Source organism: Lissotriton vulgaris, chromosome 1_1 (genome assembly GCF_964263255.1).
Source record: "Lissotriton vulgaris chromosome 1_1, aLisVul1.2, whole genome shotgun sequence".
Classification (NCBI taxonomy): domain Eukaryota; kingdom Metazoa; phylum Chordata; class Amphibia; order Caudata; family Salamandridae; genus Lissotriton; species Lissotriton vulgaris.
Window position 1 is genome coordinate 1070391599 of NC_141685.1, and position 288358 is coordinate 1070679956.

Genomic DNA, 288358 nt, shown 5'->3' on the forward strand with positions numbered 1-288358 from the left:
ATAGCGGAAATGGACCTGCATGACCTCTGGCGCGCCATGCACCCTACCGATAGGGACTACTCCTATTTCTCCCACGCGCACCGCACGTATTCACGGTTGGACTACCTCTTGGTGAGCGGACCGCTTCGTTCGGCCGCCACAGCGGCAGACATCGGGGTCTTGTCCCTGTCCGACCACGCACCGGTTTCCGGAATCTTTGCTTGGCCGGCGGCCCCCCCCTCTAGGGGGATGTGGCGGCTTCGGGACACGCTTCTCCATACGAAATCGGTTGTGAAGCGAGTGGAGGAGGTCATCCAGGAACACCTGACCCACAATAACAACTCTGCCACGTCCCTGGCAACGCAGTGGGCGGCTTTGAAAGCGGTCGTCAGGGGGGAGTTTATCTCCATTTCCTCGGCGGAAAACAGGGAACGCCAACGCAAGCGGGAGGAACTGACGGCGCAGGTTAGGGAGCTTGAGCAGGTTCACCGCCGAACGGGGGCTCCTAGGGTCTGGAAGCAGCTGAAGGCGGCACGAAAACTCCTCTCTGCGTTGGATCTAGATCGGGCGGAGTATGCCGCGCTGCGCCTGAGGCATGCCTTTTACACCGGCGGAGACAGGTGCGGTAAGCTCCTGGCCCATAGGCTCAGGGCTGCGCAGCAACGCAATGTGGTGAAGGAGCTGGTGGGAGTGGATGGGATCCCGGTTTCCGGTGACGCGGAGGTGGCAGATTCCTTTCGTTCCTTTTACGAGGCGCTGTACGCTGCAGAGCCTTCCCCACCGGGAGAGGCTGAGGCCTATTTGGAATCCGTGACCCTCCCGGCCCTGGACCCCTCTCAGGCGGACCACCTGGAGAGGGACATTCACGTGGAGGAGGTCATCTCCGCGATTGCACGGCTAAAGCATGGTAAAGCCCCGGGCCCAGATGGCTATACGGCCTTGTTTTACAAGACCTTCTGTCCCACTGTCGCGCCTCTACTGGCTCGCTTGTTCAACTCCTTCTCCGAACCGGGAGCCATCCCACCGGACCTTCTCTCAGCGACTGTGTCGGTTATCCCCAAGCCGGGGAAGGACCGGACCCTGTGCGGCTCGTACCGGCCCATCTCGCTCCTAAATGTGGACCTCAAGCTTTACACCGGAATCTTGGCGGCCAGACTGGGTCTACACCTACCAGGTTTGGTGGAGGCGGACCAGGCCGTTTTTTTACCCGGTAGGCAGACGGTCGACAACACAAAGAGGGTGACGCACGTGCTGGAAAAGGCCTCACGCGTCCCGGGGGAGCGGATGCTGCTATCGGTCGACGCGGAGAAGGCCTTTGATAGGGTTCATTGGCCGTATCTCGAGCTGGTCCTTGGGGAAATGGGGATCGGCGAGAAGTTCCGCACTATGGTCTTTAACTGCTATAGGAGACCATCAGCGTCAGTGCGTGTCAACGGGCACAGCTCCAACAGCTTTGCCATTGAGCGCGGCACGAGACAGGGTTGCCCCCTCTCGCCGCTCCTCTTTGCCCTTTATATGGAGCCGTTTGCACAGAGGATTCGCGATAACCCGGACGCTATTGGGGTGAAGATGGGGCAATACACGCACACTGTCAGCTTATACGCGGACGATGTCTTGCTGACCCTGGATGACCCCAAGCGGTCGCTTCCTGCCTGCGTCCAGGAACTGAACGCTTTTGCCCGCGTGGCGGGCTTTAAAATGAATATGACTAAGTCGGCTGCACTGGATGTGTCGCTCTCTGCCGACACCAGGCGGGACCTTCAGAGTCTCTTTCCTCTGCAGTGGTCCTCCTCCACGGTGCCTTACCTGGGAATTTTGCTTGCTCCCTCCCTGCCTGCCATGGTCGCAGCTAACTATTCCTCCCTGGGCAAAAAGATCAAAGAGGAACTCGCCGATGGAACAAGGGCCTGCTCTCGTGGTTGGGCCGTATCGCGGCGGTGAAGATGTAAATGTAAATGTAAATGTAAGGTGTTTTGTAGCGCGCTCAATTACTACCGGAGTATCCTGGCGCGAATGACCGCTGGGGAACCCGTCCTGGCTTTCCCTGTGAGATGGTCCCATGCTGGGTATCTCCAAGGTGAAGCCAGGCATCCCCGGCGTCTGTGGGGGGCCGTTGTAGCGATGAGGCAAGCTTAATGCCCAGAGTTACCAAGTGTGATCACTGCCCAAAGTGGGCACCGAGGCGAGAATTATCAGTCCGCTGACCCTGGTCCTCGACCCTGCCGCGTCGGGAATCGAACCCTGGTCCCGGGCCGTTCTCAGCCTCCGGGTCTGCCGCCTCTAACCAGTGAGCCACACCTCACGATACTACCTCAGATCCTGTATCTTTTCCGCGCTCTGCCTCTCCAGCCCCCCGTGGGTTGGATACGGCAGACGCAGGCAGACATCTCCCGCTTTGTGTGGCAGGGCCGTAAACCTCGGATGAAGCGGGTCCTCTCCATGCTTGCCCTGGAGGCGGGGGGTCTCGGAGTCCCGGACCTCCGGAAGTACTTTCAGGCGGCGCAGCTCCGGTATTTAGTGGAGTGGAGCCGGTGGGAATCGGACAAACACTGGCTCTTTCAAGACCAGGCAGTTGCAGGCCGTACCCTCCAGGAGGTCCCGTTCCTGCGGCGCACTCACCGCCCGCCTAATCTCTACGCCTCTTTTATCACCCGGGTCCCGCTAAGAGTGTGGGACGCGGTGTGTGAGCTGCGTGAGCTCACCACTTTTCCATCGCCGTTCACTCCCATTGCTGGCAATCCGGACTTTACCCCGGGTCTGGAGCCGGGAGCCTTTTCCCACTGGGTGAGCGCGGGTTGCAGGGCGCTTTTCCAGATCTACGGGCCGGAGGGCGTGCTCCCCTTCCAGCAGCTCCGACAGGAGTTTGGCCTGACGGAAGGGGACAGACTGCGTTACATGCAAGTCCGCCACTGGGCTCTTCAACCCCCAGTGCGTGACGTTGCTGCCCGTTCGATTACGCCCTACGAGCGATGGTTGGTAACCCGGACCTCGGACGCCAAGCTCATCACTGATTTGTATAAGTTTCTCCAGCCCCCGCCGTTTCATTACCATAACCCAGGGAGGGAGCGCTGGCACAGGGAACTGGGCAGGACCCTGAGTCACAAGGAGTGGGACAGGATTGCGTATCGGGCGAGGCACTCTGCGTACCACACTGGGCTGACGGAAACCTTCACTAAAGTGTCCACCTATTGGTACTACACCCCGGAGCGGCTCTATGAGATGCGCAAAATCGGCGATAAAGGTTGCTGGCGCAGCTGCGGACAGGAGGGCACCCTCACGCACATTCTCTGGGAGTGCCCGGTGCTGTCGGCCTATTGGAAGGAAGTATTAGATGAGGTGGATAGGCATTTTGAGATCGAGCTCCCGCGCTTCCCCGCGTATGTCTTGCTAGGCCTCCCCAATGACTTGATGTACCCGCTGAAATCCCGCAGGGGCAGGCAGATTGCGATTGCGCTAGGCTCCGCCGTTCAGAACATACTTGTGCTCTGGCGCACCCCTACTGCCCCCTCTATCACTGGTTGGCTGCATAGGCTCTGGCAGGTACTGGGCATGGAGAAGATGTCGCTAACGGTGGCTGGGAATGTTGACCAGTTTGAGGAGCTCTGGCACCCCTTTTTGGCACTACTGTCCACGGAATTTCACGAGCTCACGTGTCCACGGTACTTGCGCCTCCTTAGGCTGACGCCGCCGGCGGCTGCGGCGGAGTGAAAGTGCGGATCGGGGGCCGGGGGTTGGGGGCGGGAAGAGGGGTTATATGCTTCTAATGCTGACTTTCGGACGGGGATGTTGGGGGTATTGTTTTCTTTCTTTTTCTCCTTTGCTTTCCTTCTTCTTCTTTTTTGGGGTCGGGGGGCTGGTGGAACGGTATGCTTCTCCTTTACTGTGTTGCGGGGTGCTATTCGGGCTCGGCCTTGCCTAGGGAGTGGGGGTCTACAGGGGGGTCGTTCACAATGCCTTATTGCCTTATGTTTTTGCCTTGTTACCCTCTGGGGCTTCCTGCCTCCCTGTTTTTCTTCTGACTCGCTGCAACGTTCCGCTTCTTGTACTGTATGTTTGCTTGACCTTCTGCTCCCCTCCCCGTGTTTTTGTGCCTTAATAAAATACTTTAAACCTAAATGTGGATGTACTTTGTGAATATCAGCACACCAATAAGCGCCCTTTAATTTCTTGCAAACACTCTATTAAGCAGTCTTATTTAAAGTCTGTGTCATAGATTCATGGAATCTGAGGTTGAAGCTGATTAGGGCAATAACGAAAGAAATGGTCGCCTAGTCAGCCAATGCATGTGTTTTCAGGTTAGAAAATTGAGAAGGGCTCGAGCTGGACAGCTGGGTGTCCCTTTAACTGTTTGAGGTACCGTAAAGTTTCTGGTTAGGGGGGTTGCCTTTATCGGTGTCAGTTGACCCTGGCAGAGGCATAACTCATTTGTAATAAACTATTCACCGGCACGCTTGTTTTTCAGTTTAGGAAAGACAAAAGGCTATGCGAACCTAGTGGCAGCAGGTGCTTTAACCCACGGAGCTATCTCCTGGCCTTAATCTCATCGAGGCCTAACCCTGAGACGAGCACGGGTCTCGGTACTGCACCGCATCGCTATCAGAGGTGTCACCTGGGCAGGGCGCAGTGTGAGGCTGACACCTCGCACCACAGGCCTCTATCAGCCCGATAAGGACCTGAAAGGGATCAAAGGCAGACCCGCTTATCCCACACAGCTCCTTATCTGGCCGTCAGGGGCCGTGGTATCTAGGCACAGATGAGCATTTTAAAACCGCATAATTTGTTGAATGATTTGATAAAGCGCTTAGCCTAGGTATACACAAACCCCGTCTGGCCAGTTGGCATACTCGGGCGTTGTCGCTTTTACACCATGGTCCACCATTTGGCTGCTTTCAGCGGAGTAACCCAAATCCAGACAGGCTGGTGTTTCTCAACGGCTGGGATGGTTGGGAAAGAGTCAGTCACACGTCATCTGCTCATCAGGCGCCCCCTAGCAGTCTGCTAGAAGCAACCCGACCTAGTCACAGCTCTGCCAGGCGTTTTCAAGGACGCGACCCTGATATGTGACTAACGAGTTCCCAGCCCCACTGGCCTTTTAGTGTCCGCCGGCGATCATGGCATGTAAAGGGCGGCTCTGGCCCAGCTCTACTCTCTCTCCGAAGCAGAGTGGATCAGTGTTTACAGCGCATCAATCGAATGAACACTAAGTAAGGCATCCTCAGACACCACAACATACAGCAGCATGGAAACATATGGCACCTACCATTTCCCCTTCTTTCCCGTTTTTCTGTAGTGCTGCACACCTACGTTTCTTACTACTATTAGCTCTGGTGAATGTTGGCTCCGGGCTCTGTAGATTGCTTCGTGGTGACAGTTGTTAAATGCCAACGTGTGCCATTAAATGACAAATACCATACGTTTTAAATTGGCATTTTTTCATTTATTTTTTTAGTACCTGCCAAACACCTCTGCTGTTCCTTAACTCGAGAGACCCTCCCTGAGGTGATCATTATACGTCTGACGCTGACGCTGACACAGGCCTCATATCTCCTAGAAAGGGAATGAATGGATCTAAACTGATTCAAAATGTGTCTCTTCAAATCCAGCCCAACGAGCTTAAATGGATGCTAACATGAATGAATAACACCATTAAACTGTAAAGCACTTTGAATTCTAGTTAATGCCACAACTGTGTGCATGAGAGATGGCATCTAATGCAGTCTATCTCAGCGCACTTCACAACTCATTCTCTTATTTTTAGGTCTCATCTGAGACAAGGCATGTGCTGTCTCTTGCAAGACATTTTGTAAGTGTACAATGGTCTTTGATAGTACCACATTGCTTACCATTAGTTGCCTTCATTGTCACTCATTTGCAAGATCCACATTTGTGAGTGCATAAGGACTTCACTTAAGCTTCCTGTGTTTCTCCCTCCCCTGGAGCAAAGACGCATTACTTGTGTCCTTCCGAAGCTCCCTTTTAGGGCGTTACTTTTGATTTTTATTTAAGGACTCGACTAGAGTGCATGCCTTTTCTAAAAGTTTCCCTCGTGTGCCACACGTGTGTTGCTGTTTCTCTGCCCGTGTCCTTCTCTTCTACATTCTCGTACTTATTATTCTGCCCACAAAACGTGTGAGTGTGGTTCTTCCTCCAGTTCCACGTTGTGCACTCTCATCTGTTTTGACCCACCCACGCGCTCTGTCTTCCTTCCCATGTAGTCTCCATGTTACTTAACCCCACCTGCACCCTCAGTGTTGATTCCCCTACCCGTGGTTCCTGTGTTGCTGCCCCACCCCAGTGTTGCTTCTTCCACTCCATACCTCCCCTCTCCTTGGTGTTTGTGTTTCCATCCTCCGTGTTCCTTCTCTTCCGACCCGCCTTTTGTATTGCTTTCCCTCCGTGTTGTTGTCCCCCCCCCCCCCCCCCCCGACCTCTTCCTTTTTAGGTTTTGACTAGAGATGTCCATGTGTGTTTGTTGTGACTGCTCTGACTATCTTCGTTGATGGAAACAGGGGGCCTTATTTATGAAGGACTTGCGCCACTTTTACGTGACTTTTAAAATGGGAAAAAGACACGCACCGGTGGCGCAAGGCCTTCATAAATAAGGCCCAGGAAGCGTAAGGGATTTACCCCCTCCCCCCCTAGATTTTGGAGTGGAGGGGACACGCGGTAGAAGTTTAGGTCGACAGAAAAACTGCGCACTTCCACTGTTGACATCCGCATGGGATGACTACCCTGCTGCTTTCGACCTGCTGACCGGCCTAAGGCTTCAGACAGGGTCGGATTTATTCTCTGGGGCCCAAGGACAAATTCCCGAGGTCAGATGTAGGTGTTGTTTGTCAGGTCTGGGGCAGTGTCCCCATTTAGCACATTGTCATTCTCCATAGAATGCGTCTCCTTCTATCCTGGGCCAAGGGCCCAGCATGGAGGACTCTGCCCTGCTTCTGTGTAGGAGTTCACATCCTCCTGGCAAAGGGAGGTGCTGGGGGCTATTGGAGTTCCTCTTTGATAAGGTGATGCATCTTTTTCATGCAACTCACCTCAAATACAGACATACATGGGAAAGCAAACCTGCTCCATACCTGTTTGACACTTAATGGAACTGCTTTGCTTTGTCAACAAATGCCCCGAGCAACGTGTTTGTGACAGTGAGTGAAGAGTGACAGTGAGTGCAGAGTGACAGTGAGTGCAGAGTGACAGTGAGTGCAGAGTGACAGTGAGTGCAGAGTGACAGTGAGTGCAGAGTGACAGTGAGTGCGAGAGCGACAGTGAGTGCGAGAGCGACAGTGTGTGCAGAGTGAGTGCAAGAGTGACAGTGTGTGCAAGAGTGAGTGAGTGCAGAGTGAGTGCAGAGTGAGTGCAGAGTGAGTGCAGAGTGAGTGCAGAGTGAGTGCGAGTGCTTGTGAGTGCGAGAGCGACAGTGAGTGCATAGTGAGTGCGACAGTGAGTGCAGAGTGAGTGCGAGAGCGACAGTGAGTGCAGAGTGAGTGCGAGAGCGACAGTGAGTGCAGAGTGAGTGCGAGAGCGACAGTGAGTGCAGAGTGAGTGCGAGAGCGACAGTGAGTGCAGAGTGAGTGCGAGAGTGAGAGTGCAGAGTGACAGTGAGTGCAGAGTGACAGTGAGTGCAGAGTGACAGTGAGTGCAGAGTGAGTGCGAGAGTGAGAGTGCAGAGTGACAGTGAGTGCAGTGACAGTGAGTGCAGACTGACTGCAGAGTGACAGTGAGTGCAGACTGACTGCAGAGTGACAGTGACTGCAGAGTGACTGCAGAGTGACAGTGACTGCAGAGTGACAGTGACTGCAGTGTGTGAGTGTGCAGGGTGCACATTGTGTGAGTTTGCAGGGTGAGCAGTGTGTGAATGTGTAGGGGAAGTGTGCGAGTGTGCAGGAAACAAACACTCAAACTAAGTCCACCACACAATACTGCATATACTAGTGAATACAGTCATCTCTTTATACAGAAAACATGAGTTATATTTAGAGGGGTCGGAGTGGGACACAGTGGGTGGATGGATGCATGATGGATGGATGTATGCATGGATGTATGGGTGGATGCATGGATGGGTTGGTGGTTGGATGGGTTGGTGGATTGCATAAATTGTTGAGGGATTGGCTGTATATATGCATCTATCCATCCACCCATCCATCTATCCATACACCCATCCATGCATGCACCCATGCATGCATCCACCAACTCATCTATGCAAGCATTACAACAAGAGCCCGCAGCTCTCCTTCGTCTCTCCTCGCCCCCCCTTCCCTGAGCCCGCAGCTCTCCTTCGTCTCTCCTCTCCCCCCTTCCCTGTGCCCTGCCCTGCTATTGTAAATGACAATGCCATTTATTTATGTTAAAAAAAACATAAATAAAAAAAATGTCAAGAGCAATGCCAATAGCTCTAACTTTAACAAAGGCAAAACCATTGCATTGTAAATGCTTGTTTTCTTTTCTTTTTATTCCCCGCTTCCACAGCTCCCCCTCCCTTGCATCCTCCCTCCCCCCCACGTGCCCCCCCTCCCACCCCACAACCTTTTGTATGTGGGGGCCGCCACTGATTCCACCCGCAACATCTAAATAAGACTCGTACTTAAACAAGCATTGGCATAGCCAATAGGTCTCGCCTTTGGGACTTGATTGTAGAACAAGACACACTTAGTACGAGTGTCATTATTAACATAATAATATCCCTGTCAGTCACATATATATAGTATTGTATATAGCAATAGCACACTTTTTTCACTGTATAATTTTTCACTGCAGTCACCCAATAGGAACATCTGAATGTAAGTTATTTGATTTTACTTGACCGTGATTTGTTCTAAAGAAAATAAACGTATGAAATGCATGAGTAACATTCACCTGTAAAAAGTGTTCCTTAAAAAATTATTGCTGTGGAAGTCGAGGATCTCAAGGCCAACCATGCAGAGTCCAGTAGTGATGGTGGCAGCATACCTACAGTGTCTGAAGTAGACAAGAAAGTCTGCATACCCAAAGATCTGAGGCCCAGTTATGTAATAGGGGATGAAATAGATAAGTGACTTGCCGCATAGGAGGTAGCTCTAATGTACACCAGATTCCAGAGGCGCACTGGATGGGTGGCTTGTGGAAACACATGCCTCCAGTGGGGAGTGACACACTGCTTACAATAGGAGTAGAGGACCAAACCAGATATGCCTCCTTGAAAGCCGTCCTTGTCACCAAGTTAGGATTCACCCAAGAAAAATACTGCATCAGGTTCAGGGACAGTCAGAAGCTGCAGAATCAGTCTTGGGTAGACTTCTTGGATTATGCCAGCAAGGCACTGAATGGTTTGGTGCGGGGCAACAAGGTAGATGATAATCTTGGGCTGTACAACTTAAGCTTGAGAGAGCACATGCTCAGTAACTGTTTTCCAGAGCTGTGCCAGCACTTAGTTGACCGCAATCTGACTGACCCCAGGAGGCTTGCTGAGGTGGCGTCCGCTAGATCAGCACCAGAGTGTCCAAGAAGCTACCTGGGAGTAACCCCAAGATGGTTGGTTCAGGTTCCCCCAGTAGTGAGGGGGGAACTTAAAGATGACCCAGACAAGTCCCAGGGTAACAAGGAACGAGATGGTTCCCATTCCCCTTATGGGAAACACAGGGGGTAGTTCTGGTCGGCAGTGGCCCAGGGCACCCCATATCCAAGCCTGTTACTTTGAGTGCTCCCAGTTTGGATACAAGCAGGGGGACTCTGTCCAAAGAAACCACCCACTGGTGGGACCTCTACAGGGATGACCTATATGGCTTTAGAGGTAAATAGTGCCCAGGTGCAAGTCATAGACCATGCCGTGATCTGAGGGTGTGAAATCACTTGGAATTTGGAGACCACGAAGCATTAATTAGCTTCTGGTTTTGACCCTTGTTCACACAAAGGAATGAGATACTGTGGAAATAAGGAAATAAGGTCCATAGTGAGGACCTTACACTATATGATCCTGGATAGTCAACCATCATGCCACAATACAAGATAAAGATATACAAAGTGAGGGGACTGCCGGTTCTGCTATGCGCTCCACCAGCGTACCTCTTATGCCTCTATCCTCCCCTCAAGCCCCTATGTCCAGTGTTTCCAACACCAAGGCTCAACATACTAATGCCTGTGATACCACAAACAAATGCTCTGACAATACTCAAAAAATGGGTGCCCGCCTAAAACAACTATTTCGGGACAGCTTCATTCTACCAAACTAACTAGGAAGCCTACAACGGCGCTGGGAAGATCCCAGTTATACCTGCATATCACATTATGGCAGCCCCCGGGCAGGTTATAACAGAGAGCTTCCTTGTGGAACTTAATTACAATCTGGAGTCTAAAATCTCTTCATCTTTAAACACTTTTGGTACTCTAATTACTGCAGTGGAGTAGACAGTGGGAACTTTAGGGTCGGTGGACAATCTGCATTTGAGTATTAATAAAGGAGTTCGAATCCCTACAAGCAATCTCACTGATAATCAATCTGAGGGCTGGAGCCTCTCCTAAGGCTCTGGTTCTATGTAGGACTTCATTACCCTCACTTTCAAATGCCTGTTCACATCACCAAAACACTCCACCTTTTAAAAATGGTGACATAACTTGTTGGTCAGCTCCTGTTTCCGCCAGTTGTCTTGTCAAAGTAATCATACCAACTCAGTATTGGCTGCTCCCAGTATATCCCAAAAAGTCCTTTTGTCATATGATTGTTATTACACTACCATTCAGCTGCCCCCTGTGATCACCCCATATATTCTTATAATGGTTGATGTACACCCCTTGAGGAAGGACGCTCAGGAAAACTACGCCCAACTCATGAACAAAGCAGTTCATTGGCTGGCAACCAGGGTTAATGTTCACCAGCCTCCAACTCAGATTTGGCAGATGAGATTATAATGGTCCGAAGGTTGGGCTGGATTGGACAGTTGCAAAAAACATCCCTGGGTGACTGTTAAATAGTGAACTTTTTAATTTTTTTTTATTTTTCAAAAACCGTTATTGACAAGATTGCATAGACAGATTACATACTTGCACCAAATCCGAGCACCATATACATGAATACAATCGGACATAATGAGGTTGGCAAATAGCACAAAGCGTCAGAAAGCAATAACATGACAGACACAGCATATGCGCACCAGGTCAATGTTCAGGAATTAGTAAGAGGCACCCAAGCTGCAGGAGAGGGGACGGGCCAGGCTGAAGAGAGTAGGGACAGGGGGGAAGCCAATCTCTGACCTACATGGGCCACCGCCGGGGGCGGAGCGCCGGCGGGGAGCACGGGAGAGGCCGTTGGGCTCTGGGAGGTACGACCCAGAAGGTAAGACACAAGAGGGCCCCATATGTCAAGTGGGCGGGATCTAGCTGACATAAGGTCCCAGAATTGGGATTGTAAAGTCTCACAGTACGACGCATCCTCGAGCCAGTGATCGAACCTAGGTGCAGGTTTTCGGCCCCAGCACATGGAGACCCTACGCCATGCAAGGACAAGCAGCATGACAATCAAGCGGCGGGAGGCGTCTGGGCAGAATTTAACAAAGCCTTAGAGGCAGAGTGGGGAGTCTGGCTGGACCAACGATGAAGTGATCTCGGAAATAGCAGCACAGACCTCTCGCCAGTAAGTGGAGACCTTGTGACACAGCCAGGCAAGGTGGGAGAAATCCGTCGCAGGGGCAGAGCAGCGCAGGCATCTATCACTGGGGACAAGTCCCAACTTGTGCAGCTGGACAGGGGTACAATAGAGCCTATGCAAATATTTAAAGTGAATGAGGCGCAGGCGGTAGTTTGGGGACAATCGCTTAATCTGGTTGCAACAGTAAATCAATCAGCTGGGGAGATTTCCACACAGAGGTCCTCGCCCCATGCCACACGGGCCCGGTTAGTGGAGATGGAGGAAGCTGCCAGCGTGGAGGCGTAAAGTTTGCCACTAACTTCCGAGCGGGAGAAGACAAATACAGAAAATCAAGGGCGGCAATCGGGGGTGGGGGGGCTGGGGGAATGTGGGATGTGGCTCCCTGCAGATCGCCCTGAGTTGATATTAGAGTAAGGTGTCCATGGGACCAGAATCTTAAGTGAGAGAGAAGAATGTGTCCCCCGGGTAGAGATCCACTACTGTACTCAACCTCAGACAAGTGGCATGTTTAACTATTTCGGAGGACCGAAGAGGAGGGAAAGCTTATAGTGAGCGATCGGCATCGCATTCGCAGAAAGCATAGTAGCACCGTAAAAGTGGCGGAGTCCCTCCCAGGCCCAGCGCAGGGTCTTGACTGTGTCGATCTCAGTGCGAGGGAGTTTGGCTGGGGCAAACAAGGCGGTGGTAAGCGGCCACGGGGTAGCAAGATCGGCCTCCACCGCCACATGAGTCTAGAAAGGAGTGGGATGAAGCCAAAAATGCAGAAAACTGGCCTGAGCGCACAGAGCGTAGAGTTTAAAGTCTGGAGCACCAAGGCCACCACCCGTCATCGGAAGAGTGAGGGTATCACACGCGATCCTAGGCTGCCTACCAGCCCAAATCAAAGAGACTAGTGCAATTTCACAGTGTGTACCGCTAAGAAACACTTCACACCCCTCACTCCAACATCTGAGTGTGTAAGGTAAATCCCAGGATGTCTTGATGTATTCTTTACCCATTCTTTCATATTTGCCTACTGGTATAATTTTTAGGCAATACAGAGAATGGAAAGTTGTAACAGGCAGAGTTATTTTGCCATGAATGATCCACTCAGTAGCTGTTTTTTCTGCTACCGTAAATGGCAATTTTTCCAGTTTTTCAATTCTCAGCACTGTATACTTTGCTCCCCTTTGTGCCTGTTCGATCTGTTTATCAGTGAGATTGAATTCTGAAAACAGAGACGTTGTGTTGATAAAACGCCAAGGCACATAGCCTGCATGCAAGTTTTGTAGCGTCCAGCCTAATAAGCAAAATAGAACGTAATTGAGACTGGCCTTGTCGCAGCATAATCTTGTTCCATAATGTCTATGGCAGAGGATACAATGTTGCCCAATGAATATATCCTGGATGAGTCATTAACCCATTGTCGACTACAGCGAGAGATTTCTCTAAATGAATACTATCAATTTCTTGTATTTCTTCTGCAGCGTCTGCTTGGGTAACCTTCCATATTTCATTATAAGCATCATAGATACCGGGTTATATGAAACATTTTTGACAGGGTTTTCTTGGACCTAGCAAGAAATCCCTACGGTCTGCCCCTTCTTTAAGTAAAAATAAGTGTTTTAGTGTAGATTTCTAGAGCCAAACCAGGCACGGTTTTCCTACACTGTATGTTGTTACTACCTCTGGATTCTGTCTTTGAACATAGCGTGGGTCTGGCCTATTGATAGTGAAACCCTGTGTTTTGTTCAGGAATCGTTCTTGACAGATAATTGTGTCTGTGGGCCAGAGCAACCATTTTTCCCATTCAGGATCTGATATGTTGTGATGTTAAATAGTATGTATGTCGACCTCCCCCTGTCTAGTGCTATTACTTGCAGGTGCTGGTATGGACGGAGTGTTCATGTCTTTGATCTTGGCTAACCCAAGGCAAGACGTTTGTTGGACAGTGCCATTCAAAAACATTATTTGCTGTGGGGTGATGCAGGCTCTAAACAAAACTTCTATCCCCTGCACTTGCCAATCTTTTGTACCCCTAGACAGATTTTGTGTCAATTGTGTCTTTCCAAAATTCGAAACCCTGTCGAGACAGTTGGGTAATAAAGGCTGCAGAATAACTCTGTTTTGTTTTGGCTAACATAGTTTTCATACCTGTTTTGTTCACATTTTCTAAATAAAACGTTTCTGGATTGGATATTTTCAACCCTGAAAAATATGGAAACTTCATTGCAAATGTTTTTGAGCTACCCTTTGGTGGTGTAGGACAATGTTCCCATTGGTTATACTTAAATACATTTCTAGGTGTTGCAGATTTATGCAAGAAATTATGACCATAATGGTTATAACAATAAAGCTGTTCATAGTCTGATGAACCCTCTAAATAATCATTATTAGGGAATGCAGCTGATTTTTCTAGATCAGACATCATGTTATTAACAGTCTTGAAGTCCCAATCATCAGAAAAGGTACTAAAGTCACTTAATGAAATTTTAAATAAGTGTGGAATCTTCAAAAGTTCAGACGGGCCGAATATGTCATATTCAGTTTTGTCCCAAACTATACCATCTTGTATAGGAACGGCTGTGATGTTCACTGCTGATAATTCTCTTGCTTCACGATGGGATGATTTGTGTGGTTTCAGAAGTAAGTTCACTTTTTTACTTGCTGTGTCCATTTGAATATATCTTCCATTTATCAGCATACTAATAGTTATTACTAAAGCTAGCCAAAGCAGAAAGAAAAATATTTCAGAAACAATCCATAGTTCAATCCATGGTGAAACCAGATAAGTCTTTTTTCAGCAGATGAAAAAAGTCTGTTGCTTGTTTTTTGAAAGTTCTTTGTGCTGGCGTCGTTTCAGGTTCAGTGGGATCCTCAGAAAACGTATAAAAGTTAATGAAATAGCCAGAGGCAGTTCTGTCAATGGTTGGAATTGCATCAGGATTCATTGAAATCACTGGAACCAGTTGATCACATGTTACGTTGGTGTAGACGGGTGTATCAGGACAAACTGCTATTTGGATTTCAAGAGGAATACGTTCCATAGCATTTTTGCTTAGTCCTTCATTTCTCACTTCTGACTCTTCGAAGGTGATGAGTCTTTTAGTTTGAACCTCTTAGATAGTAGTTAGAGGAGTGCGTCTGCTACTTAGTTGGAGTTCACTTGGCCTACTGCTTAGTTTCGGCCACATATGTGGTTTGATGAGGTCGATGGAAACAAATCTATTTTCCAGCAAGTGGCAGCAGAAGTACTGTTCTTGATCTGTGGATGGCTAGGACAGCTACTGGTTGTCTGTAAGAAGGCCCAAATTCCTACTTATCCGCGATCTTCTCTCTGACTAGATCCCCAAGCTTTGGGATCCAGACAAGCCTTGCTGGGACGGCTGGATTTTCCCCAGTGTTGGTTGGCTTCAGGAACACGTTGTTGTGTTTCGATCTTAGTTCATTTAAGTCCTGTAAAACAGCCAAATGATCTTTGATGTCAAAAGGTTTATTTTCCACAAGTGTGCCTTTGTAATCGAGATCTGGGACCCACATTCTTGTCCCAAACAGGACCTCCTAAGGAGTTACACCCCCTAGAGAACTTCTTGGCAAATTGTTTAATGAGCGTTGGACCCCATAAAGATGTTTGACCCACCCATCACCCGAACCTAATACCCTAGATGTTATAGACAGCTTTATGTCACGGTTTTTCCTTTCCACAACAGAATTTCCCTCAGGATGGAATGGAGAGGAGTACAGCAATGCTACGCCCATACTGGCCATGGCTTCTTTGTAAGCTCGAGAGCTTAACGCAGGGCACTGGTCAGAGTGTAGTGTGCCTATTGTGTATGTGCCGATAAAGACTCACAAATCTTTTATAACAGTTGGAGCATCAGCCGAGCTCTGAGGCCACATCCATAGGAACTTTGACTTAGTGTTTATGGGATTGCAGTTGTCCCGAAGGACGCCTGCGCATAGATAGTCTAATGCGGTCTAACAATGGTGTCTGTACTGGGCAGGCTACTTCGTAGTCTGGTGGCGTTCTGTACTGTGATCTCTATTGCAGTCTATGCATTGATTGATGAAAATGTGAATCAGTGTATTCATTCCTGGCCACCAGTACATCTCTTTTAATGGCAATATTGTTTTAGAGATCCCCTGATGTGTCAGACTCTCACCCAGGTGTGCTTCATAGTAAAAGCCGCTCTTCGTTCCATATTTGGAATTACCCTATCCCCCACTCCGGGAATTCGAGCAAATGGAACGCTGTTCGCATCAATTATATACGAGTATTTGAGTGGGAACTTTTTTGGTAATGCTGCACCGCTGCCTTTGCTTGAAGTATTGACAGCCAATAATATCTCACTGTCTATTCTCGTTTTTTGAATGAGTGAACGCATATACGGAAGCCGTTTGCACAGCCCCCTTTGCGGCTTCATCAGCCAATGAATTCCAAGCAACTTGAACGCCATCCCGTTGATGACTCAGCGTGTGTATCACATGAGTGTTTTGTTGTCCATTTCGCAACTGAACTACTTGTTCCCAAAGCGTTTTATGCTTGATTGCGCCACCTTTTGCATCTTTGAAACTATTTTGAAAGCAATTCTGTAAATATTCATTATATGATTGAACACAGTAAAAAGAATCGCACACAATAAGTGTGGGGAATTTGCGATCTATATTTTCTAGTGCAAATTTGAATGCTTGTAGTTCAGCTTGCTGAGCTGTACAATCTCCTAGAGATTGGGTTTTTGTGACCATTGGTCGGAATTTACCATTGCGCATATGACCTTTAACGATCTTGCATGCTGCACTGTAAACTTACTTACCCCCTGTAGCTGGTTGTGCTGATCCGTCAGTATAAATTATAAATTCGTACTGATCAAGAAGACGAATCTCAGTAGGCAGAGGACATTCCTGTTTGTATTGCAGGAATGCTTGTGTTTGTAAATTAGGATCAAAAACATATTCAACATCTGTTGCAGCAAGAGAATTAGCCCATTGTATCCATCTTGGATGTAAAGCTTTTGCATTTGGAATGTTATTTGTATGCAATTGGTACTTTCTCACCTTCATTAAAAATTAAGTAGGTGAACCTGCATAGATCCGGAATTATTCGGATCACTAAATTGCGTATGTTTACACATGTTTGTAAGTGATTTGTTGCTAACATGTCAGCTTGAAGTGAACACAGGATATCTGTGTGTCCCTGTGTCCAATTTTTGATTTTGAAATCAGGTTTGATTAGTTTGTAGAGAGGTTTAACCCTTTCTGCGTAATTTAGAATGTAAGTTCTTCCAAAATATAGGAAACCTAGAATCATCGAGAAGTAGATCATAACCCTTTGAAAGTCTCCCCCAAAAGAGTGCTTTCATTTTTCTTAGTATGTCTCCTTCCATCCGGAGTTTTATTTCATATAACTTCTGTGGAGAACTAACCCTGGTATCTACAGTCTCTACTTGTATGTACTCATTCAAGTCCACTGTCTTCAGAAGTTCCTTCAGGTTCTGGCGAGCTATTGTTACTTCCGCTGCACTGTCCAGCATTTTCTGAGCCCATTCTTCGTTCTTGAGTTGTGTTCTCAGAATTCTCTGCATGTCTGATCTTTAGACCTGCTACCTTCTTCTTGGAGAATTGAGGTTTTGGTTTGTTTTTCTGAACGTGTTGATCGTCTTTGGACTTCAAGCGTTCTTCTTTGTGATCTGACCGTCCTCTTCTTTTGGATGTCTGTGACGATATCTGAATGGTACGAGAGGAACGTGTATCACTATGTTGATACCTGTCAGGTTTTTTCAAATTATCCCTATTCCTGAGGTTATACCTCTTTTCAGAGGGCTCCTTTTGAGGAGACCTACTTTAGGATTGAGAACGTTACTCTTTTGAATGCTGTTTGTTATTTTCCCACTTTTTTTAGAAGCTGTAGGATTGTGTCTAATAGAGTCCTTTTCAGGAACTCCAGACAGTTGTGGTTGCAAAGGTTTTCCACCCAAACTGTCTCTGCTTAATTCTTCATAGGATTTTTCTATTATTCTGGGTTGTTCTTGTTGATGTTCTGTTACATCAAATCCCTTTAACACCTTAAGTGCTGCGCCTATTCCAACGGCCGACGGCACCACTACCTCGGGAGTGCTGTCGTCGGCCGTTGGACGTTCCAACTGCACCTGCGCAATGGAACGTTCAGCACTGGAGCTGGACGTTCCATAGCTGCTAAGGTATTAAGCGTTGGCGGATCGCCACTGATGCTGCCTCACCTTTAATTTTAGATATTATTGTTGAGAACTGGTCAAAGTTTTTCAGTAATTTCATACCTAAATTTAGAGCAGACTCTGCCCCGTATTTGTTTTGAATTTGTTTCAGAACATCAGGTATTACCGCAATAGACGGAACACCATGTGTTTTAGTATAAATGGCAGTAAAGACTGTGCCCCAAGTGGTGCAGTCTTCCAGATGTGGTGTGATCCCCATCGGTAAACAAATTGTTAGGATTCTGTGTTTCTCATAAGGGCTAGTATTAGGAAATACTGCTTCGATTTGAGTAATTTTTTGAGCTATCCATAATGGAATTTGTTCACGCTTTGTGGGCATTTTACCCATGATTGCGTGTAAAGTCTGTGGAGTAGTTTTTAGTGTATTCCACTGGTGAGGGGTTTGATTTGGAATGGTTAATGGTGGTTGGACTGTGAAAGTCCGCATTACATATTGGACTAACTGTCTGTAAATTTTTATCAACTCTTTGAGTTGAGTGAGTAATTCCTCGTCTGACATTATTTCTGACATTATTTCCATGTCAGGATGAGGTGTGTAACCGGCTATAATCAACCATGTTGTTCCTGGTGTACCTAGTGGACCGAGCCTGGTAATGTGATTGTAATGTTTTAGGGCACCTTTTAACTAGAGATTATGCTCCTGGTATGTGAGTGGAATTTCAACATCCTCAAAAGGAATATATTCCTCAGGTGGTTCATCTTCTTTGTAGAAGTGAAACACTTTTGTTACTGGATTTGATTCTGGGAATACTATCCATGAATTGAATACCTCTGTCTGAAAAGATTCATGTTCCTCTATCACGAAAACCGCTCTACCACCTCTTGGTGTTAGGTTACAGAATGGGGGATCAACCCAGAAAGTCAGAGGGACCTGGATGATTATACGATATATAGACAGATTGGTCCCTGACCAAAGTGGAATTATTAAAAAACTTTTCAATGGAAAAACAATTAATGTCAAAAATATTTAAGAAAACACTATTGTTTATTCACTAGGGGCCAGATGTAGGTAAATGAGATTTACTGATTTTTAATTACCGAATTTTACCGATTCGGTAATTAAAAATCGGTAAATCTGAGGGGTGGATATGTAGGAACATCCAGATGTTCCTTTTACCGAATCGGTAAATATCTGTATTTACTGATTCGGTAAATACCGACCGGTAATGCCCCATTCATTCCTATGGGCTTTGAAGCCCATAGGAATGAATGGGGCATTACCGGTCGGTATTTACCGAATCGGTAAATACCGATTCTGACAAGGGTGCAGGGGGTGTCACTTTGACACCCTCTAGCACCCCCAAAAAAGGTCCGGGGGCCATGTGGCAGGCATACCTGCCCTAAGGGCAGGTCTGCCTGTCATATGGCACAGGTGTGCATGCACACATGTGCATGCACACCAGAATCGGTATTTTACCATCAAATAGTATTTGATGGTAAAATACCGATTCTGTAATGCTTGTGGGACTCAGAAGAGTCCCACCTACATATCAATTTTACCGAATCGGAAAAAATACCGATTCGGTATTTTACAGATTCGGTAAATTTACCGATCGGTAAATTTACCGATTCTGTAAAATACAGGGCCCTACATCTCAAATTGCATTTACCGGTCGGTAACGGCCGAATTCGGCCGTTACCGACCGGTAAATGCCTACCCACATCTGGCCCATAGTGTTTCTAAGCATTTCATTGCATTTTTTTCTTTTTTTGCATTGCTGTACATATAAATAAAATCATTCAGTGCCCACTATAAAAGGATTTATTGAACAGTCTTCTTTCTCGTGCAAGAGATATGAGCTGTTACAATCGCAAGACAGTATGCGAAATATACGTACAGCGTAAGCAGTAAGAAGAAATAATACTGCAATAGCATGGTCTTTTAGCTATGACATATATTCATATAAACATGCATAAATAACACAGGCTAAAATGTGAATACTCGTCTGGTGCTTCTCAATAGTTTTACCCCAGTGTACCTTACCTAAGTGGAGTACGAGGTAAGAAGTAGGTGCTGTTTTCTATAGTATGGTAAGCTATAGTTTGTATTGCCAAGAGTCCCTCTAGGTTCTATTCTGCTCCATACCTTAGAATGAGAGAGGTGGGAATCTTTTTCCGGATCTCAATCCCTAACACCCCGCGAAGGGAGTCAGGACACTGGAAGCTGGATTCTCTGCGAGCAGGATGACAGCGCCTGGTCAATGCTTCAGGTGGGGACTCTAATTCCTTCCCAAATTGCCGTGGCGAGCCGTATCGAGCTGTGTAGCCGAGCCGCAGTTTGCCATGGTAAGTGAAGGTATATTTATACCTGGAATGTGCCTAGGAATGCTAGCATTGACGTAAAGTCGGGCAGAGGAAGGCGTCATGAATGAACCCCTAAGGAATAGTTGTTCATGCATAATAAAATGAGTTCTTGGAGAAATCAATAATCTAAGCAGGGAAAGTCCCAATGGCTTAAGGGTTTGGTTTCTAAGGACTCATTGTGACGTGGGATGGACGGATGTAGGTGACCATGCCTGTATTTGAATAGCATGGCTGATGCCTAAATAAGGACGGGGATACTATGCCCTTATAAGGGCAGTGTGAGTTGTGCCTATAAAAGGGAATGATTCGGGAAACCTATGTACAGGTATCTAAATTGAAACAAAACACTATGAATTTGTCCATGAAGAACTGGGTTTAGGTTACATTGTTGACCAGCTCCACTCTGTCCTTTAAAACTTTGGCCTTCAATTTGGACAAAATAGGAACTTGCTTTTAATAGATTATTATTGTAGGATTGTTTAAAATTGGATAAGCCTTCTTTATTCCTGTGGTTGGCTTATATCTCCCACAACATAAGGTCTCTAGGGAGGGCCGATTTATATGCTAATCCTAGCAGCATAGTTTGCTCGGACGGCAAATGGGTTGAAGCTGCATTTATGGGTAAGATGGCCGCAGACCGTGAGGATTCTGCAATATCGATACTCTTGGTGCGACATGCGATCCTTGTGAAAACTGTCAGTAATTTAGAACTCTATCTGACTTGGAACATGACACGTCACCAGTGCCGCCTGCTGATTTATTTTAGGCTGAACATATTCCCTCGAATAGTATATTTTAATTATGGCTGTTTTAAGGATTCTGAACTGCCCCTTTGTAACGGTGACAACATCTGGGTCAATGACACATTACATGTTGTTATGATTTGTCCTAAACATATTAACCTACCACATAGGTTTCTGCGACCAATTTTAAAACCAATTAATTTTACTCAAGTCAGGCCGACTTTACTGTACCTACAGTTTTTAAACTCACTGACCGTTTGCTTTTCTCTTGCACGTTTTTTTCAGTGGTTGTAAAGTGAGTGCGAGTATGGCGATGTCAATTTTTGCTTCTTTTACCTGATTTGTCTTTTTTATGATTTTATTTCTAAAATCGAATGAAGATTATGAAACTGATGATCCTGGATATCTTGATCCATACTCGTCTGCACCAAGTGAGAGGCAGTATATTTTTTTATATCAGATAGATGGATTTATATATGGATGAACAGATGGATGATGGAAGGAGGATGAAAGGGCGAAAGGAATTCTTGTGCGAAGGGTTGGGTTTGCTTGCTTCACATGCTCTGCGATTAGAGGAATATTTCATGGAATATTTCAAGTGGGTAGTGTTTTCATTTTCTGACTACGTCCTTGCTTCAAAGGTATCCCTGTGAAATTAATTAAAACAATGCTTTGTTTGCATAACTATACATAGAGGAACTGTCAATGCTTGGACATTTACAGTATCTCTTTTGTATTTTTTTGAAATCTCATTTATACATTGAACACTAAAAAATCAGGACACCAGTTCTTTTTTGTACTTAAAGTGTAAAACCTTTCTTTATTTAAAAGTTTTTATTAAGCTCGAACCTTGCCAAATGGCTCATAGTGCGCTCTACAACTAATTTAACACAAAAACTATGCAGGTGAACTACAGTTACATACAAAAGTGCCATATAAACAGTAAAAATAATTTTAAATTCTCATCTCAAAGATTTCCATCGTCGCTCAGCATTCCTTGGATCAATCAAATGTTACACGTAATGTATACAGTATAACACTTTTGCTAAAGCTCATTGTGACATAAGGATTCCTTGCCTCTGGTTTGTATCGAATCCAGAGAGCTAACATCAATTTAGAGGCCAGGTAGCCTGTCTGCTTAAGTACTGTGTTTTAAGGAGTCTGGAGCCTCAACTCAAATTGTACACGATACTCAGTGGACACTGAATGCATAGATTCCTGAAAAAGTCTCAAATTATCCAGTTTTTCCGAATGACTCCGTTCAATAGAATGGATTTTGGAGGGCAACAGGGCACATGAAGGGGTCCCAGGCCCATCCACATGGGAGAGTGTTAGAGATAGCACTACAGAATTAAAACTGTTCAGCGACAGAAATGGTCCCAGAAAAGTCTGCAGATATGAGGCTAATTGAGAACCCTTTGCCACGCTGCTGCTGTGAAGATATTTTTCTATTTAGCTGAAACATGAATATCCTGACTCTGAGTCAGCCATGGCAAATTGTGATTGTTCCCTTTATGAATCACAAAGCAAGTGGATCTGGAAGTGGTCTGGGCCTGCCCACTTTCTGATATGTTCTGCGCTAATGACTGCCTCACTGCTGGAATGTACACTAGGACCATGGCTATACCTTGTTTATTTCCAAAAGTGTCCTTCTATGATGACTGGTCAGTGAGGCATATCTCTGTACTGATCTTTTCGCTGGGATTGTCATCCTGGCATTGGGTGTCTGTATAGCTTCATACTGTGATAGGGCAACTCAGTTGTCGATACTGGGCACAGCAACCTTGGCCAAGATGTTAGTAATAACCTTTTTCCTTTACTACTTCCATAATATTCCGTTCATACTCCCACCTTCTCTGGAACTCTTTCTTTACTGACCTAATACGGAGTGAGAACAAAAGGAAGGTGGCAAAAATGTATTAATAAAAAGCAGAAAATCTAACGCCTTAGCTAAATCTAATGGGGTATGAACATTCCAATTGCTTGTGTGAACTGGCAACTGAGAATGGAAAACAGGATTGAACTTCTATGGACAGAGGAACAAATACTCGGATTTCATGAGGTTGAAATTCCAATATACCACTTACATGCAGACCTCATTCACCAAAAGCCAGTCCTTCAGGTGAAAACTGTCCATCTGAGAAGAGACCTAGAAATATATTCGGGTATCTAATCAATGCGGACACCATACGCATCAAGAAGGTCTCCCAGCAGCTCCACATACAAGGTAAAACCAATGTTGGGCGTTATAAGCTGGAGGTCATATGACCTTGAGAAGTCATACTGTTACATAGATTGCAATAAACGCTTACATATGTATAGTTGATGTATTTTGGAAGACACATTCCCGGGAACAATCTGACATATACTTTGATCCACATCTCACTACACTTTTAATTATACATCGCACTATTCATGACTGTAAATATTTCAATATATATTGTTGTGTAAATTTTAATATACATCCTTAATCATACCAGAATATTTGAGGTTAATCTGTTTGAGTTTTATCTGTGGCTTGGGATCACTGTGGTATTGCCACCTTGTTGATATTCCTCCAGGTTTAACCAGACAGAGGGTACCATTCCTATCTCTATCTGCTTAGTATTTTCTCCAAATATATCCTGTGTAAACTGCAAGCACCCTTCTCTTTCAAGGCTGCATGGAGAGCCAGAGTTCTGGTCTGGAGAGGCCTGGTCCTTTTAGCTACACAAAAGATCGGCGGTGCTCCTGAGATCCTGTTTTCTTGGTTCCTCTATTTATAGTGCACCCTGTTATCTGACATCTCAGCCCTTCTTCTAGTGTTGCTGCATGACCCCCTGCTGTATCCACCACTTTTCAACAGTGCCCCTAAAACCACCCTGAGGTAAGTTCAGCCTCCACTATTGACATTGTTGCTTCTTGAAAACCCATTCTCTCAAATAATAGAAAGCATTTTTCTATGATTGGATTGTCCGTTTATTAACTAAATTAAAATGTACTCATTCTGAATTAGAAATCTTCATACCTGGGTTTTAATTAAAGCCTTGGCATAACATTGAGAAAGAACAATATAAAGGTACGGGTTGATCAGAGAAAGGGTTTGCGCTACTTGTAAAGTGTTTCATGCTTTCATGACAGACACTGAATGGTGTGCAAAATGTTATATGTTTGTGAGCAATAAAGTATGACTGAATAGTTTTACTATCAAATTTCTCCTAGTCAATTCCTTTGGTGCAAGTTTGTGAAAATAATGTAAATGTACAGACTAGCTCCGACTATCATGGGCTCCGTCCCGCATTATTCAACCTCTCCTGAGTCTTCTCACATGTGTGCACCCCCCCCCCCCCCCCCCCTCAAATTTTGGGTCCCTGAAGTAAATGTGACTCATTTCTTGTATTGGTAGTCTCATTGCCCCTTTAAATTGCTAAATTCATTTGATGACTGAGGGGTTATATTTAGAGTTTGGCAGACAGAATACTCTGTTTCGAATGCAACAGAGTACCCTGCTCATCAAACTCTTGTTCTTCCCCGCCTCATTTAGAGATGGTTGGACCGTAAGCTTTACTTTGGCAAAGCCCCCTTTGACTCTGGTGATGGAAAGCTTACACCGAAGGCCTGACTGACCATGCATCATTTTGCATCAGAGTTGGTGATATGATCATGGACCCTCCTTATCCCATCACCCTGCTAATTCCTGCTAATTCTTTTCAACCAGCTGCACCTGGAATAATCTTCATGCATCGTTGTCTACATGTGTCACTCCTATGAAACAGCCACATACTCATTCTTCATCAATTTGAACACCTCAGTGTGAGGCTGGGTCACTCTGAATTGGCTGGCCTCGGGTGCCATGGACAGACACAGCTTCGGAGGGTCTGCTGCTGGTGGGACTTTCTCACCTTCCATGTTGTTCTCCAGGACATTGGAGCTAGGCAAGAAACAGTAGTCGCCGATCTGTTGCAAGAGGATGGGACTTGCTTCACCTGGGCTGAATATGAGCAGCCTGTCCTCAGATGTCTCTCTGGTGTTTTTGTTGAATTCGGTAAGTGGGGCCGATGAGGAAGTTGCTCTGTTGGGTATGGTTGGAGTGGTAACATAGCCACTAGGCATTTCCTGTTTGGTGAAGATTGGGATGAGCACCCGAGAACAGTCTGGATCTGTAAATGGCTTCTCATGCTGAACGTTCAAGCTTGATGTGGTTGGCAAGTTAGTGGCCGTGAGCAACAGACTTGGTGGAGCCATGACATAGTCAATGGGGCCACAAGTTGACAGTGCCTCTTCCATTCCTGGTGGTGCTTCCTGGTTAGTAAGGGTCTCCAACTTGTCTAAAGATGTAGATTTTTTGCAGGCATCTACCTTGCTTTGAAGTTGATGCTTCCAGAACTCTCCATTTTGGGTTTTTGGTTCAGCAGAATCAGACATGGCTTCTGGTGGGCACAGGACATAGCCAAAATGGGCCGATGAGGCATTTGAGCTTCCTGATGCCGGAAGCATCTTGGTGCCACAGTCAAAATGGGCCAATGAGGCATTTGAGTTCCCTGATACTGGAAGCATCTTGGTGCCCCAGTCGGGAGGGAAACTGATGTATTCCTCCTTCCCATCCGGGTGCTCAGTGGCAAAGTTTTCAGACTGCCACGACGTGCGCTGGAATAGCAAATATGGACCATTGAAGTCAGAAGAGGCACTGCCTTCATATTGAATAGTGCCTGGTTGTGGGCTCTTGTAATTGTCCACCACCAGTGGAAATGACTGGGACCCACAGCTGTGTCCAGAAATCAAACTGAGGAGTCGTCCTTGGTCAGACAGGGCTTTAGATGATCCATCAAGTTCCTGGCTGGCAGGATGTGGTGTCTCCGCATTTACTAAAGATGATGCCATCACCTTGACATCTTTACACAACCTACATTCAAAAATAAATAATTGCTTTAGTGCCCTCTAAAGGCATTTACACAACACTGATTTACAACAGCTACTGGGGTTCACCGCAGCCTATCAATAAGCCTTGATTGGCACAGTCTTAAAATAACCACCATTTAATGTAGTCAAACAGCTAAAGGGGCTTACAATGAGAAATACAAAAAAGTGATGGATGGAATGTTTGAATTAATTTCAGCTACTGGTAATTGCTTGGGCCACATCAGAAGCAATCATTTTTGTCAACAATGCTGCCTCAGAATAGACCCACCATATGCAAATCAGCCTTGATCCTGATCTAGTGGGAACAGATGAGCCCGAATTGCCATGCCAGTTCCTTTCTTAACCAGAACATAAGTAACCCAAGACCGGTTTCAGCCTATTTGGCCTTTTCTTTTGGGTGCAGCTTGTATTCAGTAGCACAGTGATCACGGGCCGATAACTGGGCATCCCGTCGTACTTGGGGCATCCCAATGAAAATTACAAAAAAGTAATATAACATGAATGAATTATTCTAAGCCACTGGCAATTGCTCAATCCCACATCCAAATCCATATTTTTTGGCTCACCATGCTACCTTAGATTAGACCCATCCATGTGCCAGTGAACTTTGTTTGTGCTCCTTTAGCAACCGTCCAGATAGAACTGCCAAGGACATCCGATTTGCACTTGCCTACAAAGGCACAGTGGTTAAAAAACGGTGGTGTCTAATGCGGGCAGAGAGCTCGCCAGTGACTGATAATACTTAAAGCATTCTTGTGTCTTTGCAGTAAATGCCCTAAGTGTGAAGAATATACACAGACGTGGCTCCCGTGCTCGCTATGCCATAGGACTAAAGTTATACAGCACTGAAGAGACCTAAGTAGATCAAAACCAGTCTGGGTTTGCTTGTGTTCTCAACTGTTAGGGACCTGGCCTGGCAATTCAGGCTGAACTTTGTTTTTGGAGCAGGACGAAGACCGATTTGCATTAGGCAGGATTTGTTTAGAATGGTACATTGCTTCTTTGTACGAGGCATGGTGTAATCATAGAACCTTTGAGACCTTAGACCAGCCTCATCTCTCTGCCCCACAAAATCAAAAGTTCCCACATATTGTTGTTAACATTATGTGCCAAGCCCATATCTAGATGCGCCATACCTAATGCTGCATGCAACCAGTTTTCATAGTAAGGGGGACTAGCATCCTTCCACAGTTTGCAATCTCCCTACGGGCGATCAAAATCAGACAGAAAAACAAGCCCACTTGTGTCGCAGATAGCACCCTTAAGAGATCTATATCCAAACCAAACGGCACTCGAGCTGAATTAAGGCACAATTTAACATTGCTTCCACTCTAAGTAAAGTCAGTTGAAGAGTGCCCAACAGCCAGTTACAGAATTCCCTCTACTTAAACAGTCACAAAGCCTGAATTCTCCTATTTCTGCTTCGACTTATAGGAAAAAGTCACACTTACTTCTCTCGTGACAGCAGACAGTTACAAAGTCCCACCTATTTAGCAGCCAGTGCTTTGCCCCATCACCTGATTGTAGCTAGTTGCACAGCCTCCTTTTCTTACATCAATCAGTCACAGAGCCTAAGCTCACCTTTTATCAACTAGTTACTCCACAGTTTCTGGTAGCAATCAGTCATATAGCTCCCTCCATTTAGAGCAGACAACCACACAGCCCTCTCTGCTGACCTTAGCCAGTCAACAAAGCTCTTTTGTAGTAGCAGCTGATAACAATCTGAGAACTCATTATAGTAACCAATCACACAACCCACTGTCTCATAAAAGCAGCCACACACAGCCAATTCTGTCCTTAGAACAGCCAGACACACAGCCGCCAGTCAAACATCCCCCTCTTTGTGTAGTAGCCACACAACGTGCATTCTCCTTCTATCAGGCAGTAATACAGCCCTTTTGCTGATACTAGTGGGGGACCCATCACAGCTTCCTAAATGAGTTAATTATAAGAATGAATTGGAAATGTATAGCACATTGCGAACTTGTAAGAAATACATGCTGCATTGCTCTCCTTGTGACAGTGCAGAGCACTATGTCTTTATAGTAGGATGTCATAAACAACCCTCTCCTTAGTAAGAAATCACACAGCCTTAGCTGTCCTTGTTGAAGCCAGACACACAGTAGCCACTGGTTATAGCATCAGATACCATCCATTGTCTACCTATATCAGCCAACCACACAGCCCCTCCTGTCCTTACATTAGCCAACCACATGCCTCTCTCCTTTCACTAGATCACCTCACCCTTTAGTCAATAGACAGCAGCTACTGGGGTCCTCAGTTTCTGGAAGATATGGCTGGAGCCCCCCTGGGCCTCTGATGTTTGACTGGAGAGCTAGAGACCCCTTCTGAAAAGAGAAACACAACATAAACCACAGTTGAGGCGGGTAGTCCAGTGAGATTGTTGAGAGTATGTGGGTGAGTGTTAGTATTTAAGATGAAGGGGAACAGTCATGAATTGAGGTGACATGAGAAGTTATTTCTCAAACCCCCTAACTCTCAATGCAGCTCTTTCCTTAACATTCACCACAAACCCACTACCCTGACATGCATGCCAGTCTCTCAAAATTCTGTTTTAAAGATAACACTAAGCCTCTCCTTTATTTGTGAACCTAACCCACAGCCTAAAGTCCAGTCATAATTTAAAAACCTGAATAAATCAGTAATCCCTAATCTTCCCTTTAAAACTTCTCTACACCTTAATTCTATTCTTAACTTAAAAGATTTACTCTAGCTTTAATCTACAAACCTGCCCTTGCTATAAATCCTCATTTTTCAACCTATCCATAAGTTTTACACTTAGCCCAGCCATTAAACAGTATTTTAATTTTGTCCATTGTCCATATCCCTATCCTCAAAACCTCAGCTGAACCCTAAAAGTCAACATATCTGTACTTTAACTTTTTACTGTAGCTACCGCTATTGACAAAATTGTACTTTAACCTAATCACCTAAACCAATTCCTAATTCTAAATCCTTAATCTATACCTAACCTGTCTCTAACAACCAACACTATGCTGATGTAAAACCTTACTTTTACCATGTTGGTGACAAGCTTTGAAACCTTTGTCTAACCCTAAACGTGTCCCTACATTTAAAACATTGTTTTGACTCTAACAGCTACTCATAACCCTCAAATCTTACATACATAACTGTAACCCTCTACGTATCTCCTGGCCCTTTCTCCAACCATCTGGCCTTACCTTAAAATTCGAACACAAACCCAACTCATGCCCTATTCCTTATGCTAACTTTAAGACTATTCATCAAGTCTAATCTGCAAATCTACAGTAGACTTGTTAATTGCTACACTGAAAATCCATATATGACCCTGAAACTAGTCTAATCATTTACCCCACATAACCCTGAATGTCAAAACTTATTGAAACCATAACCTGTCTTAAATACATTTGTCAAATCCTAAACCCCAACCATCTTCCTAATCTTCAAACTTTACTCATTGCTTAACCCAATGCCTAACTTCAAAACTTTATATTAATCCTGTCCTCCACCTCTATTCTTACTTTAAAATATCAGCCTAACCTTAGTCCTAGCCATTCAACCTTACTTTAACCCAAATCCTCAGGCATACCTCTAACTTTAAAACAATTGACTGCCCCAAGCCATCTAATAGATCCCTGTTTATTCTCAAGCTTCATCCTAAAACCTAATCTAGTCCTATCTTTAACCACATCGCTGCTGTGCATTTTCCCCCACTGTGCTGACTTTTCATTTACTCCATGCTTCATGACGAGCTCAGCTCGTCATCAGCACAGCTCCACTGTGCCTCATGACGAGCTGAGCTCGTCATGAGCATGGAAGGGGTTAATCCTTATCCCTAACCTTCTGTGGCAGCTCTTCGTGCAGCGGACCTTAGTGCTGCCGAGGCTTGAGAATACACCTGCCGCCATTCCCCACTGGCCCACAGGCCACGCCCACAGCAGCGAGGCCATGCCCCCCTCTTCCCTATAATTAAGTGCATCCCTCGTCCGCGCAGCGGACGAGCGCAGCAGGCGCGCCGTCAGCGCGCCGAAGGCACGCCTAAGGCAAGCCCGTCTGCGCCCGTCCGCGGCCGACCGGGGCAGGGGGCACACCACTATGTGCGATTTTTAACCTATACTACCGAACAACTGTGCTCCCTCAATAAAGATTGGCCTCTCAACTCTGCAATATTGTCTTATGTCCAAGACCTTGGCATTGCCTCGCCCAAATCCATCACGCTCGCCCCCCCCCCTCCCCACTGCTGCCCTCCTTCTGAACACAAGGTCAGCTGTCAAGCACCAGACCGAAATATTTGATCTCTTAGACTCGAACTCCCCAGACCTATTGTTTTTAACCGAAACATGGTATCGACCTGACTCCCTACCGAGCGTCCTGGCGGCCTTCCCGCCCCACTACTCTATGCTCCGTGCAGATCGACTGGAGGAGAGAGCGGGTGACGGGGTAGCCTCGATTGCCCGCAAGGGACTCCACTTTCAGACACTCGCTTCGCCCACGATACCAGCAGCTGATTGCCTCGTAGTACGTTCTACTTCCTTTAAGATCCCAATTACCTGTGTTTTAACATATCGGCCACCCCAGCCATCCCCCGGTTTTCTCTCTGCCTTCCAGGACTTACTGGCCACCTTAGCAGTCAATAGTGCCTCTGTCCTCGTTCTGGGAGATTTTAATTTCTGGCCTACTGACCCCGCCGAGGATACCATATCCAAAGATTTTACTCAATTGCTCCTCAGCCTCAACTTCGCTCATTCGTTCATGGTCCTACCCACATCCGGGGCCACATCCTCGATCAGATATGGACACTAAACATCCCGAATTCGGTTCCAACTATTTCGCCCTGTCCATGGTCTGACCACTCCATGCTCGCTTTCTCCTTGGATTTGAGCCAAAAAATAACACCTTCTTTCCCCAATAACACCCGGGCAAGGAATTGGAATCGAGTTGACATTCCATCCTTGTGCAACTCGCTAACTGCCACCTGCTACCGGGCTCGGCTCCACACCTCCAGGCTACCATCCTAGACCGCTGGCTTGCCAAAGCCTGCGACCTTGTGGCCCCTCTGAAGCGGATTACCATCAACCGCACCCACAATGCCAACAAGTGGTTCAGCCCTGGCCTTAAAGCCAAGAAACTGGAGTTACGGCAGGTTGAACGAGCTTGGAGAAGAGCATACTGCCCGACCCGGAGGCTACACTATATTACTACACTCAGTGAATATAAACAAGCCTTCTTGGCAGCCAAGACAGAATATTTCTTGGGACGTATTCTAGCTGCAGAAAGCCAGCCACGTGAGATTTTTGCCACCGTCCACGAGCTGGCATCATCGGATAGAACTCTGCCCAAGATCCCCCCCTCTCAGGCCCTATGCGACTCGCTCAACGAGTTTTTCATTGAACAAATAGTTTGTATTAAAGCCAACATTCCCTCCCCTTCGCCTACTTTCACCCACCCCCAACCACCTGGTAACAATTTGTCCCACACCTCTATTCCCGCACTGACTAGAGAAACCCTGTCCCCCTTACTTAGGCATGTCAAGTCGGGCTCTCCAGCTGACATCTGCCCGGCACGCATTCTCCGTTTGGGTGGGCGTAAAATCCGTTTCGCGGGCGAATTTGCGGATTTTCCGCGATTTCGCGATCCGCGAATCTCGCGAAATCGCGGTAAAATACGCGAATCAGCGGGGACGAATTTTCAGCCAAGCAAGGGTTACAGCAGCAGGTGCAAAAGTTGAACCTAATTTCTTTGTAACCTTTTACAAAAGGGTTACAAACAAATTAACTTCAACTTTGACACCTGCTGCTAATTGCTTCCTGGCGCCTCGTTGCTTACTTGCAACTATTCTCTGAACCTGCTCTGACCCTTGAAGCAGGGTCAGAGAATAGTTACAAGTAGGCAACGAGGCACCTGTCCAAGGAATTAAACCTCATCAGGAAGCACTTACAGAAATAAAAAACAGGAAGAAGGGAGAGGAAGGCAAATACACCCATTTTGAGTTGTCAGGCGGGGTTAAACTAAAAGAGACCTTTACAGCACAATTTTCGTATGTATTTTGCTAAAAATAAAAAGCTGTATGTTCTGTAGGGGCAACTCAGGAATCTGGCCCTTCAGAGATCCGGCCTCTCTATCTTTCTCTCGTTCTCTCTCTCCCTCTCTCTTTCCCTCTCTTTATCTATCTATCTATCTATCTATCTATCTATCTATCTATCTATCTATCTATCTATCTATCTATCTATCTATCTATCTATCTATCTATCTATCTCCCTCCCCCATAAACGGCTGCATGGGTAACTTCGCTATGCTAGCGGCTCGCGAACACGCAAAAAACCCCGCGAGCACGCAAAAAACAAAAATTCGCACAAATTCGCAAATTTTGCGGATCGCGAATTCGCAAATCCGCAAATTCGTGGATTGCAAATTCGCAAAATTCGCCCATGCTTACTTGGCTATCAGCTCGGTCGAGTTCACAGGAGGCTCCGGTGGTGAGGTGTTCCTTAGTTTGTGGTCTTGAAGAGGCTTGGTGGTTTCCAAGATCAGAGGGGTATTAGGGTGCGTGTCGGCTCCAACGCAGCTAGTAGGGTGATGTCACGCGTGTCGGCGATGGTGGTCCCCGGACCAGGCAGGTGCGTCTGCGTGACTCAGCAGGTGCCAGTCGTCCCCTCCGCCTTGGCGGGGACGACGGGTAGCTTGCGGTCACAATATTTTTGGGGCAGTTGTGGCAGTCGGGAGGTCCGTGGGGGGTCTCAGGTGGGCCCGGGGATCCGCGATTACAGCATTACTGCTCCGGGGCCTGCCGCAGGGGGGCCAGGTGCTCTCCGGTATTGGAAACGGCGTCACAGGGTTGCTCAGTTCGCACGGGGCCCTCTCTCCCCCGCCAACTCCAATGCCTTCTCCCAGTGTCCCGTGCGTCTCCAATGGTTCCGAACCTCCGTCGGAGGTGTGGCCGGGCGATTCCCGCCAGACTCCCCCAGGTCAGCCGATCTTAAAGGGCTCAGGGGGGGCTCGCGGTGACCGGGGTCAGGTAGCGTCTCCGCCAGCTGGGTGCGCGCCTCACTTCAGGGATATGGCTCTGGTGGGCCTCTGGCGTCCTCTCTGTGTGGGCCTTGGCGCCCAATTCAGGCTCCCAGCAGGGCTTTCTGCTCACAGCGATATCGCCCGCGGGTGAAGAGGGGCCCCGCCGCGCATCCGCGGCCGCTTGGCAAGTCCCGGAGGGGGGCCCTCTCTTCCGGCGTCCTGGCCTCGCTGATGTGCCGCTGGTAGTTCCTCAGGGTGTAGCGGTGCCTCTGACCACGTTGCTCAGCTGCCTGGTGGTATCACTCTTGGTTCGGGCCCTCACCGGTGTAACAGGCAGTTCCGGCGGGTTAGGTCTCCGTTCCCCTCAGGCTCGGTCCCCCTGCAGCTCCCTAGAAATATCGCTGTTCTTGGATCGGAGCCGCAAAAGGGGCTCCCAGGTCCCGTTTCCGGCGGGCAGGGAGGCCGTGCTCGTTAGTTCGTAGGCCGCATGCGCAGGCCCGGTTGTCAGTTCCAAGCCACGGCCTCTCGTAGTCTCCTCGGCCGGCCGGGCAGCAAGGAGTCCCGCAAGAGGCCTTTGGGAATGTCCGGTGCGGACAGGATCGGTCCTTCAGTACAAAAATCGGCCAGCTGGTCGATATCGTCTCTGCGACGGTCCGCCCGCAGTTTCAGGTGGCTGCAAGGAGAACTAGCGGAAATTAGGCCCAGGGAAGGGGAGCTCGGCTCGGAGCTCTACCCGAGTGCGACCGCCGCCATTGCGTGCCTAGCCACGCCCCCGTCACATATTACATCACTCATGACATGGTCAGTGACATCACTCATGACATCACTGATGACATCTCAAATGACATCCCTGATGACATCACTGATGACATCATCCATTGAATGTGTGTCTTTCTGAAAAATAATTTTTTTTATATATGTATATCTAAAGGTCGATTGAAGAATAAATGGGTAAATATGTGTCTAAATGGATGTTTTTTTTTGTAAAATTGATTGTATAACTGACTTATTAAGTATATCTTAGTGAATAGGTGTACTAGCAAGTAATCTTTAAATATTTAAATATCTGTATCAGTGTCTCACTTTGTATATAAGTGGCTGCATGGGTTGGTGAGTGTGTATATGGGTTATTAGTTGGTTTTTTGAGTACCAAAATGAGTGTTTGTACGGTTCGGTGGGGAGTATTACTTAGCGCACAGATGCATGAATGACTGACTCACTGTTTGTATGTGTTTTGAAGACAGCATGTGTGCAGGACTGTATGGGTGGATGAGTGTGTGTATGGGTGTGTTAGTGAGTGAATGACTGTCTCAATAGTATCTTTATGAGTAACTACATATGTTTTAAACTAGTATATGTGAGTACTGATGTATATAAGTGAGTATATCTGAGAGCGAGAGATTCTAAGACTTCCGGTATAAATAAGTATGTGTTTCTATAAGTGATTGTTTAAGAGAGTAAGTATGTCTACAATTCTGTAGAAGTTAGTGTAGTGGTTGGTGTATAGCTGTATATGCAAGTAAATAGATATTTGATAGTTTATTTGCATGTGTGAGTATGTGTGTGAGTAACTCCATAGATGAGTGTCGGTGTATAACAGGATATATAGGTGTATGAGTACCTATGATGAGTGAGTACATGTATGAGTGACTATATAGAACTGTTGGTGAATGAGTGGATGTGTATGTAGATTTTGGGATTACTCAATAGGTTATATTACAGTAAGAGGAGGTCTGCCACAAGGATGATGTCATCAGGGATGTCATTTGAGATGTCATCAGTGATGTCATGAGTGATGTCACTGAACATGTCATGAGTGATGTAATATGTGATGTCATCAGCAGTGCATTGCGGGCGCGCAAGTTATAGTTAGCTGAGCAAACTATAACGGAGAAATTTCAAAGGTTTTGTATGAGAGAAATGTTCAGCTAACTATAACGTGTGTGAAACCTATTGTTTTTCAATGAATTTGCAAGGTTTTTTAAATGCTAATTCCTAACTATAACGTGTGTGAAACCTATGGTTTTTTCAGTGAATTTCAAAGGTTTGTAAATGATAATTTATAAATGTATTATTTATTATGTCTTTCTTTTTATACTAATTTCTTACATTTTTAATATAAATATTTATATTTATTTTATTTTTTAGATTATATTTCATATTTGTATTATAAAATAATAACAAAACTAAATTGCAAAGTAATTTTTGGATGAATTATTGCTTGACGTCGGTTGCAAGTATAACACAGCTCCAGCAATTCTCTTGGGGCCCTATGCTCACAAGACTGTATCAATCCTTACACCTGCTTCAAGCATGTGCAAGGTTTTGACGCAGCATAAGCTCAAAAGTCACTGAATAAAATGTTATACATTTCACTCAGTCACTTTTAGGAGGCCTTGCAGCACCCCCTTCTGCACAAGAAAGCCTCTTCTGGTGCAGCACTTTACAATGTAATACACCCTCCAGATGCGTCACATTGTTAATAGCACACACCATGGCACATCTTTTGCACCACCGCTGTGTCACAAAAGTGACGCAACTGCTGTGTGAAAGAGGCACAAGGGTTTTGTAAATCCGCCCCTAACGCATACAAATTCACCCAGGCACTTTCACCAGCAGCGCAAATTGAAACATAGACTTGTAACATATTTATGTACATATGATACATTCAAGTGCTTTGAACATACTACAGTATACTATAGATAAACACCTTATAGATTTATGCTGTAGCAGTTCCTTAGAGTTCTGCACTTTCACATTCTCCATACACTAGTAACATATTCATTCATTCATTTATGAACTACACATTCATTCTGACAAACTTTTACACACTAAAATAGAAATATAGTTCTTTCTTTGACCAGTGAAGGTAGTTCTAAAAAGAACTTTTTTTTTGTTTGGTATTTTATTTTGTGTTTTCTCAACAAATTCAAAGCGGAACAAAAGAATGTAAAAAAAAAAAACTAATGTCGAGGACAGCAATGATCCTGCATCCTACGTTTCATCAAGTCTATAGACTGTTCCCCATAACACAAAAGTTTATCGCAATAAATGCATAGAATTTTAACTTTAGCAAAGTCAGAATCAATATGTGGGTATGGACTGCTTGCTGAAAATGCTGCTGCCGTCTTGCAGCTCGAGCAAAATTCTTGGGGTGCAAGTTCTTCAGGTGTCGCACCATATTTGCTGTGCCAAAGGAGTATTTTTTACATGGACCACCCCTTAAAAGAGTTGTTTCGCAAATTTTACAGGTTACTTTTGGAGCATTAACCTTTTTTTGACCTTCTGGAAAAGTGAAAAACTACCCTAATTAGAGCTTCTTTCCTCTTCTTTGGACGTTCTTCAGGAATTAAATCTCCTTCTGAAGAACTGCTGGAAGATGACTCCATTGCTATTATTATGGGGATCTTCCTTCTATTTGAGAAGATTCTCAGAACAAATGCTTCTTCTTAGAAAGTCAAACTCAAATAATTATAATGGGACAGAACTTTCAACAGTCGCAATAGGAAAAGTTATAACCCAATCAAATCTCTACTTTTAAAGTCGAATGGCTTGGCGTACGCTTATGATGCGCTTGCGCAGCTCTTTCAATACGAGTACTCATGATGTTTTACCGCGATTTCTGTAATTCTTTTTAAAAGTAATATATGATTATTACAATTATTTTTTTTTAAAAATCAGTTATCCCAAATGTCTGCCCTTAGTATGTACATTAAATATATACATGTTTTAAACCAAGTAGAAACATTGCCCCCTTTCGCGTACAGAATGCTGTACATGATGTCACACTGAAGCTTTAATGCGACGCGTAACGCCAAAGCATATTCGTACCGTATGCGCGGGTACACGCTGAGTATGATAAGCAGTACAAACTATGGTGCGATCACCCTCTCAGTGACAAATCAGAGCTCAGGGCACGCTAAGGAGAATGATTAGAAGTGCTGACTCATTGCAGATCCGATTCTGGGCCTGCCTCTGCGTACATTATAACACCGCCCCCATCTCTCTCTGTTTGTAATTGTTAGTGCACACACTCATACTTGCACATGCGCGGTGCACGCCCGCCCAAACTACCCACATGCCACCACCTAGCATGCTTGCTATCATTTAGCCTGGAAACCAATACATTACCCAATGGCATATCCCCCAGGGCCATCATTCTTGAGACAGCGAAAACGCTACCAATGACGACCCTGGGCTTGGTTTGGTCAGCCCCCGCGGTTCTCATATAATGCGGGCACTGACGTGAGCACGCCCTCTTTTGCCTGCCTCTGCTGCGGTGACAGACAGACTGTCAAACACCCAGACTGAGCGAAACCGCAGCCTTTCAAGACATGACAAAAGATGACAGAAGCAAAGGTAAGAGAAGACGTCACAACATCAGCCTCCACTGTAAATTGTATATGCATAATGCTATTTTTTATCCTTCATATGGCTTTTCTACCATTCAATGGTTTTAAATTATACTTACACAATTGAAATATTTCTTTATAAGTCACAAGGTCCTTTACACCTCTAATCTTAAAAATTGTGCATGCATACATTTCTGTGTCGTATTTCTGTGCTACGCCACGTGCTTAGGCCTCTATTATTATTAATTGTGCATCCGTGATAGTATTTTTTTTTCTGCGTCACAAGGCCGTCCCAGGCCTCTATTATGAATTGATCTTCCTTTGTTTGCTGGAGCTGCAACAGTATTAACTTCGGAATATTAAGAACCCACATTAAAATTCACTTTTGATAGTAGTTACGCAACTCAGTTTACGATGACCAATCAAAATGTCTTTTTGTTTCCTTCACCAAAAATCGTTCAGACGCAACCACGGCCTATCGAGCAACAGCAATGGAATTCTCTGCAAATTATTGAATATACTTTGACGTATAAAAGCAGAGTTCAAGTCGAATGGTTAACTCCGGTGGCTACACTCTTTATACAAGGTAAGCAGAGCAGCCTAAATCTACAAAGCCTTCATAGCAATGCATTAGAAATAAGTCGCCATAACTGGCGTCAGTAACGCAGTAGGCTCTTCCATATAGACACCACTTCAAAGCGGCACTATAACAACTGAAATATACCAGGAACACTGTTCTCGTAAAACTGTAGTGTTAGCTTTATTTGTGAAACGAGAGAGGGTCATATTATCAAGCCTGGGCGGCAAAATTATCGCCACTTTATCGGCAGGAAAGTGCCGCTAAAGTGGCGATAATGGGTTTGATAATATGCTCTATGGAATCCTCCCTTCCACTGCCCTTCATATGGAAGCTGCACAGCGGCCGCGCAGCGGGCGTGCCGCTGGCGCGCTAAAGGCGCGCCAAAGGCAAGGCCGTCTGCGCCCGTCCGCGCCTGGACCGCGCCCAGCGCCTTAACCCCTGGACCACGAAGCCGCCACAACACCAGACTGCACTTCGACTCCAGCACCCTTCACGCACTAAAGCCCAGACGAGATCACCCCTGCTACCGGGCCACCCCGAAGCACACCCAAGGGCCCTTCACCTGCCGGAACTGCAGCTTCTCCAGCATCCGGCCCGCCAAACCATCAATCAGAGAACCCAACCACCTCTGATGCATCCTCCTCAACACACGCTCTGCTCGCAAGCACGCCATCGAACTCTGGGACCTCCTAGACTCAACCAACCCCGACGTTGCATTCTTGACGGAGACCTGGCTGAACACCACCTCAGCACGAGACATCGCCATAGCCATCCCGGAGGGCTACAAGATCTCCCGCAGAGACCGCACCAACAGAGTGGGAGGGGGAATTGCCATCATCCACAAGGACACCCTCAGAGTCTGGACCAGCACCGAAGACACCCTCACCACCGCCGAGCACATGCACTTCCAGATCCACACCGACCCCAACACCACCGTCAGAGGAACACTCATCTACAGACCACCCGGACCCCTGACACAGTTCAGCGATGCCATCGCCGACCTCATCAGCACCCACGCCCTCGCCTCCACAGACTACATCCTCCTCGGGGACCTGAACTTCCACCTCGAGAACAACAACGACGCCAACTCCACCGCCCTGATCGACAACCTCGCCAACCTTGGACTCCAACAGCTCGTGACGACACACACTGGACCCCATCTTCTCTGCAAGTCCCCACGTCTCCTTCAACTACACCACAGAATCCCACTGGACAGACCACAGATGCGTCCACTTCACCCTCAGGAAACCCACCACACACCACCGCACCCAACAAATGCCACGCCGCTGCTGGGGCAAGATCACCGAGGACCAACTGACCACCGCCCTCATATTTGGACCACCCGCCGACCCCACCGACCCCCGCCGCCATCCACCTCAAACAGTGGATCAACGACTGCGCCAAGACCCTCACCCCACTCAAGACCTACGCACACTAATCACGCCAACAAGAAAGCCATCTGGTTCACCGAAGACCTCCGAACCTCCAAGCGCACCTGTCAGAAGCTGGAGAAGAACTGGCTTCGCGACCGAACACCAGACAGCTACACCGCCCACAAGGACGCCACCCTCAGACACCACCAACTCATCAGGACCGCCAAGAGGACCGTCTCCAAGAACCGCCTAGACAACAACGCACACAACAGCAAAGAGCTCTTCAACATCGTCAACACCAACGACATATCCACATCACAAAACCTGTGCGACTCACTGGCCACCTTCTTTCACCGCAAGATCACCGACATCCACGACAGCTTCAACACCACCACCCCCACCTCCACCTCCGAGACCACCACCCCTGCGACCACAACGCGCACCAGCCGCCTGACCACTTGGTCCAACGTCAGAAACAATGACACTGTCAAGACCATGATTTCCATCCACTCTGGGTCCCCATCTGACCCATGCCCTCATCACGTTTTCAACAAAGCCAGCACAGCCATCACCCCCCACCTCCGGAAAACAATCAACATCTCCTTCGAGACAGCAACCTTCCCAGAGAGCTGGAAGCACGCCGAGATCAACGCCCTACTGTAGAATCCCAAGGCGGACCTCGACGACCTCAAGAACTTCCGGCCCATCTCCCTGCTCCCTTTCCTAGTGAAGGTCACAGAGAAGATCGTCAACAGGCAGTTGACCCGCTACCTCAAAGACAACAATATCCTGGACCCATCCCAGTCCGGCTTCCTCAGCAACCACAGCACCGAGAACGGCCTCATCGCTGCCACCGACGACATAGGGATCCATAAGGACAAAGGAGAAACAGCCGCCCTCATCCTTCTGGACCTGTCAGCAGCTTTCTACACGGTCTGCCACTGCACCCTAACAGCACGCCTCCATGATGCCGGAATCCAAGAGAATGCCCTGGTCTGGATCACATCCTTCCTCTCTGGCAGAACCCAGAGCGTCTGCCTCCCACCCTTCAGCTCCAAGATCACCGAGATCATCTACGGCGTTCCTCAGGGATCATCCCTCAGCCCGACGCTGTTCAATATCAACATTGCACCACTCGCCCACGTCGCACGACAACATAGCCTCAACATCATCTCCTACACCGCGACATACAGCTGATCATCTCCCTCACCGAAGACCCCTACACCGCCAAAGCCAACCTCCACAGAGGAATGAAGGCCATCGCCGAATGGATGAAGGACAGCAGGTTGAAGCTGAATTCAGACAAGATGGAGCTCCTCATCCTCGGCTCAACCCCCTCAGCCTGGGACAACTCCTGGTGGCCAACATCGCTAAGACCTGCCCCAAAACCCACCAACCAGGCACGCAACCTAGGGGTCATCCTCGACTCCGCCCTCACCATGACCAAGCAGGTCAACGCCGTCTCGGCCTCCTGCTTCAACACCCTCGGAATGCTCTGCAGGATCTTCAAATGGATACCCTCCGACACGAGAAGAACCGTCACCCAGGCTCTCGTCACCAGCAGACAGGACTACGAAAACGCCCTCTATGCAGGAACAACAACCAAGCCAAGCTCCTGAGACGGCTGCAACGCCTCGGCACGACTGATCCTTGATGTCCCCCGACGCAGCCACATCACACCCCACCTGAGAGGCCTGCACTGGCTCCCCGTCAACAAGAGGATCACCTTCAAACTCCTCATCCACGCACACAAAGCCCTACACAATGCCGGACCAGCATACCTCAACGACCGACTCAGCTTCTACACCCCCACCCGCAGCCTCCGCTTTGCCACCCTCGCCCTCGCCACAGTTCCACACGTCTGGAAAACCACCGCCGGCTGTAGATCCTTCTCCTACCTCGCCGCCAAGACCTGGAACACTCTCCCTACCGGCCAATGACATACCCAGGACCTGCTGGCCTTCAGAAGACTTCTCAAGACCTGGCTCTTCGATCAGTAGCAGCTTTGCGCCTTAAGACATTGCTCACTTTGCCACTGGATTCAAGCAAGCTGGGCTGAAGACGGCTGGAATGCCAGAAAACGGTCCTCTGAAGCTTGTTTCCGGTCCAGGGAAGACATGGCTTGGCAGTTCGGGCTGGACTGTTCCCATGAGGCACGGGGTCAGACTGATTTGCATATAGCCATGTTTGAACTGGGGTGGCAGAGTGGGCTAAAGAACGATGATGGATTAAACCCAGATCTTTTGACTGGGTGTGAGTGTTTGATTGATTCAGATGCTATGTCCATTTCCACCCCCTTTTGTACCACTTTTGGCCGCCATAAGTGTGGCAGGGTATGCTCAGACGTGAGTCCCTTGTTCACTTTGCCACTGGATTCAAGCAAGCCGGGCTGAAGACGGCTGGAATGCCAGAAATGGGTCCTCGGAAGCTTGTTTCCGGTCCAGGGAAGACATGGCTTGGCAGTTCGTGCTGGACTGTTCCCATGAGGCACAGAGTCAGACTGATTTGCATATAGCCATGTCTGAACTGGGGTGGCAGAGTGGGCTAAAGAACGGTGATGGATTAAACCCAGATCTTTTGACTGGGTATGAGTGTTTGATTGATTCAGATGCTCCGTCCATTTCCACCCCCTTTTGTACCACTTTTGGCCACCATAAGTGTGGCAGGGTTTGCTCAGACGTGAGTCCCTTGCTCACTTTGCCACTGGATTCAAGCAAACCCGGGCTGAAGACGGCTGGAATGCCAGAAACCGGTCCTCGGAAGCTTGTTTCCGGTCCAGGGAAGACATGGCATGGCAGTTCGGGCTGGACTGTTCCCATGAGGCACAGGGTCAGACTGATTTGCCTATAGCCGTGTCTGAACTGGGGTGGCAGAGTGGGCTAAAGAACAGTGATGGATTAAACCCAGATCTTTTGACTGGGTGTGAGTGTTTGATTCAGATGCTCCGTCCATTTCCACCCCCTTTAGTACCACTTTTGGCCACCATAAGTGTGGCAGCGTATGCTCAGACGTGAGTCCCTTGCTCACTTTGCCACTGGATTCAAGCAAGCCGGGCTGCAGACGGCTGGAATGCCAGAAACCGGTCCTCGGAAGCTTGTTTCCGGTCCAGAGAAGACATAGCTTGGCAGTTCGGGCTGGACTGTTCCCATGAGGCACATGGTCAGACTGATTTGCATATGCCATGTCTGAACTGGGTTGACAGAGTGGGCTAAAGAATGGTGATGGATTAAACCCAGATCTTTTGACTGGGTGTGAGTGTTTGATTCAGATGCTCTGTCCATCACCATCCCCTTTTGTACCGCTTTTGGCCGCCATAAGTGTCGCAGGGTATGCTCAGACGTGAGTCCCTTGCTCACTTTGCCACTGGATTCAAGCAAGCCGGGCTGAAGACGGCTGGAATGCCAGAAACCGGTCCTCGGAAGCTTTATAATTACCTCCGAGCAGTGACAACAGATAGCTTACAACAGTCTGACAAACCGATCCACAACCTTATTATGCCACTTTTGAGTCACTTTTAACATGGGTAAAGTGATGCAAGGAGCAAGTAAATCTACATCTGACTTTTCAAGAAAAAATCTCAACTCCAGACTCTGCGACACAGTTTTAATGTTGTTTTCTCTCTCTTTCTCTCTCTCACTCTCTGTGACATCATTTCTCTTTCTCTCTTAAACTTAGACACTGCTGTCTTTGACGTGTAGACGTGTTGAAGAATTGTTCAGAGTAAGTTGTGACACCAACTGCCTGAAATGTTTACCCGCAAGGTTTATACAACGGTAAGCATAGAGGCCTGGATGTACAAAGCCTTCATAGGAATGCATTAGAAATAAGTCGCCATAACGGGCGTCAGTAACACAGTAGGCACTTCCATATAGACACCACTTGAACGCGGCACTAAACAGAACTGGAATGTACGAGTCACACTGCACATGTAAAACCGTAGAGTTACCAAAACTTGTAGATGCATAGTATCAAGAACGGCGATAAAATGATCGCTGTTTCAGCAGCAGGAAACTGCAGCTAAAGCAACGATAATGGGCTTGATAATATACCCCTGAGAATCGCCATAGTAGCCCAGGTTAACAACAGAACCTGGACTTCTATGGGAATTCACAACAGCATATTATCAAGCCCATTATCGCCGCTTTAGCTGCAGTTTCAAGCCGCTGAAACAGAAATAATTTTATTGCCGTTCTTGATAATATGCCCCGTAATGCTTCAGCTCATTTACTCACATCTACATAATTCTAAACTCTAATTTTCTTTTTCTTTTGCAGATTACCAATCGGACACCTTTTGGAATCCATTTCACAATTTGTTTATAACATTGTTTGTTATTTTTCCAGTTCTAATAGTTATAATTGAGTTTTGTTTATATTTATTGTTTAACCTCTTCGCCGCTAATGACAAGGGTAACTCGTCATGGACTTTATATTGATTTCAATGGAAAGTAAATACAAACTAAAATAATGCCTTAGCAGCCAAGTGGTTAATAAAAGTTAATTTAAAAAAACGACATACTTCTTTTATTTTGTGGGGGAGGGGTATGACGGCCCACAATAAAAATAATATTGAAATACTATAGTAAGATATTCAAGGCTAGTATTAAAAACTACTGAGTTCTAACTAACAGATATATTAAAAACAACGGTGAGAAACTACCAAAAATGGCGGTGGACGGAGTACGTAATCAACGTTTGGCGCCTTGGCACTACCTTTTAAATAAATGCATAAAAAATATGACTATTAATACTGTACAAAAGTACAGCAGCGGATGACACACAAGAACCAGGAAAAGAAAGCAACAGATTTACTAACGAATATAAAGAAAGGTTTGCTTGTTGAACTTGAAGAAAAAGAAAACGTGGGCTTCGACACGACGCTGAGCATGCGAAGAGAGTACAACTGCTACACCAAAAAAAAGGAAAGCTTTACATACTATCATAGAAATGAAGGAGCATATTATCAACAAAAGGCGATACATTATCGCCGCTTTTATCGACAGGTAACTGCATATAAAGCGGCGATAATGTGCTTGATAATAGGCCCTTGTAACTTCCCATGGCAGCCCAGGTTCTGGTGTTAACCGGGGCTCCTATGGTTATTCACAAGGGCATATTATCTAGCCCATTATTGCCGCTTTATCTGCAGTTTCCTGCCGATAAAAGCGACGCGAATGTATCGCCTTTTGTTGATAATATGGCTCATTGGTCTTTTTTTGACCAGTAAACTTAGGTGCATATTATCAAAGACCAGTGTTACAATTATCGCCGTTTTATTGGCAAGAAACTGGCGATAAAATGGCGATAATGACCAAGATAATAAGGCCTTGTTATTTCCCATAGAAGCCCATGTTAACACCAGAACATAGGCTTCTATGGAAATTAACAAGGACGTATGATCAAGCCCACCCTCCAAACATTAATAAAAAACCATAGGCCCTTGTAAATTCCCATAGCAGTCCAGGTTCTGATGTTAACCTGGGCTGCTATGGGAATTCACAAGGGCATATTATCAAGCCCATTATCGCCGCTTTATCAGCAGCTTCCTGCCGATAAAGGCGGCAATAATGTATTGCCTTACGTTGATAATATGGCCCATTGCTCTTTTTTTACCAGTAAACTTAGGTTCATATTATCAAGGACCAGTGTTCAAATTATCGCCGTTTTATTGGCAGGAAACTGCTGATAAAACGGCAATAATCAGCTTGATATTACGGCCTTGTTATTTCCCATAGAAGCCCATGTTAACACAGAAAATAGGCTTCTATGGGAATTAACAAAGACATATTATCAAGCCGACCCTCCCAACATTAATAAAAAACCATAGGCCCTTGAAAATTCCCATAGCAGCCCAAGTTCTGATGTTAACCTGGGCTGCTATGGTTATTCACAAGGGCATATTATAAAGCCTATTTTCGCCGCTTTATCAGCAGTTTCATGCCAATAAAAGCGACGACAATGTATCGCCTTTTGTTGATAATAAGGCCCATTGCTCTTTTTTTTGACCAGTTAACTTAGGTGCATATTATCAAGGAGTGTTAAAATTATCGCCGTTTTATTGGCAGGAAACTACAGATAAAACGGCGATAATGAGCTACATAATAGGGCCTTGTTATTTCCCAAAGAAGCCCATGTTAACACCAGAACATAGGTTTCTATGGGAATTTACAAGGACGTATTATCAAGCCCACCCTCCCAACATTAATAAAAAACTCCAGACAATGCAGGTACCCGGAGCTGGAAGGTCATTTTACATATCACTGCCCAAGAAATGTGGCATTCCACGCGATCCGTACGGGAAGAGAGAGAGAGAGAGAGATCAAAACATATATATTTTTTAAAAAGACCCGAGGGGTGCCGCTCACCGAGACTGCGGGGAATAGGACCGTAACCCCCCCCCGCATACTTCAAAATATAACCAGAGGAGTGCCGTTCCCTAGTGCTCAGGGCACCTTACAAGCCCCCATTATGCAGAAAAATTGCCCCCGTAATTTGACCCCACGGGACCTAATGAATAAAACGGACTTCTACTTTTTTTCACCCTTTCCACCTCGTACAAGTACTGAACGAGTACCCCGCCATTTTTTATTTTTTTTTAATTAACATTGAGCTTAACTATCCATGTACCACCTCCTGACCAAGACTATAGGCTCAGAATGTTTCTACCCTGCCCCGTTTCCTTATTTCTCAACTTTGTTTTACTGTTTTCTTGTGACTCTGCTCTCCTGACAAACAACATGGCTGCCAACACTTCCTGGTTTGGAGTATTGACAGCCAATCAGCATGCAGCTCCTGCTCGTAATTGTAAGTATTTCCATACACATATGCCGCGATTTTTCTTTAAAAAAATAAATAAAAAATAGAGCCTAAACATCCATGTACGACAACCTGAGCAAGCCTAGAGCGTCAGAATGTCTCTACCCTACCCTCTTCCCTTATTTCTTAACTTTGTTTTACTGATTTCTTGTAACTCAGTTCTAGCGAGGCACAAGATGGCCGCCCACACTTCCTGGTTTCGAGTGTTGACAGACAGTTCACAGCCAATCAGCATGCAGCTCGTGCTCGTAATTGAACAGATTTCAGTTAGCGTGCTGAACTCCGTCTCTAGATATCGCTATGATTTTACTTGCAATTTTCTCAGAAACTAATGAACAGATTTACACCATTTAACAAAAAGCACAATCTGCGAACAGAACTCTACCTCTCTGCCAGATTTCGTGTAATTCCGTTCAGCCGTTCGGGCTGTAGCCCTGGCTAAAGGACCCTATGGAAAATTGCATGGGGAAAACACGTTTCGGGACTCCCCTTTTTTCTCAGCCCCCACTTGACGAATCACCCCCAAACTTTCAGGGAAGGAGCAGAACTGAGCAGGCCATTTTCTTGGAGAAATTCATGAAGATTCGTCCGCCAGCGCCAAAGTTATTTCAAATAGAATGTTGTGGATTTCCTATGGAAACTAGGTCCTAACTATAACTACCTACTGGCGACCGCCAGTAGGTAATATTCACTGAAAAAAACATAGGTTTGACACACACTATAGTTAGGAATTAGCATTTAAAAAACCTTGGAAATTCACTGAAAAAACCATAGGTTTCATACATGTTATACTTAGCGGGGCATTTCACTTATACAAAACCTTTGAAATTCTCCAGTTATAGTTAGTTCAGCTAACTAAAACTCGCGTGCCCACAATGCACTGCTGATGACCTCACATATAACATCACTCATGACATGGTCAGTGACATCACTCATGGCATCACTCATGACATCTCAAATGACATCACTGATGACATCACTGATGACATCATCCTTGTGAAAGAGTGGCAGACCTCCTCTCAGCGTAATATAACATTTGATACACTCATTCAAAAATAGAAACTACAATTTAAAAAAAATGGAGATACTCATACCACTTACCAACAAGCTATTCATGAATTCCACCATCAACATACACATCCACTCATTCACCAACAGTTCTTTATAGTCACTTATACATGTACTCACTCATCATATGTACTCATACACCTATACATCCTGTTACACACCGACACTCATCCATACACTTACTCACACATATACTCACACATGCAAATAAACTATCAAACATACATTTATTTGCACATACAGCATATACACACAGCACTACACTTACTTTTACAGAAACGTACATATACTTACTCTCTTAAACAATCAGTTACAGAAACACATACGTATTTATACAGGAACTCTTTCAATCTCTCACTCTCACATATAATCACTTATATACATCAATACTCAAATTTAGTGGATTAAAACATATGTAGGTACTCCTAAAGATACTATTGAGACAATCAATCTCTCACTAACACACCCATACACACACTCATCCACCCATACAGTCCTGCATATATGCTGTCTTCAAAACACATACAAACAGTGAGTCACTCATTCATGCATTTATGCGCTAAGTAATACTCCCCACCAGACCATACAGACACTCATACTGATACTCAAAAAGCCAACTAATAACTCATATAGACACTCATGTAGCTACTCACCAACCCATGCAGCCAATTATAGACAAAGTGAGACACTGATACAGATATTTACATATTTAAACATTACTCACTAATACATGTATTCACTAAGATACACTTAATAAGTCTGTTATGCAATCATTTTTACATAAAGAAACATCCAATCACACATTAATTTATCTATTTCTTCTTCCATCGACCTTGTGATACACATTCAGAAAACATATTTAAATTTCAGAAAAAAAACATTCACTGGATGATGTCATCAGTGATGTCATCAGTGATGTCCTTTGAGATGTCATGAGTGATGTCACTGACCATGTCATGAGTGATGTTATATGTTACGTCATCAGCAGTGCATTGTGGGCACGCGAGTTATAGTAAGCTGAACTAACTATAACGGGAGAATTTCAAAGGTTTAGTATAAGTGAAATGTCCAGCTAACTATAACATGTATGAAACCTATGGTTTTTTCAGTGAATTTGCAAGGTTTTTTAAATGCTAATTACTAACTATAACGTGTGTCAAACCTATGTTTTTTTCTGTGAATTTGCAAGGTTTTTTAAATGTGAATTCCTAACTATAACATGGCAGAAACCTATGTTTTTTTCACTGAGGTGGTACCTTAGGGTTATTGTATAGGAAAAACTGTGCAGCATGGTCAAATCTACAGCGGGTTGGGCCCTTCCATCTTTGTGGTCTCATGGCCTACATCCCTGTACCTTTGCCTTTCAACTGCCCAGTTCATTCACCTTTGTGTTCTCTTGGTCCTTAGTGACACAGCTCTCCCTCATACCACACACATCTCTTTTCCTCATTGCTCTGTGAACACACCACCACCCTGCCTGTTACTACACATGTGCACCTTAATGTCCTATACACATATTTGACTCCACCCTGTCACATGCACACATCTCACTCTCCTTGACACATACACTCATAACTTATATACTCTTTCACAGGCACTGCTTTACAAACCACTCTTGCAGTCTAGTGCATGTTCTTCAGCTTCTCAATGTCCCCTTGCTTTTCAACACATGTGAATTCCATGGGTACTTCCAAATGAGCACAACCCTCTTTATCATGTGTTCTCAACACACAAATGCAAACAAATACATAGTGACATATACACACACACCCTCCATAAAGGTGCATTCACACTCCCCTCCCATCAGTGACACAAGCTCAGCCTATTTCAAGCACTGCCACATACACAAATATATGTGCCTTACACACAAATACCCCTCACTAACACATATGCATACATTCCCGCCAATATCACAAGACATACACACCTCCCCCCCCCTCATTGGTGCATCCTTTCACACTTTCAACGAGACTTAGCCTTTGTCATACCTCTCTCTTCTCCGTTGATTCCTGTAGTCTTTCTTGATTTAAACCATAGAGGCCGCAGTGCAGGGGTTTTAACCTTCTAATATTCAAGGAGAGGTGAAAATACTGAGGAGACAGGCACTCTAAGAAAGGCAGCTGGAACTCTCGGAACTCAAAAGTGGTTCAAATCCTACTAGCAATGGCAGAACTTGCATCCATACTACTTTTATTCATTCATCCAACACTGTGGCAGGGAAATATCAAGTCAGTCAATGCATTTTTCTAGGTTATTAGGCTGTCACTGCTCTGAGAGGAATAGATAACCATAAGGGTGTGAGAAGTAGAATAGTGACCATGGTTACCCCTTGTACAACTGAATGATGTTTGTGCTTTTATCAGTCCTACTATTGCTAAATTTAGGAAGAACTGCTGACAATTATGGCAACCTACTGGTAATGTGAATAATGTTTTTTGATGTTCACAGTTCAGCATTATTTTTGTTCCCCGCCTCAGGAAGATTGTACTTCCTCCATGTGACCAGTTCCTGCATTTTCTTTATGTTGACAGGGCTTCCATAAAAAGGCACTAGAAGAATGGAGCCACTGGGCTGGTGGTGCCAAATTACTGATAAAAGGAGGGATGCAATTTGCCAGTATAAATGGAGGGCATAAGCTCAAAAACTCCACTTAGTCCCTTAGGGCTTCATTTACTAAATTTTGATGCACAGCAGCATAGCATGTATTCCTGCAGTGCTGCCGTGAGTCAAAACAAAAGGGCAGGAATGCATTGTATCTCAAGATGCTGCACATTCCTGTCCTCACTTGCGCTGGTGTACACCAGCAGCCATACACCAACGTAGACACTCTGACACCAAGGTATAACGGTGCCTGGGTTGCAGGGATGAATGTTTATATGCAAGAAGGACACCTCCCTGCATATAAAAAATCATTAAAGGCTGGCTGCTCCTCTATGTATGCTGCAGAATGCAACACACATAGAAAGAGCAAAAAACGAGGAGAAATAAAAGTATTTCTCCTCTTTGTTCTAATTCTGCACCGCCCTGGGGAGTCATAGGATTCTGACGCATTCCTAGGTTTACCACATTTTGTAAATCTGTGAATGTGTCAGGTTCCATGGATGTTGCTTGGGAACACCCGCAGCAGCACCCATGGAATGCCCCTTTCACTCAGAGTAATGAGTAGAATGGTCCCATATTTACAAGGCCATGAAAAGTCATGCAGGGTGACTTTATGCAGCCTTCTTAATATATCATCTAATCAAATGGGAAGGATCACTTGTCCTGCATAACTAGGGTATGCGGGGTTCGTTCTTTCTAGTCCCAGTTAAAAAACCCTCATGCACGTGTAGTTGATGGTAATTCAAGCTGTATATCTTGATTCTCCGCTAGCCCTCACACGTATCTGCATAATCATTGGGTTTAGTTGTTATGCAACCTCCACCAGGAGGTAATACCCTTTGTTAAGAGCAGTAGTGATCAGTGATAGTGACAGTGATAGAGAGTAGTGAAGGTAGTTAAAAGTCTCTCAATCCCAGATTTGTATTTTAATAGTTCTGGTTTTGGAGGCAGTAAAAACAATGTAGGTGTCCGAGAGTGATTATGACTCTCTCACACTAAGGGGTGTGATCTAGGTCGACATGTTTCAGCCCTTTGTCGCCAGTCGGTCAAATGGGCTTTCTTCAGGACCAGGGTGTAGAGTGTATAGAGATCTCTGGCGTCTCTATATGTGAAAAGTACATGTAGGTATTTCCTAATGTGCCAATGTGAAAGGAAACGTAACTTTCTACTGTTCCTTAGAGGTCGCTTGGTACCTTAAGTTGCGGTATTATTTTACCTCATCAGGATCCATGTGGGTCAGGGAGGCCTGCTGCGGTCACTCCATTCTGCGACTTGTACTGACTCTGCCACTTTAATCCCCTTGTTAATATAGGCAGGGACACTGCACCATTCGTGCTTCTAAAATAGTGATGCACCAGCGCAGCAAAGGGCTCATAAACGAGGTCCTATGTTTCCTGAAGTGAGTGCTAAAAAATCCTTGTATCCTTCCTGCATTCAACCTGTGGTGTCCACTTACCTTGGCCACCATGTACACAGCACTTGATCCTATATGTACGTGTGCACAAAGGTGTTTGTGGGAGTAGGGGTTTTTGTGTGAGTGGATGCATTCAGAATTCCACATTTGGCTTGATCATAGGTTCTTCAGATACAATTTTTTTTAAAGAAAACTGACAAATTTTCGTTACTCGCAAAGCTTTCTTTACTAAAAGGCAAGACGCATGATTAAGATTTCAACGCAGATCTCCACGAGAGTACACCAAGACACTGCAAATATAGGGCCTCATTTACAAGGCCATTGCGCCACCAGTGCGTCACCTTTTTTAACACACCGGCAGCACAGTGTACCTGCTCATATTTACAAGGCCACGTAAAGTTACCCAGTGTAATTTTTTATGACCTTGTAAATATGGATTCCTTTCACACATTACTCTGGATGAAAGGGGAATTCCATGGGTGGTGTTGTGGGTGTTCCCACGCAACATCCATGCAACATGACACATTCCCAGATGTTTTGAAAAGCTGGGAGTGAGTCAGAATCCTATGCCTCCCAATCATTCCCGCAATGCAGGCACCCGTGAAAAATGACTCAAGGGTGCCTGCGCTGGCACATGGCACCCAATCGTGTGCCAGAGCAGGAGAAAGCACATGCATGCATTGCATTGTTGTCAACACGATGCATCCATGTGCTTTGAAAATGATGCAGCTTTGCACATCAAAATGGCTTGCGGAGCAACGCTGCATCATTTTCTTGTAAATGAGGGTCATATTAACCACCCCCAAATTCATGCAGCAAATTAATTTTGCCTAACTGCTTGAAAAAATCAACACAGAACTCGCCAATAACTGTTTTAAAACATGCAGTTTTTGTTTATTTCGTTTTCTTCAAGAAGTAAAACGTTTACATACATTTGTTTGCTTAACATTTCCCTTCAAGTATGAAGAATTTCCTATACCTTTTTGAAAATGGTAAAATTATGTACAAATGTATTTTCTTTTTTTTGTGTTGAATACGTGACTTGCATTTAATGGGGGGACAAAATGACATGGGTTTGGAGAAAGGTTGTCGCTACTGGAGATGCTTCAAGAGAAGGTGCATGGAGTGCAACGTTTTGGGGAAAATCGACTACGCTACAATAATCCCACTGTGTGAGAAATGTACAGATGTACTGGAATTTATGGGCACCTGATAAGTTACTCAATTGAATTTGCACTATTTGCATACACATGCACCTAGCAATTTCCTGCTTTGGTTCCAAGAATTACCTTCAGTATATCCAAGTAAGGTGCTAGCAAGGATTCTGAAAACCTCGTACTTTGCATACCATTCATAATATTAAAGACTTTTTAAAAATTGTCAATAACTTTATAAACAAGAATGCTACATGGGCCCATTTAACCATGTGCCAAATGTATCTTTTAAAACTGATATCTCCATTATTGAAGATAAGAAATTGAAATGGCAAACTAGTCATTGTTGACTAGGACATAAAAACTACAATTAGATATTCAAAAGCTGCCCTCTAGAATGAAAGTGTAACCAATTTTTGAACATGTACTGGTGTTTTTTTACATGGAAAACAGGCGCCAGAATTGACATACACTACGTAGCATGGCTACTGCATCACTTAGGATTTACAATGATAAACCTTAAAATCTGTTTATCCTTCCCCCGAGGTACCACAAGGTGAAATACATGGACAGTCAGAACATGTGGAAACTTGATACATTTAAAACAAAGGAGTACTTTTCTAGACTGGTGGCTGAGGTATTTATAATTCCTGGTGCACTGTGGTGTCTTTCTGCATATAAAAGCCCTAGATGTATTGTGTCAATCAAATGCTGTAGGAGGTCCCAGACTGTTCGGTACTTAAACTAATGTTCCCAAGTCAGGCAATGAGCCAGGGACCAGGCACTTTACTTCCAGAAGCACCAGATGTGGGTAGGGACAAGGGTACTTTTTTCTCCTCCACATCACTCAAGACTTTGGGGTGTCGGACGGCTGGAAACGGTTTAATTTCTCAGGATTATTGGATGCCATGTGTGAAAAATCATGGAGTATGTCTTGGTAGGTCTCGTCACCTGGCTGTCCATATAGTCCTTCAGATTCCCGCATCTCCTCATTCATTCTTGCCCCTCGCAACAGTGTTACAATGTCAGTATTTGCAGCTTCAACTGCAATAGTCAAGGGGTCTTTTCCTTCTTTATCTATGGCGTGCTGATTTGCCCAACGCTTCAGAAATAAGCAGACTTGCCCAGTGTGCCCTAAAACAGTTGCATGATGCAGGGGTCCTCTGCCACACAGATCCATGTGATTAACATTGGCGCCATTCTGCAGCAGGAACTCACAGGCGGCCAAAAAACCCCCATGCACAGCCTGAATGAGTGGTGTTGCGTTGTTTTCCTCTGCATTCACCCAGTTAACATCTGCGCCATGTGCTAATGCTTCTGCCATATCAGGAAGGCTTTCCTCATACGCAGCTCGATAAAGGTGCAGCCCTGGATGAAACTTTTCCCAATCCTGAAATACTGAAGAATCTCGCTTCTCGACCTCTAGGACTGGTTCATACAAAATGTTTGAGGAGACAGTAGATGCAAGAAGTTCTCGCATGCCATCTGAACTGAAGTGGATTCCACTGTTGTTGCTTTCCACTGAACTTCTGGAAGATGTTGAGAAGTGATCCTGTGATGCCAGTGACTCCTCAGAACTACTGGGGTCTTCGTTCTTGCACTGAGAATAAGGCCTTTTCTGTCCATCAAGAGGGTGTGAAGCAACGCAGTCCTGATTCACAAACCTCTTTTCCACGTACTTTGCTCTGATATATTCCTCCTTTTCCAGTCTTGGACTTTCCTTGTCTGGCTTCTTCACTCCAAGGGTTTTCAATTTAGCTTCATATATTTGATTAATAACTTGATTTCCCAGTTCAAGCATCAGCATTAGTACTTCAGGCTCCAATGTATCTAAAGTTAATGACCTTACTTTTGAAAAGTGCACACCAAGACTCCTGTGAATCCCAGCACACTCAATGCACAGGATGATTCCAAGGTTGATGCTGGCCCACTGCGGATCCGCCAGACCACAATCGCAGCAGACAGATTTTCCAGCAATACACTGAATCAGCTGTAATGCACTTTCACCTTCAAATAATTCCTCTTTCACCTCGCTGCCAGAGTCCAGACTTCCTGTGGAAGGTGAAGATGTCTTATCCAGCTTCTCCGTCTCATCACTCTTTTCACTATATGCTGTAGCAATACTTACACCTTCAAATAATTCCTCTTTCACCTCGCTGCCAGAGTCCAGACTTCCTGTGGAAGGTGAAGATGTCTTATCCAGCTTCTCCGTCTCATCACTCTTTTCACTATATGCTGTAGCAATACTTGCACCTTCAAATAATTCCTCTTTCACCTCTCTGCCAGAGTCCAGACTTCCTGTAGAAGGTGAAGATGTCTTATCCAGCTTCTCCGTCTCATCACTCTTTTCACTATATGCTGTAGCAATACTTGCACCTTCAAATAATTCCTCTTTCACCTCGCTGCCAGAGTCCAGACTTCCTGTGGAAGGTGAAGATGTCTTATCCAGATTCTCTGTCTCATCACTCTTTTCACTATATGCTGTAGCAATACTTGCACCTTCAAATAATTCCTCTTTCACCTCGCTGCCAGAGTCCAGACTTCCTGTGGAAGGTGAAGATGACTTATCCAGCTTCTCCGTTTCATCACTCTTTTCACTATAGGCTGTTGCAATACTTGCACCTTCAAATAATTCCTCTTTCACCTCGCTGCCTGAGTCCAGACTTCCTGTGGAAGGTGAAGATGTCTTATCCAGCTTCTCCGTCTCATCACTCTTTTCACTATATGCTGTAGCAATACTTGCACCTTCAAATAATTCCTCTTTCACCTCGCTGCCTGAGTCCAGACTTCCTGTGGAAGGTGAAGATGTCTTATCCAGCTTCTCTGTCTCATCACTCTTTTCACTATATGCTGTAGCAATACTTGCACCTTCAAATAATTCCTCTTTCACCTCGCTGCCAGAGTCCAGACTTCCTGTGGAAGGTGAAGATGTCTTATCCAGCTTCTCCGTCTCATCATTCTTTTCACTATATGCTGTAGCAATACTTGCGCCTTCAAATAATTCCTCTTTCACCTCGCTGCCAGAGGCCAGACTTCCTGTGGAAGGTGAAGATGTCTTATCCAGCTTCTCCGTCTCATCACTCTTTTCACTATATGCTGTAGCAATACTTGCACCTTCAAATAATTCCTCTTTCACCTCGCTGCCAGAGGCCAGACTTCCTGTGGAAGGTGAAGATGTCTTATCCCGCATCTCCTCATTCATTCTTGCCCCTCGCAACAGTGTTACAATGTCAGTATTTGCAGCTTCAACTGCAATAGTCAAGGGGTCTTTTCCTTCTTCATCTATGGCATGCTGATTTGCCCAATGCTTCAGAAATAAGCAGACTTGCCCAGTGTGCCCTAAAACAGTTGCATGATGCAGGGGTCCTCTGCCACACAGATCCATGTGATTAACATTGGCGCCATTCTGCAGCAGGAACTCACAGGCGACCAAAAAACCCCCATGCACAGCCTGAATGAGTGGTGTTGCGTTGTTTTCCTCTGCATTCACCCAGTTAACATCTGCGCCATGTGCTAATGCTTCTGCCATATCAGGAAGGCTTTCCTCATACGCAGCTCGATAAAGGTGCAGCCCTGGATGAAACTTTTCCGAATCCTGAAATTCTGAAGAATCTCGCTTCTCGACCTCTAGGACTGGTTCATACAAACTGTTTGAGGAGACAGTAGATGCAAGAAGTTCTCGCCTGCCATCTGAACTGAAGTGGATTCCACTGTTGTTGCTTTCCACTGAACTTCTGGAAGATGTTGAGAAGTGATCCTGTGATGCCAGTGACTCCTCAGAACTTTTGGGGTCTTCGTTCTTGCACTGAGAATAAGGCCTTTTCTGTCCATCAAGAAGGTGTGAAGCAACGCAGTCCTGATTCACAAACCTCTTTTCCACGTACTTTGCTCTGATATATTCCTCCTTTTCCAGTCTTGGACTTTCCTTGTCTGGCTTCTTCACTCCAAGGGTTTTCAATTTAGCTTCATATATTTGATTAATAACTTGATTTCCCAGTTCAAGCATCAGCATTAGTAATTCAGGCTCCCATGTATCTAAAGTTAATGACTTTACTTTTGAAAAGTGCACACCAAGACTCCTGTGAATCCCAGCACACTCAATGCACAGGATGATTCCAAGGTTGATGCTGGCCCACTGCGGATCCGCCAGACCACAATCGCAGCAGACAGAGTTTCCAGCAATACTCTGAATCAGCTGTAATGCACTTTCACCTTCAAATAATTCCTCTTTCACCTCGCTGCCAGAGTCCAGACTTCCTGTGGAAGGTGAAGATGTCTTATCCAGCTTCTCCGTCTCATCACTCTTTTCACTATATGCTGTAGCAATACTTGCACCTTCAAATAATTCCTCTTTCACCTCGCTGCATGAGTCCAGACTTCCTGTGGAAGGTGAAGATGTCTTATCCAGCTTCTCCGTCTCATCGCTCTGTTCACTATATGCTGTAGCAATACTTGCACCTTCAAATAATTCCTCTTTCACCTCTCTGCCAGAGGCCAGACTTCCTGTGGAAGGTGAAGATGTCTTATCCCGCATCTCCTCATTCATTCTTGCCCCTCGCAACAGTGTTACAATGTCAGTATTTGCAGCTTCAACTGCAATAGTCAAGGGGTCTTTTCCTTCTTCATCTATGGCATGCTGATTTGCCCAATGCTTCAGAAATAAGCAGACTTGCCCAGTGTGCCCTAAAACAGTTGCATGATGCAGGGGTCCTCTGCCACACAGAACCATGTGATTAACCTTGGCGCCATTCTGCAGCAGGAACTCACAGGCGACCAAAAAACCCCCATGCACAGCCTGAATGAGTGGTGTTGCGTTGTTTTCCTCTGCATTCACCCAGTTAACATCTGCGCCATGTGCTAATGCTTCTGCCATATCAGGAAGGCTTTCCTCATACGCAGCTCGATAAAGGTGCAGCCCTGGATGAAACTTTTCCGAATCCTGAAATACTGAAGAATCTCGCTTCTCGACCTCTAGGACTGGTTCATACAAACTGTTTGAGGAGACAGTAGATGCAAGAAGTTCTCGCCTGCCATCTGAACTGAAGTGGATTCCACTGTTGTTGCTTTCCACTGAACTTCTGGAAGATGTTGAGAAGTGATCCTGTGATGCCAGTGACTCCTCAGAACTTTTGGGGTCTTCGTTCTTGCACTGAGAATAAGGCCTTTTCTGTCCATCAAGAAGGTGTGAAGCAACGCAGTCCTGATTCACAAACCTCTTTTCCACGTACTTTGCTCTGATATATTCCTCCTTTTCCAGTCTTGGACTTTCCTTGTCTGGCTTCTTCACTCCAAGGGTTTTCAATTTAGCTTCATATATTTGATTAATAACTTGATTTCCCAGTTCAAGCATCAGCATTAGTAATTCAGGCTCCCATGTATCTAAAGTTAATGACTTTACTTTTGAAAAGTGCACACCAAGACTCCTGTGAATCCCAGCACACTCAATGCACAGGATGATTCCAAGGTTGATGCTGGCCCACTGCGGATCCGCCAGACCACAATCGCAGCAGACAGAGTTTCCAGCAATACACTGAATCAGCTGTAATGCACTTTCACCTTCAAATAATTCCTCTTTCACCTCGCTGCCAGAGTCCAGACTTCCTGTGGAAGGTGAAGATGTCTTATCCAGCCTCTCCGTCTCATCACTCTTTTCACTATATGCTGTAGCAATACTTGCACCGTCAAATAATTCCTCTCTCACCTCGCTGCCAGAGGACAGACTTCCTGTGGAAGGTGAAGATGTCTTATCCAGCTTCTCCGTCTCATCACTCTTTTCACTATATGCTGTAGCAATACTTGCACCTTCAAATAATTCCTCTTTCACCTCGCTGCATGAGTCCAGACTTCCTGTGGAAGGTGAAGATGTCTTATCCAGCTTCTCCGTTTCATCACTCTGTTCACTATATGCTGTAGCAATACTTGCACCTTCAAATAATTCCTCTTTCACCTCGCTGCCTGAGTCCAGACTTCCTGTGGAAGGTGAAGATGTCTTATCCAGCTTCTCTGTCTCATCACTCTTTTCACTATATGCTGTAGCAATACTTGCACCTTCAAATAATTCCTCTTTCACCTCGCTGCCAGAGTCCAGACTTCCTGTGGAAGGTGAAGATGTCTTATCCAGCTTCTCCGTCTCATCACTCTTTTCACTATATGCTGTAGCAATACTTGCACCTTCTAATAATTCCTCTTTCACCTCGCTGCCAGAGTCCAGACTTCCTGTGGAAGATGAAGATGTCTTATCCAGCTTCTCCGTCTCATCACTCTTTTCACTATATGCTGTAGCAATACTTGCACCTTCAAATAATTCCTCTTTCACCTCGCTGCCAGAGTCCAGACTTCCTGTGGAAGGTGAAGATGTCTTATCCAGCTTCTCCGTCTCATCACTTTTTTCACTATATGCTGTAGCAATACTTGCGCCTTCAAATAATTCCTCTTTCACCTCGCTGCCAGAGGCCAGACTTCCTGTGGAAGGTGAAGATGTCTTATCCAGCTTCTCCGTCTCATCACTCTTTTCACTATATGCTGTAGCAATACTTGCACCTTCAAATAATTCCTCTTTCACCTCGCTGCCAGAGGCCAGACTTCCTGTGGAAGGTGAAGATGTCTTATCCCGCATCTCCTCATTCATTCTTGCCCCTCGCAACAGTGTTACAATGTCAGTATTTGCAGCTTCAACTGCAATAGTCAAGGGGTCTTTTCCTTCTTCATCTATGGCATGCTGATTTGCCCAATGCTTCAGAAATAAGCAGACTTGCCCAGTGTGCCCTAAAACAGTTGCATGATGCCGGGGTCCTCTGCCACACAGATCCATGTGATTAACATTGGCGCCATTCTGCAGCAGGAACTCACAGGCGACCAAAAAACCCCCATGCACAGCCTGAATGAGTGGTGTTGCGTTGTTTTCCTCTGCATTCACCCAGTTAACATCTGCGCCATGTGCTAATGCTTCTGCCATACCAGGAAGGCTTTCCTCATACGCAGCTCGATAAAGGTGCAGCCCTGGATGAAACTTTTCCGAATCCTGAAATACTGAAGAATCTCGCTTCTCGACCTCTAGGACTGGTTCATACAAACTGTTTGAGGAGACAGTAGATGCAAGAAGTTCTCGCCTGCCATCTGAACTGAAGTGGATTCCACTGTTGTTGCTTTCCACTGAACTTCTGGAAGATGTTGAAAAGTGATCCTGTGATGCCAGTGACTCCTCAGAACTTTTGGGGTCTTCGTTCTTGCACTGAGAATAAGGCCTTTTCTGTCCATCAAGAAGGTGTGAAGCAACGCAGTCCTGATTCACAAACCTCTTTTCCACGTACTTTGCTCTGATATATTCCTCCTTTTCCAGTCTTGGACTTTCCTTGTCTGGCTTCTTCACTCCAAGGGTTTTCAATTTAGTTTCATATATTTGATTAATAACTTGATTTCCCAGTTCAAGCATCAGCATTAGTAATTCAGGCTCCCATGTATCTAAAGTTAATGACTTTACTTTTGAAAAGTGCACACCAAGACTCCTGTGAATCCCAGCACACTCAATGCACAGGATGATTCCAAGGTTGATGCTGGCCCACTGCGGATCCGCCAGACCACAATCGCAGCAGACAGAGTTTCCAGCAATACACTGAATCAGCTGTAATGCACTTTCACCTTCAAATAATTCCTCTTTCACCTCGCTGCCAGAGTCCAGACTTCCTGTGGAAGGTGAAGATGTCTTATCCAGCCTCTCCGTCTCATCACCCTTTTCACTATATGCTGTAGCAATACTTGCACCGTCAAATAATTCCTCTTTCACCTCGCTGCCAGAGGCCAGACTTCCTGTGGAAGGTGAAGATGTCTTATCCAGCTTCTCCGTCTCATCACTCTTTTCACTATATGCTGTAGCAATACTTGCACCTTCAAATAATTCCTCTTTCACCTCGCTGCCTGAGTCCAGACTTCCTGTGGAAGGTGAAGATGTCTTATCCAGCTTCTCTGTCTCATCACTCTTTTCACTATATGCTGTAGCAATACTTGCACCTTCAAATAATTCCTCTTTCACCTCGCTGCATGAGTCCAGACTTCCTGTGGAAGGTGAAGATGTCTTATCCAGCTTCTCCGTCTCATCACTCTGTTCACTATATGCTGTAGCAATACTTGCACCTTCAAATAATTCCTCTTTCACCTCGCTGCCTGAGTCCAGACTTCCTGTGGAAGGTGAAGATGTCTTATCCAGCTTCTCCGTCTCATCACTCTTTTCACTATATGCTGTAGCAATACTTGCACCTTCAAATAATTCCTCTTTCACCTCGCTGCCAGAGTCCAGACTTCCTGTGGAAGGTGAAGATGTCTTATCCAGCTTCTCCGTCTCATCACTCTTTTCACTATATGCTGTAGCAATACTTGTTTGGACAGCTTTAACCCATGCCTGTCGCAGCTTTTCTGAGTCTGCCTGTAGCATACAGCTCTTTGTTGGTGAGACTACTTCAAAGCAGAAACGTCTTGCTATGTCTTCACGGTGTTTAACTGTGCAGAGCCGTAAATCTTCGACAACCACTGTGGGGCTATCCTTCATTTTTTTGTTTGATATGCCAGTTGGTTGTTTTGTATTGAGAACCAGGGCCTGTTCCAAGTTTTAAAGGTATTACTGGTCCTTTTAAAGAGATATCCTTCCATTACAATGCCATTAGCCTCATCAACATTGTCTTCAAGTCTGAGATCATCGTCGGTGAAATCCTTTTGCTGAATAATGGAGTGCTTTTGTTCCATGTCCCTCTTCTCTTTTGCTGCATTCACAACAAGCCGATCCAACTGTGAACCAAGCTCTTTCATGACAGGTTCAAGTTCACTGAAGAGATCGAAGCCCAGGTGGAAGAAGCCTAGATGTGCGTACATGAAGGATAACATCGATTTTAAAATTTCAGACCTCTGCTTTGACTGAAGAGCATTGATTTGGAGGACGTTGTCCAAAGCTATGTGCCGGAAGCGTTTTCGTTTTGCGATTAAGATGTTTGTTGCTTCCTCCACCTCGTGCAGTTTTGTTCTTTTAACTCGGGCATTTTTAACTAGTGCGTTTTCTTTTTCTTCACTGACCTTATCAAACTGCTTCTTTGCATCTTTGAATTTTCGAAGATCATCCTTAATAAATATCTGGAGCTGTGTTTTGATGGATCTCTGAGCTTGGTCAAACAGGATTGTGTGATAATTGATCACTTCTTGGAGGCCGTCTGAAAACTTCGTCAAGCTAGACTCAATCAGCACATCCTTGCTTCTATACTTTGCGAGGTCCCGAATGCCATTCATAAATTGCTTGTTGGCAGCACAAAAGGCCTTGCCAGCGTCAATCATGCCAATACATAACTGAACAAGCTTATCAAGTTTCACTTCCAGTTCCGTCACCTCACCTTCAACTTCCTTCAAAGCGGCTCTGAAACGGGGAGAGTCCTTCAAGCACTCCTCCTCGAGATCAAAGGTCACCTTCATGCTGTCACCCCTACGGGTGATCAAGGTGAGGGCAGGAATAAGGAGGCAGCAGCAAGATACGGGGATCTGAGCACAGCAGTTAAAGTCTGTCACACTTTAGCCTGCCTCACCGCTGCCCAGCTCTCGGCGCTTCCTCCACTTCTGAACACTGTCCCTGCTGGCAGACACTCCAGACTCCCGGACACGCACATAGACATAGACAACGGACAACAATGCAAGAGTCTGAGCGTCATAGACACAAAATATAGAATCAGAATGTCGTCCTCAGCAGGGTTCCACCAATGTATTTGCATTTTCAGCAACAAGGCAATTCATCATTGGAGGTAGTGGCCTTTAGTTATTTTTCTGTACTGTGGTATCTAGGTTACCTGTCTCCAGGTAACTGGATGCCACTAATTCTAGAATGTTATACTGCGAGTCAGTTGTATGCTGGCTGTGGACAAGTGTGGTCGTAGCTGCCTGTTCCTACAATAAATCCTGCTTCTACTCAACCACTGTGTTGGTCCTTTCTACATGTACATAGGCAAACCTGTTTTTTTTATTGTCTGGTCACAAAGGTCGATTTTAAAGGAATGTTTCTGCAACCACAGAGACTCCTGCTCCCCAGAGTCTTTATCAGTAAGGGATTCCTGTCTGCTAAACTAGTATATACTATTGAACGTGTTACAGATTTATTTATTTTTTTAATTTTATTTATTGGATTTTCTCAAACAGTATGCAGTAAATTGTTACGTGTTACAGATTATTTAACACCTCAGAGATACCTTAATTAGGACTGTGGATTCTGTAAAACAAGATGTTTTTAATGTGCGAAAACCAATAGATCAATATGTAAATGTAAATGTACTGCGATTTATATAGCGCACGTATCACCCGAAGGCATCAAGGCGCTTGCCTTGGGAACCCGTCCTGGTATTCCCCTGTGAGATAACCCCAGCAGGGTATCCACAAGGTGAAAGCCAGGCATCCCGCCGCGAGGGGCCATAGTGGAGATTAAGAAAGCTATTGCCCAGAGTCGCAGAGTGTGAACCCGTGAGTCGAGTAGGCACCAGAACGAGAATTATCGAGTCCGTGGAATTTTTGAGCCCAAGACCCGCCGAGGTGGGGAATTGAACCCTGGTCCAGGACTGGTCTCAGCTTCCGGGTCTGCCGCCTCTTACTCCTGAGCCACACTTCTCCTCAATACATCTCTTGATTGATAGTTTTTACTTTTGGGACATATTTTTTTTCTTTCACACATGCTCCATCCGTGGGCCTTGCAAAGGGAAACCATTATGAGTAATTGAGGTCTGCAGTAAGAGGGATGGGTCCAAGGCCACGTTTCATACAGAGGAACAGCAGTATAGACTTAAACATCACCAAAAAGACATCACGTTAAAGTCAAAGCAACACATAAGCACAAATCTTAATTTAATCTTCTTCCAAAGCCAATGAATTTGCAAAAATAAATGTTTTGCCATCCGTGTCTCTGAATCTAGCTGCCTGGAGCTACACCTATTTGTCATACAACTGGTGTTACATGGTGAACAATTGAAAAAACAAATTGAGTTCTATTTCTCCGTCAGATTTTTGCCGAGTGCCCAACCCCTGTCCTCACCCTCCTGAATGATTACCTCACACATTGCCTTGTCCCTGCCCCTTTCAAGACTGCCATAATCCTCCCGATACTAAAAAAAACCTGGGGCGGACCCTACCTCCCCGGCAAACTACCGCCCTATATCCCTTCTATCTTATCTGGGAAAGGTAGCTGAGTCCCATGTCACCCAGGCGCTCAGCTCCTTCATAGAGGACAGCAACTACCTTGCACCCTGCCAGGCGGGCTTTTGTTCCCGCCACTCCACTGAGAAGGTGATAATTTCGGTCATGGACCAACTCAGGGAGGGGCTCGATACCAACACCCCTCAGGCCCTTGTCCTCCTGGATTTGTCTGCCGCTTTTGACACGGTGGACCACTCCATCCTCTTGTCCCGTGTCGGGCGGCGGGCATAGGGGGACAAGTATTGGCCTGGATAGGCTCCTTCCTTGCTGACCGCACCCAGGCTGTCCACCTGGCCGAATTTTCTGCCCCGCCTCGCAGGGTGCAATGCGGCGTCCCTCAGGGCTCCTCTCTTTCCCCCCTCTTATTTAACCTTTACATTTTCCCTCTTATTTTCGCACTGCAACAAATGGAGGTCACAGTTTACAACTATGCTGATGACCTCCAATTTATGTTTAATTTCTCCTCCCCTTCATTAGGTATCACTAGCTTCCAGTCCGTCATGCTGTTTATCCGGGATTGGATGAATGCGAACCACCTTAAACTCAACCTGGATAAAACAGAGCTGGTCCTGACTGGCGGCAATGGTAACCCTTGGTCTCCCTCATTTTGGCCCCCCTCTCTTGGTTTACCCCCCACCCCCTCTCATTCAGTCAAGACCCTCGGTATCACACTCAATCATCATTTGACACTTCACTCCCACATTAGCTCTGTTGTTTCTTCTTGTTTCTTTACCCTTCGTATTATTAGGAAAGTATCTCGGTTTTCTCTCCCTCTGCACTCAAACTGATTGTAATGGCCATGGTCTTATCTAAGATCAACTACGGAAACATTATTTATAATGGTGTTCCCGCCTATGCACTTCAACGCCTTCAGCTGGTGAAGAACCAGGCAGCTCGCCTAGTACATGGCCTATCTAAATCTCACCACTCCTCACCCCTCCTCACTGCTCTTCATTGGCTTCCCATCAAACAACGGGCCCTCTTCAAACTTAGTTGCCTTACTTTTCAAGCCCGGGCGGGCACGGCTCCTGCTTTCATCAACTCTGCCATCACCAATTACTGCCCTCCTAGAGCTCTACGCTCATCCACTAAAGCCTTACTAGTCACTCCCCGTTTCAAGAAACAAAGATCGGGAGGCCAGAAATTCTCGGTCCTTGCGCCCACCTTCTGGTACACCCTCCCGCTCCCTATCCGACTTTCCCCCTCTTATATGGAGTTCCGCAAGGCCCTTAAGACCCTATTGTTCCAGCAAGCCTTTAGTCTCTAGTCTCCTGTGCCTTTCCCCGCCCAGGATTCCCTCTAGCGCCAAGAAACTGCACAGTGAACGTGTGCTCCTATAAATATTTAAAAATTCAAAAAAATTCAAATTAAACTAAACCTGAAGGTAGCCCATTCGCTAATACTAGGCCTAGGCCTAACCCTGAATGTTAAGTTATCCTAGCCATTACCCTATAACGCATTCTCAAATTTTAAAATATAAGCATATGTCTAGGCCTCATGTTATTTAAATCAGATAGGAGGGTGGAAGAAGTAGAGGTTCATTCATCTTCCAACTGTCAATAGAAAGAGAAAGTCCTCTTCCATCCCATGGGGTGACGTCTATTCCCTTTCAGTTATGGGCCAAAGGCTGCGCCTATAACCCAATCCATCTAAAGCAGAGTTTGCCTATTAACAAAGACTGGTAAGTTAATATAGTTAGCTGAACTATCTGTGGCGTGCCCTAATCTTTAGGTCTTCCATACACACTGTCCTGACGAAGGACATTGACCCCTATGGGCAGATCTCGGTTGAAACATGTCGACCTGACCACAAGGTGTTGTGGACCAGAAGCTTATCAACAAAACACAGGCTGTTTTTAGCCTTATCCCTACCCTGATTTCCTTTTCTCAATAACGTTTCCTTGCAGGATAGGAGATAACTTTAATGACACACCACTGTCAGCATCCAGACCGTCTCCATCCTGGTGGAGGATATTAAATCACTTAGAGTAGAGGACACTCAAGTGAAAGACACAATGATGACACTACCCACCAAACCACACCAGCATAGATAATATACGCCACAAACTGTGAATGTGTGGTTGAGGGTCTCCAAAAGAATTTTCTCTGGGAATCAGGCTTGAAGACTTTTGTAGTTAATTTTTACTCCTCTGATTAATGACCAGTCTTCCTGTTAGTCTAACTCTAAAGCCCTAACTCAGACCTGCCCAATGTCCCACTGCCAAAGCTATCTTTAAGCCTAACCATTAAATGTAACTCCGAACCTACTTTAACTTTTTCTTTGTTTCTTACTTGTAACTTTCCAACCTAATACTGGCCAAGCCTGTAATCTTTCACAAAGTTTCCAGCCACAATTTAGATACTAACTTTAAACCTTATCCTAGCCGTTAAAAATCGTACACAGTCCTCAACCCCTATCCATAACCTTGAAACCCTAGACTAACTAGAGGTCTAACGCTAAGACCAGCCCATGATTTCTAGTACCACGTTGTTTATTGGCACCTAAATAACTGATGGCACCAGTACCCAAGTCATTTATGCTCCTTTTATCAACCACAGAAGAATGAAAGTCGTGATCCACTCTGCTAGGATTTTAAAACTGTCATTTGCAGGCCTCTGCTGTGTCTTCATTAATCTACAGATCTACCTGGTTAGGGCTTAGAAATGCTTTCAGAACTCTGGCACCACGTTCGTTACCTGAAGGAAGCTGGCCAGCAATTTGCTTTTGTTAGGATTCGGAATCTCGTCCTCCCATCTGCGCTTTGACCTATGAGTGACAGAGAAGAAAGAGGTCAGGGGTCATGACAAAAACAGTATTAATTTTCAACGCTGACTGGCAAAAGGACAAGAGTACGTTTTAGAAACAAGCCAACCTGAGAATGAGGCACAGTGAGGTCAGAGAAATAACTAACAGGGAGTTCAGGGGTCAGACTGGCAGGTGCATAGAGCAAAATCAGGTCAGGGATCGGGTGACCAGTGTAAGCAGCAAAGTAAGGTCAGGGGTCACAATGACAAGCGAGAGCAACAGAGTGCGGTCAGTGATCAGATTGACAAAGAAATGCGTTTGAGTGAGATCAGGCTGGCAGGAGATGGGAGCTGTAAGAAGCCATGGTTCAAGGTGGCAGCTTAGAGTGGCAGATTGAGGTCAAGTGTCATGATGGCTACTAGGGCAGCAGAGTGAGGTTAGAGATCAGAATGACAGATTCGAAAAGGTCAAGGGTCTGGGTGACAGTTAAGAGCTGTATACTAAAGTCAGAGGTCCTAATGACCAGCGAGAGCCTCTTAGTGAGGTCAGATTGACAAGAATCACCAGCATGACGTCATGGGCCAGATTGACAACCCGCAGCTGTTGAGTGAGGTCGAGGCTAATGGGGTGACCGGTGAGAGCAGCAGAGTGAGGCCAGAGAATAAACTGATACGTGAGAATCAGAGTGGGGCCCGACCACGCAAATTAGAGCAACAGGTGTCAATAAAGTGAGGTCTAGTCTCGGCCTGGCAGCAGAGCGGATTTCGACTCAACCTTACAGGTGAAAGAAGCAGAGCTCATACTTCAGAATTATAGATGAGAACAGAGTGATTTCTTGCTTCAAGAGCAGCTGAGTGATGTTAGAAGTTAGAATGACTGGTGAAAGTAGTCAAGCGAGCTCAGAATGACAGGTTAGAGTAGTTAAGTAAGCGAAAGGTCAGAAGGTAGAGCACCTGAGTCATGTCCTAGTAGGTGAGATCAGCTGACGAGGTCAGCAGCGTGAGGTCAGCCTGACAGGTGGGGGCAGCCGAGTGGGGTTGCGAAAACAAACTGACAGATGAGAGCAGATGATGAAGGTCGAAATGAGACTTGAGAACAACAGAGTGAAGTCAGAATGACAGGGGAAAGCAGCAGAGTGAGGACAAGGCTCTGCCTGATGGAAGGGTTTGAAAACCTGCGTGATGACAAGGGTCAGAGTTGCGGTTGAAAGCATAGTGACGACGCCAGGTGTTTACCTGAGAGTTTATATCTGAACGAGACTATTAGTTATAGATTACTTACCTTAGTCTTACTCCCAGGCGTCAGACAGGATCTGTAGAATTTTTTCTCAGCAGTACGCCTGCGCGTCAGTAAGTGTCGTTGGTCAACTCTGCATTCGTCATCAGCCAACTCCGCGTTCGTCGTTGGCGTTGTGACCGCCGGGATGACGTTGCGGTATCTACTTAGACGCCGCCCCTGCTCGCTTACGCCAGTTCTTTCTTTTTCTGCACCAGCCAGTGCAGATCCGCAGAGAGCGGTGCCCTTAGTAATTTTTTGACTAACACCTTTTCGACTTTTGTCAACAACTTTTTCGAGTCGTTCGACTCCCGGTGCACGCATGGATGTCCCATCGTCGGACCAACTTCAAGCCGTGTGACTCCTGTCACAAGTTGATGTCGGTCACGGACCCGCACCTCGTGTGGCTCTGGTGTGCTGGAGCGTGACCACGACCCAAAGTTGTGCTCCGACCTTCGGGCCATGAAACCGAAGTCTTTACAGGAGCAGTCCTGAAAGCTTCTGGATGCCCGGGTAGTAAGCTTCGCGATGCTCGAGGTCCCGGTAGACTGGTCACAGTCACCACCATCATTCCTCCTCAAAATATTCATCATCGTGTAAGTCGAAGCACAAGAAGAAGAAGAAGCACCCTCCCTCTTTTCCACTTCTCCCGTCCGTCGGCTGATGCGACGTGGGACGCGGACTGGGACGGCTCCGAGCTTCCCTCCATTCCTGGGAGCCGGAGCGTCCCCTTCCCAGCTTCATGCATTTTACGAAGCCCTCTGTTCCATCTCTGGACAGCCCGACTCCGCCAGCAAGCCTTCAGGCCCTGCGGACTCGGCTTGAGGCTCTAGGCCTTTGATGCCGGCGGCTCCGTCCTCGGCGCAGCAGGGCCCCCGGGATCCAGGCCTGATCCGGATTGGTGCCAGTTGACCTCACAACACTTTACCCAGCACTGATTCCTCTAACAACACCTCCGCCACCGGATGTGTCCCCAGCCGGTGTCAACCCCAGCCTTCGTCTCGGCTTGGACACAGCACCAGTACCGGCGCTGATCAGTACTTTTGTACCACTGTTCTACCCTGGCGTTCCTTATCGCCCCGAGTGGCAGCCAGAGGAGTATGTGGAGGACTGAGAGGGGTCTATTGACCCTCTGAAGGACCAGCTTGAAGAGAGGAGAGAGAGGAGTTGGGTGAGGCCAGTGGGTTGGATACCTCCCCAGACCTTGGTATGCTTTCTCCCCCTACCGTGGCCACGGAGGAGGGAGCCTCCTATGCTGTGGTGTTGCATAGGGAGGCTGAGGCCTTGGGCCTTGAGTTTCCTACGGTGGCAGTCAGGACTAACCTCCTGACTGAGGTGCTTCAGCCGGCAGCGGCCTCTTCGGAGCCCCTGCTGCCGTTCAATGAGGCCCTCACAGACATCCTTCTGGGCACTTGGGCCAAGCCCAGCACAGGGGCTCCTGTGAATGGGATGATTGCCCGACGCAACTGCCCGCCCGGGTGACCAATTTTCATCTCCCAACAACCTACCCCCGAGAGCTTGGTAGGGCGCGATCCCTACTGCTCCCCAAGATAGGAAGCTGGCCATCTTGGAAAAAATATGTTTTCTTCCGACAGCTTAGGACTGCCATTGGTGAACATCGTATGTCTCTTGGGCCGTTACACCCACTCTGTGGGGGACACAGTTGTGCACGGTTGTGCAAGTGCTGCCACAGTCCAGGAGAAGGCCCGGACCAGGCCCAGACCACACACTCCCGTGCGGTCGCAGAGGGGAGAGATGCTGCAAAGTTTGCCATTCTATGTGGGCTGGATACCGCCGACTCGCTGGATAGAATAATTTCTATGTCAGTTGCCTTGAGGCGCTATGTCTGGCTGAGGTCCACTGGCTTCTCCGGGGAGCTCCAATCGACCCTTTTGGACATGCCCTTTGATGGCCATTGCCTGTTTGGTGTCCATTGCCTGTTTGGTGGCCATTGCCTGTTTGGTAAGAAGGCAGACAATGCGCTCGAACGCATCAAGGACTCTAGAGCTATGGCCAGATCTTTGGGCCTCGCTGCCACCTTTCACCCCGTTTAGTCTGCCATTCGCCCCTTTCGTGGCTACACTTTCCACCCAGGGCCACAGGCCAGCGCAAGCTACCCAGCCTCTGCGCAGCCGGAGACATGAGTCCCAGCGCCGTGGGTCCCAGCACCGTGGGTCTGGGGGCCAGTGGGTGGGCTGGTCCACCAGTGCCCCCTCTGCAGCAGCCTTCAAAACTTCCTAGTCTGACCTTTCAGGGCCACCAGTTCGCAGTGGGTGGGAAGCTGTGCCATCACCTCCCCCATTAGCACAACATCACGTCAGACAGGTGGGTTTTGCGTATAGTCCAAAGGGGCTACTCCCGCCCCTTCAAGACTGCCCCTCTCTCCATGCCACCAACATTGCGTCGCATGTCGGAGGATCACTTTACCCTTTTCCGTCAGGAAGTTACCACTTTCTTGGCCAAGGAAGCTATCAAGCAAGTCCCTGTCCTAGAAGTAGGTTGTGGTTGTTACTCCCACTACTTCCTGGTACCCAAGAAGGACAAAGGCCTGCGTCCTATCTTGGATCTCAGGTATGTCAACCGCTTCCCCTGGGAGGAGAAGTTCAAAATGTTGACATTAGCTCAGGTCCTGTCTGCCCTCGGCTATGGAGATTGGATAGTAGCATTGGACTTGCAGAACGCTTACTTCCACATTCCCGTTCTGCCAGCCCACAGGCGTTACCTACGGTTTACTGTAGGCCACGAGCATTTTCAGTTTACCCTGCTCCCCTTTGGCCTTACCAGTGCCCCTCGGGTGTTCACGAAAGTGATGGCGGTGGTCACCGCTCATCTGCGCAGATTAGGGGTTCCAGTCTTCCCCTATCTCGACATCTGGCTGTTGAAGGCAGGCTCGCCCCAGCCTGTCGTCTCCCACCTCAAGACTTTGGACCTCCTGCACTTGCTGGGGTTCACTATCAATGTGCCAAAGTCACACCTGATTACCTCTCAGACGCTCCTTTTCATCAGAACAGTTCTGGATACAGCACAGTTTCGGGCTCATCCTCCTGAGCAGCGAGCCCGGGATATTCAGGCTATGATACCGATGTTTCAGCCTCTATCTCTAGTTTCGGTGAGAATGACCTTGAGGCTGCTGGGCCTCATGGCCTCCTGCATCCTGCTGGTGGATCATGCCAGGTGGCATATGTGGGCTCTGAAGTAGGACCTGAAGTTCCAAAGTGGTTACCTCTTTTCACATAGGAAAGACCATCACTTTGCCCACCTTCTTCCTGCCCCCTCATCCTTCCAAGGAGGAGGAAAGACTCTACCATCTGGATCCAAATTGTGCGTGATCATTTTATTTGGATCGCACAAAACAATTCCGGGTGGCCGATCAACCCTTTGTTGGCTATGTGGGCTCCAAAAAAGGTTGGGCCATGCAAAAATGGACCATCTCTCGATGGGTCGTCTTTGCATTAAGATCTGTTACTCCTTGGCGAAAAAAGAGCTTCTGGTAGGACCTCAGGCCCATTCCACCAGGGCGACTGCAGCCACTACTGCTTTGGGATGTAGAGTCCCCCTCAGTGATATCTGCCAGGCAGCCACATTGGCATCTCTGCACATGTTCACTGAACATCACTGCCTGGATAGTCAAGTCCGGAGAGACAGCTTCTTTGGCTGTTCAGTTCTCCTGGACTACCTGGTGTGAACTTAGTTTGCAGACCCTCCTCTGGTGTTACGATTGCTGGGGTGTCTATTCTAAGGTAAGGAATCTGTAACAGTCTCTTTCAGATGAACAAGTTACTTACCTTCGGTAACTATATATCCGTAAGAGGCATATATTAGTTATGGATCCTTTACTGCCCCACCCATCCTCCCCGTTCTGTGAACTGACTTCTAGAGTAAGGGTCTCCCTTTCAGGGCCCTAGTTTTGTGCGTATCATCAAAAGGAACTAGCTACATGTGACTTAATTATATGACTCTGACTTGTTTTGTCAGCTGGCACCTTTTAGTTTTGTGCACCAGTGGTCAGTGTCTTGCGTGGCTCTGCGCTTCTGGTGTGGATGTCATTTAAAAGAACTGATGTCAGAACACAGGGGCGGCATCTAAATAGGTACAGCACCATCATCCTGGCGATCACAACGCCGATGACGAATGGGGAGTTGACAGCCGCTACCTACCGACGCGCAGGGGTACTGCTGAGAAAAAATTCTGCGGATCCAGTCTGTTGCCTGGGGTTAATTCTAAGGTAAGGAATCTATAATTAATATATGTCTCTTACAGATATATAGTTACCGAAGGTAAGTAACTTGTTCTTCCAGTACAGGTTGAGGGGGATACACTGGAAGTTATTAGAAGTGATTGCATAGATCAAAGGAGCGTGCAGGGAGTATACAGAGGGGGAGGTGGAGACAGGTGGCAACTTGCCGGGGATGGGAGTCTGTCACTGACAGGTCTGCAATAGGTAGTGAATGAGTGGACCAATCTCACCTCTTGAGGTAATTGTAGCAAGGAACAGCTGCAGCCAACAGAAAGATAACCCCAACAAGCAGCAGCACATACAGGATCTGTTGGTCCCATGCTAAAGAGAAACGAGATGGGAATTAGTGTGCAACATGAGATACGGCCAGCTCCAGAATAGCCGTCACCAGCTTCCTTTGGAGCTTTGCTTGCCCTTGTCCATCCTCAGTGCATTACAGTCAGGGCCACTGGAATTATGCGATTTTGCGGCCATGTCGCTTTCTGCATAATAATGGATTTGATACAAAATTCACGATGTGCTGCCAGGGGCGCCACCTCCGTTATAGCGGAGTAGCATTGCTTCACAGAAAAATAAAATGATAATACACCCAGTTTATGACCATTTTTTTTTTTACGGAACCAATTGCCAGCCTGAGGGCAGGGGCGGGGCCATCCTGCCAGAACATCACAGCTGCAGGGAGGACGAGTTGTAGGTGACCTGTAAGGGCACATGTTTGATTGGCCAGCCATCTTAGGACGGCCCAACGGGTATGCACACTTACATTTCTCCAACCCCGCTGTGTTGCACAGCCGGGTGGAGAAATGGCACAGGTTCTCTGTGCCTGAGTGAGCGTCAAGTCAGCCTACTCAGGCTAATCGCGGCGCTGCTCTTATGCTGGTATTACCAGCATGAGAGCAGCTCTGATTGGCCCCTGGAAACCTGTGTTGTGTGCCCAGTGTTGGGAGAGGAGCACCAAGGCGGCCGCTGCAATGACAGGTAAGTGTTTTAATTTATTGCTAATAACCCCACCCACCCCTAGCATTCGTGTAGCCCCACCAGTTTACTGTTAGAGCAGCTGTCGCTGCCTGCTGGATAATCAGCAGATTTCAGCAAAAAGCATATGTTGCAGCAAGGTGGAAGATCCTTTGCAAAGGTTGACTAGTCCCTTCACTGTTGCTTATTACGGTATCTGAATGTTAAAGTAGTATTAATGAGGTGAAACCTTTTCCCGTAAACTGTTAATATGTGTAAATATGCCAAGGTGATACTAACACAAGATATACCATATTACACCGAATAGTTTGCCTTTTCTTACTGTATAATTTAGTAAACAACTGCAGCATAATTTGGTCGTCACTTGCTGCATAATTCTACTAGCTCTGATTAAAGAGCGCTCTCAAACATTTGAAGCACCCTTGCAATACATAAAGCCCTCATTGTTATAAGCATCCCAGGGGTACATCCCAAAATGGCCAGACTGGCTGTGTTTCCACGGGAGGCTGGATGGGTGGGGGGCTGATTGTGTTACTATGGCTTGGTTTTGTAGCAGGGCAGCAGTTTTGAAGCATCTGCTGCAGAGTTCCTTGTAAATACAGTAGTTTTCAGGCAACAATAAAAGTGTTCATATAAGTCAGGTGATTAATGTACGGTACTGCGGCTGGTCTGAAATAAATAGCCAGGGAGGATTTGGGTTCTCAGTTCGGCCCTGCCTCTCAGCCATCAGAATCACACAAAGGAGTTCTTTCAACAACTCCACAAAGATCCCTCTAGCATTCATGGAGACATTTCACCAGCACAAAATGAGGCCATCTCACCGACCTACAACAGATTTGTGGACTCCCAAATGAGGAGAGATGTGTTAGGTACATAACCAGCAGGCAAGTGAATGGCCCTTAAATGGTGGCCCTTTTGCCCATACTGCAGGAAGCACCGATCAGACATACCAGAGGGAGCTTTCTTACTAACAGCACAGGGAGACACTTTAAACAACGTCCCCGCCTCTCACCAAATCGCTTTTTACAATCCAAAAAAAGCTATCGCAATCCAGGATTAACAGTGATGAGTGAGGAACGTGCTTAGTGCACATCATTAAGCATGGGCGTAAAATCCGTTCTGTTAGCTGAATTTGCGGATTTTCTGCAATTTCCCGGTCCGCGAATCTCACGAAATTGCAGAAAAATCAGCGAAATCGCGTGCGAGATGGATTTTCAAAAACTGAAGTACATGAAGCACTTACAGGGTTCAGCAGGTGCCCAAGTTGAAGCGAATTTCTTTGTAACTATTTACAAAATGGTTTCAAAGGAATTAACTTCAACTTGGGCACCTGCTGTAACCCTGTAAGTGCTTCCTGAGCGGCGCCTCCAGAGTTATTGCCTACTTGCAACTATTCTCTGACCCTGCTCTGACCCTCGAAGCAGGGTCAGAGAATAGTTACAAGTATGGCACAATGCTCCAGGCTGTCACAAAAATTAAACCACAACATGAAGCACTTACAGATAAGGAAGCAGGTGCCGGACTTGAAGCTCAAACTCAGTAACACATTAACCAACCCCCGGTTGAGGCTGGGCAGGTGTGCTTTCTCCCCATAATCTACAGTGGTGAACCAGAGGGTGCTGTGATGAACTAGAGGGTGGCAGTGGTGAACCAGAGGGTGGCAGTGATGAACCAGAGGGTGGTAGTGATGAACCAGAGGGTGGCAGTGATGAACCGGAGGGTGGCAGTGATGAACCGGAGGGTGGCAGTGATGAACCGGAGGGTGACAGTGATGAACCGGAGGGTGACAGTGATAAACCAGAGGGTGGAAGTGGTGAACCAGAGGGTGAACGTGATGAACCAGAGGGTGGCAGTGGTGAACCAGAAGGTGGCAGTGATGAACCAGAGGGTGGCAGGGGTGAACCAGAGGGTGGCAGTGGTGAACCAGAGGGTGACAGTGGTGAACCAGAGGGTACTGTGATGAACCTGATGGTGGCAGGTGTGAACCAGATGGTGGCAGTGGTGAACCAGAGGGTGGCAGTGGTGAACCAGAGGGTGACAGTGGTGAACCAGAGGGTGCTGTGATGAACCTGATGGTGGCAGGTGTGAATCAGAGGGTGGCAGTGGTGAACCAGAGGGTGCTGTGATGACTCAGAGGGTAGCAGTGGTGAACCATAGGGTGGCAGTGGTGAACCAGAGGGTGGCAGTGATGAACCAGGGGGTGCAGTGGTGAACCAGAGGGTGGCAGGGGTGAACCAGAGGGTGCTGTGATGAACCAGAGGGTGGCAGTGGTGAACCAGAGGGTGGCAGTGGTAAACCAGAGGGTGGCAGGGATGAACCAGAGGGTGCAGTGATGAACCAGAGGGTGGCAGGGGTGACCCAGAGGGTGCTGTGATGAACCAGAGGGTGGCAGTGGTGAACCAGAGGGTGGCAGTGATGAGCCAGAGGGTGGCAGTGGTGAGCCAGAGGGTGGCAGTGATGAACCAGAGGGTGACAGTGATGAACCAGAGGGTGACAGTGATGAACCAGAGGGTGACAGTGATGAACCAGAGGGTGGCAGTGATGAACCAGAGGGTGGCAGTGGTGAACCAGAGGGTGGCAGTGTTGAACCAGAGGGTGACAGTGGTGAACCAGAGGGTGCTGTGATGAACCAGAGGGTGGCAGTGATGAACCAGAGGGTGACAGTGGAGAACCAGAGGGTGACAAGGGTGAACCAGAGGGTGCTGTGATGAACCAGATGGTGGAAGGTGTGAACCAGAGGGTGGCAGTGGTGAACCAGAGGGTGACAGTGGTGAACCAGGGGGTGCTATGATGAACCAGAGGGTGGCAGTGGTGAACCAGAGGGTGGCAGTGATGAATCAGAGGGTGGCAGGGGTGCACCAGATGGTGCCGTGATGATCAGAGGGTGGCAGTGATGAACCAGAGGGTGACAATGATGATCCAGAGGGTGGCAGTGGTGAACCAGAGGGTGGAAGTGATGATCCAGAGGGTGGCAGTGGTGAACCAGAGGGTTGCAGTGAGGAAGCAGAGAGTGGCACTGGTGAACCAGAGGGTGCTGTGATGAACCAGAGGGTGGCAGTGATGAACTAGAGGGTGACAGTGATGATCCATTGGATGGCAGTGGCGAACCAGAGGGTGGCGGTGATGAACCAGAGGGTGGCAGTGATGAACCAGAGGGTGGAAGTGATGATCCAGAGGGTGGCAGTGGCGAACCAGAGGGTGGCAGTGGCGAACCAGAGGGTGGCAGTGATGAACCAGAGGGTGGCAGTGATGAACCAGAGGGTGGCAGTGATGAACCAGAGGGTGGCAGTGATGAACCAGAGGGTGGCACTGGTGAACCATAGGGTGACAGTGGTGAACCAGAGGGTGGCAGCGATGAACCAGAGGGTGACAGCGATGAACCAGAGGGTGGCAGTGATGAACCAGAGGGTGGCAGTGGTGAACCAGAGGGTGGCAGTGATGAACCAGAGGGTGACAGTGGTGAACCAGAGGGTGGCAGTGGTGAACCAGAGGGTGGCAGTGATGAACCAGATGGTGGCAATGGTGAACTAGAGGTTGGCAGTGATGAACCAGAGGGTGGCAGTGATGAACCAGAGGATGGCAGTGATGAACCAGAGGGTGACAGACATGAACCAGAGGGTGGTAGTGATGAACCAGAGGGTGGCAGTGGTGAACCAGAGGGTGACAGTGATGAACCAGAGGGTGGTAGTGATGAACCAGAAGGTGGCAGTGATGAACCAGAGGGTGGCAGTGGTAAACCAGAGGGTGGCAGTGGTTAACCAGAGGGTGAACGTGATGAACGAGAGGGTGGCAGTGGTGAACCAGAGGGTGGCAGTGATGAACCAGGGGGTGGCAGCGGTGAACCAGCGGGTGGCAGTGGTGAACCAGAGGGTGAAAGTGGTGGCCCAGAGGGTACTGTGATGAACCTGATGGTGGCAGGTGTGAACCAGAGGGTGGCAGTGGTGAACCAGAGGGTGGCAGTGGTGAACCAGAGGGTGGCAGTGGTGAACCAGAGGGTTTTGTGATGAATCAGAGGGTGGCAGTGGTGAACCAGAGGGTGGCAGTGATGAACCAGAGGGTGCAGTGATGAACCAGAGCGTGACAGGGGTGAACCAGAAGGTGCTGTGATGAACCAGAGGGTGGCAGTGGTGAACCAGTGGGTGGCAGTGATGAACCAGAGGGTGGCAGTGGTGAACCAGAGGGTGTTGCGATGAACCAGAGGGTGGCAGTGATGAACCAGAGGGTGACAGTGATGAACCAGAGGGTGGCAGTGGTGAACCAGAGGGTGCTGTGATGAACCAGAGGGTGGCAGTGATGAACCAGAGGGTGGCAGTGATGAACCAGAGGGTGGCAGAGGTGAACCAAAGGGTGGCAGTGGTGAACCAGAGGGTGGCAGTGATGAACGAGAGGGTGGCAGTGGTGAACCAGAGGGGGGCAGTGGTGAACCAGAGGGTGACAGTGGTGACCCAGAGGGTACTGTGAGGAACCTGATGGTGGCAGGTGTGAACCAGAGGGTGGCAGTGGTGAACCAGAGGGTGGCAGTGGTGAACCAGAGGGTGTTGTGATGAATCAGAGGGTGGCAGTGGTGAACCAGAGCTTGGCAGGGGTGAACCAGAAGGTGCTGAGATGAACCAGAGGGTGACAGTGGTGAACCAGAGGGTGGCAGTGATGAACAAGAGGGTGGCAGTGGTGAACCAGAGGGTGGCAGTGATGAACCAGAGGGTGGCAGTGGTGAACCAGAGGGTGGCAGTGTTGAACCAGAGGGTGACAGTGGTGAACCAGAGGGTGCTGTGATGAACCAGAGGGTGGCAGTGATGAACCAGAGGGTGACAGTGGAGAACCAGAGGGTGACAGTGGTGAACCAGATGGTGCTGTGATGATCCAGAGGGTGACAGTGGAGAACCAGAGGGTGACAGTGGTGAACCAGAGGGTGCTGTGATGAACCAGAGGGGGCTGTGATGAACCAGAGGGTGGCAGTGGTGAACCAGAGGGTGGCAGTGGTGAACCAGAGGGTGGCAGTGATGAATCAGAGGGTGGCAGGGGTGCACCAGATGGTGCTGTGATGAATCAGAGGGTGGCAGTGATGATCCAGAGGGTGGCAGTGGTGAACCAGAGGGTGGAAGTGATGATCCAGAGGGTGGCAGTGGTGAACCAGAGGGTTGCAGTGAGGAAGCAGAGAGTGGCACTGGTGAACCAGAGGGTGACAGTGGTGACCCAGAGGGTACTGTGATGAACCTTACGGTGGCAGGTGTGAACCAGAGGGTGGCAGTGGTGAACCAGAGGGTGTTGTGATGAATAAAAGGGTGGCAGTGGTGAACCAGAGGGTGGCAGTGGTGAATCAGAGGGTGCAGTGATGAACCAGAGCGTGGCAGGGGTGAACCAGAAGGTGCTGTGATGAACCAGAGGGTGGCAGTGGTGAACCAGAGGGTGTTGTGATAAATCAGAGGGTGGCAGTGATGAACCAGAGGGTGGCAGTGATGAACCAGAGGGTGGCACTGGTGAACCATAGTGTGACAGTGGTGAACCAGAGGGTGGCAGTGATGAACCAGAGGGTGGCAGTGATGAACCAGAGGGTGACAGTGGAGAACCAGAGGGTGACAAGGGTGAACCAGAGGGTGCTGTGATGAACCAGATGGTGGAAGGTGTGAACCAGAGGGTGGCAGTGGTGAACCAGAGGGTGACAGTGGTGAACCAGAGGGTGCTGTGATGAACCAGAGGGTGGCAGTGGTGAACCAGAGGGTGGCAGTGATGAATCAGAGGGTGGCAGGGGTGCACCAGATGGTGCCGTGATGAATCAGAGGGTGGCAGTGATGAACCAGAGGGTGACAATGATGATCCAGAGGGTGGCAGTGGTGAACCAGAGGGTGGAAGTGATGATCCAGAGGGTGGCAGTGGTGAACCAGAGGGTTGCAGTGAGGAAGCAGAGAGTGGCACTGGTGAACCAGAGGGTGCTGTGATGAACCAGAGGGTGGCAGTGATGAACTAGAGGGTGACAGTGATGATCCATTGGATGGCAGTGGCGAACCAGAGGGTGGCGGTGATGAACCAGAGGGTGGCAGTGATGAACCAGAGGGTGGAAGTGATGATCCAGAGGGTGGCAGTGGCGAACCAGAGGGTGGCAGTGGCGAACCAGAGGGTGGCAGTGATGAACCAGAGGGTGGCAGTGATGAACCAGAGGGTGGCAGTGATGAACCAGAGGGTGGCACTGGTGAACCATAGGGTGACAGTGGTGAACCAGAGGGTGCTGTGATGAACCAGAGGGTGGCAGCGATGAACCAGAGGGTGACAGTGATGAACCAGAGGGTGGCAGTGATGAACCAGAGGGTGGCAGTGGTGAACCAGAGGGTGGCAGTGATGAACCAGAGGGTGACAGTGGTGAACCAGAGGGTGGCAGTGGTGAACCAGAGGGTGACAGTGATGAACCAGAGGGTGGTAGTGATGAACCAGAGGGTGGCAGTGATGAACCAGAGGGTGGCAGTGGTAAACCAGAGGGTGGCAGTGGTTAACCAGAGGGTGAACGTGATGAACGAGAGGGTGGCAGTGGTGAACCAGAGGGTGGCAGTGATGAACCAGAGGGTGGCAGCGGTGAACCAGCGGGTGGCAGTGGTGAACCAGAGGGTGACAGTGGTGACCCAGAGGGTACTGTGATGAACCTGATGGTGGCAGGTGTGAACCAGAGGGTGGCAGTGGTGAACCAGAGGGTGGCAGTGGTGAACCAGAGGGTGGCAGTGGTGAACCAGAGGGTTTTGTGATGAATCAGAGGGTGGCAGTGGTGAACCAGAGGGTGGCAGTGATGAACCAGAGGGTGCAGTGATGAACCAGAGGGTGGCAGGGGTGAACCAGAAGGTGCTGTGATGAACCAGAGGGTGGCAGTGGTGAACCAGTGGGTGGCAGTGATGAACCAGAGGGTGGCAGTGGTGAACCAGAGGGTGTTGCGATGAACCAGAGGGTGGCAGTGATGAACCGGAGGGTGACAGTGATGAACCAGAGGGTGGCAGTGGTGAACCAGAGGGTGCTGTGATGAACCAGAGGGTGGCAGTGATGAACCAGAGGGTGGCAGTGATGAACCAGAGGGTGGCAGAGGTGAACCAAAGGGTGGCAGTGGTGAACCAGAGGGTGGCAGTGATGAACGAGAGGGTGGCAGTGGTGAACCAGAGGGGGGCAGTGGTGAACCAGAGGGTGGCAGTGGTGAACCAGAGGGTGACAGTGGTGACCCAGAGGGTACTGTGAGGAACCTGATGGTGGCAGGTGTGAACCAGAGGGTGGCAGTGGTGAACCAGAGGGTGGCAGTGGTGAACCAGAGGGTGTTGTGATGAATCAGAGGGTGGCAGTGGTGAACCAGAGCTTGGCAGGGGTGAACCAGAAGGTGCTGAGATGAACCAGAGGGTGACAGTGGTGAACCAGAGGGTGGCAGTGATGAACAAGAGGGTGGCAGTGGTGAACCAGAGGGTGGCAGTAATGAACCAGAGGGTGGCAGTGGTGAACCAGAGGGTGGCAGTGTTGAACCAGAGGGTGGCAGTGGTGAACCAGAGGGTGCTGTGATGAACCAGAGGGTGGCAGTGATGAACCAGAGGGTGACAGTGGAGAACCAGAGGGTGACAGTGGTGAACCAGAGGGTGCTGTGATGATCCAAAGGGTGACAGTGGAGAACCAGAGGGTGACAGTGGTGAACCAGAGGGTGCTGTGATGAACCAGAGGGTGCTGTGATGAATCAGAGGGTGGCAGTGGTGAACCAGAGGGTGGCAGTGGTGAACCAGAGGGTGGCAGTGATGAATCAGAGGGTGGCAGGGGTGCACCAGATGGTGCTGTGATGAATCAGAGGGTGGCAGTGATGATCCAGAGGGTGGCAGTGGTGAACCAGAGGGTGGAAGTGATGATCCAGAGGGTGGCAGTGGTGAACCAGAGGGTTGCAGTGAGGAAGCAGAGAGTGGCACTGGTGAACCAGATGGTGACAGTGGTGACCCAGAGGGTACTGTGATGAACCTTACGGTGGCAGGTGTGAACCAGAGGGTGGCAGTGGTGAACCAGAGGGTGTTGTGATGAATAAAAGGGTGGCAGTGGTGAACCAGAGGGTGGCAGTGGTGAATCAGAGGGTGCAGTGATGAACCAGAGCGTGGCAGGGGTGAACCAGAAGGTGCTGTGATGAACCAGAGGGTGGCAGTGGTGAACCAGAGGGTGTTGTGATAAATCAGAGGGTGGCAGTGATGAACCAGAGGGTGGCACTGGTGAACCATAGTGTGACAGTGGTGAACCAGAGGGTGGCAGTGATGAACCAGAGGGTGGCAGTGATGAACCAGAGGGTGACAGTGATGAACCAGAGGGTGGCAGTGGTGAACCAGAGGGTGGCAGTGATGAACCAGAGGGTGCAGTGATGAACCAGAGCGTGGCAGGGGTGAACCAGAAGGTGCTGTGATGAACCAGGGGGTGGCAGTGGTGAACCAGAGGGTGGCAGTGATGAACCAGAGGGTGGCAGTGATGAACCAGAGGGTGTTGTGATGAACCAGAGGGTGGCAGTGATGAACCAGAGTGTGACAGTGATGAACCAGAAGGTGGCAGTGATGAACCAGAGGGTGCCGTGATGAACCAGAGGGTGACAGTGATGAACCAGAGGGTGGCAGAGGTGAACCAGAGGGTGACAGTGGTGAACCAGAGGGTGACAGTGGTGAACCAGACGGTAGCAGTGATGATCCAGAGGGTGGCAGTGGTGAACCAGAGGGTGGCAGTGGTGAACTAGAGGGTAGCAGTGATGAACGAGAGGGTGGCAGTGGTGAACCAGAGGGTGGCAGTGGTGAACCAGAGGGTGACAGTGGTGACCCAGAGGGTACTGTGATGAACCTGATGGTGGCAGTGGTGAACCAGAGGGTGGCAGTGGTGAACCAGGGGGTGGCAGTGGTGAACCAGGGGGTGGCAGTGGTGAACCAGAGGGTGGCAGTGATGAACCAGAGGGTGCAGTGATGAACCAGAGCTTGGCAGGGGTGAACCAGAAGGTGCTGTGATGAACCAGAGGGTGGCAGTGGTGAACCAGAGGGTGGCAGTGATGAACCAGAGGGTGGCAGTGGTGAACCAGGGGGTGGCAGTGGTGAACCAGAGGGTGGCAGTGGTGAACCAGAGGGTGGCAGTGTTGAACCAGAGGGTGACAGTGGTGAACCAGAGGGTGCTGTGATGAACCAGAGGGTGGCAGTGATGAACCAGAGAGTGGCAGTGATGAACCAGAGGGTGACAGTGGAGAACCAGAGGGTGACTAGGGTGAACCAGAGGGTGCTGTGAGGAACCAGATGGTGGAAGGTGTGAACCAGAGGGTGGCAGTGGTGAACCAGAGGGTGACAGTGGTGAACCAGAGGGTGCTGTGATGAATCGGAGGGTGGCAGTGGTGAACATGAGGGTGGCAGTGGTGAACCAGAGGGTGGCAGTGATGGACCAGAGGGTGCAGTGATGAATCAGAGGGTGGCAGGGGTGCACCAGATGGTGCTGTGATGATCCAGAGGGTGGCAGTGGTGAACCAGAGGGTGGAAGTGATGATCCAGAGGGTGGCAGTGGTGAACCAGAGGGTGCTGTGATGAACCAGAGGGTGGCAGTGATGAACTAGAGGGTGACAGTGATGATCCATTGGATGGCAGTGGCGAACCAGAGGGTGGCAGTGATGAACCAGAGGGTGGCAGTGATGAGCCAGAGGGTGGAAGTGATGATCCAGAGGGTGGCAGTGGCGAACCAGCGGGTGGCAGTGGCGAACCAGCGGGTGGCAGTGATGAACCAGAGGGTGGCAGTGATGAACCAGAGGGTGGCACTGGTGAACCATAGGGTGACAGTGGTGAACCATAGGGTGCTGTGATGAACCAGAGGGTGGCAGTGTTGAACCAGAGGGTGGCAGTGATGAACCAGAGGGTGGCAGTGATAAAACAGAGGGTGACAGTGATAAAACAGAGGGTGACAGTGATGAACCAGATGGTGGCAGTGGTGAACCAGAGGGTGGCAGTGATGAACCAGATGGTGGCAGTGGTGAACTAGAGGGTGGCAGTGATGAACCAGAGGGTGGCAGTGATGAACCAGAGGGTGTTAGTGATGAACCAGAGGGTGGTAGTGATGAACCAGAGGGTGGCAGTGGTGAACCAGAGGGTGACAGTGATGAACCAGAGGGTGGTAGTGATGAACCAGAGGTTGGCAGTGATGAACCAGAGGGTGGCAGTGGTAAACCAGAGGGTGGCAGTGGTGAACCAGAGGGTGAATGTGATGAACCAGAGGGTGGCAGTGGTGAACCAGAGGGTGGCAGTGATGAACCAGAGGGTGGCAGTGGTGAACCAGAGGGTGGCAGTGGTGAACCAGAGGGTGGCAGTGGTGAACCAGAGGGTGGCAGTGGTGCACCATGGGGTGACAGTGGCGACCCAGAGGGTACTGTGATGAACCTGATGGTGGCAGGTGTGAACCAGAGGGTGGCAGTGGTGAACCAGAGGGTGGCAGTGATGAACCAGAGCATGGCAGGGGTGAACCAGAAGGTGCTGTGATGAACCGGAGGGTGGCAGTGGTGAACCAGAGGGTGGCAGTGATGAACCAGAGGGTGGCAGTGGTGAACCAGAGGGTGTTGTGATGATGAGCCAGAGGGTGGCAGTGATGAACCAGAGGGTGGCAGTGATGAACCAGAGGGTGACAGTGATGAACCAGAGGGTGGCAGTGGTGAACCAGAGGGTGCTGTGATGAACCAGAGGGTGACAGTGATGAACCAGAGGGTGACAGTGGTGAACCAGAGGGTGGCAGTGATGATCCAGAGGGTGGCAGTGGTGAACCAGAGGGTGGCAGTGGTGAACCGGAGGGTGCTGTGATGAATCAGAGGGTGGCAGTGGTGAACCAGAGGGTGGCAGTGGTGAACCAGAGGGTGGAAGTGATGAACCAGAGGGTGACAGTGATGAACCAGAGGGTGGCAGTGATGAACTAGAGGGTGGCAGTGGTGAACCAGAGGGTGACAGTGATGAACCAGACGGTGACAGTGATGAACCAGACGGTGGCAGTGGTGAACCAGAGGGTGGCAGTGATGAACCAGATGGTGGCAGGTGTGAACCAGAGGGTGGCAGTGGTGAACCAGAGGGTGGCAGTGGTGAACCAGAGGGTGGCAGTGATGAACCAGAGGGTGACAGTGATGAACTAGAGGGTGGCATAGATTAGCCAGAGGGTGGCAGTGGTGAGCCAGAGGGTGCTGTGCTAAAGAGAAACGAGATGTGAACTAGTGTGCAACATGAGATACGGCCAGCTCCAGAATAGCCGTCACCAGCTTCCTTTGGAGCTTTGCTTGCCCTTGTCCATCCTACCTGTCTGATCGGATAACATTGGGTTGCCTTTAAGCATGGGCATAAATTCCGCTCCGCTCGCGGAATTTAGGGATTTTTCGGTAAATTCGCAATTCGCGATCTCTCGCGAATTTGCCGAAAATTTGAACGCAGCGGGTTTTTTTGCTTGGTGATACAAAATTGCGGCGCGCGGCGTTCACTTACCGTCATTCAGCGTTTGCCGAGTTGTTTTTCTCAATATTTTGCGTGTGCTGCGCCATTTTGGATGTTGCTGCGGGATCCCGCGGGAGTTTGGCGACCGCGATTACGTCATCGCGGCTTGCCACCTTGCACAGCGAGAGTTTGTCAACGCGAGTACCCCGTGATCACGTATCACGGGAGTTCGCAATTGCGAACACTTAGATGCGGCGGGAAGCAACAATCTCGCACTCGCGAAATTGCAAAATTTGCAATTCTGCACAAGAAATCCACCAGCAAGCAGCATAAACCTTCTGAAAATGATGATTTTTATCAGAATAACTCCTCAGGTTGACATTTGCCTGCACTTTTTTTTGCAAGGAGTCCATTTTGGGGGGGGGGGCGGGGTGGGAGGAAGGAAGTGCCCCCACAGTCTCCAACTTCCTGTTCCCGTCCAGCAGGCTCCTCCCAGTGCTTTCTTCATGTGCTGGTCACTTTCAATCGGATCTTGACCTGGAAGGATTACTTTTTGTGAATGCTGCTGGATATTTCGATTTGAGGCCTTTTTGACTTTCTTTGAATCACTTTTGGATTAGAAATTTCTCAAGTTAGTTTGTTTGGGGCATTACAGTTGCTGCAACTACAATTTTGGAATTTTCGATTTTTGGGCTGTTGTTGGGGTCTTTTGCCCAGGAGTAGTGAGTGGTGCATGGACTGAGTCTTTCTGTGGGGTCTCTTTAATGTAAACATCATGGAGGGCATGGATGGCATGGGATTGTGCAGATTTTGGTGTGTGTTTCGATTTTTTTGGCTGCTGTTGGGGCCTTTTGCCCAGGGGTAGTGAGAGGTGCATGGGCCTAGTCTTTCTGTGGGGTGTCTTTAATGTAAACATCATGGATGGCATTGGATTGTGGTGATTTCTGTGTGTTTTTCGATTTCTTGGGGTGTTGATGGGGACTGGCCATGTGGGTGGGGGCCATTTTGAGTGCTGGTACAGGCAGGCCCTGGCCATGTGCTGGGGGCAAGGGGCCATTTTGAATGCAGGCATTGTTCTCAGGCCTGCACCCATTTTGCCTAGCTTTCATCCATTATGCCCAGGGGTAGTGAGTGGTGCATGGGCCTAGTCTTTCTGTGGGGTGTCTTGAATTTAAACATCATTGAGGGCATGGATGGCATGGGATTGTGCTGATTTTTGTGTGTTTTTCGATTTTTTTGGCTGCTGTTGGGGCCTTTTGCCCAGGGGTAGTGAGTGGTGTATGGGCCTAGTCTTTCTGTTGGGTGTCTTGAATTTAAACATCATTGAGGGCATGGATGGCATGGGATTGTGCCGATTTTGTGTGTGTTTTTCGATTTTTTTGGCTGCTGTTGGGGCTTTTTGCCCAGGGCTAGTGAGTGGTGCATGGACTGAGTCTTTCTGTGGGGTCTCTTTAATGTAAACATCATGGAGGGCATGGATGGCATTGGATTGTGGTGATTTTTGTGTGTTTTTCGATTTTTTGGGGTGTAGATGGGGACTGGCCATGTGGGTGGGGGCCATCTTGAGTGCTGGTACTGGCAGGCCCTGGCCATGTGCTGGGGGGCAAGGGGCCATTTTAAATGCAGGCAGTGTTCTCAGGCCTGCACCCATTTTGCCTAGCTTTCATCCATTATGCCCAGGGGTAGTGAGTGGTGCATGGGACTAGTCTTTCTGTAGGGTGTCTTGAATTTAAACATAATTGAGGGCATGGATGGCATGGGATTGTGCTGATTTCTGTGTGTTTTTCAATTTTTCTGGCTGCTGTTGGGGCCTTTTGCCCAGAGGTAGTGAGTGGTGCATGGGCCTAGTCTTTCTGTGGGGTGTCTTGAATTTAAACATCATTGAGGGCATGGATGGAATGGGATTGTGCTGATTTTTGTGTGTTTTTCGATTTTGTTTTTGGCTGCTGTTGGGGCCTTTTGCCCAGGGCTAGTGAGTGGTGCATGGACTGAGTCTTTCTGTGGGGTGTCTTTAATGTAAACATCATGGAGGGCATGGATGGCATTGGATTGTGGTGATTTTTGTGTGTTTTTCGATTTTTTGGGGTGTTGATGGGGACTGGCCATGTGGGTGGGGGCCATCTTGAGTGCTGGTACTGGCAGGCCCTGGCCATGTGCTGGGGGGCAAGGGGCCATTTTGAATGCAGGCAGTGTTCTCAGGCCTGCACCCATTTTGCCTAGCTTTCATCCATTATGCCCAGGGGTAGTGAGTGGTGCATGGGCCTAGTCTTTCTGTAGGGTGTCTTGAATTTAAACATAATTGAGGGCATGGATGGCATGGGATTGTGCTGATTTCTGTGTGTTTTTCAATTTTTTGGGCTGCTGTTGGGGCCTTTTGCCCAGAGGTAGTGAGTGGTGCATGGGCCTAGTCTTTCTGTGGGGTGTCTTGAATTTAAACATCATTGAGGGCATGGATGGAATGGGATTGTGCTGATTTTTGTGTGTTTTTCGATTTTGTTTTTGGCTGCTGTTGGGGCCTTTTGCCCAGGGCTAGTGAGTGGTGCATGGACTGAGTCTTTCTGTGGGGTCTCTTTAATGTAAACATCATGGAGGGCATGGATGGCATTGGATTGTGGGGATTTTTGTGTGTTTTTCGATTTTTATGGCTTCTGTTGGGGCCTTTTGCCCAGGGCTAGTGAGTGGTGCATGGACTGAGTCTTTCTGTGGGGTCTCTGTAATGTAAACATCATGGAGGGCATGGATGGCATTGGATTGTGGTGATTTCTGTGTGTTTTTCGATTTTTTGGGGTGTTGATGGGGACTGGCCATGTGGGTGGGGGCCATCTTGAGTGCTGGTACTGGCAGGCCCTGGCCATGTGCTGGGGGGCAAGGGGCCATTTTGAATGCAGGCAGTGTTCTCAGGCCTGCACCCATTTTGCCTAGCTTTCATCCATTATGCCCAGGGGTAGTGAGTGGTGCATGGGCCTAGTCTTTCCGTAGGGTGTCTTGAATTTAAACATAATTGATGGCATGGGATTGTGCTGATTGTTGTGTTTCTCATTTTTTTTGGCTGTTGTTGGGGCCTTTTGCCCAGGGCTAGTGAGTGGTGCATGGACTGAGTCTTTCTGTGGGGTCTCTTCAATGTAAACATCATGGAGGGCATGGATGGCATTGGATTGTGGTGGTTTTTGTGTGTTTTTCAATTTTTTGGGGTGTTGATGGGGACTGGCCATGTGGGTGGGGGCCATTTTGAGTGCTGGTACAGGCAGGCCCTGGCCATGTGCTGGGGGGCAAGGGGCCATTTTGAATGCAGGCAGTGTTCTCAGGCCTGCACCCATTTTGCCTTGCTTTCATCCATTATGCCCAGGGGTAGTGAGTGGTGCATTGGCCTAGTCTTTCTGTGGGGTGTCTTGAATTTAAACATCATTGAGGGCATGGATGGCATGGGATTGTGCTGATGTTTGTGTGTGTTCGATTTTTTTGGCTGCTGTTTGGGCCTTTTGCCCAGGGCTAGTGAGTGGTGCATGGACTGAGTCTTTCTGTGAGGTCTCTTTAATGTAAACATCATGGAGGGCATGGATGGCATGGGATTGTGCTGATATTTCTGTGTTTTATGAATTTTTGGCTGCTTTTGGGGACTTTTGCCCAGGGGTAGTGAGTGGTGCATGGGCCTACTCTTTCTGTGGGGTGTCTTGAATTTTAACATCATTGAGGGCATGGATGGCATGGGATTGTGCTGATTTTTCTGTGTTTTTGAATTTTTGGCTGCTTTTGGAGCCTTTTGCTTAGGGGTAGTGAGTGGTGCATGGGCCTAGTTTTTCTGTGGGCTGTCTTGAATTTAAAAATCATTGAGGGCATGGATGGCATGGGATTGTGCTGATTTTTGTGTGTTTTTCGATTTGTTTGGCTGCTGTTGGGGCCTTTTGCCCAGGGGTAGTGAGTGGTGCATGAGGCTAGTATTTCTGTTGGGTGTCTTGAATTTAAACATCATTGAGGGCATGGATGGCATGGGATTGTGCTGATTTTTGTGTGTTTTTCGATTTGTTTGGCTGCTGTTGGGGCCTTTTGCCCAGGGCTAGTGAGTGGTGCATGACTGAGTCTTTCTGTGGGGTCTCTTTAATGTAAACATCATTGAGGGCATGGACGGTATGGGATTGTGCTGTTTTTTATGTGTTTTTCGACTTTTTGGGGTGTTGGGACTGGCCATGTGGGTGGGGGGCATTTTGAGTGCTGGTACAGGCAGGCCCTGGCCATGTGCTAGGGGGCAAGGGGCCATTTTGAAGGCAGGCAGTGTTCTCAGGCCTGCACCCATTTTGCCTAGCTTTCATCCATTATGCCCAGGGGTATTCAGTGGTGCATGGGCCTAGACTTTCTGTGGGGTGTCTTGAATTTAAACATCATTGAGGGCATGGATGGCATGGGATTGTGCTGATTTTTATGTGTTGTTTGACTTTTTGGGGTGTATAACTGATGTTCCTCTGTCTACCATTGCTTTTAGGTGCACAAGAGAACCACCAGTGCCAGGAAGAAGTCCTGCAGTGGTGTGTGTGCAGCATAACGTCACGCGACGTCACGTGTGGCCACAGACAAGACAGCTCTGCAACTCGTGCAACTGGGGCCTGCTGTTCTGACATCTGAAGAAGTTGGCCCCAAAAAAAGTTCCCTGTAGCTCCTCTAGCAAGAAAGTTACCAGCAAGGAGCAGAAGAAGGAAGTTACCAAGGAGACTGGTGTGCCGCCCGCCACATATTTTGGGAATAAAAAAAAAGTACGCCTGCAGCAGCAGCAGGATCTGCTGGGGACCAAGCTGGGCGCAGCACCCCCGCTCCATTGGGATCAGTGCCACCACCACCAGGCCAACTTAAGTCCAAGCCCTTGAGTGCTGCAGAGGTACTTAGTCTAGTTGTTCAATCCCCATCGACCAGTGATGTTGGCTCATCGCAAGAAAGTAGCAGCAATGTCCCTCAATCAAAACAGGTTGTTGTAACTCATCTGACGAGTGTTCAACAACCACAGCCGCAACAACAACCACATGTGCAAGTACAAGCCCAAGTACATGTGGAAGGAGAGGCAGCGCAAGGAGATGCGCAAGCAGAGGTGCATGGAGGGGCACAAGTGCCCACAATAGTTGTTCCTCCCGAAGTAGGGGCACATCAGGAAATCGACATTCAAGCCGAGCTATCATTTGAGGAAGCCACTCCTCCTGATCATTCATTGTCTTCCACATCCCTAGCAAGGAAAAGATCAAGGATGGTGTCTACATCTTCTTCAAGCCCCCTTCCTTCTGATGATATGGATCTAACTTGGGAACCACCACTGCCGTCTGAGAGTGAGGCACACCATGATTTGACAAAGGTAGCTAAGCGTAAAAAGAAGGTCCCCGAAAGACTCATAGTTATGGGGTGTGATGATGACGCTGAAGAAGTGGCGTATACTACTCCTGCTGATGAAGACTCTCACGACGATGACTCAGTCATCATACACGCCACTCCAGCCTCAGCGGGCATGCAGCAAACAGACACTTGGACCCTAGCCCGAAAAGCTGCTGAGCGTGATGTTGTCGACGAGGAGGCAATGGGAACACCATCATTGGAGTTAACTAGTACACCACCACCTACCGCTTCCATATTTTTTTCTCGCCAGAAGGGACCTCCATCCACCTCAAACTCAATTAGTGGTGGTGCAAGTGCACAAAGTAGTAAAGTTCGGCAACACACATCCTCCACTTCATCTGGCATTAGCAGCATGACCACCAGTATCGCCTCCTCCGCCCCCCACAGACCTTTCAAGTCCGCAGTTTGGGACTTCTTTAGTATTTGCCCAAAAAGGGAAAACATAGCCATTTGTAGCATTTGTAAGCTTGCAGTTAGTCGTGGTAAGCTTGGTACCAACTATGGTACCGGAGGCCAGAGAGGTCATCTTGAGAGACAGCACACTGTCCAATGGCATGCGCACCTAAAGGAGATCAAGGAAGCCCGAATTGGAAGTCAACAAACTGTATACGTTGATGTTTCATCTGATGATGACGAGGAGGAAGAAGCGTCAAACATTTCTTCACTTACACCCAGTACCCCTGTCAGCAGCACACCCCCTGTGAGCCACATTAAGAGTGTGGGAGAGAGTGAGACACCAATGCGAAAAAGTTCATCATCACAGATCGTAACTGGGTCGAAGAAGTCATCATCATCATCCCGTAAAATCATGGTCCAGCCCACCATTAGAAGCATGTTGTTTTCAGAAGCGCCATTTGAACGCAACCACCCACTGACGCGTCTGTATAACACTAAGCTGGCTAAAATGCTAGCTCTGGACCTTCTCCCTTTTTCTTTTGTGGAAGGGGTTGGTTTTCTTGAATTAGTGGCAACGCTCAGCCCTAAATGGAAGGTTCCTAGCCGGTTCTATTTTGCCAGAGTTGCGGTTCCAGCACTACATGCAGATGTGCTGGAGGTGATTGGGGCAGCTTTGCAGAAGAGTGCTGTTCACACTATACATCTGACAACAGACATGTGGACCAGTGGCGCAGGCACTGATTACATGTGCATCACTGCACACTGGGTCTCTTTTTCAGGAGTTACAGCAAAACTAAGGGCAAGTGTTGACCCGGACAACGTTTTTAAAGCTGCTCGGAAACATGCAACACTAGCCATGTTTGGCATGGAGACAAGTCACACAGGAGAAAACATTTTGAAAGAGTTTAACACAAAGGTCTTTCAATGGTTGTCCCCAAAAAAACGTAAGATTGGTTATGTTTCCACTGATAATGGCGCCAATGTAGTTAAGGCCATGGATCTGGGTAAATATTTCAGAGTGCCGTGTTTGGCGCACTGTATAAACCTGGTTGTTAAAAAATTCTTGAGTGAAAAAAAGTCCAGTGTGCGAGTTACTGACCACCTGCCGAAGAATGTGCACACATTTCAGCCATTCTTTTAAGGTCCGGAAGCATCTGAGGGGCCTGCTACATGAACGTCGACTGCCAGTGAAAGCACTCATCCAGGAGGTGGCAACACGTTGGAACTCAACCTTCTACATGCTTGAGCGTCTGTATGAGCAGTTTACGGTAGTCGATCAGTATTTCTTAACACTGGGTACAGCTATCAAGGACCTGAGGCTAGATGCGGAGCAATGGGATCTAATAAAAAGCCTGACAGACCTGCTTCGTCCTTTTGAGGTCTTCACGCTTGCAGTCAGCAGGGAGGACTGTAATTTGGGAAAAGCTATCCCATTGTTGCGCATGCTAGAGCACCAACTTAAGGCGGTGTCTTCTATGTTTCAAAAAGATGAAGAAAAGCAAGATCTTTTGATTTGGCGGAGAAATTATTACAGCGCCTACTTGGCGATGAACGTCTTCAAATGATCCTCTCAGAACAGCATTACATTTGTGCTACTATTCTGGATCCACGCTACAAAAAGGCACTGGCAGGCAGAGCATTCTTTGCTTTTGGTGACGCAGAAGTTTTAATGTACAAACGTTGGCTAGCTGTGTCAGCCATGAGGTTTGAAAGAGAACGGCAGGAAATTGAAGGAAAAGGCAGTACATCAGCATCAGCAGGCCATCCTGAGTCAAAAGAATCCACTTCTGCACCTGTGGCTGTGGCAGAAGTGACCTCTCAGCCGTTAAAGACACCAGCAACCGGATCATCTGCACCAGACACAACAGTAACATTGTGTGAAGAAGAGCATTGGCTAACTCAGCTTGGGTTTGCTTCTCAAAAGGTCCCAGCAAAAAGTAAGCAAAGTGGAGGAACCTTGGAGAACGTTGAGTCGATGGTGCAGGACTATCTGAATGACTCAACAGAGGTCTATGTTCATGATGACCCATTGGCGTATTGGCATGGGAAAAAAGAATTGTGGCCAGAGATCTCCAACCTGGCTATAAATTACTTGTCTTGCCCACTCGCAAGCGTGTTTTCTGAACGTGTTTTCAGTGCTGCTGGTGGCATTTTAACTTGCAAAAGGACCCGCCTCTCGCCCAAAAATGTGGAGAGTTTAACAATGATCAAGATGAATCAGCACCTCATACCACCAGATTACAAAGTACGAGAATACACGCCGGAAGAAGACGAGGAGGACACCAACTTAGATGAGGGAATTTCTTCTCTGTTAGGGGACCTACTCCCACCTGAATTCGCAGAGTACGAGGACGAACTCTTCTTCCCTGACACCGAGCCGTGAAAATGAGCCAATGAATCAATAACTTTCTTTTTCGTCCTTATTCACTTTTATTCCTGTGTGTATGTCTTTCTTTGTTTTGCAAAGTCAATATAAATAAAAACTTTAATCACCTAATCACAAAAACAAGCCCATCAGCAGAACGGTCTTCACTTATTTGCTTATTGATTTGAAGGTGCCGCAGTCTGCATTCCTCAGGTTCACAAGTTCACAAGAACATGCTCCTCTATCCTCCTCCTCCAGACTCCTATTTCCCTCAAAGCAGAGGGCTGGATTACGCCCAATAACGAAAGACTCTGCACTTGTGGGGGTGTTCTACTTCTTTGCGGGTGAGTTGACGGCTCTGGGGCCATTGCTGGGAAGGTCTAATACCGGATAAAAGTGGTTTGGCGAAAATCAGACTTGAAAAGGTTTTTGCCTTTTTGCTCACTATCATGTTTTAAGGGGCCTGTTTGGGGGGCTTCCTGGTGTTTGTGGGTGGGTTTCGGGGTCTGGGAGCACTGCTAGCACAGTCTAATGTTGATTGCATTTGTTTTCTAGGACATCCATGGTGGAAAAGTGGAGTCATGACCTAGCTGCACAGCGCGTTTGGACAGAAGGCTGAAAAATATTGTAAATATGAGATTTTCCATTTTTGCCTGTTTGGAGGTGTTGTGCTTTTTTGCGGGTGGGTTGGTGGGTCTTGGGGCATTGCTGAGAAGGTCTAATACCGGATAAAAGTGGTTTGGGCAAAATCAGACTTGAAAAGTTTTGCTTTTTTGCTCACTATCATGTTTTCGGAGGCCTGTTTGTGGGGCTTCCTGGTGTTTGTGGGTGGGTTTCGGGGTCTGGGAGCACTGCTGGGTATGGATACTTTTGATTGCAAGAGGTTTGAAGAAAATCCATTGTGGCAAAGGGGAGTTAGGGCCTAGCTGCAGAGCGCCCGCGGAGTGATTTTGGAAATTGCCAGGAAAATGACTAAGTCCCCATTTTTGTACTTTTGCTTTTTGGCTGTTTGGGGGTCTTCTACTTGTTGTCGCCTGGGTTGACGGCTCTGGGGCCATTGCTGGGAAGGTCTAATACCGGATAAAAGTGGTTTGGACAAAATCGGAGGCAAAAAATATTTTGCGTTTTTGCTGACTTGCTTGTCTTTGAGGTGCTCTTTGGGGGGGTTCCAGGTGTTTGTGGGTGGGTTTTGGGGTCTGGGAGCACTGCTGGCACAGTCTAATTTTGATTGCATTTGTTTTTCAGGAAATCCATGGTGGAAAACGGAAGTTATGGCCTAGCTGCACAGCGCGTTTGGACAGAATTGAAAGAAGGCCGAAAAATATTGTAAGTATGAGATTTTCCATTTTTGCTTTTTGGCTGTTGTGCTTTTTTGCGGGTGGGTTGGCGGGTCTTGGGGCATTGCTGGGAAGGTCTAATACCGGATAAAAGTGGTTTTGACAAAATCCATGCTGAAAAGCCTTTTGGCATTTTTTGTAACTTAGGGTTCGTTAGGGTTAGCACTAGCAGCAGTATTCCATGTGTTTGGGGGTGTTCTAGATTTTTGCAACTGGGTTCTGGGGTCTTACAGCACTCGTGGGAATGTGTAATCTTGGTTGCAAGTGGTTTGAAGAAAATCCATGGTGGGAAAGGGGGGATTTGGCCTAGTTAAAGAAAGCGTTTGCCACTATTCTTAACTTAGGGCTCGTTAGGGTTAGCAGTATTGTATTGCTTGTGTTTGGGCGGGGGCCGTTTGTGGGGGGGTTTGCGAGTCTTGGAAGTGGTTTGAATACAATCCACGGTGGGTAAGGGGGGATTTGGGCCTACTTTACTTTCAAAGTATGTTTTGTCACCATTTTTCTACTAGGCCTCGTTTTTTGAGATCTGATTGGAGGTCTTCTACATTTTTGCGACTGGGTTTAGTAAGGGTCTGGGAACGCTGCTGGGATGGTCTAATTTTGTTCTAAAACACAGTTTACAGTACACCTAGCTTGAGGGGAAAGATCCGCTAAATGAATTCGCCCATACTTCTTTACCCTTCAAAAGGAGACTCAGACAGAGTACGCTCTTTCAAAAATATTGTACTGTCTATTAGGAAACTCAAAGTGTGACTTTTTGCACTACACAGAGTACATACCTTATATTTATTTGTCAGTGGTGTTCTAATATCACTTCCTGTTTTTCCATCAATAATTACAGGCCGGGTTTCAGTCTGTGCAATGGGAAAAAAAGGATGAAGTCAGGCTTCACATTAGCGAGCCGCAATTCAGCATCCGCCAGGCAGGCAGTGAACAGGGTGTCTTCTGGTCACCAACATTGATGACGGAGCATCAGCTGGAATGGAGGAGTCCCGCTAATTAGAGGAGTTGCCAAATTCAACAGGACACCTACAACAATATACAGCTACAGTGTCCGTTCTTTTCTAATTCTTTTAAGTAATGTTATTGCTGTGAACTTCTATGAGTGTGACTCTGCATTTCTTTGATCTCTGCTTCTAAATTAATCCCTACAGCCATTCTATAGGTTTTACTTGTGCTATTTTTTAAACCTAATTTAATGTAAGAAGTGTTTCTCTGAGTGCAGAGATAGGCAAGTGAAAATGCATAATTAGTACTGCAGCCCTGTACTGTCTCATTTTTTCATTCACGGTTGTCGAAAGTACTACTTACTTTTCAGTAACCATGCATGCAGTAGTGCATGCACTTCCTTTATGTCACTTAAAAGATTTATGGTTAGCTTTGTACCCAAAGATTTCTTTATCTTCAATTATTGTTTGTCCATGCTGTGCTTTTTTTTTTCTCTCAACAAAACTTTCCCAAAATCCCCCATTCTCATCCATTTTCCAAACCCTATCCCTCTTCCCCCGGGCTGTGTGGTTTTGATTGATGTGTGACTAAATGACAGCAATAATTCCACTCACTTGCTGGGGAGGATAAGGTCATAGCAACAGGCTGGTGAAGGAATCCGAGGATATATTCTATTCTTACTCATCTTGACACTCAGTCACTATTGGCAAATGAAAGCAGATTTTCATGTGCGCCATCAACTTGATTGGTCATCAAGAACATCCTCCTCCTAGACGTGGCAAATTATTATGCTGCTGTTTCCTTCACCTTTGGTACTATTTCTTGTAGTAGTAGCCAATGTCAAAGAAATTCAACTCAAGTACTAGTTATACTTTCAATACTTTTTGTTAGGCTACATTGTGGCACTGTTCTAGTGTACTGTCACCTGCTATTCAGTCAGTCAGTCAAAATACTCTTTATTCGACTTTTGTTAAAATCATAAAAGGACAACATACAAATACAATTTAAAAACATCAATTGATCTGATTACTAAATTTCAACATGTTAACTTCATTTTACCAAAGAGTTACAAAAGTTAAAAATTATTACAATTGTTAAAAATCTCCTTTTAAAACCAAGTTTGGATTAAAATAAGGCTATGTTAGGTAATCTTTTCTTCCTTGATCTGAATGCAGCTGTTAAATAACAGGCAACACTAAACATAGTATGTGTGTCTGCCAACATTTGAAGAAAAATTAAAGCTGGCCTTATTTTAGTAAAGCCAACGGCCCTTAAAACAGGAAGTAGATATTTTACCCTCTCCCTAGTGTAGAAACCACAGAAAAATGTAAAATGGAGGGTATCTTGTACTGAGAATTGATCACAATCACAGGGTGGGCCGTCTTCAGGTTTTGACCACACAGGGAAATTACCTAATGAATAATGAATTAAATTCAGCCTGAATTTTGTAAGTAGGAGTCTATGGAGTGGGTTGGTCACAATTTTTAAGTACGGTTCCAGGGAGGGGGTGGTCGTTAAAACTATATGCGCCCTTACCGAGGGTTTCCTCAGCTCCAGCTCCTCTCTTGCCATACATGCGCTCTCCAAAAACGCCTGCTTGACCCATCCAATATCTTCCCTTCTGATGTTAATTGGGTCATTAAAGAGTTCCGGTCTCCCCAGCGTAGAAAAAGTAGATCTGATATATTTCAGCCAGGGTATTCTCATGGCATTATCCCTTGAGATAACATCTTTAAGGATGGCGTGATTTAGCGTTAGCTCGGGGTTCAGCCATGTTTTGGACCAGAAAAGAAGTGGGGCTAGTTTTAATTTATCAACAATGTAGGGCAAGCCCATTTCTTCATGGATCGAGAAGGTGGGTGTGGAATTTGGGACAGATAGAATGTTCCTAATAATACCATTTTCCACCCTCTGTATTTTTACCAAGTTTGCATATCCCCACATAGCGGCCCCGTACATAGCAATTGGGACACACTTGCTGTTATATATTTTAATCACTGCCTCCATCGGTTTAGCTCCTAATCTTTTTGTGAAGGCCAACAGAGCTGAAGATGATCGTGCTAGACTAAGACTCTTTGCTTCGATCTGGGGGACCCAGGACCCTCTTTGATCAAAAAGGACCCCCAGGTATGGAAAAACTGGTACCCTAGAGAGAATCTCGCCCTTGCAGGTAAAAGATTTTTTGTGCAACATATTTACTTTACGTCCTATGATCATGGTATGAGACTTTGAAACATTAATTTTCAGATCTAAGTTCTCCATGAAGGAGCCAAAACGGTCCAGAAGGGCCTGTAGACCGATACCGGTTCGTGCAATTAAAACGGCATCGTCCGCGTATAGGAGGGCTGGTATCTGCTCTCCTCCTACACGCGGTACGTCAGCCATTCCTGCTTCAAGGTGTTTCCCCAACCCATTTATATAGATGGTAAAGAGAAGGGGGGCCAGGATACAACCCTGGCGCACCCCCTTCTCAGATTTAAAGCTGTCCGTACACCTTCCCTCCCTAGTGGCTCTTATTTTGGCATTAAGGTCCTGATGTAATCTAGCAATAAAAGCCACCAGATGTTCTTCCATACCTATCTCAAGAAGGAGAGTCCATAGCTTACTCCTGTTCACCAAGTCGAAAGCCGAGGAGAGGTCCATAAAAGCCAGATATACTGACCCCTCCCCGGCCACCGTGCACTTGGAAACCAAGAGGTGAAGATTGGAACATTGTTCAAGCGTCCCTCTATTTTCACGAAACCCATATTGGATATTTGAGAGCCCCCCATGCTGTTCTAAATTATCCCTCAGTTTGACCAATAAGACTCTACCTAAGATTTTAAAGGTAGAGTCAATAAGGGGAATCGGGCGGTAACACCCTGGGTCCTCCCGATTTCCCTTCTTGAAAATAGGTACAATAATAGATGTTGCCCATGTTTCAGGGAGGGTTCCTTCGTTTGTTACTCTGAACACTCTAGCCAATACTTTGCTCCAGAGTGTCGGGCAATATTTAAAAAAGTCAGCCGGCACTCCATCGGGGCCTGGTGCCTTGTTTTTTGTAGATTCCATTATGGCTTTATAAACCTCCTTTTCAGTAAACTCTACTGTGGCTAAACAATGGTCCATCTCAGTAATGCCTATGGTTTCATTTTGGTTACCTCCAACTATATTACTAAAATGCTGTACCCATTTTTCATCAGGAATTACACAATCTGTATCCATATTATCATCCCCCGAAAAAAAGAATGATTAATAATGTCCCAAAATTGTTTGCTGTTTTTGAGGACATCTGTATTAAGAAGATCATTCCAAGCATTATTTTTGATCTCGTTTTTCCTTGCCTTAACGTTTGCTTTATAGGCCCGCCTCAAGTTTGAGATTAGTTCTTTATTTCTATCCTTAGCCTTAAGGGCCAATTTCAGATCTCTGTGGGACCTTGAGCATTTGGTATCAAACCATTTATGAGGCTTTATAGGGTACTGTGATGAAGGTTTTGTGAGGTCCCTGGCGGTTTGTGCACAGATAAAATTAAAAGCTGTAATGATTTGGTGATTCGAAGTAGTTTGATCCAAACAAGTTTCCAATGGTACCTCAATTTTGGGCAATAAAGTATCCATAAACTTTTCTTTCACAACCTTACCCCATTTGAGCCGTCTGCCCTGATCACTGGGCACCGCCATGGTGCAAACCCGGGATTGTCCCACTTGTTTACGCCATAAGTCACTCCAGTGTATCTCAATCGACAGAGGGTTATGATCACTATGGGGTGAGGCAGTTACTTTATAATCTCTCACCTTTGAGGTGAGGCCTAGGGAAATGAATATGTAATCAATTATCGACCCATTGATTGAGCCTTTAAAAGTGGGTACCATCTCATTTATTACAGTTTTATATGGTTCATACATATTAAAACTAGCAAGCAGTAATTCAAGTGCCTCCCCTGTTTTGGTATGTTCAAAGTGAGGGATGCCAGCTCCATTTGGGGCCTCTGCATCACCTGAGTGGCACGGTAGTTTACATTTATGGCTATTGAAGTCGCCCAATAAAAGGATTTCAGAAGGAATATTTGTATTTTGACTGTAGTTAATAATAAAATTCTCCAAATAAACCACGTGGTCAGTTTCAGTTTGTCCTCCCCAGGCATTATACAAGTTAATTACGAGTATAATACACCCTGGGGAAACTGTCCATTCTAATGCCAAGATTTTTTGGAGAACCAGCTGATTAAAAATCCCTACTAAGTCTAGAGAAAAAAATATAGTAAGCCCCCCTTTCGCTCTCCCGGCATTGCTAGAGCTTGCTGGTATTGTGAAACTTAAGAAACCATCTAAGAAGAAGGTTGGTGAGATGTCCCAAGTTTCTTGAAGAGCTATCACCTTGTATTTAGAGATATATTTTACCCAAGTTGGGTCTGTTTTTTTAGCTCTCGTCCCTGCAACATTCCAAGTCAGGAATGTACTGAGACTATCATTCTCCCGTATGTCTGATCCATCCCAAAACAGACTAGTCGGGCAATGAGAATTATTGAAATTTATCACCACACAGTCACCTTTCACAGTTTTAGCTCGCTTTCCCACCCACCCCACCCTTCTCGCCACAATAATACTGGAAGACGTATTAGAATCAACACTACTAGAGTCATCACACCATTTTTTGCCTTTCCTATGAGTGTAGCAGTGGATTCCACCTCACCTTTCCTTAACGGGGACACCCCTATAAATACGGCCACAAAAGGTACTACTGCTGGGGGCAAGTTTAGATGGATCTTGCTTTCTAAATGAGTGGGCTCCCGTAGTGATGGGGGGACCTCCTGTGGGATGGTAGATATAAGCGGCTGGGGTTCTCCTGGCCCTACACTATAAACTGCCATAGAATCATTAATAGGTACCAATAATGGTGGTGGTGTCTGCCGTTCACTTTGGTGTTCTGAGCCCAGTGTATCACCCTTAGACGTACTATCAAATTTTTTCACTAGATCATCTATCAGGACAAATTTTTTTAACAATCCTTCGAGGCATGTATTCATAGTATCAACTATGTCCTTCGCAATACCCACTAAAAGGGGTTCAATTCGTTCCTTGAAGAGAGCCTCCAGATGGTCCTTCAAAGTCTCCTCTGCCCCTTTTATGGCTTGTGGATCTCCCTCACCCTTCTTTCTCTTTTTCGCCGATGGTTTTGGGTTATCAGGTGAGTCCAAAGTCACTGTGGGTAGCAGAGTTTGGGGTAGACTAGGAGCAGTAGCAATAGAGGGTTTCAAGATGATGTCATCAGGCTCTAAGGGGATAACTTGCGCTGGGGTTAGTACGGTTGTAGAAGGAGACTTGGCTAATAAGCCTAGTTCTTGCTGTGCTGTGGCAATTTCTTTAGTTAAAGCCCCAACCGCAGAGGTAAGGTAGGACATAATGGAGCCGGATTGTTTGGCAACTTTTGCCTTCTTCCCACCATCGTCTGCTGTAGCTCCATTTTTTCGCTTACCCATATTAACAGCAGATGTACAATGGGTGGCCCAGCTCTGCCTGTTCCTGCCGTGGACTGCCGCAGACTGTCCCGCCCTTGTCCCGGGCGGCTCCCGCGTCACGGGGGGTGGTGCTGCAGTTTATGCGCCGCCTGGCGCCAAATCGCGGTGTGCGGCTTCCGGCCGCTAGGGATGCTGGGGGTTGAAGTCCTGCCCCGGTCTCTGCTCTGCGGCGGCGCTCGGTGGCAGAGAGCGCCACGGCTGCAGGCAGGCTGGGAAAGTCCTTCTGAGGCAATGCGGCACCCCTGGTGAGTTGCTATGTCCCCCGCTCTGCCGGGGGTGGTGCTGCAGTTTATGCGCCGCCTGGCGCCAAATCGCGGTGTGCGGCTTCCGGCCGCTAGGGATGCTGGGGGTTGAAGTCCTTGTTTCCCCGAGCCCCGGTCTCTGCTCTGCGGCGGCGCCCGGTGGCAGAGTGCGCCGCGGCTGCAGGCAGGCTGGGAAAGTCCTTCTGAGGCAATGCGGCACCCCTGGTGAGTTGCTATGTCCCCCGCTCTGCCGGGGGTGGTGCTGCAGTTTATGCGCCGCCTGGTGCCAAATCGCGGTGTGCGGCTTCCGGCCGCTAGGGATGCTGGGGGTTGAAGTCCTTGTTTCCCCGAGCCCCGGTCTCTGCTCTGCGGCGGCGCTCGGAGGCAGAGAGCGCCGCGGCTGCAGGCAGGCTGGGAAAGTCCTTCTGAGGCAATGCGGCACCCCTGGTGAGTTGCTATGTCCCCCACCTGCTATTCTCTATTGTACCATTCTAATGCTACGGTAAGGACAAACAATGTTTCATTTTCTTTTTTTTCAGATGCTGCAACTGCCACTGTGTAACACCACTAGTACCACCGCAATGATGACATTTCATCCGCCCAGGATTGCCAACCTTAATCGCCGTTTGCCGTGCAGCCAGCCCTGTGCCTAGCCCTATTTCCAAACACAAATTACAGGTAAGATAAGCGTTTGGGGGGAGGAAGTATAATGGAGTATTAGGAGAGACGAGAGACTTTCGCTAGTACTAGTAAAGTCCTATTGAATTCACTTACTCTGTGAGAGGCACTTAGTTTTGAAAACATTTGAGCAATTAATTACACAACTTGAATCAAGATGCCACTTAAGTTTCAGGAAAACAAACTTACTGTTAAACCCACACCCACCAGCCTCAAAAGCAGTAAAAAAAAACACGTATGCTAAGATAAAGTTTAAAGTATATTTATATCCCTAACAAAAATAATCTCCTGCAAGACCCAACCCACCCCCACTCCCTAACCCCAACGAATGTCTGTGAAAAGTTTAAAAAACCCAACTCCCAATTCCCACCCCCCGGAAGTCTTTAAAAAAGGGGCAAGGTACAGTCTCCTCCTGCTGCTGTTGACTTTCCGGGCCTGGTTGTCATGCTCCTTGCGGAGGGTCTCGAACAGGGTTTTGGTGTTGAGGAGCTCCTGCTGGAGGTAGGAGACCCTCAGGGAAAGGCGGTGCATCCTTTTTTTGTAACTGCTGTGGGGGACAGCTGATTTCTTTGCTGCTCGGTGGTGGCGGGTGGCTGCGGTACCCCGGCTCCGTAGCGCTGGAGACCTGCTGCGCTGACTGGCTGACCCAGGGAGCGCGGAGGAGGATGCAGGTGTCGCCGTAGATGTTGTAGACGTACTCTGCGTGTCCTCCTCCTCCTGGGCTACCAGCCGCCGATATTCGGCGACAGTGGCCTCCAGCCTCCGTTGCCGGGCCCGTCTGGCCAGCTCCTTCTGTGTTGCTTTGGAAGGAACATCTATATGAAGAAAGAAAAAGACATAGTCTGTAACCAATGCTCTTTAAGATTAACACAAAATGATTCAGCAGAAAGTTGTGTCACAGTAGAACTAGCAACTTGCAAGCGCAGTACATAACTATTGTGGCCAGTATCTATCTAACCTCCCACTTCTTCATCCTTGCTCTAACATTAGTGGGAGTTTAAGGAATCAATTCTACGAGCACTATGGACTCACTCCATTAGAGTCGACTATGACAGTACACCAGTCTTATTCTTCTTCTTCTCTCTTGTTTAGCAAAATTGGTACGATAACTTCTGCAAGCCGGCATAATGCCAGCGCAGTCAACTTGCACCCGAGAAAAACAGACGCCCGCCATGATGAGTGAGACAGACTTGCGTTACTGTACCAGTCCAGTACATGCATGTGGTGATGCTCTTACTTTTCTATTATGGGTGGCACTGAGAATACTCTGTTACAAGGGCTACTGCTTAATTAATTTAATTTTCACCCTACAGTGCCAATGAATACTAGAAAAAGAAAATGAAGAAGATAAATAATCTGATTATCTATCACTGCACATGGTATGTATTTGCTTACATATGGGATGACTTTAGGTGCTTTGCTTTTTATTGAGTGAACAGTGATACATCCACACATGCATGACCGAGTTCTACTAAACTTATTAACAGAGGTAGTGAGTGGCCATCGTAATAGCCGGATATATGCTGTGCTTGCAATACAAACTACTGCTACTATTCATGGTAGTATTTGGACAAAATTACAACTTCTTTTCCTTGCCTTTCCTACACTGGGACGGACGTGCGGGTGCGGTGTTACATGCTCTTCAAAGTCACACTTAGTTCATCCAGTGACCATCTACTCTCTCTAGATACACATATGCTATCTAAGAGTCAGATAGTACCATGATCCAGGCATCCATTGATTCAAACTATATGTCAATCATTCTTCTTCATGTCTCTCATCTGGACAAACCTTACGTTTTCTCACGGGGAGCACACTATGCAGTCTGCAATCTCAATAAGTAAGGAATATAAGAGCATACCACTGCCCGCCACTACCGTGGCAACCCGCACAGCAGTTTGGTCCGGCACTTGCACCGCCTCCTCCCCAGAGCTTTCCTCCTCCACCTCCGCGCTGGGCCTAGCACCAGATTTTCCACCTACAAAGTACATTTAAGAATGTTAGATGTCATAGACATACACCTCTCACTAGTATTTTGTCTAGGAATGAAGAATTGTGAATACAGAAACCAATCTAATAATTTGTGACTGTCTACTCTAAAGTAAAAATGTCCCTTTTTCCAGGGAAGGGTGTTGTCCTGCTGTACTTTTTGGCACAACTGATGAATGCTTGCTTTTTAACACGCACCATTTTTCTCATAACATACAGAAGCTTCACTTCTAAGAACAAATCATCATCACCACTAGGACAGAGGGACTCAGCACCAAAAAGAAAAATTAAAGTTCAAACCAGGTGAGGGCTCGGCTCGCCCACAATAAATGTGTGAAATAAATCACTATAAGCACTTTTCCATTTTTAATCAACCGTTTGTTTTATGACAAGCTTGATTTTAATAAATATTTTTACTTTTAATAAAGCTTTAAAACTTAAATAGACTCTGTGGTTTTTGGTCATGATTGAATGAGCAAAAGGTTTTGCAATTTGCAAGCATGAGTCGTGCCTCTGACACTTCTGGGATCTGACTCCGTACTCTTGTCCTGCGTTGGATAATCATCATTGGGGATCAATCATTGATGAGTTCGGGAGCTACATGACTCTGCCACACTATCTAGTCAGTAAGGGGATTGGGGGTTCTTCAAAGTATGATATTACTGAGGTATGTGGAAAGTCTACCTGCGCCTATTATAATTGATAAACAATGCACTATTTAGTGTTCATAGTTCTGTTTGTGCAGATTTGTCCTTGCAACAGTAGTAGTATGGATTGTCCTCCTATCCAAACCAAAAGTAAAGTAGTATCTTATTCTTTCTTGGTGGTCATTCACCTTTTTATTGTTGGTAATTGTCAAAGCATAAACATTTAGAAGACTTGAAAAGACATTATGGACAATCCCAGAGGACTGCACTCAGTGCATAGAGCTATTGCTGACTAGAATGGGAGTTTTGTTTTACACCTTTTGCCAAATGTGCAATCTTAGTTAGCTACACAGACAGACTAATAAGAATAATCTAGTAATACCACAGGGAGTCATAGTCGAGGAAGAATAAGAATTGAGATACAGTCTACAAGAAGATCAAAGACGATTTAGAAAAAATCGAATGAGGAACGCTAGGAAAAAATAGGTACTCTATATTAAAATTAAAACTTACCGGGGCCAGCAAAGGAGCCCTCGCCTGACCGATCCTGGCCTTGTTCAGCAGCAGCAGCAGCCTCCTCCAATGCCCTCTTGCCCCTGGGGGGAGCTGATGTACAACATGAAAGAAAGAAAGACCAGAAAACATGGATGATATTTGTCAACCAAATCAAACATTTCAAAAGAATAATAACAAAATATTTTGGCGAAATAGCAAATAGACAAGTATTCCACGGGATATATTGACCTATCTCATGTGGTCTACTACGATATTAGTATTGCTTGATTTGCGGACCGTCGACTTGGAAAGTTATGTAACTCACTAAACAAACTACTAAAAAGGTTCGCCTAGGACTGGCAGGCAGCAGTCCGCAGCACGCAAAGTGACAAAGTCCATCGTGATTACAGATCAGCGACAACACTAAAACGTTTCCTACTACATTAACCAGTCATTAAAATACTCAAACTGTCAATCCACCACCACTATTTCTTCTTATTGCCAGGTGTACAAAGGAAGGGCTGGACTTGAGTCTGTAGGGGCAGATTTAGAAGCCCCTTGCAGCTCTTTTGCTCCATTGTTGCGTGACTTTTGTGACGCAGCGGCAGAACAAAAGAGGCGCCATGGTGCGGCGTATATTAACAACGTGACGCATATAGGAGATGCATCACGTTGTAAAGCCCTGCGCCATCAGGGGGCATTCCGGCGCAAGAGAGGGAGTTCCTGCGCAGGAACGCATCCTAAAAGTGGCTGAGGGAAATCTACAAGATTTCAATCAGTCACTTTTAGGACAATGATGCGTGACTCAAACCCTGCGCCTGCTTGAAGCAGACGTACGGCTTGACGCAGCATTGGGGAGATAGGGCACCCCAGAGCATTGCTGGAGCTGCGCCATCGTTGCGACGCAACTCCAGCAATGCGCTGCCTTTACGGGCCAGATGCGTAACGCTTTGGTGACGTTTTGGGCCCATGGTGCGCTGCATTGTAAATACGGCGCACCATGGGTGGTGGTGGCGTGGCGCACAATTACTGGCGCATCCCTGCTACTTTGCAGGGATGCGCCGGTAATTAGAAATCTGACCTTTAGTGTCTAGCATTACGCAGTTCTTTAAACTACACTTATTCATAATTTCTCAGGCCAATGAAATGAACTCAAAATCGAAAACAAATAAGCATAGTAGCAACGCTACTGAGAAGGAGAGCAGTGCACCTGAAATGCACAGAAGATTTTGAAATATAATTTACCTACAATGTAATAAGCAGCATTATTGCTCTTGGTAAAAAACAAAAATTTGCAATATAATAACACACAGAGCAGGAGAAAACAGAGTAGTGAAGAAATAGCCACTACTACTCACCAAGCCCGGGGATCTCAAGGCCGAGCAGGTCGATCAAGTCGCGTTCCTGGTCCAGGAGATCCGTCCAACGGTGGGTGGTCTGGTTGTAGGTGCGCCGGACCCGAGAGTGTTGGTACATGGCCCGGCACACCTTCTCCCACCGCTTCCGGCGCTCCCGGATCCCGTACCCGCTAGCGTTCTTGCCGCCTGCCATGATGGTCCTGGGGAGGCGGCGCTGAACATAAAAAACTAGTGTGGCCACCTCCTCCGCGCTGAAGATCTCCCAGGCTGTGACCTGCTCCCCCCTCAAACGCCCGCACGAGAGCCGGGCACGGGGTGCGGGACCCTTCCCCTTCTCAGGATGCTTCCCGGCTCCCTTTACCATGGTCTGGGCAGAAATGAAGCTAAATAATAAAGAAGAAATAGAATAGGGAAGAAGAAAAGAAAAGAGTTTAAAAAAGTAGTTTAAAATTAACCAAAAGTAGCAGAAAACACAAAAATATAGAGCTAGAAAAATAGAGAGATAGATAATAAGTAAAATAGATCAAAAAAGACTTCAAACAAGCAATGGATGGCAGAGATTCAGAGAGGATACAGAAAGCATGCCCAGAACCATAGCAATGAATGAGAAACAAGATGGCCGCGCCCGTTCACGACCGCGTGGGTAAGTTTGCGCGAGATTTCCCTCGCGATCACACGCGAACTTGTACTAGCGAGCCGCACACTTTGCGAGATTACACACCGCGCCCGGAAACGGAAATACGTCATGCAAACAAGATGGCTGCGCCCGTGAGCAACCGTGAAGGTAACTTCGCGCCGTTGCGCTACAAGCGGCTCGCTAAAACGCACAAAACCTTGCGAACTAACACGCCGCAAAAAAACACGCATATTCGCACGAATTTGCGCCTTCCGAATTCGATCTCGCGCAAATTCGCGCCCTGCGAATCCCTCGAAATTGCAGAAAAACAAGTTTTGCAAAACTGAAAGCACTCAGCAGATGCAAAAGTTCAAACTCATCATTAGTAACCATTCTCTGTAGTGCTTCCTGAGGGGCCCCTTCAGAGTTCAGTTGCCTACTTGCAACTATTCTATGACCCTGCTCTGACCCTCACAGCAAGCTCATAGAATAGCTACAAGTAGGCAACAAAGGTCCTGTGAAAAAAAATTGCACTGCAACAGAAAGCAAATTACAGATAAGGAGGCAGGTGCCAGACTGGAAGTTTAAATTCAGTGACACATTAATCAACCCCAAATTAATTCATGTCAGTTGAAGCAGGGCAAGTGTGCTTTGTTTGCCCCCCCATAATCTACAGTGATGAACCAGAGGGTGGCATGGGTGAACCAGAGGGTGGCAGTGGTGAAACAGAGGGTGCTGTGGACCTGTGATGATGAACCAGACGTAGGAACAACATAGTCGCGACCGTTGCGAGCCGACAAGTAAGTTCGCAATTGCGAACTGGTACAAAACCCTTGCGAACTGGCAGAAACCCTTGCGAACACAAAAAAAGAAAAAATCCGCAAATTCGCGAGATTTCGCGGATTTTGCAGATTGCGAATTCGTGAATACGCAAATTCGCGAACCGCAAATTCGCAAAATTCGCCCATGCTTAGTTGCCTTACTACATGTAATAAGTGCTGACGGTTGATGGGGAGCAGATAAGAATAACATGTTTGGTGTCTGAGAAATTGTAGTTACAAATCCTCTTTAGTGGTAAAATAGGATTTAAAATTAGTTTTGAAACTGCCACTTTTAAAAAGTTGTTATTTTCCTTCCCTAACTATTTAGTTCCTGCATCCTGTTCCTGTATCACATGACTGAGTGTAGTTGGCAGTTGGACTTGTTAATTCCTCCCAGACAGCCACACAGTAGAGGTAATAGGTGTGCTTGGTTTGGCCATCAACTGACAAGATGGGGGGCAGAGCTGGGCATAACCCCACTTGCAACTGAATAGATTGTACCCTGCCTTCACACAAAGGACTTTTCACCACTGCATTGTTCAGGCAGCCAGCTTGAAGCCAGGGCAGGACAGACAGGAAACTTAAAGGAAATCAAAGGGAATTTTCTGGAAACTTCCCCTACTTCAAAGTGGGCACCAGGTATAAATATTGGACCCTCAGACCCAACTCTTCAGTACGCCTCTGGACCTGTGAATACTACAGAGGAAGGACTCGTGTGCTGCTTTACTGCCAGAAGGACTGCCAAACTGCTGCTCTGCTGCCCTGCTTGCTCAAATGGAAGACTCTGCCTGCATCCCTTCATCCCAGGCTGAAGTGACTCCATGGACCAGCTGACTGACACCCCGTTGTGAGCAACAGGGCCATGACAGGTTCCAAAAGCTACTTGCAACTGCCCAGCTGACCTGCTGTCTGAACCTGCAATTGGACATGCTACTGGACCTGCCTGAACCCTACTGGCCTCTGCCGGAGTGAGTTCCTGATCCCCAAGAAGCACCCCTCAGTTTCCGTACCCTTGGTATGGCATCAGTTGAGCTCTCTCCTCAAGCAAGGGAGAAATCCTGAAGTTTTGGTCACTTCACAAAAGGGACTGTTTGCGCCAAGATCTTGCTGCTCTCACCACCTGCCAACGCAAAGCTCCAGTGAACCTTCCTAAGCACTACAGCAACCGATGCCCAGCAACGTAAGGTCTGCACTTTGTATTATAGCTTCAACAGCTCATAGTGAGCAGCATTGTGAAGCTCCAGCAACAACTGTCTGCGATGCCTGACAGGATATTTGTGCTATAATGACGACTGTCCATGACAATCGGCCTGATCTTCACGCTACATTGACCAACCGCGCCGCTCTCCCAGCTCCTCGTGGCCGCTACACCGAAAATGGAACTCTTGAGCTGGACTTTGAAGGTAACACTTTCAGCCAGACTAACTTAGTCCCTGTATCCGGCCCACACTCCATTGTAATTGGCCTGAACTTGTGACTTTCAGCCTGTCTCGCACGCCCACATAACTGTGAGGGGTGCTTTGTGCTTTTAGGTGATTCACTTTGACCTGAAATCTTTAAAGTTGCATATCTCTGGTCTACTGATAGGATTTTTGTTGTATTGTTGTCTACTAATTTATTACATTTTACTGTGCAGTGGGATTTTTCTTGGGTTCTGTTTTTACTATTTTACTGTTGAAAATGCTCCATAAATACTTTACACATTGCCTTTAAGTTAAGCCTGATGCCAAGCTTTCAGACGGTTAAGCAGAGTTTAATTTGGGATTTGCTTGTGACTTCACCCTGACAAATATTGTGGCTCCTGCTTGATTAGAGTTTCACCCCCTCCCCCTCAACAAGTAACCCAATTTCCGACAGCAATGTTAAAAAATGTTTAGTCTAATCTGTTTTTTAATCTAATGCTTGTAAACTGTAGAACTGATTAACGAGAAACTAGCGACATCATATTTGAAGCTCAAGTAAAACAAATTCCCCCAGAATATACTTAGTAAAACTATAAGTGTATATTAATGGTGGAAAAAATATGATTTTATGAATTATAGAGATTATAAAATTGAAAGCAGAAATGGTTACCTATTCCAGATTTTGCATACACTATCAGGCATTTGCGTTCTCCCTGAACATGTTTATGAGTGTGCAAAATAATATAATTTACAGACAAGCCCTCATTAATCAATGTAATCATCAATAATCAATATAAATTATACAGTTACAATTATCTGAAGCAGATAACCACTGTTTAGTTGCCTAGTTGTATATTTCTTTGGATATTCCAATCTACAGCGCCACCAGCTTATTTTGCCTACTCAGTGAAGTATTCCTTTGTGGATCTTGCAGATTCTAGTAGCAAAGATAAGGGGATGCTACAATTAAGATCCTAGAATATGCCCTCAATAATAAGCTTTTGATCGTCATGAGGTTGATATTGGTTCAAATATTGCAGAAAGACAATATTATAACTATATGACAGAGGAAAAGTAAATGTGCAATGAATGAACCATTTCATAGCCCATGTGTACTCTTGAACATTGTACTAAAAAAGGATCCAGTAATACTGTTTAGTGTTGCTTCTTGAAATAGCATAATTTCCAATTATGTCAACCATCCAGTCAAAGGCATAGTTTACTTAATGACTTACTGGAGTTGGTTATATTGCTGTATTCGTTTTTTTTTTATTTGTCCGCAAACCCTTTACGTTGGTCAGTTTATGAAAATCAGATTTTGCCATACCTATTTTGTCAACTTTCCAGTCAAAGACATAGTTTATTTGGTTTATTCGATTTAGTGGTACCGCTGTATTAGATTTGACAGAAGTGTGTTGGCAAACCCTTTCAGGTAACCAGGTTCTGACAATCAGATTCTATCAGTCCTCATTGATCACTGTTCATCTGTCATACTGTGAAGTCCAGCATTCTTTGAACACATTGCTGACCAGTTCTATCTCCGAAAATGCAAAGCCAAGAGTTTAAATTAAGAAAAGGATTCCACCGTAATTGTTAATAAAGAAAGCACTTTCTTCTGAATTTCTACACATTTAGGCATTGTGAAAGCAAAAATATAGATAAAACACCCTTTACATCTGATAAAATACTATAATTCAAGAGAAAAGATTGAAAGTACTCCTGAGTGGGTAAAATGAGTTTTGCTTGCTTGGAAACTTCCATGCAGTTAGCTTTATATTTGTATCATGGTTGTTAGAAAAGAAATCTATATTTGGGGTGATGGTGACAGCATAATGAGAGGGATGGAAAAAGTTGATTGAAAGGCACTGTACAAAGTCTTTGGAAATAGTCATTTGATAGTTCTGGCCAGGTTAGTCTTTAAGATTGGCGATTTTTGTGTCCCCATGGAACAACCTCCCAACCCACTAGGACAATTATTCTGTTTGTTTTTTAGGATTTCCCATTGTAATGCATTTTATATTACCTCTTGCCCTTCTACAACGTTGCAGTCTTTACGTGAGGAGTTATTACTTCCTACATGCAGACACATTTTTACTTATCCAAGCATAAACACACAAACGACAATTATAATTACCTCCATCCTCTACCTGTATTATAAAGAGGAAGAAGTAATCAGAGCGCTTTTGGTTCTGCTTCTGTTTTGTTGTGCTTCTTACCTATCTTGAAAGAGCAGGTGAGAGTAATGATTCCTGAGTTTCATATCAGTTTTTTGGGGGGTCATAGTACAGCAGATCCCTGTAAATAAAATACCTTTACTGTAGTGCGCACCAGTTTAAACGTTTTGCAAAGCAAGCTTGAAAAGTTTGCAGTGAGACCCATTGGACCTGCATTAGCGATCTGGTCTGGAAAAACATGGAATTATGAACTTAGTGCTTCATGAAAGATTGGAGTGGTGTCCCAGCTTGATCTAGCATTGTTGTGCTTTTGCCATCACTAGTCAGAGATATTTCATTGACAGTGGTCTCGCAAGAATGCCTGGAACCTCGTTGTTCTGGTTACCCTGTATTGCTATAATGTGATAGGTAGCGCTGCTGCAAACAAAAGCAGTCTCTGTTAGAGGCTGCAATACAGCAAGTGAAAGCTTCCCAGAAGAGGCAATATTCTGAAAGAAGTTCCTTCTTAATTCTGTTAGAGAGCGAGATTTACAAACTCAGCCAAAGGAGAGAATCTCAGTCGACGCAATTGTGCAAATGATTGAGCAAATAGTTGATTATGCTTTGTTGATAATGTAGGGAGTCGCCTCCTCCTAAGACCTCACAGGTTGTTGCGACCCCAGACAAGATACCAGATGGGGAGCCAGATGATGATGACTTTCTGGGTGACTTATTCAAGGACCAGAAAGGTCTGAAAGGCTGTAACATTTAAGAGGTAACTTATCTTTTCCTGTTACTTCTGAGGAGCAAGGTGGCTTTTTAGTCAGACGGGAGACATAAGCCTGAAAGCCTTCCTTTGCGTTCTGCTGTAATAAAGGTCTTAGCTCATGAATAACAAGCATTTGCAAAGCAATAGGTCTTGCATTAATTAAGTTTGAGCTATTGGCATTGCTAAATATTGCAACACCAATTGCAACAAAAGTCTATAAATTGTAGGCAAAAAAATGTGCATTTATTTTTGTAGCAATGGTGGCATGCTGAGCTTTAGAGGAATATGTTTAAAAATAAATGTGCCATACTGCGATTGATACAATAGTTAATTGTGGACACGTTAACAATTGATGTGTGCACTGATGGCTGGTGGTGTATGTGCCTGTAAAAATTGTGCACTGATGGCTGGTGGTGTGTGTGCCTGGTGGAAGTGTGCACTGCCGACTGGTGGTGTGTGTGCCTGGTGGGAGCGTGCACTGACAGCTGGTGGTGTGTGTGCCTGGTGAAAGCGTGCACTGACGGCTGGTGTTGTGTGCCTGGTGAAAGCGTGCACTGATGGCTGGTGGTGTGTGTGTGCCTGGTGAAAGCGTGCACTGACGGCTGGTGGTGTGTGTGTGCCTGGTGAAAGCATGCACTGACAGCTGGTGGGCTGTGTGTGCCTGGTGAAAGCATGCACTGACCTCTGGTGGTGTGTGCCTGGTGGAAGCGTGCACTGGCGGCTGGTGGTGTTTGTGCCCGGTGAAAGCATGCACTGATGGCTGGTGGTGTTTGTGCTTGGTGAAAGCACGCACTGACGACTGATGGTGTCTGTGCCCGTTGAAAGCGTGCACTGATGGCTGGTGGTGTTTGTGCTCGGTGAAAGCATGCACTGACGACTGATGGTGTCTGTGCCTGGTGAAAGTGTGCACTGACAGTGTGGTTGTGTGTGTGTGGTTGTGTGTGTGGTTGTGTGTGTGTGGCTGTGTGTGTGTGGCTGTGTGTGTTTGGTTGTGTGTGTTTGGTTGTGTGTGGTTGTGTGTGGTTGTATATGAGGTTGTGTGTGTGGTTGTGGTTGTGTGTGTGTTGTGTGTGGTTGTGTGTGTGGTGTGTGAGCTTGTGGTTGTGTGTGGTGGTTGGGTGTGGTTGTGTGTGTGGTTGGGTGTGTGTGCAGTTGTGTTTTTGTTTGTGTGTGTGTGGTTGTATGTGAGGTTGTGTGTGTGGGTGTGGTTGTGTGTGTGGTTGTGGTTGTGTGTGTGTTGTGTGTGGTTGTGTGTGTGGTGTGTGAGCTTGTGGTTGTGTGTGGTGGTTGGGTGTGGTTGTGTGTGTGGTTGGGTGTGTGTGCAGTTGTGTTTTTGTTTGTGTGTGTGTGGTTGTGTGTGGTTGTTTGTGTGTGGCTGTGTGTGTTTGTGCTCGGTGAAAGCATGCACTGACAACTGATGGTGTCTGTGCCCGGTGAAAGCGTGCACTGATGGCTGGTGGTGTTTGGGCTCGGTGAAAGCATGCACTGACGACTGATGGTGTCTGTGCCTGGTGAAAGTGTGCACTGACAGTGTGGTTGTGTGTGTGTGTGTGGTTGTGTGTGGTTGTGTGTGTGTGGTTGTGTGTGTGTGTGGCTGTGGTTGTGTTTGTGTGGTTGTGTGTGGTTGTGTGTGTGGTTGTGCGTGTGGTTGTGTGTGTGTGGTTGTGTGTGGTTATGTGTGGTTGTCCGTGTGGATGTGTGTGTGATTGTGGTTGTGTGTGTGGTTGTGTGATGGATGTTGTGTGTGTGGTTGTGTGTATGCGTTTGTATGTATGATGGTGTGTGTGTTTGTGTTTTGTGTGTGTGTGTGTTGTGGTTGTTGGCTTTGTGTTGTGTTTGTGTGGGTGTCTTGTGGTTGTGTGTGTTTATGTGTGTGTGGTTGTGTGTGTGGTTGAGTGTGTGTGGCTGTGGTTGTGTTGTGTTTTTTGGTTGTGTGGGTTATTGTGGCTGTGTGTGTGGTTGGGTGTGGTTTGTGTGTGTGTGGTTGTGTGTGTGTGTCTGTGGTTGTGTGTGTGGTTGTGGTTTTGTGTGGGTGGTTGTGTGTGTGGTTGTGGGTTTGTGTGTGTGGTTGGGTGTGGGTTTAAGTGTGGTTGTGTATGTTTGTGTGTGTGGTTGTTTGCGTGGTTCTGTGTGTGATTGCAGTTGTGTTTGTGTAGTTGTTTGTGTGGCTGTGGCTGTGTATGTGTGTGCAGTTGTGTGCATGTGTGTGGTTGTGTCTGCGGTTGTATGTGTGGTTGTGTGGTTGTGTGTGGTTGTGTGTGTGGTTGGTGTCTGGTTGTGTGTGGGGTTGTGTGTGTGGCTGTGGCTTAGTGTGGTTGTGCGTATGTGTGTGATTGCATCTGTGTGTGGTTGTGTGTGTGTGTGTGTGTGGTTGTGTGTGTGTGTGGTTGTATGTGTGATGTGGTTGCATGTGTGGTTGTGTGTGTGTGGTTGTGTGTGTGGTTATGTGTGTGTTGTGGTTTTGCGTCTGGTGTGTGTGTGGTTGTGTTTGGTTGTGTGTGTTTGTGTGGTTGTGTGTGTGTGGTTGTGTGTATTTGTGTGGTTGTGCGTGTGGTTGTGTGTGTGGTTGTGGTTGTGATTGTGGTTGTGTGAGGTTGTGTGTGGCTGTGTCTGTGTGTGTGTGTGTGGTTGTGTGTGTGTGGATGTGTGTGTTTGTGGTTGTGTGTGGTTGTGCGTGTGGTTGTGATTGTGTGTGGTTGTGTGTGTGTGGTTGTGGTTGTGAAAGTAATACTAAAAGCATCTCAAAATAACGGAACACAAAGATCGAGTTTGTGGAAAGAGAAAGCACATTGTAAGTCAAACGGGCACAGCAAAGCATTAACACAACATGTTCCTTGATGTTTGATGTCCTTCGAACTAGAACATCATTGGGGCGCTGCTAAAGTGATTGCGGGCGAAAGTGGCACATGGTCTTTGATGTTTGATGTTCTTTGAACGAGAACATCAAAGGGGCTCTGCTAAAGTGATTGTGAAGGGTCGACCCTTACCTCGAGGGGACAGTGGAGCGATATGGACTCTCATGCCTCCGGAACTACTCCTCTCTCTGTCTTCCCACAGGCACCATCGGTAACACCGGTACATGGCGGACCGGAAGCAACCTTTCGTGACCACGGAAGTGGGGAGGGTAATGAAGGACCGGAAGTGACCACACCTAACCCCGGAAGTCGTTCTACTGGATACCGGCTGGAGAGTAGAAAAGCTGGCGACTCGGACGACTCGGGGTTCCCAACAGCGGACTCGTGGCAGGAGTTAGCAGAACGCGGAGAACCAGCAGCGGAAAGCAGTGAAGAACCGAAGAACCGAAAAGAAGAAGACGAAGAAGACGTTTGGTGTGAGGACTGGTGGCGTCCTCAGGAGGTGGCTGGAGAGCGGCCGTAACTCGGAGGAGAGTTACGGCGGGGCACGTGAGTACCTTGTTACCTTTCTCCGTGTTTCCCCCTTGTAGCAGTGTACATAGTCTAAATAGCCCCCCAACCACACTCACTGTAAAAACGTGCACCGACACTGTATAGAATTGCGCACTCTTTTTCCCTCCCGATCACAGTCTTCCCGTTACCCGTTTTCCCTCCTCTCTGCCTATGACCCTACCCTCCCTCACGACCACTTCCACCCCTCTCACTCCCAGGTGTTGGTGTCAGTATTACGACATTTTATTATCCTTTGGACTAACCGCCCTGTTTCGTTCTCTTTTCCCTCCGAGGGGCTCACCGTACCTACACCACGGAAAGACGACCTCAGCCCAGCAGCGGACACCCCGACGACATCTTCCCGGAACCCCATCCCTACAACCCCACCTGGATTTCCACCCGGACAGCATCACCTTCTGAACTAAGTTTCTTTTGTATGAACAATAAAGTTCTCGCTAATCATAGCACACTTCATACGGCCTCCACGCCTGTTATTCCGGCCCGCCCTAACCCCCGCTCCACAGTGATCTAGGGCGAAAGTGATCTTGGTGGCTAAATGAGTATGACGAGGTTTGCCATTTGGCGCCTCAGCTCCTAAGCGTGCGCCCGTGCACATCCACTGTAGCTCTAGGCTGGCCAGGCTGGCCATGATAGCATTTTTTGAGCCATCACTAAATGCCTCGCAAGAACAGCGCATGCGCTGGGTCAGGCGAGGCCTAAAAAGAAGTAAAGCACATTTTGCAGTTGTTTCCAAGATTCTTGACAAAATGTTACCTTTTGCAAAAGCTCGCTGAGGAGTTCCAGACAGTAGTTAATATGAATTTGTTAATGGGAGGCCTCATCACAATGGGTCATCATACAAGAAGCAACTTTGAATATGCAGTGGACAAAAACAAAAAGAGTCTGCAGTTAAAAGAGCGTATGCTGCATCACATTTTGCAATTGGATACAAAACACATGCTCTATCTACATGATTCAATCGCTACTGAGAGACTTTGTACTCCTTAGAGATAAGATACAAAAAGGCCTCCATTTCTTGGAACCTTGTCTTCAATTGAACAGCATGTACTACTTTTATCAGACAAATGATTTGACTCTCTAGGTGGAGCCACAGGATATTTAAGGGCAGGCATGGACGTCATAAGGCATTTATGAAAGAGTTTGTTGATGAATCTGCCTTTTCAGTTTCTAATTTGTCAGGGCATAGTTGGAAGAATTGGTAAAACGGTGGAGGAAACAAAGTTGCTAGCCCCTGTCTGGACATTGTAGAGGGATACTTTTTCAATTTAAAAGTTTGGGTGTGGTTTGCGGGAATGACCCAAAAAACTGCTGCACAATGCGGAGCCCTGCAAGCTGTGGAGTGCGCTTGGTCACGCCTGTTCGCATTGATTTTCAGCGGGTGTTTGTCCTGCTCTGGAAAATCAAAGCGAACCACATCATCAGCAGAGCAAGAGGGCGCGTGTTAGAATTGGGGGTCTCTGGTTGGCGCAAGTATGCACTTGTGACAAGCAGGGACCCTCTCCTCTAAGTCAGGGCAAAGGATGACCCCTTAGAATTACCCTTGCTCACCCTCTAGGTGCGTGGTGTGAGCAGCCAAGGCTATTCTTCAGGCGTTATTCAGTTAAGCATTTGTAGTCACACACACACAGTAAAATTTACCAATCCCCCCACAAATGGACACCAGGCTGGAAGTATATATCAAAATACGATTCTTTATGTAAAAAAATATATATATATATAGCAGCAGACTTATCACAAGACCAATAACGCTTTTAGGATGCCAACAGGTTGTAAATAGGCACTTTTCTTCTTAGTTGCAGTTCAAAATGTGATTGTTCTCAAGTTTAGTAGTTTTCTTCGTGTTCTCTCACTCTAACTGTAGTCTCTCCTCAAGTTCAGCGAGGTTTGGACCCACCCCGGGCCTTCGGCGTGCCTTGCAGCGCCTCTCCTGCCTTCTGCGGTGAAATTGATGCAGACCCTACCGCGGCTCACGCATCTGGCGTGAGCACACCTATGCCGGGACCGGCTCTTCCCCTCGGCTCGGGGACAGAGTCAGTTGCGGGCCGGCTCGGCGGTGCGGGAGGGCTCTGGGGACAGCGCAGCAGGCAGGGTAAGCTCGGGGTCCCTAACAGGGAGTGCAGACGGAGCGCACAGCTCTCACTCACCCGTGGGGACTCCGAAGACGCACAGACTCCTTCCTTCGGCTCCTAGGCAAGGAGCGGCTTGATGACGGGGAAAGAATAAGTTGCGGGCCCCGAGCCCGGTGATGAGTTAGGAACACTTCTTCTTCTTTGGCGAGGGTCCGCACAGGCTTGTGCGACTCAGGCGCTTGGGGGGCACTTTCGGATCTTGACGCCAGCGGGCGTGTGCAGTCAGGCAGGCGCGGCCCGCGACCCTTGGCACGACGGTGCGGGGGTCTCCTCAGCGGGGGCGGCGCGGCCTGACGAGTCTCTAGGATCGCAAAGCGGGGTCACAGGGCACGGCCTGTGCAGCTGTTGACCCGGCGTGGATCGCGATCAGCAGAGGGAATTCCGGCGGGAGAGCGCTTCAGCGCGCTCCAGTAGCAGGCAAGGGGCAGCGGAGCAGGAAGCCTAGCCTGGGGGCAGAGAGCGACTCCGATCAGAGCGAGGCTTTCACAGGACAAAGGCAGGCAAGCTCCCGAGTGCCACAGCCCTAGGAGGGGCGATGAGGGGTGCAGTCTGGCCCCAGCGGGATGCACACACGGCTCGAATGTCAGGACGAGCAAAAGCACCAAGGACCCACTAGTCCTGGGGTCCAGATCAGGGGACAAGCTCAATTAAGCCCTTGGAGAATGTTTAAAGCACAAATCAGCAAAGTCTTTTCTCATCAAGTCTTTTCCTCTCCTCTCTCAGCAAGGCAAGCAGCAGGCCAGTCCTTTCAGCGCCTCTTCTCCTTCTAGTCGGGCAGAGGTCCTTTGTGGTAAAACAGGATTCTGATTTCTTAGGAGCAGGGCTCCTACCTTTATACTGCATTTCTTTTGTTCTTACAGGCCAGGGGGGCCTTTGCATAGCTACTTTCAGTCTCTGAGCACTTTGTTGGGGGTACTCTGACTTCTGCTTTCAGTGTGAGGGGCAGGCACATCAGACGCTCCACAGGAGGTGGAGCCAGCATTGTGTGGACAGGGGCAGCCAGGAGTACCTTGTTGATGGTGCTTCGCCCTTCCTGGGCCAGGTGCCGGCTGAGTCATCAGTCGCTCCCCAGGGGGGCGGAGCCTGCATTGTGGTGGCAGAGCACAGCCTGATTAAGAGCCCAGGGCCACTCCTACCTCCCACTAAGGTGTAATCCTTGCATTCACCACCTGTCATCCCCCAGCCCTGTCACTCACACAACCCAGACAGTCAGATACACATACTGCAGAGGCGGGCTGAAATGGTTAGACAAGCAAATGCTAGCTTTCTAAAAGTAGCATTTGCAAACACAGGATATTAAAATAAACTTTACTAAAAGAAGTATTTTATTATTCTGAGTTCAGGCATACTAAACATTATTTTCTACCATGTTCCCTGAGCCTGCTGGGATTATAGAGTGTAATAATTCCAGCAGCCCATCTGGCCTAAAGGGAGCAGGTAGCCTTACAATAGTGAAAAACGAATTCGGCTGTAATTCACTATTAGGACATGCCACACACATCAGGGCTTGTCCTACCTTACACTTACAATGCACCCTGCCCTAGGGCCTACCATAGGGGTGACTAATATGAAGTTAAGGGAAGGTTTAGGGGCTGGCAAGTGGGTGCACTTGCCCAGCCAGCATGACAGTCCCAGACTGCACGCAGGTTCTGCAATGGCAGACCCTAGACACATTTTAAAAGGCTGCTTGTGTGGGTGGCGCAACCAGCGCTGCAGGCCCACTAGCAGTATTGGCATTTACAAGCCCTGGCACTCCTGGTGCACTTTACTGGGGACTGACAGTAAATCCAATGAACCAATCAGGTATACCAAACACAGTTACACTTTTCATAGGGAGCACTTGCACTGCGGCACGGATTGGCCGTGGCGCAGTGCCCTGAGCAGCAGACACCAGCAAAAACATCTGAGGCACATCAGCAAAAAGTGGAAGGGAAACTCACACCAAGGTGCCAGGTCTAACAGCGCGGCTTCTTTTCTGCTGCTGGAGTAGATTTTCTACTCTACCGTAACTTTCTCAATGTGAACAGAAGGTTTCTCAACTTCAGCGATTGTGATCGCCCGCGACGCCCGCATTGAGAAATCCTATAGCCCGGGTTGAGAAATCTCGCCAAAAGGTGGATTTTTCTTGCTCGCGCTAGCCAACTTGATGTTGGGGTGCACGACTAAGGAAAAATCTCATAGAGAGGCGTATTTTCCCTGCTTGCACTCACCAACTTGCCATTGGGGAGCGTGAACGAGGAAAAAACTCAAGTCAACGGAGCTGAGTGGAGTTTTTCAGAACTCCGCATTCTCCGTGGAGTGCGGAAAACTCCACGAATGGAGCAGAGTCACCGCCCGGGCTTACTTTTGAACCTACTTTATTTGCAAAAGGAGGGAGCCAACTCTTTCGAGGTAGGTGATTTGGTGGGGACATACTTGAATCATGAAAAAGGAACAGGGTCCCTCAGTTTAGTATTGGGACAGATTTGCCTTTGGGCAGACGCCGATCTCCTGAACTTCAGCATATCTTCTCGGGAGGAAGACTGGGTGATCAGACCAGCTAAACTGTTCCTACCCATCTTTGCCCTCGTTTTCTCTCCATTACATCACTTTTCATCTGGGTTATGCAGAGATTTAGTTTCTCTTGGGTCGATCTTTGTAACCAGAAACAATGTCTTCCTCCTAGTGTTTTGCAGCTTTGCCCCATTGAGGAAACTTGGCCAGGGGATACATTATCAGTAGTATGGCAATTGTGTTGGTGAGGTGCGGCGCTGATATTTGCATTTCCACCAATTCCCTTAACCCTGAGCGTACTTCAGAAGATTCAGGAAAATCAAGCAGAGGTGTAGGTGGTGGTGCCTTGCTGGCCTGAGTGCCCTTTGTTTCCTCCTCTGCTATGCCTGTCTGTCAGACTTCATTGGGAATTCTAAGTGGAACCATCTCTCAGAACTTTACTCCTTGACCAAGCATCTTCGGTTCTTCACCACTAAGGCGTTTGTAGCTTGAGAGGATGAATTTGCAGTCTCAAGGGTGTTCTTCAGAGCTGGCAGTATATACATACATTGGTGTTTCTTTATAAACTGGTGTCCTCCTAAGTCTTTTCAGCCTTTGTCTGATGACCCAGTGGAAATCCTTGATTTTCTTTAAAGAGTTAGGTTTTTGCTGAGGCTTGTAATGTCCACCTAGCATAGTTAGTGGGCTACAACGTAAGACTTTAAAGGGATCCGAAGTTCATTCTGTGGCTAATCTGGTGATTAGATTATTAAGGTTTTTGTTTTTTAAGACACTGGTTATCCATTCTTCAGTCTTTTCTTGGGATTGACCCCAGTTCTTAGATCTTTACGGTCACTGCCTTATGGACCATTGGATTCTGCTGACCTGAAATTCTTGTCTTCCAAGGTTCTCCTTTTAGTCACAATTTTCTCAGACAAAAAGATTGTGGAACAGGTTTTTCTTTTGCGTACTGAACCTTTTTTCACTTGCTTTTAGATAATGTGATTCTACGGCTGAGCCCCAGCTTTCTGATTAAAGTTCCATCTGCATTTCATGTGTGTCAGGACTTGGTTCTTCCTGTTTATTTATTTTTTTAAGTAAATTTTATTTGTCGGTTCACATATATGGTGCAGGGCTCTGCTCACCAGAGTCATCTGCCAAAGCAATATCAACACATTTGTAACAGTAACCGACTGCTGTTTCTCCCCCACTGTACTCCCCCCCCCCCCCCCATAAGCAACAATATAAAACATAAGGGCATTAAATGAAAACACCCCCATCCCCAACTCCCCCCCTCCCGCTCCCAACCCCCAAAGATCGCACAAATCCATACTACTACTTCTACAGTATTAAAAGGAAATTGTTCAGCATGTCCCAGACCAGGCACACCGCTGCCCTTGCTCCTTCCCCCTCTTCCCCCTATACAGAAACCTCAGCTCAAACCGGCTGCATAGACTCCTCTATCGCCGGAGGTTCCAGCCAGAGACACGGACACCCCCTGGCCACAAATATGGGTTGCTCCAGACCCATGCAAAAGTCCAGACCATTTTTCCAAGCCGCCACCGAGGGGGCCATCGTCTCCTTTCAAGCTTTGGCAATATCTTGTTTCACCAGAGTAAGGTCGAGCAGCAGAAGGTGTCATTTATAAATGTTCCCACCCACCCCCTCCATTACATGCTGCAGTGCCAGCTGTGGTGTACGGGTAAGCTCCCAGCCAAGACTTCAGATAGGCAAGCAAACACCCACCTCCAGAAGCTATCTAGTGACGTGCACAGCCAAACTGAGTGGATAAACGTGCCCTCCTCTCGGCCACAGCGAAGGCATTCCGGGGAGGCAATCATCCCTGCCCGTCACAATCGCGTCCTAGTAAAGAGGACCCTGTGGAGATATTTGAATTGGACTAGGCAAAGCCGCATTGCTATAGCCACCCCCCCCCCCCCCCCCGGCGGGGCTGCTCGGGCCTCCATCCAGTCCTCCACTTCCAGCCCGCCTACATCTGCCTCCCAATCCCCTCGGAGTTTCTGAAGTGTAGGGGAGCAATGTCTGACCAGGGGCTGATAATTATATGAAATCTTTTTGTCTTGTAGATCCCCCCATAAAAATGTTAGCTTCAACGGGACTAAACTCAGGAATGGACTCCAGACCCTGCAAGCTAGGGGATAACTTGTGCCGCAGCTGTCAGTATCGATAGAATTGTGTCCTGGGCATGTGATACTCCTCTTGGAGTTCCTGAAAGGAGTTAAGTGTTGTATCCCTCAGCATATTGCCCAGGGTGGAGATACCATTAGCGTCCCATCCCATGAACCCCGAAAGGGCCGCCAAGTGGGGCAGAGTTCTTCCTGTTTATTAACAATACATACACCTTGTCTCCAGAAGAGGAGGCCCTGCACACCTTGGATATTGCTGGGCATTGATGATTTACTTAGACAGAACTGCCGCCTTCCGGAAGGTGGAATTACTATTTGTGACTTTCGGTTTACAGCTTTAGGATTACACCATTCAACATCAGCTTGGAGTAGGTGGCTTAAGCAGACCATCTTGATGGCTTACGGGGAGGAAAGCAAATAACTTTCTAATGCAGTTCAAGAAAACCTACTGGGCAGTTCTAAAAGGAGCATCGATCGAAGTTGTTTGTTTAGCTGCCACTTGGGTAAACCCACATACATGTGTGACTCATTATTACATCCAGGTAGGGGGTGCTGCATCTGTGAAGTGCATAGAGCAATTTCTTCATTCCGTTCTAAATAACAGTTAAGTCATGGTTATAGTTATTGGATCCCAGGGTTTTCCCATAAATTAGTGTGGCTTGTTATATTTTCTGATTGTCCATTACTGCTTGGATAGGATCTCCGTAGTAAGGATTAGGACGAGGAGGATGGACAAGAAGGTAATGGCCCAGTTACTTATCAATAAATGTCATTACTCTGACTTCAGCCTTTCCCGTTTCCAATTCAAGGTTGCCCACCCATCCTTGCCTATAATTTCGGTGATTGTAGGAGAAGGTGAGACAACCAGCAACTTGCGTTGTGAGTAAATTTTTAGTTTGTCATAGTCAAGAAGTGTAGTTATGACTGCTGCCTATGTATAATACAGGAAGAGGAATGAGGCCGCATTTGTAGTTTTTGTGTTTATGCTTGGCTAGGTAATGAAGTTTGTGATTAGGAAGCAATTACTGGTAAGTTACCTCGTGATTTATTTTCAGCCCTTTATAATGGTGGGTTTGGAAGAAGAGGCAACTTCATAAGGATATAGTTGTAAAGCATGTTTTTGAGAAAAACAGGGGTAAAGGAAATATGGAAAACTAGTAAAAGTGCTCTTCCACATTTGTATAGAGTTGAGGGTTCCTCTTTGTCACTCATAAAGGATTTGAGATCTGGCTTACCATGGAATAGTTTATGGATGCCCTATGTTTTGCGTGAGGGGTTTAGGATTTCTCCCTATGAGAAGGTGTCACTTACCTGCACCAGTCTCCCATATGATAGCCTTGCTCCATTCACTCCACGGTCCAGCAAAGCACTCTGTAGGACGGTCTGGGATGACATGGGCTCGCACCTTTGCTGTGTAGCGACTATGGGGCTCTAGTTGAGTCTTCAGATTGAAGGAAAGTGTTGGGGGTCCATTGGTGATGTTAACTTCTTTCCAATGAGGAGGGCAGTCCAAGGAGAACTGCAGAGAGGTGATACAAAGGTTAGAGGTACAGAGGGGGAATGGCCAACTCCAAGCGATTTAGAGGGGACAAAAAGGATAGAAAAGAGATGGTGAACTGGATTTATTACAGTTTGGGTATTACATCCACACAACACAGCCAGTGATTTCAGTACCTCATTTTACACATACTGTTAAAAGTTTTTAATTCTTTGCTTCCTATTACATTCCTTGGACCATTTCCTTTGACCTTGGGGTATATTTGTGTGTAGGTTACATGCACAGACAACATTGTACTTTAATTGCACATTTCCACTGAATACTGTGATTCGCTTTTCTATGAACTTTGGTAACAAGCGGTTTGTGGTCGGGTTTAGCTGATTTAGCTTCATTTTTGGGTATCATATTTGGAATATCAGTTTTTGTACCGATGGAACCACAATGTGTGCTTGGAGCAGTCTATTGTTCCTCATCAATTCCGTATGTGCTGCCCCACTTAAGGTGGTTTACCACCTTCAAAGAGAAACACGGAGCAACTTTGAAGCAGCCGCTCCATAATTCACTAACTACACAGCCCAATGGCAGTGGGAATTCACGCTACACTGGGGGCAGTGCATTCATTGTAATAGGGTGCACTGTCCCTGTTTGCACCTGGTGCACCTGCTTAAAAGTGTGCTGTGGCACAAACAAGGCCAGTGCACCCTATATGTAATATAGGCCCAGAAGCATCGACCTGTCCGAAGCCAAACTGGTACTGACTCTGTCCCCACCCCCTCGCTATTTCACACAGTAAGGATATGCCCTCACTTCCAGAATGACAAGCCCAGTTTATGAGTCGAATTCTCAAGGAGGAAAAGCACTTAGCTCCTTCAAAGCCACGTACGCCTCTTTCAAAGCCACGTACGCCTTTCGAAAGGCATCCAGGATTGATCCTGACCCACCGTGCACCCACGACTGGTCTTGGATTCCAACTGGAAGGCATGTGTGATCACGCCCAGGTTGGGAACAGTCAATCAAGGCCTCCATACCTGATCAGCAGATTCGACCTTCTCATTCTTCTCCTGCTTGTGGTAGCAGAGCTGATAATGCTGCTGGATGGTGTAGCCCAAAGGCTGGGGGTTCCAGGAAAGGTGGTACACTTGGCCGTCTTCTTCAGGTTCAGCTTTCAAGCCAGTAGGGTGAAAAGGCTGGACTGAAAGACACATTAATTAGAGGTTAAAGCGTGCAGAGGTCAGATGGAAGTGTGTTCACATGAAACTAGAGGTGAAGTAGGGCAAGAGGTCACATGGGACGAGTTGTGAGATGTGACAGAAGGTCGCCCACTTGGGAAAGCAGTCACATGTCACAGTCCCCTTGAAACTCTCTCGAGCGATTTACCTTCTTACGCCCACAGCTCGCCTCCCCTCAGTTCCAATTACTCCCTACTGGCTCCCTTACCCGTACCCCACACTACCTTTTTACTCCACTCACACATTATTATCCTTGGAATAGGTGTTCTGAGTAGATGCTCACCATTAGTAGTTTATACGGGTGAGTGGGCTGGAGGATAGAGTGTCGCTTTACGTGGATGATTTACTCATCTACCTCCAAAGTCCCAGATGGACAGGCACTCTGTCATTACAAATGCTAACATATATATTGAGTTTTCTGGCCTAAAGGTTAACATGTCTAAATCTGTGGAGTATTCCATAGGAGGGTGGAGATGCAGTGGTGGCTTGGGCCTCAGACCTGATGATCGAAACCAAAGGTGCGCCACATTTGGGGATGCATGTTTCAGGAAATGTGTCCAGAAAATGGCAGGGCAATCTTTCCCCTGTACTGAACAGCCTGCGAAATGTCCTTACTTATGGGTCCACCCGTCCATTGCCTTTGACGCAAGGAGCCAGCGACTTTAAATTGGTCTCCCTCCAGCTCCTACATGGGCTCCAATCTATCCTCACAAAATCACCCAGGACTTCTTTACTCAAATAAACTCTTTGATAAGAAACTTGATGTGGAATGGGGATATCCTTAGACTTGCAATGAATAAATGCTTCAAGTCCCCATTTGATGGAGAATGTGAATGGCCGACACTATAATATTATTGTGCCTTGCAGCTTGTGGTTGTCATCGATTGGACATATACGGCTCAAGCTCAGTATAGTGGTGGCAAATGGAGGATGTTCCGCCACTGCATGTTCTCTATGCAAGAATCCACCCCACTACTGTTACAGTGTGCTGGCTACTGCGAGAAACCCTGAAAATGATCAGCTGGCGGGTCAAGTCCCCCACAGAGACTCCACTGTGACTGGGGGCAACACTTGACAGGTCCACTTCTTTCTGAGTTTCATGGGATGGGACACCATAGATATCGCCAGGCTTGGGATGCATTAAATCATAATTCTATCCGTTCATGCAAAGACCAGTTGGAGTTCAGTCACCACAAACATGAATTATTTAGATACTTGCTTCTCCGAACCCCTAAATTCGAGAACCTCCACGACTTTAACCTATTAGAGGCCGAGCTTTGACGGAATATGTAGCCAAACATGAAATTTCCACTCTATCGATCCTTGGTGATTAAGTGGCGCGACTCCTCCCTTGTCCTGTGTGAAGTGTGGGAGACAGATAGAGTGGCAAGATTTCATGTTTGTGGTGACTTAACTCCGACTGGTCATTGCATGAACATATGTATAAAGTCATTCTCTGGGGCCAACATCTCAAGCATGTCGGTGGAGTGTTTCACTGCACTGTCTAACACTTCTCGGGTGTATACCACATCTGATGTCGATATTTGAGCAGAATTTGTCAAAATTGGCCTACAACCACATTTTCCATAGGGGGCCGACATGACATCCTGTCGTTCTTCATCTGTCAGGGGGCCCTGACAGATGAAGAACGGCAGGATGCCTTGTGGGCCCCAGAGAATGACTTTATATATAGAATTTGGCACACCAATGAAATACAACCCATTTAGCAGGGAATGTCCCGCCGTCTGTGTGATGTAGTGGCATGGCCAGTGAAATGTACACCCCAGCATGACCTTTAACCACTTTTTCAAAGACCTAGACGCCAATAGGTATATCCTAGCATTCCTCCACATTGGCACTATTGTAGATGAAAGGGACCTGGCTCGTAAATGCATACTGCGGAGCACCCTGACCTGTGGTGCTGGGTTCAGGGCTAACTAAGCTCACTGCATGGCGCTGTTATATTGGGCCATGGGATTCCTGCAGAAACCTCGCAAAGCATGGGAGGTTCGGGGACTATAAGGAGTGCTTGAAATATAATATTCCTTGATTTATTGCAGTGAAAGAAAAAACAACTTCGTGGTGCTCCCAGTCCTGGGAAACACCCAGTGGTCGGGCCAGTTGTGGTTTGTAATAGAGATGTACTTTGTATTTTTAAATAATAATGGGTTCTAAAGTCTTTCCTGCTTTGTAAATGAGATGCACTTTCCAGAATTATATGTATGTGGGACTTTTTCATATTGACCTTGTTCCGAGTTACGCATCAACTTTATCTTTTATCTGAAAAGGCCAATAAAGCGGTCCATAAAAAGTCATACTATACTTACTCCCTCCCTGATTCTAATCCAAATGTATCTCTGTTTATCAGTCTCTCACTCAGTCCCCCCTTCTCTACCAGCTCCATGTCTCACACTCTACCCATACAACTTCTGTCTCCTCTTCCCTTCTTGCCTCTTCTCTATTGTGACCTTCCATCCGTTTCTAGATGCTTCTCCATTTTCGCTCTCTAATTTCCATCTCTTCTTTTTGTTCCTGTACTCTCCACTTAGTTCTCCCTGTCCCTCTTCTTTTCCCAACATTATGCATTCCTTGCATACTTGTACGGATACACCCATGTTGTTGGACTCACTGTTCAGACACTGTTGAAAGCTTTTTATCTTAGTCTCCGGCCTGACGGAGATCTGTACTAATCCAAGTTCTTCTGGGTCGGACAGGAGAAACTCACAGCTGTAGAACCGGAAGACACCCCGGGGTTCTGGCTTCAGCTCTACAGGGTGGCATGGGGTCTCACTGGGGAAGCAGAATAAAGCATCGCTGTATTAGAAGCTTAGTCATTCAAAAGTTTCAGTTTAGTATAGGTTTACTTCAGGGATGTTATATCATATCCATGACAAATTACCGTGAATTTGACTGACTGTAAATTGCTTCTATTTTGATTCACTGTAAATAAATGTTTCCTTTGTGGCTAGCCTGATAACCTGTGAGAAAACAACACTGGGTGTGGGCTTCCCACAATAAGGCCAAGCCTCTTTAGCACTAAACAACAACACAAAAGCCAGTACTGTGACCTCTATTTGACCTGAATTTCTACGTGCTAAAAATTGAACTAAGTGTGGGTTGAAACAAATTTCACAGATTAAATCACTTTTATTTCTTATGAAAGTTTTTTGATAAATTGTTGGTTAAAGTTCACCAAAAATTCAAAACAAGTAGCAAGGACAAACAATACAGAATACAATCTTCATAAAAATGACATTTTCATATAAATACACATTATTGAGTGAATAACATTCATGCGTGGTTGATCAACATTCACATTCAAATCTCACACTCTCAAACACTCTCAAACATACCATACATACAAAAATTAATATTTACAATTTAGAATGTCACAAAGTAATTTTTTGAAAAAAAACACCACAGAGGTTTTTTACATTGGATAACCTATTTTTTGCCGGTTTGAAATATGCTATTTGAAAATAACAATCTTATGGCGCCGTGCTTGAGGTACCCCACGCAGCCGCCCCGCCTGCAAATGACCACCACCGCAAGAGAAAGGAGCAGGCATGCAAGGAGCCAGTAGAAGGCACTATATCATGGGGCTCATAGACAATGCAAGGCTGCACCAAAGAGCCCCAGAGAGAGAAGACTCTGCATTAGCCGGCCACACCCAAGCACTGAATGGCCACTGTTGGCTCATCATTAAGAGTGTCACAAGGAGTGACCAACTCTTCCAGCATACCCGAACCTATGCAGGACCAAGTGCTGTGACGGCACAGCCTCGAGGCACAAGCACTACACTCTTGGCTAGGAAGAAGAGCAGAAAGAAGGTGACCCTCCATCCAGGGGGCTGAGCATCGTGCAGATCCCTGAGGAAGGGACCGGACCTATGAGAGGTCCGCAAAGAGAGGAGAGTCAAGTCCTACGGACAGTACAGGACCTGCGAGAGGTCCATGGCGAAGAATAGACACAGTCTTAAGAACCGGTCGTATCCAGCGAGATGACCATTTGGAGTCAAACTGTGACACGTGGCATGACACCACATCACTGTGAGGATCCTGGTCAGAAGTAGAGAAGAGCGTGGCATGATGCCACATCGTGAAGGAGTAAAGGAGGGAAAGGTATGTGACAGACCCGTCACATGGAGGATCCCGACAACCACAGGTGTGCAGGAGAAAAGGGCGAAGAGCAACAAGACTGATGACTCATGCTACTACCGGAGAGGGCATCCATCAACACAAGCTAGCCACCGGGGTGCAGGGACGTCACTGGAGACAGCTCTATGGGAGGACCAACTGTAAGTCGCCAGCAACTGCAAACAACGTCCAAGCCTCACGTTTCACATCCAGACAACTGTCGCTGGCTGCTTGACATAGATGGCATCCCTGCTAGCAACTGCAGATGATGAAGAAGAACTACAAGTGGCTACGAAGTCCCACTCTAAGCAAAACATCGCCACCTGTACCTCAAGTTATTAGATGGGATAGTTGTCATCATTACCAGGTGCATCACCAGAATCACCCTCCTAGGAGCATCGCACCATCAGAGCGGATTCAAACCACTGCGAAACATCCAGAGACCAAAGAGGCATTCCTGGCATCGTAGGAGACTCGTCATCAAGAGACCATCAGTGGACCCTACGTGAGTCCTGCTGAAGAGAGCACACTCGACCATTGTACCATCCACCCTCGGCACTGCACGAGGGATTGCACAAGTGACTTGGACAATGCCATGTTGGGAGTTCTGCAGTGACCCCCTTTAGGCTGCCTAAGTGAGCCACTACACAGCCACGCAGTTCCATGGCAATCCAAGGGAAAGGGATTCAAGGGAATACCCATGTGAAGGATCCCAGCAAGGGAGATGCGTCTGAAGGTGCTCCTACGGTAGGTACAAGGAGGCATCAAGGCCTCCGAGAGAGACGTTCTCCCACAGCACTGTCGTCTCCGTCTTGACTGTTTTGCATTTCACTGAGCCATGGTACCTCTAAAGAATCCTCTGCATAGAGTCCATCAACGTTCTTGATGCACCCCCAAAGTGAACTATGTAAATAGACTTTTAACACTGGAGACCAGGCTGGAGCAAACAACAGTGCCCAGGTGGACTGCAATTACACAGACAGGTGAACAAGAGATACAAACTCCATCCACAATTCATTTCGTGCCCAGAGTCCCCTGGTTAAACTACGGACGTGTGCTGTGATGCCAGGTGCTCCCAGCTGCACCTGTTCTCTCATCCAGTCCTACAGAATGCCGGAAGAGTCTTAGTGGTGTTTTGTTGTGTTGTTTTGTTTTGTCTTTTCCAGAGGTTGTCTTTTTTTTCCAATACCGTTTGGGAGGGATGTAGAGTCCTGCTGGACTCGTTCTAGTGTTCTACTAAAGGTGACAGGTAGCCAGCTACTCTCTGATGGCTGGCTTCCACACTCACTTTTCACCCATCCATCTCACCGGTCAGGTGACCCTGCCAATAAACGTGGCCAGGCGCACGTGCCCTTGGCTAGTTACCTAGTACCCCAACAATGTGTCTTTGTGGTCATTTGTCTTACATGCATTCCTAAGAACTGAGATGACCCTACAGGGTGGAGGGGCAGAGTTACTGCTCCCCCTACACCCTGTGTACCTCTAAGGCTGTGCTCCAGCTGCCACAGTGCAGTTCTGGGCTCTTAAGGATCATCAACGTCAGTGCCAAGTGCTCAGTGTCCTTGGTCAGTCCCTTTTGAACGATTGTGAGGTGAAGGCGGGGGGAGGTCTGGTCTGACCGCTGCTGAAGGCCACGTTACAACCAGCAGGCTCAGCCTCACGGCACCAGCATCTCTGGGTTTGCCACAGGCCCCTGCTTCTCAGCAGGCCGATGCTATAAACTGCACGCCCCCCTTGCGATGTATACTGCGCTGCTTGCACCGGGGGATCGGCGGAGTCTAGACCCAGGCGGTTCTTCAGTCCAGCACTTCCCGGTCATGGTGCCCAGCCCGATGAGGGAAGCTCTGAAATGGCGGGTGTAGGATAACGCATGATGCTATATAGGCTGCTCATAGAGCTCTGAGATCCGCGGCAAACTAGGTAGCCATTTGACCGCGTTCCCAGGAAGGTTGGTAAACCTTAATTGTACTCAGAAATTCGGGAATCATTGGTTTTGTGCCTGGATGGTTTTTTCCCCCTGACAATCGCACTGCCAAGGAATTCTTCCGGGAGAACCAGCAGGGATTTCAATTTAACATTAACAGTGACCTCAAAACCTGCATAGGTACTTCAGCATCTTACAAATGCGTACCAGGGTAGTGGGCTGGGGCTGAGGTATCTATCTGTGTTACTCTTTGAGGAACCAATTGTTGTTATTCTCCATCTCCCTGGTTTGACCACTCAGTTCATCGAACCTCACCCCCTATCTGTGTCCTAGACTGGAGCATTTTTACTAGCACAGCCCATATCCTCCAAGAAAATAGAGACTCACAAAACGACAAGTTACCGAAGGAGGAGGAAGAGGAAGGGTGAAAACCTCAACACGAGCCAGTGGTGACATCACCAAACTCCATTGTGAACTGCAAAGTGTTCCTGTGTTTTGACTCCCAGGGGCAGAGTCCTTAGTGTCTGGTGGCTCTACCTGTCAATATACTCCTACTTGCAGCTGGTGTGTGGAAACCTTATAAGTCCAAGAGGAAAGAGACTCCATGCTTAATGCGTGATTGTCTCTGCCAAAGGCACACAAAGAAACACATATTTGTTTCAAGGGGCAGCACAGGAGTTATTTGGTTTCTGAAAAGAAAGAGTCATTTGCTCCCTGAGACTTCATTTAAATTAGGTATTAAAGGATATAACTGAAAGTACTAACTACACTGTAAAATGGACAATTGCTCCCTCCCCTTCAAAGTATAATATTTTAATCTAAAAAAGATAAGATGCACAGCATTAAGATGAATCAACATGTGTCATATAATTATATTTAGAATGAAGAAAAGACAGCTGAGTGGAAGAATTAATTTAAGTCTTTAGCTGTCAATCCTAGGTTCCATCTCATAGTAGATGTACAGCCAATACTTGTTTGGTGCCTTTATGGCACACAAGCCTGGGGCATTTATTTAAGGCTATGGGTGACTACAAATGTAAAGTGAAGTATTAGTGTTTACACTGTCATACATATAAAACCAAGTCACTTTTCACTGTTGCGCCTCAACTCTGTGGCCCCTCCTGGTGCTGTGTAGGCGCTCCACCCTTGATGACTGTGTGACTACAGGGGGTCACCGTCTTCCCTCGTGCCAGTTCTAGCGTTGTGGTTAGTCCAGTAATCACACTCCTAATAGGATTGAGTTTCACTATGTGTATCACTATGTGGCTCTTTACCTCTTAGTGAGACTCCATGTCACCAGTAGCTTCAGACTCTCTGCATTTAACACAGTGCCAAGACGCCCTTGAGCAATCGTGCGCTCTATACATTTGTGAATCAAATCAAATCAAGAAGCAAGCGAATGCGATCAAGAATCAAGACAACCAATGGTAAGCAGTGGAACGGACTGGGAGCCTTTTATAAATTCACAATAGGTCTTTTGCAACCAGTGTCTTGCACTGTCTGTATGTGACACCTAAAAAGTAACCCATCTGAGACGTGGGTCTGACAATGGGCTCCTAAAGGGCCTTTCAAGAATCAGAACTTTAAGTATACCTGGACTTCACACAAGATGCGTGGGCTTCCTCGTCTCACTTTTCACTTGAACTTTGAATGTTCATTTGTGAGTTGATTGGTTTTCATTCTAGTAAAAACTAGGTAGTAAACCAACTTCTCCAGTAATAGATCTTTTATAGATTCACATGCTTGAATCATTTCCGGTCGTTGAAGTAGGAGTCCCATGGTACCATAATAAACCAGTGTGTATCACTATAATAGGCTACAATGGTAATAAACAATCACTTAAATAGCCTATCTATGTACTTTAAAAAAAGGACCAAACTTAAAACCTTAACCAATCAGTCAATCGCACCCTCTAGAACACTCCTAAGAAAGGCTAATTCCCTCAGATTTTCACTGCACTTCGTGTTTGAAGGGAGTCTCCCTTAGCTCTGCTCAGGATCGTCCACATAAATCTTCTTCTAAACCGTCAAAGTCGAGGCACAAAACTCACCCCAAAGCCCGATTGATGATACCATCACCGTTGACAGCAATATCGTCATCGACGACCATCACTACCATCTTGTTATCGAGTCCGTCGATGGCACAAATGGCGATGACTTCATCCATCAATGCTCTGATCCCATCAACGAGAATTTCATCGTCGACTAAGACTTCATTGAAAACATTGGCAACTACACCGTTGACACCATGGTCAAAGACGCCATCAACAACGAGCCTGTTGATGAAGACCCCGTTGGCGAGAGGTGTATCGACGAATCCAAAAGCCTCAAGTCAATCAACTACATTGCTCATGACCATTCCCTCAATAACGGTGTCATTGATGACACCGTAGATGACTATAAAATTTACAAAGATAATGAAAACGTCTTTGTGACCTTAGGTTACCTCTCCAAGCAAGGTTAATCCTCTCACCCCAAGTCATCTGTTGGACCTAGAGGATTCGGATGATGACGGCCCTTTTGGACGGGCTCATAGCCCATCAGAGGTCCAGGTAAAATACCAGGATGAGGACATGGAAGAATAATATTATTAACATTATTATACTTCTCAGCCAAAGCAAAGGCATTATGAGCAGCATTATCAGTATTAAACTAAACCACAGCTGAGACAGGGGATGTTTAAGTGCCTATATCACTTTTTCAAGATTTACAGGCCATGTTGCAGAACTATTGCAAGAGGTTTCTGGAACCTCCACAGGAACAGCCAGTGGTTCCACTCAGCCTACTTCCTCTGTAACCCCAAGGCACCTTCCTCCACTGATCACAGCCAGGATGTCACCCGCTTCTAACATGGCAGCACCGCCAAGGAACGACCCATCGTCAACATATGATAATCGGGAGGAAGGCGAAATTCCAGACCCTCAGACTCCCCGTGACGAATGGGATGATCATCTAGTCCCCACTCCATCACCTCTAGCACCATTTCCAGCGAACTCTCCTCCGGAGAACATTGGAGGTTTTCACAACTTAATGGACCACGCTGCCGCAAGATTTCACCTACCAGTCTCAGTCAAGCAGTCCGACTGCTTTCTGTATGATTTCAAAGAACAGATATTCAAATCAGTCAGAACAATCCCCATCCTAGATAATATATGGTAGGAAGGCTTTAAAATAATGAAGAACCCGGCAACGGTGGCAGCGGTATTACTTCACATTGATAAAAAATACAAGACTCTAAGGGCCCGATGTAGGTGGCCAATACCGGTCGGAAACGGCCGAATTCGGCCGTTTCCGACCAGTATTTGGCCTTTTGAGATGTGGGGGACCTTTTTTTTTCCGATTCGGTATTTTACCAATTCGGTAAAATTACCGAATCGGAAAAATACAGAATCGGTAAGTTTACCGATTTTAAAAATTCGGGATATAGGTGGGACTACTTTCAGTCCCACAGGCCCTTCAGATTCGGTATTTTAACACCCAATCCAATTGGGTGTTAAAATACCGAATCCAGGTGTGCATGCACATGTGTGCATGCACACCTATGCCATGTGACAGACAGACATGCCATGCCCTTAGGGCATGTCTGTGTGCCACATGGCTCACATGCCTGTTTTGGGGGTGCTAGAGGGTGTCAAAGTGAAACCCCCTGCACCCTTGCACAAATCGGTAATTACCGAATCGGTAATTACCGATTCGGTAATGCCAATTGATTCCTATGGGCTTCAAGACCCATAGTGAGAATAGTATTTTTCCCCTCTGCTATCCAACACTTTCCGTGACGTTGCTCTCACTGGAGTGGGAAGAGTAATTTTTACCCCGCCGCTATCCAACACTTTCCCTACTGTTGCACTCACTTGAATGAGAATAGTCATTTTTACCTCTTCGCTATCAATCACTTTCCCTACTGTTGCACTCACTGAAGTTGGAATAGTAAATTTAAATATTTTGCTATCCAACACTTTGCCTACTGTTGTATTGATTGAATTAGGAAATTTAAGTTTAAATATTTTTTCATAGTTTAATGTTTCAATTTATTGTAGAATTTTTTATATTTTAAAGTTTTAAAATAAATTTGAGATAGTTTAATAATTACTTTAAAGTTAATATATATATATATATGTATAAACTATTATGTTTATTTATTTATTTATTTGAGCGATTTTTAGAGCGCGCAAATACCCAAGGGTGTCTCGGCGCTATAGTTGCAGAACTCTCATATGGGAAGGGGAGGTTAGGCTGGGAACAACCATGTTTTGAGTTTTTTCCTAAAATTGAGTAGAGTCGGAGCAGATTTGATGTGGAGGGGGAGCGTATTCCACAATTTGGCTGTGGCGACGGAGAAGCGTTTGTCACCCCAGTTAGCTCTTCTTGTTCGAGGGACTCTTAGCAAGTGGGCTGAGGATGAGCGTAATGTTCTTGGGTGTTCGAGCGGGCAGAAGGCTTGTCTTAGAAATAGAGGGCCTCGGTTGTGGATGGCTTTATATGCTATGCATAAAGCCTTGAATTTGATCCGACTCCTCACCGGCAGCCAGTGTAGCTGTCGGATGTAAGGGGAGATAGATGAAAATTTAGGGATAGATAACAGGGTCCTGGCTGCTGCATTTTGCACTGTCTGCAATTTGTTGAGGACCTTTTGTTGTGCGTTTAGTAGCAAGGCATTACAGTAGTCTGTTTTGGAGAAGACTAAAGTGCTGACTAAGGTTTTGCCTGCAGATGGAGGTAGGTAAGGGGTTAGCTTTTTGATCCTTTTTAAAATGTGGAAGGAAGAGGAAACCACCGAATTAGCATGCTGCTGGAAGGACATCTTGTTATCGAAAATGACACCTAGGTTGCGTACCTTGGTCACTGGTTCAGGAGGTTGTCCCATCTGAGGTGGCCACCATTGCGGGGACCATGTAGGTTGCAGCCTCCCGAATGTCATCACTTCTGTCTTATCAGAATTCAGTTTAAGACAATTGGATGACATCCAGGAGCTTATTGCCTTCATTCCGTTTTGGAAGTTAGCTGCCACAGAAGTGCTGTCATTATATACGGACAACACCAGTTGGGTGTCGTCAGCGTAGGTAGTGAGGGAAATTCCATAGGATTTTATGACCCTCGCCAAGTCAGACACATATATGTTGAAAAGTGTCGGACTTAGCGAGGATCCCTGCGGTACTCCACAAGGCAGAGAGAAGGTCTGGGAGATGTAGTTACCTATTTTCACTGTTTGCGGGCGGTTGGACAAAAATGAGGCAAGAAGTTCTTTAGCTTTATCTTTTATTCCTATGGCCGCGACACGGTCGATCAAAGTAACATGATCGACCGTGTCGAAGGCTGCGGAGAGATCTAAAAGTATCAGTATCGCAGAGCCTTCGTTATCCATTGTGGACCTTATCTCGTCCGCTGCTTTTAAGAGCGCAGTATCTGTTCCGTGGCCTTGTCTGAACCGAAACTGGGTGTCGTCCAGTAGGTTGTTATCATGTATGTAGGTTGATAGCTGAGTGTTCATGATTTTTTCAAAAATCTTAGCAGGGAACGGGAGGCATGCGATGGGTCTGTAGCTGGCAGGAAGGAGAGGGTCTAGGGTAGGCTTTTTTAGAAGAGGTTTAATGATAGCTTCCTTCCAGACAGAAGGGTAGATGCCAGTTGCGAACATTGCATTACAGATGGTGGATAGTGAAGGGGCAATGGATTCAGGGATGAGATTAAGAATGCCAGGAGGGCAAGGATCAAAGGGTGAACCTGATTTGGTTCGGGCAATCAGGGGTTGGATGAGTTCTTGCGTGGTGGCTTCAAAGGCTAGGAAAGCTGGGGCATTATCGGAGGTAGGTTTCAGAGTGGAAGTGGGAGAAGGGTCAGGGGAGAAAGTGGTGAAAATGGCTCTGACTTTGTCTTCAAAGAATTTGGCCAAAGCGTCCGATAGAGCCTGTGATCCTTCTGGGCGAGGTGCAAGGGGATTGGATAGGTAACTGACCACCTGAAATAGTTTACCTGTCGAGTTTTTGGCCTGATTGATTTGGTTGGTGTAGTAGATGGTTTTCTCTGCTATTATAAGTTTTTTGTAGTTGGATAAAGCGTTTTTGTATGTGATTTTGTCAGGGGGACTGAAGTGGCGGCGCCACTGCCTTTCTAGGTTCCTGCAGTATTGTCTCTGCAGTCGGAGCGGTTCGGTGAACCAAGGAGCAGAGGGGAGTTTTCTACTCCGGTGTGAGGTTTTGATGGGTGCTAACTTATTGCAAGCTGCATTTAAGTTGTTCAGGTAGTTAGCAGATGCTACTATGGGATCCTGCTCATTTGGCATTAAGCTGTCCTGCATTATCTGTGTGAGATGGTCCAGATTAATGTTTTTCCAATCTCTAAAATTGGTGGGCGAAGAAGGTGTAGAAGGGGGAGTGCTGGAGTTAGTTGGGATGGAAAAGCATACGGCAGCATGATCCGTCCAAACTAGAGGGTAACCCTAGTGATAGAGATCTTTGGGTTGTTGGTGAAGAGTCCGTCCAAGGTGTGTCCCGCCTTATGGTTGTGTTCTTTAACAATTTGTAGGAGACCAGCTGCCGCTAGGTCATTGATTAGTGTTGAAGTATCAGTGGCTTCTAGATGAAAATTTAAGTCACCCAGAATGGTGAAGTGTGGGGATCCTATTGAAGCCTCGATTATGTTGTCTAAGAACGAGAGGAATTTGGATCTGGACCCTGGAGGGCGGTAGATTAACATGCCTTTGAATGATGAGCTACCGGAGAGGCCTATAGTAAAGAGCAGTGCCTCGTACTCAGAGTAGTTTGACTCTGTTGTTGTTATTTTGAAATGATCTTTATAAATAATAGCTATTCCTCCACCTTTTCTTTTAGGTCTGTCTAGCTTGCATACGCAGTAGTTGCTGGGCGTAGCATCTCTGAAATCAGGACCGGAGGAATAGTCACCCCATGTCTCTGTAACAAATAATAGGTCTAATTTATGTGAGGCTATGAATTCGGCAATTTCAAATTTGTGTTTCGGCAGGGACCGTACATTTATGAGTGCTGCTAACACTTGACGGGGAGAGGTTATGTGAGGAGCAGGCATATCCTCGGTGCATGTGGGACATTTGAGTGGTCCTATGCAGGGGTTTGTATAGTTGAAGTGAGGTAGGGTGTGGGCTGCCTCTGCTATAGGTCTGATGCTTAGGAGTTGGGCAGAGGTGTAGGTTTGTGCCGACGAGTTTTGAGTGGGCCAGGGGAGCAGTGGAACAGGGGGGGTGGCCCTGGGCCCGTCCTCGGCGCGGACGAGCGCAGACGAGCTTGCCTTATGCGCGCCTTCGGCGCACAATCGTCGCGCCCGCTGCGCTCGTCCGCTGCGCTTCCGGATCCGGAGCATTTTAAATATTGGTGAGGAGGAGTGTAGCGAGGGGGCGTGGTCAGCGAGGTTGGGCGTGTCCGCTTGCCGGAGGGCGGCGTTGCTATGGCAACCCTCGTCCGCGTCAGCGTTTAGTCGGCTGAGCCGTAGAGTGCTCGTAGCAATTGGCAGGTGAATTCAACAATTATTAAAAACACAGAGTGAATAACAATTTAAGTGCAGCATAAAATCTCCCGGCTTCCGCCTCAGGAGAGAGTTCTGAGCAACAAGCGCTAGTGATCAGCGCGAGGTTAAGAAGGCTGGCGGGGGGCGTGGTCAGTGATGTTTGTGGATTTTTTTATTTAATGAAGTTTATTTGTAATATTTTGTAAAAATGTACATACAATTTAATTTATTTTGTTAAAATTTATAATATTTAATATTTTTAATATATATATTGTTTCCATTTTATAGATATTTTAAAATCGATATTTTGTACATCTATATTTTTAACATCAATATTTTTATATATATGTTTGTTCTTACCTGTGTAGGTATGGGAGTCGATATTTTTTTTATCCATATTTATTTTTCGATATTTTTATATCAATGTATTTCCCATTGATATTCCATGAGTGAACCGCAGAAAGATCTCTCCATATGCTTGGCATTAAAAGATGCCTAAAATTCTACTTGCATTGTACTAAACACCTTTGGAAAACTGATCAACTGTTAGTGTCTTATGGGCAAACTCAACAGGTTATTTCAGTCACAAAGGCAACCTTCGTAAGGTGGATTTCTGCCGCCATCCAGTTTTGCCACACCTAGGCTGGCAAAATTCTCACAGCAAAGGCTCAATTGATGAGGGCAGTGTTCACTTCAGCTGCCCTATTAAAGGCATTCCGCTGGAGGAAATATGCTGTGCTGCGACGTGGAAAAGCACACATACTTTCATGCAGCATTACTGCCTAGAATTGGCGCACTGCAGTGATGCAGCCTTTGGACACACAGTGTTACAACATCTGTTCCAATAAGGTGAGCCTCTGTTCCTGTATGTACTTATTTATGATTATTTACAAGTACATATTTTATGTACGTATTTGTATAAATATATATTTATATATATACACACACACATACACATATGATAATCTGCAAATAATGTTGTATACAACATGTTTGTTTTTTCATATATAGTGTGTTGATGTATTTATATGTTAAACTGTTACCCACCATCCTCAATGGGTACTTATCTTACAAAATGTTTAACTACAAAACTGCTTGGTATCCTAAATCAAGCATGTGTACGCATGAAAGATCCAATACTGGAGAAGGAAATGAGTTATTTATCTGTAGCTGCAGTTCTCCAGTATTGGTATCCTTCATAGATTCACATGCGACCCACCCTCTTCTCCTGAGAGGCTCCCCTTATAGCTATGGATTATTTATTCCCACGTGTGCTTGAAAATCTGAGGGAATTAGCCTCTCTTGGGAGTTCTAGAGGGTGATATCGCCTGATTGGTTAAAGTTTGAAGTTTGGCCCTTTTTTAAAAAGGACATAGATAGGCTATCTAAGTGATTGTTCATTACCATTGTTGCCTGTGATAGTGATAAACACTGCTTTGTTATGGTACAGTGGGACTCCCACTTTGACGACAGGGAATGATTCAAGCATGTGAATCTATGAAAGATACTAATACTGTAATCTGCAGTTACAGGTCAATACCTTGTTTTCTTATCTTTGTGTTTTGTGCTTCAAAAGTGCTACTTTAACACTGGATCGCCATTATTTCTCTGGAAGGGGACCAAATTACACCATGTCATTACTCTGCTTTAGGGATAGTGATTAGAGCTAGGATGTTTAAGAAAGCTGAATCCCCAAAGTAAAAAGGGTGCTGTGGTGGCACAACCAGTATTACTGTTAATGGGAAGATTTACCACATCATTGGTAAGCCAATACAAGTTTCTGACTTGGAATGAGGAATAACATACAGGATGCAGCAGCATCAAGCTTTTTGCTACATGTTTTACTGTTTATCAGGCCCTTCTTCTGGGCAGATATTCCACATGCTTTAGCAGGTGGGCATGTGTCCTGAAGCACGGCTCCACTGGATTTTTCAGCCGAATTGGGAATACCAATCCACTTGTAAAGTGTCCCTAAAGTGATAAACTGGACATCTGTGGGAAATTCAAAGGATGAGTTCAAATAGTTATGGTCTACCTGTGCAAAGCTAGGGCAATTGCATAGTACCTGCATTTTGAGGCAATCCATATTTTTCTTCTGCCAGACATGCCACTCTCCAAAAAATTCTTAATAAATACATTTTGCGTTAAGCTCAGTTTAGTGCTTTGCCCCATAGCGCTGTGACGCCCTGAGAATTCCATAAAGCACATTAGAACTACAGTCTGAGTATGTCATGCCAGTTCCTTAACTCATTAGGAGCTGCCTAGGTGGGCGAAGGATGTCTTACCTTGCCTTTGAGCTTTCTCGGTAGTACAAGACGAAAGAGACAGACTCAGTCACCTCTGCCCTCACTTCCCAGGTGCACCTCATCCTGTTGATGGCGTCGAAGGAGCATTGCAGGTTCTTGGGGGCAGCTGCAGTCCCTGAGAGAGAGAGAGAGAGAGAGAGAGAGAGAGAGAGAGAGAGAGAGAGCAAATGACAGGCTTTACCCCTTCCGCAGTCCGTGGAGATCAGTCAGCCATGGAGGCCGCAGGCTCTGTAATACAATGCCAGGTATCGAGGGTGGGTGTTTATATCTGTTATTTTCAAAAATATCTTCCCAGTGGGTGTAATTTTTAATTATTAACTCCATTGGGGCGATAATACCACCAAGCTCATTGCACCCTGGAAATTACTGGACCGGTTTCCCTGTGCTAGGTCTGTATCCATCCCTTAAGGTGACAGGGTCCTCAACCCTGTGACAACCTCCAGGGCCTGAAACCCCTTCAGGTGACAGGCTATGCATCTCTCTGGCAATTCCCTGAGCCATTCCGCCCTGTAGGTGACAGGCTCTGTATGCCTGTACCAGTCCCTTGAGCCATTCATCAATAGAGATGGCAGGCTCGGGAGCCCTTTGGCAATCCAGCCCTAGAGGCAACAGACCCCTGTGCCAACCCACTTAGCCATCCGGATTCCAACCCTAGAAGCAACAGGCTGCATTCCTCCAATGAGGTGTTGTTTACCTTCCGGCACTTCCCACGAGACCATCGAGCTCCATTCACTCCAGGTACGGCTGATGCTGGCACCTTCACGAAGGCGGACACGGACCCTGGCTTCATAGGTGCTTCCAGGCACTAGCTGCCCGCTCCCTAGGGTACAGTTGGTGCCCCTGGAAACCGGCAGTGAGCGGGAGCCCTGCAATCAGAACAGCAAGACAAAAAGAGGGCAACACTCTTTCAGCAAATAGTGTGTAAAAGGTGGTCCAATTCTATAGGTAAAAGGGGATTACAGAAAAGATGGCCACTATGAAAAGGAGGTACAGGCAGGTGTTGTGGTCACTTTTGCGTTAGACCCGCCTTTCGTCTCTGGGACGACAGAACTGTTAAGGTGGATGTGGTGTGGTGAGTCACTTACTTTTCAGACTGGTACACCCTGGAAAGGCTCTTTCGGTTGGGGAAGAGTTAGCCAATTGGCAATAGCTTTTATTAGTATTTATCCTGTCTCTGGAATAGAGGCACTGTAGAGATGCATATGGGGCAGGTATGTCTAAAAAGCTGTTGGGTGTTTCCGTTGTCTCTAGAATGGGGGAACTGCTGAGATCAAGGTGGGTATGGGTTGTGAGCACAGAAGAGTCAGTTACTTGTCTGGTCAGCATGGTTTGGATCGAGTCTGTCATATGTCTGGCAGAGTACATGTGGGCGAGCTAATGAAAGCTCGGGTTCTCATGGAACCTCAAGCCCAAAACAAGCCAAGCTTTCACAGTAGGTGATATGGCCTAACGGCTACAACTGACACCCATGTATCATGGAGAATCGGGTTCGAATTCGAGGCTCTGCTCCTCATCCGGTGAATTCTGGCAAACCCCCAGTGCAAAATAAATGTGTTTAATAGTCTGTGTCTCTTGTAAACGGCTCTTATGGTTTTGGGCAGTTTCACAGTATGTCTGCTGCAAAGAACTCTTAATTCATGGGCAAGGTTTGCACTATATAAAACTGCCCAAAATAAAATGTGGATTATATCTATCACCTTTGCTTTAATTTCATCCTCAAAGATTTATGGGAAAAGTATTAACCTTTGATGGCAGAAAGTTAGCCATTTAGTGCTCGAATTGCAGTGTGAGAATGGAAAATCTATGACCAATCTCTACTTCTTCAAAAACACGTCTTCCCCATGCAAAATATAATTTAAAAAATCAAATGAGTGTACTATTCCGCCAGATCACCAAGCCTTAACTTAAGACAATTAGTTCAGAAAAGTGTGATCAATAGAGCTATCCATTGCAAGATGCAATAGCCCTCACTCACATACATAATAAGTGGCATTCTTCATCATCTGGATTAGCTCCTCCTTGCAATACAAGGGGACTCTTTTCTGTTGTTCTTTTACTCTTCCTTCCCTTTCTTTGCTACTTCAAGGGTTGTTGCCCATAGCTATAGTTTGTGAAGTGGGTGGTAGATTGAGAAATAAATCTGCTAAAATTGGCTGCGGGCAAATCAGCAAAAGCAGCTTTTCATCTAAGCGATAGTCCTTGCCAATGTTACAACATACAGGTGAACCAAATGGGCATGCCTGTGATTCTTACAAAGCAGTCAACATATTTTATTCTCGGGCAACCCAAGACGGGTCTATAGCAATTTTCAGGACCAGAAAAAAAAATACTCTAATCTTCTTATTAGGTTTCAACACTGTGAAAATGAGTGCCCCTGTGATGTGCAAATAACACAAAAATATGTAAAGGCAGACAAGTGTCTCACTAAAGGGTCCATTGTCCCTATGACCTGTAAATCAAAAAGGCAAGACAACAAAACACTTATAATAATCATATGAACTTAGTAAGGGAATCGGACATTGTTTGTGATGTCATCAACTATAGTGTCATCTGAGAATCCTTCTAATGCATGTGACATTCGTGATCACAGCAAACAATAATGGAGTGGTACAAAATATGCTGATTTTGGCTTACACCTGCCTTGTGTGTCATATTCTTGGACCCCTTAAAGTATGTTGGAGCCACTTCCCTTAAGTCGGCTACTAGGCAATAAGTATGAGAATTTTTGGTTCAGGGAGAAACTAAAATCTTGGTTGTCAGTGGACGAAATATCCCAAATAAAGAGCCCTTTTTATCTGTTTCTGGACAGAAAAATGATAAGAGACTCCTACCCTGCTTCCGAGATCCATGTATATGAAGGGACCTATGCAGAGGAATTATTTTCAAACAGACCTTGGAACCACGTCCAAACAGAGGTGGGACACTTGGACTCAGGCATCTCATCCTGAAGGTGTCAGTTTGGAACGGTTTCAGAAAGGAGAAAAGGGTGTTAATTGTGATGCGCTATCTTTAAATAGGTCCAGAAGTTGATTCCTTATTGCGTGCAATCAGAAAATTCTAAAAAGCATAATTGAACTGTGCTCCTTATAGATGCCTTGTAGGTAAACATTTGAAAGTCAGACCATTTAGAAGATAACTCTTACTTACCACTGAATGACCTGATCAGAGAAAATCTTGTATAATGTCATAAGGATAAAGGGGTCACAAATTCTAGACTTTATCGTAGCACTGATCCATAGATTGAAAGGGTAAAGAGAAATCTTGAAATAAGTACTAATTTGTATAATCAATAGAAAGAAGGAGAAACTGGTCACATACTTATGGGAAAATAGGGATATATCACAGCAACATGGCAAAAGAAACATTAATCAGACGAACACATTTGGAAATAATGTATACAAAGAATGAGTGTTACACTAGATACAATATGGGTATAGACAGTACTCTGTTATGTTTCAAGACATGCTCGTTATCATTTTTAAAACTTTTTTGGGTCAAATGTTCTTTAATGATTGAGGGGGTAGTTTGTTCAAGACACCTATTGTCTGTTCACCTCATGCATTATTCAATTCTCTTCTTTTATGGACTCTAGCTGTTCGAGTGTTACTTAATTGCCATGGGAAGGAAGGGACAGGAGGGTGAAGTGCTTTCAAACCCTATATAGATTAGAGTAATTGTCTTAATAATAGAGCCTAGGGGATCTCATCGTTCAGTTCATGCTCATCTGTGTGTAGACTGAAAACCCAACGTTGTTCTCTGTTCAAGCATTTCTTTTGGAAGTCTGGTCCACCCGTTAATTTTTCCAGGTTCAGCTATGTCAAATCGTTGTGCCGTATGGTTCTTTTTGATGTAGTGGTTAGTCAATTTTGTTGCAGTGCATCGACATATGATCATGCTCCTATGTTCGTTAATTCTTATTTTGACTGGTCTCGTAGTCATGCCAGTATGTTGCAGATTGCACGGACAATTAAGATACACAAAGGTTCATGTGTTACAATTTGTGGGATTATAAAGTTGACATATTTGTTTAATTCCTAAATCTATTTCTTTCACTGCTTTTGTCAAGGGACAGTTGTTGCAATCCTTGCAGGGACATTTTCCAGTCACTCTGGGAAGACCCTAAATTGTGCTTTCATTTGTAATATTTGTAGATCTCTTAGGTCTCGTATGGATGGGCGCATCCTCAAACTTCTGGATCTCTTCAATGCAAAAAATGGTTTTGATAAATTTAGTATTAAGGATGCTCCATTTTTGGTTTATGATTTTCTTAACCTCATTTGAAATACACGTGTAAACGTCTAAGTGGTAAAATATGTCATATTGTCTAAAGGTGTTCTCGGTCTGGTATCCAATAGTGCCTCACTGTTATTTCTTGCTCGCTTCTGTGCCTAATGTAGGATCTTTGATGGATAAGTTTTGGCCTTAATTTTGCTAGATATTAGTTCTGCTTGATCATTGTAATCCTCTAGCTTATTGCAATTGCTATGGAGTCATAAGAACTGGATTTATGGTCAATTTAAACTTAATGATCTTTGGTGGTGACTCTCATATCTCAGAAAAATAATTTACCAAACCATTATTTGCATTCAAGAGATCCAGGAGTTTGAGGGATGTGCTCATACATACAAAACCTTGAAGATCTACAGATACCACAACTGAGAGCAAAGCATGGGGTCTTCCCAGAGTGACTGAACATTTTCGATACCCCCCTGATAAAAATCAGTGAAAGGAATAGATTTAGAACTGAAACAAATATGACAGCTTCATAATCACAAACACATTGCAACACAAAGAACTGTGTGTATCTTATTGAATGACAGTGCAATATGCAACATATTGGCATGACTTCAGGACCAGTCACAACTTCGAAAAAACAGACTAACCACTACATCGAAAAGGGCCACACACCCAACAATTTGACGTGGTTGATCTTGGAAAATTACCCAATGGACAAGACCTCCAAGAGAAACTCTTGAATGGAGAACAACTTTGGATTTTCATTCTTTACACAGATGAGGGGGACTGACTGATGAGGTCCCCTGGTCACTGTTATCAAGACAATGACCCTATTCTATCCAGGTTGATTATACGAATTAGTATGCATTTCTAGATTTGTCTCTACACTTTCAAACTACGTATGCGTGCTAAGATAAGACCTAGCATTTTTTACTCCATGATACTTAATACATAATATAGGATTTCCTTTGCCCAGGTTATTCATTGGTAATAATTATCATCTTAATGGTCTGACATTGAAACATGTACCAACAAGGCATCCATGAGGATTCCAGTTCAAACATGCTTTTGAGTATTTTCCGATTACATGGAATAAGGAATTATATTATGGGCTATTCTAAGATGGCGCCTCACAGTTAACACCTTTTTTCTCTTTATGAACCTGTTTCAAAATGGCACATTCAATATTGGATGCCCGAGTCCCAGTGTCCTACGTCACCTCCCGTTTTTGACACGGTGCTGCTGCCTGTTCAAAACAAACTCTACTGTATAGGTCCCTTCACAATCAGTGATCTTCGAAATAGTGTACGTACCAGCCTCATTGCTTTTCCTGTAAGGAAATAAGTAAAAGGGGGTCTTACTTGAAGTATTTAGCTCACTGTCAACGAAGATTTAACTCTCTTCCTCAACTAAAAATTATCATACTTTTTGCTAGTATATGACTTAAGGAAAGCAGTTCGGATGTACTCTAAGGGGCCTGAGAATACGACACAATAGCTATATGCATGCCGAAATAAGTATGTTTTGTACAACTTCACTATTATTTGCTGTGATCATGAACGTTGCATGCTGCTTCATTACAAGCATTCTCAGATGACATAGTTGGTGACATCACAAATAATGTTAGACTCCTTTACTGAGTTTATTTGATTTTAATAAGTATTTTGTTTTTGTCTTTATGATGAATAGGTTATAGGGGCACCATGGACTCTTAAATGAGATTCAGTACTTGTCTCTCTTCTTTTTATTTTGACATATTCTTGTGATATTTACACATCACAGGGGCGCTTATTTTCACTGTGTTAAAACCTAATAAGTAGATTAGGGTATCTTTTCTTTAGGGTTCTGAAGATTACCATGGACCTGTTCTGGGCTGCAAGGGCATGAAATATGATGATCGCTAGGCAAGAGCCACGGGCTCATCACTATGCCCATATGGTTCACCTGTTTGTTGTGACCTTTGCACGGACAATTGCTGATATAAAAGGTCACTTAATCTGGATTGCCCGCAGCCAATTTTAACAGGTTTCCTTCCCAACCTGCCAACCCCTTCCCAAGCCATAGTAATGGACCACAACCCTTGTGTGGTAAAAACTGGGCAGGAAGAACAACAGATCTGCAGTAAAAAGGGCCAGCTGAGTATTGCAGCACCCGCCCAGTGATGAGCTCAGCCGGATGATGACGCATGCCATGTATGTAGGTGAGGGCTGTGGCATCCTGCAAAGGATACCCCATATTGACAACACATTTCTGACCCCACTGTCTTTAAGTTGAGATTTGGTGGACTGAAGGAACGGCAGATTCATTTGTTTTTTGATTTTTCTAAATTAGTCTCAGCTTCCTTGCTTGACCAAATTGTGTGATCCAACGCAAAAACTTAATTTCACGAATGCTTCTTTTTGTTCATTATCACATGTAATTGCACCTTCAAATATGTGAGTTCAGGATGTGACGTGCACAATAAACTTCTCTCGTGTGTGATTTGATAGCCTATACTGTTGTCCCTCATGATAAACGACTCGGCTTTTCGTTCACTATTTATGTTGTAATCAGTGTGTTGACAGGAATGTGTATCCGTGGATCCCTAACACCTGTCACTTTGGATAAATTCTAATCAAGTCATCTAATGTACTCAGGTGAAAATCTTCTGTGTGTGAAAGAAATGTACTTTCTTGAATTTTGAAGCAACGTTATCATATGCTAACATGATACTTGTGGCACGTTTTACGTGCCAGATATATTTAGGGCTCAACTCATGCACGGCCTTCCTTGGATCAGCTCTCTCTGTTAATGTATTGTCCTTCCCACCTCTAGGCATGAGACTGACAAGAGACTGTCTATGCTATAGTAGCCCTGCTTTCTAATAGGAGACATCGTTAACCAAGCCTGGTTTTCGGCCCGCCCAATCAGTGGCGTCACTAGGGTTGGTGTCACCCGGTGCGGGTAACTCATGGTGTCACCCCCTTACGACTTACCGCATGGACTCGAGTCTCCGCAATGACGCTGAACATCCTGTGATTATACGCAAATAACTTAATTTCCCCGTGCCTATCAAAAAATGAATGTGTCTTCATGTAATGCAACTGGTGCTATGTAAAGCACTCTGATACCCGATTCGGGTCAAGTTTGCGCTATATAAAACTCTGTAAAATAAAAAAATAAAATGCAATATTACTTAACTCGTAGTCTGTCGGCTTCAACCACCCGCCCCCCTGCTCATACCTCTGCAAGCCGGTACTGAGTCTAACTCGTGAATGTACAGTACCATAGCTGCCAAGGTTTCTGATTGCTAACGTGTGACATTTTCATAATTGAAGTATAATTATGAGTGACATTCAACGACTATGAGTGAAGCTTTCTCGCAAGCAAAATCAAGCAATGAAGAAGTGCAAAACATTTAAATAACAGACATTACACCCATTTGGGCAATGAAAAATTCAGATCTTGAAAGTGCTGTAAAGTGGTAGAAATGGAAGGGCACTAACCTAGTAAACAGCAGTAGCTCACAGATAATCCTCATAAAATACAGTTTTGTGAACGTGTGGTTCATGTTCTTTCTTTCCTTCCTTCTCCCCTTTTATCCTCTTTCTTGCTTTTTCCCTCCTTCCCATTGTCACATTTTTCATTTTCGTCTCTAGTAAACTTTTTCTTTCTCTTTCCTCACTCAAAAGTTAACAGTGGTAAAACGGGTTAGCCATGTGGCATCATTTGGGATCAAAGCGTGCATGATGTTACTTCCGCTACCCCAGACGTTTGGACTGACACTTTATAAATCTAATTAGTTCCTCTGGCCTTATTGATCCAGAGCCCCTGTGCAGGCGTCTCTGGAGGGCGAAAGGGCGCCGTAAGCTGCCATCGACCCTGGCTGACTTTAGCACCCCGTTCAGGACACAAGCACAGCTGTCCACGTGAAGCTATTAATGTATATAATTGGTCTAGCTACTGCCAGACAAGGTGATCAGGAAGGTGCAGCTAAACCTGCTCGAGCAATGTACTGTAATAAAAAAACGTCTCTGGAGCGTCCAGGCAAGGAAGCACTTTCCTGGCTCCATTCATTAATTGTATTGCCCCTTTTCTGCAGTCTTGGCCACGGTGCCCTGCCCCACTTTAAGTAGAGATAGGTCAGTTGCCCTCGCTGCCTGCACTCTTCGACCGCTGGTGTGTGAAAGCTGCCGCCTGATACGCTCTAATTCGGTTTTGCAAGGTAAAGGTGATGGCGATTATGCATTTAAACTTGTAGCGCAGCAAGTAAAACAAAATGCTGCACAACCATTCAACGTGCCCCCAAACAGCCCCCACTTTCGTGTAATATCGGTGAAAACACCGTCCTGTGCATAAGACCCAGCAAGGCCTGCAGGCAGCCAAAATAAACAAAGCAGAAACCACTGACCCGCACAGTATCTGGCCTCTCGGAACTCCGGCACTGCAGTGCCGCCTGGGGTAATACCGCGTAATCAGCACAGCGCGACTACCCTTCAGCCCCCTAAGCACAGTTATTCGACTAGAGTACTGTCTTAGAATATTTGTTGCACAGTTTCCTTCCCTGGCATTTGCAATTCGGGGCGGCGGTGACTCGGCAGCGCCCGAGGCCACTCAGGTGCCTGGTGCCATGCTGCTGAATGATGCTGCCCGTGAGAATTACGGTTCTCCTGCTGTGTTTTTATTACACAGCGAGCCAGAGCAGCGTAACCAGATTGGTGTCACCCCCATGATGGGGTGACACCCGGTGCGGTCCGCACCCCCCGCACCCCCCTAGTGACGCCGCTGCGCCCAATCTACCCACTGAACTTCCTGTGCTCTCTTCCAGCTGTTGGCACTTCTCTCTTACCTTCCACGCTTCCCGGTTCCGCTTGTACTGCACTTCATGTTCCAGGTCCTCGGAGGTCAGCCGACTCCTCCTCCCATCATAGGGGGTCTCCCAGGACAGCAGGAAGTCTCCAGAGACGTTAGAGGCCTCAACCTCCAGTTTCAGGGGAGGGAGGAGACGGACTGCAAGAGGATTTAGGAATCAGACACTGGCTCACGGGGACAAGCAGAGAGAAATAACAGGTAGTGGTGGGAAAAAGAAGGAGACAAGCAGCTAGGCAAATGGAGGAAGAGAAACAGACAGCGAACAAAGGTAAGTCTAGACCAAAGGTCTTCAAACTTTTTGATGCCGAGACCCTCTTGTAAAACCTTTTTAGGCGTAAGGACCCCCTTCCGACAAAAGTTTCTAGAAACTGGTACTCCTCTTCATCAACTTTTGACAACCATAAATGCGCCTGTTAGACCTCATCACATCCTTCCATCATTCATCCACCCACACTTTCACACATCCATCCATCCACCCTTTCATCCTTCCATCCATACATCCATCCTTCATCCATCCACCCTTTCATCCTTCCAACCATACATCCATCCTTTACCCATCCACCCTTCCTTCCATCCACCCATCATTCATCCACCCACCTTTTCACACATCCATCCATCATTCATCCATGCAACCTTTTATCCATTCATACATCCATCCACCCTTCCATCTTCCCATCCATACATCCATCCTTCATCCATCCACTCTTTCATCCTCCCATCCATCATCCATCCACCCTTTCATCCATACATCCATCCACCCACCCTTTCATCCATCCATCTACCCATCATTCATCCCCCCCACCTTTTCACACATCCATCCATTCATCCTTCATCCGTCCACCCTTTCATCCTTCCATCCATACATCTATCCTTCACCAATCTATCCTTCATCCAGCCACCCTTTCATCCGTACATCCATCATTCATCCATCCACCCTTTCATCCATCCATTCACCCATCATTCATCCACCCATCTTTTTACACATCCATCCATCATTCATCCATCCACCCTTTCATCCATCCATCCTTCATCCGTCCACCCTTTCATTCTTCCATCCATACATCTATCCTTCACCAATTTATCCTTCATCCATCCACCCTTTCATCCTTCCATCCATACATCCATCATTCATCCATCCTTTCATTTGTCCATCCACCCACATTTTCACACATCCATTGATCCTTCAGCCTTTCATCCATCCAACCACCCATCATTCATCCACCCACCTTTTCTGTGCCTCTCTCATGGGGGGGGGATCAGTATCTCTCTGCGTCGTCGTCCTTCTTCTTTCCCGCTCATGGGAGGGCATCTCTGTGCCTCCCTGCTGGGGGTGGGGGACGTGTCATGGGAGCCACAGCTCCAGGTGCGCAACATCCATTGAACTCAATGGGCTAAACTACAGCCACTCCCCCAGCCCCCCCCCCCCCCCAGCTCCCCCCAGCTCGTGTATGTGAGCCCGGCTGAAACAGCTTCAGGGACACACACACAGTCACACACAAGTACTTGACAGGTCTTTAAAAGACCTTTTACTTGTTAATGAGGCGTTGATGTTTTTCACACCTCGGTGTGAATTAGGCCTCCTGCCGTGAGCACCCTCGATCAGCCCAATGCCAGGAACTGCACTCTACAGAATCTGCGACCCCCTTCCCAGGACTCCACGACCCCTCTGGGGGTCGCGCCCCACAGATTGAAGACCGCTGGTCTAGACAGATCTAAAGAAGCAAACAGAATGTGAGACAGAGATGAACAAAAGATTTGATACAGACAAATAGAGCGATAAATGCATTTTTATATAATGTAATAATATACAATATAATATATTATATAACTGAAGCAAGCAGAGAAACACAGACTGAGAAAATGGAGACAACTAGATAAATATCCCCTTTGCTGCGGGGTGTTTTCCCCCCACTGAGCAGGGGCGAGGGGGCCGCGCGCGGCGCCGCTGTGCTTGTGACAAGCTGAGCTCGTCATGAGGCACAGTGGAGCTGCACTCATGACGAGCTGAGCTCGTCACAGCCACACCCGTTTTCGAACGTTCAGCACAGCGGGGAAATTATCTCCGCGTGCGAACGTTCCAACGGCTGTGACGAGCTCAGCTCGTCATCAGTGCAGCAGCACCGTGCCTCATGACGAGCTCAGCTCGTCACAAGCATGGAAGAGGATATAAAGAGATGCCATTAAGGAGACAAAGCACCAAGAGGAATCCAAAATAAAAACCCAGTGAACGGTAGAGCAACAAAAAAATAATGGTAGAGATAACGCACTGAAGCAGATTAATAACAATCACTGGCAAAGCCAATAGATCTCGCTTTTGGGACGTTTAAGTGTTTATTTAGAGCTATTGGTTTTTCTAATGTGTTTAAGATATTGTGTGGAGCAGCGTGGCTGCTGTGCAACATGTTGGAAAGTTATAATTAAAAAAGTGTTATAAGCATTTTTTTGTTACCGTATCTATAATTAAGATGAGAATATGTCTAATTGAATGACCTTATTAAAATGTATATAAAAAATGTTTAGTGTTGACAACTTTTTCCTGTCTGTTCTAATGTTTGTCATAGGTTTTTTTTTTGAGTGGGGGCAGATATAAATAACGGGATGGCAGAGATGTTATGTTATGTTAAAATTACATTTACCGCGCACGGTCACCAAATGGTTTCATGGCGCTCATAAACAATAACAGGGGGGCAGGCAGTATGATTACTTAAAAGCTAATTGAAAAAGGTGAGTTTTAAGAAGTTTGTGAAAGCAAGCATAGTTGGGGCAGAGTCGGAGAGAAATAGGAAGGGAGTTCCACAGTGCAGGGGCAAGAAACGAAAAGCACGAGCCACCATGATTTTTACGTTTATACCTGGGGATAGTCAGGAAGTTGTGGGTACTGGGACGAAGGTTTCTTGAGGGAATGTGACGCTTAAGGCTGGAGGAAGTGAAAGCCGGAGCAAGAGCAAGAAGGGCCTTAAAGACAGTACAGCCCAGCTTAAAAATGCAACGGGAGGCCACTGGAAGCCAGTGCAATTTCCTCAACAGGGGTGAGACATGTTGATATTTGGGCTGTTGAAAGACCAGTCTCACCGCCTAGTTCTGTACCAGCTGAAGCCGATGAAGATGGTAGGCAGGAATCCCAACATAGAGAGAGTTAGCGTAGTCAATACGGGAGGTGACCAGAGCCATAATGACAAGTATGAGAGCCTCAGTTGTGAGAAACCTACGGATTTTGCAGATCCTGCGTAGATGGAAAAAGCAGGAAGATGTAACTGCATTGATTTGAGGTCTCATAGATAAGTCACTAGATATAATCACACCGAGGCTCTTCACCGAATTGACAGGGCAGGGCGGAGGGCCAAGAGCGGAGGGCCAAAAACTGGGGATCCAGGGGTTGGCTGTCCCTCCTGTTAGTACTAACTCTGTCTTGTTGGGATTAAGCTTCAGCTGGCTAAAATGCATCCACTCAGAGATGGCAAGCATGGTGGATTGAAAATTGGCACAGGAAGAAGGGGATGAATCAACAGGAAAAATCAACTGTAAATCATCCGCATAATTGAAGATAGTGACAGGGGTGTGACGGAGAGAAACAATAAGAGGTTGCATGTAAAGGTTAAATAAAAGAGGTGAGAGAGCAGAACCCTGAGGAACACTACAGGAAAGTGCAGAATAAGGGGCTGAGAAGGTAGACAGATGAACTGATTGAGAACGTTGGTGCAAGAAAGACCTAATCCAGGTAAGAGCCATGCCCTGGATGCCCGCATTGTTGACACGGTCGATCAAGATAGCATGATCGACCGTGTCAAAGGCAGCCAATAGATCTAATAAAACAAGAGCCTGGGCCAGGTTCTTATCGGTGCCTTGCCTCAGTACATCCATTACAACCACGATGACCGCCTCAGTAGAATGAGCCGGTCAAAAACCGGCTTGCTGGTCATCTAAAAAAGAAGACCCTTCAATGAATGCACTGAGGCAGCGGGTAACATAGGTCTCCAAAATTTTCCCCAGATAGGGGAGAAGGGAGATCGGCCGATAATTGCTCAGGACAGAAGGATCAGCACCAGGTTTTTTGAGTATGGGGACCACAACCGCCTGTTTGAAAGCATCAGGGACAGGACCTGTGGCAAGCGAACTGTTAAGAAGTGCCAAGGGGGGATCAGGGCATGCCAAAAAGGCGGCTTTCAAAATTTGCGGAGGACAGCGGTCATTGGGGGAACCCGAGCCCACCGTATGTAATAGAGAGATAAACTCAGTCAGGGAAATAGGAGGGAAGGCATTAAAACAACAGGGATTCGGACGGGGGTAAAAAAGAAACAGTGGATAGAGAAGGAAGGGGAATGTTATTTTTAATAGTCACAATTTTTTCAACAAAAAAAGAATTAAGGGGATCACAAAGAGTGTGTGTGGGTAAAGGTTGGGCAGTGACACGGTCTGGAACAGAGTTCCTCTACAATTGAAAAAATATCTTTAGTTTTAGAAGCAGAGTTAAGAATTTTCTGCAAGAAGTAGGAAGTTTTTGCTTGTAAAATTGATTTTTTGTAGAGGTTTAGTAGATCGACATAAGCAATTCTTAATAGAGGGTCATAGTTACGCCTCCAACGACGCTCTGCTTGATGGAGGGCCAGTTTGTCCAATTTCAGCTGATCTGTGAACCAACGTTGAGCCTCGCAAGGACGTTTGGTTTTAGTTGTTTTTAACGGAGCTACTACGTCGCTCGCATGTCCCAGCCACTGTTCTAGAGCATCAGCCTGGGCAGATGTCGAGGTCATGTCACTGGGGACAGACGTGGCTAAGATTGAGTGGAATTCTGTAATGTTGGATCGTTTCCAGTTACGTGCGGTAAAGTTAGTAGTGGGAGAGGGGCGACAGGGTAAGATAAGTTTCACAGAAAAGGAAATAAAAGAGTGGTCCGACCAGGAGCAAGGATATACTAAAGGGGGAAGATGCCAAGATTGGCTGTCCAAACTTGATCGAGAATATGGCCCTTGTTGTGGATGGCTACAGTGATGTGCTGCTTGCAATTCAGGCCAAGTAAAAGATCCGTGAAGTCTTCGGAGAAGCCACTTTCACAAGGGTCTGACAGCAAATAGTTAAAATCGCCAATGACGAGGATTTTGGCGGAATTAATAACTAGCCGGGGGATGATATCACCAAACTGTTGGGAGAAAAGAGGCATGTTGTCAGGGGGTCTGTAAACAAGGACGCAAATAAAGGAGAACCTAGGAGAAATACATTTCAGAGTAAGAATATCAGTTTTAGAAAGGATACTGGTTTCCAAAGTGGTAAACTTATATTGGAAGCGGATAATAGCAGCAACCCCCCCGCCTGCTCTACCGACTGCTCTGTTAGTCTGTAAGATATAATAACCAGTCGGGATAGCAGCGAGAATGTCAGGGGTAGAGTCATCATTTAACCAGGTCTTCGAAAGGAGAAGAATATCTATGTTATTGTCATCCAACCTCTGAAATATTTCAAGCTGATGCTTCACCAGCGAACGAGTGTTAAGATAGACTATTAAAGGGAATGTGGTATTGATGGCCCAGCAACTGGTGAAGTAGTAAGAGGATCATTACAGTTAGTGGGGGGCAACAAATCTTGTGTAACTGGGCGGGATCCCAGGGAGCTCAAGATGCCACAATCTCGAGCAGCGCGAATGGCGTAGGGTTGGAGTGGGCCGGAGTGTTGGAGAGTGATGAGATCACTAAAGGAGTAGGTGATACAATGGGCATAGTGGGAGGCTGCAGGACGCGGTCGGCCGCGGACGGGCGCAGACAGGCTTAACTTTGGTGCAACTTCGGCGCGAAGTCGGCGCGCCCGCTGGGATCGTCCGCTGCGCTTCCGCCAGGTCACCATTTTAAGTATCCTGAGGGAAGGGAGGAGCTAGCGCGCTGACCTGCTTCAGCAGCGTGGCAGACACGAAGTAGTCAAGGGCGTGTTGCTCGTTGAATGACCCTCCGCTCGATCGGCACACAGCCGCGGCGGAACGGGGTCAAGAGCAAGGGAAACAGCAGGTAAGTAAAATACAGTTTGAAAAATGCATAAGTGTCGCAAATTCACACCATTGCAATAAAGCAGACTTCATACACGCACGAAGGAGGCTAGCGCAGAGTGAGTATTAAGCAGCCTAACTCGCCGCTATTGTCACAGAGAGTGCGAGAGCCCACCTCTAAAAATAGCCTGGAGCGTTGTAAGAGCTAGCGCGCTGACCTGCGTCAGCAGCGTGGCAGACAGAAAGTAGAGATTGGGACACAGTAGGTGAATTATAATTTGAGTAACGGACGGATATTAGGGGAGAATTAACAGATGCCAGATTTTGAGGGTACTATGGAGCTATAGCAAGAGGCAGCCCTTAGTAGTGCTACGAGGCCATGAAAGTCACAGAAGTGCGTTACACAAAAAGTGAGTAACATAGCCAGCCGTGCACGTTTACCCCCTTCGTTACTCTTTTTTAGATCCCTCCCTCCTGTTTGTATCCAACTTAGAGCACTGTTATCACCATTGAACATAAAAAGGAAAATTAAGAGTGGTCGAAAGAAGGAAAGACAGAACACTAAGATAAATAAGAACAGAGCAAGAAAAGAACAGAGAATGAGAAAATAAAAACAACTGACAAGAGCCAGTAATGGCAGGAACACGGGAAGGAGATTAAAAGAGTTCAAAGAGGAAGAATAAATAAATAAGAAAGAGGGGCAGAAGAGAAGAGGAAGGGGGAAAGGGCACTATGGGAAAGATAAAGGTGTAAATAAATAAAAAAAGGTTAAGATGAAAGAAAACATTGAATACAGAGCATAGGGAACACAGAGAAACAGAGTGGAAAGAATGCAAGGAAAAGACTAAGAAGGTAAGATCAGCGAGCACCACATGGTTGAAGGGGTAATGCTGCGGGTAAGTATCAGGGGTGTAATCTGCAGGTCACTGGTTCACACTTTTGCACAGCGACGCAGATGGTTAATATAGTGACACATGTAGCCTGCTGGTCACTGGTTCTAAACCCAGTCACACAACTCAGTGGGTCACTTCACCTACTGCAGAACACAGATTAAAATACCAGAAAGCACAGTGGGTTCATGCAGCTGACGGTAGTGTGGAACATACTGGTCACCAGTTCCGTTGTTTGTGAGGCAACTAGCTCACAGCAGTACACTAGCTGTGTAGGCTCTGAAACAGAATATATGCCTGTTGCGATTTGTTCGGCATATTCTCCCAGTGCCAGGAATCCCAATACCATTTAAGCCTTGAAAAAGTCACTGCGTGATTTAACACATGTCGGCTGTCATCAATATATTGGAAACTGAAGAACATGAATTTGCGAAACAAAAATGTACTGAAGAATACCTAAACTACGTTTTTCTGCATTAAAGAAAACGTTCTACCTAACGCAAGCCCTTACTGTTTGGACCTCACTTGTTGTTTGCGATTACGCATTGTGTGATATGGTTTTCCTTTTTTCAGGCAGAGAGGTAGACATGGGTAAGAGTGGCTCTCACTGCAGTGCAGCCCGACACAGAAACAAACAGGCAGACACAGAGGTAGACATGGGTAAGGGTGGTTCTCACTGCAGTGCAGCGAGACACAGAAACAAACAGGCTGGCAGAAAGGTAGACACAGGTAAGGGTGGTTCTCACTGCAGTGCAGCCAGACACCGAAACAAACAGGTAGACACAGAGGTAGACACGGGTATGGGTGGCTCTCACTGTTCTCCCGCGGATTGATGCTCAGCCTCGTCTCCAACGGTTTGTCCGGGATGAAGGAGTAGTGGTCAATCAGTTGAATGCTGTATTCCACCTGATTCTTGTCCCCTTGAATGGAAGTCAAAGCCACGTAGTGCCCGAGGTCTCTGCCAGGCTCTATGGGGTCGTAGGTCTTATTTGCCGATCTTAACAAAGAGAAACAAAGGCTCATTGGAGTAAGGTGGCCCATTCCATCGCAAGACAGGGCATCCCAGGCCATGGCACAAGACAAACAATGCTAGTCCATGAGGGTTAGACAAAAGAAGAGGGACTTTTCATCATGGGGTACCTCTGTACATTAGCTCAATCAGGGTGATTCCCTCTGCCTCCGTCTCCAAAAACATGCTAAATCCCACCAAGGGGCGTCAGACATGAAGTTGAAGTAAGTAGAACTGAAAAAAGCACATGCTCCGTATAGAGCTACACAAGAAGCAGAGGGCTGCATCCCCAAAGAGAGGATCTACATTGAGTGGAGGCAGGTTTGAGGCTTCAGGTGGTTGAAGGCACCATTGCAACCTATTTAGACAACATGCACGTTTTATTAACTTTCAAATTCAGAAACTCAACAGAACTCATAATTAGCTGCATGACTATACCAGTAATCTGAGGACCTCGAACCACATTACCAAGCCCTGAAAGCCCTAAACTGGGTCCCACTTCACCAACAAGTCGTTTTTAACACCATTTGCTTAGCCTATAGAGAGTTTGCTGTAAATGCTCAGATTACTTACCAGTAATCTTTAATACACTGAAGTCTAGTCTTCCTTGTCCCAGTACTTGTCAATGAGGAGGGCCTGGCACTCTAGACACCTCTACACCCTCATTCTAGCAAATCTTTCTTTTAAGCAACTTCAAGTTTTCTCTGCAGAATTTTTCGAGTCTTGACTGCAGGGAGGGTATGTTATTACAATAGTATATTTTCCGTTAATTAATAAAAGTAAAAATATACTTGTGTACATAAATCAAACAACATAATATTCCTGGTTTTAGAATGGGTGATGTCTAATGGGTGTAACATACAAACACAATTAAACACCTCCCCCTGGAAATAAGAGGGTTACACCAACTAAGTCCTTCCTGTTAATGCCAAGCAAGAAACCCACACCAATGCCCTCCTCTCCGAGGGCTTGGTGTAGGTGTGGGCACAAGGGAGAGGACTCAGTGTAATAAAGACTAACCATAAGTAATCATAACATTACTAGTTTATTCCTCTTACTCATGTCATTCCTTAACAAGCAGTAAAGATGGCCTTGATTCAACACACAGACAAGGAGTGTGATGCTCAGCGGCGGCTCCTCCGCTAAGGCAGAGGAGTGTCGCCGCACAGGAAAAATAAAATTGATAATAACACAATGTTATGATGTTTCTAAATTGGCTCTGTTTAGGGCTGGGCTTAGCGGCCCAGAGAGCAGGGGGAAGAGTGGTGGACACTTTCTTAGTGGATATGATGGTTTGGTCTGGCTAAACAGTCATACACACTTAGCATGTTCTCAACCCGGCTGTATTGCACAGCCTGGGCGGAGAACATGCACAGGCTCGCAGTCCCTGTTTGAGCGCCGAACCATGGCGCTCAGACCAATCACGACGCTGATGTCAAGATGTCAAGCTGGTGACCGCAGCGTCGTGATTGGCTAGGGGAGTCTGTCTGCATCCTGTTTCCTGCGTCAGATGGGGGAGAGGCAGCGGCAAGCAGGAATGTGTTTTTTTCTTTTTTTTATACACCCCCCCCCCCCACCCCCACCACCACCACCACTACAGCCCCGTAGCAGCTGCTACTTCTGATGATATACGAGAATCCATTGAATGAAGAGATAAAGAAAGACAATGCATTGTATGGCAACTGAGCTCAACACTTGATACCCAAATGCAGCATCAGAAGCAATCACCTAGCCTATAGTCGGTGTTTAATTTTAGGCAGTGCTTTTCAGTGTCTACACCAGCACTTATGACAGCCCGTCACTTGTTGGAACTATTTGTCTAATTTAGAGTTGAGCAGAACGCCAGTTGTTTATTACTTCAGTAGCCATTCTTAAGCTTTGGGGGCCTGGCATAGTCTGAATGGTCACACCCCCCCACCCCCCACTCCATCTCCATGACTGATGTGATAATGAAATACGGGAGGAACCCTCTCATGTGAGACATTAACTGAGACAACTTTAGGGATTACCAGATAGCCTCGCACCGGTTCTGTATACTTTAAGAGTCAGAAACAGTATCTTAATAATTACGTTTAAAAACCATGAGGCGTGTTAGGCACTGGGAAACAATGTCACTTACTTGTGACTAGAATTAAGAAGTCCCACCTAGGAGGCCGAGCATTTTCTTTTATTGCATCTAAGCCTTTCAGTGCCCTCCCATTTCCTGTAACATCCATTTCCTCTCCTGTGGCTCTTAGGAAAAAACCGAAACCCTTCCTATTTACGCAGTGAACTCTCGCCTGTTATCTCCACTGTTAATGTCCCTTCCTGTTTCCCTTACGTAGCGCCAGGACGCCTCTGTGGAGTAACCCTTGTCCTTTTAAAAAACACCAACATAATAACATAATGTGCAGCGAGAGTCCTCTGTTTTGAGAAGATTCTGACTTTAGTTTCTAACAGGCTGTTGGACGAGAACAGTACGAGGCCATATAATACTTTGAGTAATTATTTGGCTACTTATATTGTCACTTTGTATAATAATACCCAGACTATTATACCGATGACTAATTCTTTGCCTTTAGTACCTATTGAAATTGAGGTATCAGTTAATCAGTTTGCTGAATTGATTAACACTTTCCGTGCTTATGACGAGCTCAGCTCGTCATGAGGCACGGTTGTGCTGTGCTCATGACGAGCTGAGCTCGTCATAACCGCTGCAACGCTTGCACACGGGGATAATTTCCCCGCTGTGCTGAACGTTCGAAAACTGGCGTGGTCATGACGAACGGAGCACAGCGGCACCGTGCAGCGTGACGAGCCGAGCTCGTCACAAGCACGGCGGCACCGGGGGCCCCCTCCACCGCCCCGCACAGCAGGTGAATAAGCCCTGCAGCGAAGGGGTTAATATATCAAACGCTTCGAATGCCATAGGCCAGGCCCGATTGTCTGATAATATCCTAAAGCAGGACCCGTTTTGGTGGTCGTGGGTTTTTCCACTGATTGATCATGCTGACTGAGAGGGCACCCCGATATTGAATAACCAGAGAAGGGCACGCTTGTAGCAATTTTAGGTCTGTCTTTAGCCAAGCCCTTTACTTTTTTCTAACATTCTGTACAATATAGACCTGGTAGTATGGGCTTTCGGCCAGCCTTCTTCGTCCATTAGACTTTGTCCATTGATCTTCTGTTGTGTCATTTACATTTGTCTTCTGCCTACTGTACTGTTGTGTAGGTTAGCAAGGACTGAACCCTTTTGGCTCCCGATGGACTCCTTAGAGCTGTTATGTAATGGTTAGAGCGGAATGAATGAAGGTAACTTTAGAATGTTGACTTTGCAGTTCCACGCAAACGAATAAAGATGTGTACTACCAAGCTCCGTGTCTGGGGGGCTCATTGGCGGGTACCCAGGCTGGGGAGGATCCTACACTTACAACATGTGGCACTGGATGAGCCCACTACAACCATTGGCTAATTTCAACTGTGAATGTTGGCATTCTGCCTTTTAACAGGGAAAACATTCACATTCAATGAAGTTCCCTATTGTGCCAGGAACTACTCTGCCAATGTGTGGTTTAAAATATTTTTTGCTTTTAGCAATTTGTTTTTTAGTTTGGAGGGGGCCTGACAGCTTCCCAAACAATAATGTTTGACATACATTATGACAAAATAAGCTGTGACAAAGCCAGCAGGCTGGCGGCCTTACCAATGCATGTTAAGAATAGTGATCTATAAAGCCGGACAATCCTCTTCTTTTAAATTATTATCCAGTATTATGGGTGTCTTTCATAGATTCACATGCCTGAATCATTCCCCGTTGTCGGGGTGGGAATCCCCGGTATATAAAAAGAGTAATGTCATAAAGACATATACATAGCAATAGGCCAGAGGGCTCTCATTAGTGACATATCCATGTCCTTTTGTAAATAGGACCAAACTTTGGCCAAGAGCCAATCAGCTATCACCACCCTCTAGAACCTTCCTGGAAGGAGCCCTAGTCCCTCAGATTTTCTACCGCATGTCGTGCTAAGGGAGTCTTTTCTGAGGTCTGCTCAGTTTTCTTTGTATTTTGGATTTATTTCCACATATTGTCTCCGAATTTTCATTCTGTGAGGAATCTTCTGTTTAGTCATGGCTGATGCTCCAAAAAAGGGACTTTTCAGACCTTGTGCCTCTTGTCACAAAAAGAGGCTTCATGTGGATGACAGGCATGAGGACTGCCTTTACTGTCTATACCCTGACCATTCAGCAAAGGATTGTAAAGTCTGCCGTACTTTTTCAGCCAAAACTCTCAAGGATAAAGAGGGCCGACTGCTAATATGGCTTCAGAGACTCAAGGACAAGGATAAACCAGTCTCTTCAGGTGAGAGTGAGTGTTCCATTAGGAGTATACACTCCACTCCCAAAAGGCCTAGAACGTCATCCCCAGGACCATCTGTGCAGCCACCCCAAAAGAAGACGCCCAAGTCTTCTGAGGTTCGTTCTAAGGCTATTGCTGTGAAGGTTTCTCCACAAGATCCTGCCTTCAAGAAACCTTTGGTGACATCTTCAGTTCTGCCTGTGACAATGTCGACAGCCACTATCTCCACGTCAGTGGCGTCATCTTTAACATCAACGTCGACGACTACTACATTCTCGTTGTCGACGGGTAAGACTGTTCCATCTCTGATTATTATTAAAAAGTCGTCGACGGTGCTACCGTCGACGGGTGCCTCATCGTCGACGAAGTCTAAACCGTCGTCGTCGGAAAAATCATCGACGTCGACGAAAGCCTCATCATCGTCGACGAAATCGTCATCGGCGATAAAGGGCCCATCGTCAACGACCAGTTCATCATCCATGAAGTCCTCGTCGTCGACACCAGCATTGACGGCTTCGTCGATGACGACCCCAACGTCGACGAAGCCGTCAATGACAACACCAGTGTCGACGAAGCCGTCGACGACGATACCAGCGTCGACGAAGCCGTCCACGAAGCAATCCTCGTCAACGACATCATCATCGAAGAAGACACTGTCGACAACGGGGTCTGAGTTTCTTGTCAACGTTCCACCATCGACGACCACTCCATTGACTGGTTCGACGACGGTAGGATCGCCTCCATTGAAGTGTACCTATACGCACTACAGGGTGACTACGCGTACTCTTACACCGGAGTTGACCTCTCCGAGCAGGGTCCAATCATTGCCCCCTGCTCATCTTCTAGATAATGAGGACTCAGATGAGTGCTCCATGTTCCAACAAGCGACAAGCCCATCTGAACTACACGTAAAACTTCATGAAAGCTCAGATTATGAGGAACAAGGACAGGATGATTTGGAGTATGAAGAGGAATTCCAACCTCCACCACCGCCTCAACAACCTATGGTGTGTCTCCCAGCTTCTATAGTAACGGACCTGCAGTTTATCATTGCGGACTACAAACAAAGGTTCCCGTCCACTGCTCCGCCTCCGCCAGTGGTGACACCGCCGGTTGTGGCACCGCCAGTTGTGACACCGCCAGTTGTGACACCACCACCTGGGCCTCGGCCTACTCCTTTGGTCCTTCGACCAGATCCGTCTCCATCGCGTCCTATCCCATCTTCTGATGGGGAAGTCGAAGAAGAGGAGCAATAACGTGAGGAAGGGGAGCTTCAGGACACACAAGATGAATGGGATGAGTATGTGATCCCTGGTCCAGCATCCCCTGTTCAGGCACAAGCGGATTCACCCCCGGAAGACATTGGGGGATTCCACAACATCCTGGAGAGAGCGGCGTTGCGCTTCAAACTCAAAGTAGCTGCAACACCACAGGATTGCTTCCTTTATGATTTCAAAGAGCCATTCCAAAAGGCGGTACGGTCCATTCCCATCATTGATTACATCTGGGAACAAGGGGAGAAAATAATGCAAAACCCTTCATCTCTGGCTCCAGTACTGCCCAGACTGGATAAAAAATATAAAGCTCCTGACACAGCCCCGACTTGCCCTATTGGCCATCCAGATCCAGACTCTGTAATCACCCAGGCAGCGCAACGCAGGTCAAAAAATCCCTCGGCTGCATTGGCTGGGCCACCAGATAAGGAAGGCCGAAAGCTAGACAACATAGGGAAGAGGTTTTCGTCCATGTCAGCTTTAACGGTTCGTGCAGCAAACTCTTTAGCACTGTTGGGACGGTACAACCGTCAAATGTGGGCGGATATCGCTCCATACTTGGATTCGCTTCAAGAGGAGCAGAAAGAAGAGGTGAAGAAGATTCTTCTTGAAGGCGAGCGTTCCGCTTCAGAAATGATCGATGTAGCAATGGATATCGCTTCCACAGGGTTCCGGCAGCTGGCAGGAGCTGCAGTCTTGAGGCGCCAAGGTTGGCTTAAGGCAACATCTTTCCGGCCTGAAATTCAAACCAAGGTATTGGACATGCCGTATGATGGTCAGCTACTTTTTGGACGACACATCGATGAGATGCTACAGGGTATCAAGAAAGATACTGATACCGCAAGAGCTCTTGGTAATCTCCAATACAAGAATCCTTCCTTTCGGGGCTCCAGAGGAAGGGGTCAGTCTTCTAGAGGCACCTATCAGGGGTACAAATCCATGTATGGTTCAAGCCAACAATATAAACCCCAGTACCAGCAAAAGCAGCAGCAAAACCAGTCGTTCTACAACAAATCTTCCTTTCGAGGACAAGGAGGAAAGAAGGACGCAGGCAGAAGGCAATGACTTCTCTCTGCCACAGGTCTCAAGTTTCTCTTCACCTTGCAAAGTTGGCAGGAGAATTTCATCCTTCCTTCACAATTGGCAACATATTACAACAGATCGGTGGGTCCTCCAACTTGTTCAATTTGGACACTCTCTAGAGTTTATGGAAACTCCTCCTCAAAAGCCGCCAATCCCAATGCGTCACAAAAATCTACAACTGCTGCAATTGGAACTCTCCCTAATGCTAAAAAAAGGAGCGATCCCCCGGAATCAGAAAGGCAAGGGATTATACTCCCGATTCTTCCTAATTCGAAAGAAGGAGAAAAAATGGAGACCTATATTGGACTTGAGAAACCTCAACCAATACCTCAAAAACAGTCATTCCGTATGGTATCCTTCCAGGAGGTGCTGCAACTCAATGCGAACGACTTTATGGTGTCTTTAGACCTTCAAGACGCATATTTTCATATACCAATCCACAGGAACCACAAACAATTTCTCAGGTTCGAGGTGGCGGGCAAGCACTACCAGTTTCGAGTATTGCCTTTCGGCCTAAAGTCGGCGCCACACATTGTTACCAAATTTCTATCTCCAGTAGCAGCATACCTCCGCCAACAACATCACCAGGTCTTCCCGTACTTAGACGACTGGCTTGTCAAGGCACCTACTCGCGCAGGCGTGACCAAGTCCTCCAACGCCTGTCTTCAGCTCTTCAATGGTCTGGGCCTTACTCTCAACGAGGAAAAATCAGTCCTTCAGCCGTCCCAGTGTCTCACTTTCCTCGGAGCTGTCCTAGATACTGCTCAGAGAAAGGCTTTCCCTTCACAGGAACGTCAGATGAAACTACGGACCTTGGCCGCCCGGATTCAATCCAAAAAGTCCATCACCGTGCGCCTGTACAAGTCCTTGTTAGGGATGATGTCCTCGAACATCCTGTTGGTCCCACACTGCCGCCTTCGTATGCGTCCACTTCAGGAGGCGCTATCAGCTCAGTGGATTCAATGCAGGGGATCCTTCGACGATGTCATCCGGATAACTCCTACCATGATCCAGGCTCTGAACTGGTGGCTTCATCCACAAAATCTATGGCGAGGCCTTTCGTTCATACTTCCAATCTCGCCACATGTGATAACTACAGATGCGTCCTTGGAAGGTTGGGGGGCGTTCCTTCAGGACCTTCAAATCAACCGGCAGTGGTCCCTGACAGAGAAGCAACTGCACATAAACCTCCTCGAGTTAAGGGCAGTTTACCTGGCATTAAAAGCGTTCCTGCCCAGGATCAGAGATTCCCCAGTGCTTGTGAGAACAGACAACACCACCACAATGCACTATCTGAACAAACAAGGGGGAACACGCTCTCTGTCGTCTCAAGAATCTCAAAAAATTTGGAAATGGCTTCTTCAACACAACATTTCCCTTCGGGCGGAGTACGTCCCAGGGACGGACAATGTCCTGGCGGACTCTTTGAGCAGGCAACGTTCCGTGTGCCACGATTGGGAGCTGGATCATCAACTTCTCAGCTCTGTATTCGCCCGATGGGGCAGGCCTCATCTGGACCTATTTGCGACACAACGCAAAATGCCAACATCACGCAAGCTGGCATCCCCAGAAGGGATCACTGGGGAATGCATTTTCGATCGGATGGTGCAACATCTTTGCGTACGCATTTCCTCCATTTCCCCTGATTCCCAGGGTCCTCCGGAAACTGAAGGCAGAGCATTGCACCCTGATTTTAATAGCACCAGCGTGGCCGCGCCAACACTGGTTTACGGAGCTTCATCTCCTGTCGCTGGAACCGCCAATTCTATTCAAGCCTTGCCCGACTCTCCTTACAATGAACCAAGGGCAAGTCCAGCATCTGGATCCAGCATCTCTCAGATTGTCGGCTTGGCTCCTGAGTTCAGAGAGTTTCAACACCTAGACATTCCTCAAGAACGCAGGGCAGTCTTAGCCCGGGCTCGCGAGGACAGTACCAACAAGATGTATTCTCTAAAGTGGAATAGACTGGTTAAGCAATTTTTAAAAGGCCTGTTTAGGACATTCCCTCCGGTGCGAGCTTTACCACCAACCTGGCAATTAAACATTGCACTTGCTCAACTGATGAAACATCCCTTTGAGCCAATACACAGAGCCAACATCAAATACCTGTCTTGGAAAACTGCTCTCTTGCTAGCCCTCACATCAGCAAGGCGTGTAAGTGAGCTGCAAGCCTTCTCTATTCAGGATCCGTTCTTGCAATTCAAACAGGACAGAGTTATCCTACGGACCAACCCTAAATTCATCCCAAAGGTTCCATCTAATTTTCACCTGAATTAACCTATAGTCTTGCGGACTTTCTTCTCAAATCCACTTTCCGCAGCAGAGAGGTCTCTCCACTCTTTAGACCTCAAGCGCTGTCTGAAGTTCTACATTCACCGAACAGAGCAGTTTCGGAAATCCAACCAACTTTTTGTCGCCTTCAGCAGGCCCAGAAAGGGTCTTCCTTTGACTAAGCAGAGCATTTCTCGTTGGATCTCTGCCGCCATTACGTTCTGCCATCAACAGGCAGGTCATCCTCTGCATTCTAAAGTTCGAGCTTATTCAACCAGAGCTGTCTCCACTTCAATGGCGCTCTTCGCAGGAGTGCCTCTTATCGACATATGCAGAGCGGAGATGTGGAAGACACCACATACGTTCACCAGGCACTACTGCTTGGATTCTGAACTTATGAAAGATGCAGCAGTGGGTCAAGCTGTGCTCCGTCATCTATTTCACTAGAGGTGAGCCTTCTTTCTTTATTTCACCTTCCTACTGCCTACTTGCACATTTCTCTTGCATATTGTTTTTGGTACTTGTTATATTTCACAAATGGTATTCTTATATTGTGTGCTTTTACATGTTGTACCATACGAAATGTGCTGGTTATTGCTTGCTACTCTGATTCAGGCATGTGAATCTATGAAAGATACCCATAATACTGGATAAGAAATGCATTACTTACCTGTAACTGTAGTTATCCAGTATTGGTATCTTTCATAGATTCACATGCAACCCACCCACCTCCCCTGGAAGGGCTCACCTTGGTCCTCTCAGTAGGTACTACTTAGCACTGTGCTTACGAAAATCTGAGGGACTAGGGCTCCTTCCAGGAAGGTTCTAGAGGGTGTTGATAGCTGTTTGGCTATTGGCCAAAGTTTTTACAAAAGGACATGGATATGTTACTAATGAGAGGCCTCTGGCCTATTGCTATGTATATATCTTTATGACATTACTCTTTTTAAATACCGGGGACTTCCACCCCGACGACAGGGAATGATTTAGGCATGTGAATCTATGAAAGATACCAATACTGGATAACTGCAGTTACAGGTAAGTAACACATTTCGTCTACAAGATTCTGTAGGAAGCTGGCTCTGTATATACTATACCAAAATGAGGTATAGTGTGCACAGAGTCCAGTGGAACCCCAAAGGTAGGCAGAGATAAAAATAGATAGCACATTACTCTCTATTTGTGGTAGTGTGGGCAAGCAGTAAGGCTTGATCAGAGGGTAGTGTTAAGCATTTGTTGTACACACTCAATCAGCAAATGATGTTACACACTCAAAGACTGAACTCAGGCCAATTTGATTTGTATAAAAATATAATTTAGTTGTATTTATTTTCTAGAACCTAGCAAGCCTGGCACAGGTAAGTGAAATAAATGCTTTGTTGAATCTTATGCAGTGTTTTACAATTGAATGCAGGTTCAAATGCTGTTGGTTGAAATACAGGTAAGTCAATGTGTCGAAATTACTTTTCAGTTACTTTGTACGTTACTTTTTAGTTTACTTTTTAAGTTACTTTTGCTAATCAGTGTGATATGCCTAGATATCACAATGAGACGTCTCCTAGACAAAAGGTAAGTTAATCAGTTTTTATACTGTTGCAGTTTTTCACATTTCCATACAAACCAACTCCACACTTGGAGCAATTTTCAAGAAAAGCAGTCAATGCAATCCTATGGAAGGAAATTGAGTTACCGGTGTGAAGGTAAGTACCAGTTTGTGGCCAGAGAGGTGCCAATTGGAGTTGGTATTCAGGGGTTAGAACCAGGGTTCCCCCAGGGTCGAGGATGCACTGTCAAAGCACCCTCAGCGGCACTAGGGTGTAGATTGTGGCAACAAAGCTCCTGGTATTAGGCTTGAGGCAAAGGGGGATCTGAGTTAGCATCCAAAGTACACCCGCAGGGGCAGCTGGGTGCAGGGTGCTGTTTTGGCATTGGGTGCCCTGTTGTTTTCAATGGGAGTTGTGGGTTTTGGATTTTGGCTGCAGGTTCGATCCAGGAAGACTTCCGGGAGGAACCAACAGCTGGGAAGGTAAGTTGGAGGGCTCGGGGATGTAGGTACACAGCGGGTTCTCTTCTCCAGGGCACAGGGTAGCGGGCTGCAGGGGTGTCTATTGAGGTCGGATTTCACCTTATGGGCCACTTGCGGTTGGGGGGGTCTCTGTGTATAGGCTGCAGTCGACGTTGAGGAGTCCTGGGGAGGTCAACCCATGGTGGACTCGGACTCTGGAGCACTGGGGGATCTTGCTGGGGCCAGTGGACCACTGGGACTCGGGCCTTAGGCGTCGGGTACAGTGGTGGTTCCAGGAATCGGGTTTCTTTGTCTTCAGCAGACTCAGATTCTTTCTTTGCTGCTTCTTTTGAACAGAGCTGCTCTTCACAGGAGATCCAGTCTTTGTGAAAGGCAGTCAGTCTTCCCAGGGGTTCTTGAGGTCGCTGGCTGCAGGACAGGGCGGCTTTTGGCGCAGGATCTCTGGAAACTGCAGACGGACCGTGAGGGCTGGGGCCAAGTCAGTTCTTCTCCACAGTCTCCTCTGCTGAGCGGTTGTCCTTCTTCTTTGTAGGTTGCGGGAATTTGTCTTCTTGATTCGGGGCTGCTCCCTAAAAACTGTATTTGGGGGGCGTTTTAGTGGTCTCGAGGTCTGTAGCCAATGGACTACTGACCTTAGGGTGACTACACCCTTGGTGGGCTCACCCCACATGGGGGAGTGGGCACAATCCCTAATCCTGATTGGGGAATGCCTGCCATCTGCAAGGTGGCGGGCACTGAAGAGTGGGCTTCACCACGCCTCCCCCACCTGAGGGGTGGGGTTGGCAGAGGTGGGCTCACCTTCTTGTCTGGCTAATTTTTCCTGCCTTTCTTCCCTCCGAAAAGGAGGGGAGTCAGGAAGGGGGCTTGCTCCTGGTAGCAGGTGAGGCTGGGGTCGCATTACAAAGGCTGCAAGGCCTTTGACGCTCCCCTGCCACAGATGGCTCTTCCTGGCCTGGGGGAGGTGGGAACCCCTCCGCCCAGGAAAGGCTTTGTTTCTGGGCTCAGGGAGCGAAGGCTCCCACCCCAGGGGTCCAGAAACATGTCTCATGGTGGCAGGCTGGGGTGTACCAGTCAGGGAACCCATCAGAGGCTAGTCGTTTTTCAGGAGCATCTCTAAGATGCCCTCTGAGTGCATGTTTCATTAAATCTCATACTGGCATCAATGTGGGGTTAATGTGCTGAGAAGTTTGATCCCAAACTTCCCAGTTTTCAGTAAAGTCAATATGGTGCTGTGGAGTTTGTGATGACAAACTCCCAGCAACATATTCTCTTAATGGCATTACTACACTTACGATGTCTAAGAATTGGTCTAGACACTGTAGGGGGGTACAGGGCTCATGCACCTGTACCCTCACCACTGGTATAGTGCACCCAGCTAGAGGGATGGCTGGCCTATACCAGGGCAGTGGGTAGTAGCCATGGCACACAGGGATGTGTGCCATGTCGACTCTTCACTTTGTTCTGCACCAAAAACTTGCAGCCTGCAATGGCAGTGTGTGTGTGTGTGTGTGTGTGTGTGTAAAGGTACAGGGCCTCTAAGGGTGGCACAATAAGTGCTGCAGCCCTTAGAGGCCTTCCCTGGCCACTGTGCCCTTGGAACCCATAGTACCGTTTACAAGGGACTGGCGTGGCCAGAGAGGTGCCAATTGGGGTTATAAGGTACAGTTTTGGGAAAGAACATAGGCCCTGGGAACCAGATTGGCAGGGACCCAGGACACATAGAGTCAAAGTGCATCATTTATCTGGCAAAAAGTGTGGGGTTACTGTAATAGAAACCAAGCTTCCTACAGATTCTCTGAGTGAAAATACAAACCTGGATCGATTCTAATTCGGTCCGTCATATTACCAGCATCTGATTTCAACAGGAGTTATCAACGTTGCACAGTGGCGTTTCACATAGCCATTTTGCGAGTCATGCCTTGGAGCCAGAAAGGTTGCCTCTTCATTGGCTGTTACAGATTTATTCAAGAGCTGTAGATTTTCTTAATCATACCTGGATATAACAAAAGTTACTCACTTTTGCACCGCCTAGAGAAATCCGTTATATATGTGCAAGGATACATTTAAACACCTAAATCCCTATTCCAAAATCGAATGATCCCACTTTAGCCCCAAGGGTTCTATCCTATTTGGATGTTGGACATGTCTGTGTCTTGGCTCCCACTCTATTTGAGTGACCTCAATCTGGCTCTTGAACGAAACTGAGATTTTGTTCCCAATTTGATGAGGTTTAGGATGGAAACTGTAACCTACGTCGATGAGTTGCTGCTATGTGATGAGGCAGTTGTAGGTTTATAGCGTGTGTTAGACATTTTGCTAAGCTACTCTAGGGTTAACAATTTAAAAATCAACAGTCATACCACAATATTTGGAAATAGCACATTTAAGGGGAAGTGGTTTACAAATGGGATGTCACTGGTGGGGCTTACTTTCTGTAAATATGTTGGCATTTTGTTAGATATTCAACTGTATGGAGGCTGTTATTGAAGCTTAGAGGCGCTCATTTCAAAAGGTAGGTAAGGGCATGCGTAGGCTTAACCAATTATATGTCAATTGCACTTCACAACCATTGATTACTGATTACGACTTAAATGTGTGGGTGGTGTTATCAAATATCATCAACCCCTAAATGAGTAAGATGCCCTTAAAGGGGGTCCGTGGGGAGTCTGGAAGACCCTGGAACAGGGCACTTATACCACCCAGATGCTGTGGCATGAGAGCTTGAACAAAGGTTCTGAAGTTGCTCTTTGACCAGCATGATTTCACTTTCATTTGTGGAGAAGCTGGTACCAGGGTATTTTGATTTTCTTGGTGATGCATTCCTTGAGGGTGAATAATATATTAAACATGAGAAACATCCCTGAAGCAATAAGGGAATGCTGTAAAATATAACATAAATAGTATACTTTCCCTAAATAGACACTCCAGTGAAATGATCTGGGTTGAAACAGAGCCCTAAATATAATGCAGAAAATCCACACAAAACATTAAAAAAAATTATAACAATGATTTATTCCTAAAATATTTTGAGGCAAAAGGAATTCAATATCCATTCCCAACAACCAGAGCAAACTTGTACCTCCTATGACTAAATTGTCACATGTTTTTTTTTAAATAGTGGTTCCATCCAAGTTTCGGACCCAGCTGTACTTAAAAACTGTCTTGACAGGGAACCTATCAGATCCTATATATTTTTTTCTTTACAGGCAAAAACGCAAATCAATTTCCCGGTGGCGATATCTCAAAAACGGCAGTAAAAACTACGAGAATCCAAGTCAGTGAGGTAGCTTCTGATTACATTTCACTTGTTTTACATAATTTACACTTCCAAGATATTTTTCCTTTTCCAGGATGTTTTTTGTTTGTTATTAATCTTGTATTGTGTGTTGTCAGAACTGGGCCATCTTAAGCTGATATTGTGAGTGCAGGTTGTGTGCAGGTGTTTATAATGGGCCACGATTGAGAGCTCTAGAAATGAGGCTGAAGGCAGGTTCCTACATTGCCGGTCATTGAGTCATAAAGATGTTTAGAATACATGACCATCCAGTTCATGGCTTCTCAGCAGAGCACATAGAGCAATGGTGGACATGTGCCAGTTGTAATTGTGATTCTATTCAAAAGCAGGTGAAGGAGGTACAAAGTTGAAATATTGACATACCGAGATAGGATTCCTAGTTACACTTCTGTGGGTACGTCCCTTTTACCAACCCCCACCTCATGTTTTAAATTCCACGTAAAGCTCTAGATTCTGTAACATATACATCAATGCATAGCAGTAAATTTCATATTCACCCAGAAGGAACTTTACATCTTGTTAACAGTAATCCCAAAACTCTGATACAGAATTTTACTGGTATTATAAGGTTGTGTAATTTCATCTGTTTCCGAGGGCAAATTCCAATAATAATTTCAAGTTGAATTTTCAGCAACTCAAAGGAGATTTATGCACCTACAGTCGCATATAGTGCATGAGAAAAAGCACGTCACCAGGGTCATCAATACAACTGTGGGTCCCAATCTATCAAGAGATGCACCTTAAACTCAAAGAACATAGTTCTCCATGAAGATTCAAATCCAAAAGCGGATCCTTCATGTTTCGAACTCTTCAATCAATGTACAGAGAATTGGATGAGGTGGGAGTACACTCCTTAGTGTCTTCCATACAGTTGTTTCTGAATTCATAAATTTCCCAAATAGCCTCCCACTCAATGAAAAGTATTTTAGAAGTAATTAATTGTTATAACAGTTAAAATAAAACAAAAAGCTTTATGTCAATTTGTGCCTTGTACATTTTGCATTGTTTCAACCATATAATTTCTCAAGAGTCCCTGTTTGGAGACAGTAATGCATTTATTTATTTCAGTGGCGGTTCCTCCACTAGAGTAGAGAAGCCCCGCCCTACTACTTTTAAGCAGTGCGAAGAAGAAACATAAAATGATAATAACTTTAAGGTATTATCATTTGATGCTTTGGGCTGCTTTGCGTGTGAGAGGATGGGTGGGGCTGCTCTGCTCTCGGAGCAAGGGAGGAGTGGTTATCCCACTCTTAAGTGCACAATGACTGTTTGGTCGGACCTCTCGGGCCGCCCAAACCAGTCATGCGCCCTTTCCCCGTTCTCTATGCAGGCTGCATTACAGCCTGCGGGGAGAACAAGCCCAGGCCCCATTCCCTGGTTGAGTGTTGAACTAGGATGCTCAAAACCAATCCCAGCGCTGCACTGCAGCGTTGTGATTGGCCAGTGGATCCTGCTTCCTGTTCCACGACTTCTATGACTAGAGCAGGAGCAGAGACGCGGGAGCCGGCTCAAAAGTAAGTTTATTTTTACTTCATGTTTTTATTTAAATATGCACGACCCCACCCTCACGCGAAGTCCCCCCAAGACCCCTCTGCGTGCCCACCTCCTGCTCGCACTGCCACCCGAGAAGCCAGGCCGGCCGCCACTGGTTTATTTGAGGGTGTGGCCAGTGCCGAGGGTAAATGGGAGTAACTTGGCTTTGTGTGATAGTTGAGGTTCTAATTCGTCAAGGTTCATGTCATTGAGACAGGTTGATTAGCTGACGCTTGCTGCTCTTGGCAAACAGAATTCTGTTTTGGTGGAGCTAAGCTTCAAGTAGGTGCTGGACTTCAGAGCTGTTTATTGGCTTTAGAATTGACTCTCCAATGGCAATTTACATTGACTCAAAAACCTGGAGACATCATTAGGTACCCATTTTCTAAAGGGAAGTCTGTATTACGTGGTTAATAAATTTGGATTTATTGAATCTTTTCTATGCTTCTCACCAAAGTATGTTTGAATCGCAAGATAAGATGACTATTCTTCAAGTGTCAATCAAGGCTGATATTTCTTCATTGTTTAAAAATAATTATTATTCTAAATACTGTGTAGGTGGTTGTCGTCTCTGTATGCCTGACCAAAATCTATGCAGTCTTTGGCATTCCCAGATCATGTGCAAGAGAGTGCCCTACCTGCCACACCTCCTTTGGCAACAATCTGTCGGTTGTTCCCATTGCATACAGTTGTGGTTGTGTGTAATAGGCCCTGTGTAGCAGCTTCAGCTGAACCAGTTAAAAGCTAGCTTGAATATCTACTTCCCTGGGGTATTGACATGCCCCACCTCATTCGTCAACCTCCATTCTGCCCAGGTCCATTTCCCATTTCTTTCTTCGCTTCTGCAGGGAGGGTTGACAGTGTACCAGGAGTGAGGTGCAGATCTGGGATATGGCGTATCTCTGGCCAGTACCCTGTGTTCCAGTGGGTTCTCCTCCTCTAATTCCTGGGTGCAGTAGATTTCCCTAATTTGCATGTGACTTAGGAATTGATCCCTAGATAGGTCATATTGGCCCTGTAACTCCTGGAAAGTCAGCTGTCTGCAGTCTCATTTTGGGTCACTGAGCTTTGATTTGCCCAGTATGTCCCACTGCTGGTGTCCCGCCACCCTTCGTTATTCCGCTAGAGCACTGGACTCCCACATTGGTGTCACCAGGGTCAACTTGTCTGCCCAACCTATTTTCCATAGTGCACGTTGGCAGATCCGGACCACAGCATCTTTGGGCTATGGAAGGTGTGTGACCTAGTTTGGCCCATTTAGTTGCTCTTCGTAGCCCTGTGGGTCCATTGCCTGTTGGTCTGCCAATAGGGAGAGTTCCCCCTGGTCCGCTAATGACCAGTCATTAACTACTAACAATGGGGCTACCCAGTAATAGAGGCACAGTGCAGGAAGTGCACTTCCCCCATTCATCGGTTGCCTGGTCAAGGTGGAGAGAGCTTTATGGGGATTGCTCCCTTTCCAGAGCAGGTTTCTCATCTCAGTATCTACTTAAATGAAGGAGTGGTAAGGGACCTTGACTGTCGGGTTTTGATAGACATAGGGGAACCAGTAGTGAGAGGTGATGTCAGTGCTCCACATCCTTGCGAAAATCTGTCTTGATCTGACCCAGGCTTCTCTTGTGGAATAAGTTCCAGTCATTGATCGTGAAGATACCCAAGTAAGTAAACCTCGTCTCCTCCCATATCAGTGGACCAGACTGCACTATCTGTTGTTGCCAGGATGTGATGGGGTATAATATTGATTTCACCCAATTAATCCTGATGCCTAAGAAGGAGCAGAAGACCTGCAAAACCACTGGAATCCTTGAAAGGGAATTATCCAGATCAGCAAGATAAAGCAAAATGCCATCGGCTTAGAGGGAGACATCATCCTGCCAGTCTCTGTCCCAGCACAGTCCCCTTAACAGTGCATCTCCCCTGATCCAGGTCGCCAATGGTTCCACAGCCACCACGAACAGCAGGGACAATAGGGGGCATCCTTGACAGGTACCCCTGCTTAGTTCGAACTCCTCTGATAGAGTCCTGCTAACTCCAACTCTCGCCAAAGTAGAGAAGGCGTACCCATACCAGGAAGGAAGGTCCAGAACCCATCCACTCCAAGAGGTTCATAAGATATGCCCGCTACTGGTATTTTTATGACTAACTTTATACAACATATCCCCAACCAGAAGATCTCTTTCCCATCAGGGGGCACACAAGATAAAAAATTGAAGGGAGGGTGAAAGTGGCCATGTAGCATAAGTAATTAAGAACCTCCTCTCGCATGTCATCGCTGAGTCTGTGACCTCAAAAAGTAGCTATGCTTCTGCCCTGTTCCTTGGCCAGCATTGGCCGGATCTGTGTATGTGTCAATGAAAGGGGTTGTGAGTTCAAGTGCCATGCATACCTTGGTGATTCAGAATATCAATTAAAGAGTTAAACTAAATAGGAATCAGTTACATAGACAAAGGTAATTTTGAAAACATGCCGGGATACTTCAGACTCAAGTTGGAGGAGCTTGCTTTCTAATGTCATGGAAACCTTTGTGACCAGAAAAATCCTTGTAACCCATGGTGGTGGCGCTGTATTGAATATATTATTTTTATCAAAGAGGCCCACCAGGTCTCAAATACAGTTTGGGGGTCAACAACTTAAGAAAGGCCCCTTCCCGCGGAGTTCAAAGAGAACACTGCTCCTAAAGCAGCCGCTCTACAGATCAGCATCTCTCTCTCCTCTTGCTAGGCTTTCCTTCCCCTTTTCACAGGAAACTTCTGGTGAGGTCTTATAATCTGCTGAAGACAGATAAGAGGACCGGAAAGGTGGGGAATCACTTGGGCACACTAAAACATGCACCCATCAGAGGCTACCATCGCTGTGCCCATCAGAGATGCCACAAACAGCTGTGAACATCAAAGACTACTAAACTCTCATGTCTTCAAAGACTTTGGGTGAGATGCACAGACCTCCATATCTTGTGTGACTGTCGGATACCTCTAAACCTTCTGTGATTATCAGAGACTGCGTAAACTCTATTGTGTTATCAAAGTCCATTTAACGTTTGAGATCATCAGAGATGAGCCACTATCTATGAGAATCAGAGACACCTAAGGTAAACAGTCAAAATATTGAGTAAAAAATATCGAATGGACATAATATTGAGTTCAAAATATAGAATGGACAAAATATTGAATGGACAGAATATAGACATCAAAAATATCATTTTTGAGGTAAGTAATGTAATATCGAATGTTAAAAATATAGAAAGTTAAAATATCGAATTATATAATATAGGTTATTAAAATTATCGAATTTTTAATAATATCGATTTTTTTATAGTGTTTTTTATGTTATATGTGAAAAGTGTGTATTTATGTTATAATTTATTTTAATTAATGCATTTTGTTTTTTTTATTTTTGCGTAATTTAATTCTGTAGCTGGTTGTGGGTTTATAGGGGAATAGGGTGGGAAGTAATTTAATTAAAATTAATTAAATATGTAAATGTATTTATTGGTATTCATTTTTAATTAATTGTTAATTAATTTATATTTGGTAACTAATTACATTTTAATTGGCAATTAATTTTAATTAATTGATTAATTGCTAATTATGTTAATTTTACTAATTTATTTTCTGCAGCAGGTTGTGTTTATAGGGGAATTGGGGGGGAAGTAATTTATTTATAATTAATGAAATATGTTAAATTATTTATTGGTATTTATTTGGAATTAATTGTTAATTAAGTTTTTTATGGGTAATTAATTACATTTTAATTGCCAAATAATTTTATTTAATTGATTAATTGCTAATTATGTTAATTTTACTAATTTATTTTCTGTAGCGAGTTGTGGGTTTACAGGGGAATAGGGTGGGAAGTAATTTATTTATAATTAATTAAATAATTCAATGTATTTAATTGTATTTAATTTGAATTAATTGTTAATTAATTTTTAATTGTTAATTGTTAATTTGTAATTAATTAGTATTATTAGGTAACTAATTGTAATAATTAATTTAATTTGTAATTGTAATTGATTCATTATTATATTATATTAAATTGGTAATTATTTTTAATACATTTTTTATAGATATTAATTTATATTTTTTTAAATAATATATAAAGTATTTACATTCCCTACTATTGCACTCTCTGGAGTGGGAATAGTAATTTTTACCCCTAAGCTATCCAACGCTTTCCCTACTGTTGCACTCTTTGGAGTGGGAATAGTAATTTTAACCCCTACGCTATCCAATGCTTTCCATACTGTTGCACTCACTGGAGTGTGAATAGTAATTTTTACCCCTACGCTATCCAAAACTTTCCCTACTGTCGCACTCTTTGGAGTGGGAATAGTAATTTTTACCCCTACGCTATCCAACGCTTTCCCTACTGTTGCACCCACTGGAGTGGGAATAGTAATTCTTACCCCTACGCTATCCAACGCTTTCCCTCCTGCACCCGACATTCCCTTCAGCACCCGACATCGCCATAGCCATCCCAGACAATTATAAGATCATCCGTAAAGACCGCACCATCCAAACAGGAGGAGGCATCGCCATCGTCCATAAGAACAACATCCGAATCACGACCAGCTCCGACGACAACCTCGTGGCCTCCGAACACCTTCACTTCCAGATCCACACCGACCCCAGGACCACACTTAGAGGCACCCTCATCTACAGACCACCAGGAACCCGCACGCAATTCAACGAACACATCACTGACTTCATCAGCCCACATGCCCTCACATCCGAGAACTACATCCTACTGGGAGACCTCAACTTCCACCTGGAAAAGAAAAACGACAGCAACACCACCACCCTTCAGAACAACCTTGCCAACCTCGGTCTCAAACAACTTGTTGATACCCCCACCCACTTAGCCGGACACACGCTCGACCCGATCTTCACCTCTAGCAAACACATCTCCTTCGATCACACCACAGCGCTTCATTGGACGGACCACAGCTGCGTCCACTTCAGCTACAAAAAGACCACGACTCACAACCCCCCACAACCTATTCCTCGAAGAAACTGGAACAAAATCACCACCGACCAACTCTTCACATCGCTTAACCAAAAGCCTCCTGCCATTTCATCGGACCCAAACCAAGCAGCCACCAAAGTCACACAATGGATCACCCACAGCGCGGACGAACTAGCACCCTTGAAAAACCACCAGATCAAACAAGGTATCAAAAAGGCCCCCTGGTTCAACGATGACCTTAAGAAATCCAAGAAGTTATGTCGTACCCTTGAGAAATCCTGGAGAAAAAACCCAACCACTCACAACCTAACCACCTTCAAGGACGCCATCCGCAAACACCACCAACTGATCCAATCCACCAAGAAATCAGCATTCAAGGACCGACTCGATAACAACGCTCACAACAGCAAGGAACTATTCAACATCGTCAAAGAATTTACCAACCCCATCGCCGGCACCAACGACATCACTCCCTCCCAAGACCTCTGCGACTCGTTATCCTCCTTCTTCCACAACAAAATCGCCGACATACATAACAGCTTTGACAACCAGCCTGAAGATCAGACCACTCCCCCCACCTCCTAACCAAAACAGCACTCTCACAACCTTTGCGCCTGCAACCCAATCACTACTGAAGACACCATCCGCCTGATGAACTCCATCCACTCAGGATCACCAACCGACCCATGCCCCCACCACATTTTCAACAAAGCAGACTCCATCATCGCACCCCATCTCCGCGATGTCATCAACTGCTCCTTCAACTCCGCTACCTTCCCGGAAAGCTGGAAACATGCCGAACTCTGCACCCTCCTGAAGAAACCCACAGCAGACCCCTCTGAACTTAAGAACTACCGCCCCATCTCACTCCTCCCTTTCCCGGCCAAAGTCATCGAGAAAGCCGTCAATAATCAGCTCGCCGCCTTCCTCGAATCCAACAAATCCCTCGACCCTTCACAATCTGGATTCCGAGCCAAACACAGCACCGAAACCGCCCTCATTGCTGCTACAGACGACATCCGAACACTACTGGACAACGGAGAAACAGCTGCCCTCATCTTACCTGACCTCTCCGCAGCCTTCAACACAGTCTGTCATAACACCCTCATACAACACCTCAGCAATGTCGGAATACAAGGAAAAGCTCTGGACTGGATCATCTCGTTCCTCGCAGGAAGAACCCAGAGAGTCCGCCTCCCCCCTTTCAAATCAGAGGCCACCAAAGTCATCTGCGGCGTACCACAAGGATCATTGCTCAGTCCCACCCTCTTCAACGTTTACATGAGCCCCCGCGCATCCATCGCGCGACAACACAACCTCAACATCATCTCCTACGCAGACGACACCCAGCTGATCCTCTCCCTCACCAAAGACCCAAACACCGCCAAGACCAATCTACACGAAGGAATAAAAGAAGTAGCCAATTGGATGAAGAACAGCCGTTTAAAACTAAACTCGGACAAAACGGAAGTCCTCATTTTAGGATCACTCCCCTCTGCCTGGGACGACTCATGGTGGCCACAGGCCCTGGGTACAGCACCCATACCTACAGATCACGCACGTAACCTGGGCTTCATCCTAGACTCCTCCCTATCGATGACCAGACAAGTCAACGCCGTCTCATCTTCATGCTTCAACATCCTTTGCATGCTCAAAAAAATATTCTGTTGGATCCCCACCGAAACAAGAAAGACAGTCACCCACGCACTGGTCACTAGTCGACTGGATTATGGAAATAACCTTTACGCCGGAGTCACAGCCAAACTACAGAAAAAACTCCAACACATCCAAAACGCCTCAGCCAGACTCATACTGGACATCCCCCGTCATGCTCACATTTCCGGCCACCTGAAAGACCTCCACTGGCTCCCAGTAAACAAGAGAATTTCATTCCGTCTCCTCACCCACGCACACAAGGCTCTCTACGACCTAGGACCTGAATGCCTCAACACACGACTATCCTTCTACACACCCACCCGCCAATTACGTTCCTCCAATCAAGCCCTCGCCGCAATTCCGCGCATCCATACATCCACCATGGGAGGAAGATCCTTCTCCTACTTAGCAGCCAAGACTTGGAATTCTCTCCCCACTCATCTTCGTCTTACGCAGAACCACCTCTCCTTCAGAAAGCAGCTCAAAACCTGGCTTTTCGATAAGTAACGCACCCAACCTCCCTCAAGAGCCTTGAGACCCTCTGGGTGAGTAGTGCGCTATACAAATTACTGAACTTGAACTACTGTTGCACTCACTAGAGTGGGAATAGTAATTTTTACCCCTACGCTATCCAACGCTTTCCCTACTGATGCACCCACTGGAGTGGGAATAGTAATTTTTACCTATACGCTATCCCAACGCTTTCCCTACTGTTGCACTCACTGGAGTGGGAATAGTAATTTGTACCCCTACGCTATCCAATGCTTTCCCTACTGTTGCACTCACTGGAGTGTGAATAGTAATTTTTACCCCTACGCTATCCAACACTTTCCCTACTGTTGCACTCTTTGAAGTGGGAATAGTAATTTTAACCCCTACGCTATCCAACGCTTTCCCTTCTGTTGCACCCACTGCAGTGGGAATAGTAATTTTTACCCCTACGCTATCCAACGCTTTCCCTACTGTTGCACTCACTGGAGTGGGAATAGTAATTTTTACCCCTACGCTATCCAACGCTTTCCCTACTGTTGCACCCACTGGAGTGGGAATAGTAATTTTTACCTCTACGCTATCCAACGCTTTCCCTACTGTTGCACTCTGATAGATTGTAATTTTCCTGCTAATGATGTTGTACATATGTTAGCCTAATGTGTCTAAATTAATATGCAGTTACAGCCTATTATTCATGTGCTGCAACCCACTGAGCTATTTTTCTTTATATGCAAGCTTCATTTGGATAGAACTGTTTCTGTAATGGTTAAACTTTTGTCTTATTTTTGCCTTCTAAGTTAGAAGACTTGCTGTAGTACATTGCCTTCTATCTGTTAGGTTCCCATTATTGATATTTTTGTATACTTTCTTATAATAACAAGAAGCTTGTCTATGACAGGCAGATTTCTAATGCTGACATTTGCTCTGCAGCTCCAATGTCTCATGGTACAGTTTTCCCCCCTCCCTTATGAGCAGAAAGTCCCTGTTTCAGCATTTCTTTCCTCAGAGCTTCGGCTCTGTGTCCTTGAGGGGTGATAACACTGTTGCCTTCGCCGGTGCAGATGCCTCATGTATGAGTTCATTGTTCTCCCTCTGCTGAGCCCAGTACTTTTCCAGTCTGGGCGTGGTTTTACTCTGCCATGCTATGTGATAATGTATTGCTGTGATGAGAGGAGTCAGTCCTCTTGATGCACTCCTTGGGGTGTAGACCTGACAGGGCCCATCTGCAGATGAATATTATTTAAATAAATTTGTGTCTAATTCTTCTCCACTGCCTGGCTGGATTATTAAATTGTTAGTGATAGATGAGTGAGGTAAGTCGCTCAGGTGGATTTGAGCCACACTTATCAACTCACTGGAGTGGGAATAGTAATTTTTACCCCTACGCTATCCAACGCTTTCCCTACTGTTGCACCCACTGGAGTTGTAATAGTAATTTTTACCCCTACGCTATCCAACGCTTTCCCTACTGTTGCACTCACTGGAGTGGGAATAGTAATTTTTACCCCTACACTATCCAACGCTTTCCCTACTGTTGCACCCACTGGAGTGGGAATAGTAATTTTAACCCCTACGCTATCCAACGCTTTTCCTACTGTTGCACTCTTTGGAGTGGGAATAGTAATTTTTACCCCTACGCTATCCAATGCTTTCCCTACTGTTGCACTCTTTGGGGTTGGAATAGTAATTTGTACCCCTACGCTATCCAACGCTTTCCCTACTGTTGCACCCACTGGAGTGGGAATAGTAATTTTTACCCCTACGCTATCCAACACTTTCCCTACTGTTGCACTCTTTGGAGTGGGAATAGTAATTTTTACCCCTACGCTATCCAACGCTTTCCCTTCTGTTGCACCCACTGGAGTGGGAATAGTAATTTTTACCCCTACGCTATCCAACGCTTTCCCTACTGTTGCTCTCTCTGGAGTGGGCATAGTAATTTTTACCCCTACGCTATCCAACGCTTTCCCTACTGTTGCACTCTTTGGAGTGGGAATAGTAATTTTTACCCCTACGCTATCCAACGCTTTCCCTACTGTTGCACTCTTTGGAGTGGGAATAGTAATTTTTACCGCTACGCTATCCAACGCTTTCCCTACTGTTGCACTCATTGGAGTGGGAATAGTAATTTAAACACTCTTGCTATGCTACGGTAATAATATTGTATATTTTTTAATAATATGTTAATATATATATGTTTTAACAAATAAAATTGTATTATTTTTTTTTCATAACTTAAATTAATTATTTAATCATTTTAAGGTTATTTAAGTATTTTTAAATATATTTTAGTTATTTATTTTTAATATTTTTTAAATTTTACATTAATTTTAATAAATTCGATATTTTTATAAAGTACATATTTTTAAACGATATTTTTGATTCGATATTTTTGTACTTACCTGTTTGTAGATAGTACTTCGATATTTTTGTAGTCGATATTCTAAAGGCCTATATTTTTGTAGTCGATATTATGTCAGTGATCCACACCCAGACCTTGACTGTCAGACACCTCCAAACGTTTGTTCTTTTCAGAGACTGCTTGAATGTTGTTGTGTTTTCAAACACCCCTTAAATCACCTATGACCATCAGACAAACCAACACGGTCTGTGACATCTCTATACCTGAAACCTCATGTGACCACAAGAGACGCCCACACCATGTCTGAATATCACAGACTTCCAAATTCTCTTCTGTCACCGCAGACCCCAAACCCAACTGGGACTATCAGAGACACTAACACTAACCATATACCCCCAAATCTCATGTGAATATGAGAGCTCCAAAAAACATCTGATTATTAGACTGCAAAACTATTGTGTGTTATCAGAGAATCTGAAACCACCTGTGAAGAACAGAGACACCAACAATATCTCTTTGATCCAGACGCCACCAAAACGTATGTGACTATCCAAGATCGCCAACCATCTTTCCCATCAGAGGATTCCTAAACTCTTTTGTCTCCGGAGACCCTGAAACCATCCGTGACCTAGACATGCAAATTATGTGTGATGTCCACAGACTCCCCTCCCAGACGTCATGTGACTGTTGAAGACCTTTGGACGCTTGTGATTATCAGATACTGACAAACTGGTGAGATTATTAGGTGAAATGACTGTGTTATGCTGTATTTGAGTTCCAGTCTCTTTAACACCTTCTAGAGCAAACCTTGCCTGCTAGATATTGCAACCTTTTGTGAGACACAGTGGAGTAAAGTAATCATAGGCTCTGAAACACCATTGGTAAACAACAGTATCCACAACAGATACTTCCCAGTTAATTACATTATCCAGAGAACCCAAAAAAGAAGTTCTCACACACGTTTGTTTTTTCACATTATTTGAAAATATCAGAGAACTTAAGAAACAGGCACAACATTGGTAGCAAGTGCTGTAAGAGAAAAACACATTAATAGAACCCCTAAGAAGATGAGCAGTTCTCTGGGGTGGGCAGACACTTGATCCAATGAGTAACGTTTAACCACGGAACTTGAAGGCTTGACATTTAATTCTGGCTTCACCACTTTGCTAAAAATGTGCTGGGAATAAGCACTACGATATAAATCTGGGCAGAGGCCACACTCGGTGACATTTCCCTGGGAAGGATGGTCCCTAGGGCCTGCCAATGAGAATCATCTCCACCGCAACTTTGCTCTAGTGGGCTGGTTGGGAACAGGAGCATGCTTTTAAACCCACCTAGGGTATCTTCTTCCTGTAGGTCATTACAGACACTGTCTCCACTCCTGAATGTTTCACTTACAAATCTCTAATCGGTTTAATGGAAACAAAGCAAAACTACAATATCCAGAATGCTTTATAGTCTGATTAATAAAGCAAAGCAAAACTACAACATAGAAAATGCATTATGATCGAATTTGTATAATGGAAGCAAAGCAGCACTACAACATCCGAATGCATTAAGCAATCACACCAACGTTCAGGAATGGAGACAGTGGTTCTAATGGCCTAGAAGGAGGTGGTCACTCAAATCACCCTCCACATTTAGCCAAATTGTGTGCTCTTGGGCAACCACTTATTGAAATTATTTCTATGCTCTAATTTGCTGCCTTGATTGGGAGTATTGAGAATCAATCTGAAAACTGATTGTATGTGTGTTGTAGAAAGAGTGGGCTTAATGTTACTTGGAGGGGAAGAGGAGGAGAGACCGCGCCAATTGTCATGAGCTATTCATCAAAATCATAAAATAGTGGTAGGCGTATAGCTTTTGGTGTAAGCAGTATTTTATTTCAGTTTCAAGGATCCATAAGTATCAAACTATTTTGCCCCTGAGCATACCGTACACTCCCCCGGATTCTTTCCTCTAATCTGACAAAATGTGAGCACTTTAAAATGGGTTTATGTAAGACATAAACTCCAGGGGCATATTACCAGGAGAGGCCCCCAGCATGGCTTTAATTCACATTTACAGGGCTTTTTAGCTGCAAGTGTTCACATTCCATATTAGCATTTCTAAAGACAGATATGTTCTGTAAGTTGCATTGTAAAGGGGTTACTCCTAGTGATGTCAGGAACAGTATAACTAAACGGGCCACATGTAAACCAGGTAGGCAAATTATTGCCTAGGAACCCTGTGTATTAGGGAAGGCAAGACTAATGTCCCATCACTTAGGCCTGCTTTGGGGGACATGCATAAGGATTAACCAGATGAGCGCAAGCTGTAAATGTGCCATTCTGAGAGCAAAGCGCCTTGAACAACGCTGCAGAATTTCTAGAAATGCGTGACCGTGCATTTCAGTGCGGTGATGTTGAGATCCACTTTAAATGCGTTAAACTAACTCCTGCTGTGGCACTTGGCATGAATGGTTAAGGAAATTGAGCCCTCACGAAGGCCTCCACTGGGGGACCATACAGAACACTCCTATGGGGCAGCTCCTCCCCCTGTCAGGTGCTAAACATATGCCAGCTGCTGATGGGCGCCTCTTTATATCATAGAGCGCTGAATGACTGAGAGTGGGACCCCCAAGCCACCCGTGGTGTCCCATTCAGCAGCTCAAATCCCTCTGATTCTCTTGCTTGTCCTGAGAGTCGCAATCCTATTTTAGCACTGATTTTCGACTGACTGTTTTCTACCTTCTTTTTCAGACTCTCTCTTCTTTGACTTTCCCTCCACTAAGCAGACCGACCATCCTCTGTCTATGGTTATTCCCAAGGCCAAGGGTCTCTTTGGCATTTTCCTAATGCTGCAGCATTTTCTTCCAGCAGATCAACTATACTAGAAACAAAGAAAGGACTCTGTGGTGATCTGCTTTGTCTACTGCTTGTTATTATTCCATTACTGAACCCTGTGATGTCACCTGTGGGGTTTCCATGCACAGAGTATTCCACTCCTAGATTCCCTGTGTGGCAGTTGCAGCTGCTCCTTGCTTTTTCGCTTTTTGCTGCATAGTGTCTTTGCTATTGTAGCCTATAGGCTAAAACATTGCTCACCTACTGTTTTTTTAACACTCCATTTTTTGAGGTGGTGGGCAGAGCTTTTGACCATGACAGTACCCATGTTTTCAACTTGAGAAAAGTACAGTATTCAAAAATCTTATCACAAGCATCTCGATGGCACTAAGGTCAACATTTCCTAAATATTCAAATTCTATCTAGGCATGTATATTGTTACAAGGGCCACAGAACTGGGCGTATTTTGGTCCCTTTAATGGTAGAGGGAAACCTCGCACCCCCAGAAAAACTGACAGGTAAAACATTCCAGAGGAAAATGAAGTCACAAAAATGTAACTAAAAATAAACTACGTTTGCATGCTGTGCTGTAAAAATGGCAAAATAAGCAACTCTACAAAAACTCATATTTTGTATAAATAACTTAATTTGAAGGGTTCTACAGGTATTTTTCAAATGGGTTCAGGAAAAGGGTAGCCAATGATGCATTAGGTGGGTACAGGGCCAAGTGTCTTAGCTGACAGCATTAGAGGTGGTTTGTTTTGGGGATGTCAAAATCCATCTTGCATTGTTAATTTGATGCGGCCTTGATTGAAGAGGTCCTGTATGGTTCAGTTCTCCTCCTTTCCCACCCCCACCCAGCAAGAGAATTTTTGTCCTCTCAATGCTGGGGGATATATTTTGAGTTGGTAATAATTGGCATATTTGGCAACAGGAAGATACACTGCCAGGTAGGCCAATGACTTCAGCACCATCCTCGTTGGTGTGGCTAAAACTGCATTTCATTGATACTGGGTCCACTCCAGCCAAGCTAGTTACTCAGTGAGTGGCCTACTACCTCTCAGCCCATAAAGCGCCATATTTTCTTCCTCAGTGTTATCGTCCACTCCCAGATCAAACAGAGATGCGCCTTCCTATAGTACACAAACAAGTTTGGATCGCCCCCAGCCTTGAGTAACATATAGGTTTTTTTGGAACCTCAAGGTCACCCTCTTCCCAATATGAAGTACATTATCCTATTGTCTAGCACATTTACGTCTGATGCGGGACCGAAAGAGGTAGAGATCCCTAGAGAGAATGTTTATTTTTATTACATTGATGCCTACCAACCAGGACACCTTAAGAAGACAAAAATCAAAAAGGGGAGTGAAGAGGTGGTGCTAGAAAGCCCCAAGGTGGATGGAACCTCCTCCAGTCAATGGTATCAATAAACAACAAGATCCACCTCTAAGAGGTCATCTGTGAGCCAAGGTGTAAGAGGCATACACAGTATTTGTTAAAATACCCCTCACACACCAAAAGGGCGCTTGGTGTCATGCTTCATCATCGGGGTCTTCCCGCCCCGCCGCGGGACGGTGCGTGCTACGACTAGCGACTACGCTGGAGCACTTAAATATTGTAAGTGCTATGTGAGGTGTATTTGAGTGAGTGCAAGTAGGGTCAGGGGTGAATGAAAAAGTGAGATTAAAAAATACCCGGCCTTATGGTAACAAAAACTTTTTATTGGTTATAGGCTGGTATTATTAAAAAAGATGTGCGTTGGAGAAAAACAAAGCTAACAATGAGCTAGTTCTCCTGGTGATGTCAACATGTTTGGAGGCCTTGCATGCCTCTTCGTCAGGACGGAGTTAGATCCCTCTGTCACTCACTACGGTTGCCATCAAAATGTGCAACTGTATATACAAGTGAAGAATAAAAGTACAATACCTATGTGGCATTGAAGGAATTCTAGTTATAGCCCTGTCAGTATTTCTGTATCATGAGCTGAAAAAGAAAGGAGTCAGTGCCCCATGAGCCGGTCCGGACGAGGGGTAAAAGAAACTCTCATTACTGGGCGATCAATCCTCGCATCCTCCCTCGTCCGTGGCTTCCGTGGTGGACGCGGACGAGGGAGGATGCGAGGATTGATCGCCCAGTAATGAGAGTTTCTTTTACCCCTCGCCCTGACCAGCTCATGGGGCACTGACTCCTTTCTTTTTCAGCTCATGATACAGAAATACTTAAAGGGCTATAACTAAAATTACTTCCATACCACATAGGTATTGTACTTTTATTCTTCACTTGTATATACACTTGCACATTTTGATGGCAACCGTAGTGAGTGACAGAGGGATCTAATTCCGTCCTGACGAAGAGGCATGCAAGGCCTCGAAACATGTTGACATCACCAGGAGAACTAGCTCATTGTTAGATTTGTTTTTCTCCGACGCACATCTTTTTTTAATAATAACAGCCTATGACCAATAAAACGTTTTTCTTACCATAAGGCCATGTATTTTTTAATCTCACTTTTTCATTCACCCCTGACCCTACTTGCACTCACTCAAATACACCTCACATAGCACTTACAATATTTAAGTGCTCCAGGGTAGTCTCTAGTAGTATGCACGCCCCGTCCCGCAGCGGGGCGGGAAGACCTCGATGATGAAGCAGGACACCAAGGGCCCTTTTGGGCTGTGAGGGGTATTTTAACAAATAGTGGGTATGCCACTTACACCTTGGCTCACAAATGACCTCTTAGAGGTGGATCTTGTTGTTTATTGACACCTTAAGAAGACTCCAGCATCTGAGGTCTTCCAGCAATTTCTTCTGGAGGTTTGGCCAATTGACTCCTCTTCATGACTTCAACTGACTGGTGAGATTCAGTCCCAGGAAATACATCGATCTTTCTATTTATGGGCACATGGAGTTCTATTGCAGTTATTGTGCCTTTACTGGGGCAATAGATACCTTACAAATAAATATTTCTGACTGTAAATTTGCATCCCGCTTTGAACTAATCTACAGAATCTCCACTACCAGGAGCGACCTTCTCAGATCTGTCAGCGACAGCAGAATGTCATCTGCAAGGAGTCACACCTTCTGAATGCTGAATGTAAGCCCAATGTCTTCACAAGACAGTATGTTGATGTAAACGGTTCAACCACAAGGGCGAAATGTGAGGGTTGGAAAGAGGGCATCCCTGCATCTTGCTTTTGTATGGGGGTTCTTTGTCCATTCACTCACACTGAAGCCATGCATGACTCATATCCCGCCAGGATCTAGCTTTTCATCTATTTCCCAAATTCAATTTTTTTCTAGGGCTGCCTCAAGAAATTAGCCAGCTAACCTAACCCCAGTCCTTTTTGGCTTCAAAAGATAAGAGGATTGCTGGGATTATCTTTTTACTGATCTTTTCCAACTTGTAGGCTAAACACCAAATGTTGATCCTGCCTTCCCTCAGCTGGCCAGGATCTACAAACTGGAGCATTAATGATTTGAAACCATTGGCTAGAATGTTCATAAAGATTATTTGTCAGTGTTCGGTAACGCAATTGCCCTGCATGAGACTCATTCTTCTGGGTCTTTCCCCACTAAGTGTTGTAGCCGGATGTCTGCTTCACACAATATTGGGATGAGGTTGGGAATGGTTCAGATGCGTTAATTATGGCTGGTAGTGGTCTGGCTAAGTGTGGGAGGAATGTTTTGTAAAATAGGACTGACAACCCTTCCAGCCCTAAAGTCTTTCCTCGTGGCATGAACTTAAGTACTTCTCAGAACTCCAATTCTTCTAAGGGAGACTCTAGGGCTTCCCTCTGACCCATTTGCATGAGTCTAAGTTATTATCTATATCTTTTTTTGTTTCTTTTCGCCTCACGTAGAGAGTTTGGTGGTATTCACCCAAGGTGTCCAGCTTGTTGAAACCTCTGAATACCTACATGCTGTCCCGTTTCTTCAGCCATATGACATGGGTCTTGTTCCTTTGAAAGAGTATTTCCTTTAGAGTGAAAGAATGAATGAGGCCAGATTTGTAACACGCAGAGCTACTCCAGTGGAGTGTACTTGCGATGCTTCACTTTCACACCATATACACCTCAGGAATCTACCTGACGGAAATAAGTGTATTTTTCAATTCTTTCCTGAAGCAGGCCTAGTTCTGAGTCAGACTAAGAGAAGTCGGAAGTTTGTTCCACCTCTTGCCTGCCAAAACAATGAAGGAACACCATCCCAACCTTGCCAAGCAAAACTTAAGAATCTTTCAAGCAAAGCAGTGGCAGAGCGAAGAGGTCTCTGAGGATTATAGTGGGGGATTCTCCTAATCAAATATCTAGGTCCAAGCATGTAGAAACCATGATGGTCAATAGTAAAAACTTCAAATAAAATTCTCTTCTTGATGGATACCCAATGCAATTTCCTTCACTTAGACGAGACTGTGTGTCCCCTGGATAAGCTCAGAATTAGGCTGAGGTGCACCGTTTTGAATTATCTGCTGTTTCCTGATCTAGTAATTGAGCATTCCGATTTAAAGGTCATTAAAGTAGTCTAGCCTAGATGTTATTGATGCGTGAACTACTGTTCGCCTGGCGTGAGCTAGTAACAGGGCTATAAATGTCCTGATTGATCATTGCAGACCAAAATAGATCCAGGCTACTCACCCAATCTGGGATTCCATTGAGAGCTTATCATCCATCTTTACTCCTAGATTCTCTGCTACTGCCATGGAAGGGAGAAAAGATGGAATATACTCCGGCCAACTCAAGTTGCTCCCGAGGCTACTGGCCTTCCCAAACAAGAGAATCTCTGTTTTGTCCACATTGCACTGAAGATAGCTCTTATGCATACAAGTCAGGACATCTTTCAGACACACGATAAAAGAAGAAATTTGGTGGGAAGCCGAATGATCGAATGTGAGGAGTAATTGTGTCAAAGGCCACAGATAGCTGTAAGAAAATGAGGGCAGTGCTTTTCCTCTCATCAAGTGCAAATTTAATGGCTTCCATAACTTCCAGGATGGGTGATTCAGTAGTGTGCTGTGGTCGAAACCCTGATTATGTAGCGTCAGCGTTGCCTTCTAGCTAATACAGTGCCTATCTTGTCCACATTGTCATAGAATAACTGGTCTGTTTTTAGTAGTGAAATCTTATCCCGGTTAAATCTGTGAGCTCTAAGCTTTCCCTGTCTTTATCAGGCTACAAGACCAACCCCTACATCTATGGGAACCCAGGTAGACCACAATCTTAAGGCAACAATAGTGCTCATGGGTATCATTTACAAAAATATATTGCGTAATAGGTGGCTGAATAACTTCATGAAGAAATCCTACTTTTCAAGTAACACAGAAGTGGCTTCAGTCAAAGTGATAAGTATTTTTTTAGGGGAACATCCTTTTCAACGCAACTTTCACACGCATGCCTTTACATCGCAAGCCTTACAACGCATGCCATTACAACGCATTGCGCTGGGGGGCGCTCTAGGATAGGGAATAGATTTCATTTACTATCCAACACCTTCCCTACTATCCACGGGGACTGGAGTTGGAATAGTAAATTAAACTATTCACTATCCAGCACCCCTCAACACTATGCGTTGTAACAGCATGCGTTGTAAAACCTGCGATGTAAAAGCATGCAATGTAAAAGCATGCGTTGTAATGTCATACGTCAATTTTTTTATAAACTGAAGTTAATCGTACTTAAGGACATAAAGCTAGAGCTCAGTGCAATGTGTTATTAGTACCAATGCTACAACAAACAGTTACAAGGCTCATGGCTAATGTAATAGTAACATGCAACAGAACTAAAATTATTCCATAATATCAGTACACAGTGTCATTGGTTGTCTGTTACTTGAGCGTGTTGACGGCATTTCGACCCTTAAATGAGATACAAAGGTCTCAGAGAAACTTTGCTCTCCGACACTAAAAAAATGGCAGAACAAATTTACTTTGAGTGATTTGTTGTCAATCCATTCAGCCGTTTTTGAGAAATTAGCATTGAAAGAAGTGCTCAGTTTAGTCATGAAGGGGTTAAAAAGTTCAGCATATCTGGACTGTTGGTAGCCATATATGCTCTGATTGACCAATTTAAATTGGACTAATCAATCCTGATTGGCTTTCCAGAACATGAATTGTCTGTTTTGATAGCCATTACAAGACTCAGGGACATAGTTCCTGCCTCCTGAAAATGAATTAAAAAAATGTAAGGAGGCAGTTTGAGCACACCATAAATCCCAGGGGCAAATCGGTGTCCGGTCCCAAAAGGGGCCCCTTTCAATTTGATGGCCACAACAAGGGCAACATGTTGTGGCAGGCATTACATGACTCAAGGGCATGATCTTTAGTGAAATGTATTATAGTGAATGCCAGGTTTTGAGAGTCTCATTCTAAGTAAAGGGTAATAACCGATTTACATCATTGGTAGTGTTATATAATTGGTTGTGTTTTTGCCCTTATAAAAATGCTGACGCTCTCTGCTGGGATATTATGAGCTATGTTTGATAGAAAACAGTTTTCTCTTATTATGTTCTCATCGAGATTATGGAAGGTCCTTCAGAAGCTAAAATGCGAGAAATTATTCTGTATGGTCACACTACCTTCTTCAGCCATGTTACAATAAAGTCTGTTATTCTGAGCAAAATATGTACTTGCAACAGCAGAAGCCAGTCAGTTGATATCCCGTTGTTCTACTGCAGCTTCATCACAGTGTTCTAATGAACAACTAGATTTAATATCCCAGTGTTCTGCTGCAGCTTCATCACAGATTTTTAAATGAACAACTAGACCACTAACGGTCTGTATTAATGGCAAAAATCAGCCTTTTTAGCCATACTTAAAGCAAGTTTGACCTAGGGCTTAGCCTGTGACGAGGGACTGCACACACCCCTCCACGCGTGGCCAAACTGCACTATGCTCAGGTTTTGGACATACTCGGATGAGGTTGTTTACACGACCTGGAGTCAGACCAGACCCTGCATCCGACATACAGTAAGGGATCAGTGGTGGACTTTCCCTATGTTCAAATCTTGCGCCCAAGCCTCTGCTTGTTGCCAACCCCCGGTGTGCATGGTCATGTCTTGCCACCAGCCCTCTATAACCACCTAGCACCCTATTTGCTCAGCCTTAAGCACTTCACAGTAAAGGATAACAAAAAAGTATTTATCTCCACTGCACCCATCCAACCAACGATTTAGCTTGTTGTAATAGTCCTCATTCACAAAGCCTATAGCTCGCTGTTCGAATCATTGGTGGATCTCGATGGTAATTTCAACAATGCTATGCTTAAATATAATCATAGATATAATATATCATGTCATGATTGGTGTAATATGTGAGGTCATAAGCAGTGCATGGTGGGGAGCAAGTTATAGTTAGTACACTAAACTATAACTGGCATATTTCAGTGTTTTTTTTAATGTTAGCTCATGTCTCATTCCAACACCTAACTATAACCTCACTTTAACTGTTGCGTCTATTTCAGCAAGCTTTTCCAGGTTCAGGAGAAAGTGATTTTTAGTGTTTAGGGATGGGAGGTGTTGAGTGGTAGAAAAAGGTTTTATGGTTCAGGGGTGAGTAGATTATTTGGGGTAGTGAGGAGATTGTAGGGTTTATGGTTGGGTAATGTATAGAGGTAGTAAGAGGTTTTTATTGTTCAGGGATAGGTAGTATATAATGTTTTTTTGGGGGGTTCGGGGATGGGTAGTATACAGGGGTAGTAAGGGGTTTTTCGATTTGAGGAATTTGTACTGTAAAGGGGGAGTAAGAATTTTTAGGGTTTAAGAATGAGGGGCAGTAGGGCTATTTTAGAGTTTAGGTATATGTAGTAGTTATCAAGGGTAGTTGGATTTTTTAATACATGTACACACGTGTTTGTATATGTAGATGTATGACATTTCTTGTAATGCATTGTAATGTAATGTGTGGTTGTGGTTTGCATTTTAATGGTAAATATCATTATGCTGAATAAAAAGAATGTGGAGTAAGTGTAGTCATTGCTGTGCATTCCTGGTAATTGTGATACCTGATGTTTGAGTATGGTGTGCAGCCTATATTCCTTTCAGAATCCACTTTGTCAGCCTCGTGCGCTGCGGGATAGTGGGTCAAGCCTGATTTTTTTTTGTTTAAATTTTTTTTATTAGGGTTTTACAATACAGGTTATCCTTTGAAACTTCAGCAGTAGCCCATTTAAACAAACATTTTCGAGTATTTGAATATCATGTACAGTTACAAGGTTTATGATGTCATCATAGGTCTAGCCCATTGGGTGGGTTATCTGACTGTAGGTCAGGTGGCTAGTCTCGCCTTATGTTGGTATGGTCTGTTGTGTCTGATTTGGTGTGTAGCTCAAGGGGGGGATGTTGGTATGTCGCCCTCTTCTCTATCCTTGTATATTGGCCTCTTTATGACACTTGAACGTCTTCTCTATCGAATATGGTCGGAATCGGAACTGCCGAGGAGGAGAACACAACTGTGATAGGGAAATTGGGTGGGGGGATGCGCGAAGTGAACGAGGTGTTCCGCTGTGTTATCTTATGATATGACTGGTTACAATTTGGCTGGTCTGTGCTATGGAGTAAGTGGGGGGGGGGGACTCTGTCATAAGAGTGGGCAAGAACCCGTCAGGTACGCTCCGGGTGTGCCATCTGTCATGTGTGTCTTGACGTTATGCAGTGGTGGTTGGTATTTGCCTTACGGGATACAGGAGTGGAGTTTGGGGTGGGGGCTGCAAGGCTTCAGGCATTTCTCCCCCGCTGTCTCCAGTGTAAATTGGAATAGCAACTGCACCCATTCCATGGATACAGGATGTTTGCGTGTTCCCTTCTCTTCCTCTTCCCTTAGAGTCTCTTCTTCCTCTGCCCCCCATTTTTTCATCACCCCCACCCAAGCTGCTCCCGGGCGTCCTGCGGGGGCTCGCCAGTGCATGGCTATGCCTCTTTTTGTGAGGAGAATAGCTAGGGATGCAAGCGCCATTGTAGTTTTTCTGACTTTTCTTGCAGAGTGGGTCAGGCCTGATGATGCATTAAGCCCGTTGTAGGCAGCTGCCGTATAGACTTATCGCACATGGCACAAGAAATCATCAAATTTCTATAAATGATCTAAAATGTCCGTTATGCCATGCATCATTTTACCTGCCACTCTGAAAAATCTTGCACTGGGACCCCTCTAACTAACGCTAGGTTCCAGCTTGGACAGAGGAGAGTCTTTTGGATGTCAGGGGACAGGTGATTGGGAGATGACCAGGGCATAAGAAAGCAGTGCATTTGAGAACAGAGAGGCAAAGGTGGGGTTGAAAGTGCAGGGACAAGACTAGCGGTAAATGGAAGTGACAAAATTAGCAAAGGGGGAGAGGCAGAGTGCTCCAAGTGAGATACATATGGAACGAGACACGTACGGGGTATTGATGCAGGTGATGGGGGAAGGAAGGGACATGGGTAAGGGAACAGCTGAAGGCTAAAATAAATTTAAACAATAAAAGAACCCATCCTAAATCCTACGTAATGGTGCTTGTAGGAGTTCCTACTAAATATTTTTACTCTTGGATCCTAATAAGTCTGTGAAAGCCATATGTCCACACAAGGTAACATTAGATAGTTAATCTAAATAGAATTATTTGACATTGTCAGGCGTATACTGGAACTTTATCATGAGTCAAGCCAATTTGAATCAACATTGGACATAACTTGTCTAGGTAGAGGCAGGAGAATGAAGGTGTCATTCTCAGGCATGGTTTTATGAGGAGAGTAAATGGATCTGAACCTTAGAAAACAAACTAAAAACCACCTAGACACTACTGCACTTTTCTTGATAGAAACGGGTATGGTGGCTTAGTGGAAGAATGCGCGCACTGTAGGCACCAGTGTTTGACTTCATGGTCACAGGTTCAAATCCCGGTGTGTCCCCTCAGCCTTTCATCTTCTGAGGTCAATAAAATGAGTACCATTAAGTTGGATTACAATAAACATCTGTTATTCTATTTGTGGTGAACGTCTGCTTTACAAATACAGATGTTATGTTTGGTGTGGTAGATGGCCAACCTGAAGAGATAGGAAGACAGATGTCCCAAAATCACTATTGCCTCTCCAGAAGGCAAATGCCATAGACTGGGAACTTAATACTCTAATATCGAATTGAAGCTATCGTAAGAAAACCACTCTCATCCAAATCATGCTCTGTGCTTTGTTAATGCTGTGGTAAGCACTGGAGTGTGCCTTGTAGCAGTATGCAATATTTGACTAATTTGCTTTCACTGAATTACGCCAAGTTGCGTGAAAACTATATGAAATTTGTGTAAAAGTGTCAAATACAAATCGTTCATTTAGTGCTATATTTTAGCACGAAATGCATTCTCTCGTCAATTTTTAACACAAAGTTCGTATTTTACTCTAAAAATCTAGTGTGGCAAACACAAGTACTGTAAAACATACCACTTGCGGTCCGGTTGCTAGCATTGTTTCTGTGCAATAATTTTACAGCAAACAGCAGTGTAATTACACAACATGGTGTTTTGGTGCCATTTTGGGAATTTTATTTAACAAGCATAATGCAAAACTCTAAAAATTACAAGAATTTCACAGCCCAAATTTGAATTTTTGCCCTGGGCTTGTGCCAACCCGCCCTCCCTTTCTTGGGTGGATTATCTGTGGTTTCCTTAAATCACCCCAAAGACCATTCTGAATCAATCCCATCCTACCAGACCACAAGGAGAAAGAAGGGGATGTCCTGGTAGATTTGTTGGTTGCAGTGAGTGGGCCAGAAGTAAACTATCAATATAGAACGAGAATAGCGAGTTTTACATCAATTTGCACCAAAATATTGCATCCAGGATATCAACTTTCAAAATATAACTAAGGTATGTATACATAAGAATAAATGTACTCGTCTTAACTCCATTTATATGTCATTCGACAGCATCTGCAAGGTATGTAGATGGGGTGTTAAGTGTAGTAAACCTATAGTTACATATAGATAGGTTCTAGCACAATATGTTGGTTGTCGATATTCTGGTTGTGATATTTTTGTACCATTCTATTTTGGTGCTCAATATTCTGACATACAACCTAGAAATTCTGGGTTGTCTGTATCACAACCCACACAGACTTTTAAAAGTCCTGCACCAATCTCACACAGTGTCTGAGGCGAATGCTGGCTTCACCTCGAGAATTCAGAGGGATCAGTACGGACTGCCTTCACCACTAGATAAACCGTAGAACAGATTTGCAAGTGTCCTGGTGTTTGGGTGCTCCTCGGATGGAGGTGGCAGGAGTAGAACTACATATTTTCTTAAATTCTTTACCCTGGACTCTAAATACATACAACAAACATTCCAGCGCCAAGAGCCGACTTTTGTAAAGTGCGCTATATACATGCAATCCATCATGTCACAGGTGTTTGACTTACATGTTCAGATTCTGCCAGTAGTAGAGGCGAAGCTTCACAAACTGGCGGGCAGCCACACTCTCCTTCCACCTGCATGTTGTCTGATTTCGGTAGTTATTGTAGCATTGCAAGGTGTCCAGCGGTGATGACCGCCCTGTAAGAGTGCACAATACAAAGAGATGGGAGATCATGGTAAACTAGTGAGGAAACTAAATGGATTTGTGTGTCAGTTGCTGACTTGTGCATGTGAGTATGTGCTTGTGCATGCATGTATTCCTCAGGTCAAGAACTAAGTCCCGGGTGGACCAAATTCCAAAATTGAAAAAAGTTGATGGAAAGATTGCTATTGATTTGCAGTGTTAGTAACACTATTTTTTCGCCGTTCTGGGAAGCCACTGGTAAGGTAGCAAACCCTGTAAATGGCGAACATTATTACTGCTTTAGTAAGTAGGAATTGGGTAAGTAGAGAGGTTTAAATGAAGAATGGAGAAAGAATTGAGATGCTGTCAAACTACATGTAAAAGGTGTACAGGAAACTGAGGGGCAGCATGAAAGTTGCTGGGGAAAGACCTACCTTGATGATCCTGTTTTCCATTGGCAAAGCCAAGCAGCAGGAAAAGTGTCATCCAATGGCTAGAGTGCCTCCTCATGCCGAGCATCATGGTCTGCCTTGCCTTGATGCCCACTGGGCGCCACACGTCCTGTTGTCACTGCGGGCTGCCCTGTCGACAAAGAAGAGAAGAGAAAAGGACCTTGGGGGGAGATGTGGGCCCTTGGATGTGGGTGTTCAATAGACCTCCCCGCACAGCCAAACCATGGCAGCAGAAAAGTAGTGTTCTGCTCTGCGTTGCACTCGCTGAGGGTGGATATGCCTGGCTCCAGGCGTCCTCTCTGGATGATGTGTCAGTCTATGTAAAGCCTCTTGCCGTCTCTTCTCATCCTGTGGTGTGTCTTTGTCTCATACTCTTCCTCTCTGGGGCAATCAGTTTCTCACTTACAGCCTGTCTACGTATGTGAATGTTGGAGAGCGTGCGTGGGTCGCTGGGTGAGTTGTTGATGTACATCTGCTTTTTGCTCTCTCTTGCGCACTCTCGCATTCTGAAAGGGTGTGCTGCTTTCCACTTCCTTTCCCCACAAAGGAGCTGATTCACTTCCACAAAAATGTTCCAGCTACTTGTATCGCTTTTCTTAGTACTCGGTGATGAAACAGTTACGAGGAGAAGACGCGTTTATCAGTCAGTTGCACTTCTCTTTTTTAGTGGCTTTGTTTATGTCAGTGTCTATTGGGTTCTGAGCGTCTGTACAGTTTGCTGTATTGTGCGCACTTTTGTAGGTACTTGTCTGTCGTGTTCGTGAGTCTGTGTGTTTCTGTGTATTTAATTAGTGGTAGTGTACATGTGTCTGTGAGCATCCTTTTCTGTCTGTGCATTTATGTCTCTAAGCTCACTTAACACTGTTGTATGTTTTATGCCAACTTGGGTGGTTTAAGTTTCTGTAAATATTCTAAAGCATGTGTTCTCAGTGTGTAAGTGGCTGTTTCCTAGTGTATGCTAGGATGTATCTAGCTGATTGCGTGCAAGGCTGTGGCCTATACTAGTAATAAACTCTGAGCCCCTCGCCCATAATGTAACCTCTTGTCTGTGCTTAATTTGTGCTGGTCGTTCCAGGTGATGAAATATCACCGACAGTCATTTGTCCGTACCTTACCTTTAATCTCGTGATCAGATTTTGACCAAGAGAAAGAAGTGTAAGGAAGGGGGGGGGGCAGGGAGTGTCGGTGGTGGGAAAAGATGCATACATTGAAATCAAGACATGCCAGTCTTGTAATCTGTTTCCTTAGCGTTCGGTACCTTGGAACATCTTTGGACCACTACACTCATTTGTTTAGGATTTTTTTTAATAAACAACAAAAGGTACCAGAGGGTCTCAGGTAAATGTGCCCATAAACAAAGAGAACCAACCAAGGACTCACCCTTGCCCCCAGGTTATGTCACAGAGAGCTCTCCATGGATGAGGAAAAATACCCATCAGTCACCATTCGGATCCGCCCTTCATCATTTGGGGTTTTATCCGTACCACCCGTCAGAGATTATTAGTACTCTCCTAGGAGGTCAACCCGGTGGTAGGGGGTATCCTCAATGAGTATAAGAGACGACAGTGTGGTATACCACTCGATGTAGGTGAGTGGCAGAAAAAGTGGGACTGGGGTGTGCAGTGCAAAAGAAGGTGTAAAAGGAAAAAACCAAGAAAAGTGAGTTTAAAATTGGTTTAGAAAAAGCACCATACAAAGATTTATTCCAGTTGTGCTTAACATACCAATGTTAAAAACAGTGCACCCGCAGACTATCTGTTTATGTAGACAGCCTCAGGTCAATATGGTCGACTAGTTTCAGCAAATAAAGGACTATTTTTGTCATTGCTTTCTTCAGGACCAGAATTAAAATAGATGCTACTACACCAGGTGAAAACAGTAAATCACAAGTAAAAAGTAACACCAAAGAAACATGAACAAGTGCACACGGTCACCTGTATGCTTCCGGTGAAGGCCAGGACGCCGGCCAGGAGTACCGACGGTTAGAGCGGTGCTTCATTTTCCCCTGAGCCTCTGCCAGGTGGGGTGAGGCCAGCCAACCTTACAGATTGAGTGATTTGCACAGACTGTAAGGGCACCGGAAGCCTACAGGTGACCGTGTGCACTTGTTCATGTTTCTTTGGTGTCACTTTTTACTTGTGAATTACTTTTTTCACCTGGTGTAGTAGCATCTATTTTAATTCTGGTCCTGAAGAAAGCAATGACAAAAATAGTCCTTTATTTGCTGAAACTAGTCGACCATATTGACCTGAGGCTGTCTACATAAACAGATAGTCTGCGGGTGCACTGTTTTTAACATTGGTATGTTAAGCACAACTGGAATAAATCTTTGTATGGTGCTTTTTCTAAACCAATTTTAAACTCACTTTTCTTGGTTTTTTCCTTTTACACCTTCTTTTGCACTGCACACCCCAGTCCCACTTTTTCTGCCACTCACCTACATCGAGTGGTATACCACACTGTCGTCTCTTATACTCATTGAGGATACCCCCTACCACCGGGTTGACCTCCTAGGAGAGTACTAATAATCTCTGACGGGTGGTACGGATAAAACCCCAAATGATGAAGGGCGGATCCGAATGGTGACTGATGGGTATTTTTCCTCATCCATGGAGAGCTCTCTGTGACATAACCTGGGGGCAAGGGTGAGTCCTTGGTTGGTTCTCTTTGTTTATGGGCACATTTACCTGAGACCCTCTGGTACCTTTTGTTGTTTATTGGTTCTGCTGGGGATAGTACCCAGAGCTTGGTCTTTAAACTTCCCCTAGGTCCTCCTCCACCGTTTTGTTTTTGTTGTAGGATTTTTTTTAAACACATTAGGCCCTGCTGCTGTCTGTACTGCATATACATGTTCAATACCACTGTAAGGCTCCATACTTCCCAATCTCGTTTTTCCACTTTTCTTTTTATTGAGTGTAATATTTCGTCAAATGTGCACCAGTGCCCAGGAGATGTGAGAGCACTCCACTGCAAGAACAATATGGAGAAAGTATGTCCCACGCCAGAGCATCGAAGTACAGCGCACACGTCACGATAGGCAGGATAGTTCTTAAATATTGTCCTTTCAAGGACAAGTAGAGATGCACAGTTTTGAGTCCTCACAGTAACGATATAGGTGCACGAAGGAGGAAAATGTATAAAGAGCACTATACACGCAAGGTAACATCTTTCCTCGCATTGGTAAATTCTTGTCTACTTGCCTAAAAAAATTAGCTGACATGGGAAATAGAATTATTTATTCAAGGAGGAGTGAACTCTGCTCATCTGGAAATGTAGCACTCACTGTGACTAATATTGCTTCCAGGCTCTCTTTCAAAGGGCCAGTAACCTGATTAGATTAGTCTATTTTAAAATTATGGCTCATGTTTTTTGTGTAACAATGATTTATGTTTTCATCTTATGATTTAATGTTTTATTATCTATTCAATGGCTTCAAATATGTGAACAGTAGAGTTATTCTACAAGTGTACAAAGTTATGTGCATGAAACTGAGAAAGTTGCATATATGTACGGTACGTGAGATATGAGATGTTATGTGCAGGAATTAAACGTATATTTGTGTGTACGGAGCAGGAGATGTGTAGTACACAAGCTGATGTGCAGCGTGTCATACACTATTTTATAACCATTGTTGAGTGTTTCTCGAAAGGTAACGCCTGGAGTGGATCATCAGGCATCATCTCTCCCTTAACATTGGTAATCAATGAAATATTACACTCAGAGGATCTGCATGTATCTTTCATACCATACTGTGTTTCCATGTTCAGTTATTAATTATATACTGTGACAATAACAACTTTAACCTCAAGTAATGATGTCACAAAAGAACACTTGTTGGTATACTTTTCCAAATCCCATGTTATTTGGCCACATATGCTCTAACTGTCTCTAACTGTCATTGCATAAACATTGGTATGCACAACTGACTGAGAAACAATTGTTACATATGGTGTCAGTTATGGTATTCAGCATAGCATAAACAGACGATGTAGGATTATAGACCATAAAAACCCACCGCATCCAGCAGGATAGCTTTAAGAGGACAGGAATGACATGGACAATAAATCCGATAATTGGATAGTGACAAGGATGGTGACATTAGAACACATGCTGTGATGTGGGGTCACTTGTTAAGATGTATGAAAGAAGGATGGGGTAACATTTTAAGGTTCTGGTGATACTTTCGCCATGTTCAATACATGCCTGATGATAAGACTCATGACAGCAATAATAGCACGTATGTTCCAATCCACAAAGTATTTATGGATCAATAACAAAGGAGCAATAGAAATTGTTACAACAGTTCTTAAGGTGGGCCCCGCCTCCTCACCTCTATCATAGACGAGTACTCGCACACTCCTGCCAACACCACATGGTAGATGAACTAAAATACTACCTAATGTGTGTTCTCCTAGTATACTGGTCCTCTGCGCTTAGTTTTCACCCCTGACTGATATGCATATGTCTATGTCACATAGCAAGCGTTCATTCTTTGTCAACTAGTGTTTAGCACGTTCACAGTGCAAGCCAGCACATCATTTTCCCTTCACTGCACAATATTTGTACCCCTGTGCTTTCATTTCTCATTCCTTAGTATGTACCGCCTGGCTAGAAACACAACAGCACTTGCTAGGACACTGCAAATAGACACTGAGATACACATGCTTTGAAAGATTTCTAAAACACCCAAGGTGCATACAGCCTTAAGTGAGCTTGGAAACACAGTGGCTTAGATAAACAAAGTGCTCACAAACCCATGCACCCAACCACGTGCAAACATTTACAAACAGACTCACGAAGAAGCGCACATTAAAAGCAAACTATACACACACTCAGACCCCATTACACACAGACACTAAAACAGAGAAGTGCAACTGACTTACAAACACTTTCTTTTCCTCTCACTGTTTCATCAGTAACTACTAATAAACGAGATACAAGTGTGTGGAAGGGAATGCGTTTCTGCTTGATATGTTCTCCATTACACAGCATTTGTGCCTCTGGGCCTTAACATTTGTTCCCCATTACATAGCATTTGCCCCCCCCCCCAGTGCACAGTTTACTTTCGTCCTCTAGCACTTAGCATTTGCCTCCAGGGTGTTACATTTGTTCCCCCTTACATATTATTTCTCCCTCAGTGCACAGTATTTGTACCCACGGGCTTTCATCCTCTGGTGCCTAGCGTGTTCCTCCGGTGCTTAACATTTGTTTAGCATGTGTCCCCTAGTGCACAGTATTTGTACCCTAGGGCTTTCATCCTCTAGTGCTTAGCATGTGCCTCTGGGTGTTACATTTGTCCCCCATTACATAACATTTATCCCCAGTGCACAGTATTTGTACCCCAGTGCTTTGATCCTCTAGTGCTTAGCATCTGCCACCGGGGCATTTCATTTGTTTCGCATTGCACAGCATTTTACCCCTTGAACAACAGTATGTGTACCCCAGTGCTTTCATCATCTAGTGCTTAGAATCTGCCACTGGGGCATTCATTTGTTCTCCATTACAAAGCCTTTTGTCCCATAGTGCACAATATTTGCGCCCCAGGGCTTTTATCATCTAGTGCTTAGTATGTGCCACTGGGGAGTTACATTTGTTTTGCATTACAAAGTAAACGCCCCCCCCCCTGCCCCACCTCCAGTGCACAGTATTTGTACCCTAGGGCTTTCATCCTGTAGAGTCTAGCGCTTAGTCTGTGCCTCTGGGGCGTTACGTTTGTCCCCCATCACAAAGCAATCCCCCCTCCCCCCCCCCCTCCCCAAGTGCACAGTATTTGTACCCTAGACCTTTCATCCTCTAGTGCTTAGCGTGTGCCTGCAGGGCATTACATGTGTCCCCCATTACATAGCATATGTCCCCCACTGCACAGTATTTGTACCCTGGGGCTTTCATCCTCTAGTGCTTAGCATGTGAGTCCGGGACGTTACATTTGTCCTCCATTACATAGCATGTGTCCCCCACTGCACAGTATTTGTACCCTGGGGCTTTCATCCTCTAGTGCTTAGCATGTGAGTCCGGGACGTTACATTTGTCCCCCATTACATAGCATTTGCCCGCACCTGTTGAGTATGACTCGGTGGTTATCACTTGCCCCTATACTTTCAAATTCGTAAAAACGCAACGCCTTGTGTTCCCCGTGGCTCAGCAATTGCCCCAACTTCTACCATTTGCACCCCCTCCCCCAGTGAATAGGAGTTGTCTCCTTGCGCTTAGCCCCCCCCCCACATGTTTAGCATCGATCCCCCGTTGCTTAGCATGTCACCCGCTATTAATAGGCATTCCTCAGTGCCACATACCCGCCGTTTACTCATAATTTCTTTCGCCCAGTTACTGGTTGTAAAGAACAGAAGATCAGGTAGCCGAGGTAGATAAGTTGTTAGATGGTATTTTATTCAGGTTTAAGTAATCAAATGGAGAACCCCACCAGGAGCAGTATGATCTCTGCTCAGCCCGTACTGCAACTCATACTGCAATTGACATTCATCCAACATTCAAACATTCCACATTCTATACCCACACGCACAGGCTGAGCAGTACACTGCACTGGTACTTCTTGTCACATGCTAAGCGTGTCACCCAATGCTGTTTGTCCCCCCAGTGCTAAACATTTTACTGCCCCGTCCCTCTTACAAAGCACCCCCCACCGGGAATTTCCCGGTGGCGGCGCAGTGCATTTAGTGGCAGTGGCGGGGGTGGGGTTTCTCACATACCAGCTCCCATTTTCATGGGACCCATGTTTCACCTTCAGCCTTCCCTTCCATTTACCACAAGAAAGGTAAACACCGTTTGGAACTTACCGCAACAAGGTAGGTGCCAATAAAATGATCTCCCCCACCAACGAACCCGGTCAACCTACAAGTGGCGACGAGGTACGGCTGAGAGAGAGTTCAGGAAAGCAGAAGTCCGAAGCATCGAGATAATCAGTGTTACACCCGCCTCTATCCTCCTTGGTAGAAGTCCCCGCCCAATAATATTCTCGGAGTCTACACCTAAGACTAGAGGCAAGGGACCCAGGACTCGCCGCAAGGATGGAAGCACCACCCTCCAAGCAAAACGCGCACAACACGGCTTCTCCCTAGTTTTGGCCAACAGCCATTAGCAAGATACGAGCCATTCTTGGCCCCAAGCCATTTCTGGTGACAATTCTTTTTTGATTAAAGAGCTGCAATTTTCAGTGAGCCTTTCTTGTCCAGAAAGGATTCCTGGCAGCAAAAGAGTCTTCTTTCCCAGCAATGAGACCTTCCTGTGAACAATTCCGTTAACCAAGAGTTGCTACTGAGGAGTGTTCCTTGGCAAGGAGCCATTCTTAGTGAGAATTGGCCTCTTGAGGTCAGATTTTAGTAGCGGGAAATTGTTCATGTTGACAAAATGCTATTGGAGATTAGCTCATGCCTGCAACAAATTGTTCATGGTGAATAGTAATTCTTGTTAAAAAAACATTACCACCCTCTACTACCTGACAGTGGTGACAAATGATTCTCAGAAGAGATATTTTTGGCAGAAGGGCGGTTTTTAGCATCAAACATTTCGAGTGACAAGTGATTCTTGTCGAATAGCTTTTACCAGGCACGAGATTTTTTCGACAACAAGGCATTACCAATGATGAAACATTTATGGTAATAAGGTATTCTGATGAATACTTCAAAACACAGATTCCACAGATTCCTCACCTCTAGAATATCCCCAGATGCCGGGCTGGATTTGGAACTATTAAACAGCATTGCTCCAGAGTGTAGGTAAGTGGCTCTGTACAGCACCACCTTGACTTTGTTGTTACGTTCTGAAGTGACGATGGAGCCGCATATGTGTCCATCCCTGTGAGATGACGTCAGTTTTCTTCTTTCTGGGCCTTTGTATGTGGATCCAGAGCTCGCTCCTAACTTTTCCTTGTCAATTAATTCGTTTTTTCTATAAAATTATTTTTCCAGTATGCAAGGGAACTATGTCCCCTACTAACAAAACAGGGTTTAAGTCTTGTAGTGACAGCCGCAAGCAAATGTCTGTGCCGGTTCCCTCGAGGTGGTGTTTGGGTTTAGTGCACAACTACAAGTCCTATGAGGGGTGTGCTATTATGAGCCCAAAGGTGATCTGGGTAAGTCAAGTCAAGCCGTACATTGCTGGACACCGAAAGAGGTCTCTTAAGTCCCACTTTAAGTCGAGGGCGCAGACCCCTTCTGCTCTCTAGGCTGTTACTGTGACAGTTCGCAACACACACCTTTATCTTCCAGTAAGTCGAAGCGGAAGCACAAGAAGGCCAAATGGGTTTCCTCCCATTCCCGGCACTCTCAGACTGAGAAGGTGTAACTGGCTACAGGACATGCCAGTTTCAGCTTGCAGGGGTTCTGACACAGGAGACAGGCCAGTAGGGCTGGGGACGAAGCAGTTGTCGTCATCCTCTTCTTCTGCAGCACTGCTCTTCGGTCCTTCTCCTTCTTGTAGAGTCAAATCTTGTTTCCGGGTTCAGGGCTGCCCCTCAAACACTATATTTAGGGGGCGTTTTATGGGTCTCGAGGTAGTAGCCAATGTGCTACTGTCCTTAGGGTGACCACACCTTTAGGGTGCTTACCCCATGTGGGGGGTGGGCACCATCCCTATCCGTGATTGGAGGGTGCCCGCCATCTGCAAGATGGCAGGCACTGAAGAGTGGGATTCACCTCGCCTATTTCCATAGTCCGAAGTCATACTTATGCACCTGGCCCCCATCCAATCTGACTCCGACAAAATCATACCTTTTCATCAGAGCCACAACCCAGCACTCATGCAACTTTTCAGTTCAGATGCTGATGAGCCAGCCATCCTTTGGAGATGACAATGGAGATATGGGCAGGGATGCCCGCCACCCCTTCCACCACCAATCCCAATGGGAGGAGACAGACACAGTTTGAACTTTTGGAAGGCAGGGGGGGCCTCACGACCCCCCGGCCATATTTATTAAAATATGAAACAAAATTTAAAACTTTAAATTAAAACGTTTCATGTATCTTGTACAAATTCGACTTCCATTACATTTGATGAAGACAGGTATTCAGGCTAACATTAACAAATCTCTAATACAAAGATTTCCTAACCGAGTCTAACATCATGACATAATGCATTGCATACGAATTTGTACATCCTAACGTTAGGGGCCAATGGCAAGGTCTTAACCGGTGTCAGGTCCCAATCACCAAATCCCGCCCTCACGTGTGAGTGGCGCATGCGCAGAGGACTTTACCCTCGTAGCCAACTGTAACTTCCCTTGTCGTGGGGGCCCCCTTTCAATCGACGCCATCTTCAGGTCGTCCGAGTTCCCGTGCGAGGTATCCGTAAGAAGGACAGTGTAGACTCCCCCCCCCCCTTTCCCCGCACTCTCTTCCACCGGAGCGGATATCCGGCCCCCGGGAAATTCTGGGGAGGGGCCTATGGCCGTCTCCCCCTGGGCGACCCATCCGTAATGGGTGCCGCCCCCCGTGGGAGGGGCCAATGGCCGCCTCCCCCGGGCGCTCCCATCCATAATGGGTGGCGCCCCCCCTATGGACCTTGAAATCACTGCTCACCGATCATGACCTTACCGCCCGACCGAAGGCTAAATAAATACGACAGTTACCTACTAGGGAGAAAAACCTATGCTTACTCTTAAAGTACAGCTCGATATATATCCAATAACTTTAACATTGCTACAAAGGAAGAAAGGTCCTATAGCACAGAACGTTCTTTATTGCATACATTCCTTAACATTTCTACAAAGGAGAAAAGGCCTATAAGCAAGTATTCAGTTACATGCATACTCTTGGCATCGACTTAAGATGAAGGCAACGATTCCCTCAAGACATGTTTTATTACAATCAAATTGCAACTTAGAACTTTGTTTACTCCCAAATTTTTGCAACAGGGGCTGGTGGGTGGGTCAAAAAACTGCAGCTTGTTCCCTTGAGGGCTCACGAGCGACGAGTGGTGCAGCCTTCAGAGCGCAGGAACAAGAGGACGCTTCCCTGGATTCCCGCGCCTTTTATCCAGCAGCGGGAAGGCGGGGCCGCGACCCCATCCCGCCCATAGGTGCACGGACTTCCGGGCGGGTGTTTAGGACAACCTTTTTAGGCGGTGGGGGCGTGCTCCGACCACGCCACTATGGTCATACCGGCCGGGACACGCCCCCCGCCCGCAACGGTTTCCCGGGGGATCGGGGCACCCAGCCATACGTTCGGGGTGACCGAGTGGTCTCCCCTTTCCATATGGGCAGGGATGCCCGCCACCCCTTCCACCACCAATCCCAATGGGAGGAGACAGACACAAATTGAACTTTTGAAAGGCAGGGGGGCATCACGAACCCCCGGCCGTATTTATCAAAATATGAAACAAAATTTAAAACTTTAAATTAAAACGTTTCATGTATCTTGTACAAATTCAACTTCCATTACATTTGATGAAGACAGGTATTCAGGCTAACCTTAACAAATCTCTAATACAAAGATTTCCTAACCGAGTCTAACATCATGACATAATGCATTGCATACAAATTTGTACATCCTAACGTTAGGGGCCAACGGCAAGGTCTTAACCGGTGTCAGGTCCCTATCACCAAATCCCGCCCTCACGTGTGAGTGGCGCATGCGCAGAGGACTTTACCCTCGTAGCCAACTGTAACTTCCCTTGTCGTGGGGGCCCCCTTTCACTCGATGCCATCTTAAGGTCATCCGAGTTCCCGTGTGAGGTATCCGTAAGAAGGACAGCGTGGACTCCACCCCCCTTTCCCCACACTCTCTTCCGCCGGAGCGGATATCCGGCCCCCGGGAAATTCTGGGCAGGGCCATATAGCCGTCTCCCCCTGGGAGGGGCCTATGGCCGTCTCCCCCTGGGCGACCCATCCGTCATACAAATATCTGGGCGTAATAATCGGGCAGGGCACAAGTCACAAAGAACACAAAATCTCCCTCAAAGCAAAGACCCAGTCCCTGATCTATGCCTACAGATCCTTGCGCAGAAAATTGGACTGCCCTAACCATTCGCATTTGTTAAAAGTTATGGCTGCTCAAATCCAACCAAGTTTGTCATACGGTCTTGTCCCCTGGTGTGGCAAAGATTCACATTTCCAGAACGAATTGCAGTCAAAAATCTATAAAGCAGTTTTTGATTTGCCAAAATGTGCCTCGCCCGCCCAGGTAAGACTTGAATTAGGGCTTCAGGATCTTAAATACAGGGCAATGAGCAACTTTATAAAATTCTGCCACACCCTCCGGTTATCCGAAGTGGACACTCTAAACAGACTCTGCTGGGACGAAGTAAGGTCACAGTACGAGCAAGAAACCCCAAACTCTTGGGGGAGTTACCTCAGTACATCTTTGGCCACTTTGGAACTCCAACCAGGATGGGACAACAAGATGGATCGAGCGTCCTTTAACAAAATTGTGAATGTCGCAAGCAAAAAGAAATCTTTCTTGGAAGATAAATTTGCGCTCACAAAGAGACGGCATGGATGGACAGTCATGAATTCATACAGGTCTTCAAAGCCACAAGCCTACTTATCTGCCCATTTTAGTTCCTTTTTAAAGATGTGCTTTCTAAAGTTCAGGATGGGGGTGCATGTCTCCAAGGATTTATCCCCTTCTTGGTTTACAGATTTTAACTCAGAACGTTGTCGCTTATGCGGATTCCAAAAGGAAACCTTGGCCCATTTGCTGTGCGCATGTCCAGCCATGTTAACCCAAAGGAGACAATACCTAAAGGCGATTTTTATCAACCTGAACATTCGATCTAGCAGACAAGCAGTAATAAGCTGGCTGGAGGGCTCGTCATGCATCTTGTCTTGCCGAGGAGTCAAGTTTATGAGACTAGTCAACAGCTGCTTATTGCAAGCGGATGATCTTTAATCATAATTGCATGTAACACATCCCCATACTTTTAATTTGGTTGGTACATAATTTTAATTTTTTGCTGTAACTTGATCTAAACATAATCTTAGAATGATTTTATAATAACAGAATTTTACACATTTGAAATGTATGGGAGACAGAGAACAGATGTACATTTGCATATATGACACTTCTAGTTGTTTGAGTAGATGAAAATCACTTATTTTATGTAGGGGGGTATTGTGATGATTTTAATTAATCAAGCAATAAACATTAAACTGAAACTGAAACTGGGTGCCGCCCCCCGTGGGAGGGGCCAATGGCCGCCTTCCCCCGGGTGCTCCCATCCATAATGGGTGACGCCCCCCCTAGGGACCTTGAAATCACTGCTCACCGATCATGACCTTACCGCCACAGGCCAGATAGTTGACCGACTATCTGGCCCCCCCACACCTCCTATAGGTCATGTCTCTTCAACCCCACTAGCCAAGCTATCATGTCTCCTATCAATAAGTCATTCCCCACCCTGGACAGGTGTACCCCATCATCAGAATAACAGTGATCGCCCCAGATGCACCCATGAGATATGCTTTGAAGATGAGCAGAGCGAAACAATTTCTCCATTTTATTGTTGACCCTCTTTACCGAATGGTTCAACGCTGTTGTGGACAAATCACCCCGCCATACCCTCCTCGGAATCATGTGAGACCAAGCTATTGTACAACCCGGGAGCGTCTTTGCTAACCAACTAACTGCAGAAAGTATGTGCTCAATTAAAGCTCGTCTGCCCAACCTTACCAAGTCATTGCCCCAATGTGCGCTATGACTACAGATGGCGGTGACCTGTGCCGCCCTAATAATTCTTCCACAAAACTTTGCAGTCGGTCAATACACAGGCCGCCCTTCCCATGGAAGGACACCCGGAAACCATATTCCTCAGATGTGTGGATCGCATCAACTGTCTTGAATATGTCCCCGGCACGCCTCACGTATGAGTGGTCCACGACCCAGACCACTCGTCTTCCATTCCTTGTTCCTGAAGTGGTGGTTAGCTGACACTGGGCCGGTCCCAATTTCCGCCCTGCGTCACAGGCTCGTGAAACTGTAATCCAAACAAAAGACAACAAGCGTGAGTGCACTTCTTCAGTAACTTACAACATGTGCAGCCGCACGTACCGTTTGAAACAAGTCGAAGACCAGCGGCCTAACTGCTTAACATTGTCTGCCTGCAGACCTCGAGCCGTTGCTTCTGTAGCGGCCCCTATCCTGAATGAATGGGTCCCAAAATCAGTCGGGTTCAAGCCCGCCGCTGCAATCGTGATTGCCAGCAACCTCTGAAACTGAAACTTTGTTAACGGGGTGCCGTCCGCATGTCGCAGCAAGGCCCCTCCCCCCACGTTGTCAACCTCTGTTTTAGGTAGGCCGCAACATGCCTCACTGGACAACAGGGACTACCTGGAGCGCGCTGCAACACAATGCTATTCCCCTGGCCCTCCTGATCCGTCTTTGACCTGGCTATCGTGATCAGCAGAGAATCCCCCCTCACTTGCGTGTGATCCCTAGGCAGTCCCCCCTCCGTATCTCTTTTGTTGGCAGCCACTAGTTCACTCACCCGCAGGGCCCCATAGAAAGCCAACGCGAACGCTGCCCGGAATAGTACAACCTCGCTAGGTGAAGAGCATGTCTCCTCCAGTTTAGCCAACAAGGAGGTCAATCTGCCAAATCCTATTGGGTGCCTGGTATCCTTTTTGCGCTTCTCTAAGCGCCGCCAGCCGCGTAGCGCCTTCCTGACTACGAAGGAGTCCGTCGGGTCCCTGATACCATGGAGCTGAGCCATAAATGATATGGCGGCCTTATACCGACTGGCGGTTGCCACCGACCGGCCCTCCTCATGAAGTGCCACTAAAAATTGGGTAAAGGACCCCTCCTGACCCCATCTATGCTCCCATGCCGGGCCCACAAAGGCGCAGTACGAGCGGAACGCCCCTTCATAAGCTTTCCTTGTCTTGAGCGCTAAACTGGCTGCCACAAGGTTTTGTAGTCCGGGGCGCCGATTTGCCATAATGCTTCTGGAAATGGCTCTGCCACTAGCTCCGCTGAGGGTAAACAATCCCTGAAAGCCTGCATTTTGAAATGAGAGAGCGCATCAGCTGCATTATTCAGTACACCCGGCACATGTTTTGCCCTGAATTGTACGTTTAATCTCAAGCATCTCAACACAATTTCTTTCAACAATCGCAATATCCATTTGCAGCGTGCTGCCTGCTGATTAATGCACTCAACCACAGTCATGTTATCGGACCAAAATACCACCGAGCGGTCTCTGAACTCCTCTGGCCATGCCAACAGAGCCACCCAGATGGGGAATGGTTCTAGAAAGCCAATGTTACTCGTCAAACCGCTTGTTTCCCACCATTCTGGCTATCTTTGGGCCGACCAACGGTTTCCAAGGATCGCGCCGAACCCCACGCTGCCCGCCGAGTCGGTCCATAAGCCTAGTTCCGCCGACGAGGCTGGGGCCTTGCTCCAGACTACTCGGCCGTTGAAATCCACCAGGAATGCCAGCCAAATGAGCATGTCCTGGCGAACCTCTGCCGACAGTCTTGTGCGATGGTGCCCTTCCTTGAGGCCAACCATGGCCTGGGCAATGGATCGTGAGAAAGGGCGAGCCATCGGCATAACCCTGAATGCAAAGTTAAGTTGACCTACTGTTTGCTGTAATTGGTGCAGTGTCACTTTCTCGTTCCGAAGACATTGCAACAAGGAAGCTCTGAATTTGGCGATCTTCTCCGCCGGCAGGCGGAAGCAACCCTCCACGGAGTCTAGTTCGATACCCAGAAACTCCAGGGAGGTAGTCGGCCCCACCGTCTTACCTGGCGCCAACGGTACCCCGAAACCCCGCACGAGCACGCAGAAATCCTGCAATGCCGGTGCACAGTCCCGATAGCCCGCTGGGCCGAGAAACAGGAAATCATCAAGATAATGCATCACATGTTGGTGCCCTGTGGCCTTCGAGAACACCCACTCCAGAAATGAGCTAAACATTTCAAAATAGGCACACGAAATTGAACAACCCATCGGCATGCACATATCCATGTAGTATTTCCCCTGAAACGTAAAACCCAGCAAGTACTGATCCTGGGGTGGCACCGGAAGCAACCTAAATGCAGATTCAATATCCGATTTTGCTAACAATGCACCGGGGCCTAAGCGATTCAACATTACCACTGCGTCATCGAAAGATGCATACCTCACACTGCAAATGTCTGGATCGATCGCCTCATTGACGGAAGCCCCCCTTGGTGCCGACAAATTATGGATGAGCCTGTATTCCCCCGGGTCCTTTTTAGGCACTACCCCTAGTGGGGAACACACAAAATCGGCCGTTGGTGGGTCACTAAAAGGTCCTGCAACCCACCCCAAGCCAACCTCTTTGGCGATCTTTGTGGCGGCAACCGCCGGGTTGTGCTGAACTGACAGTTGGTTCTTACATGAGGGGGCCCCCCGAAAATCACCCGCCGGGATCCTGAAGCCATACGAGAAGCCATCTCGCAGGATCCCAGCGGACACATGATCAGGGTATTTGTTCAGCCACGGGGTCAAAACCAGAATATCTACGGGCGATTGCTTGGACTGCCGCGGCACCGTATCAATCCTGCTTGGTACCCCCTTTTCCTCCGGTACCATTGGCTCTGGATCGGCAGTTAGTTTCGGGGTGGGAGGTGTTACCACAACTAGAGCACGCATGCCTGAATCTACGCGTTCCTTGCGGCCTGCTACACGTTCCCTTATTGAAACCCCAACACACTCCTCGCTTATTTCCGTTCCCGCCCGATCTAGGCTGAGACTCCCCCCGTAGGTTGGTCGAAAGGGCTGAGGATGTTTCAGTTGAAAGGCCCTGGAGCCGTTTGCGCTCAACCCTGATCCACCCGCTGATCCCGTCAAGAACTGCGCATGCCACTATACAGTATCCAAACAATCCCAGGTCAGTGTTTCATTAAACTCTTTCGCTTTTCTAAAAGCCATGTCATACCCTTTCCATTCTTCTCCTCCATACTTCTCATGGAAGCCCGTGATCCTGCTCTGGTAGCAAGCCAGGTCACTCAACAGTTCTGGTGTTCGTTCAGCGATAATTGCTACAAAAATAGAAAAGGCCCTGATCCAGTTCATCATGGACTCTTCGACCCTGAATTCTGCCATTTTTGCCCGCCATACACTGGGGTGCCATAAATCCTTCTGAGTCTTGGCATATTCTAACTCTCGATGATCAGTCAACAATGAAAACATGTTTATGTATTTATTAGCCCACACCATTTCCTTAGTTGCCATAGGAATATGTTGCGCCAAGCTTTCCCGCCTTGAGGGTACTGCGCCCTCCCCCATCATTGGGAGTGATCTCTTACCGGCTTCCGCCGCACCTCCAGCCGTGTCCGTCGACTTATTCCGGTATTCGACCGCGACCAGATTCACCACCTGTGGAGAAATAGAAGGCACGTTCGCTGTCCCAGCACCCCTTGTCTGCCTTAGCTGCTCGATAATCTGCCTAGCTTCTTCGGCTGGGTCTTCCACAGCCGCAGATCCCCCGCTCCCTTCTTCAACCATGGTAACACAGCCGCCAACTGAAGCGCTAGTTCGGGAGGCATTTGGTCGTTATCCAGCGGTGTGATAACCACAGGGATTGGCAATCCCCCATCCGGTGTGGGTACCGGGCTGGACGCTGGTGCTACTGGGACCAGTGGGACCTCCATCGGGACTGGGGCCTTGCTAGGACCTGCTTTCCCCTTCCCCTTCCTCTTTTTCCCCTTAACCCCCCCCTTGGGTTATTGTTTGGCAAAGCAGGCCCCACAATCCTCTTAGGTCGCCCTGAGGGCCCCGCTTGGGCCTCCACTTGTTTTCGGAGGTCCGCCAAGCCGCGACCCAGCTGGTCTACTTTACCGAATTTTCTGTCCATCGCCGACACTCGGTTCACCAGTGTGCGCAGCATTCGTTCTATCTCGGAGCTCTTTCCACTCTGCTTGCCAGGCATATCTGCGTTCTGCTTTATCTCAGCCTGCTGTCCAGTAGCGACTCGGACCCCAGCTACGCCTTGACGACTGAAACAGAAAAAACAACGATTACACGTTCAAAAAACTGCAGCTTGTTCCCTTGAGGGCTCACGAGCGACGCGTGGTGCAGCCTTCAGAGCGCAGGAACAAGAGGCCGCTTCCCTGGATTCCCACGCCTTTTATTCAGCAGCGGGCAGGCGGGGCCGCGACCCCATCCCGCCCATAGGTGCACTGACTTCCGGGCGGGTGTTTAGGACAACCCTTTTAGGCGGCGGGGCGTGCTCCAACCACGCCACTATGGGCATACCGGCCGGGACACGCCCCCCGCCCGCAACAGTTTCCCTGGGGATCGAGGCACCCAGCCATACTTTCGGGGTGACTGAGTGGTCTCCCCTTTCCATGAGGGGGATTGTTTTCTGCGACACTGATGGCAGTTTATACTTGGACTTGAAGGATGCCAGTGGGTTGGACAGTTTTTTGGATCCTGTTTGTTTGACCTTACCCGGACCACAAACAGAAGGGAGCTCCTCCTTTGCCGTGGCAAAGAGATATGAGGCGGTTGTATTGGATTTTGTGATGCAACACCCTACATCAGAAAGTGTGGTTGGTCAGGCTTCCATTAGTAGGGTAAATGCCAACTCTTTCACCATGACGCCTTTCACCTGAGAGTCACAATTGATTGAGGATTCGAGAAGCATGTTTTCCTCGGCCAGTCTAGCCCTCCAGTCAGCAATGGCAAATGTTTACTGGCGAGGTATACCCTTGGTTAATGGGATATGGTTGACAGGATCTTGTTGGCCGTTACAGATGAATTTGGTGCCAATTTGGTTCAAATCATTCAGGATGATCAGGACTCCACAAAGTACGTCATCCATTCTGGGTTGGACAAAACCGACTGCTTGGGCAGAGCAGTTGGCACCAGTCTGGTGGTTGGGTTGCACATGCGGATGAGATCCACTGGCTTCTCTGATGGACCTGCCATTGATGGAGCTTGTTGGTTTGGTGAGAAGGTTGATTCAGCTTTTGCACGTTTAAAAAAAATGCTGGGCAATGGGGCATTTCCCAGGCATTTCTACTCGTGCCAGACTGTATCCTGAACACTTTTGACCCGTTTGAGGCTACTTGAGGGGTTTGGCATACCGCCAGTGCAATTGCCCACTGCCCCTGCAACAGGCACCTGTAGGGAGCTGGCTCTGTATATCTATCCCAAAGTGAGTTAAAGTGTGCACAGAGTCCAGTGGATCCCCAGAGGTATAGCAGAGGCTAAAGTAGAGAATACCTTACTCTCTTTTGTGGTAGTGTGGTTGAGCAATCAGGCTTATCAGAGGGTAGCGTTAAGCATTTGTTGTACACTCTCAGGCAAGAAAGTATGTCACACACTCAACAGACTGAATCCAGAGTAATTGTTTGTACAAAAAGTTGTTACTTTGTTCTTTTCATTACTAGAACCAAGATTTACTCAGTTGCAGGTATGGGATACTTTTCATACAATGTTACTTTTCAAAATACAGTGTACACTAGTTTTGTAGGAACATACAAATTACTTTTGTAGTTGAGAAAATGGGTTGTAAGCTCTCTAGAAATATTAAAATTACTTTACATTAGTTTTGAGTTACTTTTCAGTTACTTCTCTACTTTTGTGCAAAACGGTGTAATCACACAGTCTAAGCATCACAGGACATAATTAAGCAGGTTAACTCATTTGAAGGCACTAATTTGCTTTTGTTGCAGTACAAGACTAGTTCAACATTTATAAGGTTTTTGAAAGAAAACCCACCATACAATCCGATGCAGAAAAATGAGGCGTTAGTTTCGCAGGTAAGTGAACGGTTTTTGAATGGAGTTTTGTGGGGCTAGTACCAAGGTTCCCAAAGGTTCAGGTTGGCACTCAAGGTGCACGACCAGCGGCACCAGGGCGGCCGGGTGCAGAGTGCAGGGTGCGAATGTTAGCCAATGGGGCACCTCAGTTGGGGGCTGCTCACGGGAAGGCCACTTGGTTTTGGGAGGCAAGCTCCTGGGGTTAAGATAGGGGCAAAGAGGGTCCCAGGGTAGCACCAAGTCCACACCACCACTGGAGCACAGGCGGCCGGGTGCAGGATGCTTAGGAGGTTGTCGGGAGAGGAAAACGACTGCAAGCTGGAGCCAGAAGACTGGACAAGGGGAACCAATGATTGAAGGATGAAGATGAAGAGTTGCTGGACACCAGGACACCATTGGTCAGGCATCTCACGACTCCGGGGCGCCAGGTGCAGGGGTGTCTTTTCGTGACAGGTTCTTCTCACCGGTTCCAGTTGCCATCGGGTGGACCCTTCAGAATCAGGCTGCAGGCATCAAGGAGAAGGTCGGAGGAGGTCATCCAATGCTGGATCATACGTCGCAATCACCAGGGGGATCTTGCTGTGGTGTTGGGCAGCCCCGGCCATGGGCGTTTGGTGCGAATGGTGAGGACTCACGGATCTGGCTGGATCTGAAGGCCCGCTTGGTTTGCTGTTGGACAAATCTGGTGTCCATGGGAGATCAAAGTCCTTTAGGAAAACAAGGCAGGTACTCCGGATTCTTGGAGACTGCTAGCTGCAAGACATGCCAGTTTCAGCTTGCAGGGATTCTGACACAGGAGACTGGCCAGTAGGGCTGGGGCCGAAGCTGTTGTTGTCGTCCTCTTCTTCTGCAGCACGGCTCTTCGGTACTTCTCTTTCTGGTAGAGTGGAATCTAGTTTCTGGGTTCAAGGCTGCCCCCTAAATACTATTTTTACGCAGCGTTTTATGGGTCTCGAGGTAGTAGCCAAGGAGCTACTGTCCTTAGGGTGACTACACCCTTGGGGTGCTCACCCCATATGGAGGGTGGGCACTATCCCTATTCCTGATTGGATGGTCCCTGCCATCTGCAAGATGGCAGGCACTGTAGAGTAGGCTTCACGTCCCCTCCCACAGCTGAGGGGTGGGTTTGGCAGAGGAGGGCACAACTTCTGGGCTGGTCCGCTTTTTCCCACCTGTCTTCCCTCCCAAAAGGAGGTGAGACGGGATGGGGGCCTGCTCCTGATAGCAGGAGAAGCTGTGTGTCACTTTGTAAAGGCGGCAAGGCCTTTGAAGCTCCCCTGCCATAGATGGCTCTTCCTTGCTTGGGGGAGGTGTGAACACCTTTGCCCAGGAAAGGCTTTGTTTCTGGGCCCAGGGAGCAAAGTCTTCCACCTCATATGTTCAGAAACTTGTCTTGTGGTGACAGGCTGGTGGCCACCAGTCAGAAACCCATCAGAGGCTGGTTTGGTTCAGGGGTCCCCTCTAATAATACATTTGACAGTGGAGTCAGTGCAGGTTTATTATTCTGAGATGTTTGATACCAATTATCCCACAATTAAGTAAAGCCAATATGGTGCTAGGAAACTCGTGATGACCACTTTCCAGACCATATTCCCAGGATGGCTTTGCTGAGCACTTATAGTATCTATGGATAGCCTTCGATATTATAGGGGCCTGTCTGCTCGTGCTGATAGGCCCTCACATGAGACATAGTGCACCCTACCCTAATGGTGACCTACCGAGGCCTCATGCAGTGCTGGGTAGGTAGAACATACAGGGATGTGTGTCATGTCGTATCTTCACTTTTAGAGTAACAAAACACGCATCTTGCAATGGCAATGGTGCATGTTTGTGGTGAGATGCCGCTGAAGGTGGCATAATACATGCAGCAGTGGTCAGAGGCCTTTCCATGGCTACCATATCCTTGGTACCATAAAGACCCCTTACAAGGGACTTATAGGTAGGCCAGAGTTGGGCCAATGTGGAAACAATGGTACAGTTTAAAGAAAGAACACAGATCCTGGGAACCTGATTGGGAGGGACACAGGGCACACTTAGTCAAATTGCATCATGTATCTGGCAAAAAGGTTAGGAGCAACCATGCATGAAGGGCCCTTTCCTACACCCCACCACCCAAACGATAGGGAATGAAACTAACCTTCCCCAAGAGAGTCTTCATTGTCTAAATTGAAGAACCTAGAAAATTCATCTACATTGGCATGGGCAGTCGCAGGTCTGTGTTGCATTGTAAAGTATATTCGCTGGAAGGAGATAGACCACCTTAACAGTTTGGAATTTTCACATTTCATTTGAATTAGTCGTATGAGAAGTCTCTGATCAGCTTGGATTGGGAAGTGAGCCCCAAACAGGTAGGGTCTCAGCTTCTTCAGGGGACAACCCATAGAAAAGGCCTCCCTCCCAATGGCTCTCCAACTCTTTTCCCTGGGGAGTAGCATCTTGCTTATAAAAGCAACAGGTTGGTCCTGACCATTATCATTAATCTGGGCTAGGATTGTTACTATCTCTAGCTCAGAAGCATCAGTCTTTACACTGAACTGCCTGGAGTAGTTTGAGAATAGGAGCTGAACACATTGCCTCTTTCAGGGTGTCAAAAGGCTTTGGCAGTTCACTTTCTTTGGCATCTTCTTGGAGGTAGGTTCTGTGAGGGGAGAAACAGTGATCCCATATCCCTTCACAAACCTCCTGTAATACCTGTCAAGCCAAGGTATGCTCCGACTTGGGTCTGGGTTGTTGGAGCCTCCCAGTCCAGAATGGTCTGAATCTTGAGCTGTACAGGTTGCACTTGGCCTTTACCTAAAAGGTGGCCCAAGTATACAACAGTTCCCTGCCCTATATAGCACTTGGATGCCTCAATAGTTAGGCCTGCAGATTTCAGAGCTTGAAAAAACGTCCCCAGGTGTGCCAGGTGATGCTGCCCTAAACGTCTTCAACCCAGCACGGACTTGATTCACCAACCTTTGGAAGGTGGCAGGGGCATGCTTTAAACCAAAGGGCATAACAGTAAACTGATAATGCACATCAAGTGTGAATAATGCTGCTTTTTATGTGGCTCCTGGGGCCATGACTATCTGCCAGTACCCTGCAGTTGAATCAAATGTGCTGAGAAATTTGACTGCTCCTAGTTTATGTATATGTTCATCGGCCCTGGATATGGGGAGAGCATCTGTCTTAGTGACAGCATTGATTCCTCTATAATCCACACAGAATCTCATCTCTCTTTTTCCAACCTGGGGGTGAGGTTTTGGGACTTAGACCACTGGACTAGGACTACAATTACAGGGGTTCAGTCATGTAGGGACAGCGACAAGCAAATGTAGGTGACCAATTCCCTTGAGGTGCCCCTCTAGTGTTTGGGTTCAGTGCACAACTCCAAGTCCTATGAGGAGTGTACTATTATTAGCCCAAAGGTGATCTGGGGATGTGAAGTTAAGCCGTAAATTGTTGGAAGCCGAAAGAGGTCTCTGAAGTCCCACTTAAAGTTGAGGGCTCAGACCCGTTCTGCTCTGTAAGCTGTTACTGTGACAGTTCTCATCACACACCTTTATCTTCCAGTAAGTCAAAGCGGAAGCACCAGAAGGCCAAATGGGTTTCCTCCCAGTCCCGCCACTCTCAGACTGAGAAGTTGTGATGACGTCAGTGGGCCTTGTGGCCTTGCTGTCAGAGTCCCACCGAGGAGTTGATCCTGCAATTGACCCCAATGCATCCCGGGTTTCTTGATCCATCAGTGATTTTGTGACAGATTAAGGCCTTTAAGGAGGCCATATTGTAAATCTTTGACTCTCTTCTGCCTCCCTCTGGTGCAGCTTCGGGCCCCAAGGATAAACACAGGCCTTCGGTCAGGTTATCTTCAGCTGGTCCACCCGTGGCACATTATGTGCCTTCTAAACCCCCCTCAAGTTCTGTTCCAGTGCTAGAGACAACTTCCAGTCTGGCCCCCACATCCATACCTGCCTCGTTGACATCTATCCTGGCACCGACTCAGCCATTGCTAGAAGAAGACCTAATTTCTATAGTCCTAACCAACTTTGAGCTGACTTCATCTGGACCCCAACCGAGGTTGTGCCCCAAAGTCATACTGATCCACCTGGCCCCCATCCAATCTGAATCAGACAAAATCGTACATTTTCATCAGAGCCACAACCCAGCACTCAAGCAACTTTTCAGTTCAGATGCTGATGAGTCAGCCAGCCTTTGGAGATGACAATGGAGATGAGGGGGTTGTTTTCTGCAATACTGATGGCAGTTTATACTTCGACTTGAAGGATGCCAGTGGGTTGGACGGTTTTCTGGATCCTCGTTTTTAGGTCTTGTGCCGGCGTTGCAGTGCGCAGAACTGTTCGAGCAGCAAGAGACCTCATGTAGGGGGTTTGAAAACGGACCTAGGAATCGCACACGCTCGTGCATGTGCTTTCCCTTTTGGCTCACGCTATTGGCCTTTGCGTGCATCTTTTTATCAAAGACCGTACGCAATTGGCTAAAGGCGGGCGCATTGCTCCGCCCATGGCCTATTGATGTCTATTACGCGCACCGCTACCATGTGGTTTCAATTATCGTGCCCAGACACGGGAGCGATAATTGAAACTAATTGTCTCGCTGTGGCATGCGCACGCACCACTCGCGGGCTTCTTCTTTTTTGGATCCATTTCACAGGGATGCAACTAAATGATTTTTGCTTTAGAGCATTACTCGTTATTAGATTGCTTTCTGCTTTTTGTGGGCCCATTCTTAGATCCTCCTTTCAACCATGGGCAACAAGGCGGCTTTTGTGACAGTACTGTTGCACTTTATTATCTCGTGGCACCTTGCAAGGGCACTGGCACACGCTATCACCACCCGTGGAAGAACTGCTTTTACCCATGTTATGTGGGTCACACGGGATACGGCGTGGGCCATGCAGAAAGGAGGCCAGGTATGTGACAGGCTGCCACAGTGCACGCTCTTTAACCCTCACGTCACATGCATGTATTTGTGGTGCTCTTCGAAACATGACATTTAACAAACATGTAATTCATATACAGAGTTTAGATGCCACCGATTTGTCGTTTGATAGTGCTACGACAACAGGTAGGAACTATTAAGCCACTAAATAATGTTCATATCATCGGCCTCAGAGTGAAGAAAATCTGAGACGACCCTGAAAGGAATGGAATCTGAAGCCCAGTGATTACATCATGCCTAGACAGAGGAGGGCGTAACTCACGTTTGCCTCTGTTAGACCTGGCACCATTGGCGTGGGTCTCCCTTCCATTTTTGCTGTTGCCTCATGTATTTCTGCAGGTGTTAGATGCTTTGGGCACTGTGCCACTGCTGTCCAGTGCCACAGTGCAAGTGCTTTCTATTGAAAATTGATGTATTAATCAGTGGTTCCATGTTTGCTATTTAGTTTACTTGTCAGACCCTAGTACAGTCCACTGAGTGTGCCCAGGGCGTGTAAATCCAAATGTGCTGGTGGGCCTGCATCACTGGTTGTGCCACCCACAGAAGCAGCCTTGTAAAATGTGTCTAAGGTCTGCCATTGCAGAGCCTGCGTGCAGTCTGGTACTGTTATTCTGACTGGGCAAGTGCACCCACTTAATAGTCCATAAACCTTCCCTTTTCTTCATATCAGTCAACCCTATAGTAGGCCCAAGGACAGGATGTATTGTAAGTATAGGGTAGGACATGCCCTGATCAGGGCCGTTTCTAGGTGTTGTGCCACCCTAGGCGAGAATTGAAAAATGCCGCCCCCTCCCTTTTTCTATCATGGGGAACTACATTCACCACACGATCTCCTTGGTCTGTGGACAGTCCAGGCAGTTCTTGGGGTTCACATTGCACTTTCGCATCAAGAACTTCCCAAAGTGTATGAACCGCGAGAAACTTTCGAAATGTATTAATTTATCCTGTTGGCCTGCAGATCGAATTTTGGTATTATATCCAGCCTAAAACCGCTCTTCATCTAAATAAAAAAAACTGCAGATTTTGCGTGTTTTGAAATTTGCTAAATATTTTCAAATATGTCCACAAAACAAACTATGTTGTCTCTATCCTCATTCTTACAGAGTTGATACTGCTGCAAGTTATTGGTTGCTGGTTGGATGAGACTGCAAACATTCTTCAAGAGGACCAAATGAGCTGGCATCTCCTAAGATCACCTACTTACATGTAGGACCAATAATGCCCACTAGCAGTCAACTTTAGATCATAGGATTTTCTAGAAAATGTGTCTTTTCTTCCATTATGAACGTTGTCTCGTTTTTAGGCACATATAGAGCCCAGGACATGGAAAGTGCTCAACTGCTGACCAAGTCAACCCTGGACATGCTGACAACTGTTGCTACATTTGTAGTTCAACTGGCTCTTAACAGGTGAAAAGCAAAAAGAGAGGAGTCTGCTTGCAATGGTTGCCTGTTATTAGGACTGCTGTCAAAGGTCTCGGAAAGATATATAGTACAAATAGATATTTACTGGGGAAGCTTTCTTTTTCTATTTTCTTCTGTAGTTTGGCAGTGAAGTAATGACCATCCCAGTTATTCAGTCTGTCTATGTCATTTATGCAATGGCGGGAAGTGCCATCATAAAGAAGTTACTCAATAGGGTCACAGTCTAGTCTTACATCCCTCATAGGCAAACCCGTTTTTCCATAAAGCACCCTTTGTAATATTGCTTTAGCATCAACGCTCTACTCTAAGGAAAAGTGTTTGTGGTGCATTTGACAAAATTAACAACAAAAGTGCAATCATACAATGTAATGAACTTCAAGGTTTGACGGCTTAGACAGATTTCCTCGCAGGAGTAGATGCAATGGGGTCTCCCTACCACTTTAAAGAACCACCGCTTGTCAACAAATCAAGCTGGAGAGTGAAAGGTCCTCTCAGACTGTTCCTATTGTGAAGCGTTCTGACACCTTCGGGTAAAGTCTGCGCTATAAAAACGCATAAATAAGGTAAGGGTCCTCCAGGCTCCAGCCTTGCTCACATGCAGGGAGATAGATTTATCACCTCACCTCAGTCACAGGCCGCAGGCCTGGACACATGGGGCCACCACCACCGCCATCTTATGATTTCACTCTCAGATCTTTCTAGCCTGCCTGTCCTGCTGCAACAAAGTGACCCACCCCGCCCGCGCCACCACAAACGTCACTCAGACACAGGGCGTCACCTCACCCCTCACAGTGCTGCTAGCCAGCTCTGATCACCAGTGTTTTGCGCCACTCACTCTCAGTCCGGCCATGACCGTGAGGACGGGCTCGGGCTCGGAGTCGGAGATAACAGATAATGATTCACCCGCCCGCCTCATCATTTACAACATTATTAGCAATAGCAGGCTGCCTGAGTGATGAATGATGAACAACGTTATTACACATGATTCATTTGCAATTGAATTTGCATCCAATCCGAAATATATATATATTTTTTTCTCCAGCGGCCTTCTGACTGACTCACCGGTGCATGCACTGCTCAAGTCACGAACTACGTACGTCCCCACGACCACCACGGCCAGGCCTGACCACGGCTGTACTGTTTTGCAGGTGTGGTGCTGGAGTCAGGAAAAAAAAAGAGGGCCGGTGGGAGACGGAGTCGGGACCGGACAACAAGACTGTGTGGCACTGTGGCAGGTGGCAGCTGCAGTATGCTAATTAAATTATCGGCCATCAAAGGGGGAGCAGCGCGCCAGTCGACACACACAGTCCGACCATCCCCCGCGCGCGCCGAGAGAGATGGTGGCACTGGTGCGCCGTGCGTGTCACCGTCACTGGCCTGCCCTCCCTGGCTGAAGCACTGCTCGTGGATTGGCCAAAAATGTTCCCCAGGGCCGTCATTAGTAGCGCTATCCCAGCGCTACAAGATAGACGGCCCTGGAGACCCACACTCACACTAGTGTGTCCCGCACCCCGCTCTACACACACACGCCATTAATCTAGGGTGTGCCGCTCGGCTCTAAACTGTCTGCGTAACATCATGGTGTCACCTGCAATTGCAAACACCTGGTGCGCTTGCACAGTGCACTCTCCACTGCATGAATTCCTGTTTACAGACTAACAAAATGCCGCCCTCGCCATTTTGCTGCCCTAGGCGGCCGCCTAGTCCTGCCTAATGGCAGAAACGGCCCTGGCCCTGATGTGTGTGGCATGTCCTAATAGTGAATTACAGCCATTTTCGTTTTTCAATAATGCAAGGGTACCTGTTCTCCATAGGCCATACTAGGCTGTTAGAATTACTACATTTTATAATCCTAACTGACTCAGAGTACATGGTAGAAATTCGAATTTAGTATGCCTGAACTCAGAATGATAAAATACATCTTTTGATGAAGTTGGCTTTAACATCTGTGTTTGCAGATATCACTTTTAGAAAGTAGGCATTTGATTGCCTAATCTTCCAAGCCTGCCTCTGCTAGGTTGTGTATTACTTTGTCTGGTTTTGTGAGTGACAGGGCTGGGGGATTCCAAGAGACAGGATGAGTCAGCCCAATGGTCAATAGAGAGATCTGCATCTAGATGGGAGGGAGGAGTTGCACCTGAACCTTGAATAGGGCTGTGTCTGCCTTCCACAATGCTAGCTTCACCTCCTGGGGTGCGGCTGATGTCTCTGCCCTGCACACTGAAAGAAGAGAAGGAGTCCTGTAAACAAAGTGCTCCAGGACTGCACTTGCCTTCCACAATGCTGGCTCCACCTCCTGTGGGGCGCCTGATGTTTCTGCCCTTCACTGTAAATGGAGAGAAGTCTGGTAAACAGAGTGTTTCAGAACTGGTTTGGTATGGGCAAAGGCCCCTCTCCCTTCAGAGAACAAAGGATTTGGGGTATAAATATTGGGGCCCTGATCCCATGAAATTAGATCACTTTGGAATACAAGAAGAAACCTTTACTGAGGAGGGGAACCTGAAGAAACTGAAGAGAGACTATTCTCAAGCTGACGGGCTGCTTGGAGGATTGGCCTGCAGTGGTTGCCTTTCTGCCAAAGGAAGGAGAAAGGAACTTTTTGTACTTTGCTTTCAACTTGGGAAGGATCTCCAAGGGCTTGGAAAAGTGCTTGCCTCCTGCTGAAGTCTCAGGGACAACAGACTTCACCCTCCAGCTCCCCAGAGTTCTTTGGAAGTGCCTGCTGCTGTTTTTCGCCTTCTAAGGAACTGCGTGTCGCAACATTCTGGAAGCGCAACTCATCGAGGAAGAAGCGTGCCGCCGTCGCTGTGCCTGCCGTTGCAACTCTGAAGGAGGGTGTCGCCGCTGGAACTGTCACATTGCACCGCATCAAGAGAAGCGTCTCGCAACGAAGAGGAAGCGTGTCGTCGTCGCTACTGCTGCCGTTGCAACTCCGAAGGAGGGAGTCGCCGCTGTAGCTGTTGCATTGCACTGCATCGAGAGAAGAGTCTCGCAACGAGGTCGGAGCGTGTCGCCGTCGTTGTGCCTGCCGTCACAACTCCGAAGGAGGGTGTCGCCGCTGAGACTGTCGCACTGCACCACATCGAAGAAAAGCGCCTCGCATCCCCGAGAAGCGCGCCGCCGTCCGAGCTGCTGCCGTCGCATCGTGGATGTCACCGTTATAGTTGTCACATTGTGTAGAAGCTTCACGCATCGTGGGAGAAGAGTGTCGCAGTTGGAGCTGTTGCCATTGCGTCGCGGAATCAGGGTGTCGCCGCTGCAGTCCCTGCATCGAACCGAGAATTTCTTGCATCCCCGGAGAAGCGTGCCGCATCTGGAAGTCCTTAACGTCTTTATTTCTTTGTACTTGAACTTTGCTGCATTTCACTCGCTGCGACATTGCTTGTCGTGGAAGCGCAATGCAACCTAAGGTACATTAACGCAAAGTGTTGCATCTTAAGAACTGACCTAAACTAAGCTAAATCTACCATCTTAAATTAACACTATTGTGTATTTTTGTCATTTATGGTCTTGTGGTAACTCTATATAAAGTATACTTAATTTTGATATAAAACCTTGTGTGGTGTCCATCTGTAGTGTTGTCACTGGATTACTGTATGTGGTCACAAATGCTTTACACACTGCCTCTGAGATAAGCCTGTCTGCTCGTGCCAAGCTACCAAGGGGGTGAGCAGGGCTTATTTTAGGAGTGTAATCCCCTTATCATGACTAGAGGAGAGGGTCCCTATTTGTCACAAGTACCTACCTGTGCCAACTAGAGACCCCCAAATCTAACATTGGTGGTCAGCGGTGAGGATTCTGGACTTGCATTTGTGATTCATGTACAGTGATTGGTGAACACTACTTAGTGAGTGCAGACCTTAACGCAACCACATACTTTTTGGTAGATTCCTTTTTGAATTTTCTATTTTTGAAAGATGCCGGAGTCAGTTGTAGTGGAGAGAGCAGAATCCAAAGCCTCTACTGATCTTGAATGGGAAGAAGAGAAATTGGAAAGCTACAAAGTATCACAGCTTAAGCACTTTTGCAAAAAGTTCAAAGTTTCCACCTCTGGGTTAAGAGTGAAGGAAGAATTCTAAAAGGCGCTGAGGGCCTGAGAAGAAGCTATGAAAACCCCTGAAATTGAGGAGGGGGATGACCAAGCAGTGATACAATAGGAAGAGCCATTGGGCTCAAGAGGAAGGAAAGTACCTTCAGCTGCAGGTAGCGTCTCTTCTGGCAAGAGTCTGTCTCCAGAGGAGTTGGAGGACAGGGAGAGATCAAGAAGGCATGAAATGGAGATGACCAAGTTCAAGGTGAATAGGCAACTGGAAATAGAACATAGGAGGTTAGATATAGAGGAACAGAAAATACAGATTGAGCATGAAAAAGTTTTGAGGGAGTTGGAGTTGAAAACCAAATGTTTGGAGGTTATTACCTCTGGTGGCAGCATACCGTCAGTATCTGTGGAGAGTAGAGTGTATATTCCCAAAGATGTGGTGAAAGAGTTTTACAAAAACGATGATATTGGTCAGTGATTCAGAGCCTATGAGGTAGCCATGTCTTCCCACCGGGTCCCTGAGAGAGATTGGGGAGTGGAGTTGTGGGGAAGGTTCCTTGGAGGGGGACGGGGCACACTGTTGGACTTACCTTCTGAAGTCCACAATTCATACAGCCACATGAAAGATGCATTGATGTCTAGATATGGTTTGACCCCTGAACTCTATAGACAGAGGTTCAGGAAATGCAAAAAGTTAGAAAACAGTACTTGGGTTGAATATTTCACTTGCTTTTGCAGAGCATTGGATGGTTGGGTGAAGGGCAGCAAGGTTGATGATTTTCAAGGTCTCTTTGATTTGATTGCATGGGAGCACTTGTCTGATAATTGTTTTCCAGAGCTGCGCCAGCATCTGATAGATGCAAAAACAACAGTTGATGGACAGAATGCAGAACAATGTCATACATTCACCCCAGTACAGAGATCTGGGCCTAAATCCATCGTTTTTTTGCACTCCACACCACCCCAGTTCAGACATGGCCATATGCAAATCAGCCTTGACCCTGTGCCTCATGGGAACAGTCCAGCCCGAACTGCCAAGCCATGTCTTTCCTGAACCTGAATCAAGCATCCTATTACCGTATTCTGGCTATCAGCCGTCTTCAACCAGGATAGCTTGACTCCAGTGGTGTGGAGAGCATGGGACTCACGTCTGAGCATACCCATCCCACTTGGGGTGACAATGCAAAAACAACAGTTGATGATCAGAATGCAGAACAATGTCATACATTCACCCCAGTACAGAGATCTGGGCCTAAATCCATTGTATTTTTGCACTCCACACCACCCCAGTTCAGACATGGCCATATGCAAATTAGCCTTGACCCTCTGCCTCATGGGAACAGTCCAGCCCGAACTGCCAAGCCAAGTCTTTCCTGGACCGGAATCAAGCATCCTAGGACCGGTTTCTGGCTATCAGCCGTCTTCAGCCAGGATAGCTTGAATCCAGTGGTGTGGAGAGCATGGGACTCACATCTGAGCATACCCATCCCACTCGGGGTGATCAATGCAAAAACAACAGTTGATGGACAGAATGCCGAACAATGTCATACATTCACCCCAGTACAGAGATCTGGGCCTAAATCCATCATTTGTTTGCACTCAACACCACCCCAGTTCAGACATGGCCATATGCAAATCAGCCTTGACCCTGTACCTCATGGGAACAGTCCAGCCCGAACTGCCAAGCCATGTCTTGTCATGTCATGATTTGCATATGGCCATGTCTGAACTGGGGTGGTGTGGAGTGCAAAAAAATGATGGATGTAGGCCCAGATCTCTGTACTGGGGTGAATGTATGACATTGTTCTGCATTCTGTCCATCAACTGTTGTTTTTGCATTCAGCATCTGATAGATAGCAAGCTGACTAACCCTAGGAAGCTTGCTGAGGAGACTGACCGCTGGGTGAGCACCCGGGTTTACAAGGGTCACATAGGAGACTCAGCCAAAGGTGGGCAGGGTCCCTAGCAGAAGAGTGTGGGGGGACAAGGACCCCAAAGTAGTCCTCAAGGGAACCAAGGGAAAGGTTCCCAGCCTCCTCCTGAGAGAAAGCAAGGGGCCGAAAGGTAGTCCTGTTCCCTAGGGGCGCTTGAAATGTTACAAGTGTGGCGACCTGGGTCATAAGGCAAATGATACCAGGTGCCGCCTGTTTGGTAAACCAGCACCCACTGGTGCTCCACCCCGGCGGATGGCTAGTGTAGCTTTTGGGGAGGAGATTGATGTCCAAGGTGGGTGGGGTCCCGCACAGATGACCCTTGTCTCTTTAGGAGACTGTGTGATGGTCTCAGAAACTCAGCTGCCCAGGAAAACTAAGAAATATGGGCAGTGGGTGACCATCAACGGCCAAAAGGTGGAGGCTCTTATAGATACAGGAGCCAGTGTGACAGCTGTCAGGTGTCACCTGGTGTCTAAAGGGCAGATTGTTCCTCATGCATTTTGCAGAGTTGTTGCCGCCGACAACACAGAGAGCCTTTGTCCAATGGCTCAGGTTCCCTTTGAGTGGGGGTGGGGGTCTCTGGTACTCTTCAGGTAGCTGTGAGGCCCGCCAAGCCTGTTGACTGTTTGTTGGGGAACTATTTGGAGAGCTCCCCTTGGGAAAAGGTGGAGAAGACTACTCACTTGTAGATGGCGGGACTGCCTGACTGGGCGTGTGTGACCACCCAGTCATTGTCAGCCAGTAGGGGTTCTCAAGAGGACCTGGCGCCTGAAAGGGAGGCCCAGGAACCTGCCTTAGCGAGAAGTGGCGGAAGCGCAGGAAAACGGCCCTCGAAGTTCCCACGGCCCAGGAGGAGGTAGACCCTGATGGGATGCCCTGGAGCCTATTGGGGAGAAGGTAGCTGAACTGGGGGACTTGCCTGAGCTGACCCATTGGCAGCAAGAAGGAGGTCCCTCCAGGGAAGAATTCTGCAGGGAGCAGAGAGAACGCCCTTCTCTTGAAGGCTTGCAGCAACAGGCTGAAAGCCAGGCAGCAGGTGATCAGTCAGGATCACACTTGATTTATTGGGAGAATGGTCTCCTGTATAGTGAGCCTAAGGTTGCTGAACCTGGGTCATCCCATGTGCTGGTGGTACCCCAGAAGTTCAGAGCCTTCTTACTGAGGCTGGCTCATGATGTGCCATTAGCAGGACATTTGGAGCAGAACAAGACCTTTGAGAGGCTTGTTACCCACTTTCATTGGCCCCAAATGTGCAAGAGTTCAGACACTCACTGCAGGACATGTCAGGCTCGCCAGGCAAGTGGAAAGAGTGGGAGGAAGCACAAGGCTCCTCTCCAGCCATTCCATGTGGTCAGTACCCCATTTGAGCTGGTGGGGATTGACATTGTGGGGCCACTGGACCCCAAGAGAGCCATGGGCAACAGGTTCATCCTGGTCTTGGTGGACCATTCCACCCGGTACCCGGATGCCATACCTCTGAGGACAGTGATGGCCCCCGTGGTGGGACAAGCACTGATGGGAATTTTCTCCCGAATGGGATTCCCTCGCGAGGTAGTGTCTGCCCAGGGGACCAACTTAATTTCCAAGTAAATGAAGTCCCTGTGGCAGGAGTGTGGGGTAACTTACAAGTTCTCCACTCTTTACCACCCCCAAAGAAACAGGTTGGTTGAAAGGTTCAACCGGACTCTAAAGGGCATGATAATGGGTCCTGAGAAACCGATGAGGTGTAAGTGGGACGTCCTTTTAACGTGCCTACTCTTTGCATACCAGGATGTGCCACAGAAAGTTCTAGGGTTTAGTCCCTTTGAGCTTCTCTATGGACACCCGGTCAGAGGACCTCTGAGTCTGGTCAAAGAAGGCTGGGAGCAATCTCCCAGGAAACCTCCCCAGGATGTATATAGCTGCCTGTTGGCCTTCAGGAACCAGACTAGGCATTTCAGGCAACTTGCTGTGGCGAATCTGTAAGCCAGCCAGGAGGAGATGAAGCGATGGTATGACCAGAATGCCTCTCTGTTAGAGCTTTAACCTGGACAGAAAGTGTGGTCATGGCCCCAGTGGAGCCCTGTGCCCTCCAAGATAAGTGGACGGGACCATTTGAGGTTGTGGAGCGCAAGAGTCCAGTTACCTACTTGGTGGACTTGAGGTCTCCTAGAAACCCCTTGAGGGTCCTACTTGTCAACCGCCTTAAGCCCCACTTAGAGAAGTCTGAAGTGGGCATGCTCTTGGCAACAGATGCTGGGATGGAGAAGGAGACTGAGCCTCTTCCTGACCTCCTGTCAGCCTCAGAGCAAGATTGGTCAGTGGATGGTGTTAACTTCTCCTCCACCATTACCCATGAGCAACAGAATGACTTCCGCCAGTTGCTGGGACAGTTTTCTGATCTGTTCTCCCTGGTTCCTGGTGTCACCAATTGGTGAGTCAATGACCTGGACACAGGAGACAGCTTATTTGTGAACCATAAAACTTACAGGGTAACTGACAGGGTGAAAGCTTGCATCAAAGAGGAGGTCTCAAAGATGCTTCTGCTAGGGGTGATTGAGTCCTCCAGCAGTCCTTGGGCCAGCCCAGTTGTCTTGGTCCCGCAGGCTGCAGGGCCGGGTGCCACACCCGAACTCCGGTTCTGTGTGGACTACAGAGGGCTCACTTCAGACACGAAGACTGACGCGCACCCCATCCCCAGAGCTGATGAGCTCCTAGATCGGCTAGGGGCTGCACGGTACCTCAGCACGTTTGACTTTAGGTCTGGGTACTGGCAGATCGCCTTGACTGATGGGGCAAAGGAGAGGTCCGCATTCCTCACACCAGATGGGCATTTCCAGTTCCGTGTTATGCCCTTTGGGATGAAGAATGCCCCTGCCACCTTTCAGAGGTTGGTCAACCAGGTGTTGGGTGGACTGGATGAGTTCAGTGCCGCCTACCTGTATGACATCGCAGTGTTCAGTGCCTGTTGGGAGGAACATCTGCGCCACCTCTGGGAAGTGTTGTTGGCGCTGCTGAAGGCAGGCCTCACAATCAAGGCAAGTAAGTGCCAGATCGGGCAGGGATCCGTGGTGTACTTGGGACACCAAGTTGGAAGTGGCCAGGTGGCACCCCTTTAACCCAAGATTGAAACCATCCTGGCTGGCGAGCCACCCAAAACCCAGACAGAGGTGAGGGCCTTTTTGGGACTCAGAGGGTATTACAGGAGATTTGTCAAGGGGTATGGCAACATTGTTGCACCCTTGACAGAGCTGACTTCCAGGAAGCAGCCCAAGAAAGTGATTTGGACTGACACCTGTCAGAAAGCTTTTGAAGCCCTGAAATCTACCATGTACACGGCACCCGTGCCCCAGGCACCCAACTTTTCAAGTGAGTTTATCGTTCAGACAGACGCTTCAGAGCATGGTGTGGGGCTGTTCTGTCACAGATGAATGAGGAGGGCCTAGATCAACCTGTAGCCTTCATTAGTAGGAGGTTACTTCCACGGGAACAGAGGTGGAGTGCTATTGAGCGTGAGGCATTTGCTGTGGTCTGGGCACTAGAGAAGCTGAGACCATACCTGTTTGAGACTCACTTCTGGGTTCAGACAGACCACAGGCCCCTCAGATGGTTAATGCAGATGAGGGATGAGAATTCAAAGCTGTTGAGGTGGTCCCTTACCCTACAGGGTATGGACTTTACGGTGGAACAACGCCCTGGTACAGAACACGCCAACGCTGATGGTCTGTCAAGATTTTTCCGCCTTAGTGATGAGAACTCCCATGAGTTAGGGTAGTTCTCCCCACATTTCAGCTGGAGGGGACACATGCTAGACTTGGCACCATTGGCGTGGGTCTCCCTTCGATTTTTCTGTTGCCTCATGTATTTTTGCTGGTGTTAGATGCTTTGGACACTGTGCCACTGCTGTCCAGTGCCACAGTACAAGTGCTCCCTATTGTAAATTGATGTATTAATCAGTGGTTCCATGTTTGGCTATTTGGTTTACATGTCAGACTCTAGTACAGTGCGCCCAGGGCGTGTAAATCCAAATGCTGCTGGTGGGCCTTCAGCACTGGTTGTGCCACCCAAAGAAGCAGCCTTGTAAAATGTGTCTAAGGTCTGCCATTGCAGTGTCTGCGTGCAGTCTGGTACTGTCATGCTGACTGGGCAAGTACACCAACATGCCAGTCCCTAAACCTTCCCTTTTCTTCATATCAGTCAACCCTATAGTAGGCCCAAGGGCAGGATGCATTGTAAGTATAGGGTAGGACATACCCTGGTGTGTATGGCATGTCCTAGTAGTGAATTACAGCCATTTTCGTTTTTCACTATTGCAAGGCTACCTGTTCTCCATAGGCCAGCCTGGGCTGTAGAATTATTACATTTTATAATCCTAACTGATTTAGAGAACATGGTAGAAATTCGAGTTTAGTATGCCTGAACTCAGAATGATAAAATACATCTTTTAGTGAAGTTGGTTTTAACATTCTGTGTTTGCAAATACGGCTTTTAGAAAGTAGGCATTTGCTTGCCTAACCTTTCAAGCCTGTCTCTGCTAGGTTGTGTATTCCTTTGTCTGGTTTTGTGAGTGACAGGGCTGGGGGATTCCAAGAGACAGGATGAGTCAACCCAGTGGTGAATAGAGAGATCTGCATCTAGATGGGAGGGAGGAGTTGCACCTGAACCTTGAATAGGGCTGTGCCTGCCTTCCACAATGCTGGCTCCACCTCCTGGGGTGCGGCTGATGTCTCTGCCCTGCACACTGAAAGAAGAGAAGGAGTCCTGTAAACAAAGTGCTCCGGGACTGTACTTGCCTTCCACAATGCTGGCTCCACCTCCTGTGGCGCTTCTGATGTTTCTGCCCTGCACTGTGAAAGGAGAGGAAAAGTCTGGTAAACAGAGTGCTTCAGAACTGGTTTGGACTGGGCAAAGGCCCCTATCCCGTCGGAGAACAAAGGATTTTGGGGTCTAAATATTGGGACCATGATCCCATGGAATTAGATCACTTTGGACTACAAGAAGAAACCTTTACTGAGGAGAGGAACCTGAAGATACTGAGGAGAGACTATTCCCAAGCTGAAGTGTTGCTTGGGGGATTGGCCTGCAGTAGTTGCCTTACTGCCAAAGGAAGGTGAAAGGAACTTTGTGTACTTTGCTTTCAACCCGTGAAGAATCTCCAAGGGCTTGGAAAAGAGCTTGCCTCCTGCTGAAGTCTCAGGGACAACAGACTTCACCCCCCAGCTCCCCAGAGGTCTTTGGAAGTGCATGCTGCTGTTTTTGGCCTTCTGATGAACTGTGTGTCGCAAGGAGCTGGAAGCGCGACTCATCGAGGAAGAAGCGTGTCGCCGTCGCTGTGCCTGCCGTTGCAACTCCGAAGGAAGGTGTCGCCGCTGGAACTGTCGCATTGCACCGCATCGAGAGAAGCATCTCGCAACGAAGAGGAAGCGTGTCGCCGTCGCTGCTGCTGCCGCCACAACTCCGAAGGAGGGTGTCACCGCTGTAGCTGTTGCATTGCACTGCATCGAGAGAAGAGTCTCGCAACGAGGTCGGAGCGTGTCGCCGTGCCTGCCGTCGCAACTCCAAAGGAGGGTGTCGCAGCTGGAACTGTCGCACTGCACTGCACTGCACTGCATCGAAGAAAAGCGCCTGGCACCCCAGAGAAGCGTGCCGCCGTCGCAGCTGCTGCTGTCATATCGTGGGTATCGCCGGTGTAGTTGTCTCATTGCGCGGAAGCTTCATGCATCATGGGAGAAGAGTGTTGCAGTTGGAGCTGTTGCAGTCGCATCGCTGAATCAGGGTGTCGCCGCTGCAGTTCCCGCATCAAACCGAGAACTTCTCGCATCCCCGGAGAAGCGTGTCGCATCTGGAAGATCTTAACGTCTTTATTTCTTTGTGCCGCATTTCCCTTAAAGTAACAATATTGTGTATTTTTGTCATTTATGGTCTTGTGGTAACTCTATATAAAGTATACTTAGTTTTGATATAAAACCTTGTGTGGTGTCCATCTGTAGTGTTGTCACTGGGTTACTGTATGTGGTCACAAATGCTTTACACACTGCCTCTGAGATAAGCCGGTTTGCTCGTGCCAAGCTACCAAGGGGGTGAGCAGTTTTTTTTAGGAGTGTAATCCCCTTATTCTGACTAGAGGCAAGGGTCCCTATTTGTCACAAGTACCTACCTGTGCCAACTAGAGACCCCCAAATCCAACAGTCTCCTTCATTGTTTGGACGACTCAGAGCGCTAATTGAATCTGAGGAGGGCAGAAGCGCTGGGGGTGGGTGGCACAGGAGGGATGGTGGAAGTAGGCGGCCATGCACTAACGATACTCCCACGAGTTGTTTTAATGCAGGGACATTATTCTGTTCTTGCTTCTTTTGAGAGAGGAGTAGCTTCTAGTGACGTAATGTACCCCATCGCGTATCTTTGATGTTTACTATGATATTATGACTGCACACAGTTGCAACTATTTACTGATTTGGGATAAATTAATACCATGCAGTAGATGAGTGGGTGCAGATCTGTGACCTTGTCTGATACATGTTCGAACAGCCACCGGGCAAAGTCTGCATTTCATCTTTTCTGGTTGGTGCCCAGTCAGAGCCTTTAACAGACAACACATGAATGTGCCATTACTGACTGGTTTCCTTTTGTACGTGTATACACATGGTTTCATAATTGTGTGGGCTGCGTGCATTGCCGTACGTGTGTTTGCATGTGTGGACATTTATATGTATGTTTGTTCTTTGTTTCTATTGTAGGTCTTTGTTTTCTGATGGGATTCGAGATTCTGCAATGTGTCCATTAGTATAATAATATGCATGTATGGGGTAAGAGTATTTATGTGTGTTCAATAATGGTGTGTGTTCAGGTTCTGTGCCCCTTTGTGTGTTTGTGTGAGCAGCGTTCTGTGTCTGTACTTTTGGGCACGCATTTATCTATTACCGGGTGTGCGTTTGTGTGTGCGTCTGATTATCGATGACTGTAAAAATACATGTGGCTGCGTGTGCCCTTGTTGTTCTTGCTACTGTCCTTCCACTATGAGAGGTTGATTTTAGTAGGAGCGTCGTATAATATCGAAAGTACTGAGGGTGCCACATTTGAAATCTTTTTAAAGTTCACATATTGTTGTATCCATTCACCAGAAAGAACATTACCAGAGGTAAGTAATTTGTGCTACTTGCTGGCTGATTTTTATTGAATTTCCAATACTTTTAACAAGCAATTGTTTGTAACAAGCCAGTCTTAGCAAACAAGCATTTGCAATGCAATAGGTCTCGCATTTGCGAGAGTTTGAGTTATTGGCATTGTAAATGACAATGCCTTTTATTTATGCATTTGAAAACCTGCAAGCTGTACGTCAACAAGCAATTTGTACTTATAGTCCTTGCTTATGAGAAGCAAAGCTGGCAGTCGTTTTTACTGACAGCCTTGCTTCTCTTAAGCAAGTACTAAACGTACAAAGTGGGTGTTTAGGCACCGCTTGCAGGTTTTCAAAACAAATGAATAAAAGGCATTGTCATTTACAATGCTAATAGCTCCAACTGTCGCAAATGAAAGACCTATTGCATTGCAAATGCTTGTTTTTTATTGAACCAGCTGGACTAGCATGTCAGATAAAGTAATAGAACAGACACACCGGATAAGAAGCCTGTAGTAGAAACATGATTTCCTAACAGCATAGAGTAAGGCGCAAGCAAGGTAGCAATCCTAGATTATATTTATAGGCAAGTTGTTTTTGCGATGCGTCCGGTTTACATTTTTGGTTACTCAAGAGCACTTTATTAACCCCCTCTCTTTACTCCTCTCTTTACTCTCGTTGTTGATATTGAAGGAAAGGACTGAAGGCCACCAGTACACACACCGTTGTTTTTTGCGATACACAACATTTACAGAAAGAGTGTCTTTGCGGGAGCTAGCTTGGTAATGTTTTAAGTGAGCTCATGAAGTGTTAGCGTCCCAGTGCGCCCCCATAGCGTGAAGCCTAAGGCTCAGTATGATTTCTCAGTTGTAAGTTGCGCACAAGTGCGGCATGTGCAGAGCCGTTTTGTAGGTCCCCAGCCTCTTTAAGAAGGTAGCAGGACAGAGTGCAAGGCAGAGGGACAAGCATAGTGAGTGCAGAAAATAAGTGTAACTGTGAGGATAGAGGACAAAGCAGAGTAACAGCCACAGAGAGTGAAAAGCATGAGGAAAAGTGGTAGGAGAGAGTGCAGGACACAGTGACAGGGACGCTAATTGAAAAAAAAAAAGTAAGAACAACTGTTACGACAGAGTGTGGGGCAGATGAAAACCACGGCGAGTGAACAACCTAATATTAGGTGGCAGGACTCATTCCGGGGTAGAGAGATAGGTATAGCGATCTAAAAACATGAGTAATAGTGGCAGGACAGAGTGTGTTCTAGACTGTAAATTAAGGTGAAGTTAAAATGTACTTATAGCTAGGAGGACAGCGCGAGGGGCAAAGTAAAAGGCACGTTAAGGTAATAATATAAGGATAGGTGGCAAGATAGAGTGCATGGCACAGGAACAGGCAGATTGAGTCAAAAACATAAGGATAAGTGGCAGGACAAATTGCAGGGTAAAGAGACAGGGACGGCTAGGCTGGAGGAGGGGAGGGTGAAGCGAGGCTAGAAGCATCAGGTGAACTATAATTTGAGTAGTATGTGTTATAAATGTTCTTGGAAATTAGTGTTAAAAGTGCTTAAAACAGGTATTGACCATGTGCAAAGTGTTGAAGAAATAACCAGTATTTAAAGGCAAAATAACGGATACATTAGCATAAGGCTCGTGCTGCTGTGTAGGGTAATGGCGACTGACAAAATTGTAATTGTAGCTTTGTGACTATAATAGAATGCATTATAATATTATTTGTTGATATTTGTGGCACTGATGTTCAACGTTCCACAAGTGTTGTGATATTGTCAAACAGGAAATGTAACTGCTATATGCGCTAAAGGCGCCTTTTAGTCTGGCTGTTTGTAATTGTCATTGAAGCTTTAAGGGAGGGGTAAAAGGCGCAGCTTGAGGTATTGAAACCAAAACAAGCGTGTTTTAGCGGCCAATTTAGAACACACGATAGATGGTGTGATAGATTAGAAAAGGAAGGTTTCTCGCAGACACTAAACAGCGCTGCATGGCATGAGTTTGTTATATGGGAACTAGAGGCAGAGCGTGTCCATATGTTTTGCCCTATGTGCACGCAGACACAAAAAGAAAGACATTAGTGAGAACATAAGGAAAGGTATCAGGATAGAGTGCCTGGCAGAGGGAAAAGTACAGCTAGTAAAGAAAACAATCATAGGCGGCAGGACAGAATGTGAAGCGAACGGTGTGAAAAAGGGACTAGCAAGTAGAGCCAAAAACATGAGGATAGATGGCAGGATAGAGTGAAGGCAGGGGGAAGGGAATGGGCTGTCCAGATTATAAGGCTAGGTGGCAGCAAATAGTGCTGGACAAAGGGACAGATAGGGCGAGCTAAAAAACATGAGGATAAGTGGAACGAGAAAGTGCGAGCTAGAGAGACAGGGACAGTGAATAGAGAGTATGAGGCTGAGTGGCAAGGTAAAGAGTGTGTAGTGCGTGGCAGAAGGAAAAGTACAGCTAATAAAGAACACGAGCATAGGCGGCAGGACAGAATGGAAGGTGTACGGTGCGAAAAAGGGACAGGCACATTGAACCAAAAGCATGAGGATAGATGGCAGTACAAAGTGCGTGATAATAAGAAAGCCATGGGGAGGCAATAACATGATGATAGGTGGCAGGATAGAGCGAAGGCAGAGGAAAGGGCATGGGCTGTCCAGAAAATAAGGCTGGGTGGCAGCAAAAAGTGCAGGACAAAGGGACAGGTAGGGCGAGCCTAAAAACATGAGAATAGGTGGCACGAGAAAGTGCTAGGTACAGAGGCAGGGATGGTGATTAAAGTTTGAGGCTAAGTGGCAAGCAAAGTGCGTGGCAAAGGGAACAGAATACTCACTGTTGTGGCAACAAAAGCGTAGAAAGCCTATAATACATTGGCAACGCCACTGGGAAGAAGACCGAGCAGGGGGGCAGCAGAAGAGTGTAGTGCTGCTGTGATGAGCCTAAAAATACGTCGCCCCCAATTCAATGGCAAATCAGCAAAGAACTCTGCTAAACCTTAAAATTGTTCAAATTGTTTTCGGTTATAATATAAAAACCAATTAGTCCACAAGGCAAATCTGATTGTTACTGAACTCTTGCAGTAAAGGAAGTAAGGTGTTCAAAAGAGTAACAATATGCCACCGGAAAACTCAAACTACGTCAGAGGGCCTCTTTGCTCTGTTTTGTTAGTACATCTAGGTTTTTGACTGACAACTTTATACATTCTGGGAGAAGTCATTTTTTTTTTATTGTACCAGCTGGACTAGCTTGCCGGATATAGTAATTGAACTGACACACTGGATAACAAGCCCCATACTAGAAACCTGATATCCTAACAACATGGAGCAACGCACAAGAAAGTTTCTTTATGGCTTTACTTCGCTCTTGCGCCAGCATGTGTTTACACTGATAAGTCTTTTAACAAAGCGCTGTCAGGCAACCGTAATCCATTCTGCATCTGGTAAACACATTTATTAGAAATGTCCTTGCGCTGCGTTCTGTTAAGATCTCTAGTTACACGAGCACTTCTATACTACTATTATAAAGAGAGAACACAAACCTTTTGGCAAGGTAAACTCAGGAACCACAGCGCCAATCCACACACCCAATACATTGTTGTAATCCTCAGGGTGTGCAGATGGACATAGGCTATAGAAAAAAAAAAAACGTATATTTAAAAATATAACTTAAAAAAAAAAGTAGTGCCCTGAAAGTAGCGCCTGCCGCGACGCTGACGGCCACGACGTAGCGCTGGCCGCAACGTACGTGATGACGAGGAGGAGCGGCGGTGAAGTGTGGAGCTCGGGGAGGAGCGGCGGCTCAGGTAAGGCTCTGGGACACGGGACGGGAGGGAGCCGGTGCGGGAGGTTGGCCCGGAAGAACTGCGGTAAGGCTCAGGGTCTGGGGGCAGCATTTCAGGCTTGCGTGCACGCCCGCCCCGTCCCCTGCCCGCCACGACATTGTCCGGGACACAGACAATGTGGCGGGCGGGGGCCGGGGCGGGAGTGCACACAAGCCTGAAATGCTGCCCCCAGCCCCCTTCTGCCCCGGGCAACGCTGGGGCGGGCTGCTAGTTTATTATAATAAATGTTAAGGCAAAGTACGTGGCAGATGATAGGCAGAAAGTAAACAAGCTCTTGGCATTGCTGTGGGGAGGAGAAATGCGAGACACGGCCTGGCGGCCGTGAAAAGTGTGAAGCAGGGGAGAGGGGAGCAGATCCCTTTGAAGTGAAGCTCTCGGAGGCAGGCGGCTCGGGGAGCAAATGGTAAGCGCGTGCACGAGCACATGCACTCGTCGAAATCCGCCTGGTGGTTTCAGAGCTTGGTTTGCCCTCAATACTCTCGTCCTATTATCGCTTGCGCGATTAATAGGACGAGACCTAAAAAGTATTCTTGGATATGACATATTCTTGTTGAATCTGCATCACCAGTAACAAAATATTCTTCATGACAAATAATTTTTCGCACATTAACTCTACGTCCCTTGTTGCTGTCATACCTCATGAATTTAATCCACCTCTAGAGAAAAGAATGCTGAAATGTAAGCCATGCATACCGTATTTGGGTGCCATAAACGGGCCTGCATTCCTCCTGTTTTTCCTGCCTCTGACTGAGATGAAGACCTTCAGGTGTATAAAGGCCTTGCTGGGCTTTGTCTTCTATCTATGTTCCATTGGTCCTCCTGTGCCGTGCATGGGTCAATTGGAAACATTTGATGAAGAATGTTTGGAAATGATTTCCTCCTGTATGGGCTTGATGGAGGCACTGAAGACACAAGTGGTTAGTGGGTTGGTGGTGTGGAACTTCACTGGAGCAGAGGGATCATTGGATTTGGCATTTGGAGATTCAGTTGCTGGGTATACTACTACCCTACTGCTGTTGGCAGCGTTGTGGTGCTGTTGGGCATGCCTGGTTCCTGGAGACAGGGGTTTGGGACTCGTCTCTTTTGCATGTCCAGTGGGGTTTTTCTGCTGGTGGGAGCCTTTACTGTGAGCAGTGTAGTGAATATGGATGACGCAGCTAGCTTGTCTGCCTATTACCCACTAGTTACTTGAGCTAAGGTGCCAAACTTCATTCTTGTAAGTCCAGCCACGCCATGGAGACTGCTGGCACATACATGCAGTTCTGGAACTTCAGCCTTGTGGAGGAATAGAAGGCTGAGCCATTTCTCCTGCCCAAATGCTTTGAAGCTGATGTTTGATTCTTCAATGCTGTGTTCTGCTGCTGGTTGGGCCTCTTGCTCTTTTCTCTGTCTATAATTATGTTTGTGAGCATAGTGTTTCAGTGTTTGGGTTGTGCTTCCCTTGCGCTGTGGTGTGGAGTCACAGACTCTTCTGTTCGTCTTCCCCTGCAAACTCTTGGTGCTCCAGAGTTGGTTATTGCTCTGCTGGCATTTGGTGTCTCTAGGGCTTGCTTATTGGTCATGACTGTGTTGTATTTACGTATGTGGTATATGTATAGCACAAACCTAGCCAAAAAGCGGCAGAGTGCAGTACAGGGTCAAAAGAAATCAACGGGTGAAATGAAAGGTAGCTGGTTATTGTATGGTTACTGTAATTGTTTTGGAGTTTTCTAAAGATAGTATACGTACCTTTCAGGAGCTGATGCTAGATCAGGTTCAGGGGATCCTGGATTCTGCCATTGTGGCCCCTAGTTATACTGCTTCTTAGTGCTCTCACGCTTCCTGCCAACTCTATATCTCCTCCTGCTACCTTGTCTAATTGCCCTAACACACTCTGTTCAATTCGATTTTTTTGCCTATTGACTTTCTCTCTTGTATTCCTCTCCTGTGGAACCTTTAAAGCCGCCCTGGGTTGCCCCTAGGGTCTCTGTATGGGATACTCTGTCATCCACTGCTTCATCATCCCTTATGAGAGTGTTCTAGAGGCCATCTCACATAGGCTCATGGGTCCACTGGAGCATCAAATGCAGTTTCTTTCTGCCCTGGGTCTGGTTGGGCAGTGTAGATGTTTTCCTACAGCCTTGCATTGCTGCTGTGTGCCCTTTCTATGCGACGCCTTAGATGACAATCATATTGCATTCAACCTAACTCCGGCATCACATGGTAAGTATAATAAATGAATACAAAAGGTAATAACATTAGATAGACAATGTGAGGATACAAATAATAATATATTTACTATGCCTGTGTAGTGGTATGTGATGTAGTGGATCGGATATATTTATAAGCTGATATGATTGACCTCTCTATAGTGCTTTACAGTCATGTACAGTGGAACATACTCCCCATCGATTGTTAAAACTTGGCTGCTATCCCACAGAATGGAAAAAGGCCTTCATTATGCCACTTCTGAAAAAAACAGCCTAAAACGGCTTCAGTAGTGAACTACCGCCCAATATCTAGACTGTCTTTTCTTGATAAGATGGTAGAGAGACACCTCAATACCACTCTTACTATCTCTTTGGAGGAAAACAGTATTTTAGACATTTCTCAATGTGGCTTTAGGAAAGCACACAGCACTGAAACTGCATTGGTCTCAGTAACTGAAGAGGTTAGAGTTCTTCTAGATCGAGGTGACACGGCTGCAGTGGTCATTCTGGACCTATCTGCAGCCTTCGACACGGTTAGCCATACTATCTTGAAACAACGACTGAGTGAGATAGGGGTTCAAGGATCTGCCCTTAAACTCCTCTGCTCCTTCCTAGATGATAGGGTGTAAGCAGTGGACCTAGGAGACTTCAGCTCAAAACCTTTCTCGGTGCTGTGCAGTGTTCCACAGGGTTCAGGTATGAGTTACACTGGCTACCCATAAAAAAGAGAATTGCCTTCAAGGCACTTTGTACTGTGTACAAATGACTCTACCATTAAGAGCCTGCCCTACTTGGAGACAAACACACCGTTGTGTTCAGCTTCAGCTAACAAAATGTCAGTTCCAACCATCGTCAAAGCTTTCTGGGGAGGTAGAAGCTTTTCCTATGCAACCACTCACCATATACCAGTTCATTTAAGGAATGACCTTAATCCTTTGTATTTTAGAAAGTCATTGAAAACCTGGCTGTTTACCTCTGCCTTTTAATCTTCCTATTATTAGTTCCGGTCCTTTCCCTCCAGGTAATACCTAGACGCATTTGGCATATGTCACGCTTTATAAATTGAATCAAATCAAATCATTCTGTGACTACCACAATTTAGGTCTCGCCTGCGACAGCGCATGCAATTCATGTGGTCTTGCTTGCTGAGGGTATTGTTTTGGCTAAAGGTTTTGGAGCTCACCCAATGATTACAACTTATTGGCTTCATCTTCACTATTTATTGCTGCCTCCTAATTGGCCAGCCTATGCAGAACGTTACTTACTTTTGTTTCTGTGGAGCATGAACCAATCACAGATTGCTTCCGCCTATTTAGTGTCCATCTCATGATTATGCTGTGATTGAGATGTGCATTTGAAGACAATTCCATTGTTTCTATTTCTGTGCTGCTTTCTCCATTCATTCTGTTTTCAAACGCAGTTTTGGACATGGTTTACCTGCACCTTCATCTTTTGGTTTACTCGTACAACTAACATAATATTTACACCTTCATGGTGCTTGCCGCCACATGCCTATTTTCAGTGCCTTTCGACCATTCATCTCCTTTATGCTTCATACCTTTGCATAGGGGGGGGGGGGGCGCTAGAGGGCGCACAGCAATATGGCCGCACTTCAGTGAGGCTCTGCCTGACCAAGCCAAATTCCGTCAGAAAATCCGCTTCATCCATGGGCTTCATGTCTGGCCACTGAGGCAAAACGTCTTCCTGAGCCCTGCTGCAGAATATTGGAACATCTGCAGCGTGTACCGACCCTGTAGGACGGCTGGGGGAAGAACGCTCCGTTCTGGAAGAGAGGCCTTGTCACATGGCGGCCCGACTGGGAAGAGTAATCTAGCGAGCTGCACCCTCTGTCTGGCATGCGATCCTGCAGAAACGGAGACCCACCTGTGTAAGCTGAACTGCCTGGGCATCGAGAGAAGGGGCTAAGCGGCGACGGCCCCCCGCAGGGTCTCTGACAACGTGAACGCTCTGAGTCCTCCGCCGGGAAGTGTGGCCTGGAGCGGCCCGGTGAGCAAACATCGGAGGTGCGGCGGCCCAGACACCGGAGCTCGTCTCTTGCGCTGCGGAGCAGCTGAGGACCGTTGCGGCGCCACCCGGACGTCTCTGGTGCAGGCGATGGTGATTGGGGCTGGAATCTAGTGTAGGCCAGGGTAGCGGAAGCGGTGCCGGGCCTCTCACTACGATACCCCCTGCGAGCTGCGGCCGGCGCTGGGAGTGCGGGAGGGACGAGCTGCCGACGTCAGTATGAGGAGCAAGAATAGCAGATATTGAAAGGGAGAGGCCCTGGGCTATGAACTGCTGACAGGTGCTGAGAACGCGCTCCGGATATAGGCCGCGGATCCCCGGCCTCTATTAGCGGCTGACGGGATCTATGCATTGCGAGCTGTAAGCATCATTCCCCCATAGTCGGCTGCAACAAATACCGTGAAGAGAGGTCTAAGACTGCGCAATCCACATCTGGCTGAGTAATGCACATCACAGCTGCCCATATCTGTACTTAATGGCGAGCTGTTGACCCACCTAATTTGATTGAGAGGAGCTACAACAAGGGGGGGCCATATTTATCGGCAATAAAAGTAAATGTACAGGTATAGAGGACTTTATCTACATTCTTGTACCTGGAAGATAGAGTTTCTGAGACTGTTCAGTGGAGCTCGCCTTTACAGGACAGATAGTGCGAATATTGGCTCCCTGCTAGGCCTTGGGCCCCTGAAACCTCCGTGTCTTATAGATTTGGCCTACACGTTAAACCTCATCATGGGTCGGCCAGATAAGGGTCAATCAAAACTTACTTTTGAGTCACGACGGCCGCCCAAGTCATCGCAAAGGACTGCACCAGACTCCGAGACTGAAACAGCGACGGGGGGCCCGCCAACTCTAGAGGCCACATTGCTGGCCATGCAGAAGTCACTGCAGTCCAACAAAGGGACCATGTCGGCGGTAAATCACACGCTAGACCACATGTCTACGCAGCTTGAGAAGCAAAACGTGCGTATGGGGGAGGTGGAGCAGAGGGTGTCAGCCACAGAAGATGGATTAACAACTGTATCTGACAAGGCACTGGATATGGAACGGGTCCTCTCTGTTATCCAAGCAAAGAATGAGGAGTTGGAGGCACGCTCGCGACGCAATAACATCTGCGTCACGGGTCTGCCAGAATCTACGAATGTGGGGAAAATGGAAACGTACATGGAAAGTCTCATCACAGTCATTTTTGGGACTGAGCAGCTGTCCGCCATGTTCATTGTGGAGCGCGCTCACCGCTCTCTGGCGACTCGCCCGGTACCTGGAGCTCCTCCACGCCCTATAATAGCTCGTATCCTGAACTATAGGGATCGGGATGCAGTTCTACGGATGGCAAGGGAAAAAGGCACGATAGAGCATCAAGGGAACAAGCTTGCGTTTTTTTCCGACTTTACGGTGGCAGTGGAGAAGTGTGGCTCAGGGGTTAGAGGCGGCAGACCCGGAATCTGAGATCGGCCTGGACCAGGGTTCAATTTCCCGTCTCGGCAGGTCTTGGGCTCAAAACAAAAAAAAAAAAAAATTCCACGGACTCGATAATTCTCGCTCCGGTGCCTTCTCGACTCACGGGTTCACACTCTGCGACTCTGGGCAATAGCTTGCTTAATTTCCACAACGGCCCCTCGCGGCGGAATGCCTGGCTTTCACCTTGTGGATACCCTGCCGGGGTTATCTCACAGGGGAATACCAGGACGGGTTCCCTAAGCAAGCGCCGGGAAACCCACTGCGGGTAGCTGTGCGCTATACAAGCTCAAATACATATACATTTACATTTACAGTGCAGGCGGCAAGGAGGGAATTTGGCACTTTTAAACAATTTTTACCTAAGGAGGAGGTAGCATATGCTGCTAGGCTTCGTATCGGCGCACCTGCGGACAATAAGATATTTACCTGGCCTAAAGCTGCAATGGATTATGCTAAGAAACTGAAACGCAAAAAGCGGGACTCGGCTGGTCCGCCTGACGATGATGAGCTGGGAGAGGCAGAGAGCTAGGCGACTTGCATAAGACACTTATGACTTTTCACCTGCTGTTTAGTTAACTTCATGCACAGATCTTTGTTGAACCTGTACTCTGACTCTATCGGTTGGGGATGGTTGCAAAGGCACTACATGTCTATGGTTTCAGGGTTGTTAATTGAATGGAGAATGTAATTCGTATGACGCTTTGCATTTCTGCGACTGTTTGGGCTCGATTTGCTCTGTTCCCTATTATAGGCCGTGACTTCCTGGGGACTGCCAATAGATTTTGCTAAGGGTATAGAGCGGGGCTTGTGTGGGCCTCTTCTCGAGGTCCGCATGCATTAGTTTTATGTCCATTGCAAGGGATGATACACTATTGCTGCTTGGTCACCTCCTGTTTCTTCGGGAGGATTACGCGTCTGCGCTCCCTCGTATCGGTGTACCCCAACTTTTGGATGTGGGGGGTGGGGTGGGGGGGCGGGTCAGGTGGGGTTCTGGGATGGCTTTTGCAGGTTTGGGGTGCTAAAGTGGGTGGGGAACTGGTGGAGCTGGGTGGTGGGGAATGGGACTGTTTGTTCTCCTCCAGTTCCCGGAGGGGTAAGTTCTGTGTGTGCAGCCAGGGATTGTGTACTTTTGTATCATGTCAAGGTAACTTGAAGGGGTGCTATTTCACTATGTGTCACAGGTACAGGCTTGATAACTCTTAATGCATAGATTGGGTAAACTCAATTGGATTACATGGAATGTGCGGGCCTTAACAGTCCAAAGAAGATTAGACAAGTTATAGCATATTTAAATCGCCATAATGTACAAGTTGCTTTCCTCCAGGAGACACATCTCACAGGGCAGTCTGCGGCGTCTGTGGCCAAACAATGGGCTGGGGTTCACCTTGCTTCCACATACTCGTCATATGCTAGGGGGGTCATGATATTGATAAAGAAGAACGTACCATTTGAAAGCTTACATGAGGAAATTGATAAAGAGGGCCGATACATAGTTCTGCAAGGGAAAGTGTGCGGAACCTTGATCACAATGATAAATGTGTATGGGCCAAATGTAGATGATCCAGAGTTTTACTCAACGCTATGGAATAAGGTCTATGCGTTGCCACCCTCGGCTATTATATGCGCGGGATTATAATGTAGTTATGGATCAAGGAATGGATAGGAAGACGGGCAGTCCTACACATGATAAGAGGGCTGCACAGGCTGTGCGTGACGGAATGACTAACTTGGGATTGGTAGATGTGTGGCGATTGAGAAATCCAGGGGCACGAGAAGGGACCTGCTACACGTATGCACACGACACATGGTCCCGCTTGGACTATTGGCTGGCACCCAGAGATGTTAATGCTTGGGTAACGAAAGTTATGCACCTGACCCGCACATTGTCAGATCATGCACCTGTCCTGATGGAAATGCTTCCCCCAGCATATTCACCTGCCCCATTCTCTGTATTTAAAGAAGGTGTGCGGGACGCTATAGAAAATTACTTTGCAGTAAATGTGGGGTCGGTGGAGGATATGGGCACAGTTTGGGAGGCGTTTAAAGTGACCATAAGGGGGGGGGGGTATAGGCTTGCAGGCAGGGTCCTCAAATCCTTAAGAACCTCCATGGGACAACTGGAGCGTGCACTATTGGGACTGGAACGTCAGTATGATAACGCTCCAACTGAGTCTTTTCTAGCTGATATCAGGTCAAAAGTGGACAATTACAATGAATTAGCTGAGCAGGAGGTGCGGCATCTGTCAAAACGGCGCAAAGCCCGATACTATGGGGAGGGAGGACGCCCAGGGCGTGGGCTGGCAGAACGAATCACGGAGCCTTGGGTCAAATATTGTAATGTACAAGAACTCACGGTAGAGGACCCGGTCCATGACGGACAATGCTGAAATACTGGAACAGTTCGTTCACTTCTACAAAGGCATGTATGGGCACAGGAAAACGGCCAATGAGGAAGAGATAGCCCAATACCTTGATGACGTGGCATTGGTTTGGCTGTCGAAGGGTCAGCAGGATTTCTTAATGCATCACCTGACGGCAGATGAGCTTAAAGATGCAATTGCCGCACTGCCAAACGGGAAGGCAGCGAGCACCGACGGTCTTCCCGCTGAGTTTTACAAAGAATATGCTGACCAGCAGCTGCCTCACCTCGCTGCCATGTATGAAGAGTCGTTTGAACAATGACCCCTAGCTGCCATGCTTAGGGAGGCACTGATAGTTGCATTGCCCAAGCCGGGAAAACCCCACAATCAATGTGAGTCATATAGACCATTGTCACTTATGAATACGGATGTTAAAATCCTAGCTAAGGTGCTGGCCACACGGTTGCGCTTGCTCCTCAACGTTATGGTTCTGCCAGACCAATCGGGGTTTATTCCGTCGCGCTCCACGGCGCATAATCTACGAGCTCTGTTTGCTGTCCTGCACCTGCTTAAACCGGATTTGCCGGTTGTGGCAGTCCTGCTGGACGCTGCTAAAGCGTTCGATTCTATCGCCTGGAGGTATATGTTTGAAGTGCTGAATCGTATGGGGGTGCCATTGTTTTTCATTGACTGGATAAAACTTCTGTATACGGACCGGGTAGCGAGAGTACGAATTAATGGACATGTCTCTAAAGTATTCCCGATTAAACGTGGCACTAGATAAGGCAGTCCACTTTCGCCTCTGTTATTTGCTCTGATATTGGAGCCATTGGCATGTATATTACGGCAAAGACATGCAGACTCGGCGTTGCGATTTCTACAAAGGCCACTAGCAATTTCCATGTATGCTGATGACATGGTCTTGTACGTAAGGGAACCTGAACGATACCTGGAAAGGTTCATTCGGGAGTATGTCCGCTTTGAGTGGTTCTCAGGGCTGTCCATTAATTGGACGAAATCGATCATCCTGCCACTTACGAGTAGTACTACATCATTTACACTAAACTTTCCCTTGGAATGGGCCACGGACCCTGTCAGCTATCTTGGCATTTGGGTACACCGTGACCCGAAAGAGGTCATCAGGGCCTACTATGGAGTGGCTGTGTCTAAGCTTGAAGATCAGGTGGAGCGGTGGACGCGTCTGCCCTTGTCCTTCCCTGACCGGGTTGCATTGATTAAGATGGCAGTGCTCCCGAGGTTTTTATATCTCTTTGTAAATGTCCCACTGACACTCACAGGCCATTTCTTTGCCATGCTTCGCTCATTATTAATCACACTGGCTTGGAAACCTCGCATAGGATGGGACACATTGACGAAACCGTATGAGCTTGGCAGGTTCTCCATCCCGGACATGCATCTATATTATCTGTGTGCACAGGCACACTTTGCCTCCTATTGGCAGTCGGCACCGCCCTTTACGCCACATGTGGCAATTGAACCTGGGGCAGTTCACCCGCTGCCTCTTCGGGCCATGATAGCTAACCCTCACTCAGTGTATGAACGGGGAGAGGTGGATACAGTCCAATGCACAGCCAGAGCTTGGGCTGAGCTAGGAAGGAGAGCGGGAAGGCTCCCCTTATATGCACCTGCAATGCCTTCATGGCATCATGCAGACATATCAGTGACGAGCGAGACCGGGGCACTTCGACTTCTACAAGCTACAGGAATTCAGGAAATAGGCGATGTTTTTCTTTGCAGAACGTTCATTACACTCCGGAATTTCTTGGCCAAAGGAGGGAATTTAGTCATGTCCACGTTCATTTATGCTAGGCTTAGGGCCGCACTACGTAGCTTATATCCATTGTTTCCTGCGGAACCGGTGGCGTTGGAGGCACTGCAGCTTCTACACACAACAAAGGACAGGACGAAGCTTGTCTCCTGTTTGTACCGTGCATTGCAACGGGATGAGGGAGCAGCAGTGTCTCGTTCTAAAAGTAAGTGGGATGACAAACTTATGCAACCACTGACGGATGATGAATGGGAGTAAAGCTGTTCTATGACTCGCAAATTCGCCATTAATGGCAATTTCAAACTTATACATTATAAATATCTACATCAGATGTACTACACACCTGCTCAGCTATGTAAATACGGACTGAGAGAGACTGATAGTTGTGTACGATGTGGTGCGGAAGGTGCTGATTTTGTACATCTGGCATGGGAATGCGCTAGAATATCTGCATTTTGGACAGGAGTGACTGAGGTGTTGACAGCCATGACGGGCGTCCAGATTGAGAGAGATCCCAAGGTATGCCTGCTGGGTCTAGTATCTGCAATACCGACTGGAGTGCGCAAATTGGTGGCACTCTCGCTACAGACGGCTAAGTGCGCTGTTGTCATATGTTGGGGGGGGGGAGGCGGGCACTCGACTTGAACAACTGGCTGCGGGACTTGGCTTACTGCCGTGATCAGCTCACCTGCTACTATGAGGAACTACCAGTGGCAGCTAGGCCGCGGGACATATGGGGACCCTACACAGCATATATGTCGGCAAGGACAGACTCTGACTAGTAGCCAAATGTTGGTTATATTAAAGTTAGTATGTGTTTTTTTATATAGGAGACTGCTCTCTGTAATGGAGGAGGCGATTGAGCTAACTGTATAAATGCTATATTGCTTTAGGGATGGCCCGCATCATATGGTATGGTGACAACAAATTATATCTTTCCCTATTTTTGTACCTGTGAGATACATTCTGCTTTTATCACTCACTATCATTGTCAAGTATGCAACTTACGGCTGTACTGCAGTTTTTGTTTGTGTTTGTCTTTGGCGAAATGATAAGAAAAATACCTTTGCATAGATTTTAAGTTTGGCTCCTTACACCTACAACTGTACTCCTCAGCGCCACTCTACTTGATATTACTCCACTCTACGCCACTCCACTGTATGCCACTCCCCTTCACTCCACTCCCCTCTACACCACTCCACGCCACTGTATACCTGTCCCCTCTACGGCACTCCACTTTATATCACTACACCTCGCTCTACAGCACTACAATCTACTCTATGCTACTCCACGCCATTCCACTCCACTCCACTCTACGCCACTCCACTCTACGCCAATCCACTCCACACAGTGCCACCTTTGGCCACTGTACACAATGGCACTCCACAACACTGTGCTCTAAGTCACTCTAACATTTATCACTTGTCTGCTGGCGCCTCCTCAGTGGCGTAGCAAGGATGGGGGCTGTCAACCCCAGGCGGCATGTATTTTGGGGCGGCCGTGTGGGCTTCTCCCACCCCCCAAGATGGCAATTTCCACCCCGCTTCAAATTTGCGGCCGTCGCTCGCTTGCCAGCACCCCCTCCTCTCTTCAATGCAACGCTGGGCCATAGGGCTAGCTACGCCACTGGGTGGTCTTCTCCTTCTCTGCTTGTGTCGACTCCCAGCAGCCAATGCAGAGGTTCCCAGACACCCCATGGCCAAGCCAGATGCTGCTCTCATGCTGGTAATGCTATTACCAGCATGTGAACAGCACCAGGATTGGTCTAAAGGGCCTGGGTTGGCACTCAGACAAGGACTGAGAGCCTGTGCATGTTCTCCACCCAGCTGTGCAACACAGCTTGGGTTGGAGAAAGGCTAAGTGCGCGTGCCGATTTGGCTGTCCTATGATGGCTGGCCCAACCAACATGCGCACTTAGTGCCCACCACTCCTACTCCCTGTTGCCAACTGTCCATCATAATGGCCCGCCCCCAGGAATCAGCTCAGTGAAAGCAACAAAAAAATAAAATGCTAAAATTGTTTTATTATCATTTTATTTTTTCCTGTGTGCACTGATGAGAGGGTAGTGGGGCGACACTCCTCCGCCTTAACAGACAAGCCACCGTAGTGCATTACACGAAAACCTTCCACTGCCGCACACAGAGAAAAAAAATGTAAGGGAACATTGTTAGAAATGGGGGTCTTTAGTTGGCAGAGGTAGGTACCTTTGACCAAATAGGTCAAATGTACCTACTTCTAGTAGTTACCTTTGACCTATTGCTGCTTGCTTCTAATCAGGGTAAGGGGGATAAATACTTTAGATAACCCCTGCTCACCCGCTTGGTAGCTTGGCACGAGCAGACAGGCTTATCCCAAAGGCAATGTGTAAAGTATTTGTACAAACACTCACAGTAACACATTGAAAACACCACCAAGGGACACCACACCAGTTTAGAAAAATAAAATATCTTTATCTAACTCATACAGATAGTCAGTAGAATGTCTTTAAAAAGGGTTGTTGCAGAAATAAACTTGTAGATGACAAATGCGACACTTTAGTCTCAAAGTACCAGGGATGCGTAACGCAAAACAAACAAAAGGGGCTCAGAGGAGGTGATTTGTCAATTCTTCCTGTGCTCTGGTTGGGATGCGATAAGATGGCGCCTCGATGCGTGGCGACGATTCGGTGTGATGCAACAAAATGGTGTCTTTTTTGCGATGCAACAATGTGGAGGCGATGCGTGCACGCCCGACGGCTGTGTGGCGAACGTAGTGGTTTTCTGGGCCGCGACAGGCCCTGCGACTCGCTTCCACGGTGATGCAACGACACCCTCGTTGACTGCGACACGCTTCTCTGGTGTTGCGGCAGCACTCAGCGGCGGTGCACTTCCTCAGCAATACGTCGGCCCTGCGACACGCTCCTCCGGTGATGTGGTGGCTCCCTCTGTGGCGGCAGCACGCTTCTTCGGTGATGCGACTGTGAGAAGTTGGCCTGACATATGCTATCTACTATTCTAGTGGGCACCTTGCACCAGTCCAAACAACCCTTATTGATGGTAGGTTTAAAGACAACCTATATAGAAAGCTATCCTAGTGGTAGATGTGGAGTGCAGCCTTCAGGCTAAGTCTTGAAGGAATGTAAAGCAGCTTGTTTTACCCGTCTATAATCTCATGCAATGACCAAATGAAAGGGGAACCACACCAGGTATATATATATAAAATATATGTATTTAATCTAAATACATCCCTCCAGTCTCTTTATGAGGCTAGAGGCAAAAGTACATACAGTAAACTTATTTAGCAAACAGTAAATCAGCAGAGTATACGTTTAGCCCTAGGAGCGTCACAAACCATTTCCTAAGAAAATGGTATAAGAACCACCAGGGACATAGAGACACGGCCTAGGGCCTGTATAACCGCTGGGGCAACCAGGAACCACCCAAGGTAGGGACACAGGAGACCCACGGGGGGCCTGCAGTGTCTAAACACAGCCGCGAATCACCATTGACTTCTATGGAGAAAGTTGCGATTAGAAATTTAAAGATTAGGGACACTTAGAGTGGACTAGGACCAAACCCCTTGAAAACTGGACAGTTCGAGAGTCAAGACCCACGGGAGCACCAAAGCACTTGTGTTACCTCACCCAGGGAAGCCGGGTGCATAGGTGTCTTTTTGTGTCGGGTTTTGTCGTCGTTTCCTATGGAGAGCTGCAAAGAAGTGCTGCAGGCGTCCAGGTGAAAAGTGTCCGGATGGATCCAAGAGTGGATCGGAGATCTGAAGAACCTGAAAGCAGAGGGGACAGAGTCTGGGTCACTTTCCAGTGACCAGGGAGGCAAGAATTAGATGCCCACCGATATTGGGTGATTTCAGGTGCAGGAGGTGAAGCTTGACTCTTCAGCCACGAGGACCAGGAGGCGTCGACGACAACCAGGAGCTAGATTCGAGCTGTACCATGTCGGAAGTCGAGTGCTGCGGTGTCGGTATCCGGATTGGACCCAACAAGCCTTGGCAACAGCAACCCATGCAGAATACAAAGATTGGCTACGGAGTAGACCAGCAAGGTCTGAGGGACTCACCCTTTAGCGGGGAGTCAGGGCATATCTGGAACAAACCAGGGAAGCTCAAGAAACACCAGAGTTACCTTCGTGACGACCCACCAGTCGACGGACCAGGGATCACGAAGGGGCCTCAAGCAGAAATGCTGGAAGCGAGCCCACTGAACACTCGTGGAGGGCAGGCCCACAATCTTCGGTGCAGATGGTGCTTATGGCTTGGACTACAAGTAGCCCAATGCACAACTTCAGGAAAGCTTGGGAAGTAGATGCACTGGCAAATGTGCGCGTGTCCAGGAGTTCTGGTCCCACGTCTCTTGTGATGGCTACAGGTCTCAGCTTCACTGGGATCTCGTGTCGGCCTCGGAGATGTCTGAAAGTCTGTGTCCTGTGTCGCAAAACCTTCGGGTTCCGGTGGGAGCCTTGGAAATGCAGACTGGCAAGATGCTTTGTTGGTGCCTGTTTGAACAGGGGAGTCACTCCTTGACCCCAAGGGAGATCCTTCCGTCTTTTAGTCGAAATAGAATGTCGAAGTTCCAGGACATATATTGCAAAGTTTCGTCCAGGGTAATCTAAAGTCCTAAGGACTGGGTTCCTATACTTATACTAAGTTTAGGGGTTGGACTAACTCTAAGGTCCCACCTATGGGAGGACCTGGGGTGAGGGTGGTTACACCCCTTCCCCTTTGTCCAGTTTCGTGTCAGAGCAGGGGCTGAGTGCCCCTGCAACCGGTTTGAGCTGGGGTATGCACAGGGACACCAAGTGTGCCCCCAACACTGTCTGAAAACATTCCCTGAATTCACCCGCCCAGCCCCAATACACTAAAGCCTGTCTGGGTAAGTGGTTACACCTCCCTGTGACAGGAAACCTATTGTCCATGCCAGCAGCAGGAGGTCAGACTTGTGTCTGTGGCAGCAGCATCCATTTTTGTAATGCTGTGGCTCTTTAAACTATTACTGGTCAGGTAAGTGTGTACATGTCTTCTCCCTCTAGAAGGGTGGAATTCTACCCCTGCCGCCAGGACTGGCGGGGGGGTTGGTAGGATTCCAAAGTGTTTGACACCAAACACGACATGCTTTGATGCAGCTATTCCAAAGTTAGCATTTACTGCAAGGTTATAATGCACTTTAGAGTGCATAGTATGGCTGTATCACAGAACAGCTAAAGAGAAGTGATTCTGAAACTGCAGAGGGGCTCAGCTCATTCTTGGGCACCCTCTCACACAAAACCAGAAACAAGATTATGGACTACCGAGGCCGGGGGTGTGGATTTTCTTCCCAATCTTAACGCATGTTTTTGTTTAACTATGGCTATATGAGGTTTTATTGTTTATAATAGTGGGTCAATCATTGTAATGGTTTTAATTAACTGCACATTAAATGTATTACTTACTTACTCTCGCACAAAACCAAGCACTCTGCCTGCAGGATTGTTAAGGCCTGCCATAGGAGTGACGTATAGGTTTATATGTGTCTGTATTTAAAGGTAGATATATGTAGCCTATATCTTAGTAAGAGGTGCAAGCACCACCTTACCCAGGCTACAGTAGCAGACCTGTGGTGCCATTTTGGAAGGCTTCCCAGGGGTGGCATATACATGCTTCAGCCCCTGGTAGGCCTCAGGGGTACCTATGCCCTTGGTACCTAAGGTACCATATACTAACAAGGGTAACCCAGTAACCAATCTGGAGTGTACCTAAAGTACATGCAGTCAATTTAGAGAGGAAGCAGCTAGGCTGGGGTCCTGGTTAGCAGGGCCCCTAAAGTCGAAAAACAGTGAAACACCAGCAAAAAGTGGAGGTAACCATAGTAAGCAGATCCTACTCTCCTACACAACCCCCCCAAACAAAGGGATATTAAACTAAACGTGACCAGTTGAGTCTTCATGTTCTAAGTGGAAATATCTGGAGAGTCCATCTGCATTGACATGGTTACTCCCAGGTCTATGTTTCAGTGTATAGTCCATCCACTGTAGGGAAATGGACCACCTCAAAAGTTTGGGGTTTTCACCCTTCATCTATTTTAGCCATAAGAGGGGCTTACGGTCAGTCTGAACAGTGAAGTGAGTGCCAAACAAGTATGGCCTCAGCTTCTTCAGAGCCTAAATCACAGAAAAGGCCTCCCTCTCAATAGCTGACCAATGTTTCTCTCTAGGGGTCAGCCTTCTGCTAATAAAAGCTACTGGCTGGTCCTGACCTTCATCATTCAATTGTGACAGCACAGCCCCAACCCCAGTTCAGAGTTGGACAATGAATTCTCTGGAGTAGTTAGGACTTAGCAGAATTGGTGCAGTGCACATGACCTGCTTCAGGTCATCAAATGCCTTTTGACAGCTGACTGTCCACTGAACTTTCTTAGGCATTCTTTGTAAATGTACAGGAATTTATATAGCGCAAATCACCAAGCGGTTTCTAAGCGCTTGCTTAGGGAACCCGTCCTGGTATTCCCCTGTGAGATAACCCCAGCAGGGTATCCGCAAGGTGAAAGCCAGGCATCCCGCCGCCAGGGGCCGTTGTGGAGATTAAGCAAGCTATTGCCCAGAGTCGCAGAGTGTGAACCCGTGAATCGAGTAGGCACCGGAGCGAGAATTGTCGAGTCCATGGACATTTTTTTGGACTCAAGACCCCGCCGAGCCGGGAATTGAACCCTGGTCCCGGGCTGACCTCTGCTTCCAGGTCTGCCTCCTCTAACCAGTGAACCACACTTCTCCACTTTTAGAATTTAAGTCATTCAGGGGTGTCACAATGGATCCATACCTCTTGAAAAATCTTCTGTAGTACCCAGACAGGCCCAAGAAAGCTCTGACCTGAGTCTGGGTAGTTGGAGCAACCCATTCCAGGATGGTTTGGATTTTGCTCTTCAATGGTTGAACCTGGCCTCTACCTACAAAGTGGCCCAGGTACACAACCAGACTCTGCCCTATCTGGCACTTAGTAGCCTTGATAGTTAGGCCTGCTTTCTGCAGGGCCTCCAAAACATTTCTCAGGTGGACCAGGTGATCCTCGCAGGTGGAGCTAAAGACAGCATTATCATCTAGATATTCTGCACTATAGTCTCCAAGGCCTGTTAGGACTTTGTTCACCAACTTTTGAAAAGTGGCAGGTGCATTCTTCAGACCAAAGGGCATTACCACAAATTGATAATGTCCACTAGGGGTTGAGAATGCTGTCTTTGGCTTTGCATCATCAGGTAATCTGATCTGCCAGTAGCCAGCTGTAAGATCAAATGTGCTCAGAAACTTGTCTGAGGCCAATATATCTATGAGCTCATCTGCTCTTGGAATTGGATGGGCATCAGTCCTAGTGACTGCATTGAGATCCCTGTAGTCTAAACAAAACCTCATCTCTCTCTTACCACCCTGGGTGTGAGGTTTGGGTACCAAGACTACTGGACTAGCCCTCAGGCTATCTTAGGGTTCAATCACTCCCAAAGCCAGCATTTTCTAGACTTCAGTCCTGATACAGTCCCTGACATGATCAGGTTGCCTGTAAATCTTATTTTTAACAGCTAGACTGTCCCAGGCAGACTGTCCCCAGTTTCTACTTCATGAGTGCACCAGGTATTCTGACTTGGAGTCAGAGAAAACATATGTCTAAACTGTTGGAGAACTTGTCTGCAATCAGTTTGCTGTTGATCAGTGAGGCTGCCTGCCAAGGCTACTCCATCTACTGATCCATCATCAGGGTTCTGAGAGAGCAGGTCTGGGAGAGGGTCACTTTCTTCCTCCTGTCCTTCATCAGTAGCCAAGAGCAAGCCCATGTCTGCCCTGTCAACATATGGTTTCAGTCTGTTGACATGAAGCACCCTATGGGGGCTCTTGGGAGTTCCAAGATCTACCAAATGGGTAACCTCTCCCTTCTGTTCAACAATAGAGTGGGGTCCACTCCACTTGTCTTGGAGAGCTGATGGGGCCACATGCTCCAACACCCATACTTTCTGTCCTAGCCAGTAAACAGTCAGTACAGCCTTTTGGTCATGCCAGGCTTTATGTAATTCCTGGCTAGCCTCGAGGTTTTTGTTGCATTTTTCACGTACTCAGCCACCCTGTACATAGTCCACAATATCCTGTTTAGGGGGTTTGAGAGGTAACTCCCATCCCTCTTTCACCAGACATAATGGTCCTCTGACAGGGTGTCCAAACAGAAGTTCAAATGGGCTGTAGCCAACCCCCTTCTGAGGAACCTCCCTGTAGGCAAACAAAAGGCAGGGTAGCAGGATGTTCCATCTCCGCCTGAGCTTTTCTGGGAGACCCTTAATCATACCCTTTAAGGTTTTGTTGAATCTTTCAACTAAACCATTGCACTGTGGGTGATCGGGTGGTGAATTTATAGTTCACTCCCACTCCTTTCACATTGCAGTCAAGTAGCTGGACATAAAGTTTGCATCTCTGTTTGACACTACCTCCTTAGGGAACCCCACTCTTGAGAACACTCCCAAGAGGGCTCTTGCCACAACAGGTGCTGTAGTGGTCCTAAGGGAAATAGCCTCTAGGTACCTAGTGGCATGGTCCACCACCACTTGGATAAACCTGTGCCCAGATGCTGTCTGAGGATCCATTGGTCCAACAATGTCAATCCCCAATCTTTCAAATGGAACCCCCACCACAGGTAGTGGTATCAGGGGGCCCTTTGTAGTGCCACCTGCCTCACCACTGGCTTGACAGGTTACACAGGAGTGACAAAACTCCTTTGTGTCTTCAGACATGTGGGGCCAGTGAAAGTGAGGGACAATTTTGTCCCATGTCTTGTTCTCGCCCAGGTGTCCTGCTAAAGAAATAACATGGGCTAGTGTCAATAGGAAGCCCCTGAACTTTAGAGGTATAACCAACCTCCTGGCTGTACCAGGCTTGGGGTCTCAACTCTCCGAGTACAGGAGTCCATCATCCCAATACATCTTATGGGTGCCACTAGCATTCCCAGCAGCCTCAGCAGCAGCTTGCTGTCTGAGGAATTCAAGAGAAGGGCAGCTCAGCAGCTCCTAACTCAGATCTGCCCAGGAAGGGCCCCCTGTCCCCAAGAACTCAACCTGACCAGGTTCAAGCTCCTCTGGGACAGTTCCTTCTTCAGGCTCACAATCATCTCTCTCAAGAGACTGATCATCACTCTGAGTCAGGGGGAAGGCACAGCCTTTACCATACTGCTCCTTTTCTTGGAAGGCACCTGGTCCATTATTCTAGGATCCAGGGCCTGTTCAGTGTTAGACTTTTTGACCTGTGACCTAGTCACTACAAGGACATGTGCTGAGATTCCCTAACATTTCTGCATGTGTCCTAAATGCCACTTCAGACCAGGCTGAAGTCTCTAGGTCATTGCCAAGCAAGCAATCAACAGGGAGGTCTGCACTTACCACAACCTTCCTGAGGCCAGTTACCCCACCCCAGGAGAAATTAACAACTGCCAGGGCATGATTGGTCCTGACATTGCTAGCATTGGTCACTTGGTACGTCTCACCAAGTATGATCTGTCCAGGGTCCACAAAGTCTGGTGTCACCATGGTGACACTTGGCCCTGTGTCCCTGTAGGCCTAAGCCTCTTTTTCAGTTATCAAAGGCCGTTGTCTGTACTTGCCCAGGTTACTGGGACTCACAGAGGAGGACATATCCATGCCTCCATCACAGACTAACACAGCCTGTGTTGGAACTCTGACTAGGCCAGAGCCCATCTCAGATCCCAGGGTCAACCCTACTACATTCTTCTTCTGAGTACCACCATTTGAAGCCGAACTGGGGTGAACAGTTGCCTTAGGGGCAGTGGTGGCTGGAGCTGCATCCTTCTTGGTGCAGTCACTTGTCCAATGGCTATTCTGCTTACAGATTTTGCACCATGGTTTCTTTTGGCCTTTGTCTTTCTTAGAAGATTGGGAATTCCCACCATTAGAAGCTTTTTGGAGACCTTGTGAAGACTTCTGGTCTTTACCCTTCTCCCCACCCTTCTGATCTTGCTCCTTGGTTCTATACCTTCTGCTTTGCCCTTGTTCTGACCCATTGTTCTGCCTTCTTTCCCAATTTGTGGGGAGAGGTCAGATCAGAGACTACTAGGTACTGGTTCAACAGCTGATTTTGACAGTTATTAAGGACCTGCTCCCTCTTGATCAGATTATGCAATCCTGTATAGTCACACACTTTACTGCTTAATAACCAGCCCTCCAGAGCCTTAGTCGCACAATCAAGAATGTCAACCCAGTCCTGAGTCTTTGCCTTTTGGGTATCTCTGAACGGCATCCTATACTGCTCAGTGGTTAGACCAACCTCATCTATTAGAGCACTCTTTAGGACTTTGTAATCATCGCATTCTCTTCTCTAACAGTGAGGAGCTTCTCTCTACCTTTGTCTGCAAAGGAGAGCCACAGGATTGCTGCCCACTGCTCATGGGGTACCTTCTGTACTTTGCAGGCCCTCTCCAGTGCAGTTATCCATTTGTGAATGCCATCCCCACTCTGGTAGGGAGAGACAATCTTGTTTAAATTTGTATGGTCATAAGACCTTTCCCTACCACTAGGGAAGTAGCTGCCACCATGGGGCTCTAGCCCCATCTTTTTTCTAGCCTTTTCAAGCTCCAGAGGCTCCCTTTCAGAGGTTACTCTTTGTCTCCTTATCCTCAGTTGAGCTGCTTCCATTCTCACCTGATGTTTTCTCTTCTCCTGGGAGGTGTCCCTCCTATGAGCAGAGATAGAGGTCCCTATAGATGTACCAGAATGATCAGAATCCTCTGAAGGTGATCTTGGTCTTCTAGGCACACCCCCAACTCGTCCTGGTGGGACAAAGAGGGAGCCCCTTTTGCCTTCCTCTTCTCCAGGAGGAGCTGGATTGTCCAGGTCTAGGTCATTGTCACCTGCCTGGCCAGCATCAGAGTCTGAGTTCTGGTGGGGTTCCCCACTGGGCTCTTCCTCTTCTGCTGCACCCACCCCACTGCCTACCTTTTCAGGCTCTGTAGCCTGGCTAAAGTCATCAAGCAGCAATGCCTCTGTGAGGCGTTGGGTATTGGGATTCTGTCCTGTCTTCGATTTCCTCATATCACACAGAGCCCTTAACTCTTGAAAAGGGAATGTGTCATATTTGGATGTCTGTACTTGACTGACATCTGGCAGAGACCCACTAGGTCCTGGCCTTGAAGACATGACTAGTGTGGTGTATGCACTACCTACACTACTTGTTTACCTACTAAACCTCTCTTGAGTTGTAGAAAGGGTGTGCTTAAGCCCTTTACACACAACTCTAAGTTCAGTAGAACTTACTGTATCTAAGTTTGTATTATATGTACCTCTGGTACCTTTAGTGGTTTTCAAATGATCACACACTTGAGATTATCTGGTAAAAAAAATGGCAAGCTGGAATCCCATAGCCTGCACACAAATGTAAGAAGTTGGCCTGGCATATGCTGTCCACTATTCTAGTGGGCACCTTGCACCAGTCCAAACAACCCTTAATGATGGTAGGTTTAAAGACAACCTATATAGAAAGCTATCCTAGTGGTAGTTGTGGAGAGCAGCCTTCAGGCTAATTCTGGAAGGAATGTAAAGCAGCTTGTTTTACCCGTCTTTAATCTCATGTAATGACCAAATGAAAGGAAAACCACACCAGGCATATATATAAAATATATGTATTTAATCTAAACACATCCCTCCAGTCTCTCTCTTTATGAGGCTAGTGGCAAAAGCACATTCATTTAACTTATTTAGCACACAGTAAATCAGAACAGTATACATTTAGCACTAGGGGCTTCACAAACCATATACTAAGAAAGTGGTATAAGAACCACAAGGGACATAGAGACAAGGCCATGGGCCTGTAGAACTGCTGGGGCAAACAGGAACCACCCAAGGTAGGGATGCAGGAGACCCACGGGGGACGCGCGCAGTGTCTAAACACAGCCGCAAATCACCATTGACTTCTATGGAGAAAGTTGCGATTAGAAATTTAAAGATTAGGGACACTTATGAGTGGACTAGGAGCAAACCCCTTGAGAACTGGACGGTTTGAGAGTCAATACCCACTGGAGCACCGAAGTACACGTGTTACCTCACTCAGGGAAGCCTGGTGAATAGGTGTCTTTTCGTGTCAGGTTTCATTGTCGTTTCCTGTGGAGAGCTGCAAAGAAGTGCTGCAGGCGTCCAGGTGAAAAGTGTCTGGATGTATCCAAGGGTGGATCAGATCAGAGATCTGAAGAACCTGAAAGCAGAGGGGACTGAGTCTGGGTCACTTGCCAGTGACCAGGGAGGCAAGAAGAAGATGCCCACCGATGTCCGGTGATTTCCGGTGCAGGAGGTGAAGCTTGAGTCTTCAACCACGAGGATCAAGGAGTGACGACGACAACCAGGAGCTGGATTCAAGCTGTCCCACGTCGGATGTCGAGTGCTGCGTTGTCGGTATCCGGATTGGACCCAACAAGCCTTGGCAACAGCAACCCACGCAGAATTCAAAGATTGGCTTCGGAGCAGACCAGCAAGGTTTGAGGGACTCACCTTTGGAGGGGTGTTAGGGCACGCCTGGAGCAACCAGGGAAGCACAAGAAACTTTAGAGTTACCTTCGTAGGGACCCACCAGTCGACGGACCAGGGATCGCGAAGGGGCCTCGAGTAGAAATGCTAGAAGCGGGCCCACAAAATGCTCGTGGAGTGTAGGCCCACAATCTGCGGTGCAGATGGTGCTCAGGGCTTGGACTACAAGTAGCCCAATGCACAACTTGGGAAAGCTCGGGAAGTAGATGCCTAGGAGTTCCAGTCCCACGTCTCTTGTGATGGCTATAGGTCTCAGCTTCGCAGGGATCTCGTGTCGCCCTCGGAGATGTCTGGAAGTCTGTGTCCTGTGTCGCAAAACCTTCGTGTTCCGGCGGGATCCTTGGAAATGCAGACCAGCAAGATGCTTCATTGGTGCCTGTTTGAACAGGGGAGTCACTCATTGACCCCAAGGGAGATCCTTCCGTCTTCTATTTGAAATAGAATGTCGAAGTTCCAGGATATATGTTGCAGAGTTTCGTCCAGGGTAATCTAACGTCCTAAGGACTGGGTTCCTATACTTATACTAAGTTTAGGGGTTGGACTAACTCTAAGGTCCCACCTATGGGAGGACCTGGAATGGGGGTGGCCTGAGTGCCCCTGCAACCAGTTTGAGCTGGGGTATGCACAGGGACACTAGGTGTGCCCCCAGCACAGTCTGAAAAGCATTCACTGAATGTACCCGCCCAGCCCCAATACACTAAAGCCAAAAGCCTGTCTTTGGAGGTGCTTACACCTCCCTGTGACAGGAAACCTATTGTCCAGGCCTCCCTGCCAGAGTTTTATCCAGCAGCAGGAGGTCAGACTCCTGTCTGTGGCAGCAGCATCTTTTTTGTGATGCTGGGGCTCTTTTAAACTATTACCGGTCAGGAAAGTGTGTGCATGTCTTCTCCCTCTAGCAGGGTGAAATTCTACCCCCCCACGCCAGGACTGGTGGGGGTAGGATTCCAACGTGTTTGACACCAAACACGACATGGTTTGATGCAGCCATTCCAAAGTTAGCATTTACCACAAGGTTATAATGCACTTAAGGGTATATGGTATGGCTGTATCACAGAACATTGTTGTAAATAGCTACAGGAGCATAACCCTTATACCAGGTAAGGTCAGGGTAGGACGTGTGTAAATTATGAACAAAGACCCAACTGGTATTATTTTTAGACAGTTACATTGATGTGCAAAAAGCATTACATGAACAGAAATAAGGAGACTCAAATTGATTTTAGAAATGTGCTTAAGGCATCATATATTCAAAACGAAAGGTGAGAGAACAGTTTTAGCAGCACTGTACAAGAAAACAAACCTAAAATTGGACTTGGTGCACCGTATGTGATCATGACATACGGGTAACAACGCAAGTGACAATTGGGAGTCCTCAGCTCATTAAATGGCGCACCTACCGTGTTGGCCCAATGGAATTGTTCACTTAAAACAAAAAAAGTTTATTGTATTTTTATATGAGCCACCTCATCGGCCTGATTCACTGCATATATCTGCACAAATTGCACCTCACGCGCCGTCCCAGCTGATCTCAATTGTCACTTGCACATCAAGGTAACTGTCTAAAAATAATACCAGTTGGGTCTTTGTTCATAATTTACACATGTATCACAGAACAGCTACAGAGAAGTGATTCTCAAATCTGCAGAGGGGCTCAGCTCATGCTTGGGCACCCTCTCACACAAAACCAAGCACTCTGCCTTCAGTATTGTTAAGGCCTGCAATAGGATTGACTTATAGGTTTATATCAGGGGTTCCAAACTGTTTTGTAGTGAGAGCTACTTCTGCTCAAGGAAAGTCTTCCTCAGCTACTAGCAAGCTTCATAACTGTAAAATAGTGACTAAGCTATGACCACCCTAAGCAGGATTATCAGTTGTTACCACCCAAGTATTCCTGGTGCGGTTACCATCAGAAATGCCAGGAAAACATTCATAAATATAAAATGCCTCCACCTGACTTAAGGAGTAACATTCAAATCTAGACGTGCCCTATAGCACAAAGTATATAAATACAACAGTAGGTCTCCCCAGCTCAGCTTGAATTATTATTCATCAGTTTCTGAAACTGCACTTCTTTCTATCAAATACCACTTTCCCCTGTGGGCAAACAAACTCAGTTTAACGGAAGAAAATTCATTTTTGAAAACAAAAACTGCCTTTAAAATAACTTTTTTCAGATTTTAGGAAATGCACGGTCCCAAAACATCAGCTTTTCATTTTCATCAAGTACTCTCATGTACAAATGCCTCATATGGACTACTTTGAATACCCAAGTATTAGTCTTGTGCCACAGATGCTCACGCAAACAATTGATGGACGGAATGCTGAATGAATCATACATTCACCCCCAGTCAAGAGATCTGGGTTAAATCCATTGTTCTTTTGCTCACCCTCCCAGCCCAGTTTAGACCCCGCCATATGCAAATCACTCTTGACCCTGTGCCTCATGGGAACAGTCCAGACAGAACTGCCAATCCAGGTCCTCCCTGGACCAGAAACAAGCATCCTGGGACCGGTTTCAGGGTATGTCACCCTTTATCAGCCAGGCTAGCTTGAATCCAGTGGTACAGTGAGCAAGGGACCCACGTCTGGGCATACCCATCCCACTGAGGGTGAAAAGTGCTACACAAACAAATGATGGACGGAACGCTGAATGAATCATACATTCACCCCCAGTTAAGAGATCTGGGTTAAATCCATTGTTCTTTTGCTCACCATGCCACCTCAGTTTAGACCCAGCCATATGCAAATCAGTCTTGGCCCTGTGCCTCATGGGAACAGTCCAGACGGAACTGCCAAGCCAGTTCCTCCCTGAACCAGAAAAAAGCATTCTGGGACAGGTTTCAGCGTATGCCACACTTCATCAGCCAGGCTAGCTTGAATCCAGTGGCACATTGAGCAAGGGACCCACGTCTGGGCATACTCATCCAGGGCCGGACTGAGAACCAAAATCGGCCCTGGCAAAGTACTCGGGCGGCCCCCTGGGGGTGCGACCGAGCTCTTTGGCGGGGCCGGTTTTCGGCCGATTTTGTTACAGTGCCGATTTTGCAGCTATGCTGCAAAATCGGCCCTGTAACAAAAATGGCCCCCAGGGGCCAAAACTGGCCCCCACCCTTGCGGCGCACTGGGGGATTGCCCGGTGCCTGCAACGGCCAGTCCAGGCCTGTGCCCATCCCACTTAGTGTGAAAAGTGCTACGCAAACAAATGATGGACAGAATGCTTTATGAATCATACATTCACCCCCAGTCAAGAGATCTGTGGTAAATCCATCGCTCTTTTGCTCACTATGCCACCCCAGTTTAGACCCAGCCATATGCAAATCAGTCTTGACCCTGTGCCTCATGGGAACAGTCCAGACCGAACTGCCAAGCCAGATGCTCCCTGGACCAGAATTACAGATGTCTTTATTAGGCCAATAATGCCCACCATTATACTAGGGCCAAAGTTGGGCCAAGGCTTGAAACCATAAGGTTCAAGGCAGAGACCATATATCAGTCATGACCATTATTACGCCAGGGATACGTAAATGTAGGCCAGTCATTCTCCCAGTATGTAAATGATGGCTGCCAGTATACCACAACTAGACCAAAAATACCCCAAATAGTCAAGGATGACCATTATTATGCCATTGGGACTATTATGCCAGGAATAGTCACAATTATGTCAGAGATAACAGCCTTATGATGGGGGCTAGTATAGACATTTGGTGGTCCTTGATACAAGGCATAGCTTTCAAGAAGCAATAGTGTTTATTAGGGATGCGCATAAATGCTGATGAGTCTCTTCATTTTCTCTGGTCTGAATCATGCCATGTTCTCCTCCGGTCTTGAGTTTGTTATACACCCAACTGACACATTTTCACTCTGACTCCTACAGTCCCACACTATGGTGGGTCAGCACTCATTACTGCTCAGGCTACTACTGTCGTACTTCTTTTATGGTCCACTGGTCACATACATGTTGTGACTGATAAAGCCGGGATACAAGATGGTTAATCTCTTTGTGGCTTAGTTCTATTGGGATTAGATACAAATTGTCAAGTGGCAGGCCCTATAGGCCGATACTTTGTGTTTGAGTGTTTTGTATAAGTTACTGCCATAGGTTTGGCTGGCTGTCACTCTTAGAATCTTGATATCAGCAGTGCTGCCTTCTTTAATAGGCGCCTACTCTCTGAATTTGATACTGGGCTTGGCTTCATCTCTGAGAGCTACTTTGAAGGTACTGGTGAGCTACCAGTAGCTCCCGAGCTACTCTTTGTAGACCCCTGGCTTATATGCGTCTGTATTTAAAGATAGATATAGGTAGCCTATATCTTAGTAAGGGGTGCAAGCATCACCTTACTCAGGCTGCAGTGGTGCCATTTTGGAAGGCTTCCCAGGGGTGTCATAATACATGTGCAGCCCCTGGTAGGCCTCTGGGGTACCTATGCCCTTGGTACATAAGGTACCATATACTAGGGACACAAAAGGGTTACCCAATAACAAATCTGGAGTGTACCTAAAGTACATGCAATCAATTTAGGGAGGAAACAGCAAAGCTAGGGTCCTGGTTAGCAGGGCCCCAGCCAGACTAAAGTCGAAAAAAGGTGAAACATCAGCTAAATGTGAAGGTAACCATAGTAAGCAGATCCTACTCTCCTACAGCGACGGTGAACAGCGGCAGCAGCGACATGCTTTCTCTATGATGCGACAGCGACTGCTGAAGAGGCATCACTTTTCTCTCTCGTTTCATCGCGCTTCCAGCTCCCAACAGCAAAAGAGCTCACACACACTTACAGGCCCTCCCGGCAGACTGAAACCTCCAGCAAGGAAGTTCAGAGAAGATGGGGGTGAAGTCCTTTTGTACCTGGGACTTCAGAAGCAGGAAGCTATCTCTTCTCAGGCCCTTGGAGACTTTCCTTCAGATGGACACAACACACAGCAAAGTCCTTCTTCAAGCAGGAGACACAGCACAAAGTGACGTCCCATGGTCCTCGCCTCAGTAGAAATAGCAAACTGCAGGCCAACCCAGACACACAGCAAGAACAGTACTTCTCCTCAGTCTCTTCAGCTGATCTTCTTTGGCAGGGATTCCTCTCGATCACAAAGTAGTCTTGGAAACTTTTATATCCCTGTGTTACCACAGCAGGAGCCAGCTCTTCTGAGGCCCTTGGAGACTTTCTTTTCAGGACACAGCACGCAGCAAAGTCCTTGTCAAGCAGGGGGACACAGCACACAGCAACGTCCCTTGTCCTTCCTTTGGCAGAAATAGCAACTGCAGGCCAACCCCAGACACACATCATGGGCAGTACTTCTCCTTCAGCTTTTCTCCTCAGCAAAGGTTCCTCCTTGGTTCCAAAGTAGTCTAACTTTCAGGGGTTTCAGCTCTCATATTTATATCCCAAAAGTCTTTGTTCTTCATGTGTGAGGGATGCTTGACCCAGTCCAAACCAGTTCTGGGTGCACTCTGCCAGTGCTCAACTTCTTCCTTTGTCAGTGTGAGCCAGGGTCATCAGACGCACCACAGGAGGTGAAGCCAGCATTGTGGAAGGCAGGCACAGCCCTATTCAGGCCCAGGTGCTACTCCTCCCACCAATCCCAATGCAGATAGGTCTCTTCAGCCTAGTGCTGACTCACCCAGACTCCTGGAGCCCCCCCCCCCCAGCCTCTGTCACTCTCAAACCAATCAGTCAATCCACAAACAGGCAGAGGCACACAGAAAGGCTGAACAAGAAAATAGCCACTTTCTAAAAGTGCGAGTTTCAAATACAGAATCAAAAAAACATCCTTCCTAAAAGATGTGTTATTAAATTCTGAGTTCAGGGATACCAGATTCCAAATTTCCATCTTGCTCCTCTGGGAAGATATGCAGCTAAACATATTACACAGCATTCCCTATTCTGTCCTGTGGAAAAGATAGTCTCACTATAGTGAAAAACGACATTGGCAGTATTTCACTATCAGGACATGTTACCCACACTAGTATATGCCCCACCTTTCACATATTTATTTATTATTTATTTGTGTATTTTGTAAAGCGCAACAGCTGCCCCAACGGGGCGTCCCGGCGCTGATAAATCATGGAACTTAGAGGCTAGGCACCAATGGGGCATTATATGGGGAAGAGATGTGTTTTCAGGGACTTTCGGAATGCTAATTCGGTTTGGCAGGCTCGTAATGCAACCGGGAGGTTATTCCAACACCGAGTGGCACAGACCTCGAATGTTTTCCCTCCGGCGCGAGTACGTTTAAATCTAGGGGTTTCCAGCAGAAATAGGGAATTTGAGCGTAATGTCCTGGTGTTGACATACGGTCTCAGAGTGCTTTTCAGATGGGCCGAGCCTTTGCCCTTGGAGGCCCGGAAAGCCAGGGTCATGGCCTTAAAAATACATCTCTTGGAAATGGGGAGCCAGTGGAGTTTACGGAGGTGTGGGGAGATGTGATGTCTGGCAGGAATTCTCTCCACCAGCCGAGCAGCAGCATTCTGGACAGTCTGTAGCTTGTGGCATAGGCCTGCTGTGATGCCAAGGTATAGTGCGTTGGCGTAGTCCAGGTGAGATATTATCAGGGCTTGTACCACAGTTTTACGGCAGTCCATCGGCAGGTAGTTGATGAGCCGTCTGAGCCGTCTAATTGTCTTGATCTTAGCAAAACAGGATGCTGCTACTGTTTGAACCTGGGCGTTAAAACTGAGATGATTATCCCAGCGCACTCCCAGGTTTCTCACCGAGTCTTTAGGCGTGGGGGCATGGCTGAGATCATCCGGCCACCATAAATTAGAATCAAGAGGGGATGATGAGTTAAAAAACAAAATCTCTGTCTTTCCAGCGTTCACTGCACCTTGCCCAAGGGGATACCTTGGGCCCACCACTGGGGTGTCCTAGGTGTAAGAAAAGGTAAGGGTAAGGCCTGGCAAGTGGGTACACTGGCCAGGTCAACATGGAAGTTAGCGTACTGCGCACAAGCACTGCGGTTGCAGGCCAGAGACATCTCTTTGGGGCTACTCATGTGGGTGGCAGAATCAGTGCTGCGAGCCCACTAGTAGCATTTGAGTTATCAGCCCTGGCACACTCAGAGCACTTTACTAGGGACCTACTGGTAAAACAAATATACCAATCATAACTAATCACTGTAACAATTTAAACAGAGAGCATATGCACTTCAGCACTGATCAGCAGTGCTAAAGTGGCCAGAGTCCTATAGCCTACAACCACAGGTCAGGAAAAACAAAGGAAGAATAAGAAAAAACTTTGGGGATAACCCTGCAAAAAGGGCCATTTCCAACACAACCCCCTTCCAGCTTAAACCCAGGGTAGACCAAACAATACCTCAATGGGATTCCCTGCTTGGGGCGATAGAACATGGAACCTGGCCCGAACAACAGGGGACTATTCCTGTTCTACGCCTTACTGAACCCAGTTGGGGCCCTCTAGCTATACTCTCAGGGCCCACTAGGCTAAACCATGGGGAACCCTTCTCCTCACATGGGGACCCCATCTGTGCGGTGCCTAAGCTTACTTTGCTCACAGATGTGTCCGCACTGATAGACAGTACCCACCTGGCCAACACAGCGTTGTGGCCCAGTCCATCCCCAGGGTGTGACTCCTGCCCCCCTCCCAGGGCAACTCTGTCCACCAGGACAACCAGCCACAGTGGCCACTGACAGCTGTCAGTGATGAGAGCCAGGCCTAAGGCCTGTCAGGCCTCTCTAACCTCTATGGTGTCAGAAAGTGGGGGGCAGCAGCCACTTTTCCTCCTGCCAAGTCAGGTATGGCATCCTGACCCTGGCCCTCCAGCCCAGGGTCTGCACCCTCAGGCTGACCAGAAGTGACGGGCGAGGCTTTCCTCCCCTTCTGGGGTCCCGCACTCTCCTCCCAGGAGAGGCACCCTCAGAACAGAACTCTCCCACCAGTTCAGGATTCTCTCCTGCAACTGGTCTCCCAACCTAGGATCTAAACCCTCCGGTTGAACCAGGGTCAGAGGCAAGGACTCCCTCCCTCTGCAGTCCCTTTCAGAGTGCTGCACCCTCCCACCTGGAGTGGTACCCCTGGAAGACAAACCAGCCAGGACACTGCTTACAGTCATTCTTCCTTCCAGGTCAGGCAGAACCTGAACCTGGCCTCCCAACCTTGGGGCTAAACCCCATAGCTGAGCACTTACCTGGCACGCCAGGACTTCTGGGGTTGCACACAGCATCCCCCCGAGGGTAACACATGACTCGTGTGTCGTGTGATAGTCTACCTGGCGCAGATCTCCCAACCCCTGTCCATTTGACAGAGCGCGAAGATCCCCAGGACAGAAGTGGTGTCACCATGGTCACTCCTAGGAGGCTCAGCTTCTCTGGCTGGCCCCTGGCCCACTGGTTCTCTCACTGGGGAACACATCCCCCTCTCACCCCTCACTCTGAACTTCTGCACCCCTCACTTAGGAGTGGCACTGTCAGACACCAGAACCACTGGAGCCCTGTTTACAGACGCTCCGGGTTCTCCTGACACTAGGAGATCCCCCTCAAATGGCCTACTAGTGAAGCCTAGGCCCCCAACCTGGTATTCCCCTAGGGAACCCTCCAGTCCCTGAGACTGGGTGTCGGGTACTTTAGACACAGCCCACACTCACTCCTTCTCCACTGAGACAGGCTGTGAGCCCCTACACCCCTCCCTCTACACCAGGACCTAGCTGGGCTACTCTGAACCTCTTCCACCACACAGGACCGGAAGATACTTAAGCCACTCCTTTTAGGATCACTCCCCAATGCCCCTTCAGACCCTCTGGAATCCACCAAAAGGTCTGCCTCCAGTGCAAACTCCCTGGAATCAGAGAACTCACACTCCACCTGGTGTTGGCATAGCTCTGGAAAACAGGGACTTAAAAATATGCTCTCTGCTTGGGGGCGTGGGCTTGCTACGAATGGAGTGAGACGCATGCCGCGGGAGCTCTGGCAGATCGCTGCCATCATTCGCCATTAAAGCAGAGCTGGGGCTTAGTTGGTGCCGCTTATTGGGGCACACCGGCGGCGGAGGGAGAGAGCTCCCCCCCCCGGCGAGCTGACGATGCTTAGGATTGCCTGGCCGCGGTGAAACGGTCGCCTTGCACCGCCCCCCTGGTGCTGAGAGCGCGGCTGCCATCTTGTGTACTCAGGGCCTGAACTGCTCGTGGAGCTGGCTAGTGACACCCTATGCCTCCCCGGATCCCACCGATATCGCACTGCCATGACAAAGTCACCGGGGTGCATCTGGAGCGGACCACCGGTGAGGCAAGTTGATTGCGTCTGGAAAGCAAGGCTTGAGTGGCGGAGCTGAGTGGCTGGCGATGGATGGAGGCGGCTTGTGAGGAGACCCAGTTGCAGAGGGCCCAGATCCGATTTTAGCACAAAGCTTTCTAGCTCAGGCACGCTGGGACCCAGCAGTGAGGGGGGGCTGGACTGCTGCCCCTGAGAGACGACCACCGCAGTGGCCGTGCACCCCAATTGACTGTCCTGCCACCTCCTTGAAACATCCCAGGGACGCTCCTGCGGGGGGCCACCTGGGGCCTTCCCGGCCTGTACTAACCACACTAGGTCGCGACGCACCTAATCACGTGGCCGGGGCCTGATGTGCTCACCCTTATAGAGGAGACTCATTCCAGCACTAGCCCACACAGGCTTGGGAGGTGCTGCTGGTCTGAATCTCCTAGACTGCTGCCTTAAACTGCTCGGGCCCGCTGCCTTTGAGAGACGAACAAGGCCGTGGCTGCTCGCCCTGTTTGAATGCTCGGCCGCCCTCCTGAAACAGTCCTATATGGCCCAGGACCGGGCGGTCCCCTGATCTTCCTCAATAACCTTCGGGCCCGGAGGTGGTATGCTGTCCCTAGAGAACTAGAGGCGGGGCCCTGGGATTGACAGTGTCAGTGAATTGAGCACCAAATACGGCATTGCTTAGGTGCAACGTATTTGAGAAAGAACAGTGCGGCAGTTCGTGAGCACCCCTGCATCTGAGGACAGACACGTATAGAAGGGTCCCTCCTGCGATCTCCCCTGCGCCTCCCACAGTGCCTAGGTCCCAGGGGTTCCGAGCTGGCCCTTGCTGTTGGAGGCCGTGACTGACCTGACAGTGTGGCGCTGATGGAGTGGCCTAGAGAGGCCTTGGGCTACGCAACCTGGTAATCACAGACCAATCGCACTAACGGTAAGGGCCTGGATACTCCTTAGTGCTCTGAATCAAAACTGGCCCGAACTGTATTGACTGTGGGTCCCCGCTGGGCACCCCCCTGTTATAGACATCCAGATCACAGTGGGCACAGCTACAGCCTTCACTACAATTTCCCCGGCTCCTCGACTGCTCCCGACTAGTACTCCTAGTACTGACGGATTTTGGATCCAGCCGGGAGATGACACTCAACAAGGTGCTAAAGGACGCAACAGCACCCCCAAAAGACAATCCTGTTGCCATGTTATCTGGCAAAACGGGCGCAGCAGCCCCTGAGGGCATGGCTTCACCACCTGCCACCCAGGCTTTCATGGCTGGGTTTATGTCAAAGCTCAAAACGGAAATCGGGTCCCTGCACACAGAGGTGCACTCCTGTGTACTAGAGCTTAGAAAGGAGATCACTGATCTCGGAGAGCAAGTAGATGGTCTGGAGAAAACGGTAGATGCACGAACGGAGGACCAAGAGCAACTCTGGCAGCGCCTGGCCACCCTCAAGGAGCAACACATAGAACAGCAACTAAAACAAGAGGATTTGGAGAATCAGAGCTGACGGAACAACCTCTGCATCCAGGGTGTCCCTTTGGGGACCGAGGGGACAGACATCATGACCTATGTGGCACAGCTCCTGCACGAGGTCTGGGGAGATGATGACTTCTCCCCGCCGGCTTTGGACCGAGCACATCCAGTCTCCGGCCCCCAGCCTCCCATGCCTCCTTCCTGATATCCTGACCGAGTCTACTTTTTCACAGAGAAGGAGGCGATTCTGAAAGCGGCACGCGCAAAGCAAGACCTTACCTACAAAGGAGACTTCCGTCCTGTGACGGACAAGCTGAAAAGTTTAAATATCCGATACCAATGGGACCATCCCTTGACTCTTATCTTCCAGTGGGAGCCCACACGTCGGATGGTGCGGTCCTTCCAAGAGGCCGCACAACTTCTCCATATCTCCCAGTAGCGGCCGCCTAGCCCAGCACGCCTTCCGCCTCTCACTCGGGCTCCTGCCAAACCAACCTGGTCTACGGTACACCGCAACCAGCACCCTCGCACCCTGGAGAGCAGACGTCCTCCCAAGCCAATAATGAGATCCTCCAGCACATCAGTTCCATGGAAGGAGAATGCTCAACAACCAGCTCCCGACCTTCGACCCCCTGACAGACTTGAATTCCAACTTCGCTGACATCAGAGGACATTACATTCTATGTCTGCCTCATGACCCGGGGGTCTTGGGCACTCGCCCCCCGAATTGATCTCACCCCAGCTCCCTATTTGCAGTGCTGATGGTGCCGGATAACCCACCCGGAGGGCTCCCCGTACGACTGGAGACCCGCCCCCTCCCTGTTCCTGGGAGACTGACTTCTCCGGGATCACTCATGCCCTTGGGCCACGACCGACCCACGACTGGAACAGAACACCTATGGCCTGATATGCCAATGTTGGCTGAATGTGTTTTGGTTATTTGTTTCTCTCCTTTCTCTCTCTTTTCCTACTGTCCTTTCTGTATCCCTTTTTATGGCGGGCGGGGGCACCCTTGGAGGCGATATTTACCTTTAGTGAGAGCAGCATCTTCCTGCTCATTTCCACTGGTGCTCCACCCTGCTCCCTGCAGTGGCATGATGGACTAGGCCAGACATTGATTAACCTATGGCTGTCGCTCCTCATCTGAAAATCCTGTCTCTTAATGTGAAGGGACTTAACTCCCCCAATAAGCGGCTACAAATATGGCGTTACCTCTTGTAGCACAACCCAGATATTATCCTTCTCCAAGAGACCCACTTGCTCAAGGCTGACGTCCCTCGCATGGCTCACCCCCGCTACCCCCTCTAATTCTGGGCGGTGGCCCCCACTAAAACGGTGGGAGCAGCAATACTCTGTAGACCTGGCATAAGACAGGGGGAATCTAGGGTTTTTCGTAGCCAAGACGGCCTCTTTGTTAGGGCAGGGATTAGGATTGGGTATCGTCTCTTCACAGTATGAAACATTTATGCACCCAACCAAGCGCAGGACTCCTATCACCGGACGACATTGCGGGAATATGTTGCGTAGGCAGACCCCTCGATAATCATAGAGGGGGACTTTAACATGGTTTGGGACGCTACAATGGATCTTAGCGATGCCTCCTTCCAAGGGACAGGAGCTATGTCCTCAGCCCACAAGAGGCAGTTGACCGACCTTGGTCTACTGGGTTCCTGGCACTACCACTCCCCCGAAACGTGTGAGTACTCGTATTACTCGCACGTGCACCGCTCGTACTCGCGCATCAATCAAATTTTTATCTCCCACGCCCTAATAAGCGAGTCGATGTCAGCGTCCATGTCAGACATCTCTATCTCGGATCACGCCCATCTGGAACTTCTTCTCAAGGACCCAGCTGCATGCTCCCCTTGGACCCCCGCTGGCGCTTGCCACAGCATATTCTTCGAGACCCCACAGATGTGGCAAGCCTACGAACCTCCATCAACTCATATTTCGAAACAAATTACATCCCGAAACACCCTTCCCTGTTGTATGAAATGCATTTAAGGCCATGATCCGCGGCCATATTACATCTCTTGCAATCGCATGGGTGCGGGAGGAGCGCCTCGTGGAGGACAACCTTTCCAGGGACATCACGGTCTTGGAGAGGCAGGACCAAGAGCGCCCCACACTTACACTCAAACACCACCTTGCGAACCTTCGCGGGCAACTTGGCACTCTCCGCACGAACAAGGCTGAAAGAGCACTCCTGACATTGAAGCAGCGTTGCTTTGAGGGGGGTACAAGGTGGGAGCAGTCTTGGCCAGATGCTTACGAGTGAGAGAGGCCAAAGCACACATAGCCAATGTTCAAACTGATGATTGCAAGTGGGCCATCAAAGAGATGGCCAAATGCAAAGCCTTCCACATGTACTACTCAGCACTATACACGGTGGACGAGCTGCCTCCAGGTGTGGTAAAAGATGTCCTATATATATGCCCCTGGACTCCAATCAGTCCCTACCACGCTAAGCAGCTGGAGGAACCCCTTACCCAGAAGGAGCTCGAGGGGGCGTTGAAAGACCTGCGCCTGGGGAAGTCGCCGGGCCCGGACGGACTCCCCCTATCCTTCTATTGCATGTTCCTGCTGCAACTCCAATCATATCTCTTGTGTCTGTTTAATTCCTTCACTGAAACGAGGGGGCCATCCTCCTCCATGGGATTGGCTGAGATAGCCCTCATCCCCAAACCGGGAAAGGACCCCACTCTATGCTCTTAATTTCGACCCATAGCCCTCTTAAACACAGATCTCAAGATCTACACTGAAATAATGGCCAAGAGACTTGACTCACACCTGCCCGGGCTCATTGAACCAGACCAGGTTGGCTTCATTCGACACCGCCAGGGGGCAGACAATGTTTGTAGAATTGCACACCTGTATGGAAGGTACAACACTGGAACATGCCGGCATGTCTGTTATCGCTCGACGAAGAAAAGGCGTTCAACCGGGTTGACTGATCCTTCCTTCGGGCAGTACTGCCACAAATTGGACTAGGCTAATCTATGATAGCCAGAATCATGGCCCCCTTTCTTTCCCCTCAAGCATGGGTGCGAGTCAACAGCCAACTCACAAACTCCATCTCCATATGACGGGCACCCATCAGGGCTGCCCTCTCTCTCCCCTGCTGTTTGCCCTTGTGGTAGAACCTCTGGCCATGGACGTGCATGGTATTCCCTATGGCGGTCAACGGCATAAAGTAGTACTTTTCGTTGACGACCTCATCCTCATGTTATCTCGCCCACACACCTCTCTCCCAGCAATTCTTTCTTTGTTGCAGTCCTTCGAGCTAGCCTCAGGACTTAAAATTAATCATGGAAAGTCTCGGGCACTGAATCTGACGATTCCTGAGGAGGAAATATCTGTGTTGAAATCTCTTGTCCCCTATCGATGGTCTAACAACTCCATACGCTACTTGGGGCTTCAGTTGACCCCCTCGCTGGCCACTTGGTTCCAGACGAACTGGTGGGAATGCAGGAGATCAGTCCTTGAGGACCTGAGGGTTTGGAAATCCCTCCCCCTCTCGTGGCTGGGTCACCTAAACGCTATCAAAATGTCAGTTCTTCCCAAAATGTTATATTTATTCCAATGTCTCCCCACTCCCATCCCGCAGCAACAAATTCAAAATCTGTAGAGGGACATCATAGGCTTTATCTGGGGCAGGCCGCGATTTCTCACCAAAATCCTCATGCTCCCGCGCGATAGAGGCAGGCTTGCATGCCCCAACCTGCTCGAATATTACTGGGCCTCTCACCTTCGCTTCATCTCCGAGTGGACAGCGAGAGAGAGTGAAAAGGTTTGGTTCCATATGGATAGGGCAGTAACTGGATAAACCATCTGGGACCTGGCCTGCCTACATAGGAGCGCACGCTCTCGTAGCACCTACATCGCCATACCCACCAAGACGGTGCTGGACATCTGGGACAGGGTTGCTGTTAACAGGGATCTGACTACCTTCCTCTCCCCCCACACCCCCATCGCAGGCAATCCACTATTTCCAGCAGCTCAAAATCCGAAGGCGTTTCCTAGTTGGCCGGAGGGAGACTGCAGGACAACACGAGGTTTATACACGGGGGACACGCTCAAAACCTTTACTCAATGCAAGGAGGAGTTACGGCTCCCAGAGGGAGCCAGACTTAAATACGCACAACTCCGTCACTGGCTATCCACGCCAGATACAAAGCAGGCTGCCATGCGAGCATTCACCCCCTTTGAACGCCTAGCACGCTCCTTTGATGACTCGAAGTGACTAATTTCTCGCACATATAAGATCTTACAGCACCCCGCGCTAGTAACCACTCACCCATACCAACAACAATGGCAATCGGCATCTCTCAAGGACATTTCACCCGCCCAATGGAGTCGTTTGTGGCGAGACATCCCAAAGATCTTTCGCAGTGTATCGCAAAGGGAAACTGCATACAAGATCATGACGCAATGGTACTATACACCTTCTCGACTGCATAAGAAGTTTCCCACGTCTTCTCCAATGTGCTGGAGATGTTTGAGCTCCCCAGGTGACATAACATTTGGTGGACTTGCCCGCTCCCGACCCTCTTCTGGAAAGAGGTACTTAGTGATATTAAAGTAGTGCTTTGCTTCCCCCTGCCTGAATCTCCAGCTGCAATCTTGCTAGGTCTTAAGCCTGACAACCTGCGGGCGCTCACCTGTAGTGATTGTTATATTGCTCTCCACATGCTAGGGGCCGCTAAACAGCTCATTGCCTTGTACTGGAAAAAAACAGAGACCCCCCATCAACATCTGGTTCACGCGCTTGTGGCACACAGTGACTATGGAACTCTTCACTGCATGCTTACAGTCACGCGACACACGATTCACTAAAGTTTGACAACCACTGATTGATTATCTCTGTAAAATAAAATAGAACACGCACGTCTTCTATCCTCCAAGCTCCGGGCCCTACGCCTCTTCAAGGACGCAGTGCTTCCACCTGAACCTGACAGATTATTTGCATAGTCACATTGAAATCACCCCTGATCCCCCATGATACATGACATGAAGCAACCTGCTCACTACACACCATTGCTCCCCCCTCCAATCCCCCTGCCTGCATCCCCACCCAGCCCATCCCCTCCTTTGCTCTACATCAGCCTAGACTCCCACTGCTCTAACCTCTAAGTAAAGTGATCTTTTCTCCCGGTCCCGCACTATACATTCAAGCCCCCTTGTTGTAGTCTTCCTTTCTCCTCTGGTTTTCTAATAGACCTCTCCTCACACTTTACTATCCCTTAATCTTTCTCTGTTCTCGTCTACAGGCTCTTTGCCACTTTCTCTCTCCTCCTTTCTTGTTATGGAACTATGCTGTGGATCAAGGGTCTTGAAATGCTACCACAGTGCAACCCTATGTGCCACACAATGTAAAACGCGGCTGCCCTAATGTGGGTTGTAGGCGACTTGCTGTGTAATGCTTACATGATCTATGTCACCACAGCCTCCCCACGCTTTCCTGTACAACGAGGCCGGCCCTACATAGGGTTTTAAGCCTCAAGCTGTGTAAACAATGACCCTCCTTTTGATATATTTGCAATAATGAAACCGATTTAAAACAAAAAAATATGCTCTCCAACAAATGAATCACACAGCCCCCCACAGTTGTTAACCAAGCTACCCTTTGCCTCACCATTCAGTGCCTCACACAAGTACCCCACACCACTCTCCTGAGGTTGGCAAGACAGTGTCTGACTGTCGCTGTCACTCAACACACACTCTTCTGGGCGGTCTCCACACTCACACACCAGAATTTCTACCATGGGGAAACCCCTCTCCCTGCACCTCTCATTTAGCCAGTAGAGTGTCCCTCCCACCACTAGAAATATCATCCCCTGTGTCAGTTCCCCAATCTACTTCAGGGACGCTGCACACCACTGGAGCTATCTCATAAACTAATCCCCCTGGTGAATGTTAACTCCCTTCCTCAAGTCAGGCACCACATCTCTGGGTGTGTGTACCTCTCCCTCAGCACTAGATAACACAATCTTACTGCCACCATCTGAACTGGACTCCACCTCCAACTCAGCAAAGCTCACTTCCTGAACTAAACACTTTTCTTCTTGCGGGCCGAGACACTCATGTCCTCAAGCCTCTCGAGCTCCAAATCAAGCTCCTTCATTCTTAATTCACATGCCAAGGTCAATTTCAGTTCTTCCAAGGTATAATTCTTCTTCCTCTCCATTTCCAATATCTCCATCTCGAGCTTCAAGCCTTCTAACTCATGATCTCAAACCTTTTGGTTTTCCTCCAACTCCTCTGGCGGAATGGTTGCTGCCAGCCCTGGAGGCTGCTCTTGACAAAGGCAGGTCCTGTGACCTGAAATCATCTCCTTGTGCATCCTCATCCACCTCTGCACCATCTGTCTCCCCAGTCTCTTCGGCCTTCCACCAGGCTCTTAAGGCCTTCTGTAGCTCCTCCTTCTTGTAGCTGCTCTTCATGGGAGTATCCAAAGCTCCTGCAGAACTGCTTGAGTTGACCTACTTTGTAACCACTTAACATTTCAATATCAAACTCCAGTTCTGCAACATCAATTGCTGGTTTACCCTTCTGAGACATGACGCTCAGAGGACTCCAGGATCAGATCAAAAACAGAACCAAAGACAAAACACAGTATGTGGTTGCGTAGTGGTCTGCACTAGTCCAGTGATGTACACCAATCACTGTGGGTCAAGTACAAATACAAGTTCAAATCCTCACCGCTGACCACCAATGTTAGAAATGGGGGTCTGTAGTTGTCGGAGGTAGGTACCTTTGACCAAATAGGGACCTTTGATTCTAGTCAGGGTAAGGGGGATACACACTTCAGATAACCCCTGCTCACCAACTTGGTACAAGCAGACAGGCTTATTCCAAAGGCAATGTGTAAAGTATTTGTACCAACACTCACAGTAATACAGTGAAAACACCACAAATGGACACCACACCAGTTTAGAAAAATAAAATATTTTTATCTAAACTAAACAAGACTAAAACAACAAAAATCCAACATACAGATACTCAGTAGAATGTCTTTAAAAAGGGTTGTTGCAAACAGAAACTTGTAGATGATAAATGCAACACTTTAGTCTCAAAGTGAAGTGAAGTGAAGGGGTTTTATAGAGCGCGACTGCTGCCCGAGGGCGTCCAAGCGCTGGTAGTGGAAAGGCAGTTTCTGAGGGGGGGAGAGGGGGAAAGTAGCAGGGGGGGGGTAGGAGGGAGCAGGGGGGATTAGTTTCTGAATAGGAGTGTTTTAAGTTCTTTGCGGAAGTGAAGGAGGATAGGGTTGGATCTAAGTGAGAAGGGGAGAGAGTTCCAGAGTTTGGCAGCGTTCAAAGAAAAGGACCTGCCTCCTGCTCTAGCTTTTTTGATTCTTGGGACTACAGCGAGGAATGCATTCGTGGAGCGAAGGGTTTTACTGGGACAGTAAGGGGAGAGAAGTGAATGATTAATTTCCGGGTTTGCTCTGTGAAATGCTTGATACGATATGCAGAGCGCTTTGAACTTTATTCTCTCTCTGACGGGGAGCCAGTGGAGAGATCTGATCAAAGTACCTGGGATGCATAACGCAGAACAAACATAAGGGGCGCAGAGAAGGCGATGCGTCCATTCTTCCTGCGCTCCGGTCCAGATGCGACAAGATGGTGCCTCGATGCGTTGTGACGATCCGGTGCAATGCGACAAAAGGCGTCTTTGCTGCGATGTGACAACATAGAGTCGATGCGTGCACGCTTGATGGCCGTGCGGCAAACTCTGTGTTTTTTTTAGCCGCAATAGGCCCTGCGACACGCTTCCCCATTGATGCGACGACACCCTCGGTGATTACGACACGCTTCTCCGGTGTTGCGGTGGCACTCAGCGGCGATGCGACAGCCCTGCGACACACTTGTCCGGTGATGCGACGGCACCCTCTGTGGCAGCGGCACACTTTTCCGGTGATGCGACAGCATACCACGGCAGCGGCAAGACGCTTCCTCAATGATGCAATAGTGGCTTCTCCGGCAGCGTCACGCTTCTCTCTTGCTGCATTGCGCTTCCAACTCCCAACAGCAAAAAGGCCTCACACACAGTTACAGGCCCTCCTGGCAGACTGGAACTCTCAGCATGGAAGAACAGGGAAGCTGGGGATGAAGTCCTTTTGTGCATGGGACTTCAGAAACAGGAGGCCAGCTCTTCTCAGGCCCTTGGAGACTTTCCTTCAGATGGACACAGCACACGGCAAAGTCCTTTTTCAAGCAGGGGACACAGCATACAGCAAAGTCCCTTGGTCCTCTCCTCAGTAGAAACAGAAAATTGCAGGCCAACCCCAGACACACAGCAAGGGCATATACTTCTCCTGAGTCTCTTCAGCTGATCTTCTTTGGCAGGGATTCCTCTTGATTACAAAGTAGTCTTGGAAACTTTTATATCCCTTTGTTTCCACAACAGGAGGCCAGCTCTTCTGAGGCCCCTGGAGACTTTCTTTTCAGGACACTGCACACAGCAAAGTCCTTGTCAAGCAGGGGGACATAGCATAGAGCAAAGTCCCTTGTCCTTCCTTTGGCAGAAATAGCAACTGTAGGCCAACCACAGGCACACAGCAAGGGCAGTACTTCTCCTTCAGCTCTTCATCTTTTCTCCTCAGCATAGGTTCCTCCTTGGTTCCAAAGTAGTCTGCCTTTCAGGGGTTTCAGCTCTCATATTTATACCCAAAAGTCTTTGTTCTCTATGTGTGATGGGTGCACTCTGCCAATGCTCAACTTCCTTCTTTGTCAGTGTGGGCCAGGGTCATCAGACGCACCACCGGAGGTGAAGCCAGCATTGTGGAAGGCAGGCACAGCCCTATTCAGGTGCTACTCCTCCCACCACTCCAAATGCAGAGGTCTATTTAGCCTAGTGCTGACTCACCCAGACTCCTGGAGCCACCCCAGCCCCTGTCACTCTCAAACCAGACAGTCAATCCACAAACAGGCAGAGGCACACAGAGAAGCTGAACAAGAAAATAGCCACTTTCTAAAAGTGATATTTTCAAACACACAATTTAAAAACCATCATTCCTAAAAATATGTGTTATTCAATTCTGAGTTCAGGGATACCAGATTCCAATGTTTATCTTGCTCCTATGGGAAGATATTCAGGTAAACATGTTACACAGCATTCCCTATCCTGTCCTATGGGAAAGATAGCCTTTCATTAGTGAAAAACGAAATTGGCAGTATTTCACTACCAGGGCATGTTACCCACTCTAGTAAATGTCCTACCTTTCACATACAGTGCACCCTGCCCAAAGGGGTACCTTGGGCCTTCCATAGGGGTGTCCTAGGTGTAGGAAAAGGTAAGGGTAAGGCCTGGTAAGTGGGTACACTGGCCAGGTTGACATGGCAGTTAGAAAATTGTGCACAGGCACTGCGGTGGCAGTCCTGAGACATCTCTTTTGGGCTACTCATGTGAGTGGCACAATCAGTGCTGCGAGCCCACTAGTAGCATTTGAATTACCAGCCCTGGCACACTCAGAGCACTTTACTAGGGACCTACTGGTAAAACAAATATACCAATCTTGGATAACCAATCTCAATAACAATTTACACAGAGATCATATGCACTTTAGCACTGATCAGCAGTGGTAAAGTGCCCAGAGTCCTATAGTCAACAACTACAGGTCAGGAAAAACAAAGGAGGAAGAAGCAAAAGGTTCCCTGCAGGTAACCCTGCAAAAAGGGCCATTTCCAGCAAACATTGATTAGCAACACACTACATTTTGCAGTTTTTAAATTCACATAAATTTATGCAGAGAGGCCGAGAGAAACTTTACATGCTCTGGACCGACTGGGATCCCCCCAACAGATCTGTTAAAAGCCAATTTATTTCCTTTGCTTTTTCTCAAGTTCACTCAATTTCAAAGTTTGTGGCCAGGAGGCCCTTATATAGGTATGGGAATTGTTGCCCCATCACTGGTTTTGGTAATTTAAAAACAGTGTTTAATTGGGGTGGTTGGCCCCAAAGACCCACGGACACTGGTGCCACTGCATCCGCTATTCCACCGATAGCTATGCCCATATATGTGGCTATAGGCAGGGGCAGTGCTACTTGAAGCTCAGATTGTGTGTGCAAAGGAGCACCCTGAGTCTCTGCACTGAAACAAGGATTCTGCGAAAGTGGCCAGTGGAGGGAATATATTGAAACAAAGACAGCTCATTTTGCAGGAGCAGTAGCGTAGTGAGACCCCCCTTTAGCAGCTTAAGCAGGGGGTGCCTGCGGGCCACATGGTGTGATGAACTCACTCACTCTACAACATTCAGGATTTATGGGCCTCTGTGTCTGCAGGTTTGCAGACAAAAGCTCCTAAATAAAACTCTTTAGGATTGTTATGAGCAGGGATGTGTCCTTGGGCTGCACAGTGAAGACAAGAAAAAGAACAAGCATTTGCAATGCAATCGGTCTCGTCTTTGGGGCCATATGTATTTAGCCATCCAGCACATTAGCCTGGATGCTGAAACAACTACTGTTCTTTAACTTGGAGGTAAAGTAAGCACCAAACTGCATGGCACGCTAGATATGGGAACGCATGGAGAGAAATGTTGCCTTGCAGCTGGAAATGGTATAGTCCAAAGCTCTGTTTTTAATATAATATCAGGGTCTTCAATGGTAATATCACTGAAAATACAAGATTTGAAAAAAAATATTATTGTCTGTGGGTGCTCGTGGAAGACAGTTTCTATGGACAGGAATCTAGAGAATGCTAAAGTGTTTTTTTATTTCACTGACCTCTGCTGGTCGATTTCTATCAAGAAAGTTAAATAGAGGCAGTTGCCAGAAAAATAAAACAATAACGTCCTCCAGCAGAAAGCAATTCTGGTATTTTACTGACCTCTACTGGTCGTTTTCTATCAAGACAGTTAAATAGAGACAGTTGAACAGAAAAAAAGTCCCTAAGCAGACAAGACCTAGGGCTGATCTCCAGAGCCCACAAAGTACATACACACATAAGTATTTACTAAAGTTTATACAAGAGGTCTCGAATGCTCGACCTAAAAAGTAATGGCAGCAAAACAGTGGCATTATGAAAAGGCCTGCTGCTTTATAAAGGATATGCTTGGTGTGGAAACTACATGTTACATCAAATCCCTCTTCACATACATGTTCACACCAACTGGTCAGGGTCTTCTCCTGAAGACCACATATACAGCGAAATAACTTTTGAGTGTGCATGCTTTCACTCAACTAACACAAGATAACATGCAGAGCTCCCATCTCTGTTGGTCTCTATAAATCATTCTGTCCCCTCCCTCTATGCCACAACAGACCTCTCAGATGTTTCTTCCCTCCTTCTCCTCTGCTCTGAGGGGCTCCTCATGAAAAGTGTGTGTGTGTTATGTAATGCACAACAACAGAAGCTGTCTATTTGGTGCTTAGCAGTCACTAGTGCAGCAGGTGCAACGGCATCAGGAGATAGCCCTGAGGGGCACATTGCACCCCAATTAAGGTAGTGCACCACTAAACTCATGGAGGCACAGAGGCCTACTTTCCTTGCATTCAGTCTCGAATGCAACACCACTAGTCTGTGTGCATGACTCATTAAGCCTAATGGTATACAAAATATAGGGTTCCCTTGTTATTCTAGGGAGCTGAGGTGCATAACTATGTAAGGTGTTGAATCTCAATAGCAATTGCCTAAAACTTTGTAGGAAATGGTATTCCCCTCGATCCCAGGGACATTCAAACCTTATCCACCACATTTTGGGCATGGCAGAAACGTCAGCATAGTCTGAGAGGCCCGCTGCTTTATTCACTCACTTTAGCATGGTCAGACAATCCCTAGCTTGCCATCACATGCAAACCCTGGTCAAACGAACCATGGCATTAAATGGACTCCACATGTTTAGGGACTTTTTCCCAGAATGCACTCCACAGACACTCCCTTCAATATGGCTACTGTCATGTACCGCTTTATAATGCACCTCATACATAGTGCGCTGAGAGCCAACATACTTACATAATTGCTAGCACCAGATGAATTAGTTCCTTAACGTTAGTGATAAACAACAACGAGGAGGGACGACTGGTTTCAAAGCTATACCATGCCAGTGTGGCCTTACTACCTGCTTAGGATGCAAACCTCAGGATCTATGAGCGGAAGCTTTGGGGCACCCACTGATGGATAAGATATGGACTGCCTGTTGTTCACAAACCTGATCGACCTCACCCAATCACCGCCATAAACGTACACACTTAAAATTTCTGCAGCCAGCCTATATTACCCCATGTGATCAAAATAGATACCACACACAAACTTCTGAATTCCCCAAGTGTCATACCAAAGGTACAGACATCATACATATGGCATGTACATGTAGGCACATTGCAAATTACCGGGGTGAGGTTTTCTCCCACCTGGCCCAGATGGTGGACACTGATCTCTACTCTAATCCACTCGCATTGTTGGGCTATGTACAAGATCTCCTAAAAAGCATCAGACGATTTACCGCAATGGCCCTTCTATTGGCCAAATGCGAGATCGCTTTACACTGGGGTGGTAGACATCCACCCATGGTCAAAAACTGGCTAACCAGCATGACATACTGCGATACCAACAGTGAACTGTTTGCCTCCCTCCAGCCCCCAATGTCCAGACCAAAAGATAAGTGCAGCCCCTATGCGATTATCTACTTTCGACGACTGAAGCATACCAGACCTCGTGTGCTGCTGAGTCACACCCCACTTCCTCTGCATCACACTCAACCTGCACCCCCTTGCCACCCCCCACCAGGCCCACACTAATGACATGTACCCGTCAGGTGTACCGCACACCTTCGACGAGGACTCTTGTCCTCCTATCTCCTCCCCCTCCTTACTGATTAGGCTGTTGGCTCCTATATATTTCTATGCCAGGATTGTGGCTGTTTGTATTATGCGACTCACTATGTTTGATCAGGAAAACATTGTTTTGTATTGTTCTTGTTGTTGTTTGTTGTTGTTAACAATTGGATTGATCACAGTACCCACTTGGGGTACTGTTAAGTCATTATGCAGCTGGGGAACTCATAATCATGAATGTTCAGCCCATGTACTTGCCATGGCTTCCCTGTGCACTTATGATATCTAAGAGCGAACTTAGATACCACAGGAACACATCCACTCAGGCAGATATGCTCCCACATGGGTACAAAGCACCCTGCCGCCGGATTGCAAGGTCTACCGCAGGGGTGACTTACCTATACCATATGCATTGTTTTGTTGGCATGGTACACAGAGGTGTGTGCCATGTCGACTCTTTAGTTTTCTCTACAGCAAGACACGCAGAATGCAGTGGCAGTTTGCATGAGCATGATGAGTGGTGCCTTAGGGTGGCACAATTCATGCTTCAGCCCTTAGGGAACCTCTTTTGGTCCAATGCCCTAGGTACCAGAGCTACCACTTACTCTGGACTTACAATGGATCCTAAAGCAGTGCCAATTGTGGAACAATCATACAGTTTAGGGAAAGAACACTGGTTGGGGTACCTGGTCAGCAAGAACCCTGCACACAATGTCAGAGTTGCACCATATACCAAGCAAAACGTGGAGGGATACTGCAACAAAAACCCAGTTTCTACACCCATTTATGTTTCTATATGTTAGCCTCTTCCGTGCTCATGACGAGCTCAATCGTCATGAGTCACTGTGCCACTGTGCTCACGAGGAGCTGAGCTCGTCATGAGTCACTGTGCCACTGTGCTCATGAGGAGCTGAGCTCGTCATGACACGTGCAGCGCTCACATGCGGGGCTAATTCCCCCGCTGTGCTGAGCGTTCTATTAAAACGGGCGTGGTTATGACGAGCTCAGCTCGTCATGAGCACAGCTCCACGGTGCTGCGTGATGAGCTGAGTTTCTCACGAGAACTGCAGCGCCCGAAGGGGTTAATAACCTCCATCACAGAAGACAAAAAGTTCACTATGGCATTCTGCTGAGGGCAGGGATTGTTCTCTGGCAAAGTTGATTTTCCTCTATCCATTGCCCGAAGTACCCACCTTCATACCTGCAGAATCTCAGAGCTTAGAGAGTGAAGGCCATGCTATGGATGGGCCGACCCTTGGCCTGTGGTTCACCTGGGTGAGCCACCTGCTGCGGGAGGATAATGGTGCTTTTAAGCACTTGTCCAGGCAACCCTGAGGAAGGGCCCACCTCCTGTGCCCCCTCGCTCTACATGAACAGTGGTGGTTCTGGGACTGATAGTACCGCTGTGGTAGCAATGATCATGTCCTGTGCTGCTGGAGGATGACAGCACTCTTAAGGGCTTGTCCAGGCAACCAGGATGAGGGATCCACTTCCTACACCACCTCGCTCCACAAGAACATTGAAGGTTTAGGGACTGGTAGAGTCCTGTTGCGGTGTACAAATGAAATCGTTGTTGGAATAATTAATAAAAACATTACATTTTATAGAGAAATGTGTGATTTACCCAGTAAATGTGTCCCGTTTTGTAGACCTTGCTGGCTATAGGATTGTTGACATGATTGCTGGTGTTGTTGACAAAATGCCAAGTCAAGTCAAATCAAAACAAGCTTTATTCGATTACATTTAAAATCATAAAAGCAACAAGACAGCATAAATTTAAAAATTGATTACAATGTAACAAAGTTCATGACGTTAAAAGACATTCAAGAGTCAAAATCTGTGACAATGTCCAATGTACGTAGATATAAAAGTTCACACCAATATAATTCAAAAATTGACAAAATGCAATGGTGCGAGCCATGAATTTATTAGCTATGGTTCTTTCAATTTCATTTTTGTCAACACCACTAACCGAGTATATTACGGCCCACACCATGTATTGTCCTGATGATGGTCCAGGAGTATTGTTGGAATAGGACCAAAACCTCAACTACACCTACAAAGAGGGCCATTTTGGGGGGGAACATGTATGGCTCTCTTTGGAATACACTCTTTGGAATATTATTAAGGGCTCTCTTATTTGATTTTTGTCTGACCCACAATCTTTTGTCATTCTTATAAAAACGTTATATGTTGATCATATGCAGGCGGGGTCTCAGGTGCCTGTCTATAATGTATGTAGAAATCGTGCTGTAGTCAAATTTTGGGTGAATCAAGCCGACGGGTCACTTTCTCTCTTTGGTATACCTATTGTATGTGTCTATGTGAAAACGGAGGCACTGCTGTTGCATCAGGTGATGCTAATATATGTCTAGAGCCAGGTACACTGTTGTAGCATCACCTTGGAACTTTTTAACATTTATGTCAGAGGCTTGCAAGGGGGGGCAAAATCCCCAACCATCTCCACTTTGTCTGAAATAGTTTCATCCTGCCCCTCTGACTCCTTAGTTTTGATCGCTGGTGACTTAAATTGCACATTTGAACCTCTGGCGGTCAATGATGTTGTTGGAATTCATAATGAGGATGCCAGATGGGGTATACCACTTTTGCTGATCCCACCCGTGAAGAAATGGTCGCCGATTGTCATACAATTAAATGCATTAACGCTGGAACACGGTTTAATAGCAGTTAATGGGCGTACGCCCTCTGACTATTTAGGAGCCAACACATACAAAAGGGTTTCCTGCCCAAGTAGAATTGACTATATTTTGGTTGACAAAAGGTTATGGAAATATGTGATCAGTATGTCTGTCATTCCATCTATTCATAGCGATCATAATCCTTTGTCCCTTTGCATGCGGGAATTGTTGCAAAATATGGAGCATCTGATTAGTACTAGACCTCGGATGCTAACAAAGGCAATTATCCCATCTAACTGCGGAAGGTTTATCAAGTGGCAACAATTCATTCTGAATGAACAGAAAACTAATGCCCTTGAGGAGATTGTAAGTAATCAGACCCTCAAACTTTCTGTAGCGTGTACGAATGGGGTGGGACCCCCTGGGGTGGAGACAATTTATGCTGAAACAGTTGACCTGATAGGTTCTTTTTTTCTGGAGACCCAGGCCCCTAAAAAGTACCCCACGAACAGGAAACCAGTTGAGCAGTGGTTTAATAATAACTGCAGGAGGAAAAAGTCCATACTAATACTTGCTATTAAAACCCGCAATCCCGCTGAGGTACGCTCAGCAAGACTCCAGTACAGGCAAGCTATCTTAGAGGCGAAAAGGGCATGGGAGGAATCACACTGGGCTAGCCTGAAGACAGCGAGCCTGTCTAAGAATGGGGCTTTGGTAAGAAAATCTAATGGTTGCGATCCGGACCAAATCCCCAATCACATCACAGACAGGGAGTGGTTTGATCACTTTAGCAGATTGTATGCAGGGAACGAGGCTATAGAGAGAAGTGGGCACTCAGGTCACCTTATGGCATCCATGTTGACCCCTTCAGGCTCTTTTGACTCCGTAGGGAAAAATGAGGTGGTGGCGGCTATAAACAAAATTGTATCAGCTAAGGCGCCTGGACAGGATGGAATACCAGGCGATCTGTTTCGAGCCAATGCTGATCAATGGGCTATATATTTTACATTTCTGATTAATGCCCTCTTCGAGGGATCACCAGTACCAAGTTCTTGGAAAGGGGCTGAGGTGATCCCCATTTACAAGAAGGGGTCCAGGGGGGACACTGCCAACTACCGCCC

The 288358-nt window shown here is 46.9% G+C and overlaps 1 protein-coding gene across 1 annotated transcript; it reads right to left on the reverse strand.

Moving 5' to 3' along the window:
- Positions 1-21663: 21663 nt before the first annotated feature.
- CSF2RB (colony stimulating factor 2 receptor subunit beta) lies at positions 21664-203735 on the reverse strand. The gene is made up of 14 exons (XM_086963204.1): positions 203634-203735; positions 196822-196969; positions 196269-196401; positions 156586-156767; positions 148887-149047; positions 140517-140688; positions 139802-139937; positions 126608-126768; positions 123778-123941; positions 122563-122770; positions 71836-71926; positions 66045-66114; positions 28017-28120; positions 21664-25755 (listed from the first exon to the last, which is right to left on the reverse strand). The coding sequence occupies exons 2-14, from the start codon at positions 196907-196909 to the stop codon at positions 24618-24620; spliced, it is 2808 nt and encodes a 935-aa protein (XP_086819330.1). The 5' UTR covers positions 196910-196969; positions 203634-203735; the 3' UTR covers positions 21664-24617.
- Between the last annotated feature and the right edge of the window lie 84623 nt (positions 203736-288358).

Bases quoted from the DNA above. Each gene is read 5' to 3' on its own strand.
- CSF2RB (XM_086963204.1), bottom strand. From the start codon at position 196,909: ATGATGCTCGGCATGAGGAGGCACTCTAGCCATTGGATGACACTTTTC. The intron at 196,402-196,821 runs GTAGGTCTTTCC...GCACTCTTACAG, and splicing joins TGGAAAACAGGATCATCAAG to GGCGGTCATCACCGCTGGAC. The intron at 28,121-66,044 runs GTAACGAACGTG...TTCTCTTTTCAG, and splicing joins TGCTGGCCAGCTTCCTTCAG to AAGGGGTCTCTAGCTCTCCA.